This window comes from Phocoena phocoena, chromosome 14 (genome assembly GCF_963924675.1).
Source record: "Phocoena phocoena chromosome 14, mPhoPho1.1, whole genome shotgun sequence".
NCBI classification, from domain to species: domain Eukaryota; kingdom Metazoa; phylum Chordata; class Mammalia; order Artiodactyla; family Phocoenidae; genus Phocoena; species Phocoena phocoena.
In genome coordinates this window covers 29795038-30059436 of record NC_089232.1, presented here as the reverse complement: position 1 = coordinate 30059436, position 264399 = coordinate 29795038, and the positions used below count along the sequence as shown (strand labels likewise).

Below are 264399 nucleotides of genomic sequence, written 5' to 3'. Positions count from 1 at the left end.
GGTTGGAGTATAAGGAGCTGGCAAGTTAAGGTGGCAGAGTAGGGAAGTTCCATGATGGTCTGGTGGTTAGGATTTGGCACTTTCACTGCTAAGGCCCCGGTTCAATCCCTTATCTGGGAACTGAGATCCCACAAGCTGTGCAGTGCAGCCCGCCCGCCCCCCCCCCCACCAAAAAAAAAAAAAAAACACCGGTAGAGTAAATAAGACTCTTAAAGAATCTTTTCCTGGGGCTGCTTCTGAAGCTTTTAAAACCAGAGAAGTCAGGAACTTCTTTAATCTTGCCTGGATCAACCTTGGTGTTTAATCTTAAGAATTTATTTATTTTTATTTTTTTGGCCACACCGTGTGGCTTGTGGGATCTCAGTTCTCCAACCAGGGATTGAACCCAAACCATGGCAGTGAAAGCACCGAATCCTAACCACTAGACCACCTGGGAACTCCCTAATCTTAAGAATTTAAATGTGAAACTCTTACTTCCTTCAAATTAGTTACCTGGACATTGGGATTCTAAATTAAAATAAAAGGAACTGCTAAAGCATAAAAGTATAGTAGAGGTGATTTGTGTGTTTTATCCTAGTGACAGATGTTGATGGTTCACTATATGTAGTAAATAATGTTCCTCTCTGCTGCTGCTTGCACTTAAGACTGGAAATTAGGACTCCAAATACAAAAGATTTTTAGGTTTGTTTTGTTTCGTTTCGTTTTTTTAAATAAACATACCTTTTTTGCATATAATCTTAGAAGTGTTCTAGACTTTTCCAGAAAACCTTGAAATACCTACATCCCTTTATTCACACTACACATATGGAATGTCATTTACATAGCAGTTTCTGCTTACTAGTTGGTTAAGGTACATAATTGAATTGCAGCTTTTATCATTTCAGCATAGTTTCTGTCATTATCTAGACACCAAAGCAAGAAAAGGTTGTGTTCTACACCTCCATTAAGGTATTTAGATTCTTTTACCCTTTCTGGCGTAGAATGCTGTGGAAGTTTGCCTCTCCAAAACTGCTCCTTCTGAATTCTTTAAAAAGAAAAGAAATGTGTTGAGAGTCAGGTTTTAAAACGTTAAATTTTTATTTTAATATTTTATTGTTTGATTGTAGAAAGTATCAAGCATTTGAAAAAGAATAGGGTAATTTATATATACTATTTATCTAGTTTAAGTATCAGTGCAGTTATCAATTTATATATTTACTTTTTTCACTTCTCATTTTTTTTGTTCTTTTTTGTTTTTTGCGGTACACAGGCCCCTCACTGTTGTGGCCTCTACCGTTGCAGAGCACAGGCTCCCGATGCACAGGCTCAGCGGCCATGGCTCACGGGCCTAGCCGCTCCACGGCATGTGGTATCTTCCTGGATTGGGGCACGAACCTGTGTCCCCTGCATCGGCAGGCGGACTCTCAACCACTGCACCACCAGGGAAGCCCCGTCACTTCTCATTATTATTTTAAAGTAAATCTCAGCATGTCATTTTACCCATAAATGTTTCATTATGTATTTCTAAAAGATAAGGATTCTTCTTAAAATAACCAGTAATATCATTAAAAATATTCCTTATTTAGATAAAAATCTAGGGACTTTCCTGGTCGTGCAGTTGTTAAGAATCTGCCTGCCAATGCAGGGTACGCGGGTTTAACCAGTGGTCTGGGAAGATCCCACATGCTGCAGAGCAACTAAGCCCATGCGCTACAACTACTGAGCCCGTGTGCCACAACTACTGATGCCCATGCGCCTAGAGCCCGTGCTCTGCAGCAAGAGAAGCCACGACAATGAGAAGCCCGTGCACCGCAACGAAGAGTAGCCCCTGCTCGTCGCACCACAGCTAGAGAAAGCCCGCACCCAGCAACGAAGACCCAGTGCAGCCAAAATAAATAAATAAAAAATAAAAATCCAGTTCAGATTTTCTACTCTCTCATAAATGATTTTTGTTTTCTTTTACTATGTTTGCATCCAGATCAAAATAAGATCCATACATTGTTGCTGGCTTGATAGGTCTTTTAAATTATTTTTAATATATAGACTTCTGGTAATTTATTTAATGAAGAAACGAGATATTCAGTTCTGCAAAGCCATGCTACTCAAAATGAGGTCTTTGGATCTAGTGCCAGTCCACGAACTGTCTGGTACTAGTATAGAAGTTGAAAGTGTTTAGAAACTTTATTGCCGTTTGACAGAGACTTTGTTGAATCTAATAATTTTAAAAATTGGGCTTGCATGTTTTTGCATTTTTTATTTGTTTTTTAAAATATATTTACAAGTATTAGTCTGTGATAGATTGGAAATTAGGGGGTGAAAAATAAACTGATCCATCACATAGTTTGAGAAGCACTGCTGAAGGGTTTCACACAGCCTGGATTTTGTTGATTGCAACTGTACAGTGGAATTCTAACATTCCTCTTATAAATTGATAGTTGAATACAGAACGTTGATCAGAATTTTCTTTCTTTTTGGCAAGACTGCTTCAGACCATGTTGTGGTCTTCCTGATCAGGAGGCACAAAATACCTGTTTTCTTCAGGATTTTGGTAGCAGTTGATGCTTAGAGCTTTGATGCACTTGGTCATTAGGGATTGTGAAACACTGATACTATGATTCTATCTTTCTTCTTGTATAAACTAGGATACTTGTCTGAAAAGAGAACTTCCCCTCATCTGCTGTTTGGTTACTCAGTGGGTATGGTTTATGTAAAAAAGACATGATATGGGGCTTCCCTGGTGGCGCAGTGGTTGAGAGTCCACCTGCCGATGAAGGGGACATGGGTTTGTGCCCCGGTCTGGGAAGATCCCACATGCCACGGAGTGGCTAGGCCCGTGAGTCATGGCCACTGAACCTGTGCGTCCAGAGCCTGTGCTCCGCAACGGGAGAGGCCACAACAGTGAGAGGCCCGCGTACCGCAAAAAAAAAAAAAGAAGAAGACATGATACATATTTGATGCTTTTCCTTTATTTACCTTTTTCCCCCCAAAAAATAAGTTGTTTTGTTGGCATTCACTGGTCGTGATAAATTCTTTTTATTTAAATATTAATTTGAATTCATGAATTTTGATGTTACAAACCTTTGCAGTATCAGCCTGTTGATACTCAAATTGTTCCATTTTTGGCCTTTTTGACTTGACACCTCATTCCTTTTAACATGACACAACTAATTTTAATAGGTTCCTTCCTATCTGTATATGAAGATGTTGCAGGCTCACCTTGTATACCTCCTGCCCCAAATCTGAAGTCAGCCGTTTCCTTAAGGAACAGTGTCTACTTAGGGTGTACATTGCTTCTGTTTGGTTATTGCTCTTCAGTGGCTGGAACTTGGAAGTATATGTTTTGTTTTTAAGATAAAATGCATCATGATCATACTGATTCTTCTGGTTCAAATTCAGGACTTAAAAGTTTTTATTTAGCTCTTTTATCTTAAGTCTAGATCTTCTTTGTCCTATGTCAGGAATTCTCATTCTCAAGGACATCAGTCAGAATAACAATACCGAGACCACAACCAACAATGTGATTATTAAAAACAGAAAATTTTAAACTTGAAAGCTTTTGCACACCAAAGGAAACCATAAACAAGATGAAAAGACAACCCTCAGAGTGGGAGAAAATATTTGCAAACAAAGGAACTGACAAGGGATTAATCTCCAAAATACACAAACAGCTCATGCAGCTCAATATCAAAAAAACAAGCAACCCAATCCAAAAATGGGCAGAAGACCTAAATAGACGTTCCTCCAAAGAAGACATACAGATAGCCAAAAAGCACATGGAAAGATGCTCAACATCACTAATTATTAGAGAAATGCAAATCAAAACTACAATGAGATATATCACCTCACACCCGTCAGAATGGTCATCGTCAAAGAATCTACAAACAATAAATGCTGGAGAGGGTGTGGAGAAATGGGAACCCTCTGACACTGTTGGTGGGAATGTAAATTGGTGTAGCCACTATGGAGAACAGTATGGAGGTTCCTTAAAAAACTAAAAATTGAGCTACCATATGATCCAGCAGTCCCACTTCTGGGCATATATCCAGAGAAAACTATAATTTGAAAGGATATGTGTACCCCAGTGTTCATTGCAGCACTATTTACAATAGCCAGGACATGGAAGCAACGTAAATGTCCATCAACAGAGGAATGGATAAAGAAGATGTGGTATATATATATATATATATATATATATATATATATATATACAATGGAATATTACTCAGCTGTAAAAAAAAATGAAATAATGCCATTTGCAGCAACATGGATGGACCTAGAGATTGTCATACTGAGTGAAGTAAGACACAAAAAAGACATGATATTGCTTATATGTGGAATCTAAAAAGGTACAAACGTATCTACAAAACAGTTAACAGATGTAGAAAAACTTATGGTTAACAGGAAATAAGGGGGAGGAGAGAGAAATTGGGAGGTTGGGATTGACATATACACACTACTGTATGTAAAATAGATAACTAATAAAGGCCTACTGTATAGCACAAGGAACTCTACTCAATACTCTGTAATGGATTACATGGGAAAGGAGTCTAATAAAGAGTGGATAGGTGCTTCCCTGGTGGCGCAGTGATTGAGAGTCCGCTTGCCGATGCAGGGGACGTGGGTTCGTGCCCCAGTCCGGGAGGATCCCACATGCCGCAGAGCGGCTGGGCCTGTGAGCCATGGCTGTTGGGCCTGTGCATCTGGAGCCTGTGCTCCGCAACGGGAGAGGCCACAACAGTGAGTGGCCCGCATACCGCAAAAAAAAAAAGGGGGGTGGATATATGTACATATATAGCTGATTCACTTTGCTGTACACCTGAAACTAACACAACATTGTGAATCAACTATACTCCAATAAACATTAAAGAACTTTTTTTCCACCTTTGCTTTTGTTTTGCCTTTAGGGTATATCCTAGTAAGGATATAAGTTCAAATTATAGGGCTTTCAAGTCACTTGGAATAGTTCTTTAACAGTTATGCTGCCATCTAGATTAACATTGAGGTTCGTTTAATTTCATTTTTGATTTTTTTCCAGACCACTGGTAGGAGTGGTCTCTAGACTTCAGTGGGGTGGGGTATTTTATCACTAATATTGTATAGAGTTGCCTATAGTAAATGATGACGATAAAAAGCAGTTTTACTCAGTTTTTATTATTTTTAAGTACTTTACAGACCCCCCTCCCCCCGCAATTTGGCCTTCATGGAATAGACTATACCCATTGCCCTGCCTTTAGTACACCCCTGCCAGTGGGGCTGCATTCCCCACTGGCAGGGGTGTCCTAGAGGAGGCAGCCCTGCTGTATCTGGGGTGACTCAGCCCTGTAGAACAGCTGGAGCCTTCTGAATCTCTCCTGACTTACCAAGAAAGGCTTCTGAGTGGCCAGGAGGGGCACCTGGATTATGCTGGTGCCTTTTTGAAAAGACTAGCCAGAGGCTTGGGTGGAAGTGTAATTAACGCACCACCTCTCACCAGCCTTGGTTGCAGTGACAACCTCTTGACTCCAGGTGTGTATAGGCCCCCGAGTTGATCCTAGTCGTGTATTAAGGACCAGAGAAGAGAGGCCTGGCTTATAACAGCCACTGCAGGGACTGACTGGGAGCTGCACTCAGGTGTTATCTACCCTGTGACGGCCCTGTAGTCTGGAACTTTCTTATTTTCAGTCCTCCAACTCCAACAGACCTGTTGCCACCACCTTCCCGAGGAAAACCCCTTGTGGTAAGCTGCCCCAGCCAGGGAAGGAAGGGGTGAAGATACCTAAGGAATGTTGCAAAGGTGAAGTTCAAACTTTGGCACCGAGGTACAATCACTCTGCGGTTATAGAAGTGGCCCCATACTTTGCTGTGAGCTGCTGGCTCTTGGTAAGTGTGACCCAGCCAGGTTTTTCTAATGCAACATTCGAAGCTATATTAGTTAGAAAGCTGAGGAACACTTAAACAAAAAACTGAATTAAACGGAGAACACTATTGAATCTCCCTATTCTTTTCCTTCTTTAAGCCCTTGATTAAGTAATTTGCTTGTATTTCAGGCCTTTTTAAAGAAATACACTGTGTCATTAAACTTTGAATTAACAGCAGGGAGGGCTGTGCATGCCAAAAGGGGCACCTGTGACCAACAGCTTGAAGGAAGGCAGAAATCATGCCTTCCTCATGTTCACCTGGGACCTTTCTCCTTTAGTAGAATAGCTTGGCACCTAAGTATTTGAAAATTCCGATCTCTTCTGTCCAGCATGTCAATTAAATGGACATATAGTGTAGCTCCAAGACCTGAGAGAGAGGAGTTGCTGTTGTGGGGAGGAGTTGCTGTTGTGGGGAAGTGAGGTTTAGAGGTGGAAATGAAAGGTACTTAGGAGGGCCTGTACATGTGATTGCTGTTGCTTGCTTGTGAAGCACTCATTTCTCCCTTTTCTTCTAAGTAGTCCTGCCATTGGGAACCAACATGGAAGCCACCCTACCTCTGGATTTTCAGTTCTGAGAGCTAATCCGTTTTCTTATGTTTTATCAGCTTTCTCTCAAACTCATAGCTTTAGATGTTGAGGTTGGGAATTTGAACTTTATCCCATTGTCAAAGGAAAATATGCACACTTTTGAGATGAAATCCCATATTTAGGAAAATCACATTTACATACTGACCTTTACATGCCATCTACTCTGGTGCTGATGTAGGGCAACAGTTTAATTTCCATCTTTTGTCTAATGTGATACTGCTGATTTCCTTGTTGATTTGTGGCTGATTCCACTAGGCTCCTGTCCCTTTCATCTCCCCAGCCTTGCTTGAAACATCCAAACACACAGTGCTTCCTCTGTCACGTCCCATGGACAACCCCAGTCTACTTCCTCTGTACTCCAACCTGATTCCTAATGCAAGTGGTTAGGTCCTCCACACTGACTACTTTCCATACTTTTTAGGCTGTTTTGTTGCAGCCGTCTTGAGAGCAAAATCTCAGTGCTGGGGGGACATCAGAGGTCACCAAGGCCAGTCTTCAGATGCTCGAAATTCTCCATGGCATTCCCGCAATGGAATGGCTGTCCATTCAAGGAGTACTTCTAGGGGCCTGGGTGCTCCCACTGTGGCCAGTTCCATTTTTAGATAGTTCTAGTTATTACAATCCTCTCTTTAGAATTTGAGTCTTAAAAACCTAGAGGTAAATCCAAGAGGAAATTTCAGGGTCCTTCAGGTAAGGAACTGTTAGATATTTTCTGTTTGTCCTACCAGATCCACTCCCTACCCTTTCCCACCCTGCTTTCTGCCCCAGGAGGCTAACCTATGTGGACAGCATCCATTGCCTGTCCACTTCTGTGTGGTTTTGAATAATGAGGAGCCAGGGCAGGAGATCGAACAGAGTAAGTGAGGTCAGAGTACTTCTCCTGGCTTTCTCTCTGCAGGATCACCTCAGTCTGGCTTTGTTCTTCAACTAGGAATCAACGTTTTCATCAAGGCTGCATTCTTTATAGGATTCTCTCCTTTTAGGTTCCAGTAACTAGTAACTACTGTTACTCATCCTAGGGTGTTGAACTACCCTATAGCCTCCACACTTTGTCAATAGTCTCTTTATTAAACCTTCCTCAAGTTATCCTAATATCAGTGTGCTATTTCTTAATGAGACCTAGATTGATAGAATAATTGGTACCGCAAGTGGCTCTAGGAAACTGTCCTTCAAAATTGGGCTAACATTAATTTTTTAACGGGTTATATTAATGTCAGATAAATTATACTTCAAAGTGTATTACTAGAGACAATGAGAAACATTACATGACAATAAAAAGATCAGTCCACCAAGAAGATGTAACAATCCTAAATGTTTAAACACCAAGCAACAAAGCTTCAAAATACATGAAGGAAAAACTGATAGAGCTAAAAGGAGAAATAGAAAAATCAGTTATACTTGGGGACTTCAGTACCTCTCACCAATTGATAGAATTGCTAGAGAGAAAATCATCAAGCATACAGAAGAACTGAAGAAAATCATCAAATCAACAGGATCTAATTGGCATTTCTAGAACACCCAGCAACAGCAGAATACACATTGTTTTCAAGCAAGTATAGAATGTGCATTACAGACCATAATCTGGACCATAAAACAAACCTTGACATATTTAAAACAATTAGAATAATACAGAATATGTACTTTGACCATAATGGAATCAAACAAATCAACAACAGAATGACAATAGGAAAATCACAAAACACTTGGAAATTAAACAGCACACTTATAAATAATCCATGGGTCAAAAATGACATTTCAAAGGGAAAAAACAGGAATGAAGATGAAGACATCAAAATTTGTGGGCTACAGCTAGTGAAGTACTGAGGGATATTTAAGTGCTTGCATTGTAGAAGAAATAAGTTCCTAGCTCAAGAAGCTAGAAAAAGGAGCAAGTGAGACCCAATGTAATCAGAAGGAAATGATAAAGCAGAAATTAATAAAATTGAAAAGAGGAAAATGAGAGGGAAAAATTAATGAAACAAAGCTAGTCCCTCAAAATAATAAAATTGATGAACCTCAGCAAGATTCACAAAAAGAAGACACAGATACTAATATTGGGAATGAAAAAGGAAATAGCACAACAGACACTGCAGCTATTAGAAGAAGAATAAAGGAATACTATGAATAATCTCTGCTCAAATTCAACAACTTGGAAGAAATGGACAAGTCCCTTGAAAATCACAAGTTACCAAAACTAAGCCAAGATGAAGTAGAGAACCTGAATAATCCTAAAATTGAATTTATAATCAAAACACTCTCAAAAAAGATAACTCCAGGCCCAGATGGTTTCACTGCAGAATTTTTTGAAACATTCAAAGAATTACTTTATACAATTTCCTCCAGAAAGTAGAAGAAGGCATACTTCCTGCCCATCGTTTGAGGGATTTATTCTAGATATGCAAGGCTGGTTCAATATTGGAAACTCATCAATGTAATCCACCATATCAACTGGCTAAGGAAAAAGCCATATGATAGCTTTTGATTCAGAAAAGACATTTGACAAAATTCAACACCCATTCATGGTTAAATAGACAAACAAAAAAACCTCTCAGTACACTAAAAATAGATGGGAGCTTCCTCAATCTCATAAAGAGGCTCTACCCTCCAAAATCTACAGCTAGCATCACACTTAACATTGAAAGACAATGTTAAGTGCATGTGTATATGCTGCATGCAAGAGACTCATTTCAGATCTAAAGACACACACAGACTAAAAGTGAGGGGATGGAAAAGGGTATTCAATGCAAATGGAAATCAAAAGAAGGCCTGGGTAGCAATAGTTATATCAGACAAAATAGACTTTTAAATAAAGACTGTTACAAGAGACAAAGAAGGGCATTACATAATGATCAATGGATCAATCCAAGAAGAAAGTATAACAATTGTAAATATATATGCACCCAACATATTAACACAAAGCAAATACTAACAGACACAAAGGGAAAAAACAAAAGTAAAAATAGTAGTAGGGGACTTTAACACCCCACTTACATCAATGGACAGATCACCCAGACAGAAAATCAATAAGGAAACACAGGCCTTAAATGACACATTAGGTCAGATGGACTTAATAGCTGTATGTAGGACATTTCATCCAAAAGCAGCAGAATACACATTCTTTTCAAATGCACATGGAACATTCTCCAGGATAGCTCACATCACATTCTTGGTAATTTTTAAGAAAATTGAAAGCACATCAAGCATCTTTTCTGACCACAATGCTGTGAGACTAGAAATCAACTACAAGAAAAAAACTGCCAAAAAACACAAACATATGGAGGCTAAACAATATGCTACTAAACAACCAATGGCTCACTGAAGAAATCAAAGAGGAAATTAAAAAATACCTGAAGACAAATAAAAACATAACGATCCAAAATCTATAGGATGCAGCAAAAGCAGTTGTAAGAAGGAAGTTTATAGTGATACAAGCATACCTCAGGAAATAAGAAAAAATCTCAAATAAACAACCTAACCTTACACCTAAAGGAGCATAGAAAAAGAAGAACAAACAAAACCCAAAGTTAGTAGAAGGAAAGAAATCAAAGATCAGAGCAAAAATAAATGAAATAGAGACTTTAAAAACAGTAGAAAAGATCAATGAAACTAAGAGCTGTTTCTTTGAAAAGATAAACAAAATTGATAAACCTTTAGCCATACTCATGAAAGAGAGAGAGAGAAAGCCCAAATTAAAAAAAAAAAATCAGAAATGAAAAAGGAGAAGTTAAAACCAACACCACAGAAATGCAAAGAATCAGACTGATAAGAATAACGATGCCAAGGTCAATCTAGAAGAAATGGACAAATGTCTGGAGATGTACAATTTCCCAAGACTGAACCAGGAAGAAATAGAAAATATGAAGAGATCAACTACCAGTAATGAAATTGAAACAGTAAAACAAAAACAAATAACTCCCAAAAAACAAAAGTCCAGGACCAGATGGCTTCACAAGTGAATTCTATCAAACATTTAGAGAAGAGTTAACATCTATCCTTCTCAAACTATTCCAAAAAATTGCAGAAGAAGAAATGCTTCTGAATGCATTCTATGGGACTAGCATCACCCCCGCCCAATACTAAAACCAGACAAAGATACCACAAAAAAAGAAAATTAGGGACTTCCCTGGTGGCGCAGTGGTTAAGAATCTGCCTGCCAATGCAGGGGACACGTGTTTGAGCCCTGGTCCAGGAGGATCCCACATGCTGCGGAGCAACTAAGCCCATGCTCCACAACTACTGAGCCTGTATGCCACAACTACTGAAGCCCACTCGCCTAGAGCCCTGCTCTGCAACAAGAGAAGCCACCGCAATGAGAAGCCCTCACACCACAACGAAGAGTAGCCCCCGCTTACCCTGCAACTAGAGGAAGACCATGTGCAGCAACGGAGACCCAACACAGCCAAAAAAAAAAAAAAAAATGAATAAATAAATTGTAATAAAAAAGAACATTACAGGCCACTATCACTGATGAACATAGATGCAGAAATCTTTAACAAAATATTAGCAAACCAAATCCAACAATACATTAAAAGGATCATATACACATAATCAAGTAGGATTTATTCCAGGGATGGAAGAATTTTTCAATATCCTACAAGTCAATCAGTGTGATTCACCACATTCACAAATTGAAGAATAAAAACCATATGATCATCTTAAAAGTTGCAGAAAAAAGCTTTTGATAAACAACATCCATTTATGATAAAAACTCTCCAGAAAGTGAGCATAGAGGGAATATACTCCAACATAGGAAAGGCCATATATGACAAGCCCACAGCTACATCATACTCAACAGTGAAAAGCTGAAAGCATTTCCTCTAAGATCAGGAACAAGACAAGGAGACCCACTCTTGCCACTTTTATTCAGCATAATATTAGAAGTCCTAGCCACAGAAATCAGACAAGAAGAAGAAATAAAAGAAATCCAGATTGGAAAGGAAGAAGTAAAACTGTCACTTTTTGCAGATGACATGATACTATACATAGAAAATCCTAAAGACGCCACCAAAAAACTACTAGAGCTCATCAATGAATTTGGTAAAGTTGCTGGATACAAAATTAATATACAGAAATATGTTGCATTTCCATACACTAACAATAAACTATGAAAGAGAAATTAAGGAAAAATTCAATTTACAATCATCAAAAAGAATAAAATATCTAGGAATAAACCTACCTAAGGAGGTAAAAGACCTGTACTCAGAAAACTGTAAGATACTGACAAAAGAAATTGAAGACTACACAAACAGATGGAAAGATAAACTGTGTTTATAGAATGGAAGAATTAATATTGTTAAAATGGCAATACTACCCAGGATAATCTACAGATTCCATGCAATACCTATCAAAATACCAAGGGCATTTTTCACAGAAATAGAACAAATAATTTTAAAATTTGTATAGAAACACAAAAGACCCTAAATAGCCAAAATAATCCTGAAAAGAAGAACAGAGCTGGAGGAATCATGCTCGCTGACTTCAGACTATACTACAAAGCTACAGTAGTCAAACAGTATGGTATTGGAACTTCCCTGGTGGTCCTGTGGTTAAGACTTCACCTTCCAATGCAGGGGGTGTGGGTTCAATCTCTGGTCAGGGAGCTAAGATCCCACATGCCTTGTGGCCAAAAAACCAAAACATAAAACAGAAGCAATGTTGTAACAAATTCAATAAAGACTTTAAAAATGGTCCACATCAAAAAAAAAAAATCTTAGGGCTTCCCTGGTGGCGCAGTGCTTAAGAATCTGCCTGCCGATGCAGGGGACATGGGTTTGAGCCCTGGTCCGGGAAGATCCCACATGCCACGGAGCAACTAAGCCCATGCGCCACAACTACTAAGCCTACGCTCAAGCCCAGAAGCTACAACTACTGAGCCCACAAGCCACAACTACTGAAGCCCACATGCCTAGAGCCCATGCTCTGCAACAAGAGAAGCCACTGCAATGAGAAGCCCACGTACCACAATGAAGAATAGCCCCCGCTTGCCAGAACTAGAGAAAGCCCATGCACAGCAACAAAGACCCAATGCAGCCAAAATATAAATAAATAAATAAAAATTTTTTAAAATCTTAAAAAGAAAAAAAGTATGGTATTGGGAGGAAAAAATAAAACAGACACATAGATCAATGGAACAGAATAGAGAGCCCAGAAATAAACCCACACACTGGATTATGGTCAATCTATGACAGAGGGGACAATATACAGTGGAGAAAAGACAGTCTCTTCAGTAAGTGATACTGGGAAATCTGGATACCTACATGTAAAAAAATGAAATCAGAACATTCTCTAGCACCACATACAAAATAAAACTCAAAATGGATTAAAGACCTAAGTGTAAGACTGCAACCATAAAACTCCTAGAAGAAAACATAGGCAGAACACTCTTTGACATTAGTCATAGAAATATTTTTTTGGATCTGTCTCCTAAGGCAAAGGAAAAAACAGTAAATTAAACAAATGGGACCTAATTAAACTTAAAATCTTTTGCATAGCAAAGGAAACCATCAACAAATAAAAAGGCAACCTGAACAGGAGAAAATTTTTGCAAATGATATGACCAATAAGCGGTTAATATCCAATATATATAACAACTCATACAACTCAATATCAAAAAAAAAAACAAAACGAACAACCTGATTAAAACATGGGCAGAAGACCTGAATAGACATTTTCCCAAAGAAGACATACAGATGGCCAAAAGGCATATGAAAAGATGCTCAACTTCGCTACTTATTAGAGAAATGCAAATCAAAACAACAATGAGAGAGCACCTCACATCTGTCAGAATAGCTATCATTAAAAAGTCTACAAATAACAAATGTTGGAGAGGATGTGGAGAAAAGGGAACCCTCATACACTGTTGGTGGGAATATAAATTGGTGCAGCCACTGTGGAAAACAGTAGGGAGGTTTCTCAGAAGAACTAAAAATTGGAACTACCATATGATCCAGCGATTCCACTCCTGGGTACATATTAGAAAAAAATGAAAACACTGATTCAAAAAGATACATGCACCCCAATGTTCATAGTAAAATCATTAACAATAGCCAAGATATGGAAGCAACGTAATGCCCATCAACAGATGAATGGATAAAGGTGATGTGGTGTATATATATTATGCCATGTATGTAATATATAGAGGAATGGAATATTACTCATCCATTAAAAAAAAAGAATGCAATTTTACCATTTGCCACAGCAGGGATGGACCTGGAGGGCACAATGCTGAGCGAAATAAGTCAGACACAGAGAAACAAATACTGTATGATGTCACTTCTATGTGGAATCTATAAACTAGTGAATGTAACAAAAAAAGAAACAGACTCACAGAGAAAACAAACTAGTGGTTACCAGTGGGGAGAGGGAAGGGGGGAGGGGTAAAGTAGGGGTAGGGGATTCAGAGGTACAAACTACTATGTATAAAATAAGTAAGCTACAACGATGTATTGTACATCACAGGGAATATAGCCAATATTTTTATCATAACTATAAATGGAATATAACCTTTAAATATTGTGAATCACTACATTGTGTACCTGAAACTTATATAATATTGTACATCAACTATATCTCAATAAATAAATAAAGTTTATATGGGAAGGGAGGAGCCCTAGAATAGCCAAAACCATTTTGAAAAAGAAGAATAAAGGGAAAGAAATCACTTTCTAATGTTAATTCTTACCATTTAGGTGCAGTAATCAAGAGAGCGTGGTACTAGCAGAAGGAAATACACATACATCAGTGGAACAGAATAGAAAACCTGGAAATAGATCCACACAAATATACCCAATTAATTATTTACAAAGAAGCAAAGGCAATTCAATGGAATAAGAGTAGACTTTACATTAAATGGTGTTGGAGCGATTGGACATCCATCAGCAAAAAATTGAACCTCAACCTAAACTTCACACCTTATATGAAAAACTCAAAAAGGATTATGGATTTAAATGTAAAACACAAAACTATGAAACTTTCAGAGAAGAGTATAAGGAAAATCTTAAGGATCTAGGATCTGGCCAGAGTTCTTAGACTTGACGCCAAAAGTAAAATCCAAAAGAGGAAAAATGGATAAATTGGATTTCATCAAAGTGAAAACTTTTGTTTTGCAAAAGACCTAAAAGGATGGTAAAGACAAATTATAGACTAGCAGAAAATATATACAAATCACATATCCAACAAAGGCCTTATACCTAAAATATATAAAGTCTTGGACTTGCCTGGCTGTCCAGAGGTTAGGACTCTGCTCTTCCACTGCAGGGGCAGGTTCGATCCCTGGTCAGGGAACTAAGATCCTACATGCCGCACAGTGTGGCCAAAAAATTAAAAAAATTAAAAAGTCTCAAAACTTAAAATTTAAAAAAGTCCAATCAAAAATCAGCAAAAGATAGGACATTTCACCAAAGAGGATATACAGATCACATATAAACATATGAAAAGATATTCAACATCATTAGCTGTTAGTGAAATGCAAATTAAAATCACAAGGTATCACTACACAAGTATCAGAATGGTTAAAATGAAAAACAGTGATAATACCAAATGCTGGCAAGGAATCGGACAAACTTCGTTGTTCGTACATTGCCCACCAGCACAACCACTCCGGAAAATAGTTAGATTCTTTTGAAACTAAAAATGAACTTACCGTATGACCCAGCATGTGTACTCTTGGGCATTTATCCCAGAGAAATGAAGATATAGTTTTACACAAGAACTTGTACACAAATATTCATAGTAGCTTTATTTGTAATAGTCCCAAAAGGGAAGCTGCTGGGTGAATAGTTAAACAAACGGTGGTCAATCCATACTATGAAATACTCTTTAACAGCTAAAAACAAGCCATTGATACTCAGAACAACTTGGATGAACCTCAAGGAAATTATGCTGAGTGAGAAAAGCCAGTCTCAAAAGGATACATACCACATGGTTCCATTTATGTAGCATTCATAACTAGCAGTTAATAAAGATGGAGAACAGATTAGTTATTGACAAGGATTAAGAATGGGAGAGAGGATGGGTGTAACTATAAAGGGGTAACATGAAAGAGTCTTTGATGGTACAATTGATTATCTTGATCATGGTGGTGGTTACGCAAGGCTACACATAACAAAATTGTATAGTGCTATATGCACATACAAGTGAGTGCATATATAACTGGTGAAATTGAAAAAGTTTTATGGGTTGTACTGATACCACTTGTTGATTTTCATATAGTTCTATGGTCGCTTAGAATATTAACATTGGGGGAGTTGGTGGAAGGGTGCACAGAACTTCCCTGTACATTTCTTTGCAACTTCCTGTGGATCCATAATTATTTCAAAGTGAAAATTTTTAAAACTTGGATTCTGGGGTTGCATTGGTCATATATTCAAGTAATACGTAACCTCTTTGCCAGGGGTGAATAGGACATGGTAATCTGGTATGCAGTACCATCACAATTATTCCAGTTATCACCAGCGGTATCAAGGAATGAAGTTTAAGGGCAGGCTTTGGAAGACGAAGTATCTGTGGCACTTAAGTCACTGTGACAACAATAGTGCTTATAAAGATTCTAGATTTACCTGGTTTCCTATGGCCCCAGTTAGCATATTTAGAGAAAAAGAGAAAAGTTATAAGCATACAATTAAAACAAGCATGGAGGGACTTCCCTGGCTGTCCAGTAGTAAAGATTCCGGGCTTTCACTGCAGGGGGCACGGGTTTGATCCCTGGTCAGGGAACTAAGATCCCACATGCCATGAGGCATGGCCAAAAAAAACCAAACAAACAGCAACAACAAAAAAAAACCAACAGCCATGGAGAACCAGACCTCTGTGGCAGCTTTGAAGTTGTTCCTCATCTGGTGTCATAGAGAAGGTAAGGGTGAGGAACCTCGATATGACACATTCCCCTCAGATCCTGCCAGCCACTTGGTAGCTGGTTGACTACATTCAGCCCCTCGCATCATGGAGGGTACAATGCTTTGTTCTCACCAGGGATTTACACGTTTTGGGTCTGGATTTGTCTTCCCTGAACTCAGGGCTTCTGATAGTACCACATTTGTGGACTTATGGATGGATTTATCCATCACCATGGAATAGCATTCAACCTCACGTTGACAAGGAGATACATTTTTTGGTAAATGGACATGTGGGCCTTGGGCTCATGCCCACAGACTTCACAAGTTTCACTGTGTGCTCCATAACCCAGAAGCAGGTGGCTGATAGGTGGAATGATCTGCTAGAGTAGTTACGGCACAAATTGGAGAGAGTATGGGTGTGGTACTGCAGGTGCTTTATATACTTTATTTTTTTTCTTTTTTTTGCAGTTTGTAGCCTTTTATTTATTTTTGACTTTTGGCTGCATTGGGTCTTTCTTGCTGCAGGCGGGCTTTCTCTAGTTGCAGTGAGCAGGGCTACTCTTCGTTGCAGTGCTCAGGCTTCTCATTGCGGTGGCTTCTCTTGTTGTGGAGCACGGGCTGTAGGTGCGTGGGCTTCAGTAGTTGTGGCTCACGGGCTCTAGAGCACAGGCTCAGTAGCTGTGGTGCACGGGCTTAGTCGCTCCACAGCATGTGGGATCTTCCCGGTCCAGGGCTCGAACCCATGTCCCCTGCATTAGCAGGCGGATTCTTAACCACTGTGCCACCAGGGAAGCCCGCTTTATATACTTTAGACAGAGACCAGTATGTGGTACCATCTCCCCCATGGCCAGAATGCATAGGTTTGGGAACTAAGGAGTGGAGGTGTGGGTGTTCCCTCTCACTATCATATCCACTAACCCACTTGAAGGATTTTTATTTCCCATCTTTGTGACCCTGGCCTCAGTCTTTTTGGAAGTACCTAAGAGAAGAATGCATACACCAGAATGAATTGGAAGCTGAGACTGCCCTTTCACCTTTTGGGGTTCCTCATGCCACTGGACGAACAGGAAGGGAAAGAGATCATTGTACCTGATGGGATAATTGGTCCTGTTTACTGGGGGAAACTGAGTTTCATGGGAGTGTGCCTCTTACGACTCACTTGCCCAATAGCCCTGGTCAATGGAAAACTGTGGCAATCTGATAAAGACAGGACCAGCAAGGACTCAAATCTGCCCAGCATTCCTGCTGGCAGAGGGCTATGCAGAAGATGGAATGAGTAACGGAAAAATTAAACTTGATTATCAACATAGGCCTTGTTACCAGATACAGAGATGGAGACTATAGCAGGTGATTCTTTTTTTAAAATCTCTATTTCTCCTATTATTTTATATGCTGGGTGTGACAAACTAAGGATGCTCTGATAAGTACCCAATTCTAAAACCACTAAGGGACTTGAATATTAGTAAAGATTGATCTCAGAGCCTAGGCTTATCCGCCTTGGAGGATAAAGTGTCCTCAAATGTTAGGGGTGCTAATAGAACATGATCTCTGGATTAGATATTGGGCAATGATTGGGCAAGAGAGAAGAGCAACTGTGAAGTACTGTGACTGGATGGGAAGTAGTGCAGCATGGTTGGTTCTGTTGTCTCAGTAGGACCTTTGGCTCAGTTCTGTTTTTCTCAAGCCAACCATATTCCTAAGCTGACTATAAAAAGAAAGCTCTTGGGAAGGGTGGGCATTTGCCAGGATCAAGGAGTTAAGTGGGTTCCCTGGGTTTAAGGGAGGCTGGTTAATAGAGAGTGTTGTGGAAAGACAAGAGTCCTACCGAAATCACAGGGTATGAGCCTTGAAAACCAGTCATCGCCCTGGATGACGTTCATCCCAAAGCTGATTCTCCCCAGGCTTCCTTCTGTGCCTGCTATTCCAACCAGTTCTTTCTCGTTGGCCAGGGTTATGTTCCACGTAGTGGGTTCCTTCTTTCTCAGCTCATCTTCTAAGCAATGGAATGGTCCCTAAGGTAAATCGGGATATTACTAGATGCATATCGCTGAGCTACTATAACCTCCCCCAAATGTCCAGAGAGTGGAAGTCTCTCCTCACCACCTGGGCTAGCCCTTGTACTAGAATCACCATCTCCAGTAATCATATGTTCCAGTTCCCCTTCTCCTCTTATCCTCACCTAGAGCCTCTCTTGCATGAGTCTTGGTGAGGATTTCCATGCAGGGGTACATCTTCTTGACCTGCAAGACTCTCTCTCCTGCCATCTGGTAGTTATGCTGCTTTGATCAAGGACTATCTTTCACCACTTTGTTGGGTTTATGTAAATACTTCTACTGTTAGAACCATAAATGCTTCTGCTATGGTCTGAATGTTCGTGGCCCCCAAAATTCATATGCTGACATCCTAACCCCTAAAGGTGATGCTATTAGTAGGTAGGACCTTTGGGAGGTGTTTAAATCATGAGAGTGGAGCCCTCATGAATAGGATTAGTGCTTTTTAAAGAGGCTCCAGAGATATTCCTAGCCTCCTTCTATCACGTGAGGACACAACGAGAAGTCTGTGACCCGGAGAAGAGAACTTACTCAACCATGCGGGCGCCCTGATGTGAGACTTCCAGCCTCCAGACTGCGAGTAAAACTTTCTAATTATGAACCACCCAGTCTACGTTATTTCGTTATAGCAGCCTGAACGAACTAAGATAGCTTATAACATTTTTACAGATGTTAGAGGCCATAAATATTATTTGTGGTTTCATTTCTAAAGTTTTAATTTTATGAAATTAAATAATAGCTACACATTCCAATAGTAATGATAATAAAACAATAACTAGCTAATATTTACTGAATGCTCACTATACACCAGGCAGATATAATGTTTGTAAAGCACTGTGTCAGAGTTCTCTGGAGAAACAGAACCAGTAGGATATAAATACAAATACATAGAAAGAAATTTATTATGAACGATTGGCACTTGCATTTAACGGAGGCTGAGAAGTCCCATGACCTGCCGTCTGCAAGCTGGCGGCCCAGAAAAGCCAGTGGTGCAGTTCCAGTCCTAACCCAAAGGCCCGAGAACCAGGAAGGAGTGGGGCGGGGTGGGAGTGGGTGTTGCTGATGGTGTAAGTCCTGATCTGAGAAGGCCCGAGAACCAGGAGTGCCGGTGTCTGAGGGCAGGAGAAGATGGATGTCCCAGCTCAAGCAGAGAACATATCTGCCCTTCCTCTGCCTTACTGTTCTAATCGGTCTACTCAGTCCCTCAATGGATTGGATGATACCCACCTGCATTGGTGAGGGTGATCTTTACTTAGCCTACCGATTCAAATGCTAATCTCTTCCAGAAACAACCTCACAGACACCCAGAAATAATGTTTTACCAGCTATCTGGGCATCTCTTAGCCCAGTCATGTTGACACATAACAGTTAATCATCACAAGCACTTGTCCCATGAGGTAGATGTTCCTATAGTATCCATTTTACAGACAAGGAGACCAAGGTGTCAGGAAAGTAGGCTATCATGCCCAAGGCTATACAGCTAGAAGGTGAAGAGTGAAGGTTTGAATCCAGGTAGTCTGACTCCAGAGACATCCTTTTACACTGGTGCCATTGTCCTTTTCTTGTCCTACTGGTTTTACAGTTTTTAGCTGAATATTATCTCCCTCACCTTCTCTCCCTCCCCCAAATGCTCTCTTTTGCCACTTCAAGCCAATCTCCAGACAAACATAGTCTTCTCAGTCCTTGTGAAATGTACACCCTCTGGATTCAAGAGTGCATTCACCTGGCATTTAAGGTTAGGATCCAAAGGGCCAAAGCCTGTGCTTTGACACTACCTAGATCAGTGTTTCCTGGTCTTTGGTCCATATAAGAATAACTGGGGAGTTTTTAAAAGCCAGATTCCTGGGCCTTTTGCAGAGATTTTGATTCAGGAGGCCTAGGAGTACAGAGGAACCCAGGTGTCTCCATCTTTTACAAGAAGCTTCCAACGCAGGAAACCCTCAGATCGAGCACACGTTAAGAAATGCCGATGAGTCAAATATTCACTTCTCTAGGTGTCCTTTCTTTTCCAAAGTCTCAGCCTTCAGGCAAGGAAGACACACTGAAAATGCCCACAGTTTGTTGCCCTCTTAAGTCCTGGAACTCTTCTTTAGGCCTTTCCTGGTGGTGTCTCCCCAGATAGCCACAGGAGTCCTTTGGTATGTAAGCTTCAGAATTATTGGGTGTTTACTAAGTGTTATCATGGTAGATTCTCAGGAAGGTCCCTTTCATGGAAAATTGAAACCTTCTGACATTACCATAAGTTTTTCTCCTCAGCGTAAGCAGATGAGATGACAGAGCGTGAACAGGATCTGTGGTTCTTAGCAAGCGTGGCGGAGATCTGTGTGGCTGAGAAGGTGGAAGTCATGCAGTGTTTACAGAGTCTCTCTTCTGTTAAAATCTGTTGCTGCTTTTCTTCTTTCTTTCTGTTTTCTATTGGAAAACGGTATCAAACTTGTCGCTTGGTGTCTCAGTGAGGCTGGAGAGCTGACTCCTTTTCTACACCGAAACAACAAGCAGTAAAAGTGGTCTGAACACCAGCTCTTTGCAATAATGGTCTGGCTGCCGTTGTCAGAGGTTTGGTGCATTAGTTTCCTATGGCTGCTCTAACCAATTGTTACAGTTGTGGTGGTTAAAACAACAAAATGTATTCTTTCACAGTTGTGGAGGCCGGAAGTCCAAGCTCAAGGTGTCAGCAGGGCCATGCTCCTTCCGGAGGCTTTGGGGGAAAATCTGTTCTTATCTCTTGTAGCTTCTGGTGACTGCCTGGCATTCCTTGACTTGTGGCCCCATCACTCCAATCTCTGCCTTCATCTTCACATCACCTTCTCTGTGTGCACCTGCCCTTCTCCTGCTGCCTCTTTCTTATAAGGATACACGTGATTGCATTTAGGGCCCACTGGGATAATCCAGGATAAACTCCCCCTTTCAAGATCCTTAACTTGGGCTTCCCTGGTGGCGCAGTGGTTGAGAGTCCGCCTGCCGATGCAGGGAACATGGTGTTTGTGCCCCGGTCCGGGAAGATCCCACATGCCGCGGAGCAGCTGGGCCTGTGAGCCATGGCCGCTGAGCCTGCACGTCCGGAGCCTGTGCTCCGCAATGGGAGAGGCCACAACAGTGAGATGCCTGCGTACTGCAAAAAAAAAGATCCTTAACTTAATCACATGTTTTGCCATGTAAAGTAATATTCACAGGTCCTGGAGATTAGGAAATGAATATATCTTTGTGGAGGCACTTTTCTGACTTGGCTGTGGAAAGTAGGCACCCTCTGTTGTTAGCCCTCAAAGATCGAGCAAGGTGAGGCCACCCCTTGGCCCTGGACAATCCAGTCAATTGACGAATCTCACCTTCGGCAGAGGGCAGGAACAGAGTGGACATCTCTGCATTTGATAGGAAATAAAAGATAAATAAAATATTTTGAGCAGCCTCTGTATCCTGATATGTTGTAATTGCTTAACTTGCTGTGATTAAAAAAAAAAAAAATCCCTATCCAGGCCAGAAAAGGGAGGCACCCTTGATTTTGGAAAACCTTAAAATAGTGTTTTACACTACATGCATTTTATTCTCATTTTATCCTCGCTGCAAACTGTGATTGTATTCAACTTACAGATGAGGAAACTAAGGCTCAGAGATAATAACTCTGTCAATAGTCATATGGTAACTGGGAGCTAACACTGTTACCATCCCCACTTTCTGTTCCCGGTACACCTGACCCACTGGCTTCCTCTGCCCAGTGGTCCGAGAAGACCTGAGCTCATAGAAGCAAAAATAGGTTGACCTTGAAGATTCAAATAATTTTTCCTTAAATTACCTAAGCTGGGAAGGGTTCTACTCATTTACTTTCTTTCTCAGAGGAGAAACCAAACTGTACCATCTTATGGAAAACCCAAACGAACTTTTTGGCCAACCCAATACAAGAAGATGTATAAATTCTGCATGTCAGCCAGGCTATCTATGGAGTAGAATTCATCTTTAGAGACTTCCTGAGCTGAAGCTGACTGACTGCCCATTTAGTACCTTCAGCTAGAGATCCTGACTTTGACATGGTTATGGTCTATGAGGGTCATCATGTATCATTGTTCAGGGCACTACCTGTGCAACTGTACGTGGCAGCCCAGTTGGTTATTCTCTCATCCCAAATAAGGGATGGACCCCAGCCCACAAAAATCCCCCTGACAACAACACACACCCGTAGACCTTACTTTACCCTCTGAGGACGTTTTCCCGGTTACATCAAAGCTCTAAGTACTGTTAAGACTCCGTGCTTCCACTGCAGGAGAGCATGGGTTGAATCCCTGGTCAGGGAACTAAGATCCCACATGCCACCCCATGTGGCCAAAAAAAAAAAAAAAAAGCTCCTAAGTCCTCACATTCTCCACTCCTCCACTTCTTTGCTTCTTTCCTGGTCTGATTCCAACCACAGTTCCAAAGCAGAGAGGATAGGCAGAAACATAAGACACTAGTGGTGCTTAATATACCTTGAAAGTCATAGCCAAGGATCTTTTATAGCAAGCAACAGAATTATGCTTCAGGGACTTCCCTTGTGGCACAGTGGGTAGGAGTCCTCCTGCAAACATGGGGGACATGGGTTCGATCACTGGTCCAGGACAATCCCACATGCCGCGGAGCAACTAAGCCCGTGCACCACAACTACTGAGCCTGCGCTCTGGAGCCCGCGAGCCACAAGTACTGAGCCCGCGCGCCTAGAGCCCGTGCTCTGCAATAAGAGAAGCCACCGCAATGAGAAGCCTGTGCACCACAACGAAGAGTAGCCCCCGCTCGCCACAACTAGAGAAAGCTGGCGTGCAGCAACGAAGACCCAACACAGCCAAAAATAAATAAAAATTAAATCTTAAAAAAAGAAAAAAAAAAAGAAGTATGCTTCAAATTACCCTAATCAAGATGTGGAGGGATTCATTATAAAGACACTAGATACAGTTGGATTCTTGGCTACTAGCAATAGCAACCAAACCTGGGCATCTGAATCAAGAGAGTTACAGGGGAGCTTTCGGGGCTCACAAAATGGAGGGAAGTTGGCAGTCTTGGCTTGGGAAAGAAATAGAACTCAGGGCAGCAGGAGTCACGGCTGTGATCCTTTGTCCTACAGCAGGAGAAGGCTGGTCATTTGCTGTCACTGCAGCTGCCATGTCTGACTTCCTGAAGCTCCCAAGGACTTACTTCCAGTCCTGGGAGAGAGTGTCCATCTGGCTGAGCCTGGGCCACACTGCACAGTGACAGGGAGCGAGAGGCCCTGGCTCTGAAGTTTCTAGAGAGGAAAGCACTTCTGCTCCCTGCGAACACTTACGAGGAGTGGTGAGAGGGTGTTTTAGGAAGGAGAGGTTGAAAGCTGGGAGCCTAAAACGACGAATATTCACCTCCAAGGCCATCTCAGAATTCATGGGCAGAAAGAATCATGAGGGATGGGATCCAGAAACAACTAGAAGGGTCTCTTTCTCTCTGTTCCCTCCCCTCTCCCCCATCATCTCTTTTTCTCTGACTGCAGAACTTTCTCCACTTCTCCCTGCATGGAGCTCTTTCTGAGGCTCCATTTTATTCATCTGAGCTCCAGCCACACACAGGAGCTAGCATCTCAGTTCCAGTTCCAAATTCTTGGGAAAGATCATCGAATTGCTTCAGCTTGAATCTGGTGTCTTTCCCTGTCTCCAGGGGGTTGGTCTCAGAGAACATCATTCTTTTAAATAGAGAAGACACCCCAAACATGTTCTATATATTGAGGAATAAAGTTGGGGGGGCATTCCCAATAGGGGTTCATATCTGTATAGATGTGGCTATGCATAAAAAGTTTGAAGAGGACTTGCTACATGAATAAACAGTGTAGAGAAGTTGCAAAGGGGATGTTTAACCTATAAAGAAAACTGATTCTTGTCAAATCACTTTAGTCACATTGTATTTGCAAGCAGCTAAGTGTTTCTTGGATCCAGTTTTAGCTCGGCCTTACAGCAGGTTCATGTTACTTTATGCATTTGAATAGAGCCAAACTGTACTTCTTTAAAAATAGAACATAATTTGGACTTTCCCTAGATCAACAGGGCCTCTTGCCCTTCTCAATGAGATCAAGTTTTACTCCCTATTTGGTACCCTTCTCTAAAACTGGAATCTGGCAAACTCCTGCCACATACGAGGCACCCTATAAACCTTGGTTGAATGAATGAATGAATGAATCAGCCAATTACTCCATCCAAAGGTTTTTTCTCCAGCAACACATAAAGGCCAAGTTCAGCAGCAAGAAGCTTGATCTACTCCACCTGCTTACAGAACATCCCTCCCAGTTCCTCCCAGCTTTCCTTCATTCCATCTCCACTTTCATCACCTTGGGCCAAGTCACCACCATGTCTCACTTTGACCCTCTGCTATAGCTTCTAACTGGCCTCTTCACCTCCACTCTGGCCCCTTGCACCCCATTCCCCCCAAAGCAGCCAGAGATGCTGAAAAGTAAACCAGATCCTGTCATCCCTCTGGACCTGGCGGGCCCTAGGCAGCTTCCCACAGGCCCTGTGTGGTTCTCTTCAGCTTCATCTCCTCCAACACTCCCTCCCCCTAATCTGCACTCCAGTCAGGATGTTCTTTCTTCCTGGACTCTTCCCAGGACCGTGACCCAGAGCATTTCCTTCCTTCTCTTGAGAAGCCTCTTGTCCTCTGCCCCAACCTCAGTCTTGCCCAGTAAACTCCTAACTGGCCTTCAGATCTCATCTCAAATTACCTCTCACTGTCCGGGGATGAGATGAGGGCTCCCTACTATCTGCTCTCACACACCACCATTTTCTATCCTTTATTGTACTTATTGTAATGGTGTAAGATTAGCTTGATTACTCGATAAGCGTCAGTTTCCCCCACTGAAGTGGAAACTCCGTGAGGTCAAGGACTATATTAATTTTCTCAGGCTGCCGTAACAAAATACCACAAACTGGGTGACTTAAACGACAGAAATTGGTTTTCTCACAGTTCTGGAGGCTAGAAGTCCAAGATCAACCTGTCAGTCAGCAGGTCTTGTCTCTGTTGAGACCTCTCTCCTGGGCTTGCCGACGGCCCCCTCCTTGTGGTGTCCGTGCGTGGTCTTTCCTCTGAGTGCATGCTTCCCCAGTGTCTCTTCATGTATCCAAATTTCCTCTTCTTACAAGAACCTGTCAGGTTGTATTAGATTAGAGCCTACTCTGACAGTCTCATTTTAACTTAGTGACCTTCTTAACTGGGGTTAGCGCTTCAATGTACAGATTTTGGGAGAACACAATTCAGCCCATAACGGGGACCATGTCACTTATGTTCACCGTTGTGTCCCTGTCACCCAGGACAGTGCTTGGCATGTTGTAGGGCTCCATACATACCTGTTAAATGAGTGATTAAATTTAAGCCCCCTCATTTTACTTTTCCCCCAACCACGTATAGTGCTAGAGGCAAAGAAGAGGCACGTGATTGCAGCCGGAGAACTATAAGTGACCACAGTGTCTGCTATTCTGATCTTAAAATCACAGACCTTTGGGGGAGTGTTGCCACCTCCTGGTACCTTCATATAAGGCAAAGCGAGCCCCCTGTCAGCAGCTGACCCTTCCTGCGCTGGGAGTGTGTGCTACCCCCATGGGCTGCTGGGGGAGAAGTTTTGCTGACAGCTGACAAGTTTTGCTGACAGCACACCCACACCCATCCAAGTGGCCCACTTTAGAAGGTGAGTCACCCATCTGCTGGGAGTGGGTCCACACAGCTCCCGGAAAGCAGTTTAGCAACAGGTACTAGGCCCTAAAAAAAAGGCATGTCCTGTGCCCTTATAATTCCAAAGCTAGGAATCCCATCTGAGAAACAAGCAGAGGGGGGCTCAAGATGGGTTTATATCCCAGTTTTTATATAAAAAATGATTTCTCACTACTCTGATGATAAGAAACTGGGAAGAGCCTAAATGTGCAGCAATGGGAGAAAGCTTTGAGAATTTAAGACATTCATATGATAGAAATTTAGGTAGCTGTTGAAAAAAATTGTTTATAAAGAATTTTTAATGATGCAAGAAAATGGTACATGAAAAAGCAGGACACAGAACTGCACCGACACTCTGATCTCAGGTGTACAATAAAGACTAATTTACGTACATACATGCATGCAATTCACAGGAAAAAATCTGGGCTGGTAAATAAACAAACTTTAATACTGTATTTTTCAGACTCAGTGATTTCTTTCTTTTATGATTTTGTGTTAAAAGTGGCATGTGTTGTTTTTATAACCAGAGAAGAGCGGTACAAAGTTTTTAAGGCAGCCGGCGCTGCCCGTCAATGAAATTCCTCAGCTCTGGTCTTCTCTCGCGAAAGCGCCGGCCCCGCGCCTGCTCCCCAGCGCGTCCCCGGGGCGGCCCGGCCGGCTGGCTCCGAGGGGGAGCGCTGGAATCCCCGCGGCCGGAGGAGGCGACGGGCTTGGCGTTGCGCACACTGCCGGAGGTGGAAGGTCAGGGGAGGGACAAAGCCCTTCTCCCGTGCAGGAGCGAGATCTGAACTGCGCTGGGCGCCCGGACCCCTGGTCCAGCCCTCAGCCCTTGCGGCCGCCGCCCAGTCCGCTGTTCCACCGCCAGGTGCAAAATGCCGTGTCATTGGGAGAGTCTGCGGCCGGAGCATTGAATTACAGCTTAGCCGAACCCGGGTAGGGCGGCGGGGGTGGAAGGTGAGCAGAAGCCCCTGTTCTCCTCGGAGCACCCGCTGACAAGCGGGCTGAGCGCAGCCGGGGCGCGGACCGAGTGGAGCCCACTGAAGCAGCCCGGGACTGGCCTGTTCCTCTTTAAGAGCCGCTGCTCTGAGCCGGGAGCCAGTGATCCAAGCCGTTCTCCCTCCGCCAGCTCTCTCCAGTGAGGGAACTCACGAGCTGCGCCTCGACCGTCCCCGACCTTCCCCAGCCCTCTCCGCGCCCTGGGCGCACTGGGCCCTGACTCCCCGCCAGTCATGCTGAGGGTCTTCATCCTCTACGCCGAGAACGTCCACACCCCGGACTCCGACATCAGCGATGCCTACTGCTCTGCGGTGTTTGCAGGTAGGAGGGGCCCGCGATCCCTCCCGGGAGGGGAGGATGGGGTCGGAGAGGAGACGCCGCGGCTCTCCATCCCGGAGAGCACTGGGACGTGAGAGGCCAGACTCCTCGCCCAGACCAGATTGACTTTGAGTGTTGCAAAAACACACACCCTCGGAGAGAGGCGACTCAGAGGGAAATTGAGGCAAGAGGGAGAGGTGGCTGAGCGGCCTGGAAGCTGAGCCCAGGTTGGGGCTAAGAGGGGCCTGGAAGACGGGGCCAGCATCTTTCCTCGCACTCTCAGGATCTCTTAAAAGAGGCCTTTCCAGGTTGTGTGCTGCAAAGCGTTTTACTGCAGGGCTCCCCGCCTCTCCCCGGAAGACTGGTGCCCGGACTATTTGTAATCCACCTCTTCCCGCCCCCCGCCCCCCACCCCCTCCCCGCGCCCCGGCCCGGGCCTGGCGGCTCTCCTCGGCCTTCGCTCTCTATTACAGGCTGGGCCGGCAGGCAGGCGGCCACTGGGGGCAGAGGCATCGCCCATCGGTCCAGGGATCCTACCCTTGCTTTGGGTACAGGATGCGGGAAATTTAGCATGTTGGGGGTGGTAGCTCCATCATCAGATTGAAGCTACCTTGAGCAGGGGAGCCTGCTCCCCTATCAGATTGAGACCTCCCACAGGAAGGTCTTTTCATAGTGATGAACGGACTACTCCAGGAGGTGACGGCAGGGCCCTGTCTGCTTCTTTGCGGAGCCCCTCTGGGTGGAGCCAGAGCTGGGGTCTACACAGCTGGGCCTGTGGGTTTGGAGCCATACTGAGGGAGAAGGACCAGAGGGCAGGAGTGTGGGAGCCCACCTCCCCACCCACCCTGTGGGTTCACTCTCAGCCTCTGTTAGTTACCTGTCATTCCCTTTCTACCCCGGAGATCTGGCTACATCCCAGGCCTCTGGCAATCATAGCATCGCTGGTCCCTGGCCATCCAGCAGACATTCCCTTTCAGTTTCACAAGCTCCTGGATCTACCTGTTCCCAGACGCCCCTGTGCCCATGTGTTCCCGGACACACGCACACCTGAAGTGCATGTGACACCTGCAAGTTCCAAGGAGTAGAAACTCACAGAACGCAGGCATGTGTCCATAGCAACGTGCACACACACACACACACACACACACACACACATTCCTGGGTGTGAGATTTTGGGTTTCTCGAGGAGGAGTCGCTGAATGGGCCCTTGGCCTGGAAAGAAGTGTGCCCCAAAGGGGGTAGAAGGAGTGGGAGGTGACACTCCAGCTGTGCTCTTTTCCTAACGCGTTGCTTTGACCTGTTCTGACCAGTTTCCCACAGTTGCCTTCAGAAATGAGCTTTATCAAGGTGTTTCCAGGAGGAGAACGAGGGCACCAATCGGGGGCCTCCACGCTTCCTCTGAAACCTTGGCTCTGGGCAGGCCAGGCCAGTGGTTCATCTGCATGGCCTGGACTAGCAGCCTGGCTGAGGGCCCTGGGCTGAGAGCTGCAGAGCTGCAGACCTCCAGGGAGCACCATTCACTCTGTAAATAGCCCCCTGACTGAGGGGAGGAAGGATACATTGCTGCCAGAGGGAAAACAGGCACCCTGTGCTTTAAGCAGCCACTCCCGCCCCAGCACCCCTCGCCTGGCACAGGGCCCCCTGAGGGCTGAGCACTCTCTGGAGCTGTCCAGTGCACACATGAAATGCAAGAAGGGTCACCTTGGAGCCCCTGCCTCTATTCTCAGGGGTCTTGTCTCCTCTGGCGTCCACTCAGCCTGAACCAGATTTTCCCCCACCTTCTCTGACCACACCCCCAGCTCCCAACACCTCCCGGCAGGACAACACACTTGACTCAGCTTTCATGGCGCCCCTTCCCAGACCAAGCTCAGAACCCTAGTAAGAGAAAGGAAAGAATGAATAATGAAAGGGGAAGCACTTTCTCACCCCAGAAGTGCTTTACCTAGAGGATATCCTATTGGTGCGGCTCCTCTCCTGTCGTCATGGAGCAATTGCCCCATCCTGCATCCTCGCCCTGACTGAGCCCTTCCCCCCATTTGTCTGTCTGCTTGCTGTCAGTCTGCAGTCCTCCCCTTTGCCTGCAGCCTGGCTCCTCTGGGTGGGCTCCCCCTTCCCTGGCGATGAATGAGGTACACTGTGCTGACTGGGAGGGTCCCCAGCCTTCGCAGGGGGCCTTCTGGATCGCCCCCGCTCCCAGCCATCACAGTCACTGCCAAGCAGTCATGCGGAGCGCAGGCCCTCCCTCCCCCACCCCTGGCCACAGTCCACCTCCTGCGTGTTGGCCAAGCTCTTCACTCATGTCCAAATTTGGCCTCCCTGCGGCATTCAGGCCTGCTCACCCTCCTTATCCCGACCAGGGCCAGGTTGGTGAATGATTATGCAGAAGGCTGTGTCTCAGGGACACACTCCTCAGAGCAGAACACCCTTCTGGGAAGGCTTCCCGCACCAGCTGGCCTGGACCTGGCTTTCCCAGACCTTCTGGTTTTAGGGCCCATAGACCTCCTCCTTTGGTTACCTATTTGTAATATCTCATAATTTCACAGGTGCCTCCGCGCATGCATAAATTCATTTCCTGCTCACGGTAGCTTTGTAAGGCCAGTGGGCAGGGATATCATCCCCTTTTACAGATGAGCAGATAGGCCCAGAGAAGCGCAGGGGCCCGACCGAGGTCACACAGTGGCCAAAGCACCCCTCCCACCCCCATCATCACGCCCTCTGTTGTTCTCAGCGTCCATGCTCATGAATAAGAAAGTGCTTTGGAAAGCATACCGCGCACTGCCCACACATGAGGCGCCCTGGGCCTGAGCCAGAACAGGGGAGGGCTGTGCGTGGGGTACCCAGCATGGGCTGAGTCAGAGTCGGGGGGAGTGCAAGGCTGCAGGGAGGGCAGCGTATGACGAATGACCCGGAGATGCAGGATTCCAATTTTGAAAAGTATATTCATCGCACGCAGAGAGAATGGTCATTCATTAAGCACAATGTACCATTCTCCGGTGCCGTGTCTTCAAAACCCCACAACGGTCCCGTGAGATATATTTAACTGATACTGTGCTTACTAGGTGTAAGCGCTGTTCTAAATAGAGCTCACTTACTATGAGTTCTATCGTGTTCAAGTTGTAATTTGTACCAGGCCCTTATATATAGACGCTTACTCCTCCTATCAACCACATAGGGTGGCGACCATGATCACCCCCATTCTACACCAAGAAGAGGTTAAGTCATACACTAGTAATTAGTGGAATCAGGATTCAGGCCCACACACTCTGGCTCCAGAACCCGTCTTTAACTGCTCTACCATTTCCCTCTGGTCTTAGCTCTGATTTATAAGAGACAAGCAGTAAAAGGTAGAGGGGCAGGACCCAGGTCTGGCTCACACCCCAGAGACCAGTCTCAGTCTGCACTGTGGCCCCCTCACACCCTGCCTTATCTCACACATTGTCCCTGCTGCCACCCGGCTCTCGTTCGCCCTCGGGCCCTGACATCCCCACTCTCATTCTCTGGTCTGGAGGATGCTTTCTCATTTCAGAGGGGTCTCTGCCCCTCTGCATCACCCTCTCTGCATCTCATAGGACCAGTCACCTGTTGGCCCTCTGGGCAGTACTCTTGTGCTAGGCCATCTCAAGGCCTCTGCTAGGCCTGTGATGGCTGTTCAGGGACTGATAAGCTATGGCTAGGGGCATGCATCATGTAGCACTGAGGTGGGCAGCCTGCAGTGGGTGTGGCAGGCACTTGGGGGCCTCTGGAAAAGGGGTACTGTAAGCATAGGCCCCAAGCTTAGCCAATCCAGTGGGGTGGAGGGGCTCAGGGGTGCAGATAGCTGGCAGCCTTGGTCACATTCCAGTGGGATGAGAGCACGGAACAAGAATGAAAGGACGGTAGCTGAGAGTGTTGGCTGTGGACCCAGACTGCCTGGGACCTTGGACTTGGAATCCCAGCACTGTCATTTTCCAGCTGTGTGTCTTTGGACAAGTTACTTAACCTCTCTGTGTCTCAGTTTCCTCATCTATAAAGTGTTGATAATAATAGTACCTGCTCTGGAGGGATGATTCTGAAGAGTTTATGTGTTAATCCACATAATACACTTTGAATAGTGCCTGGCACTTAAATACATGTTAACTATTATTATATATGTTTATATATATATTTATTATAACTATTACTATGGTTAACATGTATTGTACATGTACTGAGAAATCACTGCACACATCCAAAAGGCCTTTCACTATCTTTTTGGCCTGGTCCGGCCTATCACCAGCTCTGTTGGTTCATCTACTGTCCTACCAGACTGGGCACAATGTGCTGAGAAGTGAGTGGCCATCCCCTCGGCCCCAAGGGACCCTGGTCCTGTCTCCTCTGGCTGCTCCCCCCGCACCCCCCGGAGCAGTCCCTTCTGAGGCCAAGACATATGTCCACTTGCCTGCCGGCTGGCTGTGACCCTCACCATCGGGCTAGATCTTTCTTGGAAAAGTGACTCCCTGAGCCCACAGACCTTCTCAGTCCCTCTCCCCAGGCCAAAATCTGTTTCTTTCTTTTCTTTTCTTTTTTTTTACATCTTTATTGGAGTATAATTGCTTTACAATGGTGTGTTAGTTTCTGCTTTATAACAAAGTGAATCAGTTATACATATACATAGGTTCCCATATCTCTTCCCTCTTGCGTCTCCCTCCCTCCCACCCTCCCTATCCCACCCCTATTTCTTTCTTTACTTCCTGCATGCTGGTCTCTTTCCAGATTGGTTCATTAGGCTGAAATGTTAGCAAGAAGAGCACTAACGTCTATTGTGCACCTACTGTGTACCAGGTAGGCACTGGCCTGGAAACTTTAGAGCTTGCGGTAATCCTCCTAACAGCTCTGTGAAGTAGCATTCTCTCCATTTCACAGAAGTGGAAACAGACTCTGAAAGGTCAAATCTCACGTCCTGGGACACATGGCTAGAAAAGGGTGCACTGGGATGGACGCAGGGCCATCTGATTGTTCCTGCTATGGGAGAGTTCTTCCCAGGCAGTCGGTCACATGACCATGGCCATAACCAGAATCACTGCTGTATGTGTAGTCTACACCCCGACACCCCAGGCAGACATGTGACTGCCTCTCTAATCCCAGCTGGTCGGATTGGGATTTCCTTGGGACACGAATTCTTCAATGAATGTGAGCGGGGAGGGCAGAAGGAGGCATTGGACCATCCTTACTCCTGTAAGTTTTTGGACTTTGGCAAATGTGCCCTGAGGAATCCTGTAAGCTCACATGCGGTGTGTTCGTCTCCAGGTTGGTGTTATTGGAAGCAGAGGGCAAGGTTTATTTGCTTCCTGGAAACCCCATGTCAGGCCTTGGGGAAAAAACAAGGCCCCAGACGTTAGGAGAACTGAGCCAGAGGAGGCCAACTCCAAGAGCAAGAAGGGGCTCTCCTTGAAGTATCTCCTCCTTGACTGGCAGGGAGGAAGGACCGCATCTAGGTGACAGAAGAGGATCACAGACCCACATGCCCATGGGAGCATGGCAGGTGGCGTAACTAAGGCCAGAGGGAGAAGCGCGGGCATATTGGGTGAGTGGTAGCGAGTAGGGCGAGCCGAGATGCATGCTCCCGGCTGCAGGTGCCAGAGAGTCAGTGTTAGGCAGAAAAGTAGGGATCGTGTGCCAGCTTCTCTGATTTTTCAAGGGATGCTATAAATCCAGATCTCCTTATGTTTAAAGTACAATTTTGTTATAAAACATTGTGTTGATCAAAGACAGCAGGTCTATGTGCTGGATGTGTCCCAGGGGACACCAGTGGCAGCATCTCATGGTGTTTTGTTTAATCTGGGAGACCTTGGTTCTTGGACTCTCCAGGGAACGGGCAGCCAGTCTCCTCTCACTTGAGATAATCAGTCAGCACCTATCCATGACTACACCGATGGGGTAACAGGGGAGAGCTTTAGTCCCCTCCCCCCCTTACCTCTTTTAGCTCTGAAATGTCTGTTGCGCTTAACATGAAATTGTAAGTAAAAACTGGGCTTGGTATGCAAATTCAGCTTCAAAGCAGGTCCCCTTGAGGCAGGAGATAGATGAGCCCCAGGCTAAGCAGTTGGAGTTTGTCCCCTGTGGACAGATACTCCAAAACTGCAGGAGGGAGGAGAAGCTAAGCCCTGCCCAGATAAGGGATAAAAGACCACATATTCCTCATTCTCAGAAGTCAAGGAGACCTTCCCAACTACACAAACACAGAAAAGCTCCTTGGAGGTCAAAAAGGGAGGGGGCGCCAGCCCATAGTAAGTGATGTCAACATAGGCCTATTCTCTAGAATCCATCTTGGCTAAGAGAGGCGCGCACACAGAGAGGAGGACGCTGAGATATACCAAATATGGACTCAGAACCAGCAAAGCAAGATGACTGGCCAAAGGAAACCCAGAAGAAATGCCCCATAAAAGTCATTCAAACTACCACAACGGCGCGACTCTCTCTCTGAGCCCGCCCGTGTGTCTACCCACACGTACTCTTTTTCCTCCTAATAAACACTTTTCTTGTTTCACTACTTTCTGTTTCTTCGTGGAAATTCATTTTCTTGTCACTGGCCACTGGTCTAGTGGCTAGGATTCGGCGCTCTCGCTGCCGCGGCCTGACTTCGATCTCTGGCCGGGAGAAATCCTGCTTCAAGCCTCTGCAGGCCGAGGACACCCGAGACCGCCCTTACCCACTTGCTACCCAACAGTGGCTCCTAAGCTGGCCTTGTCACCTTTGCAGTGGGGCTGGAGTTTTCCGGGATGCCGAGGAGCTGCCCTTACCTGGGGCCTTAGGTAGGATGCAGACCTGGCTGTTGGTTAGCGAGCCCTAACTGATGGTGGGGGGCACGATGGTCTCTCTCACTCACATAATGGTTGATGTGTAGGCAGCCCAGGCTGGTAAAGTTCTGACCCACAGGGCTGTCCAGGCCCCGGATCCTTTCTGTCTTGTTTCTCTGCTACCCCCCGTGGTCCCTTTGACAACATGGTTGGTGTGCTGGATATTGTACTTGGCTCTCGAGTGTCCCTTCCACACCATGATAAGGCTAAGCCAGTGGTTCTCAAAGAGGATAGCACTGTCCCCTTGGGGGAATTTTGGATATGATGATTTGGGAAATGTTTTCACTGCAGCCTGGGCAGGACACACATAGCCCTTCTGCTCATATCGCATCGGTCATCACCTGGTTTCCTGGCCACATCTAGCTCTGAGGGAGTTCTGGGAAATGTAGTCTATTTATGTGGGTGACCATGCTTCCAGGTCAATCTCCTTGGAACATTTCTATGGCAGGAGGGGAGAACATCTTTTTTTTTTTTTTTTTTTTTTTGCTGTACGTGGGCCTCTCACTGTTGCGGCCTCTCCCGTTGCGGAGCACAGGCTCCGGACACGCAGGCTCAGCGGCCATGGCTCATGGGCCTAGCCGCTCCGCGGCATGTGAGATCTTCCTGGACTGGGGCACGAACCCGTGTCCCCTACATCGGCAGGCGGACTCGCAACCACTGTGCCACCTGGGAAGCCCCGGAAGAACATCTTTGAGGCGGACAAATTGAGGTCTCAGCACACTGTCCGCAAGAGCTGCATTCCTGTTGCAAGTCCCCTTGGGAGGAAGCCCCCTTGAGCACCAGGCCCCAGGATGACATCTCCAAGGGAAGAGTCAGCCATCCTATCAGGGAGAAGTGAAGGGCAGCCAGGCTGGGAAGTTGGAAGTTGGGATGGGAAAAGAGGCCTCAGGAAGTGTCCAGGGCTCAGGCCACCAGCTGCTGCTTTTCTAGTGTACTGAGCAGGTGTGTGGAGACCCTGTTCCTTGGACATAAGCCAAGTGTTTGCAAAAGTCCCTTGGAATATTCCTCTGGAAATATTAGATGTGCCCCTACAGATTTCCTGTGCCACCTCTGACCGATTAGAGCAGGGCTAGGGGGCAGGGTGTGGTGTGGTGTGCTGGGGAAGGCAGCAAAGTCAGGAATTATTGTGTTGGTAAAAACTTTCCTCGATCATCAGATCCAAAATTCCCCCTAGGGGGCAGTACTACCCTCTTTGAGAACAGCACACTTCACATCACGGGTGGAAGGGACACTGGGGAGCCAAGTACAATGTCCATCACACAAACCCCAGGCCAGCCCTTCCTATCCACCGGGAACACCTGGCTGCCTGAGACAGACTGGGGCTCTCCCCTCATCGACCAACTCCACCATCTAGCTAGACATCAAACCAGCACTTAAACAAATAGTTACTGCTTCCAGTTGGGACAAGCGCTAAGAAGGAAAAGAGCTGCTGTGCAGTTGTTTGCCAGAGGACCCAGCCTAGACCAGGAGGTCAGAGGCTTCCCACGGAAGTGATGAGGCCTGAAGAGTGAGTGGGGGTGGCCCTTTAAGAGAGGGGGGAAGGCAGGTGCAGGTGGAGGTGACAGCAATGCTTGGAGGGAGTTTGCAGGGAGCTCAGCATGTTCCAGAAACCGAGAAGCCACTGGACCTGGAGCTGAAGAGTGAGGGGCTGAGGGGTCTTACCTTGTATGCAGAGGAAAGGGAGCCGGGCTTTATTCCAAGAGCATGGCAGGCCTTGGAGGGATTTTACGAGGGGAAAGACATGATTATATTTAAGATCACTTGGCTCCTGTGTGGATAATGGACCAGAGGTGACCAGCTAAGAGGCAGCCCAGGCAGGAGAGGGTGGTGGTGGAAATGCCTTGGTGGAGGTATTTGGATGCTGTGGGCACATAGATGGTACCAAAGTCAGTAAGGATGACTTAGGCTGCAAGTAAGTGAAATCCTACCTCAAAAAGACTAATAATAAACAGTCTTAAAGTGATTTTTTTTTTTTTTGAGGTACGCGGGCCTCTCACTGTTGTGGCCTCTCCCGTTGCAGAGCACAGGCTCCAGATGCGCAGGCTCAGAGGCCATGGCTCACAGGCCCAGCCGCTCCGCGGCATGTGGGATCTTCCCGGACCGGGGCACAAACCCGTGTCCCCTGCATCAGCAGGTGGACTCTCAACCACTGCGCCGCCGGGGAAGCCCTTAAAGTGGTTTTTATTCCCGATACAAGTCCTCTTGGGAGGAAGCCCTGTTAGTACCACGCCACAGTATGATCCAGAGACCTGGTGGACTCTGGGCATATACAGTGGACAGCTCCACAGTCACCCTGGACCCAGGCTGACTCCATTTTTCTCTCTGGTCTGCCGTCCTTGGTGTCTGCTACATCTTAGAGCTGGCCGGCAATTTGATCTACATGCTTCCTTATTCTCACGAAGCAGGAGAGGTAGTTGGGCTTGTCCATTCACGGAGGATAAGTTATCCCTCCAGGAGAACAACTCGGGACATATGCCATCGCTGGACCAATAGCTATTGCCAGGAGATGGTCTCAGATAGGTCAGGATCTGGAGCTAGGGCTGGGGGTAGTACCCGAATAGTCGGGTTCTGCTGAGAGAGAGGAAGTTTGGATGTTGGAGAGGAAGTAAATGTCCAGCTCATCATGAGGGTTAGTGGGGTCACCCAGGGAGAATGGTAGAGTCAGGAGGAAGAGGGCGCAAGCCAGCTAGAGAAGGTGCAGCCTCTAAAGGTTGGGGAGAGGATAGCTTCAGACTTGTCATGGAGTGGGTGAGGGAGGTAGGATCTAGTGCCCAAGTGCCCAGCGGGGCTTAGGAGTACGAATGATTCGTTTATAACAGCAGGAGAAAGAGCAAAAGATTTGGGCGCAGAAGCTGACGGGAGTTAGGAGGCGGGGAGCCTGAGGAAGTTCTCTACTTTGCATATAAAAAGCAAACTGAGAGCGAGGATGGTGATGGGGTGTTGTAGGTTTGGGGAGAGAAAAGTATGAAATAGTTGTCTAGGAGAGAGGGAGATTGAAGAGGCTGTGGAGATGTAGTAGTTCCCTATCAGCACTCAGGATCCACCAGAGTCAGGCGTGGGAAATAACAGGTGAGACCAGCAGGCTAGCTGTGTTATTCTCCAACACCTTTAGTGCTTAGCGGGCTGGGGTGGAGTAGGCAGGGCTGGATTTCACCACGTTGCTGTTTAGCCACCTGAAAATGCTGGATCTTCAAAACAAGCGGAGAGAAAGAGAGCTGTGATCTTGTGCAGCAGAATGACGGTAACTAGCCACTGAATCGAGGCTGAGTGAGGAAGCTAGTGAGGACCTGGGAGGTGGGAGGAGGGACAGTGCCTGTCGGGTGCTCGGTGCTGCAATGTAGCGGTATGGAGGTGAGAAGCCACCTGTGGCCAAGAAGTTCATCAGCTGGAAAGGAACCAGACGTAACACAGGAACGCACGCCAAAGGCTGTCACCACTCGAGGCTCACGCTCCAGGCAGTTCCCCTCATGGTGAGGGCGAGGGGACCTAGAGATTGCTGCTGGGGATGTGGCAGGGTACCGAGTGGGCAGGATGCAGACCTTCGCCTCCGGAGGCGGGTGACCCCAGACTGCTCTGGAGAAGGCTCAGAGGCCCTTCGCGAGAGTTCGAGCGTCGGAGTCTCTCGGACCTCCGGGGCACCGAGGGCGGTCGAGGGGGAAGGTGGGCCGAGGCGAGCGGCGTGGGCGCCAGGGGCTCAGGGCGCAGGGTGCGTTTGGCCGCTCGGCCCTCTCCTCCTCTAGCGCTCGCAGCGCTTGCAGTTTCCCGCGGGCACACTCTGGTCTCTGAAGCCGGGTTTCCCCCACCTCCCGCCTTCGCACCCAGTTTCCCCTGGGCGCTTCGGGCAGGAGAGCAGTGGAAACGAGGTCGGCGTTGGTGCGCTCGGGGCCCGGGCGCGCTGGCCGGGCGGGTAACCGGGACGGTGCGGGCTCCCGCTAGCAGGCGGGCGGGCGACGCTTCCCAGCTGCGTAGCCGAGCCGTGCGCCCCGCGTCAGCTGCGCTTCCATTCCTGGCGGGGGCGGGGACCCGCGGAGGGGACCAGCGCCCCCCGCCGGCGCCAGGCTGACCCCTGGCCCGCCCCGCCCTCCGCGGGCAGGGCGGATCCGGACCCTGGCCGGAGGGGAGGGTCCACCCAGTGGGTGTCCGGTGTCCTCGCCGCGGCCTCTCGCAGGCGCCGGGACTTCTCCCGCGGAGGCGACAGCTCGCTCCCCTCTGGTGCGGCTGCCTCGGAGCCGAGCGCTTGCTCTGTGGGGGCCGGCCGAACCATGCTGAGCTGCCAGCTGGTGAGGGCCAGCAACCTCCCCAGTGTGAAGAAGGACCGGCGCAGCGACCCGGTCGCCAGCCTGACTTTCCGAGGTGAGAGCCCCGTGGCCGTGGCGCCCGTGCGCCCGCGCCACCGACTCTGCGCGCGCACCGCCGGGTCTGCCGCCCCGGGTCCGGCGCTAACTGTAGTCCAAGCCATAGTTTCTTCCCCGTCAGCAAGGACAGAAATCTCAGAGAAATTTCGGTCCTATCTTCTGCCGAGGGGACGAGGAGGATGCAACCGAGCACGATAAATGCCACAGTGTTCAGAAATTTTGGAAAACCGGAAGTGCCGTAACAGGTCGACAGTTAACACTTTTCTAAGACCGAGGCCCAGAGGGAATAACGTGCGAGTCCTTAGCGGGCAGTGGTGAGGGCGGGGTTGGAGGATGGGTGCGGAAGAGAGAGGAATAGGATCGCTTAAAAACTGGGTGTGGAGACCGTGAAAGTTGTGTCTTGATTTCATTCATTCATTCGTCCATCTTTCTTCAGCACTGGCCATATTGAATAGGCCGTGTCTCAGTTGGGAGGAAAAGGGATAGAATAGAGCGGATGTAGCCTTGATACAAAAATTTTTGAGAGTTCAAGGAAGTTTTTTAAATGCAAAGAGCCTAAACACCTGCCTGTGGTACTTAGGGTCTCTCTGTTTGGGGCAAACACCCCAAAGGACTCAAACCCCGCCCCCTTCTCACCAGGCACCCTTAATTCCCGCCTCAAGGCAGACATTCCCACGGGAGGAGGTATCTCAGGAGGGGAAAGGGAAGAGGAAGGATCTGTCAAAATTAAGAGAAGGAACAATGGCAGTGAGTCAGGACCCCGGTTCTGCAAAGAAAGATAATTAAGGAAAGGGAGAGGGTTTTCCTCTTACCACGAGGTGTATCCTGTGGTTTTGTGGAATTAAAAAACGTGTGCGGCGCAAAAGGTGGTCAAACGGAGAGGGACAAGTGGCTGGTGTTTTCAGGAGGTTAGAAAAAGGTGGGAACACCAAGGGGGCTCTTTAGCTCTGACCCACGATCGCCATCTTCTCCCCAAGCATCCCAAAATGATGATAACCGTAGATGAAAGACACAGTTTGGCAAAGTGAGAACTAACTGTAGCTTTTATTCTTTGATGTGTGACCATTTACATTTTATTCCTCTTTTGAAAAGTGTGAGTCGAAACAGTTTAGAAAACTCTTCTGTTTTCATTAATTGGTGATATTCCTGGGTGCCTACTATGACATGCAGCATCCAGACAAGGTCCCTAGTTCTCCCTTAGGTTCAGATTCTGCTTAAGCCATTCTTGTGTGGAAATTATGGGGCCAACACTGGCTGGGAAAGAAGCTCCCCAAGGACCCTGAGCCCAGGGCCCTTCATCAGCCTAGGTCTCTTAGATGCTTTGGACTTCTTTTTCATCTGTTCACCACTCTCTTTCCCTGGTTCTCTGACGGTTTTGTGGTAGCTACTAATCTCCCCATTCTGCAGACAAGGAAATGGAAACCTGGGGAAGTGTCCTGGTCATGGCAGGGAGTGCTTGGAGTGGGCAGTGCCCTTGAGTCCAAATCAATTGAGGTTCCTCTTGGCTGTTGCCCCAGCCCAGGTACCCCAAGCACATGCACCTGCTGTCCTCTCCCCATCTCTGCATTCCCCTCCCTTTATAATGCCTTACTATTTATTTGCACTGACAAGCGCCTAGCAAGACTGAAATATAATGGAATGTACCATCTCCAGCTGTTCAAAGTCTATTTATCTTTCAAAGCCCAGCTACAATGCCACCTTCTCCAGGAAGGCACCCAGGATTCCCCTGGCTATCATTAGTCTCTCCTCTCTGGATGCACAGCACCTTGTTAGGTCTGCTAGTGCACTCGCCCCAGCCGGGCTGTGCTCAGTACTTTGCTCCATAATTAGGATCGCAGGACTCCTTGAGGGCAGCATCTTGTCCTATTCATCAGGATGCCTGGTGCTGAGAGCAAACAGGTGGTACTCTCTAGCGTGTGCCCTTTCTGGCCCAGTTACTCACCATCTTCCAGATGTGCCTGGGAGTCTCAACAGTCTGGGGCAATGGTTTTCATGTTTTACTGTGGCTGAGAATCTTCTGGGGATTGTGCTTGAAAGATTCCTGGGTCCTATCCATAGGGGCTCTGATGCAGCAGGTTTAAGTGACCTAAGAATTGGCATTTCCATACCTGATGCAGGCCATTTTGGAACCACATCTTGAGAGAAATTGATGTGAGATGTGGTGGAAGGTGAAATTAATGTGACCTCCCCCACCCCACAGGGGTATTCATGCTGGACTTTGGGGCCGAGTTGATGCTTAGGGAAAGGGGCTGTTAGAATCAGACCCAGAATTTACAGATCATCTAGCTTGGGGTACTCAACCCCGGCTGCACATCAGAATTGCGTGGGGAGCTTTCAGAAAAAACACTGCCAAACTCCCTGTCCCTCCTCTCTTGAAGCGAAACTTCTGGGGGGAGGGGCCCAGATATAGGTGTTTCTAAAAAAATCTCCAAATGTACAGGAAGCGCAGTCAGGGGTGAGAAGCCTTGTTGGAACACATCATGGCACAGAGGGGACTGGACTGCTTGCACAGAAGTCTCCGCACTGTGTGCTGGGCTCCCACTCGGAGGGGAGCCCGAGGAGCTTGGGCCTGGCCAGGCCCACTTGTCTCACAGTTGTTCTGGGCATTCCAGGCTCAGATGTAATTTCAGGACCTGCCTCCCAAAATAGACTATGAGCTCTGGGAGGCTGGACTCTGACGGCCCTTTTATGTGTTCCCTCTCTCAGGGCTTTAGGATAGAGGCTTTTAATGAATACTTATCATCCCTTTGTTCTTGTATTAATTAATTAGTTAGCATGACTACCTACCATGTGTACCTGGGCCATGGTGGAGATTTTTGACTGACCATCTGCGTGAATGAGCAGCTTCATTTCCTATAGCATTTAATGAGCTGTACTTCTCTTCTGCCCTGCCCATTTCCCACCCTCTAATGTCATGATTTACATCCCTTCATTCATGCATTTAGTTCACTGAACAAATATTTATTGAGCACCTACTACATGCTGGATGCTGTTCGAGGGGCTGGGGATGCATCCAAGAACAAAACCAGATCCCTGTTCCCTTGGAGCGCAAACATCTTATTTCCTTGAAGTTTGGCTCTCCTGTGCCCCCACTTAGTGACTTTCTACCCTGCTTCCTCCAGGCTCACCAGTCAGAACCCGAGTCTTTACTACCCCTTCCCTTTCCCTCCTCCCATCAGTCCTCTCTTCCTCCCCGTGTCTCTCCAGTCGCTCTCTCTCCCTTCCCCCCTCCCCTCTCATCTATCTCCTGGGGAATCTTATAGAACCATCTGTAGGTGGGCCCACGTGACTTACCTGTATAGGGAAGGTGAGCTGCAAGGACACCGGACTCTCTGAATCTAGCTTTTTGAATATTAAAAGTTACTTTAGGGCTTCCCTGGTGGCGCAGTGGTTGAGAGTCCGCCTGCCGGTGCAGGGGACGCAGGTTCGTGCCCCGGTCCGGGAGGATCCCACGTGCCGCGGCGGAGCGGCTGGGCCCGTGAGCCATGGCCGCTGAGCCTGCGTGTCCGGAGTCTGTGCTCCGCAACGGGAGAGGCCGGCCCGCGAACCGCAAAAAAAAAAAAAAAAAAAAAAAAAATTACTTTAAAGCATGGAAAATAGCCTGTTTTCTTTAGGTGAACGTAACATGTACACAATGTAAAAAAGGATGAGACAAAAGTAAAAAGTAGCCCCCTATCCTTATACTTCAAATTAACTTGTCAACAATTTGACGTATTTCCTCCAAGATTCTTTTTTCTCTTTTTTTTTTAAAGCAATTTTAGTGTGAAATTTAACACCTAAGTAAGTACATAATATATAAATGTACGCTTTAATGCAGTTGTTCTCAGTTGGCAATTTTGTTCCTCAGGGGACATTTGGCAATGTCTGGAGACCTTTTGGGTTGTCACCACTGGGTGGGAGGATGAGGTACTATTGGCATCTACTGTGGGTAGAGGCCAGGGATGCTGCTAAACATCCTACAGTGCACAAGACAGCTCCATGACACCCGCAACAATGACTTATCCATCCCCAGAAGCTAATACGGCCAAGGTTGAGGAACCCTGCTTTAATGGATAAATTATGAAGGGAACACCCATGTCTGTCACTCAGGTCAAGGAATTGAACCTTACCGGTCCTACCCCTCCACCAGAAGTCCCTAGACCCCTTGCCTTCCTCCCTAGAGATAATCCCATCCAGATATCTTTTTTCCAGATGTTTGCATATTTACATTTTCACTCAGTAAGAAGCCAGGGGCATTTTTGTATCAGTAAATATTCTTCTGCACACCTTCTAAGTTTTATTTTATTACATGGATGCACCATAATTCAGTTAATCAACCCCCTATTAAGGAATATTTAGGTTGTATCAATTTTTTAATATTTATATCCAAAGCTTAAATTATACTGTCACTATGAGAAATATCCTAGTGACTAAATCTTTGCCCACTTATTTAACTATTTCCTTTTGGTAAATACTGGAAGTGGCGTTGCTGTGTCAGAGGTTATAGACATACTTAAGGCTTTGCCACATTTCCCAAATTGCTATCCTGACAGTCTGTACCAACTTTATCTTCCCATTGCTGAGCTTGAGGGCTTATTTTCTTATAATTCTGCTAACACAAAGCATTATCATGCAAATTTTTAACAATTTCTTAGGTTCAAATAGTATTTGTGACCTTTCGATGTTATTGCCTATTTACATTTATTTCTTACTGAATTGCTTTTTAATTTGCCCAGTTTGGGAGGGAAGAGATGTTTGTCTTTTTCTTCATTAGTTGTGAGTCCTCTTTACATATTAAGGACATTAAGATGTTGTCATAGATGTTTAAAATATCTTCCCCAGTTCTAACTGGCCTTTTGAGTTTAAAGACTACCCCTCCTAGAGAGCATTCCATCACAGCCAGTATATCCACCTGCCACCACCCCTTCCTGACTACTCATTTTCTGGAAAGTATGCTTTCAGTTAAGATTTAGAAAGATTGAGATGGAGGTGGGAGTTCTTGAGGTGAGAAGAGTAGGGCTCTGCTAGGGAAGCAGGGAGTGACTGCTGCCCAGTCTTGGGATGTGCAGGCTTAAGTCAGGGCACAGATGGTGGGGCAAGTATCAGAGTTATCAGAATGTGCCTACCCTTTTTGTTAGGGGGTATCTGTGCCAAGAAGTAAAGCAGGCCTTCCTTCAGCAGAAGCCAGGGCTACCTTTTCTCCGTTTACCACCATTTCTCTTGTCCACCAGTTTTTGGTTTTCTGCTGGTAACTTTGAATTTCTATCGCTTTGTTTATCTGATGGGTATTCTTTCTTTTTTAAAATTAATTTATTTATTCTTGGCTGCATTGGGTCTTCATTGCTGCGTGTGGGCCTTCTCTAGTTGCGGTGAGCGGACTTCTCATTGCTGTGGTTTCTCTTGTTGCAGAGCACGGGCTCTAGGCGCACGGGCTTTTGTAGTTATGGCACGCAGGCTCAGTAGTTGTGGGTCTCGGGCTCTAGAGCGCGGGCTCAGTTGCTGTGGCGCATGGACTTAGTTGCTCTGCTGCATGTGGGATCTTCCTGGATCAGGGCTTGAACCTGTGTCCCTTGCACTGGCAGGCAGATTCTTAACTGCTGCACCACCAGGGAAGTCCCTCTGATGGGTATTCTAATGAGGTGTCAAGAGAGTGCCCAGCACAGAGCAAGTCCTCAATAAATATTTGTGGACTAAATGAGAGACTGCACTGAGGTTGCCTGCACGATCTGAAGGTGTCCTGCCTCTCTGACAGCGGGTCCTGTTACCTGACTGGTGGGCAGAAACAACCCGTCTCTCTCTCTTTGGGAGTCCCAGATGCCCCATCTTCTCTTCTCTCTGCTCCCTCTCTAGGTGAACGGCCCCACCAGCACTCATGCATCCCTGTCAGAATCTGAGATGTGTTCTGCTCCCACCACCACTTCTGCCTTCCCCACCCAGATGCCTGTCTGTAGACCCCAGGCCTGCTACCTGTGTCCTCACCATCTTCCACCTGGACTTAAAAAAAAATTGTGTTAAAATACACATAATATAGGGCTTCCCTGGTGGCGCAGTTGTTGAGAGTCCGCCTGCCGATGCAGGGGACATGGGTTCGTGCCCCGGTCCGGGAAGATCCCACATGCCGCGGAGCGGCTGGGCCCGTGAGCCATGGCCGCTGAGCCTGCGCGTCCGGAGCCTGTGCTCCGCAATGGGAGAGGCCACAACAGTGAGAGGCCTGCGTACCGCAAAAAAAAAAAAAAAAAAAAAAAGACATATTGGTCAACTCACTCAATTGATGTCATGGCCTGCTAATGGGTCCCAATTTGCAGTTTGAAAAACACCACCCTAGGGACTTCCCTGATGGTCCAGTGGTTAGGACTCTGCGCTTCCACTGCAGGGGGCACGGGTTCGATCCCTGGTCAGGGAACTAAGATCCTGCATGCTGTGCAGTGTGGTCAAAAAACAAAAAAGAGAAAGAAAAAGAAAAACACTACCCTACAGCCATGGGTGACTGTGGTCTCGGAGTGTGGGTTGAGTTGGGGTGGGTAGGCTGGGGAAACAAGTGAAGAATTTGCATGGGGCCCAGAAGAGCCCTCCCATGGCGGGTTCACTCCCCTTCACTGAGTCATTCAGTCTGGAGGCACACCCTAGGGCTCCAGCATGATTCTCACGGGTGCCTGCTGGCCTCCAGTTCTGCAGAGTAATCTGGGGAGAGGATGTAATCCCCTCCCCCAACCCCAGCATGAGCTGTGAGCTCTCCTGTATCTTTAACTATTGAGTCTGTTTATTTACAGACATAACGCCACATCTCTCAAGGCCAGAATTGATGATCAAGGACAGGACAGGTCTAAATCCATGATGAGGAAGGAACTGTTTCCTAATTAGCAGCCTGACGTCCTCTTCCTTGGCGTCTGTAAGTCATGTGATCGTGCCGGTTAACGTTTCATTTCTTTCTGGCTCTTCTTTGGGGATGTAGAGCCTATCAGTGACCACTCGCTTCATGTCATCCAGAGGGTCCCAGAGTTGGCCCTTCTAACCGGGACTTAGTGAAATCCCTTAGAGGGAGTTTGTTCTCCTCATCTTCAGGGAAGGCAGGAAGTAGAAAATGTTTAAAAGACACTTTACACAGGGCTTGGCACACAGACACTGCTTAGTTGCTGCTAGTCAGGAGCACCTGGATATGTTTCCAAGTGGACAATTCAAGAGAGGCTGCAGATGGAATTTTCCATGTTACTCCTGTAGGTCATGGAAAGTTGATAGGGGAGGGGAAGTGAACACTTAGATAGCATCTCATAGCCCCTCAAAACTGATACAGTAGACACTCTTTATTATTGTCATTTTACTGCCAAGGGAGACAAGGCCTTAGAGAGATGACAAGTTCACTTAGTAGCGCCTGCTGTTTGAATGACTCCAAAGCCATGTGTTTAACCTCTGCTGGAGCCACACCAACACGGCCCCCAAGGGGATTCAGAATGATTGAGCCAGGGCGCAACCTTTAAGAAGATAACAGGGCCCCCCGAGGACACCTGCCCGCCATTGTACTTTCTTTCATCCCCTCTTTCTGTTGACATGTAGCCATTCTGCGAATGCAGTCTCTGGCGTTCTCTGAGAAGAGCTGTTCTGTCCTCTAGTGAGGAAGTGAACTTGCAGTCAACTTGGGAAAGAAAAGGACCCATTCCTTTGGCACCCGATTACTGGGCACCTTGCTATATTCTAGGGTTCCTAACATGAGGAAGGCATGGTGTCTGCTCTCTGAAGCTCACACTCTAGTAGGGGAGACAGACGTAGAAGCACACAGCTGTCCTGCTGTTCGATACATGTGGTCACAGCTTGCAACCATCTCTGTGTGGGAGAGTCGGGGCAGGCTTATCTGAGCAGAGACAACTGAGCTGCCCATTGAAGGATCAGTAGGAATTCACTAGATGCATCAGAGTGGGGCACAGAGGGGAGGGGAGGGGAAGTGAACTCACATTAAATGAGCGTGCTGTGTGCCAGGCAGCTCAGTCATCTTATCTCGTTTAATTTTCCCTACAGTCCCTTAGGGAGGTATTATTATGACCTTACAGATGAGGAAACTGAGATGTTCAATGAATTTCCTAAGAGGTTCTTCAAGCGTGGTACGAGGACCTCTGGGGGACTCCCCAGGCCTTTGAGCAGGTCAGCAAGGTTAAAGCTATTTCCACAATAACACTAAGATGCTATTTGCCATTTTCGCTGAGTCCATATTTGTACAACTGGTACAATAGCACTGGAAGGTGAAACTGTTGGTGCCTTAAGACTAATGAGGGCTTTGGCACCAAATTGTACTAGTTGTTGTATTTTTCACCCTCGTGTAATTTGAAAAAAAAAAGCCAGTACTCACAGGTTGGGGGGAAAAAAAGCCAGTTTTACTGAAGAATGACCTTGATAAAGCAGTACAAATATTAATTTTATCAATCTTGATCTGGAGTTACACGTTTGTAATATTTTCTGTGTTGAGATGGGAAGTACGCACAGAGCATTCTGTTGCACCCTGGAAAATGAAGGTTGTTGCAAGAAAAAGCCCTGTGTGACCACTTGAGTGGCATGCTGAACTAGGCTTTTTTTTTTTTTTTTTAATGGAATACTGTTTTCACTTGAAAGAATGACTGACAAACTATGATCGTTCAGACTTGGGCATCTGATAGACATTTTCTTGAAAATGAGTGAGTGCGCCCGCCACTTTAAAAGCTGACGTTTATCATTTGTTGCCCATCATAAAATTTGAGCTTTCAAACAAAAATTGGAATTTTAGAAAGCTTCTGTCTTCCAGTTTCCCAGTATTTAATGTCTTTTCTGATGAGACTGATGGTGATATTAATGAATGTGATTTTTCAGTATTATATAGTGAAACGTGTCAACATTTGGAAGGTCTGCATAACTCAGTGAGCAAAAACTTCCCAAATGAGCAATGCAAGATGTTACAGAATCATGTGTGGATAAAAGATTTATTCAAAATGCAAGATAGGACAATAGATTTTAATGTAACAGAGTACAAAATGTTCATCACTCTGCTTTCAGATTTCACACTGCAGCTCACCTTTAGGTTTAAGAAATACTACTTATTGAGGGTTTCCCTAGTGGCACAGTGCTTAAGAATCTGCCTGCCAATGCAGGGGACACGGGTTCAAGCCCTGGTTCAGGAAGCTCCCACATGCCACGGAGCAACTAAGCCCCCTGCGTCCCAACTACTGAGCCGTTGCTCTAGAGTCCGCGAGCCACAACTACTGAGCCTGCGTGCTACAGCTACTGAAGCCCATGCGCCTAGAGCCTGTGCTCCACAACAAGAGAAGCCCCGGCAATGAGAAGACCGCGCACCGCAACGAAGAGTAGCCCCAGCTTGCCGCAACTTGAGAAAGCCCGCACGCAGCTACGAAGACCCAATGCAGCCAAAAATTTAAAAAAAAGAAAAAGAAATAATACTTACTGAGTTTTGGTGCAGTATCAGAGAAGGAGATCCACAATTATCTGAAAATTTATTAAAATGCATCTCCAACTATATGTCTGGTTGGGTTTTTTTCACAGATGTCAACTAAAACAAGACATCTCAATGGACTGAATGTAGACAGGATAATGAGAATCCAGTGAGGCATTAAAGAGATTTGCAAAATGTAAACAGTGTCACTTTTCTGTTTCCTTTGTTTTGGAAGTTAGTTATTTTTCGTAAAAATATGTCACTTATGTTAACATGTACTGGGCTTATTATTGTTAATGTAATATTAATTACTAAATAAATATTTTTAAATGCCTCAGTTTTAACCTTGAATACAGTAAAAGTTGATAGATACAAGTTACCTTAGTAAAAGCTCCTTAGGGCCCTCAATAAATTTTTTCCTATGGAAGTTTTTCTTTTTTTTAAATAAATAAAAAAATTTGTTTATTTATTTATTTATGGCTGTGTTGGGTCTTTGTGGCGAGCGGGGGCTACTCTTTGTTGTGGTGCAAGGGCTTCTCATTGCGGTGGCTTCTCTTGTTGTGGAGCACGGACTCTAGGCGCACGGGCTTCAGTAGTTGCGGCGCATGGGCTTAGTTGCTCCACGGCATGTGGGATCTTCCCGGACCAGGGCTGTAACCAGTGTCGCCTGCACTGGCAGGCAGATTCTTAACCACTGCACCACCAGGGAAGTCCCGCCTCAATAATTTTTAAGAATGACATCCTGTGACCAAAAATTTGAGAACTGCTGCCCCTAGGGTCTCCCAGAAAATAAGTATTCTATGGTGGTCTGTGTCATTCCAAAGTCCACGTGCTTTTCCCACAACAGTGATTTGCAGCAGGCGGTGAGAGGGGTTGGGGGCTCACCCTCTACCACTGGTGGAGGTTTCTCAGGATCTCTGAGGGGGCTCGTGGGGCTGAATCTTTGCCTTAAGTCTACCGATTCTCCCTCAGATGTTTCTTTCTCCTGGGTTTTCCTTTGCTCCTTACTCTGTTGTTTCCTTCCTCCAAATCCTTCCCCCTACCCGGCTTGCGTCCTTGACCCACCTCTGCTCCCCCCTTCTCTCCATGCTCTGAACCGGGCCACGGGGGCTGACCCTACAGAAGGGAAACGGACAATGCTCAGTTTCAGAGGAAGACTCGGGCGTCCTGGGAGATGTTTCCAGAGGCTTGAGGGGCTTTCATGGTCCAGACAGGACTCTGTAAACACTGAGCAGTCCAGGTGAGACCAAAGGCTTCTTACTGCCGGGTCTTGCACAGGCAGGGTTGAACCGGTGATCTTTCAGATCCAACCCAAATATAAGTTTTGTGTCTGGCGGAACACTTTTTTTAAAAAATTATTTTTAAAATTTATTTATTTTTATTTATTTATTTTGGGCTGCGTTGGGTCTTCGTTGCTGCGCGCGGGCTTTCTCTAGTTGCGGCGAGCGGGGGCTACTCTTCATTGCAGTGCGCAGGCTTCTCATCGCAGTGGCTTCTCTTGTTGCGGAGCACGGGCTCTAGGTGCACGGGCTTCAGTAGTTGTGGCTCGCAGGCTCTAGAGCGCAGGCTCAGTAGCTGTGGCGCACAGGCTTAGTTGCTCCAGCATGTGGGATCTTTCCGGACCAGGGCTTGAACCCGTGTCCCCTGCATTGGCAGGCGGATTCTTAACAGCTGTGCCGCCAGGGAAGCCCTGGCTGAACACTTTTAATCGTCCATTGAACACAGAATCATGTCTGTTCTGATGCTTAATGGAAGAGCCAGACGTGTTTAGCCCTTTCTGTGCCCCTCATTCACCCCTTAGGCCCAAACTCCAGAGGGAGCACTCAGCAGTCTGCCGCCTGGGGCGCTGTGGCTCTTCCCAGCTATCACAGCATTAGTTCTTCTTGTTGTCTATCTCAAAGCCCTTCTGCATTCCCTCGGCCCAGCCCTCAGGAGCAGGTAGGACAGCCTGCTTCAGATAGATACCTTCAAGGTGAGAGTGAGGTGGATCTTTTTAAAATTGAGGTAAAATTCACAGACCCTAAAAGTCACCATTTTAACCATTTAAAAGTGTACAGTATAAATGGTTTTTAGTATACTCACAATGTTGTACAACCATCATCACTATCTAATTCCATAACAGTTCATCACCCCAAAAAGAAATCTCCATTAAGCATTCACTTGCCATTCCCATCTCCCTCTAGGGCCCTGGAAACTACTAATCTATTTTCTGTCTCTGTGAATTTGCCTGTTCTGGACATTTCATGTAAATGGAATCATACAATATGTGGAGATAGATTGTTTTAAAGAAAAATGGAATATTTTCTATGAAGATCATTCATTCTGAGAATCAGAAACTTTACAATTTAAAAACTTTACTTAGAAAGTCAGGAGTAACAATAACAAACTCATTAAGAAGAGTCAGGCTGGGTATTTTCCTTTAAACAGTCCTTCCGATGGGGCTGCTGTTTGTCCGTCCCAGAGCTCAGAGATGTGTGTGATTGGCATTGGGCTTTCATTGCAGACTGGTGGGATTCTCAGGGACTCGTAGGTTTTGTAAGGTTTCCTTTGGCGGGTGAGGTGCAGTGCAGGTCTTGGAACTGGCCCTCACTTGGGGAAGGCGCAGGTTGGGGTACGTCTCTTCACTCCCCCTCTGTGTCTCTCGTAGGGGTGAAGAAGAGAACCAAAGTCATCAAGAACAGCGTGAACCCCGTGTGGAATGAGGTATGTGAGCTTCCCACCTTCCCTCCTTTCCTCCCTCTGCTGCCACTGTCTCTGCAGGGACGAGTCAGGGGGCTCAGGCAGAGGCAGCTTTCTCAGAGGTGTTGTCATGGAGAGGAGGGGCTCTGGTCCGGTGTGCAAAACGAAATCCTCCTGGCACCTGGGAGGAGGGGTGGTGGCCTGGCCTGCGGTCTCCCCCCGTGCTGTGGTTACGGTGTGGAGAGGAGTGAGGGGTCCTTTGTCTCTGCTTCTTTCAGCTCTGGCCAGCCAGGAGGAGGGTGTCTAGGGCTCTCTTACCTGCTTTTTCTCCCTTACACAGGGCCGTTGTCCTTGCCCAGAACTACCTCCTCCCCACAGCCCTCCCTGATTCATCAGGTCCTCCTCTGGTTCCTGCCCTCTCAACCAGCTTTCTTTCTTTCTTTTTTTCCCTTTGGGTTAAATTTAATACACTGTTTCAGAAAAACTGACAATGTTTAGGTAATTTAAACTATAGGAAATAATTGCCTATTTGCAGGAAATCATCTGTGCAAATGATTTACTTAAGGCGCGTTGCAATAGCCTTTAACAATTTTAATCAGTAAATCTATGTTGGCAGATGCTCATTTATTTGCTCACCAACTCAAGCTCTTGCTGGTCAGGGTATTATCTGTGCAGAGATTTGTCACTCTCTAATTGCAAAAGAATTGGCTCCCGTCTGCTACATAACTTGCTCTTGTTCGAGACTTAGTCAACCAGCTTTCTTTATATGGCGCCCTGGTGGTCTTTGGAAGCCCTATCCTTGTGCGGATGGGGTTGGGATGCATGGGGTGCCTTTGCTCTGAGGAGGGTCCTGGGGTCTCTGGAGACCAAGGTGGCACTAATGCATGCTGTCACCAGGCGCCGGGCTGCCCCATGAGCACACTGATCTTGGGCCCTGAGGGTCGCCTGGAAGTTTTCCCAGCTGGAGACTGGTGGAATTGAGTTGGGGAGGGGGTCATGGGGGTCTGGTCTCCTACCCTCTTCCGCTGCCTTCAGCTCTCGCTGTCCCTTCTGAAGCTCTGAGACCCTGCTACTCATGTATTCATTCCTTCTCTCATGCATCCTTCCCTTCACCAGTAGTGGTCACAGATGCCTGCTCAGTGCCCCAGGGGGACCTGTGGGGACCAGACACAGTCTCTTCTAGGGGTCCATAGGTTAAGACATCTTTTCTCTTTCTCTTCCAGGGCTTTGAGTGGGACCTCAAGGGTGTCCCCCTGGACCAAGGCTCCGAGCTTCACGTGGTGGTCAAAGACCATGAGACGATGGGGAGGAACAGGTGAGGCGGTGAGGGGGACTCTGGCCCGTGGGTGTGTATGGGTAGGGTCGTGGCGGATGTAGACTACAGAATGTGGACTCTGGAGAGCTGGTGTTTAGTGAAGACCTGCCACTAGTGGGCCTGGCCCGGTGGTAGATCTGGGGGAGAGGGCTGGCTGCAGTCTTAGGAACTCAGCCATGGGTAAATCTGAGAGCTTCCCAAGTGACAGGGAAGGAAGATGGGCTAGGATCAGATGTGCATGTGTTTCCCCAGACAGCCTGTGCCCCAGGGAGCAGGGAAGAAAAAGGCTCTCTGGGTCCTGCTGCAGCCCTGAGGTGCCTGGCACGGCCCTCTCTCCCTGCCCAGCACAGGCTAGGGAGGGCAGTGGCACATGGCGCGAGGCAGGCCGAGCGATGGCTTCGTGAAAGAGGTGGGACTCGAGGTGAGAGTTGTGGTTTAGAAGTCGGAACAGTAATGACGGCCCACACTGACTGCCCACCGTCCTGTGGCAGTGCCTTCTGGTGATATTTCATGTACGTAGTAGGGATGGTTTCCAGGCAGGGGCAATAGTAGGAGCAGAGTTCAGAGTTTTGTGGTGGCAAAAGTAGGCTCTCGAGGCGGGCGAGGGGTCCTTCCTCGTGTATGGAGCTCCTGGGCCTTGTGTGTGCTGGTGGCGGGGTGGGCAGGGCCAGCCAGCTTGCAGACTGATGGCCCTGTTGACTGTGGGTAGGGTGACCTGGGAGACACAGCCTGAGAGCGCTCAGCGCCGGAACCTTGAATGTCAGGGCGGGGCTTCAGCCGGTCCCTGCTAGGCCTGATGGGGGTGCAGCTGTGTGAGGGGCCGGCAGGGGTGGGTTCATGCTCTTGGTGCCATTCGCTGAGGTCTGGACCTGAGGATCGGGCATGGGCTTGCTGTTTTGTGACCTGCTGACAGTAGAGCCTTTGTTTGGGAACTGGGTCAGCTGGTGTCTGGGGCCCGGCTGTGTTTCCCTGGCAGGGCGAGAGTGGGAGAGGGAAGGAGGGAGGATTCAGAGACCTGGGGAAGGCCGACAGGGGTCTCAGCCTCCCAGACATCTGGAAAGTTTGAAATCTTAAAAAGCTTGGAAGAAAAACGCAGCCACCACGGTCTCTGTGTCTCTGCTGGCTGTGGGTGCAGCGCGTGATACGTGTGCGGAGGATGGAGGCGCTTCCACTGGGCCCTCCCAAGGTAGGGCTAAAAGGTGTGGGTCCAGGGCGTCTTGGGTCCATCTTGTCCAGCCTGGACCTCAGCAGCCCCCGCCTGCACAGGGTGCAGGTTCCTGCAGGGGCAGGAACTCATTCACACTGTTACCCCAGCACAGGTGTTTCATGGAAAAAAGGCAGCTTCTGACAAGCATGAACGGTTGACCTACAGGTGAGGGAGGAGCAATGCTGGACTCTGGGTGGTCCTGGAAGGCTTCCTGGAGGAGGGCCACACAGACTGACTCGGAGGCCAGGGTTGGCTTTAGAGAGGAGAGGAAGGGAGGGCCTTCCACTGTTTGGGCATGGAGGGCAGCAGGCTAAGGCCTTACGTGTGGGATTCAGTCACGTGACTTGTGTAGCCCAGTGAGAAGGGAGCAATGGGGCCAGGTTGGGAGGGGGCCTCTGACACCAGGCTGAGGATAATAATAGCAAACCCACAACAGCTGATGTTTACCAAGAGCTTAGCCAAGTGTCTGGCCCTGTGCTGAGTCTTTATATAAAAGATCTTTTTTAATCGTTAGGTGTTACTATTAGACTTGTCATTATTACGGAGGGAAACTGAGGCTCCAGGAGATTAATTTCCTCGAAGGCTACTGATGGCAGAGCTGTGATTGAAGGGCAGGTCTGCAACATGGTCAGAATCACGGAGCCCCTGCACCTCTCAGAGGCTCCCGGAAGCGCCAGGCAGGTGCTGGGCCCTTCTGGAGAGAGCGTAGCAAGGCAAAGGCATGCAGAGGGAACACATGTTTCACGTTCATGATCACATTCAGTACTTTTCAGGCCCTGTGGGGAGATTTCTAAGACCATGAAGGCAGCAGGGGATGAGAACATATTTTTGATCAACTCAAGGGCCAGGCTAGACCTCGGGGTGATAGCAGGCCAGTGCCACACATGGGCCGGCCTGGCTCCGTGGGTTGGAGATCACAGCAGGGGCAGGCTGTCTCGCACATTGGAGCCCTCTCGTTGGCCCCTGTGGATGTCCTCTGGCTCCTGGGGGCAAGTCAGCTCCCTGAACACCAGTTTCCCACATGACCAGGTAGGTCACTTGAGAGGGCAGTGTGCTGGAAATCAGTTCCTCACACAGCAATTTGCAGAAGAACTAATTCACAAAGCTTCCCGATTCACCAGAAACTTCTTTCTGATAACTACTTGAATGTAATTTTTGAGTTTTTCAAACATTTATCTCAATTTTGCATTTCTAGCGATTAGAAATTAAATTTTAATTCAACTAACTTTGAACTTACATTCACAAACATCTGAAGAATTTCAGAAATAATAGAATTTTAGCTTTGCTATCGGAGCCTCGGAGCCAGTGGGGTATGCAGGCTGGAGAGCAGTTTGCTTGGATGGAAGATGCATGAGGGGAAACCCACTGGAGTAGCGGGAGGGAGGCAGGTACCCACAGGGTGCTTCTGTAAGGCCCTCATGGTTAGAGCGCACAGTACGTTCATGCTGCTCATGAAATGTGAGAAAAGAATCCCAGTTAAGGGCTTCCCTGGTGGCGCAGTGGTTGAGAGTCCGCCTGCCGATGCAGGGGACACGGGTTCGTGCCCCGGTCCGGGAAGATCCCACATGCCGCGGAGCGGCTGGGCCCGTGAGCCATGGCCGCTGAGCCTGCGCGTCCGGAGCCTGTGCTCCGCAACGGGAGAGGCCACAACAGTGAGAGACCTGCATACCACAAAACAAACAAACAAACAAACAAAAACAAACCAGTTAATTAAAAGTATTAAAAAGTCTAACACTGTAAAAGTAAGAAGCATTTCCAGGAAGTGGAAAGAGCAACGATGTGATATTTTACGTTCTAAAAGAGAAAAGGGAAAAAAAGTCAGTGAATTCAATTCAATGAACGCTTTACATAGAACACCTACTCACTACCCTCAAGTTGGCAGTGTCTGGTCAGGAAGCAAATAGGGAGATAACAGGTGTGACGGTGGCCGCTGCCATCTGACTGCCCTCAGTTTCAGTGAGATCCACGGGGTCGTCATGCAGCAGTTCCTTCCTTCCTGGCAGCCCTGGGTGGGCTGTGAGCCCACCTAGGGTCCTCCTGGGTCTTCTTCCGAGCGAGGTACAGCACAGCCCTCCACAGTCTCCCTCTGTCTCCTCCTCTCCGTCTTCTGAACCTCCATCCTCTGCCTCCACCTGTTTCTAGAGTCCCCTCAATGCCTCACTCATTCTTTACCGCCCCTCACTCACACCTCTGTCTCCACATGTCTGTGGTTTTGCTCCTTTTCCTTCCTGGTCCCTCTCCGTTTATTCCTTCTGTCCTCTGACTCTCCCCCACTTCCACTCTCTTCTCTTTCCCCAGGGCTTCTGGGATTTTTGATGTTTCTGTGTTTCCCCGACGACCGTTGGCAGTTTTGGGTGACCTCATTATGCCAGCCTGGTCTGTTGGCCTGGAGTGGGGTCTCGGAATCTCTCAGGAGGGGAAACTCAGGCTGGATACTGTCTCTGGGCCATTCTGCACCCCACCCATCCTGAAGCAACTGCAGGGGTGGATCAACTCCATGCCGATAAAATCAGGTTTCAAATGCACATAAGAGGAAACTTCACTCCTCTGGATGGGAGACACTCGTGCAAACCCAGCTAGGCTGGGTCCTGGACTCAGTTGAGTGTCCTAGGCTTCACTCAACAACTTCCTGCTTACTCTGGGCTTCTCAGAAGGATGCTGGAGGGGAAGATGACCCTGATCCCTGACCAGCTAAGTTTGACCCCTGGGATGTTCAGCTGAGAAATTCCCAATCCAGGCTATGAGACGCAAGCGCATCATCGGCAGCTTTGACATAACATGCCAGTGCCTGGCCCCGCCTGCAAGTTCTCACTTAATTGATTGGGAGCGGGGCCTGTGCATCATTACGAACTCCCAGGCGTTAGGGAGTGAGAACCAGTCGTCTGCACTCCAGACCAGTGCTGCCTGGTAGAACTTTCTGAGATGATGGAACCATTCCGTGTTGGCTAGTGTAATTGAGGAACTGTATCTTAAGTTTTATTTAATTTTAATTAATTTAAATTTGAATAGCTCATGGGCGTGCATAGTGGCGGCTTACTGTGTCGGACAGCGCAGCTCTAGATTTTTAGAACGGTGCTCCAGCCCTGGGTGCATCTTAGAATGGCCTGGGAGCTTTACAATAGATCAGTGTCTAGGCACAAACTGATTAAAGGAGAAGCTGGAGTCGGGTGCAGGCGGCAGCACTTCCTGAAACTGCCCAGGGGAGACCAGTGTGCACCAGGGCATGAGAGCAATGCTGGCACTTCTGCAAGGAATGGCTCTCAATTATTTCATGGATTAACTAAGAAATAAATATAATTCTTGCCATAGTTTCTGGATGTGGTTATTGGTAGAAATGATTACCATGCAATAATTATGGGCAAAACGGCACATGGTAAAATTGTTAAGGAAATGAAAAACTGACTGAAGAATCCTGTTGGTAACTGTAAACACTGACCTGAGAGAATCAGACTTAACAGAACTAATTCCACAAAAGAAAACTCAAGAATGGAAGAGAGCTATATTGGATAAAGCTTGATATGAATCGAAAAATGAAAAAACAAACAAACAAAACCCCCCCACAAGAAAACTTTGCACCAAACCTGTGTTGGGAAATTTAAACAGAAAATAATTGTTACTAATGACAATAATTTTGGTAAAATAAAAATGAAGATTAAAAAAAGAAAAGAGTTTAATTACACTGTATAGAAAATACCTCAACAAATTAAATGGGCTTAATTTAATTTGTTCTGAAAAATGCCTTTCCAGTAGAAATTAATTAATGTAGGTGTATTTTTTTTTAATTTAAATGTTTGGTAGATGTAAATATGGGAGCAAAAGTCTCCATGGGGTCAAAATGTCCATCTGTCAAAACACCAGGGTTACGGAATTCCCTGGCCATCCAGTGGTTAGGACTCTGCGCTTTCACTGCAGAGGGTCCGGTTTGATCCCAGGTCGGGGAACTAAGATCCTACAAGCCTAACGGTCCAGCCAGAAAAACCCCCAAAAAACGAAGCAAAAAAACCACCAGGGTTAAAATGATACTCACCTTGACCACCATAATTCACTGGCCCCAGCCCTAGCCAGGCCCAGGGTAGGGTGGCCAGATTCAATAGAGAAACATATAGGACACTCAGTTAAGTTTGAATGTCCCAAATGTTGCATGAGACATATTTATATTAAGAGATTACCCATTGTTTATCTGAAAGGTAAACTTAACAGGGAATCCTGTACTTGATCTGGCAACTCTATTCCAGGGTGGCTGTCCCCCCGCCCCCCCTTCAATCAAGAAGTACAGAAGGAGACCCAGATTTGCACCAAGAATCGGCTAGAAGGCACGCTACTGCCTTTAAAGAAGCGGTCCCTTAGGCTCTCACAATAGCATTTTCTTTAGAAGAGTGTGATTCACTCCCAACCTTTCAGCGATCTGGTGACTCTATAAAGTGGGGCCTTGAGGGCTCTCTCAGCCGTACACAGAGCCTGGCCTGCCTTCACCTGCCCTGCGATCTGGGTTGTCAGTATGGTGTCTGCCACTGACGGGGGCCCCGGAGGCAGCTCGGGTACCTTCCCGGGCACCGTTGCTCCCTGTCCTTCCTCCTCAGCTGCTCCTCCTCTCACCCCGACGTCAGCCCCGTGAGCTGGTCACGGAATGAGCTGGAATGGATATGGACTTTGGGAAGAGCTAGGGTCCAGACTCAACAGCCCTGTGGCCTTGGGCAGGTCCTCAGCTCAGCTTCCTGAGCCTGTTTCCTCCTCCTTAGGGAGTATTAAATCAAGTGCAAAAGCACATCTCAGGGACCTGCCACAGAGGGCTGCTCCCTAAATGGCAGTTCCCTTCGGCACATCCCCTTTTCCGTAGCTTCCCTGTGCTGCCCTCCAACTGCCCCAGTTGCTTGAGTCCCACTGACCCCAGCCCTATCCCATCAAAGGATGCTCTCAGCCAGATGTGGTTTGAAAACGGACTCACTCATTCATACTGAAGTGTTGGTGGCAGCCTGTGGCTTAACGTTTTGCTCCTTCTCTTAGGAATGTAGGCGATGGTGCTTTATTTCCCAGACTCCGCTTAGACCAAAAATGAAAGCGCTAACGGTGAGCCTTTCGGCACCGCGATAGGCTGTGAGGAGATGTTTTGGGAACGGTGGGTCTTCCTGACGTAGGTGACCATCTCCTGTAGGGCTGTTGCTGACCCTGGAGTAGGTCTTGGTGCCCCCAGGGTGGAGGTAGGGCTTGTCCTGGTGTCTCCGGGGACAACGGGCTTAATCTATTGAGGGAAAGCAGGGGTTGCTAGGAAGGAGCTGAACATGAGTCTGTCACGTGCAAGAATGTAAGGAAGGTCGGGGCGCAGATCTGGCCAGTGGGTGCCTTTGACTCACACCTGGAATGAGTTGATGTGGCCAAGGGGTTCCATCCTGGCAGGGGCAGGTGGTCTTGGTCCCCCAGGTTGTCTACATAGCTGAGCAGGGCAGTGGTGGTGGCTGGCATGAGAGTGAAGGTCAAAGGCTACTCTCGGGAGCCCCACTTTCAGCAGTGGGTCTCATCCTGGCACTGCCTTGACCTGGACCTTTCTGAAAGGCAATCACAGTACCTACAGTGCAGAGTTGTTGTATAATGCGTACGTGTCAAACGCCTACCCTGTGCTTGGCACATTGAAGGTGTCCAGTACATGGGGACTGTTGGTTGTAGCAGGATCTATACAGATGCACATACAGAAACCACACCAGTATGTGAACATTGCAGCAAGTGCATGCCCCGTCTGGACACGTGCTGTACCTGAATATGAATACATTCTTTTTTATTTGAAAAAACACCCCACAAGAGTATAAAAATTATCAATGTTTTTATAAGCAGAAGTAAGCTCCAGGATTTCCCTGGTGGTCCATTGGTTAAGACTGTGCTTCCACTGCAGGGGCCATGGGTTCGATCCCTGGTTGGGGAACTAAGATCCCGCATGCCACATGGCACAGCCAAAAAAAATAAAGTAAAATAATAAGCGTAAGTAAGTAAGCTCCATTTTTAAAAGTTTATAAAGGAAAAAATGCATGTTCTCCAATCCGCTCCTTCCCTTCCCTCCAGTGGTGTCCACTGTTGACCGTATATAGCTTCCTCAACTTTCCCTAAGTGTCTGCAAGCATCTGTTTATATACGAGTGTATTCATTTACTTACACAAAAATGAGTCACGCCATGTATATTGGTCCCCATGTGGCTTTTTGTCATTTTATCACGAACCGTTTTCCCAAGTCAGTGGATATCGGTCAACCCCATTTTCAGTAGTTGTGTTGTATTCCACGGTGTGAGTGCACCATAATTTATCCCACTGTAACCTTATTGACTGGTATTTAGTTTCTTTCTAGTTTCTTTCCTGGCCTTCCACTGAACATCTTTATCCAAACGTTTTTATGTTCTTATACTATTTTTCCTTTAGGATAGGTCCTTAGAAATGGGATAACATTTTCATCAATTCTGCCAAATTGCTTTTCAGAAAAGGTGTCCTGAGTTACGTCTACCGACAGTGTAAAAAAAGTGCCCGTCAATGTTTTATTTTTGCTAGTGCCATGGGGGAAAAAAGGTATCTTATAATTTGTGTTTCCTTAATTGCTTGTAAAGTTGAGCATCCTTCCATGTGTTTATTGCCCATTTGTATTTCTTCTTCTGTCAGTTGCCTATCTTAATCCTTTGAGGTGCTTGTTTTATTCTAACTAATTCATGGTAGTTTGTACGTTTGGGATCTTGTTAGGAATATTGACCCTCGGTCTGTTTTAAGTATGGATGGTATTTTCTCTCTGCTTGTCGTCTATTGGTTGCTTTGTCCTGGTGTCATTCTTACACAGGAATGGATGTTCACCCAAATATGCCTGTGCACGTAGACGTTTAAAAAGGCAGAGAGGCAGTTTGCTGTTGTTAGAAGTTGGGGAAAGTAGGCCTATGTTCAGCCTCCAGGTTTCAGCAAGCCAGTTGGCAAGCCTCCGGAATCCTTGGGGGGCAGTTTTGAGGCAGGAATACTTACAGTCCACCATCCCATTGTTCTCAGCATCCTCGGAAGCATTGACCATATCCTTATTTTCCAAGGATTTTTATAACTATATTTTGTCCTGGATCCTATCCAGGACATCCCTGTGTTTCGGAATAGTTTTTCTTTTGTCTTTCTCTGGATTGAAGTGGAAAACTATTTAGAGTTACCCTTGGGCAGCCCCTGGAGGATCAGATACTGGCAGGAAGTCTGCCAGAGGCCAGGCGGGCTGGGGTTGTGTGCCTGTGTGTGTGTGTGTGTGTGTGTGTGTGTGTGTGTGTGTGTGTCCTGCCAGGTCAGGGGCTATCTGATTTTCCTGTTGTGCTGACTCACTGAATCTAACGAGGAAGGTGCGGCTGAGTCAGTGATGAATGGGTTTGAGTTGTAATACGTATATTTTTAGTTGACATGTCTTTTTCTTAGTTTAAAAGATAAAGAATGAGAAACGGACACATGGAGACCTTTCTAGAGCCTTTTTTGGGAAATAATTTCAAACTCATAGGAAAGTTTCAAAAGAACATCCACACACTTTACTTAGACTCATTTATTGGTAATGTTCTATTCCATTTGGTTTATAATATTCTCTCTCTCTCTCTCACTCTCTCCTCTCCCTCCGTCCTCCCTTTTTCTCTCTCTCCCATTTGAGGGTAAGTTATACTCATCATGGCCCTTTATCCTTAGATACTTCTGTGTATATTTCCAAAGAGCAGGGATTTTTTTTACATAATCACAGTAAGTTACCAACTTCAGTCAATTTCACATGGTTGCCTACTTTAATCTACTGTTTGTATTTTGATCCTATCAATTGACCAAGTTATGTCTTTTATAGCATTTCCCCCTCCCTTTCCCCCAGTACAGGATCCCCAGTATAGATACCCATAGTGAATTTCATCATCATATTTCCATAGCCTCCTTTACTTTGGGACATTTCCACAGTTATGACAATTTACATTTTTGAATAATACAATACCCCAATTAAAACAATAGAATATTCCTCATTTTGGGTTTGTCTGGTGTCTTTCTATCATGGTTATATTCATGATCAGATTCGGTTACTGACTCCTAGCTGGAATCCATCATAGGTGTGTTGTGTTTATCTCAGGATCTGGAGGTGCATGGTGTCCCTCGTTGGTGACGTTCACTTCAATCACCTGTCAAGGTGTTGTCTGATTTTTCCATTGTGTCTTTACTGTTCTTTTTTTCCTCCTTGACGTGTGTTAAGAGACACTTTAAGGCCCTGCCAATATCCTGCTCATCAAAATGTCCCCCTAGATTTAGCATCACAGGTGACTCTTGCTTGACTGATTCAGTCTTTACCATGAAGGTTGGGAACTGGTTTTCCATTGCCAGCACTCCCTTCACATTTACCAGTCTGGGCTGTGTAAGCCTTTCCTGCCGGAGGCCCTAGTGATGGTGCTTGTCTAACCCCGCTGCTGTCATGCCTGGACCCTACCCTGTGCCTGCACTGATCATCGGCCACCCACACTCTCACTGGAGCCTCCCCCCTTGGCAGGTATGTCATCCAGAGTTGAAAGACCTGTGAGAGTCTCCTCCATCCTTCAAGGACAGAGCTAGAGTCAGGAAGAAGCCTATTCAGGGCCTGGATTATAATGTTAGAAAGTCCTTCCTTCTGTTGAGCCACAGTCTCTCTCCCTGAGATTTTGAGGGTCTCATTTCTATTCTACCATCAGGAGTGACCAAAAATAAATCTTACCTCTTACATATATTATGACAGTCATGATCTAACGTGTCCCTCACTTCAATCTGGTGGGGTAGTATGTGCAGAGGACAGGAAGGTGGTGAGTGGGGTGACATTTACCAAGCACTGTCTGTGTCCCAGACACAGTTGGGGGTGTTAGGTATGTGAACTTGGATTTTACAAGAACCCTCTGAAGTGTGCACTATTCCTGTGAAGCTCCAACAGTGCAGGGGTGGTTGTCCATTTTGTGTAACCAGTATCCCCAATACCTACAATAATTAGGTGCTCACTACATATTTGTCAAATGAATAAATGACCTTTACAGATGAGAAAACAGGCCTCAGAAAGGTTATGTAACTTGTGCTCAGCCACAGAGCTGTCGCATGGCAGAGCTGAGGTTCCAGCCCAGGTAGGATGACTCGAGAGCTCTTTTTCTTCATCATTCTATGATAAAATTTATTTTTGGAAGATAGTTGAGAGGAAGAATGTTTTCAAAGTGTTGCTAGAGGTTGAAAGGTATAGTTTAAAAATGTTGGCACTGACTCAACATGTGAAGACCATGGTTGGCGTGTGTGACACCCAGGGTCTGCCACCTGGGGTGTCCCATGAACCAAGCAGGGCAAGAACTGTGTCCTGCCAGCCTTCCTGGGCCACCTTCCTTCCGGGTGTCTGGGGAGAGGGCTTGTCTTACACTCACTCATTGGTCAGTGTCAGTGTGAGCTGTACCCACTCCTCCCATCTAACTTCTCCCTAACACAGCTCCTAGCACCTGGGGATGTTGTCTTCTCTGGTCTGCTGCATCTCGGCTGCCTCACCTGTTCATTCTTCAGCTCATGGCACCATGGCATATGGGAAGGCCTGGGGTAATGGATGGAGGGTCTGCCACCCCCTGCAGGTGTGGAGGCCACTTGCAGTGGAAGAGCATCTCTCTTAGGTCCTTCAGCTATCCCTGCCACGGGCATGGCTGCCTCTCCCTGACTAGCTGGCTTCTCCTGGGGTCTCAGCCAGCTGCCCTGTTGCCAGACCTGTTCCGCACACTCGGCCCTTCCCTTCCTTCTTCTCCTCAGGGCCCAGACTTCAAGGCCACCCTCTGAAAGCTCCAAATGCATAGTGTAGACTACTAGACCTCTCGACCTCCTCTTCATAGAAGAGTGTAGCCCATCTACAGGGTGCAATTACTGAGCTCTTTAAAATGACCATTCACCCCTGATCTCCCCAACAAAGAACTAGCAGGCTTGTGTTTTAAAATGTAGGTTTTGTTATTATTCAGGTATGGTAAGCCAACAAATCAGGAGATGATTACCGTTGAAGGGATAGTTTGTTACAGCTCCTCAGAGGAGGGGGCATGCTGCACCATGGGGGCTACATGGGGAAGCACCAGGGTCAGTCAGGAGGCAGGGGGAGGGATGGGAAAGCATGGGCAAGAGCCTTTACTGTGGTTTCCTCATAAAAGAACAGGCAAGGCAGGGTAGGCGGGTTTAGGATTGGCTAGTTTGAATAATTTCAGCAGGCTCTGGAGGGCAGGGGCTATGTGAAGTTATGTGGTACCTGGCCCTGGGGTTTCAGTGCAGGGGAATGTTGGCTGAGTGTGAGTGCTCGATAGAGAAGGGGGTGGGGGTGTGGGCTCTGGATTGGTTGGTGTGCATATGAAAGGTGCAGTTGCAGGTGAGTCCTTTCTATCTCTAGGAATTGACTAGTCCTGGGAGGGGCAGCCCCTCCAAAGTGAGCAAAGCCCCAGATATCAAAACATCAAAATATTGAAAATAAAAAGGCATGATTAATACAGCTTGGAAATAGATTTTTTTTAAAAAAACCAGATCAGATTTATAGCCTGGGCTCTCTTTTCCATGGATGAAGCAAAGGGTCTTTTTGTGTCTTTCATGATGTGCTCATGGGGCTCTGAGGTGTGCCACTGGTCCAGGACGGGGTCTAAGGCAAGGCTCTTGGAGTCTGGCTCTGTCTGTTATTTGTGTGAAATCAGACAAGTCAAATGCCTTTCCGAGTCCCAATCTCCTCATCTGTAAGGTGGATTGAACTAATACCAGTACCTACCCCGCAGGGCTAGTGTCAGTTTAACCGCTGTGGCAGTTTAACCACTGAGTGTATATTAGACACTCTATACATGTAGAGTGTCTAATATACACTCAGTCAGGAGGCAGGTAGCTCTTAGTAGAATGTAAGTTCCATGAGGGCAGGCTCAGTGTTTTGTCTGATAGGCAAAATAGGTATTTGTTGAATTAATAAATTATAAAATTTAAAAAGAGTTTTTGTGCTTTGTTTTCAAATTTAATTTTTGAGTTAGTAAAAAAATTTAAGGAGTTATAAAAGCAGACTCTATTTTAAAAAATGCAGCAAAAGTTCTCCCTTTGTTTCCCCATCTGTGCAATTCTCATCTTTCTCCCATAGGTAACCATTGTTCTTTGTTTCTTCTGTATCACTCGTATTATTGATTAATCACCAGTATAAATTCTGACTTTCCTCTTTTTTACATAATAGGTAGTATATTTATTTATTATAATAGATTTTTTTGTATTGTGGTAAAATACACATAACAATTACTATCTTAACCATTTTTAAGTGTATATAGTTTAGTGGCATTAAATACATTTGCATTGTTTTATAACCATCACTACCATTCATCCCTGTAACTCTTTTCATTTGTAAAACTGAAGCTCTATACCTATTAAACAATAACTCCCCATTGTCCCCTCCCTCCAGCCTCTGGCAAACACCATTACACTTTCTATCTATCTGACCACTGTAAGTAATAGGTAGCATATTATACACACTTCTTTGAACATTGTTTTTTTACTTAACAATGCATCTTTAAAAAAAATCAATCAATATTTTAAAAATTGAAGTATAGTTGATTTACAATGTTGTGTTAATTTCTGCTGTACAGCAAAGCGATTCAGTTATACATATATACATTCTCTTTTTTTCAATATTCTTTTCCATTATGGTTTATCACAGGATATTGAATATAGTTCTCTGTGCTATACAGTAGGACCTTGTTTATCCATTCTATATATAAAAGCTTACATCTGCTAACCCCAACCTCCCACTCTACCCATCCCCCAACCCCCTCTGCCTTGGCAACCACCAGTCTATTCTCTATGTTCCTGATGCTGTTTCTGTTTCATAGATAGATTCATTTGTATCACAGTTTAGATTCCGCAGTAAGTGATATCATATGGTATTTGTCTTTCTCTTTCTGACTTACTTCACTTAGTATGATAATCTCTAGTTTCATCCATGTGGCTGCAGATGGCATTATGTCGTTCTTTTTTATGACTGAGTAGTATTCCATTGTATACATGTACCAAATCTTCTTTATCCATTCATCTGTTGATGGACATTTAGGTTGTTTCCGTGTCTTGGTTATTGTGAATAGTGCTGCTATGAACATAGGAATGCATGTATTTTTTTGAAATATAGTTTTGTCTGGATATATGCCCAGGAGTGGGATTGCTGGATCATATGGTAATTCTATTTTTAGTTTTCTGAGGAACCTCCATACTGTTTTCCACAAATTACATTCTGTAATCCACCAAATTACATTCCTACCAACAGTAGAGGAGGGGTCCCTTTTCTGCATACCCTCTCCGAATTTGTTACTTGGAGACTTTTTAATGATGGCCATTCTGACCAGTGTGAGGTGGTGCCTCATTGTAGTTTTGATTTGCATTTCTCTAATAATTAGCAATGTTGAGCAGCTTTTCATGTGCCCATTGGCCATTTGGGTGTCTTCTTTGGAGAAATGTCTATTTAGGTCTTCTGCCCATTTTTCAATTAGTTTTTTTGTTGTTGAGATGTTTGTACATTTTGGAAATGACCTTTTCGGTCACATCATTTGCAAATATTTTCTCCTATTCTGTAGGTTGTCTTTTCATTTTGTTTGTGGTTTCCTTTGCTGGGGAAAAGCTTGTGAGTTTGATTAGGTCCATTTATTTATTTATTTTTAATTTCTGTTGCCTTGGGAGACTGACCTAAGAAAACATTGGTACGGTTTACGTCAGAGAAAATTTTGTATGATCTCTTGTAGTAGTTTTATGGTGTCATGTCTTATGTTTAAGTCTTTAAGCCACTTTGAGTTTATTTTTGTGTAAGGTGAGAGGGTGTGTTCTAACTTCATTGATTTACATGTGGCTGTCCAACTTTCCCTGTACCACTTGCTGAAGAGACTGTCTTTTTCTCATTGTATAGTCTCGCCTACTTTGTCGAAGATTAATTGACCATAGGTATGTGGGTTTATTTCCGGGCTCACTATTCTTTTCCATTGATCCATATGCCTAACAATGTATGTTGAAGATTTTCCATACATTATAAATCTACAGTGTAACATTTCCATTATTTTTATAGTTGTATACTATTCTGTTGTATGTCTATACTTAACTTACCCGTTTTTTATGATGGACATTTGGGTTGCCTCTTGTGTTTTGATCTTACAGTGATGTAAAATGTCCAGATGTTTCCTTTTTTAATTAATTATTAAAATTTTTATTGGAGTATAGTTAATTTACAATGCTGTGTTAGTTTCAGGTGTACAGCAAAGCGGATCAGTTATACATATGCACATATCCACTCTTTTTTTAGATTCTTTTCCCATGTATGGCCCGATGTTTTAAAATAAAATTGTTTAGATTTCTCTGTGCTTTGTTAAAATCAACTTACTTGGCCACCTTAATTCGTACCCTCCCACTTAAGGCTTAGACTTGGAGGTCACCACCTCGCATTTCTGATAGGACAGCAACCTACTGGATGATGAATTTGGGAACCAACTCTTTTTCCATGAGGAAGGACGTATGCCTTGTCAACATGGAAGCAGCTTTGACCTTGCACTCCCTCTTCCATGCTTATTCCTGACCTGGCTTTCTGTCTTTGGGATGGCAGCAGCTCTTTCAGACCCCACACTTCTCTTGCCCTCACATTCCAGTGGCTTGGGAACACAGCACAGCCAAGAGGGACGACCAGGTCTGGGGAGACTGGGCAGCGCATTTTTCTATCAGTAGGCTGCCAAGGCCCACAGGGTTTCCTTCCAGCCCACCAGGCTCCACACACACTCAGAGCCCGCTCCCAGGCAGCCCGTGCAAGACCCCCTCAGGCCCGTCCTTGCCTCATTTGACTGCTACTGAATCCTGCCTGCCACACTGGGCCACTGGTTGGTACCCACCGAGTGTGCAGCATCCCTGATGTGCAGAAGGCCGGGGCGCCCTAGGGTCTGTGTCTTAGCCTTGGTCTCGGGATGGGATGGGTCTCCTCAAGGGTCTGGAGCCTCCCAGGTCCGAGCCCCCTGAATAACACCACATCTCCGTCCTCCGTGAAATGAATGAATGAAAAGGGGCCGTCAGGGTTTCCGATCGCGGTCCAGCCTCAGATCCGTCCCCCTTCCCTCCCTCCCTCCTCCTCCCCGCAGTTCGGCGGGGCTGCCCACACAGGGCAGGCTCTGCCTCTCTCGGACTCGGGAGCGTCCTCCCACAACCTGCTCCTTAGGCTTAGGGATAGGCAGCCTGCTTCCAGCCTTACCTCCCAGCGGAGTGGAGGCCTGTGAAGCCGCTTAGGCCCTCGGAAGGACTGACCTCAGGGCCTATGCAGGGCTGGCAAGTGGGGGTATTTCATGGCCCAGAAAGACGTCTAAGGGAGGAAATAACAGGCAATCCTGCTGGCCGCGGTCCCTCCCGCCCGGAGGTGCCTGGGCTGGCAGGGGTGGAGCCGGCGCTTCCTCTTGCATTTCCTCCCATTGTTCCCGCCCCGCTTCCGGGAATTCTCCCTGACGGGAGCCTGGGCGGGCGGGATGCCGGCTAGGTAGGAGAGCCGGCTGCACTCTGCGCCCTGATCCACCGCGCTCTGGCCGCAGCCTCCAGGGTCCGGAACCGGGGGCCCGCCGGCCAACTAGCTGCCTGCACTTCCAGGTCTGCCATCCCTCCGCTCCCCTGCCGGCCCTGCCTCCCGCCGCCCCAGACTGAAGCCTCAGAATTGCCAGGAGTTGCCGCTGGGAATCTGGGGGCCCAAGTCTGTCAACCGACAAATAACGCAGGAGGCTGCAAATAAGAAAATAGTTTATTTGGGATTTTAAGAATTGCAATTCGGGACACGCAAATTCGGGTACCTGTGAAAGTATTGGGAGAAAGAGGGGCTTATAAAGACAAAAAGCCAGGAGGTTGTTAAAAGTTGCCTGGCGAGAATTGTGATAGGATCTGAAAGTATTTGTGCTTAAAGAAGCACAGGTTGGGTACTTCCCTGGTGGCGCAGTGGTTGAGAGTCCGCCTGCCGATGCAGGGGACACGGGTTCGTGCCCCGGTCCGGGAAGATGCCGCGGAGCGTCTGGGCCTGTGAGCCATGGCGGCTGAGCCTGCGCGTCCGGAGCCTGTGCACCGCAACGGGAGAGGCCACAACAGTGAGAGGCCCGCGTACCGCATTAAAAAAAAAAAAAAAAAAGCCTGCCAATGCAGGGGACACGGGTTCGAGCCCTGGTCCGAGAAGATCCCACATGCCGCGGAGCAATTAAGCCTGTGCGCCTAACTACTGAGCCTGCGCTCTAGAGCCTGCGCATCACAACTACTGAAGCGCGTGTGGCACAACTACTGAAGTCCATGCACCTAGAGCCCGTGCTCCGCAACAAGAGAAGCCACCACAATGAGAAGCCCGCGCAACGCAAAGAAGAGTAGCCCCCGCTCACCGTTAACTAGAGAAAGCCCACGTGTAGCAACGAAGACCCAACGCAGACAAAAAAAAAAAAAAAAAAAAAGCACAGGTTGTTTTAGGGTAGGGGGTCTATAAGTAGATAGACTCTCCTAAGTTATTTTAGGGAAAGGGTACCTTCCGATAAATATCTGGAGTTTCGGGCAGATACTGATGGATGACTTCATCAGGTCAAAAGGTCAGATTCCATCCAGGCTGAGACATATAAGTCACACTTCATTAATGGCCTCCCAGCTCCATTTTATAGAGCTCTCTTACCAATCCCGACTCTATTTTGATTTTCCTTTCGCAAGTTCTAGAGCAGGATCCGCCATCAACCTGCTCAAGCAAGTCCCTCCATTCTGCTGCCCCAGTTTCACAGTGTCGCATTGTTACCCAGAAACTGGGTTTGCCTCTTGGTGGGAGTCGAGCCAAAAGACACAACCAAGTCAAAGACCAGGAGAAGGAAGGATTTATTACTTGCAGCAAGTAAAGTGAAATTTGGGGACCCTTCCCAAAGCAGTGTCTCCCCGGAACAGCAAAATTGGGGAAGTTTTAAGCTATGGGTATATGCATATTCGAGAAGGGGCTTGGGCAGTAGGCAGAGTCCAAGCTTTAATTGACTGAAGGCATGAAGGTCAGAAAAGGTCAACATCACCATCTCTTAGATTCCAGCTGATCTGGTGGTTGAGTGCCTGAGGGGGGATTTAAATTCTGAACAGCTCAAGAAAGTGCTTTAGGCTAGTCTTTGCAATTTAAATAGAACTGGGAGTCTTCGCAACTGGTTTGTTATCTTTGCTATTGTTACTTTTGCCTTGATAAGTTTGTCCTTTGTGTTCTCTTAAGATCATTATTACTGAGATCTATTCAAGGACAAGCACTGTGGCCAGGATTAGATCACAAAATGGTTTAGGCCAAACTTTTGTCAAGGAGGCCATGCCTGGTTCTCTTTCTCTGGGGACCCCCTACCTCATCTGCTTACAGCATGGATTTAGGGGTTCTCTGCACCTACTGTCTGGCTTTTTTGACATTGCCCACTTCAGTTAACACACTGGTGACAGGGGCCTTCCCCTCGCTGGCTCTGGGATGGAGACTCTCCAGGAGGCCCAGTTTAGTGAGCTATGGTACAAGCCTGCTCTGTTCTGCAAAGGACTATAACGCAAACCAGTCCAAATTCTAGAAAATTCGATTCCTAGCATCATGAGGGGTGTTAGAGCCCTGGAATGAATATTAGCAAACATCTCTCCCTTTAGCCCTATTAAAAAACAAAATTCAACTAAGTAAACTTGAAGATCTAATTGGTTTTTTATTCATTCAGTTATGAATCTGGCAGCATCCCATCTAGCAACTAGAAAGGCACTCCAAGGGGTTGTGCAAAATGGAAGATTTTATAGGCAGAAGGAGGGTGGGGCAAGAAGGTATTAACAAAAGAATATGAAGGGTTATTTTAAAGTCAGGACATCAACTTTTTTGGGTGGGGAACAGACAGGCAAGGGTTTATCTTGCAGATTGCCTCATCCTCTTTTGGGTGGGGTGGGAGTGGGGTAGAGATGGCCCACAAGACAGATTACCTTTCTGGTGCTTGACCAGAACATTCTAGACTGGCCTATTAAGATTACATTTCTGGGAAAGGTTGAAACTGCGACTAGACCCGGTATTAAATCTAGGTTTGGTATTGACCTCGGCCTGCAGCGGCTTGAAGCAAGATTTTGGTTCCCTGGCCAGAGATTGAAGTCAGGCCGCGGCAGTGAGAGCGCTGAATCCTAGCCACTAGACCACCAGGGACAGTGGCCAGTGACAAGGCCCTGGTCCGTTGGCTTTGTAGAAATGAATTTCCACAAAGAGGCAGACAGTACTGAAATAAGCAAAGTGTTTATTAGGAGGAAAAAGAGTACATGTGAATAGACTCACAGGGGCAGGCTCAGAGACAGAGTCGCACCCTCGTGGTAGTTTGAATCACTTTTATGGGGCATTTCGTCCAGGTTTCCTCTGGCCAATCATCTTGCTTTGCCCGGCTCTGTGTCCGTATTTGGTTTAACTCAGGGTCCTCCTCTGTGTGTGTGCGCATCTCTTAGCCAAGTTGGATTCTAGTGAAGAGGCCTATACATAGGTTGACATCACCTACTATGGGGTGGTGCCCCTCCCTTTTTGACCCCTGAGGAGCCTTTCTGCACACGTGTAGTTGGGAAGGCCTCCTTGACCTAGAGAATGAGAAAAATGTGGTCTCTATTTCTCTTATCTGGGCAGGATTCAGCTCCTTTCTGCCCCTGCGATTACTGTTATCTTAAAGTGTCCACCGGAGGCAAAGTCCAGCTATTTACCCTGTTCCTGTTGTTGTTTCTATCTGGATGTGTAAACAGGAGGTTGGCTGAAAATGTCTAACCTGGAGCCCATCTATCTCCTGCCTCACACCTTTTGGCAATTGTGAATAATGCTGTTATGAACTTGGGTGTACAAATATTTCCTTGAGGGGCTTCCCTGGTAGCGCAGTGGTTGAGAGTCCGCCTGCCGATGCAGGGGACACGGGTTCGTGCCCCAGTCCGAGAAGATCCCACATGCTGTGGAGCAGCTGGGCCCGTGAGCCATGGCCACTGGGCCTGCGCGTCCGGAGTCTGTGCTCCGCAACACGAGAGGCCACAACAGTGAGAGGCCCGCGTATCGCAAAAAAAAAAAAAAAAAAAAAAAATTCTCCTTGAGTCCCTGATTTCAATTCTTTTGGATATTTACTCAGAAGTGGAATTGCCAAATCATATGATAATTCTATATTTATTTATTAAAAGCTTTGTAGTGTTTTTCTTTTTAATTTTATTTATTTTTGGCCGTGTTGGGTCTTTGTTGCTGCACGTGGGCTTTCTCTAGTTGTGGTGAGTGGGGGCTACTCTTCGTTGCGGTGCACAGGCTCTAGGCGCGGGCTTCAGTAGTTGCAGCATGTGGGCTCAGAAGTTGCGGCGTGTAGGCTCAGTAGCTGTGGCTCGTGGGCTTAGTTGCACCGCAGCATGTGGGATCTTCCCGGACCAGGGATCGAACCCATGTCCCCTGCATTGGCAGGCAGATTCTTAACCACTGTACCACCAGGGAAGTCCTGGTAATTATATTTAATTTTTTTGAGGAACCGCCGTGCTGTTTTCCATTCCAACCAATGGTGTGCAAGGGTTTCAATTTCTCAACATCCTCGTGAGCATTTGTTGTTTTCTGTTTTCTGATAGTAGTAATGGATGTGAAGTGGTACCTCATTGTAAGCAGCCAGTTTTAATAGCCCATTAGGTCAAGATGGAAGTTTTATTTCATCAGTAATAAAAACTCATATTCAAATCAGTTGTTATAGAGACCAGAAAAAGGAAGGTCCCAGATAATAGGTGTGCTATTTATCCATCGGAAAGACAAAAAATTAACAAGCAAATGATGACAGGACACCTGTGGATGGTCATTGTTTGTGTCCTGACAGTAACGTGCAGGAAGCACACCCAAGTCCGATGTAGGCACTGGGCAACAGTTCTGGTTGACACAGGCCACTCGCTGCCCTGGTTTCCTGCCGCTGCTGCAGGATGCAGTTTGCTCACTTTTTAGCTTAGGGACACAACCTTTTTCCTTGGCACTCTTTGAAGGGTACCTTCACTGAACATCGGGTGGTGACCTTCTCTTTCCTAAGAGCTCATCCATCTATGGGCCTCTTCCCCTCAGTCAGAGATGCGGCCTCAGGTGTGTGTGGGGTGATAGTCTCTTGGGAGTGGGGCATGCCTCCCCTGCCCCACTTTTCCTTTCTCCCTGTCCCTGAAGATAGGAAGGTCTGTGTGTTTTTCATTTATCATCCTTGCTGGCTGAGCTCTGGGAAACCAGTGCAGATGGTCTGTGTAGCTGTGGGTCAGGAGAGCTCCTGAGGCAGAGGAGAATGCAGAGGCAGTGGCGGCGAAACTGCCCCTGCTTTCAGGAGATGCTGCTCTGGTGCACTGTTCAGGTCTGATGGGCAAAACAACCCAGGCAGATGGGGTGGCAGGGCTGGGCCTCTGGGTGGGGGCGGGGCAGAAGGGGTCAAAGTTGACCTTGGAGGAAAGTGTCTCTTGTCCTTCTCGTGCAGGGAGAGGGGCCTGGTCTTCCAGGGATGGTGACGGGGTAGCTGGGGGCAGGGCTGCTGGGGGAGCCTTGAGGGGTCCTAGGCATTCTAGGCAGATCAGTTGGTCTGTGGGGCATCCGTGAGGTGGCGGTGGTGAAGGCCATGCTGGGGAAGAACTGGGCGCATTAGGCTGCTTTTCTACAGTCTACTTTTCTCTCCTCTCAGGTTCCTGGGGGAGGCCAATGTCCCACTCCGGGAGGTCCTTGCCACCCCCAGTCTGTCTGCCAGCTTCAATGCCCCGCTGCTGGACACCAAGAAGCAGCCCACAGGGGTAAGTGTCCACCGGCCTCTGCATCTGGCCGGTTTCTGTCTGAGGCTTTGCCCTCCTGACCCCAGTGGGGTGTCAGAGTCCAGCCCCCAGCAACCAGGCCCGGCCCGCCCTGGCTGGAGCTCGGTGTGCCCGGGAGGGGCTCAGGGGTGGAAGGGATGGGAGGGGAAGAGGAGGGACCTGGCCCCATCTGCAGGGCTCCAGTCAGCCTTGCCTCACAGCAGCCTGCCCCTGGGTCACCTCCCGGGCTTGGTTTTCACTGGAAACCCGATGTCTTCCCAAGCTTCTCGGCAGCCTTGGTTATGGCGCCTCCATCTGCCTTGTAGTCCTTCCTCACCATCCAAGCCCCTTCTCCAGATCCGGAATATCTGAGTCATCTGGGTCACAGATCACAAGGGAAGGGGAACAGACACCCCCCTCCCCTGCCCACCAGGACCTGTCAGACCCCCTTCCCTTCCTCCATAGTCCTTCCTGCTCCTCTGCCAGCCTTCCCAGTGCTCTCCCAGTCCTCCCAGACAATTCCCAGCCCTCATCTCTGGCCTCCCGTTATTTTTAGTGAGCTAAATATACCCTGCGGGGTTCTTTCTTCATGGTCAGTAGAATTCCTGACCTTCCCTCTGGGTCAGCCCCACCTCCCAGGATGCACTGCGGGGACTAACAGTCTGTAAGTACTTCCTCCCAGCGGGGCCCTGGGGAGTCTGTCAGACAGAGTGTGGCTACCTTGCCTGGTGGAGTGTGTGCATGTGTGTGTGTGTGAGGTTGGGGGCTCTTGGCTGGCTTGGTGAGTCAGGAAGTGGCCAGTCTGGGCAGAGCTCTGAATGGAACCACTGCCGGGAACTGGGAGCTGGAGAAAGAGAGTGAATGACTGAAGTCACACAGTGAATTGGCATCCAGCCTGGGACATGAATCAGGGGGCACATCTCCTAAGCTCTCAGTTGTGGAAGGGACTTGAATGGACCCCTGGTTCACTGCCCTTCTGATGCTGGAATTTTCTCCTAAGGTGCCTTAGGCCAGTGATGGCTGGGATGCTTCCTTGGTGGGGAAATGCCACTTCCCAGAGAATTCATCCCTTTCTCAGACAGTGCTCACTGGTAGAACATTCTGGTTCAGTGCAGGGTTCGCTGAGCCTGTCTCCATCACCTCTTGAGTTGCTTTTGTCCTCCCTTGGAGCCCTTCAGTCTGCTAATACTTCCTGTAGTCAGGAAGGGCTCCGGGACTGCTGAGCTACCCTTCTAGGGATCCTGAAGTGGGCCAGAGCTGGCTCCTCTGAGACGGAGAGCACGAATGCAGGAGTGGCAGGCATCGAGGCAGCTGGGGAAAGAGGTATTTTGAGTCAGGGGATCTGCTTGGTGCTTCTCCACGGCGTCTCAGGGACAGCACTGCCTACTTTGCTGAGGGTCGGGCCCCCAGTGCCTCCAACCGGGGTTTCTCGCTTCCTGGCTGGGCCACTCAGTCATCTCCTCGCTCTCACCCTCTCTGCATCTGCGACGCTGGTGTTTCCTGCCAGGCCTCCTGCACCTGCTCCCCTCCAACCTCAAAGGCCCACCCAGCCCCTGAGACACCTGACCATGGGGCCGAGCCTGGCTGTGACTCCCTGGATGCCGCACCTCTCCTCTCTCGCTCTGTGTTCCCACGCTCTGTCTGCACTTCCCGTGCACCCGCTGGGAGCTGGCTGCCTTCTCCTCCCTGGGCTGGGACCCCTGGCTGTCTGCAGAGCTTGCCACTCTGTCACACACCATGTCTCCAGGAAGGGGCTGTAAGAGCCACAAGGTGATGGGTGGCAGCTGAGCACAGGCTCCGGGAGCTGGGGTAAATTAGGTTCCTGGACCCACCTCCAAGGTGTGTGTGGAGGCTTCTCCACACCAACCAGCAATACTCCAGACACCAGCTGGGTGGCTGCGATTCAACTCAATCCTGACACTATCTACCTGGCCATAGCATCAGATCCTACAGGTTAAACGCTCAGTCCTGCCCCCCACCCCCCTTCAGATACCAGTCGCAAGCCCAGGCTGTTACCTGTGCTTCTGACCAACTGGCTATAAACCAGAGGTTCCCAGAACCTCCTCCACAGTTTCAATGAATTTGCTAGAGTGGCTCACAGAACTCAGAGAAACATTTTACTTACTAGATTACCAGTTTATTTTTAAAAATGTATTTATTTTATTATTTTTGGCTGCGTTGGGTCTTCGTTGCTGCACGTGGGCTTTCTCTAGTTGCGGCGAGCGGGGGCTACTCTTGGTTGCAGTGTGCGGGCTTCTCATTGCGGTGGCCTCTCCTGTTGCAGAGCACAGGCTCTAGGCACGCAGGCTTCAGTAGTTGTGGTTCACGGGCTGTAGAGCGCGGGCTCAGTAGTTGTGGCGCATGGGCTTAGCTGCTCTGCGGCATGTGGGATCCTCCCGGACCAGGGCTCGAACCCGTGTCCCCTGCATTGGCAGACGGATCTTAAGCACTGTGCCACTGTACCAGTTTATTACAAAAGGGTGTAACTCAGGAATAGCCAGACAGAAGAGACACACAGGCAAGGTATGGGGAAGAGGCACAGAGCTTCCATGCCCTCTCCGGGAGCACAGCTGTCTCCAGCTTCCACATGTTCTTCAGAACAGAAGCTCTCTGAAACACAGCCTTTTGGGTTTTTATGGAGGCTTCGTGACTTAAGCCTGATTGATTAAATCGTTGACCATCAGTGACTGATTCAACCTCCAGCCCCTCTTCCATCCCTGGAGGCTGGGGGTGGGACCGAAGTTACAGCCCTCTGTTCACACAGTTGGTCCTCCTGGCAGCCAGCCCCATCCTTAGGTGGGGTCCAAAGGTCACTCCATTAACATAACAAGAGACCACCTTTGTCACTCTTGGCACTTAAGAAATTCCAAGAGTTTTGGAAGCCATGAGCCAGGAAATGTGGACAGAGACGAAATATCTATGAAAAATATATTTTGCTCATCTCAGTGACCAAATATATATGTCTTACAAATCACAATATAGCATGGGACCTCCTTCCCCGCAGCCCAGGAGGTAGCTCTGGCCTGTGGAGAGGGTCCAGGACCGTCTTCTAGCCCCTGTGATAGTGCAGCCCCAGGCAGGTCCCAAGGCCCTCTGAACTGGGGCTCCCCACCCGGGGCCTGGGGCTGGTTGCACGGCAGTTGGGAGCATAGAGAGCTGGGGATTTGCTCAGAAGGGACAGAGAGCCCTGTCAGCGGCTGTGGATTCTCACTGGCCATTTACTGAGGCCGATTTCTGGGCTGAGTCCGATGGACAGAGCTTGCCAGGCATCCCCTGTTGGTTGTAGCTCGGATGACCTCAGAGGGCCAAAGGAACCTGCTGATGGTGTGAGGGGAGTGAAGTCAGGGCTTGTGGGATCCTTAGAAAACCCCAGAGGGACTGAGAGGAGAGGAGGGGCCTGCTGCACGCTGGCCCGTGGGCTCCACCTGCCTGTCCCTCGGTATTCTCACCCAAGTCCCTTCAGATGTGGCGTGCTGGGCTGTGTGCCATGAGAAGATGCCAAAATTATCTAGGTGCCTCTAGCCTGAAGGGGAAAACACTACCCCCGTCCTGGGGGAGTCTCCAGGCCCACGAGGGTGCTGGACACATGGAGGAAAGAGGCAACATACTCACAAATGTAGTTTGAGAGCAGCTTGCTAATGAGGGTGTGGCTGATACACCACGAAAACCACGTCGGAATCTCCTCAGCCTTAAATGCCAGAGTTGGGTCAGGAAGGGAAACCCGCTGGGTGACAAAACACGTGAAACCCACTGGCGGGGTGGGTCGGGGAGGCAGGAGGGTCCTGTGTATTGGGAGCAGGCACCAAGGTGAGCAGACACAGTGCTCCGGTGAATCCCTGAGTTTCCTTCAGGTGGTCTGAAGATGCTGCCGACAACCCCTGTCTCAGCTCAGGGCCACATCTTACCCTCTGCCAGCTGCTGGGTGTCACCTGAGGGCAAGATAAATAAGACCCAGGCACATGAAGTGCGTTGGGGGCAATGTGGGTGGGCTGGTCCAGGGTTTGGTCCTGCTAAGCTCAGTGTTGGAGCGCGGTGGCCCAGGAAGGAGGTAGCAAGCAACGGGGCTGAGCATGGCAGGGTGGGCGAAGGACCTGGGAGCTTGGCCCTATAACCTGTAGGAGGATCTGATGGGGTTGTCCTCTGTCTCTGCCTGTCCCGGTGTCCTGGTTTCCTGGGCCCTCTTAGCCTGGGGGCCACACAGGACCTTGCAGAATTCTGTGATACTGTTGACAGAACGGCAACATGGGTGACTGAGGTTATCTGCTCTAGGGCAGCGTGCTTTGATGGACACATGACTGACTGGCAGTGGCCTTGTGATAGGATGTATGCGTGGTGGTGCTGGGGCTGAGGACCTGAGGGACAGGGCTGTCGGATGGAGCACCTTGATGTGGAGGGCCTTAAAGAGGGTCCTACTGAGGGCTGTGGGCCAAAGTCATGGTCTAGGACCACATGGAGCTCACATACATCCCACGGAAAGAAAATCTCAGCTCTGGTTATGTCTGGAGAAAGGGACACGCTATGAGATATGATGTCCCAGTAAGGATGGGAGTGGTCCTGACCCTGAGTGGGGCCCACAGACATGCCCGCTTTCCTTTAGATCTCAGTAGAGCTAGAGGCCTCCAGTATTAACCAGCTCTGGTCCTGAAGCAGTGGACCCTGGAGCCTGCCCCCTGCTGGTGAAATCTATTCTAGATCCTGGGTTTCAGATCCTCAGAAGCTGCCAGGGATGTTCCTGTTGTTTCTTGGTGGCCATGTAAAAGGTGGAGCTGGCTCTGTCTTGGAGGTCTGTTCACAGGCCTGGAGCCACTGGCATGTTGCCAAGCCTTCAGGAGGTTGGTGGTAGGGGGCTCTCAGTGTGGAGGGACCTGATGCTCAGGAAACTCCGGGGGTGGGGTGGGGTGGGGTGGGGGCAGGGGTTACCTGGGTGGTCTTGGGATTCAGGGGATGCTGTTTCTTCCTGAGCCTCCACGCTAATGGCACCCAAGCCACGGCATGGAGCAGTTACACTCCCAGGGCTCCACTTCTGCACAGAGCACAGAGATGATGTACTGGAAGCCCCAGGTGGTGAGGGACGGGGGCTGGACAAGGTGAGCACCAAGAAACAGGAAGTGGTGTTCTTCAAAGGAATCTGGTCCCAGGGTCAGAGGACCTCAGCCACCAAGTGTTACGGGGCTTTATTTGTCTCTGCTGGGTGAGATTCCTGTGGTTGCTAGGTTTCTCCACCAATCACGAATCCATTCCCTTTTCTAATGAGTAAGAATGGGCGGGGGGAGAGGTATTTTGTGACTCTGTAAATACTTTGCTCCATATCCAATTTTTACCCAGCAGATTTGACACCCATTGTTATTTCTTGGTTGGATATCGTTTTGATGGTTGCTAAATGGTGATCTCTTAAATCAATTATTAATTTTTTTTGCATTAATCATCTGGCATTCCACTGTAAGGAAAAGTGTCCTCCTGTTGTATTCATTCATTTATTTCTATATGGATTCACGTATTCCTATTTTATTCAATGGTTTAGTCTGTTCCCGTCATTATTTATTGTCATGTTCAAGTTGTACCAGATTTGGCCTGTGGGAACCCTTGAAAGCAGGCTTCTTTGTCCTTTTGACATTTTTTTTTTTTTTTATGATTTTCTGAGTACTTCCTTGTTTTCTGGCACAAAAATGTGTTCCAGGGTCATCTTCTACCTTCCCTGGCCTAACCCTGGAATTAGTTACTGCTCGGAAGAGCCCAAATTGCCTTTTGATGAAGTGAAGGAAAATACAGCTTCCCAGGCCCACCTCCGACCTGGAGTCTCAGGGAGATGGGCGTGGTTGTGAACGGGTCTGGGTATCTGGGGCCGCCTTCTCGAGAGGCTGTTGCCGGTGTTACTAGAGCTTAAGGTGCGGGGCGCGCTGGCTGCTCAAGTGGCGACACCTGGCGGTGGTTCAGGAACCTGCATTGCTGTTAGGACAATGCCTTGGATCTGGGACTTAAAGGGTCTCATTGACTTCCCGGGCCTCCTCCTAGGTCTCCTGGGATGGGGAGCTGGCTCCAGCCTCCTTCCTCGGTGTTCTACACACACACACACACACACACACACACACATATATACCTGCCCCGACCCTGCCCTCCCTTAGCCCGGCTGCCCACGCCCAGGCTCCAACCTGAAGGGTTCAAGCTGCAGAGCTGGGTACATTCAGGACCTTGAGCTCCTTCCATCTCAGGACCAGGACTCGCTCCAGGAGTTTCCGGACATCCCTAATATTACTCAGCAGAGATAGATGTCTAGTGAATTACGCTGAGTCGCTCAGAAGTCGCTCAGAAGTCATGAGTCGCTGCGTCATTAACAGTTATGTTTATAAAGCGTTTATCAAAATTTGGGGAAATGCTTACTATCTAATATTAAGTAAAAGACAAGCATTTGCTGTGCAGCAGAGCTGTACATTATTCATTTAAGAAGACTGGAGAGAATTTTATCAAAGTGTGAATAGTGGTGGAATTATGGCAATTTCTTTTTTTTTTACATTTTTCTTTAAGGCTTTTGTAATTTCCAAACTTTCTTACTTCGGAGTTTTTATTACTTTGATCGATTAAAAGGCTGCCCCAGGGGCTTCCCTGGTGGCGCAGTGGTTGAGAGTCCGCCTGCCGATGCAGGGGACACGGGTTCGTGCCCCGGTCTGGGAAGGTCCCACGTGCCGCGGAGCGGCTGGGCCCGTGAGCCATGGCCGCTGAGCCTGCGCGTCCGGAGCCTGTCCTCCGCAACGGGAGAGGCCACAACAGTGAGAGGTTCGTGTACCGCAAAAAAAAAAAAAAAAAAAAAAAAAAAAAAAAAAAAAAAGGCTGCCCCAGGACATCTGCTGGACCTGTTGTATCAGGGAAGGCTCGGCCAGGCCTCCATGGCCTGGGAGCAGTAAGAGTAGAGAGCGCCATGGCTGTACCTTTTCTTCAGGTCCTTTGAAGGGTGCCGGTCTCCTGGTAGGCTCGGGTGGGGTGGGAGCACAAGGCAGCCTTCCCCTGTCCATGTGAGTGGCGTGATGGGTCACTCTCCTCTCACTGGTCAAAGCTGGAGCATCTGGGGGTGAGATGGGGGACAGGGGTGCTTCTGGGAGGGAAGAGGGCTCAGAAAGTTGAGCAGCACCCTGAGACCCTCTCAGTGCTAGCTGGGGCCTGAGCAGAGCAAGGCCGAGCTGTCGGTAGAGAGACAAGGGAGGACCCTTGGCTGAGCGAGTGGCCAAGGGGGCTTTTTCCGGAAGATGGGCCTATGCTGAGAGTTGAAAAATCCTGCAGGTGAGGTTCGATCGCTGATTCATTTATAGAAGCTTACTAGGCATTCTATTAACTAATTTAATCCTCATTTGACCCTATGCAGAAAGTGCTCTTGCTATCACTACCCCATTTTACAGACAAGGAAACAGAGGCACAGAGAGTTTACAGATCTTGCCAAAGTCACACAGCTTCTGAGTGGTGGAATTGACTCCAGATTCAATGCTCTTAACCACCTGACTATGCTGATGGGGCCACAGACTCCATTTTTGGTAGAGGAACGAAAGGAACAGGAAGGATGCTGGAGGGCGGTGGTCAGAGGCCAACACACTAACCTGCTGCCCTCTCTCCCCCATCTCTTCCAGGCCTCGCTGGTCCTGCAGGTGTCCTACACGGCTCTCCCTGGAACCATGCCCACATTCCCACCTTCGACGCCTCTGGAACCCTCCCCGACTCTGCCTGACACGGATATGGTGGCTGGTGAGAAACCCACCCTCACCCTGGCAGGGCCCCGGGGGGAGAACCCTAGCAGTGGCACCCGAGTCTGAGAAGGGGGTGCCTTCCTTATATTGGGGGCTGCCCAGGCCTGGAGAAGGGAGGCCATGGGTGGGTGGGGAGTCTTGAGAGCTGACTTCTGTCTTGCAAAACCAAGGGGCAGGAGGAGGGCTCCCCTAGGTGCCGCTAGGATTAGTGTGAGGATCCCTTCCCAGCACCAACTGTTCAGGAAGGGGACTGTGCCAGGGCTGGGCACACTGCCCTCTGCAGCTCCAGAGGGGTGGGAGTTTTAGAGGTAGGCCTGTGCTGAGATGGGGTCCATCCTAGGTGATGCCTGAGGCCCCACCCACTCCCCAGAGCTGGATGCCTCCCTGCCCTGGCACTCCGTAGGCCTTTAGCAATGACACGTGACCAAAGAGCTGGATTTTCCCTGAAAGAGCCCTGGGCTGAAGTCAGGGGACCTGAGTTCCAGTCTTGCCTTTGACACCAAGTAGCTGTGTGACTTTGGGCCAGTCACTCCCTCTCTGGTCCTACAGTTTATTATTTGTGAAGTGAGGAGACTGAATTGTCTAAGTCTCAAGGTTGCCTCAGTTCTCTTTATTTACCTCTCCTGACCTTGTGAAGTGAGGACCCAGCCCAGGGTGGCTGGCTTGCCCAGTGCTGGGCCTGGGCGTGACAGTCCAGCCTGCTGGGGTGAATAGGAAGCCACATAGGTGGGCCAGGTGGGGTCTTGCCCGTGGGAAAGATTCTCTCATGGTGAAGGGAGCTAGAAGCAAACCCAGCATGACACCCGGCAGCCCGTCCCAGGTGTGCCCCGAGCCTGTCCTGCGGCCTGTGTAGGGCTCCTGGTGAGGCAGGCAGGGCAGGGCCCCTCTTGTTGGACTGGGCACTGTCTGAGCTTGGAGGTGGGGAGATCCTTCTGGACTGGGGTTGAGGGGGGAAGCAGGGGGTGCTCCTGGTGACCGAGGGTGGGGAGGCTGAGGGCCCTGAACGTTCTGGGGCCACTTTTGAGGTGAATCTGACAGAGTTGGGCTCCAGCCACGGGGGGAAGGCTCCTAGCGGTGGCCAGTTCCCAGTCCTTCCCGGAAGGTGGTGAGAGGGACAGTTGGACAGATATGGCGCCTGTTTCGGAGCTTTTGCCAGGTCAGGGCAGGCGGGGAGAGCAGGGTTGGGGCGGGGGGGCTAGCTTGGCTTCCCTCACCAGCTCCCTCCTCCCCTTCTGGGGCTGTGCCCTGCCCGTGTGCCAGGTGGGGGACAGAGCCGGGCTGAGACTTGGTCCCTGCTCAGTGACAGCACCGTGGACACAAGATACTCTGGAAAGAAGTGGCTGGCCCCCACGGGTGAGACGCGGGCCGGGCCGTCCCAATCCTACCACCTGTAACCGGCTCGCTTGCTGCCATCGTCAGCTCCCCAGAGTGGGACAAGGTGGCCAGAAGGGCTCATCCCGCAGGACGAGGTGGGGAGGGCTGGGGCCATTCTGTCTCCTCCTGTCGACTCACTGGACTGACCACCCTCAAGTGTCAGCTGTTGGAAGCTCCTCTTCTTCTCCCTCATCCATCCTGGCTGAGTGGTGGGGAAAGAGAGGGGAAGGGGATTTGGGTGCTGAGCTGTTGGGTCCTTCATCGGGGTCCCTGATGATGGAGGATCCTCCCAGGGGCCGGAGGAACCCAGCCTCATCAGGACCCTCTCCTCCAGACACAGGAGGAGAGGAGGATACTGAGGACCAGGGGCTCACGGGAGACGAGGCCGAGCCATTCCTGGACCAGAGCGGGGCTCCGGGCCCGGGGGCCCCCATCACCCCAAAGAAGCCACCTTCCCATCCTCCCCCCTACCACCCCGGGGCAAGAAGGAAGAGAAGCACGCCCGCACCCAGAAAGCCGCTGTCGGACAAATCGCAGGACTTCCAGGTGACTGCAGTCTCCTCTTTCAGCCCGCAGCAGCCGCTGAGGCCAGCGCAAAACTTGTCTGTCCAGCCATGGGGAAGGTCCTAAGGGCTCTCCTAGGTGGGAGTCTGGTTCCCCTGGGTCCTGGGCAAATGCTAGATAGGGAGGCCATGGCTTGGGACCTCTAGGAAAAGCCTCTGCCCAGCACATGGTTTTGCTCTTTAAAAAAAAAAAAAAAAGAAGAAGAAAAAGGGTCACTGCAGAGACAGCATCACTACAGTGTTATCTGTTTCCCCAACCAGAGTTGCCCTAGCCAGCCGGTGCTGTGCTGTTCAAAGTGTGGTCCGTGGACGAGCAGCATGGGTGTCACCTGGAAGCATGTTAGAAAGGCGGGATCTTGGGCCTATCCCAGACCCACTGAATCAGAATTTGCACTTGAACAAGATCCCCAAGTCTGAGAAGCTCTGCCTATCTTTTTTTCTCCCTCTATCCATTTCCCTTATTTATAGCCATGATTTTTCTGAAGGTCATGTGCAATTTGAGTTTGTTCAAGTTTTTCCACAGAATAGAACTATGAATATTAACCCTTTGACATTTTTTTATCCAAAAATCTATCCCATTTAATTTGCCTTTTTTCTTTTAAAATTTTTATGTTTATTTATTTATTTTTTGACTGCACCATGTGGCATGTGGGATCTTAGTTCCCCGACCAGGGGTCGAACCCATGTTCCTTGCAGTGGAAGTGCAGAGTCTTAACCACTGGACCCCCAGGGAAGTCCCTAATTTGCCTTTTAATTTGGGTCCTTTGCTTGTTCTTTCTCTTTTCTACAGAATTTTCCATTTTGATGTAATTGCATTTAGTGATATTTAACTATTCAGGACTACTATTAAAGTTAAAAACAGGAAACTTAAATATTTATCTAGTAAATGAAACAAATTGTAAAAATATGCTTCAGTTCTAAATTGTGGTAATTTCAGCAAAAGTTCTAGTTATAACCACTAGGTTTGCCTGGGAGACAAAATTCTAACTTATTTTTATTATTATTCACAAGACATGTTATTGTTTTTCTCCTTAGAAAATTAATACATTTTTTGGGGTAGAAAATTTGGAAAATACTGTACAGTGAAGAGAATAAAAATCACTCACCCCCTTCCCATTGCCATTGATAGTATATTCTGTAGTATCTTATTTTTAAAAGAGTCGATTAATAAAGAAATAACTGCTGATTAGAAATTAGAACCAGTAAACATCGTATTTTTTCATGAAAGTTTTAATACTTTAAAATGTATTATTTTTTAATATTTTGCTTAAATTTGGAAGCACAGATGTTCTGGAAACCTTCATTTACTGAAAGTTCAATCAAGAAAGCTCTTATTTCTCAGAATGTCAGACATTCTGTCTTGCACCTTATACTACATAAGAATAAAGTGGGGTTACATCACTATGTAACTTTGACCTCTGAGGGGATTGTCAGTGAGGAATATTCAAGCCACACAGAAACATCGGCTTCAAGGGGTCTGAGGTGGGGCCGCGCGTGACATGAACGGGGGTGGGATCCTCAGCCCAGCCCTGGGATTTACCGTTGGCAGCTTACTTGGGGGAGCCTGGCAGCTCTTATGTGGAACCATGGGATTTTATAGATGCAAGGGACCTTGGTGGGAAGATATTGTTCTTACAGTGTTCTTCCTAATGCCTTTCTAATACCCGTCCCAAGAGGCCAGCTGTGAGGGTGGTCCCTGAGATTCCTGACTCTCTCGGGCAGGGGGTGGGTGCCTGATGACTTCTCCCTTTTCTTGCTCACGCCCCCTCCTGGCTTTCAGATCAGGGTCCAGGTGATCGAGGGACGCCAGCTGCCGGGAGTGAACATCAAGCCTGTGGTCAAGGTCACCGCAGCTGGGCAGACCAAGCGGACGCGGATCCACAAGGGAAATAGCCCCCTCTTCAACGAGGTGGGAGACCCTGGGTCAGAGCTAGGACCTTGGTGGGAGCACACGGCAGATGCCTGGCAGTTCATTCAGTGTTTGCATACGGTGCTAGCGTTGGGTGGAGAGCTGTGTCAGTTCCTGAGTAGGTTATCTGAGGAACTGGAGAGAGGGTTCCTGCTCTTACTCCTGCCTTGGGTTCCCCCTGCTTCACATCCCCATCATCCCGTGGGGCCGGCCACCCACCCTGTCCCTGAGGTGACAACCTCCGTGAGGTCAAATCCCCAGAGCTCGGTGCTGGGCTGAGCCCACTGCCCACTTGTTGTGTGGACCAGACCTGGAGGCTGGGCGGTGGCTGTCCCCTCCTGCCTGGGCTCGGCGGGCCTTCATCTGTCCCCCTTTCACCCTGAATCAACAGACTCTTTTCTTCAATGTGTTTGACTCTCCCGCGGAGCTGTTCGACGAACCCATCTTTATCACGGTACGTGGCAGCCCCCGAAGGCCCTCTGTGGGCTCAGCGTGCATGTGTGAGTATGTGTGAGTGTGAGTGTGTGTGGGTGAGGCACCCACCCCCCACCCGAGCCTGGATGACGGGGAGCAGCTCACAGCCTCGCCCCCGTGCTCACAGGGTTGCCTTCTGAGCTTGGATGCAAGCGGCAGCCGAGTGCGGAGTCCCCGCTGTTCAGGGTCAGGTGCCTTAGGCCAGTGTCCTGAACTAATTCTTGCAGTGGATCCTCGATTTTCATCTTGTTTTGTTTGTCTATATGCCTGCTTCTGACAAGATTTTCTTTCTCTGGACCTCAGCTCTTTTTTTCCCCCTTTCCTCTGAAAGGCAGTATAGTTTAGCAGTTAAAAGTGTGGGCTCTGAAGCCGAAGTGTCTGGATTCTGGTCCTGCCTATACCGTGTAAGGGTTGTGTGATTCTGTACAGATGATCTCTCCGTGCCTCTATTTCTTCATCTGTAGAATGGGGATAATAATAGTACCTACTCATGGGGTTTCTGTGAGGGTTAAACATTGCTTGGAACAATCTCTGGGATAGAGCAAGTGCTATTGGAGTGTGGGCTGTTATTTTTTGGGAGGGAAGAGCCGTTCGGTTGGTTCCTGTCTGGGTCAACCTTTGCTAGTGAATGAGAGTTTGAATTTGTCTTTCCTTCCAGGTGGTGGACTCCTGTTCCCTCCGGACAGATGCTCTCATTGGGGAGTTCCGGGTAATGGTTTATTTTCTTTGAAAGCAATCAGTTCTTGTTTATCCATGTTAATGGAAGCTCTGTGGATGATGGGCAGGGTTGGTGCTCCAGAGATCCTGTCTGTCTTGGTCTGTGTTGGGGAAAATGTAATGAAAAAAACAAAACAAGATCTTCTCCTAACCCAGAAATCCTCTCCATAAAGGTAGTAGAGAAAGAAAGCACTTTTGTTATTGAATAAGCATTAAACCAGAATATGATGCTATCACGGGCCATCCGCTAAGAGACTGCAAAGACAGAAAGTAATCTTTTTTTTTTTTGCGGTATGCGGGCCTCTCACTGTTGTGGCCTCTCCCGTTGCGGAGCACAGGCTCCGGACGCCCAGGCTCAGCGGCCATGGCTCATGGGCCCGGCTGCTCCGCGGCATGTGGGATCTTCCCAGACCGGGGCACGAACCCGTGTCCCCTGCATCGGCAGGTGGACTCTTAACCACTGCGCCACCAGGGAAGCCGCAGAAAGTAATCTTGTATAGAGCCAAGCAGACACAACCCTTTCCATATATGTTCTCAAGATAAACAATAACTAAACAATAACTAGTGCTCGAGTTAGTGGCCTGGATAGTACCCTCAGTCACACATAGTTCATCCTAAATTTACCTAGTTATTGGGGTGACCATCTGTGTTTGCTAATTGACTTTATCCACAAGAAAAGACAGAAAGCAAGCTCACATTTTTATGATGGGGGGGTAGATTTACAATTTGGTTAAGGTAGGCCCTTCCCTTTCCCAGAGATGGGAGAGCCTGGAGAAAGGCACTCCTGGATCATAAAGCTGACGAAAGGCTTATTTGGTTTCTAAAAAGGTAACATTTCAAAGAGTTAGAGAAAGTACTTACATTAAGTTTTCTAATGAAAATGTTCTGACAAAAAGAGAGGAGAGGGAAATCTCTCCCCTTGTTTCCAAGAGGGAGGATTCAGCTTCTTTTTTAAATTCGCATTTGTCCTTACATCTTGGAAAGGCAGCGTGGGACCTGAGTTTAGGCAGCCCTCCTCCTAATTCTGACAATCTCGGGCCAGCGTGACGCCAGCGCTCTGTGCCCTGGGCTCACCTGGGTTGGGAGTGGGGTCCAGATGTGGAGTCCATGGGGATGGGGTGGAGTGGGGTGGGGCACAGTGGAGGGAGCGGGGGAGCCTGCCCCCTCATTTGTCCCAGACGTGCAGAAGTGAACAGTCCACTGCAGAGGACCTTGAACCAACAGCATAGGACGGTTTTAACAGATTACATAGTGTAAAGGCAACTAGTAATGGAGGCCTTCACGCATGCTGTTTTAATGTCATTTTATTGATTTTCTCATTTTGAACCCATAAGCATTTATCAAATGGAAAGAAAAGGCATAGACTTATTTGACCCTCCTCTTGCTATCCAAATAAAATGCGGCCCCTTCTCCAAGAAGTAGTCACAAGGTAGAAAACGGAGTCTTTTTCTGGAGAAGCAGTTTCTTTAAAAGAATGGGCTTGTGCTGGAGTCATTCCGTAACACTTACGTTACAGGATCTTATGTTTTGAGTCTCTAATCTTGTTATAAGAACCCAAGGGTTAGGTTAAAAAAGTATTCTTTTTTCTAATTATAAAAGTAATCCATGATTTAAAAAAACTTTGTAGGTTTTTTTTTTTTTTTTTTTTTTTTTTTTTTTTTTTTGCGGTGCGCGGGTCTCTCACTGTTGTGGCCTCTCCCGTTGCGGAGCACAGGCTCCGGACGCGCAGGCTCAGCGGCCATGGCTCACGGGCCCAGCCGCTCCGCGGCAAGTGGGATCTTCCCAGACCGGGGCACGAACCCGTGTCCTCTGCATTGGCAGGCGGACTCTCAACCACTGCGCCACCAGGGAAGCCCATAAACTTTGTAGTTTTTGAGAGCAATTTTAGGTTCGTAGCAAGACTGAGTGGAAAGTACAGTTCCCACATACCCCCTCCCCTAACACATGCATAACCTCTCCTACCATCAACATCTGACTAATCTGTGATTTTTTAAATGGAAAATTATAAGATATAGGAAAGAATAAAAATAAAATAAAAATCACCCAAATCTACCACCCAGAGGTAGTACAGTTGCCGTTCGGTGTGTTTCCTTTGCTCTGTCTTTTCTATGCGTAGATATACTTTACCAAACTTCGATCAAAATGTATTCCACTTTCTTTCCATGTGATGTCAGAAGATGAACATTTCCCCATGTCTCCAAATGTTCTTCAGAACATGATTTTTAATGGGTTGGTATCATGCATCATACTTTATTTAACACTCTGGGGACAAGAGTGTGACGTGTGCCTCCTTCTGTTTGATTTCAGATGGACGTGGGCAGCATCTACCGAGAGCCCCGTGAGTCACCCTCTCCTCCCCTTGGGCAGGTCCTTGCATTTGGGTTCTGGAGGCTGCATGGGGGCATCCATTTGGGATACTCATCTTTCCTTCTAGGAGATTTTAGAATTTAGAGGTGGGGTTTGATCTTGGAGGTGAGGCTGCAGGAATGAAGAGACGACAGGCTTTCATCTTCTGGGTAAAACAGGCCCCCAGGAAGATTGAACCCTCACGTGGGTCTCAGCTGGCCCAGCTGGAGGGCTAAATCTGGAAGACCCAAGCAAGGGTTGCTGGGGACTGGGGTGCCTCCAGACAGGACGGGTCATTTGGATGCCAAGTCTAGGATTTCTCTACACCCTGGTCTCTGCTGTGGTCTGGTCACTTCCTGAAGGGGAGGAAAATGGCTGGGGGTCTGGCTTTGGCAGCCTCTGATAGGGGTTTCTGTTAACATTTCTGACTTGGACCCAAATGAACACTCAAGGTACATTTTATTCTAGAATTTGAGTCCTTCCCCCATGTCTGGGTAGATGAGTCCTTCATCTCATCCAATGGAGTCCACCCGGGGCTCCCAGAGGTGGTTGCAGACTTGTGTCTTTCCAATTCTGGGATCACCAAGGGTGTTGTCTCTCTTAGGACATGCTTATCTCAGGAAATGGCTGCTGCTTTCGGACCTGGATGATTTCTCTGCTGGAGCCAGAGGCTACCTGAAAGTGAGCCTTTGTGTGCTGGGGCCTGGAGACGAAGCCCCGGTGAGTACATTTCCTCGTCCCCCTCACAGCACCTCCGCCTGGCCTTGGAGGCACCAAATGAAGAAACAAAAAAACAACTTTATTTTTTCTGATTTAAAAGAATACATGGCAATTATGAGAAATGTAGAACATGTGGAAAAGCATAAATAAAAATTGAATCACTCATAATTCTACCCATCAGAGAGAACCGTCATTAATACCTTCTTGCATATTCTCCCAGAAGGGTATACATGTATATTTTTCTCTCTTTTTTTGGTGTAAAAGTGAGATCACTCACTCTGTAATGTATTGTAGTCTGAATTTTATCACCTAAGAATATATCATTGTTATCTTTATGGTCAGTAAGTAAAGTTATAAGTTGGAGGTGGTAAGAATGAGAAAGGCTTTCAGAGTTGGGGAAGTATCAGCATCTCTGTATGTCTGGGGAGAGGAGAGAAGGTTTGGAACAGTTGTTGAGGAACAAGGGGTTAATTAGATACAGACAGAAGGATTTCTTTTTTTATTTAAAAAAATTTTTAAAAATTTGTTTATTTATTTATTCATTTATATTTGTAACTGTAAGTTTGTTTTCTGTGTGTGAGTCTATTTCTGTTTTGTAAATGAGTTCATTTGTATCATTTTCTTTTATATTCCACATATAAGCAGTATCATATGACATTCATCTTCTTTGGTCTGACTTACTTCACTTAGTGTGATAATCTCTGGGTGCATCCATGTTGCTGCAAATGGCATTATTTCATTCTTTTTTGATGGTTGAGTAATATTCCATTGTGTGTGTGTGTGTGTGTGTGTGTGTGTGTGTGTGTGTGTGTGTGTATGCATGCACACACACAACAAGACAGAAGGATTTCTGAGCAGACACAAGGGCAGACACTCTGGGCTGGAGGCTTTATGGGAGAGTGACCTCATAATACTCTGGCCTGGAAGCAGGAGAGGGGTAAGATGGAGGTGCTATCAGGTGTGGACAAGGCAGGTGTGGTGGAGGCACAGGACTGAGGTAGCTGATGAGCCTGGCAGGGCGGATGCAAGAGGACTGGGGATAGAGCTGATGAGGAGGAAAAAGAAGAGGGAAGGGTTAGGGAACGCACATTTATTGAGTGCCTGCTGTGTGCCAAGCTCTGTGTTGGGTGCCTCACTTGGTGTGAGGGGGGTTGGAGAAGGTGGATAGGTTGAAGTCTGTCTTTAGAGAAGGGTCTCAAGGTCAAGGTCTTCCTAGAGGATTGGTTCTCAGGGGCTGGAGGTTTGAGGTATGGCCATCCCTCTAGCAGCTGCAGGGGAGGGGGATTAAGATGCTGCTGGTTGGGGCTTCCCTGGTGGCGCAGTGGTTGAGGGTCCGCCTGCCGATGCAGGGGACACGGGTTCGAGCCCCGGTCCGGGAAGATCCCACATGCCACGGAGCGGCTGGGCCCGTGAGCCACGGCTGCTGAGCCTGCGCATCCGGAGCCTGTGCTCCGCAACGGGAGAGACCACAACAGTGAGAGGCCCGTGTACCGCAAAAAAAAAAAAAAAAAAAAAAAAGATGCTGCTGGTGGAGGACAAGGGACTGTGTTGGTGAATGACTTGTCCACGTGGATATTGATTATCTCATGGGAGAATCGGAAATCAAACACGCAAATGTTGAGTGAGATACTGAGATCATCAAGGCACGGTGAGCCAGGAGGAGTGGGAGAGGCAGGAGTGGGGAAGGCGAGTCTCCAGGAGGGCTGGGGAGGTGGAATCCCCAGGGAAAGCCGCGTGTGATCATGGAGGCGGAGGGCAAGTTCCACGAGGCTCTTAAGGACGAGAGCTCTGGCTGCTGACGAGAGCTCAAGAAGCCGCTGTGCAAAGGGTTAGGGGAAGGAGAACCCCGGGTGCTGTGCAGAGGCCAGTGGAGCTCGGGTGGACCAGCCCCACCCAAGGGCACCTCCCCTGATCTCTCATCCTGTGTCCCTCTGTAGCCCAGGCAGACATTGTGCTTTCCTGCTCCTTTTCCTTCTACGTGGACTCTCTGAATCTATTACCCTTTCCTAAGACACTCTTTCCTCTTCTTCCCATTGATCAGACCCTTGTTTTTCCCAGATGGAACCACTTTTCTTGAGACCAACTCAGAGGGAAGCCCCTGTTCTCTGCTTCAGCTCTTTGTGGCTTTCAGGATGGGAGGAGCGGCCATCTTTTGGTTTCCCGCAGTAGCTTCTCAACTTCAGCATTGCCTTCTTCTTTTTTTTAAAATTAATTTTATTGGAGTATAGTTGATTTACAATGTTGTGTTAGTTCCTGCTGTACAGCAAAGTGAATCACTTATAAATATACATATATCTACTCTTTTTGAGATTCTGTTCCCACATAGGTCATTACAGAGTATTGAGTAGAGTTCCCTGTGCTATACAGTGGGTTCTTATTAGTTATCTATGTTATATATAGCAGTGTGTATATGTCAAACCCAATCTCCCAATTTATACACCCCCCCCTTGGTAACCTAAATTTGTTTTCTACAACTGTGACTCTATTTCTGTTTCGTAAATAAGTTCATTTGTACCATTTTTTAAGATTTCACATATAAGCGATATCATATATTTGTCCTTCTCTGTCTGACTTACTTCACTCAGTATAACAATCTCTAAGTCCATCCATGTTGCTGCAGATGGCATTATTTCGTTCTTTTTTATGGCTGAGTAATATTCCATTGTATATATGTACCGCATCTTCTTTATCCATTCCTCTGTTGATGGACATTTAGGTTGCTTCCACGTCCTGGCTATTGTAAATAGTGCTGCCATGGACATTGGGGTGCATGTATCCTTTCGAATTATGGATTTCTCTGGATATATGCCCAGGAGTGGGACTGCTGGATCATATGGTAGCTCTATTTGTAGTTTTTTAAGAAACCTCCATACTGTTCTCCATAGTGGCTGCACCAATGTACATTCCCACCAGCAGTATAGGAGGCTTCCCTTTTCTCCACACCCTCTCTGGCATTTATCGCTTGTAGATTGCCTTCTTCTCTGAAGCCTGCCTCACTGGTTATTTCCCCTGGTCTTCTGGGCCGTTACCTACCCCTGGCACAGGCAGAGCTGGTGCAGGAGGGTCCTTGCTGGCAGACTCCCGTCTTTGCCATCGTTCTGAGGTCTGACGTGTCCTTGCTGATGAGCTACCAACGTCTGATCTTACTTCCTTTCAGACCCTGAGCTTGGAAATCGCTCTCCCCACCAGTTTCTTCCTGCCTCTTTCCCTCCCTCACCCTCAGTGACTGGCAGTTCTTCCTCACTGAGGTTACAGCCCTGACCCCTCTGAGTTTCCCGGCCCATCAACTCCCTCCTGAAGCCTGGCCCCCATCCCCGATCCTCACTCTCACTCTGTGCTCACTAGCTTCTGGGCTCTGCTGCCACACCTCGTGTCCCCCACCCTCCCCACGACATGCTGTCCGCACCACTCCTTGGTCAGCTTTGGGGGCAAAAGTCACCTGGAGTTGCTGTCAATGTCTTCCTTTACTTGGGTGAGGTTTACTCCTTATCCCATCCTCCACAGTGGCTGTTTCCAAAATTTCTGGTCAGGAATTCCCTGGCGGTCCAGTGGTTGGGACTCTGCGCTTTCACTGCCAAGGGCATGGGTTCGATCCCTGGTCAGGGAAACTAAGATCCTCCAAGCCACGTGGCACAGCCAAAAAAACTTAAAAAAAAAAACAAAAAAAAAACAACCTCCTGGTCTTAAGCCCCAGCCTCGGTCCCGCTTAGAGAGACAGAGCTGCACAGTGGGAGTGATGTGAGTGCTTGAAGCTCCCTGGGTCATCAGCGCACCCCCCATCTTCCTTCATCTTCCCTCCCTTCCCCACTCCCCGTCTCCTTTGCATGTGCTCATGTCCTCCATACCACCCCCATCTTGTTCTTCCTGTCTCTCCTCTGGCTCCTGCACTCTGGTCTGTGCCAGACTCCAGATTTCCCAATCTCAAAACACCCTTGCCTTCACCATTTCTCCCCACCCCTCCCCTCCAAGCTGCTTTCATCTTCCTTTCAGCCATCACCAAGGTCACCAAGTTCTTGAGAGTACCCTGTGTCCCTCTTCTCCAGTCCTTTGCCAGCTGCTCACTCCTTCACCCCTTCAGCGTGCTTCCCACTGCCTCCTTCCCTGAACCACTGGCCTAAGGGTCATCCATCGCAAAGTCCCAGGAGCTCTTCTCTCATTAATCCGCTCTGTTGCTCCACAGCATTTGGTTCTGGAGCCCACGTCTTATTTGAAACTCTCTTCTCCCTCGGCATCCATGACTCCCCTCATTCTTTTCCTTTTTTTTTTTTTTTTGGAATGGATCCTTCAAATTCAGTGGCTTGATAAAATTCTGCTGCCTGCATCTTTGCTGTGCCTTTGACGTGACATTCAAGGCCCATGAACATCTGGCCTCAGTCTGATTTTGCAGTGCGTCTATCTGTCTATGGAGGAGCCTGTCTCCGTCTACCTGAGGCTCCTAAATCGCTCATCTCCAGCCTGCATCTTCAGAGCTCCAGAAGCTCAGTTTCAGTTGCCTGTACCAAAGCACATGAACATGTCCCTTAGGCCCCTTTAACTTCACATATAGAAACCCAGTATCATTCGCTGCCCACTCCTCATACCTGATTCCCATCCTGTGTTAGGTGACATCTTGGGAAATGGCACTCATCATCCACTTAGTTCCCCAGGCCAGAGCGTCTTTCCTCATCCTTCAGTCCCACGTCTGTCAGTCCACACGCACACAGTTGGCCAGTCTTGTTGGCATGACAACCTCAGTGCATGCCTCTCCTCTCTCTTATCCCAAGACCAGAGTTCAAGGTCAGGCTCCCGTCATATCTTACCTGGGCCTCTATGGGAATGAAGATGTAGGTTCATCTGCTGTAACTCCAGTTAACCCCACATTACCACCAAAACCATCTTCTTTAAACTCAGATACAATCATGTGAATCTCCTCTTAAAAAACTGCCGGAGACCCACTCTCTCCCAGTTACTTTCAGGATGATGTCCAGGATCCTTAGCATGACATACAAGGCCATGAACATTTGGCCTCAGGCTGATTTTGCAGTGCCACTTGCCGGGACGTACTTCCATGGACTCCGTACTGTGGCCACACCAGACAATGTGACCCTTTGCAGAATGTACTTCCATCCTTCTCCCTGCCGTTTCACCTGATGGGATGCCTTCTCTGCCTACCAAAAACCACTTTGTTCTTCAAGACCCAATTCAGATGCTACTTCCTCCATGAAGCCTGCCTTGTCTTCCAGGGAAACTGATTGGTCTTTCCTTTCAGTCACTGCCCCATGTTTTGTTAGTTCAGTTAACGTGTCCATCTCTGTCACCGAGGCTCAGTTTCTTGAGGTCAGCGACAGTATAATAGATATGAACTGTTTTATCTCCCCTCTTGCCTAGTACAGGTCTTGTGCACAGCAGGTGCTCAATCAGTGCTTGTTGTCTAAGGGAGTGAGCAGTGTTAAGGATGATGACTGAAAGCAGAGGAGGTGAGCATTTTCTTCAGATGTGAGCTGAGGAAAAGCAGTGCAGAACTAATTCCTTCACAAGCACTTGTGTGACATGAGGCATTCTGGGATGGAGAATTTTGCTGCAAAGATTCTGAAGCAGGTTTCTGCCTGGGGACTGAGTGAGGATGGTCCAGGCAGCTTTCCAAGGAGTGAGCTGCTGGCCATGGCCTGATGCCACCTCTCTCCTATCCTTCTGCCACCCCCTTGCCCAAGTGCAGCACGTGGATCTTTTGTTCCTCACACTGCCAAGTTAGCCCTCGCTCTGCATGAGTTTCTGCCCCTGCCTGGATCCCATCATCCAGGTCTCCAAGCTGGCACATCACCAACACTATTCCTGCCCTCCCCTCAATATACTTACAAGCCCCCTTGCTCCGTTCTTTCTAAACCCACTGGTTCTGCATCCAGCCTACGTTAACCCTCATCTAGCTTATCTGTAAAGTGGGGTATCCCGGGGCCTTGCACCCCACAGCATTGGCGTCGTCTGGGCATTTGTGGGCTCCACCCCAGACCTGTTGAACCAGAATCTGGATTTTAGTTGGAAGGTATAGCAGTGGTCTAGAAGTCACTGATTCTCCAGTTTCTAACGTATAGCCACATTTGAGACCCACTGCTCATGGGGGTTGCGGTCAGGATTAAACGAGAGAGTGTATACAGTCAGTAAATATTATTTTTATTATTACTGCTCTACTCATAATGCTCAGCACGTGGTATTACATTCATTTGCTTAAAGGTCTGCTTTCCCTGTGAAAGGTGAGCACCACGGGGGCAGGACCTCTGTCCACCTTGTTCACTGCGGCAGCCCTCGCCCCTCAGCGTGAGGCTGACACTCAGTAGTCCCTCAATGGATACTTGTTGGGTGAATGAACAGACGTTATTGAAGACAGCGGCTGGCCTAGACCTCTGTCACCTCTGTGCTATTTTTTTTGTTGGGTGGAATGGGAAGGAGACTGCAGTTCTTGAGTGCCTTGCCGGTGTGCCACGTGCATTTACACGTTATTGAAGTTGATCCTCCCACAGCCCGGGAGGTCAGTGTCATTGTCTCCACTGTCCACATGAGGAAGCAGAGTCTCGGGGTAAGGAACCTGTCAGAGATCACAGGCTAGGAAGTGGCAGGGCGAGATCTGCCTTTCTTCAAGATGCACCATTTATTTATTTATAAACATGACCTGAATGGTGCAATTTTGGATTGAGGAATGCTTTTTTCTAAAAAAAAATTTATTTATGTAGTTGCAACCAGGCCTTAGTTGCGGCAGGCGGGCTCCTTAGTTGCGGCACGTGGGCTCCCTAGTTGCGACAGTTGGTCTCCTTAGTTGTGGCTCGCCAGCTCCTTAGTTGCGGCATGTGAACTCTTAGTTGCAGCATGCATGTGGGATCTAGTTCTCTGACCAGGGATCGAACCCAGGCCCCCTGCATTGGGAGCGCAGCAGGGTCTTATCCGCTGCGCCACCAGGGAAGTCCCGAGATGCACCATTTAAGTGTGTTGGTTGAGCTCTCAGAAGAGGAAGGGAAAACACTGTGCTCGAAGGCACATTAAGGAATCATATTTGGTTGTGTTGTAGCTGGAGAGAAAAGACCCCTCTGAAGACAAGGAGGACATTGAAGGCAACCTGCTCAGGCCGACCGGAGTGGCCCTCCGCGGAGCGCACTTCTGCCTGAAGGTCTTCAGAGCCGAGGATTTACCGCAGAGTGAGTCTGGTGCCCTCATTGGGTGACTGTGAGGGGGGACGCTGGGCTGGGCTGCCTCAGCTCCCTGGGGGAAGGAGATGGAGGGGCTGGTGCCCTGCTCCCTCTCTGCCTCCCCTTGGCCTGGCTTCCTCACCCCGAGGGTCTACTAGATCCGTGTCAGCCCAGTTCTCCCTCTGCTCTGCCGTCTGGCGAAGCCTCACACCCTCTCTAGGTTTCCCAAGGCTTTTTACTGTTCTTAACAGAAAAACAGTCAGAATTAATGAGAAGTAATACTGATGCTGGTGGAGTCACAGAGATGCAAGAAATCTTGAGAGTACTAGCTGACCCTGGGCTCCGTTTCAGCATCCGCTAGGCCTGGCCTGGCTCTTTGGCCACTCCATGCACCCATTTTCTTGGCTCTCACTGGGGAGTCAGCACCATTTCAACTCTCTGTTCTGTGCTCACGGCTGCATCCCACTGATTTTCTTTCTCTCCTCTAGGAAGCCCCAGCCTGAAAACTGGCAGACCCTGGGCTGGGGAAGCAGTTGCTGAAATGTTAGAAGGGCTCAGTCTAGTTTGCCTGGGACTGTCCTGCTTTTAGCACCAAAAGTCCCACATCCCAGAAAGTCCTCGTTCCCTGGTAAACTGGGACAGTGGGTCACCCTAGCTGTGGCTATGTCCTCATCATCCCAAGAAGGCCATTGTGGCCACTGCCTGATTTCTCACAGTGACTAACCCTGTACTAGCCCTACCCTGTGTGCTCAATAAATGTGGGGGAATTATGCTGAATATTCTAAAGCTGTGGGTGTCAACCCAGGCTGCAGTTAAATCATCCTGGAAGCTTTAAGGAACTGCAGATGCCTGGGCCCTTCCTCCAGTGTTTCAGATTGACTTGGTTTGGGGTGGGGCTTACACACTGGTAGTTTAAAAATGCTCCCTGGTAGTTCTCTTGCTGCGGGCTATAAGCCACTATTTTGGAGCATGCATTAGCAGAATTAAGCCAGGCGCTGTCCATAGCAGAGTTCACAAGGACAAGTAGTACGGGACTACTTGGGTCCCTGTTTACGAGTTTTCCATGAAGCTAATTGCTTGAGGCTTTCTGCTTTGACTAATGACACCAATAAATGGGTTCCTTCTGCACAAGCTTAATTGAACCAAAATCATGGGGAAAGCCTTTAAATAAGTGATGGGCATTAAAATACAGGCTTAGAACATTCTGCGTCTGTTGGTTGAAACTATGCGGAAGTGAGGCTGGTGAGCTTCCAAAGGGGGCTGGGGAAATAGAAATGTTAGCTTTGCTCAGGGTAAAGGGGATTATATTGAATTCTCTGAAATGTTGTTTGAATATAAATAAAAGGAAAATAGATGGGTAAATAGAACATAAGTATTTGCTAATTGTTATCTGTTGTATTCATGTAGACATTGGCTAGTATACAATTGTTAACTGTCCCCTCCTCTCAGTTTCTCATTTATATACATATGTACATTTATACATAACATATATATACATACATACACACACACATCTATCATCTGTAAATACATATGTAAAAAATATGGCTAATTCAGTAAAATATTGGTTTGAAGCAGCATAGATTAAATATATATATATATATATATTTTTAAACAGAATTGACTTATTGGTTACCCTCAGGAAAATCACTGTGCTAATGTATATAAAGGAAAATGTCAAACAGGCACCAGTAATGGGATATTATTATAACAACTTCCAGTCTTTTTTTTTTTTAATTAATTTATTTTTGGCTGCATTGGGTCTTCGTTGCTGCGAGCAGGCTTTCTCTAGTTGTGATGAGCGGGGGCTACTCTTTTTCTTTTTTTTTAACATCTTTATTGGAGAATAATTGCTTTACAATGGCGTGTTAGTTTCTGCTGTATAACAAAGTGAATCAGTTATACATATACATATGTCCCCATATCTCCTTCCCCTTGCGTCTCCCTCCCACCCTCCCTATCCCACCCCTCTAGGTGGACACAAAGCACCAAGCTGATCTCCTTGTGCTATGCGGCTGCTTCCCACTAGCTATCTATTTTACATTTGGTAGTGTATATATGTCCATGCTACTCTCTCACTTCATCCCAGCCTACCCTTCCCCCTCCCTGTGTCCTCAAGTCCATTCTCTGTGTCTTCAGTCCTGTCCTGCCCCTAGGTTCGTCAGAACCATGTTTTTTTTTTTTTTTAGATTCCATATATATGTGTTAGCATACAGCATTTGTTTCTCTTTCTGACTTCACTCTGTATGAAAGTCTCTAGGTCCATTCACCTCACTAAAAATAACTCAATTTCGTTTCTTTCTATGGCTGGGTAATATTCCATTGTATATATGTGCCACATCTTCTTTATCCATTCATCTGTTGATGGACGACACTTAACATTGCTTCCATGTCCTGGCTATTGTAAGTAGAGCTTCAATGAACATTGTGGTACATGACTCTTTTTGAATTATGGTTTTCTCAGGGTATATGCCCAGTAGTGGGATTGCTATTCCCACTATAGCGTGGTAGTTCTGTTTTTAGTTTTTTAAGGAACCTCCATACTGTTTTCCATAGTGGCTGTATCAATTTACATTCCCACCAACAGTGCAAGAGGGTTCCATTTTCTCCACACCTTCTCCAGCGTTTATTGTTTGTAGATTTTTTTGATGATGGCCATTCTGACTGGTGTGAGGTGATACCTCATTTTAGTTTTTAAAAAAAGTTTATTTATTTATTTATGGCTGCATTGGGTCTTCGTTGCTCCACGTGGGCTTTTCTCTAGTTGCGGCGAGTGGGGGCTACTCCTCGTTGTGGTGTGTGGGCTTATTGCTGTGGCTTCTCTTGTTGTGGAGCATGGGCTCTGGGTGCACGGGCTTCAGTAGCTGTGGCACACAGGCTCAGTAGTTGTGGCTCATGGGCTCTAGAGCACAGGCTCAGTAGCTGTGGTGCATGGGCTTAGCTGCTCCGTGGCATGTGTGATCTTCCTGGACCAGGGATCGAACCCGTGTCCCCTGCATTGGCAGGTGAATTCTTAACCACTGTGCCACCAGGGAAGTCCCCAACTTCCAGTCTTTTTCTGGATTATTTACTGCTCTTAGCGATGTAGATTTCTAATCAGTCAATCAATCGGACCTGTTCTGAAAGCCTTTGAGAACGGGGCGGGGGACAGTGAACCAGCTCTTTGGAGCTGGGCAAGGAAGCAGCGCAGTGCCCTCAGGAGCTGCTATTCTGAGATGGCCCTTTCTCCCAGGAGTCCTGGGCTGAGGGGTCCATGGCGTCTCTCTCAGGGAGTCCCAGGACTCTGGGGAGACAGGTGGGAAGTGGGGGTTTTGAAGATGGGAGAGCAGGTGGGCAGTGATCAGCATGTCTTTCTCCCCAGTGGATGATGCCGTAATGGACAATGTGAAGCAGATCTTTGGCTTTGAGAGTAACAAGAAGAACTTGGTGGATCCCTTCGTGGAAGTCAGCTTTGCGGGGAAAATGGTAAGGGGCAAGTAAACAAGAGGATTTGTGGGAGGGTGACGACTGGGTGTCCCTGTGGATGGGCACTGGATGTGCAGGACAGAGTGAGGCACACACAGTGCCCCCCATCAGAGGCATGTGCACACCGGGGATGGGGGGCTGATTGCGGGACATGGGGTGAGACACGCAGGCCCAGCTCTCTGGGGCTGCCATGCACACGCACGAGGACAGGTCTGCTCAGGTGTTTGAGACAGACACATAGGTGTGGATGGACACGGAGAGGACACATGGACAGTGGATAGAGGAATATTTGGGGGAAAATTAAGTAATAGTCAGGAAACCAGATGTGAAGGCACAATGATAGGGAAACTTAAGAACAATGCAGTGAAAACATAATGATTATTTTTAAAAAGTTGTGGCAGGAGTTGGGCAGACTCCTTTCGGCCACACTGGTGGGGGCCCTAGGGATCATGTACCTCTCTTCCTTCCTGCCTAGAGGCCGGGCTGTTGCTCCAGTCCCTCTTGATTTCTGCCTGGGCCCCTCCCTCTATCCCACCTTAGGGATGGCTTTGCCCCCTTTCCAGGCTCTCCTTCGAAGCCTCAGCTACTCCCAGGGTTCAGCCATCACCTCTCCACAGAGGAATCCACAGCTGTATTTAACTCTGACCCCTCTCTTCAGACACAGACGTCCCCATGCCTCTTCAAGTCTCTATATTCTGCCCCTCCAGCCCTTTAAAGGAGTCATCTGCTGCCCCAAACCGCCCCACTTCCAGAAGCCGCCATCCTAATCAGGTACCACCATCAAAGGCAGAAAATGTGGGCCTGCCTTGATTCGGCCCTTTTTTTTTTGACCTCCCTACCTCAAACATGCCACCCCTAGCTCTTGCCTTCAAAAATCCCGAGGTCCTTTCCTGTCTCTATGCCCCTGGTCACTGTCATCTCTCCCCAGGGCAACACAACAGCCTTGGGTCCGTTCTCTTGTCCGGGTTCTCCCCATAGAAATCCACCAGAGTATTTAGTGTAAAACACAGTCCTGTCTGTAAAAGGAAGTTCAAACCGCATAACCTGGTTGACCAGGTCTCACCCAGCCGAACTTTCTCGCCTCATCTCCATGACCAATATTAGCTTGTACAGTCTTTGCGAGAATGTGGAACATCTCGCCCCCACCTGGGCGGACGCAGCTCTGCAGGCCGCTTGGAGCAGCGCCGAACTGAGCGGGTTTCAGCCCCACTGTCTCGCTGGGGGGGGCGGGGGGCGGCGGGGTGCGGAGGGGGGCGTGCGGGTGCAAACCGCACAGCCAGCACGTCGCCCGTGTGACCTCTCGTCTGCCCTGCGGTCACACCTCTAGCTTTTGCCCGGGCCTGTGCACTCCGGGGTCCTTCCCGGCCCTTTCCCCCCGCCCCGCAAGTCTGTTCCATCGTTCAAGGTTTAGCTTCCGTCACCCACACAGGCCTGATGTGCTAGTTCGGCCTTCGGGGCTCCGCGCGGCCGATTGCACGGCCCTTTTTTAGCCCGTTTTCCGCTGCATTCCGGTGTTTGTTAGCATATGTTCCTCTGACTTTTGGGGAAACAGCCCGATTTCTTTTACTCTGTAACCTCAGAGCAGAGACTGGTAGAAATACTGGAAATAAGGGAGAATGACGTATCTGGAAGGCGCAGCCTCCACCTCGGCTCCCGGAACCCTAACGAGGCGCCTCTGAGCTTCGTGCCAACCTCAGGGAGCTGGCAGGGTGGGGTAGCGCCCTCCGGGGCCCCGCCGGCCTGGCCCAGAGGTCCACCGGCCGGCCGCAGCGCCAGGCTCCGGCGAGTTGAGTTGGATGACTTGGGTGTTAACAGGAAAATTGGAAACGGGCGGAGGAGAAGGGCTTTGAACTGGAGGAGAAGGGCTTTGAACAGAGCCGAGCGGAGGGCTGGTGCAGCCGGCTCTGCTTTGCTCCCGAGGCAGAGGCCGGAAGGGGGAGACACGCAGGTGTTATAGGACAACTGGGGAGGCGTTTACAAGCTTAACAACAAACGCTAAAAGCCTAGGGTGATGATGGAGGTGGTGTGGGCTCCCATTTACACAGCATTTTGCAGTGTTCTTTTTCACTTAATCTCTTCTTATATTCATTTTGGAAAGATGTAGGGTCTGCCTGCCCATCCCACCAACAAAGAGGACCCCTGAGGTCAGGGGCCGGATTGCTGAGGCCCAGGTGTGATTTCACAAACGGGAGGAAAGCCTTGGATAGCTTGTTTCCTCTGCCTGCTACCTGAAGTCCACACTCTTCCCCCCCACCCCCCGCCCGCCACCGTTTTATCTTTCTTTTCTTTCTTCTTTTATTATCGATGCACATATTTATTAAGGAATTTTGAAAAGTGCAGAAAAAAGTAACATTATTCATAAGGCATCATACAAAGTTTATGTTTGGGGCCTATCTTTCTAGTTTTTAAAATTTTTTTTTGCTCCAGACGCGCAGGCTCAGCGGTCATGGCTCACGGGCCCAGCCGCTCCGCGGCATGTGGGATCTCCCTGGACCGGGGCACGAACCCGTGTCTCCTGCATTGGCAGGCGGACTCTCAACCACTGCGCCACCAGGGAAGCCCTAAAATTTTTATTTTTTACTGTGAATCAATATTAGACACTGTTGAAACACTTTATTTTTTTAATATTTAAAAACATAAAAGTTGAAAGAATAGTTCAGTGAACACTTACCCCCTGGTATGGCCTCCACTTAGATGAAACAATTATGAACATTTTGCTGCATTTACTTTCTCTCTCTCTCTATGGATACTCCCCCCACCCCCAATCATTTGAAACCTAGTTGCACACTTTGCCCTTAAAGGCTTCAGCATGTACCTCCTGAGAAAAAGAAAATTCTTTGTAACCACAATAACATTATCACACCTAGGAAATTAACAATTATCTCCTACTCTTGTCAGATACTGGCTCATATAAATATTCTCTGATTATCCCCCAAATGTCTTTTAGAGCTGTTTAATTTTGTTTTGATCTAAGGTCCACCTGGAATTTATGCTCTGCGTTAGTCTCTCCTGTAACAGTCTTTTACCCACCTCCATCATTCCCATTTTTCTCACCCCACAACATTGCATTTTTGAAAAGCCCAAACCATTTGTCCATGTCCTGGATTTGTCCCGTTGTTTCCTTCTGTTGTTGTTTAACTTATTCTTCTGGCCCCTGTATTTCCTATAAACTGGAAGTTAGGTCTCAAGACCAGATTGCATTCAAATGAACTGTTTAGGCAAGAATGCATCGTGGCTGATGTTTCGTACGTCGTATTGCATCACAACAGGAAGCAAAATGTCACCTTGTCCCACCATTGGTAATGATTGATTACTTGGTTTAGGTGGTGTCTCCAGATCTCTCCCTTGTCAAAGCACGCGCTCGCCTTTGTACTTTGCAGGTTATCTGTGGGCGATATCTTGATGTGTGCTGATGTCCTGTTTCCTAGCAACCTCTTACCTAATGGTCCACGTAGCCATTGACCTCCTTGCCTGAACAAGTCATTCACCTGGGGTGCAAAGCGGCGATTCCCTCATTATCATTCCTTCTCTCTTTATCAGCTGGTGTTTTTTGTAAAAAAGAGCTTCCCCTCCCCTCTTCCCTTTTGAGTGTTAATATGCCCCTAATACTTTTTATTAATTCAGTGTGTTAAGATCAGTTATGGTGCTGGTTGTGGGAACCGTCCTGCTGTTGGCCAGTGGGAGCGCCTTTGAGCTGTTCCTCCATCCGGGCTAAGACAGGGTCTCAGGGGAAATGTCTGTGGGAGAGGTAACACGAATTTTAAACTCATCCACACTGGGGTGTAAATGCTCACTGTGGGTCTCACCGAAGTGCAGTTTTTGTTTGGGCTTGGGCTCAGAGTCTGATGCCCTTAGCAGGGACCGTGATGGGATGAATGAAGGCAGGAAGGAAGCAGGAAGGTTGGCTGGACAGTCCTGCTGGACACTTACTCCAAGGACCGGGATCAGTTTTCCCAGCTTGACAGATGGGAAAGTCATGTCTCAAGATTGTTTTTATTCCACATTCCCAACATGGTAGGGTGCTGTGATGATGGCTAGAACCAAGACCGACCTGCCTTCCAATTCAGTGGCTTTCCTTGGAGCTGAGTCTCAGAGCTCTGGGGCTCCTAGCTGCTACTGGGTCCCTGCCAGCACCTTGATCTCTCTAGGTCTTCTCCTGTTCTGAGATGCCCTTGGCTGGCCCTGGGGATTTTTCTAGGAAGGTGCAGATGTCTGGGGAAGGTGATAGAGGTAGGGGACCTGGCCCAGGCAAGGGAATATATAAAGCTGACTGGTGGCTGGGCTCCTGAATGAAGCTGCACCCTCCATTTTCCCTCTAGAAGGAAGGGGCTTATGAAAGAGGCAGTTGAGACCCTCCGTCTTCTGGTGGTCCCCGGGTCTCTGTGTCCCCTGCTCTCTGCCCCAGCCACCTCGTCATGGCTTCCCCCAACTCTCTCTGCTACCTTTATCGCCTGTGTCATAGTGCCTGTCCTCTCTCTGTCTCTGGTGTGTCACTTTTTCTCATTCATCCTTTTCTGAAATGAAAAGCCCTGGGGATTTGTCCTCTGTGTGCCTACTCACCCAAGCCTGGCCCTCTTTGCATTTCCTCTAATGGACACTTGGTGGCACTGTTATCTAAGATGTGAACCGTACCTGATTTGGCCAAGCTACTGAGATAGAAGGTTGTGTGTGTGTGTGCACTCACACACACATATCACACTTCTTCATGCTATGGGGCAAGGACAGGGGAGGTGCTTGGAGGGCAGAGTGGGAGACTAAAGCAACTTTTTTATTTTCCAAGAATAAAACCTATTAATCATAAAAAGATGAAAAAATCAGAGAAAAGCAAGGAAAATGAAAAAAATTAAGCACATTTCTGCACACCACCTTGGAGAGCCCACCATGAACATTTGTTTATGTCTCCTGCTAGTATGTTTTCCTCCCTGTAGCTCTCACTCCTTCTCTCTGTTGCACATCCCCCCCGGCCCTGCCCCACTGGAAAAAAAAATTTGGATTCAAAATACGGTTGATCTTCATTAGTCACAGTTTCCCTGTGTGAGAAGGCCGTGACGTGCCTTATGGAGAAACTATGTATTAGGTAAGCTTCATTCAGGCACGAGTGAGAGTGCTGTTGGCTGTGAGTTCAATGTTAATGAATCCACAATATATAATAAAAAAACGGTGTTTTGAAACAGAAACACACATAAAACAAGGTTATTGGTGAGTTGACAAAAAACTGCTGTGACAGAGGCTTGCAGGAACCTAACCCTGTATTTCTCTTAGGAGCAATGCTTCAGTGTTTATCAGCTCATGTTCTTGGTGACTTACAATGTGTAGTTAGAATGTGTAACTACCGCCAGTAATGAGAATCCACTATATCTGTGTGGTTGGTAAAGTGCTTTTATCACCTAACATTTCCTTACGTTATTAAATAGTCTTTGAAATCAATTTTTTGATGGCTGCATAATATTCCATGAGATGATATAACATAAATTTTAATCGATATTTGGATTTTTTTTTTTTGCAATTTTCCTCTTTTATGAACAACTCTGTGACAGACATCCGTGTACAGGACTTGTCTACACTCTGATTGGTTTTCCATAGGAAAGTTTCTAGAACTGGGTCAGAGGGCATGCTTATTTTTAAGTATTTGATACAGGTGGCTAAAGAGCCCTCCAGAAAGGGTGTAATAAATACACTCCATCAGGAAGGGAAAGAGGGTAAAAAATAAAAAGTCTCAGAGAGGAGGAGGCGGACGGGGAGAGGAAGCTTGGTGCTGCCTTGGCTGAGTGTGGGGAGTGAAGCAGGGTGTCGGAAGGCAGCTGGGGATTTCTAGGGCCAGAGGCAGTGCTGGCTGGGTGGGGGGAACCTGCTGTGTTCAGGCTCCCAAACCCACATCTCGGTGGCTCTCTCACGGCGAGCCTCCAAGGGCAGCCCGGAGGAAGTGATTGCTGGGGAGGCCTTGGACTGCCTGTGGCAGGGCTGGGGGAGGGTGGGGACAACCTGTGCCTTCTTGTCCAGGGAGCTGAGTGATGCTGCCAGGGTCTCTCAGCTGTGTCTGATTAACGAGTCTTCCCTCCCTTCCCGCCTTCCTTCCTTCCTTCCTCCCTCCCTCCCTCCCTCCCTCCCTCCCTCCCTCCCTTCCTTCTTTCCTTCCTATTTTAAACTTTTGTTCATCTAAGTTTTGAATTAGGTAATACATTTATTATGCCCACCATATACATTTATGCATCCATCATTTTGCATCATTCTGGCTTAAGTATGCATATGCTACACACATCTGACCATAAATTCTTACCTTTTACCCTTGTAACACAAATGGTTGCACATGACACTCACTGTTCTGCACCTTGCTTTTTTCACTTAATAATATAACTTGGAAGTTGTTTCATATCACAGAGCTCTTTCATTCTTCTAGGGCTACACAGTGCTCCATTCTGTGGATGGATCACACTTCATCTAATCTGTCCTCTGTTGGTGGACACGTGGGTTGTTCCGCGTCCTCCCTAGTTGGAGCCATGCTGCAGTGAATCACCTCGTACACGTGTTATTCTGCACATGTGCAAGTCTTTCTGTAGGATACTTTCTAGAGGTAGAGCTGGTAGGTCAGAGGGCATTTGCATTTGTAATTTTGAACGATAGTGGCCAATCGCCCTTTGGAGGGGTTGAGCTGTTCTCTTTTCCCACCAGCAAAATCCTAGCGTGCAGTTTTCCCATCGCCTTGCCAAGAGAGGGCTGTCAGGCTTTAGAGATTTTTGTGAATCTGATAGATGAGACATCGTATCTCATTCATTTTGTTTCTTTTATTATGAGGGAGATTAAGCATCTTTCTGTGTGCTTTACAGCCCTTTGTGTATCCATTCCTGAGAACTGTGTGTCCCACTTTGCCTTTTGTTCCATCTGATTGTCGGAGCTCTTCTTTCCTTACTCCTCTCTTTGCTCACACAAGGGCCAAATCCCGGCACCCATCCCTGCCCCCAGACTTTGCCTGGGCTCTTCTCACAGGGAGGAGGGGATGGTGGGCACAGGGGCTGGTACTGGGTGGATCAGGGAAGGAGACAAAGTCCTGGCCCCTAGGGAGGCCACACCCTCATTTGATGGAGGGCCCAAAGCCCCCAGTCTGGTCAGGTGCTCATTAGAAGAGAAAATGCATGTAAATTCTTCATACAATCAGGGCCCACAGTAAATGCTCTGAGGAAGGCTGCTCACTGTTTCCGTGTGTAGGACACACACGCCTTCCAGGATCTGAAGCAGAGTCTTCACCTGCTGCCCTGTGTGGGTACAGGATGCCCTGGGCTGGCTAAGGGACCTGGTGTCTCCCTGGGGACGCCCAGGGCAGAGCAGAACACACAAGCCGCTGGTTTGGATCTGGTTTCCACCTCTGCTAGGTTTCTTGTTTGTGGAAAGCCCAGTCTTATGAGCAGGGCTGATTGGAGGCAGACTGTGGCTTATGAGGTTTGTGTGTTCCCTGCATTTTCCTCTCTCAGATGCAGGTGCATGGCCCCCTGCCCTGGCCCTCCAGCTCCCCTTTCCTCTCCTCCTCCCTCCATCTCTAATCTCCTGGGTTCACAGTCTTCCAAAAGGGCAGGTGATCTGGGCTGATGGGCAAAGGGGATTGCCTCAGACTCTAGGACTCCTGGGAAAGCTGGTCTGGACGCAGGGCCCCATATTTAGGGTCATGGCCATAATGGGAGGTGAGGGAGGAGAATTTCCAGCCAGAGGTATGAGATAAGGAAGAAGGGTTGTGACATTCAAACAATCTATTCCTCTTAACTCCCTCCACCGCATGCCCCATTGGGTCTGATCTACCATTGAGCTTTGTCTCTAGAAAGATTCCCTGTGTCTGAGCCCACTGCACCAGGCTCCATGGCCCCCAGGGCCTTCTGCCCAGCCCAAAACGTGGCCAGCATGGCAGAGAATGGCTGCTGGCTGGTGTGGTGGTCTCCGAGGGAGCCCGGAGTCCCCTCAAAGCTCCATCCACCTGTGCTCTGTGTCTTCTAGCTCTGCAGCAAGATCCTGGAGAAGACGGCCAACCCTCAGTGGAACCAGAGCATCACGGTGCCTGCCATGGTGAGCCTCACCCCCATGAGCCCACCCCAGGAGGCCTGGGCTCCCAGCCTACCCAGTTCCTGCCCGCATCCCAGACTTCTGCTTCTTCAGAAGGACCCCACCCAACCCGTCTCTCTTCCCTCCTTAGTTTCCCTCCATGTGTGAGAAAATGAGGATTCGTGTCATAGACTGGTGAGCTCTGCGTCCCGGGATCTTTAGAGGTGGCTGTTGTCAGGGGTCACTTGGTCCTTCGGTTTCCTTTTGTTCATTCTGAAAGAAGTGGGAGAGTCTGTTTCAGGTGAGGTAGTTTCCTCTGGGGGAGGCCAGAGAAGGAGAGGGTGTGGGCTGTTGGGAAGCTTACAGCCCTGCTCGAGGGCAGCCGGGGGGGGGGGGCTGGAACAGCTCCAGGAACCAGAGATCCCTGAGGCCAGGAGGGGCCAGGAAGGCTTCCTGGAGGAGGTGAGGTTTTGGGAAGTTCAGGATGAAGGCATTCTAATGAAGAGAGGGTCATAAGCAGAGGCATGGAAGCTGGAAAGAGCAAAGCTTCCAGGAGGGTGGGCTGTGATGCTCCAAGTGTTGGTAGGATAAAACGGGTCTCCAGGCTGGGGAAGTGGGTCCGGTTACCCAAGCTGGGGATGCCACTGCCGGCTTGCAGCAGGGGTGGGCAAGAGTCACACGGTCATCTTAGAAAATGAGTATCTAACCCTTGCTGAGCGTCTATGTGCTCCAGGTCCTCCTCCCAGTGAGCGCTTTACATGCGTGTCTCACCTGACGCTCACCTCGACTCCAGGCACCGCCCGACCTTGCAGATGAGGGAGTAGGTTTGAATAGACTGAGTACCCTGTACGAAGTTGGGAAGCAGCCGAGGCCAGGCTCGAACAAGCCTGTGCTCCCTCCGCCCGTGCGCTTAACCACCGGGCCGTGCTGACCCCTCTGCGTTGAGCCTTCTCTCACGCCCGAGGGCTGTTAGGAGTCCCCACGCGCGATCTCCAGGACCTTCCCTACATCAGCCTTTCCCAAAAGAGAGAGTTGTCCTTTCTCTGCCCCCAAAAAGTCTTGGCTGTGCGGTTCCCGGCGTGTTGTCCTTTGGTCTCAGGCCCATGGCACCCCCAGCCAGGAGGATAATGAGAGACTAGGGAAAACCCCCAGGCCACAGAGCCATTAAAGTGTGCGCCAGGTCCCCAGCCCGAGAGAAGACAGCTTGGGAGAATTAGAGGAGAGGAAGGGAGTGCGAGGGGGGCGAGGAGGGAGAGGCCTCTGGGGCCCTGCCCGCCCGTATGCTCTGTGGGAGGTGCTTTGGGGGCAATGTGCTCTACACCCACAGAGCCATCCTTCCCCTCGCTGTGTGCGCGCGCGTGCGTGCACTGGGTGCGTGCCTGTGCGTGGCAGTGTGAGTGGATGCACGCGGGCGTGCGAGCGCAAGGGCGCCGTGTCCCCTGTGTTGTGGACGGCCTCGCCCGAGTCCGTGTGAGCCGTGTGAGGCATCGGCATACTGTACAATCCAAACACATTACCGAATCTGGTGGCTGCCTCTCTGGTTTAGGCTGAAGTGGCATTTTTATTGTGAGTCTATTTTCAGACTTGCTGTATTTTCCAAAAGCAACCCCAAGCCCCAAAACCCAACTCTTGGCCAGAAAGCATTCAGTTGCTGCAAGTTCCTATCCAGAAAAGTGCTTTCTTCCCAGAAAACTCAGATAAACTTGTGTTATTACCTGAATCCTAGAAATACGATATGGTCCATATGGCCTTTTCTCTGTAACTTAATCTTCCATTCAGTTCTCAAAGAATTTCTTTCATTAAAAGACAAAATCCCCCAAACTACCCCCTACCCCGCCAAAAAAACCTGACACAAAATCTCTCTCCTCCCATTCTCTTTCCCTTCTCACCAGATTCAAGTAAGACCAGAGGTGAGAAATCCTATTCCTCTCCAAGGGCTGGTCTTTTCTAGGGGTTGGTCATGAAGGCAGTTTAGAAGTGTCATCAACTGTCAATTATCTGGTATTGATAACCTTACTGTAAAATGTTTAAGGGAATTTTTACTTTCCAGTTCATCTTAACGTTATTCACCAGGAAAAGGGATACAGATCTGTGCTGACAATTCACTCTTCCTAATGTAGCCCCCGCCCTGAGAGAAAACTTTAAAGCTTAATCACCTCCCTGGGAAATACAGAGAGAAAGGAAGGGAGCAGCAGAGATCTGGTATCTCATGGCTTTAAGATTTAAAAGAAAAATGAAATTGCCATGCCCAGGCGGGTCTTTCACAATGGGGCGTGTCATCTCCTGAAGCCTCCTCTGGCCAAAGGATGCACAGCAGGGAGAGAGGGCCTACTGGGCCCCGAGAGGAGGGAAGATGCACATGGGGAACCTTCCGGAAGGAGATAGATCCTGCCCCATCCAGCGTTCCTCAGTCTCAGCACTATGACATTTTGGACCGGAAAAGTCTTTGCAGTGGGTGACTGGCCTGTGCATTGTAGGATGTTTGGCTGCAGCCGTGGCCTCTCTCTACCACTCCCCTCCATATCAAAAATGTTTCCAGACGTTGCCAAATGTCCTGGGGTCAAAATCACTGGATTGAGAACTCTAGGTCTAGCTTGGCAAGGAAGAAGCAGGTCGCTGCAGGCATAGGTCTGGTTTCCATGTCAGGCATCTTCTGCTCAAATCCCAGCTTTGCCAACCTGCCTACCTCAGCTTCTTCATCTGAAACTGGGGCTAATTGCAGAACCTGCCTCAGGGCCAACGTGAGGATTAAATGAGCCAAGTCACGTGACGGTGTTAGCACACTGCTTGGCTCTCAGGAGGAGTCCAATAAATGCTGACTATTACTGTATGTGGTTGTTAGGGGGGCAGGTGTGGGGCACAGAGGAAGAGTCTGCACAAGACAGTCAGTCCTCAAGCTGCTCCCCATGGTCCCTTATGCTGGCTGGGGAGGGGAGAGGCCTTCTTCTGGGAGGCAGGACAGGCTCCGTATTGTAGACAGAAGCCGCGTGGGCCACGGTGCGAGCACTGGACCTGGAGTCTGGACACCAGGGTTTCAGTTCTGGCTCTGCCCCTCCCTCCCAGGCTGACCTTGGACAAGGACCTTCTGGCTCTGAGCCTCAGTTTCTTCATCCATGCAAAAGAGATGTTAGTAAGAGTACCTGTTCCTTAAGGCTGCTGTGAGAATCCTTGGAGATAAGGGGGTTTAAAAGTGCTTTGTCACATACAGAATCAGATACAGAAAAGAGCTACGCATTAGCTACCATAAGCTAATTAAGACTGTGGCCTTGGAGGTAGTTTCTTCCTGGTCATCTGGTTTTCTCCTTGGTCCGGGTATGTCTTGGCTCCTAGAGCCTTGCTCTCCCTGGGCCTGGGGATCTGGCTCCCTGAGTGGCCTCCTGCTCCCCCGCCCTGCCTCCTGCCTCAGGTCTCCTCCCTTTCAACCTACAGCTGTGCCCGCAGACCTCCAGCATGGCCGATGGGATGCTGATGGTTGGGGGGATGGACTGGGTCCCTCCTAGAGGAGTCTTGAGTGACACTTTCTTGCCTAGGATTACTAGGCCTCCATAACATACCCCGTGTGAAGACTGGGACCCCTAATGATGTATAACCGAGGTCGTTTCCTTCCTGGGTGGGCTGTGGCCTGTGATCCCCCTCCCCTGTTCACGCCCTTTCTGCCCCTTTGCTCTAGGGACCGCCTTACGCACAACGACATTGTGGCCACCACCTACCTGAGTATGTCGAAAATCTCTGCCTCTGGAGGAGAAATAGAAGGTACGTTCCACCTTTGTGCTGCCCTCTGGCCCCCTGTGCTCTCCCCTGTTCCACCCCTACTGTCTTGAGAGTTTGTAGAAAAGGGAAGATTATAAGGTCTTTCCTGCCCATTTCCAAGGGAGAAGGGCTCTGGCCAGTGAGAGAGATGGGTTTGCATTTAGGACTGGCCCACTTCGGATGGTGGGATACGCCACCGAATGGCATAGAGAGGATTCATTCCTGCAGATGATATGGGTGGCTGTGGCCACACCATCCACTGGGTTCTAGGCTGGCTGACTGTGTTCTAGCGCTTCTGTTTTGAAAAAGCTTTCATTGGCCTGTGAACAAGTAGTTCATGATCATTTTGTACAATTTAAAAGAGATAGTCTGAAAGAACAGTATAAAATTGTCACAAAATTATCCATAAGCCTACCCTCCCAGACAAGAGGTAAAGATTAACATTCTGGGACCTGTTTGTCTGTATGTATGTACATGAAAAACATTGCTTTGAAACAATTTTCCATTGTTTTGAAAATTGCTTTTTGTCACTTGGCAATACAACATAGATGTTTACTCATGTTATTAAGTATTCTTCTACAATATAATTTTAAATGAATACACACATTCCATTGTGTGAATACACCATAGTCCACATTAACTAAATGTGGAATAGTTAAGTGTTTTCTAATTTTTCCATGTTATAAACAGCAAACTTGATATTGAATATTTTTGTAGCTGAATCTTTATGTAATTCATGATTTTTCTTTTGCATAAATACCTAGAAGTGGAATTGCTGTGTTGAAAGATTCGAACATTTTAGGGACTTCCCTGGTGGTCCAGTGGCTAAGACTCCACGCTCCCAATGCAGGGGGCCCAAGGTTCAATCCCTTGTCAGGGAACTAGATCCCACATGCCACAACTAAGCCCTGGCCCAGCCAAATAAATTAAAAAAAATAAATATTTTTAAAAGATTTGAACATTTTGAATCTTTTGGTATATATCAAAAGTGCCCTACAAAAAGACTGGACTAATTTATACTCTAATCACTCAAGCTTATCTTACTGCACCCTCATCAACAAAATGCAAAATAATGGTATTTAAAAAGAATTTTGTCAGTTTGTTGGGTGAATTTCATTGTTGCCTTAATTTTATTTCATTGATGTCTGGTAAAGTTGACCGTTGTAAATTTTAAAATATTTTAATAATTATCTTACATTTACAAATTATATATATTTATATACTTTTAAATTAAATTAAATTAATTAACTTTACTGCTTTTTCTTGTCATGCCTTCCTTTTAAATATACTTTTAAATTTTAAATACTTTTAAATTTATATACTTTTAAATATATATTTATATACTTTTAAATTTATATACTTTTAAATTGTATACTTTTAAATTTAAATTATATACTTTTAAATTTATTCCGTTGTAAATTGCCTATTCATGCTTTTGTCTGTATTTCTGATGGTATGCTTGTCTTTTTCTCATTGTTTTTTTAAGAGTTGTGTATGTATGTGGAGGTTAATTTTCTCCCATCATATATGTTGTAAATAATTTTTGTCAGTCTTATTTTATCATTTAGTAGTTTTTAACATATGGAAATTAAAAAATTTTACACAGCTAAATATATTAATCTTTTCCTTAGTGAATTAGGAAAGGGTTTAACATTACTTTTTTCGAAATTGTTCTGTGGTGATACCAATGCTATATATTGAATAATCTTTTCCCTGCGTTTTGAATTGCCACTTTTATCCCATACTAAATTCCTAAATGTGTTCTTGGGCCTATTTCTTGATTTTCTATTATCTTTAATTGGTATGTCTGCTTATTACTTCTTAGGTTTTGGTATCTGGGCTATGCTGGCTCTGTAAAATTAATTGGAAAGATTTAAAGTCTTTTCTAACATCTGGAACAGTTTATATATCATAAGAATATAGTCTTTTGAGGGTTTGAAAGAATTCACCCATAAAACCATATGGGCTGGGTGCCCTTTTTGAGTGGGTGTTGCACTCGCTCTTTAAAACCTTTTCAGTTTCTCCTGTGATCATTGGTATTTTTAGTTTGTTACTTTTACCATAGTTAATTTTGATAATCTACATTTTCCTAGAAAAACATTCATTACGCTGAAGTCTTCTAATGTTTTTACTTATAGTGTTGTGTGGAGTAATCTTTTATAATTTAAACAATTCTCTCTACTTTCTTACTTCTAATGAAATATGTTTGAATTTTCCTTTTTCTTGACTAGGCTAGTTAGAAGTTTTTTTTTTCTCCCTACTTTATTGGACTTTTCAAAGAATCTGCTTTTGGATTTAGATATTAATTCTAATATTTTCTCATTTTTTATTCTCTCATCTTTCTACTCTTTAACTCTTTAGACGTATTTTGTTGTTTCCTTTTTAACTTTCTAGTTAACTTCTTGTGTTTATTTCCAATATTTCTAATTTAAATAATGGAAGTATGGTTTCTGCTCCATATGTCATGCTTTTGGCCTTCAGCAAACCCCAAGGTTATATTTATCTCTATTTTTTACATTTAAATGTTTAATCTATTTTGAATTTATTTTGGTGTGTTTTCTGAGACTGATTTGATTCCTTTGTAGGTAATCTTTTCTTTTTTTTCTGACTAGATGCTGTTTGTAGGAATGTCTCTTTTTCCTTGCAGTTTAAAAAATACCTTTGATCTGTCTAGGTGCAGGACTCTTTTCCTTGAATTTTGTCTGAGACATAGAGAATCCTTAAATCTGAGTTGAGGGATGATTTCATTTACTCTTACATTGTTTACCTGAGCAGCTGAAGGCAGGGTGCGGGAGGGGTAAGAAGGGAGCTCTGGAAGCAGGCAGCTTGAGAGAGTTGCTCCAGTCTCCTCCCACCAGTCCCAGCCTTGTAAGGTTCTTGTAAGGATCCAGTGAGATTATAAATGTTACATTCTGGTACATAATAAACCCCAAAGTAATGTCTGTTGTTTAGTGTTGCTACGACTGGCTTTCTGCATCCCTAATCTGATTTTTCTTCCCACTGTACCAATTCTGCTTTTTACTGCTTCCCATGTGGTTTAAAATTGACTATTGCATTTTTAGTTTCTTGTCATGCCTTCCTTTCCCTCTGTCTTTCTTTTCCTTTTCCTCTTTGTTCTCTCCCTCAAGTTTTGTTTTGTTCCACAAAAACTATGTCTTCCTGCACTCTACCAAGGATTCCACATCGTGTTCTGAGAATTTCAGGTGAACACTCTCTTGAATCTTACAGATGCTATTTCCTCCCTGTTTCCCTATACTGGTTGGCCCCCTGTTTCCCCCCTCCCCCTTTATTTACTCTCACAAGATCTGGTCAGTGTTGGTGTCTTTCCACAGACAGGATGTGTAGGTCTCTGTCCACCCATCTTCTCAGATCTTTATCTGGAGGGCAGGTTAGCATGCCCAGTTTCTGGAAGATTCCACCTAGCACTCTTGAAGTTGACCAATCCCTTCTAGATTCTCTGAAACATTAAAAAAAAAAAAAACCACCTTTGAATTATAGAAAATTCAAACATACATAAAAGTAAAGAATTCTACAATGAACTCCCAGGTGCCCTCACTCAGCTTTAACATCTAGCTGCATTCTGTCATTCTGATTTCATCGTTGATACTTGTAATTGGTGGAATACACAAAAACTCCCTTCCAGAAGTCATTGCTATGTGGGCTCCTCCTGCCCCAGCCCCTCCCCCTCCCAACTGTGAGAACTGCTGGTCCCAGGATGCGGTGCTTCTTCTGTGATTGCTGTTCCGAGAGTTGGATGTAGAGGTAGAAGGATTGGAGGTGGGGGCAGTGTATCATGGGAGTGGGTGGGAGAGAGAGTATTCTAGGCTCCTCGTGGATCAGAACTCCCGGCATGGAAGGAACCTCTTCTCCAGTTTCCTGGCTGGTGCCATCCCTGTCTCTGAGTCCAAGGACAGACGCTGGTACAGCACAAAGTGACCTTCTGACTTTTTCAACAGCTGCCGTTTCATGAGGCTATAGCTGCGCCAGCCGTCAGCCACCTGAGGGAGAGTTTAGATCCCTGTGCCCCCATCAGTCTTCACGTCTGGTGGTGATGTTGACCTTGATCTTTTTCAGGGTCATCATGAATATTTGAATGGGAACGTGAGAAAGATGTTTATTTGGCCACTAGATGGCGCTCAGGCCATGGGCAACCCCGCGTGGTTCAGGGACCACTGGCTCCCACAGATTGTTTTGGGCTTAAATGAGAATCTTCTTGCCACCAGCTAACCGGTTTTAGCTGTGCAGTTAAATAGCTTGATCTATGTAGCGATAAAAGAGTTAGACTTAACTGCTCAAACTGGAGCTGTTCTTCCCAAGCTCTCTCTAGGCCTGGAAGGTTAGCCCTTGCCTCTCTCCCTGCCAAGCTTTTCCCACTTGTCCTGAGGCCACCTCAGAATGTCACCCCAACTTTCAGATCTTTGTGTTTTTCTCCACACTGGGGTGTTCTAGAACATCGGGGTGATGCATGGCCCTTGATTTCCCCACTGCTCTCAAAACCCAGACTAAAGCAAACTGTAAAAATGGGTTCTTTCTCTATATTCCCTGGCCTCACAGTTCACCAGCTTATTTGATCCAACCAGGAGTTTTTGTTTTCGTGTTTTGTTTTTATTTCCAGCTAGGACAGGACCTAACACTAGCCTCTTAAGCACCTCTGCCCACAAGTTTGCCTGGGCACACTTAAGTATTCCTTGGACCCTGTGCTCCAAAACATTTAGTAAAAAACTGGTTTTTTAATAAGGAGTGCTTTTCTTAGAAGCTGCAGTACTTTCGAAAGGTAACAGGAACATGAGACCCATGAAACCTACACAGATTCTTTTATAACTTTGTACGTACGAAAATCGTGCTACATAAATAGCACTCAGGCAGTTTTTTCCACAGCTACGAAATCCAAAGTTCGTTTCTTTTTGTCTTTGGAACGTAGATGATGAGGATTTCCCAGCAGTTCTTGGTTTCTCCTCCTGCCTGGCGCGGGCTGGTGTCAGGCAGCCAAGCCGTGGGCGTGGGAGATGGGCTGAGAGGCAGAGGCAGCGGCAGGGCTGGCCGCAGGTAGTGGCCTCAGCTTCTCCAGGAGACGCGGGGTCCCGGGCTGGGAGGGCCTGCCCTCTGGCTTCCCCAGGTGAGGGAGCTGGGCTGGGCTGCTCAGGCTACAGAACTGGGAGCATTCATCTGTGTTTTGAGGCTTCCCCAGCCCCTATTCCTTGGGCTTAGGGAAAACACACCAGAACACTTGTGTTTTGGCAGAAGAGTGATGAGGATTAAATAGAGGCTTTGTCTTGGTTGGCTTCACTGGTGACGCTGCCCTTGACTTTATGAGCTGTCTGCAGACACAGGGGAAGGACCCAGGATGATCCTCAGCACCCGGAGACCTGGGACCCTGCCCCCAGATTAGGAGCCATTGGCCTCAGTTGTCAGCAGGGCCGTGTCTCAGCATGCCTTACACTGTGCCTGTTAGGTTTGCTGAACAAACGAATGAATGAGTGAGGGAATTAGTGAAAAGGCGTGGTTGGGAGCAAGGCTATTCTGCAGCCCCCTAACTCGGTCCTCCCAGCCACCAGAGGCACGTGTTGTTCAGATGGCTGGTAGGACAGGGGCCATCTGTGTCTGGGCTGGGCACTAGTTTGCAGCCAGGATTCAGAGTTGGTCTGTGGGTGGAAAGCCATGTCTGCTTCTGCAAGAAGCACGTGGGGGTCGGAACTATGACCTCGGCCTCATTAGCCCTAGATAACTGACCGGGCCTGTTTGTAATCATTTGGAAGGAGCTTAAAGTGGAATCTGTTTCCTTCCGGCGGGCCCTGGCCGTGCTCTCCTGGGGCTGCAGCTGTGCCCGTGGCGGTCCTCTGTGGTTGCTGAAACTCCCCTGCGACCAGAGGCCTCGCTCCCCCACTGATGAAAACCTATTCCTGTGGATATGAAAATGGCCATGAATTATGGTTTCTGCAGCTCTGACTTCTGCCAGCTGGCATTCCTAGCTGAGGCCTGCTGTGGAGAGCTGAGTGGGTGGGTCCCAGGGCCTCAGGTCCCCCAGAGCCTCACCTCACTGCCCTCCGTGCTGCCCTCTGGGCTCACTTGGTCAGCCCTGTCCTCGAATCTAGGCGCCACGTTCCCTCTTCTCTTCCCCACACTCTTTCTTTCTGTGTCTCTCCTCATTCTTCCGTCACAATGTTTTACTCAGCTCTTGGCCCTTAACTCTGATCATGGAGCTATAGGAAAATAGCAATAGGTATTGTTTTTTGAAGGAGACCAATAGGTAAATGTGATCAATGAATGAAAATAATTTAGGGTTTCACCAAACACAACCCCAGGTCAATCAGGACCCCAGACTTGGCTACACTTAGATGGTTGGAGGAGGAGACAGGGAAGGTCAGAGTGTGGGAAGAGGCAGAATCGGAGAGGACCGTGGAAGGAGACCGAGGGCTGCCTACTCTTTTGGGGGCATCTTGTACCTGCCTATAAGCGAGGGACGGATTCCAAGAGGCCGAAAGTATGCCAGAGCATATCCTTTCTTGCTTCTCTTATTTCTAGACACTCCTCACCAGCATTTAGAGTATAGCCAAGAGTAGAACCTTTAGCTAATGGAGGGCGCCTGGCACTGTGATTCATTTGAAACGGCAGGTGTCAAAAGCCAGATCCCAGTGCCTGCTGTTGTGAAAATGCAACACGGTGCCCTCAGTGGTGATACTGGAAATAACCACTAGGTGGAGATCTTGTGCCTTGAAATGCTTCCACTCAGGGCAGTCAACCTGCCTGTGGCAGGGACCGCTGGGTGTGCCTCATTGCCTAGCTCTGGCCCTTTCACGTTTCCCCCACCCTTTCTTTGCATCTGTACTTTGTTTTCCTCACTTATCTGGGTATAATATGGAAAAGCACATTTTCTTTATTGTGTTATTTCTTTTTTTAACATTAATTAATTAATTAATTTATTTTCGGCTGTGTTGGGTCTTCGTTGCAGTGCGCGGGCTTCATTGCGGTGGCTCCTCTTGTGAGGAAGCACAGGCTCTAGTCACGTGGGCTTCAGCAGTTGTGGCACGTGGGCTCAGTAGCTGTGGCTCGTGGGCTCTAGAGCGCAGGCTCAGCAGTTGTGGCGCACGGGCCTAGTTTCTCCGCAGCACGTGGGATCTTCCCGGAGCAGGGATCGAACCCGTGTCCCCTGCATTGGCGGGCTGATTCTTAACCACTGCACCACCAGGGAAGTCCGTGTGTTATTTCTGGAATGTATTGAGTCAAGTTTCTGGTCCAATTTCCAATTGGCAAACAGAACTCACAGCCATGTAGGCAGACACCGGTGGGGAGAGACCCGAGCGCTCACGAGGGCACTGGGGCTATGTCTGGTTGAGGGGGTGCGCTGTTGACTTAGTGTGTGATAAATTCGCAGCGGGGCTGGGGTTGGGGCCTCGGGCCACATCTGTCTCCCCGTCCAGGAGCTGCGTTTCCATCTGTCTGTCTGCCAGCTGTCCATCCACATGCCCCATTCACCTAATCGGTCCTCCACCCAGCCATGCCCATCCTAACCCCTTTTCCATTTCTTTACACTTCAGAGGAGTCTGCAGGTGTGGTCACGCCTCCTCCAGCCACAGACCGTACGTGCTTTCACCTCCAGGATGTCAAGGGTGTGGGCCTTGAGGTTTTTGCTGGAGGGGCAAGGGCGCTGGTTGCCGGGGAATTTTTTGATTTGCCTGAGGTGGGATTGAGATTCCCCACCACAATCCCAGTTTACCTTCGGCTGTTACCTCTCAAACGTGGTTGAGTATGTAAATCGCTTGGACTGCTTTAAAGGCAATTCCCTCCCACTCTCTAAACCCCTTCCAGAATCTGCTGGGCCCTGGAGCTCAAAAGAGTTTAGTTCTTCAGCAGGGAAGGGGTAGAGCAGGCAGGGGAGTACATGATGAGGCAGGGGCAGTGTAAGTCCTCTTGGAGCCCAGGAGGAGGAGGCCAGGGTGAGTTGAAAACTCCTGAAGTTGAAATTTACAAGGTAAATTATAATCGAGGTGATCAGTACAGATAATTAGTAATGCTCACAACAGTTCCATCAGGCCTCCCACCCCTGTCCCAAATGCCAGAGCCCAGCATGTGCTGGGGACTGGAGGACGAGTGATGCTGGGTGCAGGGCTCTGGGGGAGGCATGCTCCTGTCTTCTAGTTGGTAATACCTTACTCCTCAGGGTTGGGCTCAAGCCCCGGAGCTCACGCCCAGGGTCTGAGCGCTCAGAGTTTGCAGTCAGTCCTTGGGTCTGGCTCAAGTACTTCCTTGCTGAGGCCATTTATTTTGTGCCTACCTTGCCCCACCCATGATCTTATGGATTGGAGCATCCCAGATGGTACCTGCTCCTGGGCCCACCTCCCACCTTTGCCATTCTGGAAATGACCTCTTCCTTCCTCTGGAAGGGGCACCCTGGCTTTTCAAGATTCTCAGAATCTGGCCAGTGAAGTCCCGTCCTGGGAAACTTGGCTGTCAGTTGGAAAGTCATGACATTAACAAAAGAGAGCCTCCAAAAAAGGATGGAAGTGATGTGGAGAAAAGATCTTCCCTCATCCCTAGTGTCGTTCTCGAACTCTCCTCCAACTTGCTCCACTGAAATATCGTTCTTTGCACAATGTAGGGAAGGGGAGGGATGCCAGGATGAGTCAAGGCTGTTAGATGGTCTGTCTCAACTTCATAAGGACACAAGGGTGGAGGAGACACGTGCCTGGGGGCTGCCCTGTGTGTGAGGTGGCATCAAGCTGGGCCCCCTCCCTGGCACCTGAGAGGTGGAGTCTCTGGTCACCAGGCTCCTGGGCCTCCTTTGTGCCTCCCCGCAGGCCAGATGGCCTGAGACACAGATGGAACTGCAGGATGAGGAGGGCATGCAGGACAGGGTATGGCCTGAGAGGGGCAGGGAAGGGGAGGCCCCTGAGCCCCAGCTTTGCACGCTGGCTGAGTGCATGCGCTTTGAGGTTAGACCATGTTGGGCCGTGCCTCTTTGTAGTCGCGTATTCCTGCGCACCTCTTGGCGTCAGTTTCCTCGTCTGTAAAATGAGACTAACAAAATCCATGCACATCTCCACATCACAGCATGGTGGTGAGGATTAAAGGGACGTACGGGAGACAGCTCTCATGGGTGTCACTATCCTTTATACATTTATGGGGGCTGCATCCCATGCATGTGCGAGGAACTGAGGGCTGGGGATGGTCTCCGGCCCGAAGGTGGCTGGGTGGAGTGCTAGAAATCTCGGCTGGGCGGCCCCTCTGATCCTCACCTGTGTCTCCCAGTGGATGACCATCTGGGCTTCCTCCCCACCTTCGGGCCCTGCTATGTCAACCTCTACGGCAGCCCCAGGGAGTTCACTGGCTTCCCGGACCCCTATGCAGAGCTCAACACGGGCAAGGTGAGTCAGACAGGAACCCACAGCCCCCAGATCCCCAGGCCTGCATACAGGGTCTTCCCCCCTGGCCTGGGCAGTATCTGCAGTTGGCCTGGACTCCAAGGGCCTGACGGGACTTGAGTGGGCCCAGGGTCTGGCAGCCACCCCCTCAGAGAACCCTTCTTCCGCCTGACCCCCTCCTGGCCCCTCCTTCCCTCCCGCTCCCTTCCCTTTGCCTCTCCTTCAGGGCCAGCCTGACCCACCCCCTCCCCTCGCCCCACTAATTTTCCTGGCCTCTGGGGGCCCAGCCTCCATCTGTCTCAGGTTTCATTCTCCCTGGCTAGGTTGGACTCTGGTGCTGACCATCAGGGTGGCATGTCCCATGAACTCTCTGGGCCACCGTTTCCTCACCTGCAGAGTGATGGGGTGTGACTCAGGGCCCTTCTGGTTGCCGGGGAGGTGACTGACCCCAGGGCCAGACCAGGCTCCTTTCCTTCCCCTCCTCCCCTCCATCGACCCTGCTCCTGGTGACCCAGCCTCCCCTCTCAGGGGGAAGGTGTGGCCTACCGAGGCCGGCTTCTGCTCTCCCTGGAGACCAAGCTGGTGGAGCACAGCGAACAGAAGGTGGAAGATCTCCCTGCCGATGACATCCTTCGGGTGGAGGTAAGGGGCGTGGCCCTGGGAGGGGCCAAGGGGGCGTTGGCCAAGTGGGGCTGGCGGAGGAGGGCTCAGTTCCACGCTCACTCATGTGCCTTCACACCTCTGGGCCTCAGAGTAACCCAACACCTACCCTGCCTCCCTAAGGAATGTTCAGAGGCTCAAAGAAGATAAATGAAGGTTTTTAAAGTCTAGAGCTCAATGCACAATGAGAGGCTATTTTATTAATAATAATAATGTAAGAATAGCTAACCCTTTAATCACTGACTGTGTCACACTCTATGCTGGTGACAGTCTTTTTTTTTTTTTTTTTACATCTTTATTGGAGTATAATTGCTTTACAATGGTGTGTTAGTTTCTGCTTTATAACAGAGTGAATCCGTTATACATATACATATGTTCCCATATCTCTTCCCTCTTGCGTCTCTCTCCCTCCCACCCTCCCTAGCTGGTGACATTCTTGATGTCATTGAGTCCTCCCAGCCCCTCTAGGTGGCTGCTATGAGTATCTCCATTTTACAGATGAGGAGACTGAGGCTCAAATGTGGCAGGGCAGCAAGTGGTAGAGCTGGGCCTTGTGTCCAGGAGACAGCTGTATGGAGTCCTCACGGTGGTGTACACTTTCAGACTCTGTAGTCAGTGCTGGTTTGAGTTCTGACTCGACCGCCTATCTGTTGTATCAGTTTCCCTACGTGTAAAGTGGGGGTAATAATTATACTCGCCTCATGAGATGGTTGTGAGAATTAAAGTAATTCATACCTGCATGCAGGAAGCACTCAGTAAGTGTTAGCTGTTAGCACTGTGAACATTATCTAAAAACCCAGCCGTATAATCCCTCTACTCTCTGCCTTCCACAAAGGGGATCGTAAAGTCATCTTGGTTCAGGCTGGGGTGTGTGGCTGAGTGCCTGCCATGTCCTCAGCCCCGTGCCCGATGCCCAGAGGGGACAATGGTATTCATTCATCCCACGCATGTGGCAGCGTGCGCTGCTGCAGAGCTGGCTGGCATGGTGGAGAGCCTCAGTGGTGCAGGGTGGGGGCTCTGGGTGGGGGCATGGTGGCTTAGAGCCTTCGGCCCCTTCTGGACAGCAGATGCGGGAGCAGGCTCCCCGGGGTGGCGGTGCCATTGCTGTTTGTTTGGATTAAGGAGCAGCATGACCTTGGAGGCATGGACCTTATTAGAGGAACGTGGCCAAACACACAGGCCTGGAATGTGTTTGCTCAGTTACTAACCAAATCTGGGCTGTGGGGCAGAGCTGGACCACTTGCCACCCATCCGTCCAGCCAGGATTTATTGGGTGCCAGGCATGGCCAGGGCCTGCGAGACACGTGACCCCTCCCCATGCTGGTGTCTTCCTCCCTCCTCCCCCTGACCCTGCTGCTGCCCTCTCTGCCCCCAGAAATACCTCCGGAGGCGCAAATACTCGCTCTTTGCCGCCTTCTACTCGGCCACCATGCTGCAGGACGTTGACGACGCAGTCCAGTTTGAGGTCAGCATCGGGAACTACGGGAACAAGTTCGACACGACCTGCCTGCCACTGGCCTCCACCACCCAGTACAGCCGGGCGGTCTTTGATGGTGAGGCCAGAGACCACGCGCCTGGCTGGGACCCAGACCACTGAGCCCTAAATCCTGCCCCCTGGGGAAAGCTGCTGGAGGCTCGCCCAAAGGCTCTGGCCCTGGGCACACCTGTTTGGGGGACCCCCTGGTTTGCTTCCCCCCCCCACCCCACCCCCGTGCCGCCTTCCCCTGCTTATCTCCAGGTGCATCCCTACTGGGACCCATAGATTGGGTTCTCGAAACCAGCAGTGCTCAGCATTGATCCTGACTTGTGGCGATCGGTTATCGCATGGCGGCTGCGGGCTTGGCATAGAGATTTCGGAGAGTGTGGGATTCCCAGGGCCCTTCTAACAGCCCCTCGGTTTTGATGTGTTAAGGAGCCCTCATGAGGGTGGCGGCTGCCTGTCCCACGTGGGAAGGGAACTCTGGCACCTCGTCTGGGCACTGGGGGATACTGGCCGAGCCACGGCTGTCCACGGGAGTTCTCAGTGGGGGAGCAGGTGCTCGCCTCCATCCTCCCCTCGGTCCCCGCACCACTCCGCTCCCGGCTCAGCACCAGGCCCTTGGGTCCTTCCAGGATGCCACTACTACTACTTACCCTGGGGCAACGTGAAGCCCGTGGTGGTGCTGTCATCCTACTGGGAGGACGTCAGCCACAGAGTCGAGGCCCAGAACCAGCTGCTTCGGATCGCTGACCAGCTGGTGAGTGGAAGCCGGCCCCACCCACGGTAACCTGTGCACGCACCCCTGGTGGGTGTCTTCAGACCTGCTTCCGTGGGTGCTAAGCCTGCAGACATCATGATGACTGGGGTCCCCTGAAACCTGACCAGGCCGGGCTTGTCATCCTGTCCTGCCTACTGGGAATAGAGGAGAGGGAGGGAGCGCAGCCCTGGGGGTGCCCCCAGTCTGATGTAGGAGATAGCACAGAGAAAAAGCTGGGAGGAACTGAGCTGGGAGCAGAGGACAGAGCCACCACCCATTCATTCCTTCATTCATTCGTTCATCAAGTGCCTTTGACTCTTGCCACAACAAGAATTGTGCTGGGAACTTCTAGCCGGAGGGTAGACATGAACAGGCTGCTGCCCCTGTCTTCACGAGTCAGCCTAGAGTCAGCTAAGTAAAGCAGAGTGTAGGCTCACCCAGCCCTCTCCTGCAGAGACTCAAACTCACATCCTGCTCCAGGAGTCCCTAGGGAGGGCGGCTCGGAGGGGAGAGGGACCAAGGAGCATCAGGAAGGCATCGCGTGGCAGCAGGGGGGCCGCGTCCAGTGAGGGGAGTTGGGAGCTCCTTAGGATGTCCTTGCAGGGGTCCAGGGGAGGATGACTGGGCTCTGGGAAGGAGCTGACCTCAGGGAAAAAACTGAAGGACTTGAGCTGCCAGGACTTGGTGGTCTGTTGAATTGGGGGCTGTGAGGAGGGACTCCGGTGACTGGGGAATTGGGAAGCTGGGGAGAAGAACAGGGTCTACGAGGTCAGGTGATGAGTCCTGTCTTGGATGTGGCCGGGGGTTAATGGTGGAGGCTGGGAGTTGCAGGCCTGGTGCTTGGCCAGGGAGCGGAGGAGAATCAGAGTGGGCAGAGGTGTAGAGGCCAGGGTGAGACGATCCTGGTGGTGGTTCCCAGCCCCCTCTGTGTGTGCCTGGGGTGGAGGCTCACCCGCGAGGTGTGTGGCCCGTGGGGACGTGGGGAGGCAGGCGTGGCCATGCTGCTGGGGCCTGCGAGGGGCAGCAGCGTCGGGGGAAGGGGGTTGGAGAGGCTTGGGCAGGTGGAGGAGGGAAAGGGAAGCGGGGGTGGGGATTTTAGAGTGGCTGGGAGGGGATGCAGGCCCCAGTCAGGGGCCGTGGTGAACCACACTTTCCCTGAGACCCAGAGCTCTGTGGCAGGGAGGGGACCAGCCCATACCTGGTTTGGGAGAACTCGGAGTCGATGCTGTGCAAGTCCAGCATCTTCTGGGCCAGCTGTTCTCTCCAAGCCGTTCCCTGCGGGCAGGGGTTCGCTGATCCTTCCAGGGCCTGTCTGTGCCCAGCATGGCAGTCCCAGGGTGGAGTACACGGCACATGCTCAGGAAGGTTGAGGTGGGGAAGGGGGTGGGGGACTGAGGGGCAAGTCCTTGGCCTGAGGGGTGTCCCATGAGAGATCTCTGCCTCCCAGCTCAGGCCTGAGGCCCAGGGAGGAGAGCTCCATGGAGGAGACCAGGTGCCACTGGGGTACAACCTGGCCACAGGAGTTTGGAGAGGGCAGCCCCATTACTGCAGGTTGTCTGAGCACTCCTGAAGGAAGGAGGAGGGACCCAAGCCTGCTTGGGTAGCAGGACTTGCAAAGGAGAGAGGGTGCCGGGGCGGGGGGGGAAGGGGAGCCGGCTCCAAGGTCACTTACCTATGAGACCTTAGACCTGGCTTGACGGGGACCCGTGGAGAGCCCGTGGGGTGGCGTCCCAGGCTTGGGAATTTGGATCTGTTTGGTGTGGGGAATCCGGGAAGCTTCTTGAGCCAAGACAGATGCTGGTTTGTGGGGTCTGGGCTCTGCTTTCTCGGCTCTAACCGTTCTCTCTTTTTGGTGGGACCGGGCTGTGGTGACATTGCCTGGGGTTAAGGGTCTGTCCCACGGTGACCCTCCCAACCCCTGCCCGCCCGTTCCACAGGAAGCCGGCCTGGAGCAGGTCCACTTGGCCCTGAAGGCTCAGCACTCCGCCGAAGACGTGGACTCCCTGGTGGCTCAGCTGACGGATGAGCTCATCGCAGGCTGCAGGTACGGGGTGCCTGGCACCCACGCGCCCTCCCTTCCTGGCTCGGCCGGGCCCTTTCCCCGGGAGTGTTCGTGTGTGGTGGTGAGCGACTGCACGTCTCCCCAGCCATGCTTGGCCAGCAGTCCGGCCCATGCTGAGTCCAAAGGTGGTGGAGCCAGCGCGGGGAGTTGAAAAGGTGACATTTAGAGCAGGTCATAAATCTCCCTGCAGCGGCGGCAGCTGTGGGCCCGCCGGGGAGGCCAGGCTCACCTGAATGGGGAGCATTGTGTCTCTGATCCCCAACCTCTTATTTCTCTGATGGAATCTCCAGGAGGAGCTGGCTGGTGGGAGTGACGGCACCCCTCCTTCCCCCAAGGCCATGTTGGGGACCACAGTTTCTGTTTAGCCTTGTATTAACACGGCTGATTGTCACCTTCAGGAAAAGGGGGCGCTGGGGGGTGAAGGAAAATGGGGGGGCTCCGGGTGCCGGGGCCCAGGCAGAAGGGGGAGCGTCTCCTCCACAGCTGGGTGATTTGGAGCTCACCACTCACCTGCTCTGAACCTTGCTTTCCTCATCTTCAACCTGACATTAAGAATAACTGCCTTATGATATCACACAAGCAAAATGCCTGGTCCTTAGGAAGTATTTAATAAATGGTAGCTGTAATTATTATTGAGAAGAAGAAACGTGAGGAGATTTAGATTCTCATCCCATTAACCACCTTTGTGGCTTTGGGCAACTTCACTTCTCTGGACCTCAGTTTTCCCAGCTATTAAATGGACTTAATAATAAACAGCCCTCTTTCTACTTTCTATGGGATTAAGCGTAAATATATGCAAATGTATTCTATGCCCCCTCTAAATCTTATCATCTCAGCCGCTGTCGGGAATGCATGAGAAATGCCTTCATGCTGCAAATCAGGAATCCGTGACCCTGGCTGCCTGCCACAGTGCCACTCTGGTCCTTTGTACCCCGGTTGGGAAGTGCACCTTTATCAGAAATGACCCTGCCTCAAGCCCTCCTGGGGGTGAGGAGGCAGAAATGAGCAAATGAAAGAAAGTGTGTCGGGGGCTTGAGGCGTGTGCCCTAGTAGCTCAGAGCAGGTGCATCTTACGCAAATCAAAATTGGAGAGGCTTCCTGGAGGAGGGGATGCCCTACGTGAACTCCGGAGGGGAAGGAGTCAGCCTTTGGAGAGCGGACTGCCGGGCACAGACTCAGGAGCCCAAAATGCCTGCTGCCTCCTGGGGCTGCAAGGGAAACTGCAGTCCAGAGGCGACAGACCTCCAGGGTTTGCTAAGGCAAGCTCAGCCCTGGGGGCTGTTGGGGCACAGGGATCCCCGGGATTCAGACGCTCAGTCTTGCCGCAGCGTAAGAGGTGGGCTGGGGGTGGTGATGAGGGGCAACTGGAGGAAGCCTTCACCCAAGTCAGGGACGTGGGGACGTGCGGTGAGAGAAGCAGGGGTCAGCGACATGGGGACATGGGGTGAGAGAAGCAGAGGGCAGCGTGGACTCTTCAGGAGGCATCATGGTGGTAACAGCCTCATAAGGAACACTCGCTGTGCCAAGTGCTGTTCTGAGAATTTCACATGTATTAGCTAATCATAAAAATCTCATGAGGTAGGAAGTAGAATGATCCACATTTTACAGATGAGGAAACTGAGGCATGGAGAGGTGAATTGCCCAGATTCATGCCTCTAGTAAGGGGCTGAGCCCCCTCGCTGTGCTGCTCTGTACTAGACAGGCTTTGATGGTGGATTGAGTGTGAGGGCCCAAGGAAGGTCCAGAATGATTCCCTGGCTCTGGCCAGAGCAGGTGGGTGGAGAGCAGAGCCACTTCTGGAGGGAGTCAGCAGGAGAAAAGCAGGTTTGGGGGAGGATGAGGAATTCAGGGCTGGCCGTGTTGAGTGGCAGGTGCCTGTGGGCATCTGTGGTCTGGAGGTCAGAGGTCAGAGCAAGGCTAGAGGGGCACACGGAGGTGTGGTCAGCAGAGGGGGCCGCCAAATGACTGGCCGTGCCCCACTGCCCGGCCTGACAGCCTCGGGTGCAGAGGGTGGGCCCCGGCTCTCGGTTCACTGCGCTCTCCTTGTGACTCATGCGTGGTGTGGGCCTTGGTGGGTCTGAGGTGCCTGAAACATCTGAGATGGGTGGGTCCCAGGTTCTGGGCTGTCACTCCGCTCTCTCAGGGCTCTGTTCTTGGCGGACTTGGCTAAAAATGCTTATGCCAAAGCCTGGTCCCCTTGAATCATTCTCCTGGGGGGGTAGACGGTGGCCAGGGCCCTCCTGGGGAGCCCGGGTCCCAGGTCAAGGGCTTGTGAGGAGGGTCCCATCCCCTCAGGAGTGCACGCATGGCTCTCTGGGGAGAACGCTGGGCCTCAGGACCGGTTCCTTTGGCACCACCTGAGGCCACTAATGGCCCTGGGGCCGCAGCAAGAGAGCTTCCACCCCCGCCCCTGGCCGGCTCTGTGCTGAGCGTCCGTCACAGCTGATAGCAGGGCAGCTGGGCATGGGGGACGTGAGCCAGCTTGCCACAGATGACCTGGCTGCTCACCCATTCCTCCAGCCAGCCCCTGCCCAACATCCAACATCAGTGTCCTTCATTTGGTCAGACCCCTCCCTGCCTCATCTCCCTGGGAGCCCCTCTCCCCCCGGCCAGTGGCGCCCACTCTTTTCTTCCGGATCAGCCTTCTCCTCTCATCTCTCAACCCATGGACCCAACTACCAGCTGCACACCTCCACCTGGGTGTCCACCAGCACATCCAATTCATTCTCTGTGATCTTCCTAAAACGGGGCGGTGCCACTTCCACTTCAGCCCTGCGGCGGCTCCTGTTGCCTTTAGGAAAAGCTGCAGCTCTCCTCTGATGGATGGGCCTCTCTGTCCCCACTGCCTGCCTTTTGGACCTCAGTAGTCTTACCCTCTAGCCCTTCGGAGCCTCTGTGCTGGCTCACCCCCCAACCCCACCTCCCTCCAACCAACGCCCACCTGCCTCTGAGCCTTTGTCTTGTACACATACCCCTCCTCTGGCCAGAACGCCCTTCCTGCTCTTTTTGGCCTCACTAGCTTCCGCTGGCCCTGCCAGTGCAGCTTGAGGCCACTTCCTCCAAGAAAGGCTCCAGACCCTGAGGCTGCTCAGGGGGATCTAGCTGGCTTGCTTGTCTGTTCCAGGGGCTCCCTGAGGGCAGGCCTGGGTCTCATCCCTGGACCCAGCCTCCAGCCAGGACCAGCAGAGCTGTTGCTCGTGGGGAGTGAAATGAATGAGCCAGTGGCCAGTTTATCTTTCAGGCAGGACACTGTCCGCTCCCAGGCGGCTGTCCCTGTTAAAGGCACCCACTCACCTCAGGGGCAGGCAGCAACCTTGTGAGCAGCCCAGCTCTGCTCCCAGCCTATGCTGAGCCCTGCCTTGGGCCCGGCAGCCATTTCCGAGTCAGCCAGGGTTGGCAGGGCGACTGCCTCTGCTTGGGGTTGGGGCAGTGTCATCCAGCCTCCTCTTCCAGGTCTCCCTTTCTTTCTGTACCCTGTTTTGGGCTTTTTGGGGGTGAGAAAGGGCTGAGACATCTTGTTTGTGGCAGTTACAGGTCCCGGCTGTTTCTTGGGGAGTCTTGGCTGGGCTGGTAGCCTCCATGAACATCTCCCTCTGGTGGTCTGCCCGGCAGTCCCTCTCAGCTCCCGACCCAGGCCGGGAGCATAAATCACCCTGGTTGGCTTGCCTCCCCATATCCCACTCCAGACCCGCCTGCCCCCACCCTCAGGCCCACTCACGCCTCCTTCCCTGCAGGCCCAGCCCAGGACTCTGGCCCAGGCCCCCCCTTCACCCACTGAACATGCCCCTCCGCCGCGTTCGAGTGGGCTGGGGATGGAGGCCGCCCCTCTCCTGGCCTGGGGCAGCCCCATCCGAGGCACCCTCGGGGCAGTAAATATTATATTACTACGGGGTGTGCAGTACGTGACCTGAGACAGGCCTCGGGGCTTAAGTTTCCCGAGATGGAGTTTGCGTACTGCTCCCCCCCACCCTAAAAATTCAATTAAAAAAAATAACAGGAAAAATGTAGAGCGCCGAGGGCCTGCCAGAGTGGTGTATCTGGCGGCGGCGGTGCCGCTGCACTCGGCGGTAATTGGTTCTGCATAGCTCGGGGAAATTGGCAGAAAAATAAATCAGCCGGGAGCCGGGAGCCGAGACACTGTGGGGCGGGGAGCGTGAGGTGGGGCAGCAGATGTGGCGAGCGAGCGGGCCTGACTGATGTCCTGTTTGGGAGTCAGGGGCTTAGCGGGGGGGTGGGGGTGGGGCAGCCCCCCTACCCTCCAGCAGGGATGATCTAGAGGGTCTTGCCTGGCGAGGAAGAGCACAGACGCCCCCTCCCACCCCACTCCATCCTGTGTGACCCTTGCGTGTGCACTCACTGACCCTGGGGCTTCGTATGGCCAGGGCCAGCCACATAAAGGGCTTTTAGGGAGCCCGGAGAGGGAGCCCATCTTTGGATGGGGGTGGTCAGAGCTCTTCGCCTCTAAAGCGGGTTGAGTTTAAACCCAACCCCCTGGCTGGAGGCTTAAGGCTGTGTTTCTGGGACTGCGTGTACCCCCAGCTCCTCTCCAGAGGCTTCCCAAAGCAGAGGGTTCTGGGAGGGGTGTTGTACGGCCGCCCTGGGTCGACACATCTGTACTGCTGGCTGCCGGCCTCCCCACAGCGTCTGCAGTGGCTTGTCAGGGCTCCATAAATTTCCTTCTTGAAGAACGTGTGCGTACAACAGAATGGATTCGCTTCAGCCAAAGGCAACTTAGTGCTTGTGCCTCTGCTCTAGGAGGGCGCCGGGGGGAGGGAGGGACCCACTGGGCCTCTGGGGACGTGCACTCAGGTGGGCAGAGGGGACTCACGACTGGAGGCTTGAGGATAGGTTCCAGACAGGCAGCCCCAGAATAAAGGGCTGGGGCGCTTCAGAGTGGGGGGCACGCTGGCCAGTGTGGCTGCAGCAGGCTTCCTGGAAGAGATGGCTGGAGGAGGCACCCAGGGCACACGCCGCAGCCAGCAGGCAGGCTGAGGGTGTGAGACCCGTTGTGGGGGGCCTGTGCACACGTGTGTACGTGCTTGCCTGCACCTGGGCCTGGGCGAGCGCCGGGCTCCTGCTTGTCGGGGACATCCCGTCTGTCTGTCCGTCACAGCCAACCCCTGGGTAATGTTCAAGAGACGCCCTCCGCCACCCACCTGGACCACTACCTGTACCGCCTGCGCACCCGTCACCTGAGCCAGATCACTGAGGCGGCCCAGGCCCTGAAGCTCGGCCACAGTGAACTCCCCACCGCCCTGGAGCAGGCCGAGGACTGGCTCCTGCGTCTCCGTGCCCTGGCAGATGAGGTAGCTGCCCCTGAGAGGTGCCTTCCTTCCTGCCTGGAGTGTCAGAACTGGGAGGGATGTGGGGAATGTCTGGACCATGATCCACACTGGCTCCATTGCTGGGTAACATTGGGCAGGTGACTTAACCTCTCTGAGCCTCCGTGTCCCCATTCACAGAAGTAGGACAGAGGATGCAATGGGATACTGGGTGTTGTAGGGCCCAGCAGAGCCTGGCGTTTAGTAGGTGCTCGATAAATGCCCCCAAATGTGCTCGATAAATGTGCTTAATAAATGCTGCCAAAGTACGTCAGAGACAGAGCTGGGACCAGAACCGGGGCTCCCGGCTCTAGGTTCAGTGCCAGGGGCTGCTCCCCCAGGGGCCCAACTCCTTCTGCCCACCAACCTGTCTACCCCTGGCCCCAAACCTGCCTCTCATGGGACCCTGCATTTCCTGCCCTCCTGGATATCCTTGAGCCCCAGGCCTGAGGAGGCTGCACCTGCAGTAACTCTGCATCTATACCCTTGCCTCTCTGCCCCTATCCAGCTCTGCAGGGAAGCAGGCAGGCCACAGACTTGTCCAGAATGAGGAGGAAGGTCTGCTCATATGTCACAGGTGGACACAGCTGCCACCCACCCTGGCCAGAGCCACCTGGGACCCCCGGGGAGAGGGATGGTGAGGAACGATCTCCCCAGAAGGAGTGTGCAGAGAAAGGCAGGGCCTGCGAGTGGCTTCTGGAGGAGTGACTTGCTGAAGGGGAGAAGGGAGTCCAGGAGGTGGAAGGGGTGCTCAGGAGGGGAGGCAGCCTGAAATGTTGGTCCCTGAGAGTCAGCTTTGGCTCGTCCCCAAGTGGGGCCTTGGACGTGTGGCCGGTTACCTGGGGGCCACTGTGTTGCTCAGCCCCAGGACGACCCCTGGCAGTGGCTGTGGACCATCCCTTTGGGAGGGTCACAGGCTGCCTTCCATGTCTTGGCCCAGACCCCGGAACTCTCACGCAGATTGTGTTATGGCTGGGAGTGGTTAAGGTGAAACGGGTGCTATGGACTGTGAGGGAGATGGGAGAGAGCCTTTCTCAAATTTGAGTGTGCATCAGAATCCCCCGAAGGCCTTGTTAAAACTGGGTACAAACCCCACCTGATCCCGCATGTCTGGGACGGGGCCTGAGAATCTGCATTTCCAGTGCGTTTCCAGGTGGTGCTGCGGCTGCTCTGGGGACCACACTTTGAGAACCCTTGGGATCGTGGTTCGAAACACACATTTGGAATCAGAAAACCCTAGTTCCTAACTTCTTTGAGCCTGAATTTCCTCACCTGTGCCTGCCTCTGGGCTTGCTGTAGGGATGAAGGGACACAGCCTAGGAGGTGTTGAGGGAGTGTGCCAGCCATCAGCTCTCAGCAGGAGCCTGGCTTCGAGACCCAGCCCTGCCCTGCTGACCACACCGCCTAGCAGCCTTGGGAGAAGATGGACTTAGCCAACTGGCCGCCTCTCCTGAGTGTGGCAGCTGGGAGCAGTTCTCACGCCTAGAGGCTCAGAGGGGCTCAAGGGCCCTGCAGTCTGGGCTAGTCCCCATTTTCAGAGCCCAGTGTCAGCAGGCCCAGAAAAGGGCCAGACCCCCAGGGTCCCCGCTGTTAGAGGGAGGAGGGATCGTGTGTCCTCTGGGAAGGCGGTCAAGGGGGTGGCTGGGGGTGGGAGCTGGGAGGAGAGGCCTGGGGAGAGGGGGCTGAGGGTGTGGGCTGGGCGGTACCATCTCCACCCTGACTGCCACCCTCTCTCCAGCCCCAGAACAGCCTGCCTGACATCGTCATCTGGATGCTGCAGGGTGACAAGCGGGTGGCATACCAGCGGGTGCCCACCCACGAGGTCCTCTTCTCCCGACGGGGCACCAGCTACTGTGGCAAGAATTGTGGAAAGCTGCAGACGATGTTTCTGAAAGTGGGTTATTTCTCCTTAAGTCATGGTCATACTTTGTCACCCCCAGGGTGGTCCGCACCCCTTCTGTTTCCCCTCCTGTTCTCTGTCAGACTCCGAGTTTTTAGACTCTGCTCTTGGAAGGGACCGAGGGCTTGCATAAAAAGACTTCCCTTCTCCCCTCTCCCCACAAAGTCCCTAGACCCCATGCACCTGGTCTGGAAAGGGAGCAGGTGAGAATTGGAACCCGGGGTGCTGGGAACGAAGGAGGGGCTGACTCCCGAGGCTGTGCTCCCCTCCAGCCAGCTCCCTGGTGGGGGGCCTCAGCCCTCAGCTCCCACCGCCAGCCTTTGGGAGCCCAGGCACAGACTTGCCTCCCCCCTCCCACCTCCCGAGGGTTTGGCTTCAGGTGCAGTCACACGTGGGTTCAGGTTCCTCCCTGGGGGAAGGTTGGTGTCTGGGCACCGGCTGTGCCTATGGCTCTGCTCCATCAGAGATCTGGGAGCAGGTAATCCTGTCCCTCCAGTCACCCCACTCCACGTCTCCTGCCCTTTGTCCTCCTGCCATCTTCTCTCAGCCTTGGGGGGTGGGTAACAGGGAAGTGAGCCGGTGCCTGGAGGTCCCCGTCCTCCTCTCTGGGTTCATGTGGGGACACAGAGCCCAGGCTGCTTGGTCGGGACAGAATTCGGGGAAATCTGAGCTGTGGCTGTCGCGGCCCAGGGGAGCGTCCCGTGGGGAGGGCCATCCCTCACCATGCATGGCTGACTCCAGATGGCTCCGCCGGCATCGTAAACTGCCTGGCCTTCAACCCTCTCTCCCCACGTGTCTCTTCCCATCCACACCAGGACCTCCTTCCATCTCACCTCTTCCACGAAGTCGCTGTGGACTAACCTTAGCCTCGAACCTCTGAGTGGCTATTGGTCGACCCATTCGTACACTGATCAGTCATTCTTGCTGCCCCCTGAGGTGGGCAGAGGAGACAGGTTTCAAAGGCCTGGAGCGTGTGGACAGGTTGCAGGGCTGGCTGGAATCCTGTGTGGTCTTGGGCAGATTGTCTAACCTCTCTGAATGCTTTTTTCCCACCTGTAAAACAAAGATCAGGCTGCCCCGATCACAATTTTGAGGATGGAATTAGCACACAGGTCAAGGGTCTGACTGGAACTAGGTGATCAATGAATATCAGTTTTTTTCTCCTCTTCTCCCTTTTTCCTTCTGGGGCGAGGAGGCTCTACCAGCACCATGACTGGAGGCCAGCGCAGGGCCAGGGACGATCAGATATCTGCGTTTGGGTCATTGGTACTTCAGAGGAGAGCCGAATTTGCCTAGAAAGAGGGCGGGGGTGTCAGGCAGCGGGCTGCCCCTCCCACCTCGGGGCATGTTCCTCGTGAGATCCTAACCTCCTAGCATCCTGCTTTCCTCCCTCCCAAGCCAGCTCCTTGCCTGGTAGGGCAGATGGGAAAGGAAGTCAAGGAGCGGCCACATCTGAATGGGGTTAACTAGGGAGGGCTGTCAGGCTACAGTGGAGGTGGGGCTGCAGGAGTGGGCCTGGTGGATGCCGGTGAACGGGATCGGTCTCTGACCTCTTGGCCCTGCAGCCTCGGGGAAATGCAAACTGAAAAATTTCCCTGATCCCAAGCAAGGAAAAAAAAAAAAGATATAGGATTGTTTCTCGAAGTCTTCCCCACTGAGTTTATGAGCCCCGCCAGTAGCTCCTGAGCAAGCTCTACAAAAATGTTGGCAGCAAGCAGAGACCAAGAAAACATTGGTGTTTCTTAACTTAAACCAAAGTTGGAAAAAATGAGCACCAGCAGAGAGGGAGAGGAGCCCCAAACTAGACATTTCTTTATTTGCTGTTGCTATTTTGGGTCCAGCAGGCTGGCCCTGTCTGGGGGAGGGCAGGGGAGAGACTGGGGGCGGAGGGAGAAGGGGGGGTCAGGCATTCCTGCCATCTCCCTGGGGCTGGTGGTTTGGAGGGGAAAAGGCTGCTAACCACCCCAAGGGAGAGGACACTGAAGCGAGCAGCCATGGGGAGGTTTCTGGGGGGTGACACTTGGGGTCAGGGGCTCCTCCAGGCTTCACCGAGGATGAACCAAAGGCAGAGAGGCTGGATGAAGGGTGAGACTGTTAATGCCTTGCCATGACACCCCTTCCTGACCCTCTTACCCGGCCTGGGCACTCCCTCCGGGGATCCAGGCCTCCTCTACCAGTTAGAGAGCCCTTACCTCAGCCTCCCTTTCCTCCTCTGAACCCACCAAGACTCTCTCGTCTCATTCAGCTCCACGTCCCAGAGGAGATACTCCTCTAAGCTCACACACATGAAGCCTGGGTAGTTAATGTATTACTTCCTCTAAGGAACTGTGTGTTATTCTAAAAGTGAGGCATTTCTGCTCTTCAGGCCCATATCTGACCCTTGATTTCAGTCAAATGGTGAAGCAGTTGTGGAGAATACATTTTTTATGTTGGGTTGTTGTGGTTATTCCATTTTGGCAGAGCTTCTGAAAGTTTCAGGATAAAAAGCAGTTGAAGACCAGTGAATAGTGGTTAACGGGCTGATAAGTACTTAAAAGGGTAGGGATATCAGATGATACACTAACATCCAGCCAACCCCACAAAAAAAAGAAAACAAACTGAAAACGAAGGGAGAGGCTTTAACCTCCTCCCCTTTCAGACCTTTCTATCTCTCTTTTTTTAAAAAAATTAACTAATTAATTTATGTTTGGCTGCCTTGGGTCTTCGTTGCTGCACGCAGGCTTTCTTTAGTTGCTGTGAGCGGGGGCTCCTCTTCATTGCAGCACGCGGGCTTCTCATTGCGGTGGCTTCTCTTGTTGCGGAGCACAGGCTCTAGGCGCACAGGCTTCAGTAATTGTGGCTCGTGGACTCTAGAGCGCAGGCTCAGTAGTTCTGGCGCATGGGCTTAGTTGCTCCGTGGCATGTGGGATCTTCCCGGACCAGGGCTCGAACCCGTGTCCCCTGCGTTGGCAGGTGGATTCTTAACCATTGTGCCACCGGGGAAGCCCAGACCTTTCTATCTCTTGTAAAGACATGTTCTAGAACTGCACCATCGAATATGGTAGCCGTATATGGTTATTTAAATTTAAATTAATTAAATGAAACTAAAAATTTAGTTTCTCAGTCACACCAGCTACATTTTAAGGGCTCAACTGCCACATGGGGTTAGTGCATTGGACTGTGCAGATATAAACCATTTCCACTGTAGCAGAAAGTTCCATTGGACAGTGCTATTCTAGAAGAGAACAGAAATGAGGATGTGGTGGGAGAGGGGAGAATGGGGGCTCCCGGTCTAGACATGGCTCGTCTCGGCAGAGAGCATCTAGATGGGGAGGATGCAGTCTTCTCCTTTGATGGGAAGGAATCTTGGCCGGTGGGGGCGTTTCTTAGTCATACACCCCTCTTCCATGAAATTCTGATAAGTCCTCCAACAGAGCACATACCTGATGGGGTGTCAGGCTGGTATGCTCAGGCCTGGAGGCTCCCCCAAGTCGAGACATACTGACCCTGAAGGGGACTGTGGGTTTCTCTCCTTCTCTGCTACCCAGTATCCAATGGAGGGGGTGCCCGGAGCCCGGATGCCAGTTCAGATTCGGGTCAGGCTCTGGTTCGGGCTCTCTGTGGATGAAAAGGAGTTCAACCAGTTTGCTGAGGGCAAGCTCTCCGTCTTTGCTGAAACCGTGAGTGCCTGACCGCCTGCCCACCCTACCCCCGGCCCCAAAGCTACCGCAGCCCCACTCACTTCTCTGTTGCTCACTCTCCAGTATGAGAACCAGACCAAGCTGGCTCTGGTCGGCAACTGGGGCACAACGGGCCTCACCTACCCCAAATTTTCTGACGTCACGGGCAAGATCAAGCTACCGAAGGAGAGCTTCCGCCCCTCAGCTGGCTGGGCCTGGGCTGGAGACTGGTTCGTGTGTCCAGAGAAGACGTGAGTTGTGGACAGGGAGGGCTTGGGGACCCCGTCTGCCCCAGCCATTTTTCTGAAAGGGCCTCGGCTCTATTCATCCCTCTGTCTACGGCCGCTGCCCCTACGCTGGTCATAGCGACTTCCATTTGAACTCTCCCGGCACTGGGGGATCACGAGGCAGCATTCTTTTCTGCAAGGGCTCTAATGATTGGAAAGTCCTTTATGATTGAACCGAAGCTGGCCTCCGGTGGGCTTTGCGTCCACTGGTTATGGCCTTTTCCTCCAAGATACCACAGAAAGCCCGCTCCCTTCTCTGCATGTTAATCCCTCCTTTAGTGCCCCTCAGAACAGCCTTATTCGTCCTTCTCCATCTGCATCGCCATCTCCACCTCCTTCTCCTCTCTCTCTTTTCCAGTTCGGTTGATATTCAACAACTGTTTGTTTGGTTTCTCTTTTTACTTTTTAAAAATTGAAGAGTAACATATATTGTAGTCATGTACTCAAATCTTAAGTATATAGCTCGATAACATTTTACATTTCTACAACTATCTATTGAGCTTCAACTACCCACCGGGTTTTCGACGTCTTCAGTTGGCTTCCTTTTCTCTTTCTTTATCTTGGTGGTGACTTTCTCTTCAGTCTGCAAGTGTCTCCCTGGGTCTCCCCTTGACTCGCTGCCCTTCCTCTCTCTCCCCTCATCTCTCTTGTTGTTGGTTGGGGTGAGGCTGACACAGGAAGGTTGGCCCAGGCTCTGGAGTGCTCTGCTGGGGGTTGTGGACGGCCCGGGGGTCTCTTCGGCGGAAGCTCTGACCCGCCCACGCCCACAGCCTGCTTCACGACACCGACGCGGGCCACCTGAGCTTCGTGGAGGAAGTGTTTGAGAACCAGACCCGGCTCCCCGGAGGCCAGTGGATCTACATGAGCGACAACTACACGGACGTGGTAAGGGGGTGCTCTCGGGGCAGGTGGGCTCTGCTTTCCTGGAGGCCTGGACATTTGGGCCCAAGAGGGGCCTGTGACTGAAAGAAGAGGAATGTTCTCCCCTGCTCCCACGTCCCCAGCGTCCATGCCCTGGTTTCCAGGGGGACAGTGTGTGAGATCTGGCAAGGGTAGGACACTGAGCCCGAGTCACACCTGGGGCTTTAGAATATATGTTGTCAGGTTGCATCTTCTCATCTTCCCTGATCACGTCTGTCTCTTCTCATGCTTGCCTGGCCTGTGTTACCCCAGAATGGGGAGAAGGTGCTTCCCAAGGATGACATCGAGTGCCCGCTGGGCTGGAAGTGGGAAGATGAAGAGTGGTCCACGGACCTCAATCGGGCCGTTGACGAACAAGGTGGGCAGCACGTGGAGCCCAGTGAGCACCCGGCAGACTCGCGAGGCATGCCGGAAGGGGGCACGGTTGAGTGCAGGCCCCTTGGGCCTGGGGTTCTGGCCTTCACTGGGCTACTTCATCTGGGGGACTTCCCGGGTGAGTCCTCACTATAAACTACAAATTGGGAGTCAGTGGCCACTTGAAAGTCTGTGAACGTACCCCAAATGGAGAGATGGGGAATGGCCAGGCAGTGAGTGATGGGCACCTCTCCCCCAGGCTGGGAGTACAGCATCACCATCCCCCCGGACCGGAAGCCGAGGCACTGGGTCCCTGCTGAGAAGATGTACTACACACACCGTCGGCGGCGCTGGGTCCGCCTGCGCAGGAGGGACCTCAGCCAGATGGAGGCGCTGAAGAGGGTGAGCCCAGGCGGTGGGGGGAGGGTGGGGCATGGGTAGGGGTGAGGCCCTGGGGAGGGGAGGCCAGCTGGGCACAGGTGCACACCTCTGTGCAGGGGACATGTACAAGACACACGGGCTCACTCGAGACGCTCGCAGATCGCACCCAGCACTCACACAGATGCACACGGACAGAAAACACCCAAGTGCCCATGACCAAGCAAGGGGATGCACTTGGAATTCACGCACAGACCTGGAAGGTGCAAAGGCATATCTAGAGTGTGTCTATGGCTAGGTGTCCGAGGGGCAGAGTCTGAGACAGGGACTCGGCTGCATGCAGTTTATTGAGGCAGGGCTCTCAGAAGTGCCAGGAGCAAGGATGTGGCCTCCGGCAAAGGCAGCTTTGGCTTGAGCTGTGGTTCGGGAAGGGGCTCAGCCTGGAGCGCCACAGAATCCTGCTCACCAGGCAAGGGGGTGGGCTTAGCACGGTCTTAGCCATCAGTCATTGGCTGGGGGTTGCTGGGGGCGTGCTGGAGGGAGCCAGTTCCCTGGAGAAGGGCGATGCTGGTCAAGGGGCTTGGGTGGGCTTGGTCGGCATTTACCAGAGGCCATGCACACAATGTGAGCACACATGCCCACGGCCGTGCCCAGATACTCTTGGGACACAGACAGGTGCAGAGTGAGCTTGTGTGGGCACACGAGTGCCTGTACCTGCTCCTGGGGTCACACAGACGCCCGTGTCGTGCACAGCCTCAGGGCCTGCCTCCCTGGAACCCTCTTGGCCTGCGTCCTTCCTTCCCAAGCGCACGTTGGAATTTTGGCTCGAGAACTAGGCTTCCCCCAGTCCGGGAATAGCCTTTGGCATGACCCGAGTCCCTTCCTCTGTCTCTGGTCACAGTGAATCTAGAGAGGAAGGTCACTGGGTCCCAGGAGAGGCAAGGCTTTTGGGCAGCAGGCCGTTCCTGGTGGCATGAACCAGACTCCACTCTTCCTGTGAGGGCACCCAGGGGACAGAGGCAAAGCCTTGCCAGGCGGTGTGCCTTGCCTGCTCCCTCACCACCAGCATCGTTCCTGGAGAGGGACGCAGCTGGCCTCCGGGACTGGGACTGTCACCGAGCTCATGGCCTGGGCCTGACCTGAGGATCATCTCAGGTCACGAGGTGGATGGGAAGGGGCTTCTGGGGCTCCCCCAGGCTGGGAAAGGACCCCTTGAGAAGAAGTGCGGCGGTCTCTCCACACTGACGTAGGCCTAGCCTCATGGAGAAGCAGCCTGGGGCTGGGAAATGGGCTCTTCATTTTGCCTCTGAATTGCAGACCCATTTCCACTTTTATAAGTCGGGATATGAAGAAGAAAAAGGAAATGACAAGAAAACCTTGGATTCGTGAAATCCACCCAGAATCCAAATAAGCAAACAAGCCGAAAGCCCAGTGTTTTCATCACTGCTCAGCCTACCTTCCTTTCTTGGCTCCTTGGACCTCCCCACAGCCTAGGGAGCCTCTTCTCCCCCTGATTTCCTGACCCGGGGCTCTTGTCACCGCAGAAGCTGCTCAGAGCCCCCTCCTCCGGGCGGCCCTCCCAGGTTTTCCCACCTGGAGGGTGATGGTGTGGGGTGTGTGTGGGGGAATCGTGGAGGGCAGGGAGGGCACAGCTGGAGCCCAACCCAGGACTCCCCGCCAACCTGCCAAGTGGCCTCTGAGTCTGCCCTGTTCTCCCATGCAGCACAGGCAGACAGAGGCGGAGGGTGAGGGCTGGGAGTACGCCTCGCTCTTTGGCTGGAAGTTCCGCCTGGAGTACCGCAAGACAGATGCCTTTCGCCGCCGCCGCTGGCGCCGCCGCATGGAGCCACTGGAGAAGACGGGGCCTGCAGCTGTGTTTGCCCTCGAGGGGGCCCTGGTACGTGACAGTGGTCATCTTGGGTTGGTGGGGTGCAGCGTGGTCTCCCAGGGCTGTTCAGGGCTGACGCAGGAGAGGTGCAGAGGACCCCGGGACAGGACTTTGGCTTCAGTCCTCTGAGGTTGCGTGTGGGGAAGGTGGACACCAGTCTGGGTGTCCTCCTAAAATAAAATAGCTCATTTCTTGGCACCAGAAGACCCACTGCTTTTTTGGTAATTGAGAAGGGACCAGGGGAGAGGGCCCCAGCCTTTTGATGGTCTGACCTGTGACGGGGGCCAAGGGACCTGGCTCTTCTTGAAGAGGCTGGCTGGCCTGGGGTTGGGTCTGGGAGGCTTTGGCCTGGTCCAAGGGAGTAGCCTGAGAGGCCTAGTGACCCTGAATGTCCTTGGTTGGACATGAGTCCTCCTGAGAGGAGGCTATCTTGTGCGCATCCTCGGGAATTTTGGGGAGAGATGTGCCTCAGAGACCAAACCCCAGGCTGGCTGTGCTGCCTCAGAGGGTACTTCCCAGAGCCAGTGGAATGGGTGTCAGGTCAAGGTTATCCAGGGTCAGGATGATGTGTTCCGCAAAAGAGATGAGCAGACCCTTCCTGGACAGTCTGAGTGGGGACATTCAGGGCCAGGAGACAGCCTGTCCCCCACTCTGTTGGTTTGGAGACTCCGTCCAAGCATTGGGAGTGAGATGCCTAGGAGGAGACACCTTCTCTGAAATCCAGGTAGGACTGACTGCCTGTCCCCTGAGGGCGCTTTGGGCTGTGACACAGGGGAGCAGGTCCCACCAGCTTCACTGGCTGATGGAATCTGAGTGTGTCCATGTGAGTCAGCCGTGCGCGTGCGTGCGTGCGCGCGCGTGCGTCCATGTGAGCATTTCGTCTGGGTGTGGAGCAGTGTGTCCTAGCCCTCAGCCAGGGAGTACAGTGGGCCAGGCCCCTGACCCGATGGGATGGCTACAGAGAAGGGAGTTGACGCTGGCAGTGGCTCCGAGGGGTAGTGGGCAGAGCCTGGAGGTTCCATCACTCCCAGGGGTGCCAGTGTGGGAGAGGAAACCCTCCGGGGCCCAGATGATGGCACAGGCTCTGGAGGGAGCCCCTCCTGGGTCTTGGGGGCCAAGCGGTCAGGAGGCTGGAAGGAGACGGCAGAGCTCTGGGCTCTCTGGGGCCCTGAGCTGGTGCTCAGGTGGGAGTTGCAACTGCCACCCAGCCTGGAGCAGCTGCAGCCGGGAGTCTCCTTGTCCTGTCAGAAGGGGCCTAGCTTGGGCACAGGGCAGTGCCTGGGGGAGGTTGTGTGGTTCCAGCTGAGGAGTGGGGAATAAAGACCTCAGCAGGCCTCAGAGGCAGGGCCAGGTCTGAGGGTGCTTGCCCTCTAAGGAGCCAGGACTCGTTTTCATCCGACGGAAACACAACCAAAGTGGGCTGAAGAGAGAAAAAGAGCTTAAGAGCTCAGATTGCTGGGAATCTGATTCACCGAGGTGAATCAGGCATTAGGCCTGGCAGGAACCAGGGGCTCACACAGTGTCCCCGACTCGCTCCTCTGTCTTGGCCCCGTTCTCACACTGGCTCTTCCCATGTCGTTGGCAAAGATGGTGCCTGTGACAGAGGCTGACGCCACCTTTACAGCTAGCACAGCCCGGCGGGCATCCTGTTTCCTCACAGCTGGAGACCCCGGAGTGGAGAGTGCACTTTCTCAGTAGTGCCAGTACTGCCTCCTGTGCGATTGACTGGCTCTGCTTGGCCCTGGGCCCACACCAGCCCCTGAGCCTGAGGGCGAGGAACGGAATGTTCTGAATGACCGTCCTGGGTCACGCCCCTTTTCTGTGGTTGACAGCCCCACAGGCTGGGGAGAAGAGCATCTGAAAAGGAAAAAACCCCAAATGGTGGTGGACTCAGAGCTATAGATGACGACCACAGGACTCTTCTCTTTTTTTTTTTTTTTTTTTGCGGTACGCGGGCCTCTCACTGCCGCGGCCTCTCCCGCTGCGGAGCACAGGCTCCGGACGCGCAGGCTCAGCGGCCATGGCTCACGGGCCCAGCCGCTCCGCGGCATGTGGGATCTTCCCGGACCGGGGCACGAACCCGCGTCCCCTGCATCGGCAGGCGGACTCTCTACCACTGCGCCACCAGGGAAGCCCAGGACTCTTCTCTTGAATGAGCAGTAGGAGCAAGTGTGGGTTGTTGAGTGGAGGAGGGGTGTTCTGGTCAGAGCTGGGTTTTAGGGCCATTAATCAAGTAGCCGTGGAGGATGGCTGGGGCCGGAGAGCCTCCCATCAGGAGACCATCAGGAGACTTGGTTAGAGATCTGGGAAGATGTGACCATCTGGGGTGGGGGCCAAGGGACCGAAGTGGAGGGAGGTGGAGTAGCAGGGCTTGGGGAGGGAAGGGTCCAGTGGGCATCAGACGCTCTGCTGGGTGGACGGTAGGGCCGCTGCCATCGCCAGGCCACGGGGCGGGGTGGGCCTGGGGCTGCGATGAGTTCACGGTTGGCACTGGCAAGGGTGACACACATGGTGAAGTGCTGTATGAGGAAGATGGACCTGGAGGCTGCCTGCCAGGTGGCCCAGGGCAGGGAGACTGGGGGCGTGGGAGCTGAGCATCAGCTGTGAGGCGAGGGGGCTGAGAGGAGAGAGGGCACAAGGCCGGAGGTGCCCAGAAACCCGTGGATGGAAGTGTGGATGGCTCTGGGGCTGGTGAGGATCTAGGGGAAGAAGACGAGCAAGGCTGGCGGACCCGCTGCCAAGCTTTCATGGCTCAGTGACCGGGAGAATGAAGAGGGCCGTTTCCCAGAACACAGAAACCAGGCCGTTTATTCTTTACGTGGGAGAAAAATGTCATGAGGGAGCATTGAAATCAAACGTCAAGTGGGAAAGTGAACGATTGTGACGCAGTTGGGACTCGCCTGTGAAATGTGGAAGAAACCGAAGTAGTGAAGCCCAGAGTCCTGAGGGAACTTTGCTGACATAGGGAGCCAGAGGAAGACAGTGGTTAGAACGGCTGGATCCACAAACCTGGAGTTGGACAGTCTTTAGGTGTGACCAGCACTTGGACAGGACCACAGGCCCATTGGACAGAAACTGTCTGGACCACCCTACTTGAGCAGATGAGCCCCCATCAGCACGTGTGCTCACACACACACACACACGCACTCTCCCCTTCCATGGTCACCTTTACATGCTTCCTGCCGGGACCGAGGATGGCCTGGGTTCCCATCCCTAAGTCTGCTGTCCTTCATCCAGGGATGTACTGATGCTCCAGCAAGGCACTGGGGCTAGAGTCCACCCTGCATCATTGGGGCAGATGGTTGGGTTTTCTGGGTGCCAGGACCAATCTATTGTTCTGGGTACTGGCCTTTGCCCACTGGTCACTGATGCCTGCCGATTCACTTGGCGGGAGTGTGGTGGGGTGGGTGAGGCTTCTGAATGGCACTGGTTTGGTTTGAATTCTGCTTCCTCTGCTTCAGCTGTGGATAGGTCACTTGTCCCTTTCGTGACTCTGTTACTTATGAATGTCACTACATGTATGGGTCCTCGTAAGGATTAAGGACATAACCCAAGTACAGAGGTGCTTCTCAGTTTTAATGAACATGAGACCCATCTGAGGATCTTGTTAAAACGTATGCTCTTGATCTGCCGTCTGGGCGTGGCCCGAGAGTCTCCATTTCTAACAGCCCACGCTGCTGGTCCAAGGACCATCTTTGAGTAACAAGGATGTCGGGTGCACAGTGCATCCCGAAGATGAGGGAGGCAGTCACATCGGCCACTACCGGGTGCCTCTCTGAGGGAGGCAGGGTGTCTATTCCTGACTGGAGGTGTGTCACCAGGACCCTAGAGAGCGAGGCAGGGGCAGGTGACGTGTTCTCCCTGCTCCTTGTGGGGAGAAAGTGATCTTTTCTTCCAATGATCTTCCACCTGATAGTGGAGGCCTGGCTCATGGGAACCCCCTGTCTGATTAGGAAGAGGGATATTCACGTGTGAATGCAAATAAACCCAACAGAAGCTGCATCTCCGAAGTGCCGAAGGGCAGACTAAGGGTCATTCCAGAGTGACAGTGCCTAACGAGGGTGGCTTCTCGGAGGAGGACCTGGGGAGGCAGAGCTTGGAGGAGTCCAGGACTGTGGGTGGTGGCCAGGTGGGCTTTCTGGTAATCTGACAATTCTGGATGTCTGGGTGCAAGGGCCAGGCCCGTGGCGCCCCCTTGCCTCCTACTGCCCGTCCCCTGGCCCACGCGTCCACCAGCAAGCTGGGCCTCACTTGCCAGCTCCCCTCCTGAAGACGTCTCACTGCAAGGCAGGCCCAGTCTGCTCATTAGCACGGGCAGCCTTTCCCTGAAACCTTCTGCCGGGGCCAAGCCTGGCTCCCTCTGCGGAGCGGGAGGCCCTGGCTCTGTCTGCTAATCGTCTGCTGTCTCCATCCCGAGCATTATTTTATTTTCGTATTATTCTTTTTCCAGCTAATATCCTGGCATTCCCAAAGACACCGGGTTTCATAATCTTCCTGGCGTTCCCAGGGAGCTGGGAAGTGGAGCACAAAGCTGCTATTATAGCGTGTTCCATCCAGCCTCCCTCTCTGCCCCACACCCCTCGCTGCCGCCGCCACCGCCACCGCCGGCGTCCACCCAGTCACCCCCTCCTGACGCCACCAGACTCTCTGAGAACGCTGGTGACGGCTGCCGGGGATGAGCTCACGGAATCCATCCTGTGGCCCTTGCCCTGGGCCTGCCCTCCACGCGCGAGGATTTTTCCAGAGCCCTGTCTTTGCGCTTGGCCCGGAGTGTCTGGAAGGGTTTTCTGAGATGCCTGAGCCCGGGCAGGGAGAAGAGGAGATGGAGACTCGGCCGCATGTGCTCCTAGTCTTGGAGATTTTTAGAGCTGGAAGGAACTTTCATGTTCGAAAGCACTCTCCACCTGGCTTTGGTGCTACTTGAAATTGGATGCAGAGTTGTGGGTGTGCATGTGTGATCTGTGTGTGCACGTGTGTCTGACGTGTAAGCATGTGTGTGATGTGTGTATGGATGTATATGACGTGTGCACATGTGTGATATGCGTGTGTGTGCATGCGTGTATCTGTGGTGGGTAAATTCTGATGTAAAGTCCATGGTTTTCTCCAATTCTCAAGAAAATCTAGGATCCAAAGAGGGTAAGAATTACAAAAATCTGTTTTACCTTGTGCCGAAGACCAGGCTGAGAGCTATACGTGCGTTGTCTCATTTCATCCTCACAGGGACCCCAGAAGGCTGGATTCTATGATTATACCCATTTTACAGTTGGGGAGACTGAGGTTCCAGAACTGCACTGTCTAACATGAAAGCCGCTAGCCAGGTGTGGCTATTTAAATTTACATTTAAAGTGATTAAAATAAGAAAATTCCGTTCCCCAGTCACACCGGCCACATTCGAAGAGCTCGACAGCCACGCCTGGCTAGTGGCTACCATATTGGACAGTGCAGAATAGTTCCATCACTACAGAAAGTTCTCTTGGACAGTGCTGCTCTAGAACAACTCTGAGCCTCTAATGTAGCCCCAGAAGAAACTGAGGCCTGAGAAGGAGTTTGCCCAGCGGCACGGCATGAGTCAGTTCTAGAATCAAGGCCGGAAGAGCGGGCTCTTCTGCTCTCTCTCCCCAGATTCATCTCCCTACTTGCTATGAGGGCATAAAGTCCTTCCCGCATAGAGGGCCCTTGAGTGGGGTCCCAGGGAGCACCATGGGCGCTGGCTGGAGCCCTCAGCTGGATGCATCCCCCTCCTCGTCTTGTAGCCAGGCAGCTTGGCCTCCCTGGAGCAGTTGGGCAGCTAGAGAGGAGTTGGCACCACTGCCCCCAGCCAGGAAGCCTCCAATTGGTTGGCAGGGGCCTGAGTCCTGACCTGAAGTGCCAAGGACCCACAGAGACAGGCATCCCCAGCCCCAGTCAGGGGGCAGGGAAGGGCAGCTGGGAGTCGGAAGTGCTGGGAAGGGGGTCAGGGAGAAGCCGGTGCCAGAGAGGAGGAATTTGGGAATTTGAACTGGCTGAAAAGGAGGTCAGATGTGGATGGGGAGGGGAGGGGCCATCTCTGGACCTGGATGAAATCCTGCTGTGTGCGGGGGCACCTAGGCATGCTTCCTAGAGTGGCTGCTTTGAGCAAGGGTAGCACCTGGGCGGTGAAAGGGCTTTGCCTTATTAAGTAATCAAGACCCCTGGCTGGGTCTGTGGGCCATTGGAAGGCGGCTCTGTGTCTCTTGAATGTCCTAATCAAGCACCTGTTCCACACCTGGCATTGTGCTACGGGGCAGGTTGAGGGCCACCGGAGGATTACACAGAGTCAATCCTCTAACTACGTGGACTCTGGCTCTATCTCACTCAAGATTTGGACGCTGAAGCCTGCGTGCGTCCACTGAAACTTGTGTGTCTGTGTACCTGAGACACAATGCCAGCGCACAGGTAAGCATGGACTGTGTGTTACTGCTGGGTGGATGTGACGGCTGCACCCCCTGTGTGTCATTATACGTGCATGAGGGTGTGTCCACAGTGGCTTAGGGTGACCTTATAATTTATTGTCTGGTCTGGACACTATTAAAAATCATGTTGGAAAATAGGCATAAGCTAGGCAAACGAGGACATACAGTCGTCCTGATGACGGAGGCACTCTGGCATGGCCTAAAACCTGCCTGAGCGTCCTCTGCAGACTTCAGAGACCTGGAAAGCCTAGAGGGACACACAGGCACATGCCAACACAGACGCTCGTGCCAGCCCACACGTGGCATTGTGGATTCTCCAGGTTTCCTAATTCCACTCCCAGGCTCCCCAGGGGCTGGCCGGTAGCTTTGCAAGGAGTTTCGCAGCTGCTCTCAAGCCCTGGCTCCAGCTGTAAGTTAAATGGGGTTGCACACTCTCCTGCTATTTCACTTAAGGTTGCAATCAGCCCTGATTAGGAAGGGAGGGCTGTGTGTTCCCAAGTTTTCTCTTTTACAGGGTTCTCCTCTGGCCTGGCCTGTGGGCCTGTGTGGGGTTTCCCTGGAAGCGGAGGCCAGAGCAGTCATGGCAGTGACATGGGTGTGGGCTCCCCAGGGCCCTGACTTGGCACTTAGTCCTGTCCTGCCTCAGATCCCTGCTCAGGTGCTGAGTTCTGATGGGGAAGCAGGAGCTGGGAAGAGCCCTGCGGGAGTCCTGGGAGATCCCGGGCTCTACCAGCGAATTTCCCATGCACCCTGAAGGAAAACATGAATCTCTGGGTCCCAGTTTTCTCACTTATCAGATGGAGGTGATAACAAGACAGCAAAAATAACCCCCTCCCCTTACAAAGCAGGGGGTGGCAAACAACGGCCCACTGGCCAAGTCTGGCCGTCTGCCTTTGTGTAAACAGGGCTGTATCAGCACAGCCACGCTCATCCATGTGCACATTGTCTGCGGCTGCTGTCTGCTGCTACGGCAGCTGAGTTGTTGCAACGGAGCCTATATGGCTGGCAAAGGTGAAAGTATTTACTCTCAGGCCCTTTATGGAGAAAGTTTGTCAGCTGTTCTAGAGCACGTGCTGTGTGTCAGGCAGTGCCCTCTGCCCTGTTCATGTATTATCTCATTTAGGCCTCCCAATAATCCCGAGGTAGATTTTACTAGCGCTCCCACTTTACAGAGAAACAAAGTGAGGCACAGAGAAAACAAGTAATAATGATTTTGGTGGCGTCTCCTTGGTTGAATATTGTGAAAAACCTTACGGACAATGGCTGGCTGCACGGGTTCATAGCACTCCTCTACGTTGTCATTTGCTATTTGGGTGTCCCAGCAGAGCTGATGGTGAAGGAGAGATCCTGGCAGGTCACCCGAGGCCTGCCTGTGCCGGTCGACGTTTAACAACTGGCTCTCCGGAAAAAAATCCAGAGGACAAATCCAGCTCTTCTTGTAGCATTTGCTCATATGGTATAGATAGCCCTGCCGTGGCCAACTGCAAGGTCTCAATGTGAGATCACAGAACGTGGGGATAGGAGGAGATGGGCAGTAACACATCATTATATAGTGTTTATATAGTACTTCCACCTCACAGATACTCTAGATGTAAATCACCTTGGGAGCAAGATAACAGTCAAAGGTAGTGGAAGAATTTGGAAGTGATGCGTTTGAATATTTATCACCTTTGTTTTAGAAATAATTTCTGAAGTTACAAATTTATCTGATTTAATTTTTACAAGTGACTGTTTAACGAATGGCTTGCAAATGGCTGGAAATTTAATGATCTCTCATGAGCCCTGAGAGCCAGCTCCAGCACCTGCTGCTCTCAGGGGTCCTCTGATCTTGTTTACATAAAGAAAGAGATTGGGGCTCCCCATAGTGGCGCCTTTCCTGTCAGCTCTGTCACCTGTGCTCTTTGGATCCATCAGACATAGGAATTGAGTCCTTCCTGTAAGGTGAGGAGGGTTGCTGGCCCCTGAAACCCATATGCTTGACTCCGCTGGGGCAGGGTGTGCCCTGGTGGCCCCTGGAGCTACCTCCGAGGCTCCATTTTTTCCTGACCGCCGTGAGTGTGGCTTCTGTGTTTCTGTCCCCCTCTTACTCAGCCCTGCTGCTCAGCCTGTGTCTTTTTGCTGCGTCCTCCTCTGCCCTGGCCCCTTCTGTCTCCTCCGTGCCTCTGCTTTATAGATCCTGAACCAGACCTCTGGGCCCCGTGTGGGAGTGCCAGAGGGAGGAGGCATGTGTGTGACAGCCTGTGTGCAGAAAGAATCTCAGAAATGCCAGGGGTCTGCTGCTCGGTCTTGGATCCACTTTAGGTGGGTTGAGGAGTCCCCTTCACAGACTCCTTGTTTTCCCAGAACCTGCCCACCTCCTCCCTGTGTGGCGGCCAGGGTCCCGGGATGTCAGCCCTCAGCAGAAAAGGTGGGCTTGGTCACTGGCTCAGGGGACCCCTGGGGAGCCCTGGCATCTGGGAAGGAGATTTCCTCACCCTCCTGAGCTCGGGCATCTCCAGGGAGCCATGGCTGCCAGCGGGGCAACAGCGGGTTGGAGGCCCCCTAGTCCCCTTGGGCGAGCAGCGGGGTCCCTCCCACAGCTAGCCACAAGACCAAGTGCGTGGCCACAGACTGCGTGGCTGCCAGCCCCAGCCCGGGAGTCACATCGGCATGAGCTATGGAGGTAGGAATGTGACTGTGGGAAACTCAATGCCCCGAGCCTGGCCTGGGGCTGGGGAAGAGTGTGAGTGCGGAGTGGGGGTGAAGGGTGCGTGGGTGGAAACCAGACCGTTAGCTACCCCTGCAGTCTGGTTCTGCTCAGGGCTCCAAGTGAGAGCAGAAGGAAGCCAGCCCCGCTGCTCCCGGCCTCGCCCTGCGCCAGCCTTGCCCCTCTAGCCAAGGCTTCCCTAAGCTCTGGGGGTGGGGGGGCAGGCCTCCAGCGTGTCGCTGCTGCCCCTGTTCCAGCACCCCTCTTATTTCCCCTCCTCCGGGAAACCTTCCTGAATGGGACCTTCCAAGGGCCCACCATGTTCCATTCCACCCCGCAAATGGCCCCATCCTGGGGTGTAAGTGAGCCCACATCACTCTCTCTTTCTCTGGTGGCATCTGACCCTGAGCCCCAGGGTCAGATGCTGTCTGATGCACACTTTCCTGTCCCTTTCCCTGGGACCTTAGGCCTGAGTGCTGTGCACATGCCTTAGGGCGGGGTTGCTGGTGATTCATTCCATGCGATAAATCTTCACTGAATGCCTACTAAGTGCCAGACACTGGGGTCAGGTGCAGGGGATAAAGGAACGTGCATGCCTTACCTATACACATGGAAAGATGGATGCAGGAGAGATGCTAGGAGAGGCTGGGTAGGGGCTGCTGATAAAGGCAGGGCAGTCAAGGAAGTGTCCAAGCCTCAGTGATGACTGAGTTGAGGGAAGAGCTCAAGTTAGCTTGTCTGGAGGGCATTCCAGGTGGTGAGGACAGCCAGTGCAAAGGTCCTGTGGCAGAGGGATGGTGATGAATTCCAAACTTAAAGCCAGAGGGCAGGGATTAAGGCGGGGGAAGGTATTGTTCAGCATGAAACTGGTGAGATGAAAGAGTGAAACTGGCGCCACTGAATGCTGATTATGTGCAGGGACCTGTCAAGGGCTGTGGGTACGTTTCATTTAATTTCCACCTGTGGTTCTCAGCTGGGGACAATTTCTATCCCCCACCCCACCCCCCAAGGGACATTTGACAATGTCCGGAGATATTTTTGGTGGTCACAGCAGAGGGAGGGGGGCAGCTATGGACATCTAATGGGTAGAGGCCAGGGATACTGCTAAACATCCAGCAATGCACAGGGCAGCTCCCACAGCAGAGTTATGTAGCCCCAAATGTCAATAGTGCCAAGGCTGAAACCCCCTGCATTTTCCTCAGTAGCCCATCGGGGTGAGTGTTACCACGATGGCCACTTTACAGTGAGGAATCTGAGTTTCAGGCTTCCCTGAGGCACCCCCAGCTACCCTCCTCCGACCCACACTGTGAGCTCCAGGCACCTGCCCCCTACCGCCCTTCCTGGTGCCTGACATGGAGCCCGATTCCCCGGGGACTGGCAGCCTGATGTTCTCTATGTCGGAGCTTCAGGGTCTGTAAAATGAATGAGTCGCTCTGATCGTCTACTCTATGCACATGCTGTGCAATGTCAGGGAGTTGCAGGCCGCTCTTCTTCCGTGCAATCGTTAAGTGGCTTGGCCTTTGTGTGCCATAGTTTGCCCGTCTGGAGAACAAAGGCAGTAACAGTCCCTGTAGTAAGGTGGTAAGGTGTCGGCAGGATTCTGCTGTGAGGATAGATGCTAAGGGCAGCATCTCTGCTGCGTCTCCACTGACCCCCTCTTCTGCCCTCTGCCAACATCATCGCTTTCTCAGGGGGTGCTTCCCTCAAGTCAGGCTCGGCCCAGAAAGTTCCTTTAGCCCCAGACAGTTCCCTCCAGAAAATGGGTGATTATGTGACAGGAGAGGCACCTACAGAGACTGGGGCTCAACTTGGATTTTTTTCCTTGATCAGTAAATATTTGCCAAGGGCTTCTGTGTGCCAGGCATCGTAGCGGGTTCTGGGGACACAGCAGTGCCCTTATGGAGCCAGAGAGGCAATGAGCAAAAACGTTAATATAGCAAATGTGTGGGGTAATACGTGCTATGAGGAACAGTAAAGCTGAATAAGAGAGTAGACAGGGCTATTATGTGGGGTTGGGGTGTGTGGGGTGGGATATGTGACGGTGTGGATGTGAACATGATTTTTGACCTTTGGTCAGGGAAGGCCTCTCTGGGGAGGTGACATTTTATGTCTCCACAAGCAGCAATACCTATTTTCCAACTCGAATATGGGAAAGGCCTGGCACAAGGTAGGTGTTCAATAAACACAAGTGGCATGTCAGAGGGACGGGCTGACGGGAGGGAGATGCTTCCCGGAAGCTCCCAAATCATCTTTTCATGAGACTTCATTGTTTGCTTTGAGAGAAATTCCCAAACGTGAGCCATGTATGTCCACGTGTGAAAGCCAAAAATATGCTTCAGAGTGGAAAAAGCGTGACATTGGATTATCTGTGTTAACGCACAGGCTGATCCCCTGACCTGGCGATGAGCTGGTCTTTGCCATCAGCAGCTCTCCCCAGAAAGGTGTGTGCTCGTTCATTCATTCACTCATTCTCTAATTATTAATGGGGCACCCGCTGTGTGTGAGGGGTTCTGCTGGATGCTGGGTGCATGGGGGGAACCTCACAAAGCTCTCTGTGGGAGGGGCAGACAGTGAACAGGTATTTACAATGGAGGGTGATATATGCAGTAAGGGGGGAAATCTGGGGCTCTGTGGGAGCACGCGGGAGGCGTACCTAACTCATCCTCGCAGGGTGACCCTGAAGGTGAGACTGGATGTCTGAGGAAAAAGCCAGGGAAAGAGCAGGGCAGAGAGAACTACGTGCAGGAGGCCTGAGGGCGAGAAAGGGGACCCTGGGGGTTCAGCTGGTTTGAGTGTGGAAGCAGCAGGCGGTGGTGTTTGGGGGTGAGCGTCCTGACTGCTGGAGACTCAACGCAGGGGCTGCCACCGGGCTGGGAGAGGGGCCGGCCTCCGCTCTGCTCCTAAGGTCTGAAGGGGATTCGTGGAGAGCCCAGGTCCCCCCTGGGAAGGTCAGTGGGCCAGAGGATGTAAAGGCACTGGCCTGCTGTGTGGGTGGAATTCTGCCCAGCCTGGGAACCTGGCTGACTGCAGGGCTGAGGCTCCTCTGGCGGGACTGAACTTACTGGGGACTCTAGGTGCGTGTGTCGTCCTGGTTCTCCTAGCTTCTTCCCAGCAACCCCTGTCTGTCTCCTTGGCGGAGACAAGGCCACGCAAGGGTGGCAGATGGGAGTGGGGGCGGACAGAGGCCCTGTGGACCAGGGGGAGCGGCTGTGGGCCCCTCCTCTGGAGACAGGGCAGGTGGAAGAGCCTTGGCAGCCCCTTAGGGCCATTCCAAGGGAGCGCTGGTTCTGCCTCTGAAGGGTGTCATTCTCGGTGCCAGGGCCTGCTGTGGGCCAGGACTGAGCCGGGCCTGAGGTACCTGGCCCCGGCCTTGTGGAAATCCCAGGGAGGGGGACACCTTTTTTTATCACAGGCAGGCGGCCCTGCCTTTGGACAGAGACCCAGAAAGTGCCGCCAAAGCCCCGGGCAGAGGCCATTGGGTGGGACAGCTGCTGACGGGACGCGGCTGGAGCAGGTGCGCGCTGAGTGGGGATGTGCCCTGGAGGCAGCCCGCAAGCGTGGAGGTCCCTGCAGGCACCTGGTGGGAGAGAGAAATCACGGGGCCCATGGGAGCTGGAGGCGGCTTCCCTCCCCGCACTCACCTCAGTGCCCTACTTGCTGGCGTGGGGCATATATGTGGCCAGGGTGAGGTGGAGGGGCTATAGAGCCTGCCCTCCCCCCGACCAGAGGTGTGGGATGGAGCAGAGGATGACTGCCTACCTTTAGGTTGCATTTCCTTGTTGACCCAGAGTGACCAGGGCAGGCCTTCCCTGGGTGTCCTAAGATGAGCTGATTTGGGGGAGGACCAGCATTCTTGGCAGGGAACGGTAGGAGCTTGCATTGGGAGCAGGTGCATGTCTGGGCCAGCTTTGGGGAGCGTGGCCTGCCCGATTGGAGTTGGGGGAAGTAAGCCCTGGTGTTGGAGGGGGAAGGTGGAGCAGGTCACTGGGGGTCTGACCAGGACCCTTCAGGTGGCGAGAGCCATGGAGGGCTTCAGGCCGGGAGCCGGGTGCTGAGTGTGGGTAATGCAGCTGGTTCTGGTCCTGGGTTCGGGCGGATCGGAAGCCAGCGGGCGGGCACCCAGGGAAGCTTCTTGGACTGGAGGTCTGGGGCTAGGCCCTGAGGGTGGGCATGGTTTGGAGAGGAGGAGCACCTAGGTGGCCGTACATCTAGGGGGGTGGGGCCACGATGTAGCTGCAGGGCCTGGGGAGAGGTCGAGGCTCCTGGGAAATGGCTGCCGCCAGGTGGCGGGCATGGTGGCCTAGGGAAGTGGCTGCTCTGGGTGGGCCTGGGCGGGGTGAAAATGCCACGGGAGGGGAGGCCGGGGTTTTCTTTCAAGGGGTGCGTGTTTGTGTGTTGGGAAGAGGGACTGGCGAGGGACTGGGGCAGGTGACAGTGTGGGGAGGGGGGAGGGCTTGCAGAGGAAGCGGGCAGTCTCTCTGTTGGGCTTCTGCCGTGGGAGGCTGGTGGAGCTGCTATCACAGAAAACCAGGTCTGGAAGGACGCGCTGCCATGTGACTGGCACATTTTCAATTTTTGTGGGGGCCTTGAGATCCCCGTTGGGGCTCATCCCTGATGAGGGGCTGCGGTGTGGCAGAGGTGGTGGTGGAGGGAAGCAGTGCACCAAGGAGGTGGGCATCTGGTCCAAGGAGGCTGTTTATGGCCCAGTGGTTAGAGCCCAGCGCTAACAAGGGCAAGGTTTACACACAGCTTCTGAGGCTGAGTGTAGACCCACCCTGTCTCGACTCCTGTCCCCTGTCCTCAGGCTGAGACCTCCTCTGACCGTCAGCGCAGTGGGAGCTGATGAGAGACAGTGGAGGATGTGCAGCTTCTCCCCAGAGCTGGGGGCCCAGCTAAGTGCCTGTGTGTCCCTGGCACCAGCACCGTGTCCAGACATGTCTTGGGTGGGACAGAGATGCTAGACAGGGCCCTCCAGACTCGGGCTCCCATAAACTCATCAGCCCGGGCAGATCCCCACTGGATTCCCTCTCAAAGAGCCCCTTCAAGTCCTTCCTTCTAGCAAACTCTAACCTCTTAGGCTGGAACAGCTCAAAATCCCATTCTGGCTTGTCTGGTCTCCACTAGAGAGGGAGAATTTCCCTGTGGACTTAACTCTGGGGTCTGGGGAGGCGCTGCCCTGGAGTGAAATCAGAGCTTTGGGCAGGTGAGGGGCCTTGTCTAAAGGACTCTGGGGACCTGACTCTCCGAACCAGTCTCCCTGCCACCCCCAGGCTCTGGGGTCAGAGTCTGCGGTGACCAGCTCTCCATCTCCAGGGCGGCGTGGTGGACGACAGGAGTGAAGATTCCAAGTCTGTCTCCACCTTGAGCTTCGGCGTGAACAGACCCACGATTTCCTGCATCTTTGACTGTAAGTGACGTTTGGAGGTGTCTCCCGGGGTGACACGGTTGAGTGTGTAGCCTGACGTTCCTGTTTGTGTGGGTCACACGGTCAGGTGTATACGTGGGGGCTGAGGAGGACTGAGTCTGGGTGTTTTGTTAGTGGGTCAGCGTCTCTTGGTTTGCGTGTGTGTGTGAACTCTAAGCCTGAAATCCAGCATTCAAGGCGCTGTGCGTTCTCACTGCCCCCATCATCTGTGACCCCTCCACTCCTTCCCCCTCCTCTGCCACCTCCCCAGCTGTCACCAGGCCCAAGGACACATCACTTGGGAGTCCACCTTTGGGCTGTGGTCTGCTCTCCTGATCTTGAGAGCAGCTGACTCCAGCATGGTGTACACGTGTCGTTTCTACCATCCAGCCCCTCTGTGCGCTGCCCCCTCTAGGGACACCCTCTGTCCTCCCCTGTAGCCCCAGATCTTGGTCACCCCCAGCCCCTCAGCTGGCATCTGCTTCTTCCTCGGTGCAGACGGGAACCGCTACCATCTGCGCTGCTACCTGTACCAGGCCCGGGATCTGCCTGCGATGGACAAGGACTCCTTTTCTGGTAGGTGGGGGGAGGGGAGGGAGGAGAGCCAGGGGCCAGGGACTGAGGGCTGGGAACGGAGTCATCGGGCCTTCAGACCCTTTTCTGGTAGGTGGGGGGAGGGGAGGGGGGAGAGCCAGGGGCCAGGGACTGAGGGCTGGGAACGGAGTCATCGGGCCTTCAGACCCCAGGGAACGTGGCCCAGGCTTCTCCTATGGTGGATCGGGGGGGCGCTGTGTTTGTTGGGTTTGTGGAGGTGAGGGCTGCAGTCAGGTCACCGTGTCCTCCTGGTTGTCAGGTGGCCTGCTTGACCCCTCTGCAGGTTTTGGTTTTACTGACCATCCCCTCCTCCTGAAAGCCCCTCTGGCCTTGGCCCCTGGGACACCCCTCTCTCCTGGTCTCCGGCAGCTTCCTGCTGCCCTACCTGCTCCTACTGAGCTACTGCCCTCTAAGCCTGATGCTTCCGAGAGTTCTGTGTGTGTTCTCTTCTCTGGGCACTGGGGTCCCCCAGGCAGCCCAGTAGCCACTCCTGTTGGGGAAGCTTCCAGGTCTTTAGTTCCTGTATGTCCAGCCACATTTTCGATGTCTCCCCTAGAAGCCTCAGAGGCACCTCAGTTCATCTTGTCCAAGCTGAACTCCTTGGGACCCCTCCCCCAGATCCAGGCCCCCCTTTACATCCCACCTTAGTCTTAGTATCACGTCAATGCGCTTCTACTACCCATCAGGTTGGTTAACAGTCAGGTGCCCAGTTCTGTTGATTCTGGCTCCTGAATCTGTCTCGGAGATTGTTCCCTCCTATTCTGCGTCGTGGCTGCCGTCTCACACTGGCCTTGCCCCTTTTATCTGAATGCTCCAGTCATCTCCTGGCCTCCCTGTGACCTTCCACACAACCCCAGACACAGCTGCTCATGTCACTCCCCTGATTTCAGACATAGACACTAACAGGTAAATCCCCAACTCTTTAGCCTGGCAGACAACCCCTTCGGATCTCACCAGTTTCATCTTTCCCTAACTCCCCTCTATCTGCTAGCTCTGGCTGCACCAACTTTCGTCAACGTTTGTCTAGTTCTTCCACATTTCTGGCCTTTGTGTTCAGTGCCTAGAATGCCTTCCCTCCCTATTTTTAATCCAGTGAACTCCTACTCATCCTTCAAGACCCAGCCCAGATGCTCTCTGACTCTTCCCCAGGCTGAGCTGGTTGTTGCTTCCTCAGCACCTGGCCAGGACCTCACCAGCACCTCTCTCAGAGTCCTTACCCACTGCATAGATCACTTGCCCTCTACCTCTGTCATATTCTTCCCGCCATGACTCTGAGCTCCTCCAGGAAGGGACCTTGACTTACCCCTGAGCCTGCAGCAGGTTCTAAAGAACTAGCACTTACCAAGTGCTCACTGTGAGCCTAGGCGCTTTGCTGACGTTTTTTCATGTACCCCTTACAACTGTCCTGTGAAGCAGGCATTGAACATCCCCATTTTACAGATGAAGAAACTAAACTGCTTGAGTTAAAATAGCTGACAAGTGATGTACCCCACTCCAGGTGCTTGCTACTTACTTGAGTAGATCTGAGTTCTTCTATGGGAGTGACCTCCTGTTCGCAGGACGGCACTCAGCTCACGGCCAGGCGCCTGTCCTCCTTTCTGGACCCTGCTCCTCCCCGACCTGGGGCCAGCTGTGCTTCCTCGTGTTCCTCTCCTCTCAGTGACCGTTTCTCTAGCCCCACGCAGCCAGGCTCAGGGTGGATGGAGCAACAAGCACATGGGGATTGGCAGGTGGCGGGGTGTGGGGGGTTGTGGGAGTGCGGGGGAGATCTCTGCAGCTGCAACTTCCTGGGAACCTTGGCCAGGATGCTTTCTGACAATCAGCACCTACCCCAAGGAGAAGAGAAGTGACCTGATTCACAATCTTGCTTCCTCTTCCTTCGGGGGAGGGTGTGAGAGGTCGGGGTGCAGGCGGCAGGTTTGTGGGGTGGGTAAGTGGGGTGCAGGTCGAGGGCCCCTTGTCCTCCACTGGCCGGGCTGGGGGTGGACCCTGCAGGGAGGGTGCTCCTCCCGGGGACCTGCACCTCTGGGGACTGCAGGCAGGGTCAGCCTGGTACCGGGGGCCGAAGGAGACGTCACACTTTCCATCCTAGCTCCACCCCCTCCCCCAAATAAACATCCCTTGAGCTTTGAGGGCACTGCCCAGGGCTTCCTCAGAGGCCGCTGGCTTCTGAATGAAAGGCCTGATGGAGCGACTGCTGGAAAGGAAAACAGCAGCCAACACGGGTGAACCTATAAAACCCAGAGTGTTTATTTTCACTCCCAAACCCTAAACCAAAGCAGTTTCTCCCCTGGAACTGACCCTGAGGTGGCTGGAGGCTGTGCGTGGCCACTGGCTGGCATTTCTCAGAGGAAACTCCTGTGTGAATCAGGAATGTCTGGGGTCTGGGGAGGGTCCGGCACAGAGTCTGTCGCTGGTGTCGTCTTCCAGCCTGCTTGCTGGCGTCTGCAGCCCAGAGGGCTCTCCTTGGGAAGCGCTCTGACCTTGCTGCCCTGGGCTCTTCCCCAGCGGGGCCCCCATGACCCTGTGCTGTGCCCTCTGCTAGTCCCTTGTGTGGTGGGCTTTGGGGCTGCCACAAGGCCAGTGCTCTCTCTATTTCTTCTCCTTGGCTGAAGGTGTGGGGGACACAGGAATTGTCCAGGAAACACTTGCTGAATAACACTGAACTCGGTCGGGGAGGGAGGCTTGTGGAGACGCTGCCATCCAGGCTGCCTGAGGATTTTGCCTTGGGTGGGGTTTGAGTGGAGGCCCGGCATCAATTCTCTGGACCACTGGAAGGGCGAGTGTGGCCTGTGCTTGTGTGCTTATGAGTGTGTGTGGCCAGCATAGTGATTAGGTATAAAAAATGTGAAATGATGCTTAATTCAAATGGCTTCTCTTACATTGGGATAGGGTTGCCACTGCTGGGTGAGCATCTGGAATACAAACTGGATCTACTTTGAACAGAAAAGACAGGACTCCAGAGGACTTAGAAATCACTTGTCCTCAGTGCCGTACCTACTGGGCAGCATTGTGGCTGTGAACAGCGGTCAGAGCTGAGTTGCTCTTCCCTGTAGACGGATATTTCTCAAAGGGGATCGGGGAGTGCGCTGTCTCCTTTGCCCTGTTATACTCCAGGGAATTCTGCTTTGCCTCGACCCCCAGCCGGCGACCACCGGTGTGGTTTGAGGGAGCCATAAGCTCTGCTTACGGAGCTGCCGCCAGGAGGGAGGACCCTTGGGCAGCTCACGTTCCAGGGCATGGCCCTTAGCTTGAGGCACCCAGAAACTCCTCCTTGAGAGTCTCATGGGTCAGTGGGCTCAGGGGCCCCACTTGGTTAACGAAGGAGATGAGAGAAGGCTAGTAGGTCAGATGCCAAGTTATTCATTTATGGGGGTAGAGTGTCTGCCAAGAAAGCAGAAGGTCCTGTGCCCTCTTTGCCGGCCTCATGGTTCCAGGGAGGTCAAAGCTGTGTGCTAGTTGGGTGGTCCTGAGGGGCGTTGCTGCCAGGCCAGGCCACAGTGAGGTCTGGTGAACCATAGTTGGCCCACAGCTGAAGTCACCTCCGTGGGGACCAGTGCTTTCGTCTCCCCCAGATCCAGACTCTGGCTTGGGTGGGGCTGGGGAGCCCTTGCTTGTGGGCTTCCTCTGTCTGGACTCCAGTCCGAGCCCACCCCCTCTTCTGAAGCACAGCTTTCTGTTAAGTTTGGCTTTGGCTGGGGGAATTCTCCCAATGAGCTTAAGAAGCTGTTTTCCAAGGTGTGCTGGAGGCTTGTGAAATGCTCCACTTAAAAAGGGTTCCTGAGCGAGAGAGACTGGGAAACACTGCACGCTTAGCGATTTACGAATCACGGTGGCGTTGAAGGCTGGGGTGGCTGCAGGAAAGGAGTCTGTTGGACGTGTTTAGCGTTCCTTCATTCCCCGAGAACTCGCCTTGCGAAGAACACATTTTGGGGAACTCTGATGGACAGAATTCAGCCCAACTCGCTGAGCACGAGTCCAGGACCGTTTGTGATCTGCCCGCCTGCGTCCTCCTCCCTGGGGCCCCGGGACGCTACCTTCCTCCCCTCAGACAGACTTGCTGTTCCCTGAGTGCTCTTTAGTGCTTTTGCCAGTGCTGTGCTGCGTGCCTGGCCACCCTCTTCTCTTTGGTCCACCTCGGTTACCTCCTTATTCTTGAGACTCGGGGTTGGAGACCGCCTTTGGGGGTACTGACTTGACGCCACCAGACTCCAGGGCGTACCCCCACCCCTAGCGCCTTGAACGCTCCGCTATGAAGCTGCACATAGCTTTGTATTGTAACTGATGTTTAGTTAACACTTCCAAGCAGCAGTCATGATCTTCAGAGCCCGGACCGTGTCTCGTACACCTTCATATTCAGAGCACTGTGCCTACCTACCATATGCGGGTCAGTCAATAACTATGGTGGACGAACGACGGATTGCAGGTAATGCTGGAGCGAGCATCTTTGTTCATATAGCTTTATGGTTCATTTGGATGATTCCCAGAAATATGGGAAACAGGGTGTAAACAGTTTTATGTTTTTCAGGTCATACTGCCTGATTGCTTTTCTAAAGGGTTGCTGAATTGCTTCCAGCAATAAAGGAGAGTACCTATTTCGTCAAATATTTGCCAACACCGGGTTTTATAAATCTAAACAATTTTTCTTAATTTTATAGGAAAAAATACTGCTGTATTGCAGTTTTTGTTTGCAATGCCTTGATTACCGGCAGTCTACTCCACCCTGTCTTAAGGGCCCTTTTCCCATGTTCGTGGCAGGTAGAAAGAGCACTGACTAGGAGTCAGGGAGTCTGGCCCCAGGCACCTGTGAGTAGGGGCTAGTGGTCTTTCTGGGGCAAAGCTCCCTCTTCTGACGAGGGGTATGATGACACCTGCCCTGTGGTCTGAGCAGTTGGAGGGAGGGCCCATGAGGGAAGCTTAGCGTATTATGACTGCAGAAGGGTCCTCCTTGGAGCTCCGGGAAGGCCTGACCAGCAGAGATCAGGCACAGGGCTGCCGGTCCAGCAGTCACCTGCCTGGAGCCTCCTGTGGTGATGGAGTCCAGTAGAACCCTTGTGTGTTCTTGGCTGGAGCTCCCAGGGCAGCCTGTGGTCCTCACAGAGCTCTGATCCAGCTTCAGTGCCGGGGGCGCTCCGTGTGGCTTGGCAGGTGAGGCCGGAGGGCTGAAGCTGGCCCTCCCCTACTGGAGTGGCTCTGGGAAGAGCTGGCCTCTCCCTTCCCCTCCACCTCTCCTTGGGATCTGCCTCTCCGTCCTCCTGGCTTTCCTGGAAGAGGCTTGTGTCTGTGGGTCCGTCTGGCTTCCCTTCATCTGACCACCTTGCTTCAGCAATACCCCACCCCCCTTGTTTCTCTTTTTTTGAGGGGCTGGGCCTTGTGCGGGGAGAGGCCAGGCCCCAGCACACAGTAGCCCAGTGTCTGAGGCCCCAGGCCTCCAGGCCTGCTCCTTACAATGCCTTTGTTGTGTGTTTTCCCGCCCGCCCCCGGCGGGCGGGGCGAGCGTGTGGGTCTGGGCGATTTTTGTTTGAAAGCCAACCCCCTCCCTTTCCCCCAGTGCTGAGCTCATTGCCTGCGCTGATGGGGCTGCTGGAAGGAGTCGCCTGCTCGGGGGCCAGCGTGGGGGGCGCTGCCAACACCAATACAGCGTGCATGGCCGCCACAATGTGCAATTGTGATCTTTGTGTAAACGCGGTCGGTCTGGGGCCCGCGCGCTTATAAAAATAAAGCCTTGGGAAGCACAGGGGGCGGGAACAAAAGGGGCTTTTTCGCTGGCTCTCGAATATGGTTTTATTTATCGGAACGCGCCCTCTTTTTCTTACTGGAACCGGGGAGAGGTTCTCTGCCGAGCTTGGAGCTGATGGTATCACAGCCAGACGGTTTCATTAAATGCACAGACGCCGCTGGGCCCTGCCAGGGCCAGGAAGGGAACGGCCTGGGCCAGCCCTGCCAGGCTGGTGCATGGGAAAGGAGAGCCCCATGCCAGGGAGGCTCCCACCTGGTGGGCGTGGCAAGATGTGGTGGGCATGTCTCCCCTGCCCCTTCTTCTGCCAAGGGCCTCCCATTGCCCTCTTCTACCTCCAGAATCAGGTTCAAAACCAGTTTCCTACAGGAAGCCCTCCCAGATTGACCCCAGTTTGTTTTTGTGCCTGAAGGCTGGCAAGCTGGTCCTAGCCTGGTGGCGGCCTCCTGTTAGGCAAACCCAGCATTGTTCGGCCAATGAGTGCCCGTAGCTTCTGTTTCCTAACATGAATCCCGCACCCCGCCCCCCCGCCCTTAAAACAAGCCCTTTGGGCAATAGCCAGAATCCTGGACCCTGTCCCCCACTCCATCTCTTGATGGAAGTCCTCCTGTTGCCCACTCCAACTTTCCCACCTCTTCAATAGCCACTCTGCCACCTCCTGTGCAGTGGCTGTGGCATGCCACTTGGACTCTTGATGGCCAGGGAGAGACTGGCCTGCTCCCCTCCCCTCTGTGGGGAAGAGCTATCTCCCCATCTCAGCCCCAGGACTGCAGTTGGACACCCCGGCTCTAGATGTCTGGCGCTGAGGCCCTCTTGAGTCACGTGGGGGCTGCCCTGGAGGGTGCAGAGGATGCAAGGTGCTACAGGATGGAGAAGCTGCCAAGGGTATAGGGCACGTGATAGAGCATTTGGGCTCAGCCCTGCCAGACATCTAGCATCCAGCTGCCAGCCTCCTGCATCCCCAGACTTCCCTGTCCACATGCCCGCAGCATCTGGCACGTCGAGTCTTACAAAACGGCAGCAAACTGGACCCTGCCCCCTAATGAGAGAAGTTGGAGGAGCCCCCTCCTCCAAGCCCTTTGCTCTTGTCCCAAATTACATGCACTCAGTCCCATGGGACCTTCTCTGGCATTGGTTTCCAAGTGTAGTCCTGAAAGGCAGCATTACCAACACCTGGGAACTCGTTAGAAATGTCAGTTCTCAGGCCCCACCCCAGACCCGATGAAGGAGTCTCTGAGGGTGGGACCCAGCAGTCTCTGCCAGCCTTCCAGACAAGTCTCCTGCATGCTCACATTTGAGAACCACTGCCCTAGAATCTTCTCTAGTGATGCTTTGGGACCAGGCAGAGGGAATGCCTCCTGGGTGGGTCCCAGGCTAGCATGGCTGGGGCCGATAGGCTGGAAAGTAGTCTGGGGGCATCAGGGAGCTGCAGGGATCTTAGGGTTCCCCTCACACCCCCCCACCGCTCAATAGCCCTTGAATCCCTTTGTTTCTCTCTAGTGCCCCCACCCATCTAAGCCACCACCCTCCCTGCCTGAACCCCTGCAGTAGTTTCATAACTGGTCTCCCTGCACCCAATTCTGCCCCGTCCAGTCTCTTCTCCAGGTGGTGGCCAGAGTTAGCTTGCCGAAATGCAGACTCAGCCATGCCAGATCCCTCTCTCACACGCCACTGCACCTCATATGTGTTCTTCAAAGCATGATCGAAATTGTAATTTTGTGTTTGTTTGTATAGATTACCGTTTTGCTCCAAATGTATCCTCAGCCCCTAGCACCTAGCCCCCGGCCTGTCATGCAGAAGGCACTTAGTCAGTAAGTGCTTGTCGGTTGAATGAATGAATGACGATCTATTCATTTTGCCTCCAGCAACCAGCCCAGGAAAGAGCCCAGAAGGGAAGCTCTCTGGATCTTTACGCCCACTCTCCGGGACCTCGGTCCCATCTCCCCATGGTGGCCACCGGCTGGCCTCACGGAAGATGGAGGTGGGGGGGTACCCCCAGGATAGGGCTCCAGCCTGGACGTCGGTGCTCCTGAGTGGCAGCCACAGCTCTGCTCCAGCTTTGTGGCTGCATGACTCCTGAACGGGCGACTCTCACGGTCTCTGTTGTGTCCCGTCTCCCTTCTCTATGCCTGGCCCACACAGATCCCTATGCGATAGTCTCCTTCATGCACCAGAGCCAGAAGACAGTGGTGGTGAAGAACACCCTGAACCCCACCTGGGACCAGACACTCATCTTCTACGAGATTGAGATCTTCGGTGAGTTGGCCAGCATCGCCGAGCAGCCGGCCAGCATCGTGGTGGAGCTGTATGACCACGACACCTATGTGAGTGTGCCCACCTTCCTCCCCCGAGCCCTCACTGCCCACCCTCTCCAGGGCCCAGGGGAGATGCTGCTGTGAGGGATGGGTCCCCAACGAGATGGGAGCTCCCCAAGGCTGGGGCTGATGGCCTCTCCCCCAACCTGACAGGCAGTGGTGAAAACTGTTTTAGAGTAATTAAAAATGAATTGCCACCGTGTGTGCTGTGCCCACGGCAGAGAGAGGGTACAGATCTGGCAAGGGTGCTTGGCTGTGGGTCAGGAGCCTGGGTTTTCTCTGTCTCTAACTTGCTTATAAGACCCCAGGTCGGTCCCTTCTCCCCATCCGAGGGCAGCTTTGGCTCCACACACGGTTATCAAGCACTTGTGCTGGGCTGGGTGGACCCTCACGTGGGGTTCCCCGGCCAGGTGGGAGCCAGGGCTCAGGAACCACCAGGCAGGGACTCCTCCAGGGAGCCAGTGTGAGGCGCAGGCGGGGCCCTCTCTGCAGGGCTGTCGCACAGCACAGAACCGCTTGTGCTGGCGGGAAGGCTCTGTGGTCGTGCCCCCCAAACGAGGGCCACTTGCCGTGTGTGCTGAGAAACCGAATTTTCATTGTGTTTTAGTTTTAATCCGTTAAACTTTAAGTAGCCACAGGCGGCCGGTAGCTCCAGTATTGGACAGCACAGCTCTGAAAGGTTCCCGGGAGGGAGAGGGCTGTGGGCTGGAATGTGAGGGGCTGTGGGAAGACCCAGGCCCTGGTGGAAATGGGAGATTGGGGTGTTGGGATGAGGCAGGGGTGTTAGCACAGCACGGGGGGCCAGTGGGAGATGGAAGGACGGGGAAGGCAGGCAGGGAAGGAGGAGAAAGGAGTACGAGGCCAGGGGAGTGGAGAGAGTGGCGGGGTCAGGGCGACATGTTACAAAGGAGGGGTGGGATGCTGTTGGAAGAGAGAGACTGTGTCGGCCGAGGGGTGTGTGGCCAAGAGGCCCTACCTGGGTTGGGGGTGGCAGTGGATGAAAGGGGGGGAGGATAGGGCTTCACAGATGCTTCCAGAAAGAGTTGCCATGACTGGAAGGGAGAGTGTGGTGACCAGGGGTTGGGGGAAGGTGAGGCTGATTAGGGTGCCCCACTGGCTGGCGGTGGGCAATGCGGGCCTGGGCTGGGGAGGCTGACCTGTAAGCTCTGCCCTTAGAAGGAAGAGCCGGCTCCGTGGGGGCCGAGCAGCTGGAGGAAGGGTCTTTTGGGGATTTGCGGGGGAAGAGCTCAGGACCTGGAGCTTTTGGGGCAGGAAGAGGTGGGAGGTGGCAGGACCTGGAGGGGGGCCAGGGCCAGGGGACTTTGCAGAAGCAGGTGTGACTGCTGGTGCAGGGTGGGCGGGAGGCCGGCAGGACACAGCCTCTCTCTCCCAATGGCACCTCACCTCCTCGTTCACAAATGGTACTCTATCCTCTTTGGGCCAGTGCCCGGGAGGGATCCTGGGGGAGAAAGCCATGGCCTCTTCTGGGTGGGTGGGCCCCAGGGTCCTGGGGGAGAGCAGAGCTGTGCTCATTGATAATATAGTCAAACGGGGCTGTACCTGTTGGCAAATATCCATTGCCCTGAGCTCCTGTCGTCCTGGCGGCCTGGGCTCTGTGAGGACTCCCCTCCCTGAGCCTCTCCATGACCCAGCGACTAGAGGGCAACAATGGGCCCAGAGGAGCCTCCAGGACCCCTCCCAGTGCTGTGGCTGGTGACCGCTCTGAGTGGTCTATGCTGGACTGTCACCCGCTGGTGTGGGCATTTATGCAGAAGCTGGTGGCCACTCCAGAATGGCTCTTGGCAATGTCCCCAGCAGTGATGTGACTGCAGGTAGGGATGCCTCCCAGTCCTGGCCTGGGTTTCTCCAGATGAATGCCTTGGGCGAGCCAACAAGGCTTACAACAGCTGTGGCATCAGCTGGCTGAGACCCAGGTTCTGTCTGCGGCCCCTGCCCTTGGGAGAGCTAGCCACAAGGTCGGAGTTCACCGGTCTGCAAGCTCACTCTATCCTCTAGTCAGTGGGGAGCCATGGAAGGCTCGTGAGTAAAGGGAATGATAAGATGAAAACATCGTTTTAACAAGACTCATTTAATTTGATGAGCATGGTCGCCGTCTCCCCGTGTGGAAACTGGGGGGATTTGAAGGTGAAATGAACAGGAGATACAAATTCCTGGGAAATGTCAAACACCTCTCCTGCTGAGGGCATTAAAGAAATGCTAGGAGGCTGTCATTCTCGTGTCCAATGGGCGTAGAGCTTGATTACATTAAGGCAAGGTGAACGCTAGTTGGACATACAAAGGGACTTGTGGAGCATGATGGGAATTCAGCATTAACAACAGTGGCAGGAGGCCACTCTCGTGCTGCCCTCGCATCCCCCTAAGGGAAGGAGAGCTCACCGTCTGCACCAGGGACTGCCCTGACTTCTGAGGCCCTTCCGAGTTTGGGAGGCCAGATGTAGGTCTGGTGACTGCTCTGAGGCTGCCAGAACCCTGGGCTGGGGGACGCTGACTTTTCTTTCTCTATGCTCGGTCTAGGGTGCAGATGAGTTTATGGGACGCTGCATCTGTCAGCCGAGTCTGGAACGGATGCCCCGGCTGGCCTGGTTCCCGCTGACCAGGGGCAACCAGCCGGCGGGTGAGCTGCTGGCCTCTTTTGAGCTCATCCAGAGAGAGAAGGTGAGGCTGGTCCACGTCCAGATCCAGGAGGCCCGGCAGGGAGCTCCTGGTGGTGGCGGGTGAGGGCCCAGGTAGGGGATGGTCTGATAGAGGGGAGGGGGCCTAGATACATTCTTCTTCCCCCACCAAGGGCCTGCACTTAGTGGAGAGCACTGAAGGGCCACCTCTGCATGTGGGGCCTCCTGCTGGGACCGGTCTTGCCCATCTTTTCTGAGCCCCAAATCAGGACACAATCGAAATTTTCTGGGGCAGAAATCTGAACTGTGTTACTATGTCTGAGTCCTCTGGCCATTGGACGTATTTTTCTCTGGGTTATATCCTGACGTGGTTTCTGGAAGGGGGACCTCTGTGATCTGGCTAGGGTGCTTGATTGTCCGGGGCAGGGGACTCCAGGGACAGGTGAGGGCAGGACCCCTGTTGCAGTGCTGGCTCTGCCATAGCCTCAGCCAACCAATTCCCTGCGGTAAAATAAGGGGTTTGGATTAGAGCCCCATCTTCAAACTTGCTCTTAGTGTGATGTGAACCCTAATATGGAAGCCGGCTAGAAGTGAGGCTACTCTGGCCGAAGTGTCTGGAGGGGACACGGCATACTGCCAACCTGGCTTCCCCTGCACTCGCTTACCAGGCACCTCCCAGGAGTCCCTAGTCCGCCAAGGAAGAGTCTGCAAATCCCTGGACTGTCTGATCACAGACATATTCCATGAGTGTCATTTTGTGGTTGGAGATGTGTTTACCTGGCCAGGGCAGAAAGGTGGTGGGGCCTTGGGTGACGGGCACCTAACCAAAGCTCTTTTTCTTCACCCAGCCGGCCATCCACCATATCCCTGGTTTTGAGGTAAGCCTCGCTCTCACCTTTGCTTCTTCAAACTTGCCCCCTCCCGGTGTTTGCAGCCCCCTCCCAGGCTAGGAAGGGGAGCAGGCGTACACCACCACCATCCTGCCTTCAAGCCAAGCAAGGCTCGGTTGGGGCCACAGGGGCAGGGTGGGTAGGGGCTGGGGTCCCTGCCCAGCTCTGGCTTCCCTGCCCTTCTCCCCTGAGAAGTCCAAGAATCACAGACTCAGATGGAAGGGACCTCATGGTCATCCAGCCCAGTGGCTCTCAGCTGGGCTGCATGTTGGAATCCCTTGGGCAGCTTTAAAAATCAGCGGTGCTCAGGCTCCACCCTAGACCAAGTGAAATCCCACATCTTTCAGGGTGTGGCTCAGCCCTTCGTATCTTTCAAAGCTGCCCAGGAGGTTTGAATGTGCAGCCTGGGCTGAGAACCATCGACTTCGGCTAGTGGTTCTCAGCGTGGCATCACCCGAGGTATTGTTAGAAATGCCAAACTTGGGTCCCACTTCAACCTATGAAGCCAACTCTGAGGGCAGCACAGAAACCTGGGCATCGTCGAGCCCTGCGGGGGATTCGGACGCGCGCTCACTTTTCAGAAGCTCTGATTTAGACCGTAGTTCCCAACTCAGTGTTCCCACTAAGATCCGGTTTTATTTCCTCTACTAGTTATGGAGACTTCATTCCCTTTGCCCTGCTCCCCTTCCTTCTCCTGGGGGTCATGAAAAATATAAACCTTTTACTGGTACCCAGGCTAATTTGATTCAGGAATCCTCAGCCCGGCCAGGCTCAGCTGCAGCTTTGAGAAGTGGTCGTTTGGGCTCTTCTCCCCTTACGAGACAGGGAGCTCAGGCAACCTGCAGACAGTCCCTACCGTATAAGCCCTCCTTGCCCCCTGCCCCCACTCCACCCTCTGCCTCTCCTCCCACCCCTTCTAGTCTCTCTCCCTCTCCCTTTCCTGCTCCCTGTGTGCTCCAAGCTTCTGCTCTCAGCTCTGCCAGCCCTGGGCATGTAGGTTGCTTCTCCTTGGTTCTCCAAGTCTACATCTCCAGCAGTGGCTCCAGGGATTCAGGCCTGACTGCCTCCTGGGGCTGTTACACAGGGTCTGGGACCTTCCCAGCACCTGTCTGTTAGTCATTCTCTTCTCTCCTGTCACTTCTAGAGATGCCTGGGCTCCAGGTTTATGCTTTGGCCTCTCCCACCACTCCCTCTGCATCAACGTTTGTTGTACCTTCTTTCTCAGGGACCACGTAGAGGGCGCGTCTGGGAAGCACATCACCCTCACCCTAGATGGGAAGTGGTTTCTGTTTGCTCCTTGTAGGGAGACATCTGGCATGTTGATCTCTGCCCCAGCCTAGTTGTCCTTGTCACTAACGGTAAACTTTTACCCTCCTTCCTCTCCTCCCTCCACCGTCTCCTGGATGTGGACTGTCCCATGGTGTGGTCCAGGTGCAGGATACATCAGGGATCCTGGAAGAGGTGAGCTGGCCCCTCATAGCTGTGGCCTGTGGCTGGGGATAGGTGGGCAGAGGCAGAGGGAAGATGAAGGCCATGCCCTGGAGTCTTCCTGGTTCCTGGTACTCCAGTGTGCCTCTGTCACGTGGACCCCTGTCTGGATTTAATTTCCCACACTCTGCGTGGATCCAGGGCTGCCTGGGGTGTGTCCTGGTGTGAATCTGGCTCTTAGGTGGATTGCTGCTATGTTGGAAGCCACACTTGCCCAGACCCCTGGGACAGCAGGTGTCTCAACTAGCTGAGTACCAAGTGGCATGTTTTCAAGAATAAAATATTCATAAGGGGCCAGAGTAGTCAAGGAAGCCTTGCTGGTGGAGGTGGCGTTAGCCGAACATTGTCGTAGCGCTTAGGAAGAAGGTGGGGAACGTGCCTCTGGCCCAAGGGGCCAAGCACCAGGTTGGGGCCCGGCTGCTTTAGGGAACGGGGCAGGCTGGGGATTCCTAGCTTCTGGGAGAAGTTTGGGGTTTGCATCCAAATGGAGCAAGGCTGTGCCCTCTGCTCTGCGGGATGAGAAGCCCATTTCCTTATGGCCTCCTGCACATCTGTGAGCAGGTCCTCAAGAGTGAGCAGAGGCAAAGGCCTGGGCAGAGAGACAGGAAGGAGAGCCCTGGTCAGATGGGGGTGGGAAAAGGGCAGCCACTTCCTGCCGTCAGGGAATCCCCAGGCTGCGAGCGAACGCCATTTGACATTTTCGGTGCAATTTGGACTTGAAGTGCAGGGTCAGGATGTGGGATCCGCCGGCCCCGCGCCCCTTACCTCACTTCCTTCAGCTCCCAGACCGAGGTGGGGTCCGCCAAGTGAGCTGGCCGCAATTGTGCCTGACAGGCAGCCTCCTGCTTCTGGCTGCAGTTGCGAAAGACTGCCGATTTGGAAAGGGGACCAGAGTCCTGTCCAGGGAAGCAGCACGGAGCCCTCTCTCTTGATTGAGAGCATTCTGCGGCCAAAACCCACAGCCTGCTCTGAAGAAGACCCAGCCCAGGGACGAGTTATTAAAAAAAGTTAAAATCCTTAATAACTGGATTTGTAATATATAACAGTGAAGGCTCAGATTCCAAGAGCAGGGATCTGGCTGTGGTCTTGTTGTCAGGAAGCAAATCAAAATCTGCAGCTTTGGGGCCAGAGCCTGACGAGGGCCAAGTGCCCTGCCGCAGGGCCAGTCGGCCACAGGCTGAGGCGGGTGTGGGTCAGCAGGGCCAGAGGAGAGCAAGTCCTGGGGGTCTGCTGGGCGCAGGGCTGGGCCAGCACATTCAAAGGGTCCCAGGCCCAGTAGGATGGATGGAGGATCAGCTGGTCCAGGGAACCGCCCCAGAAGGTGACCCGGTGACCCCTTCATCCCCAGAGGGCTCCCGCCCAGGCCCTGGGGCCCATAGCTCAGCCTCTTTCTTCCCCTGCACTTGAAGGCTAAGACTCATGCCGAGGTCCTGCGTCCTATTTGGTTTTAAGAATCCCCAGGGGCAGGGTGGAGGCACGTTACTCTTGCTGCTGCTGCCGCTGGTCCTGCTGGAAGCCTGACGCCTTAGCAAGAATTTTCTGTCTTCTTTGCTGCGGCCGAGCTCCTGCCTGGTATCCCTCGTTCAGCCCCCTCCAGACTCCCGGCCTGATCCCTGTGAAGGGCGCTCCAGCCATCCTGGAGGGCTTTGAAAGGCCATGCCGTGGGCCACTGGCCACGGGGGCCCTCAAAAGTCTGGGAGCAGAGAGGACAGATGGGTGTGTAAGGAAGCCGTCTGGCTGCAGAGAGGTGTGGAGTGGGGAGTGTGGGGCAGGAGAGACCAGCTAGGAGGCTTTTGAGACAGATGTGCTGATGGGGGCCTAGGCTAGAGAGGGAATGGAGAGGGGCGAGTGACTCTGAAGCATGGTGTAAGGACGGTCTCTTTGGTGGGGACTGCCTTCCGGCCAGCACACGGCCCACGCCTGTGTGGGAGACAGTGTCATGAATGAGGTGAAAGGCACCTACCCGGGCTGAGCTCTCCTAGAGCAGATGGAGGACAGTAGGGATGGCTTCCTGGAAGAGGTGACTCTGAGCTCTCTGTGGGGGTCCAGGTGGCAGTGCCTCGGGCTGGGGGGTGCGTGTCACCGCGTGGGGCCAGTTTGGTGGGCAACAAGATTTCCCCTCCCCCAGGCTGTTTGCCCACCTGGAGCATCCCTCTCCAGGGGCTCTTGGTTGGGAAGGGGGACTGTTGCATTGTGTCTTTGAGGCTTTGGTGTCTGGGAGACCTGGGTCCTAAACGGGTGGAGGGGAGGGTTTCTTTCCAGCTCCCAGCCTGTCTTTCTGTCTGTCACTTGCTGTTTCCCCTCTTCCTGAGCCTTTCTCTTCCCCTTGTCCAGCTCTCCCTTCGCATTTCCCTTTTCCTCTGTTTGCTCCTTGGCCCAGGCTCCCTCTCTCCCTCCTTCTCCCCGCCTCTTCTGAGCCCTCTGTCTCGTTTCTTTTCCTTTTTGTCTGGAGAACAAAGGCGGTCTGCGCTGCCAAGGGGAATGAGTTCAAAGAAACTGCAATTTTAGATTTCCTGAGAAATGGAGAGTGCACAGGCATGTGTGAGTGTGTGCAAATATGTACACTCACGAGAACATGCACACACACACACACACACACACAAATGGCAGAAGAGATGATGGCAGATTCCTTAATAATTGAGGGCTCCTAGGATGTGGAGCCTGTGTAGAGGAAGACCCCATCTGGGAACCCTTTAGGTGGGAGCAGGGGCTTATGGTCCTGAGCACCTAAGGGGGCGTGGTTCGGAGTATCACCCTTGGTTCTGATGCTCCTGTCATGCTCCGTGGAGGCATGCCCTGGTTGAAGGGAGAGCGTCCTCCGTGGCTTTTTTGCTGTGAGTTGGGGGCCAACCAGATGTCCCTCCGTCCCCTTCCTAATCCAGGCAACAGGCTATGGCTTTTAGTCTGAGATGTACATGAGGTACTCTCCTGCACCCCCAAATCCTCCAGAAGGAAAAATTTGGTGTTTTGCAATCAGGAGAATAAGCCCAGTGGTCCCCATCCCCCTATCCCTCCCCCAAGGCTTTAATTTAAAACACTGTTTTTCCTGGGAAGTGTAATTAGAGCAGTATGCGTTCCTAACGAGCTGGGTGGGGCAGGCAGACAGTGGAGCCCTCCCAGCCCGCCCGGCTGCGCCCACATGGAGCTCCCCGCGGATCTGGGATCTGAGTGTCCAGAGGGTCACCTGACCGTGCCCTGCTGTGTGGGGAGGGGGTCTGTGGGCTACTGGTGGCAACACTGACCTAGGTGGCCGGAGGGGCCTGCCCACACTTGCCCCAGCCCTGGGAATGCACGTCTGTCTAGTGTGGTGGCCCCTGGGACTGGGAGAGGAAGCCCCCCTCTCATGGCTCAGGGGCCTCAGTTCCCTGTGCTGAACTGGCCAGCAGGACGGATAGATGAAAGGAGGCAGGAGGTGGATTCTGCCTAAAGTGGGGAGAGAGCCTCATCTGTCCTTGTGTCCTTGTCCTCTTGGTCTGAGCTGTCTCGGTAAGCACCCTACACACCTGTAGAACCCCGTCAGTGTAGCAGCCCCACGTCTGCCCTGCATTCAGGGTGGGTGGGGAGGAACATGGAAGGCACGGACCCCATCATGGAAGGGGTCATCTTATTAGCCTTCTATTGTGTGGCTGCCCCTGAGGTCTGTGATCCTCGGAGTCCCCCGGCACACACGGGACAGTGAATCAGGATGTCCTGGCGGTGCTTTCAGTCTACACCCACCCCCTCCCAGCCTGGCAGTGCTGATAGGGGTCGCTGCAGCCCACCCCACTGAGGGTCACTGTCCTGGAAGGAGATATCATGCCTCTCAGATGGGCTGGACCAGAAAAAATTGAGAAACTTGGGCACAGGGGTGGCCATCGGGCTGGTGTCGCAGGACTCCCAAGCGTGATATGTGGGATACCAGTCAGGACCTTGGGCAACCAGAGCCCAGGGTTGCTTAATTAGAGGTAAAAGAAGTCAGAGAGTAGGGTTGTCAAGAGTTTCTGGAGTGGTTGGGGAGATTTTCTGGAGGATGTAGAGTTTGACCTAGGCCCTGAAAGATGTGGTAGATTCTGGAAGATGGCAAAGGAAGCCCATTCAAACAGAGGGAGGAATGAGCGGGCACGGGGAAAGGAGGGGCTGGTGAGGATGCAAGACTGACACAGGCAAGAGCGTTGGGAAGGTTGGGAGAGTGTTGGCGTCGGTTCTTTGTCCCCCATCCCCCTGTCCATTCGCCCTCTGCCATCCCTCCCTCCCTGCCTTCAATAATCTGTTCGTAAGCCTTTATTTATTGGACAGGGGATATAGCTCTTGTCCCCGTGTGCAGAATTGCTGCTTTCACAAGGGACACAGACAAATGAACACACAGGAATGAATGACCCAGCGTGATGTGTCTTTCAATGGGACAAGTTGCTCTGGGAACCGTGGGGTGCTTAACTTAAACCTGGGGCTCCAAGGAACACTTAAGTGGACATGAAGTCCACGTAGGAGGTAGCCAGATGAAGTGGGCAGAAGAGCCTTTCAGACAGAGGGACCAGTGAGCTCCAACCTCACAGGTAAAGAGAGTGTGGTGCCTCCTGCAACCTGCTGGCGTTCAGAAGTGGGGGTGCTGTTGAGCATGGCTGGGGAGGTGGCCCATCACTGCCTGGGGTCCCGGAGGGGAAAGTTGGTGGTGCGAGGCGAGACCAGAGAGGTCAACAGGAGCTAGAAGATGAGGGGCCTTGGAGGCTGCGTCACGGAGTTTGGACTTCATCCTGAGTGGGTGGGTTTTAAACAGAGTGGCATTCTTAGAAAGTCTTCCCTGGCTGCAGGGTACAGCATACATTCATTGGAAGGGGATGTGCAAAACCAGATGCAAGAGATCACTTAGGATGAAGCTGGTGAATCCAGGCAAGAGATGGTGGTGACCCAGACCCAGGAAAGAAGATGTGTGGGTGGGCCTGGGAGAGATTTAGGAGACAGAGCCCTAAGGCTTGGGGATCAATCCAGGGGAAGGAGAGTCGAGGGTGGTGTGGCGTTTTTGGCTTGGAGATCTGGGTGGACGGTGGGGCTGGATTCTGAGATGACATTTGAAGAGAGCAGGTTTTTGGCGGGGAGTTGGGATCTTAGAGAATCCAGTTTGGGACAAGCTCGGTGTGAGAGGCCAGGAGGACACATGGATGAAGTAGCGGTAAGGTTGGAATGTGAGTGTGGGGCTTAGGAGAGATGTTTGGGAGCGGAAAGCCTAGGGGAGGTCTGGGCAGAGGAGCAGCGGGGAGGCTGCCAGGGAGACACAGCCAGCAGAGGGTAGAGAGGGTGGAGGGGCCAGCGGTAAGGAGCTAGACAGACGGCTTTAGGAAGGAGGACGAGGTCAGCTGGCCAGATGCTGCTGAGGTAGGGAGAGAGATAGGCGCCTGTGAGTTTCCTCTGGGTTGGCCTACAAGCAGGTTGTTGTTAATTTTGGAGAGAGAGGTTTCCAGGGAGGGGGTGCAAGGGGCGGAGCGAGTGCACTGGGCAGAGGGCTGTGTGGAAGCGGGGGAGAGGCAGGGGATGGAGGCAGCCTTTTTCAGGAAGAGAGAGAGGAGAGGGTGGCAGGCTGCAGGAGAGGACACAGAGAGAAGGTGTGGATGAGATACCGTCTCGAGACTGTCTTTAAATGCAAGGAAAGAATCCAGCAGATAGTGTCGAAAATTGCGCACTGGATGAGACCGGGTTAGGGAGCCAGAGCACATGGCAACGTAGATGCGCAGTGATAATGAGAGGTGCCTCCAGGCGGGGCGGGGCGCACAGTGGGGAGGGGGCAGAGGACTTGGTGGCAGCTGGCAGGTGTAGGGGAGCCCCTGCAGAGGCAGGGATTCTGGGGAATGGCAACAAGGTGCAGGGAGCAAGGATGTCCTGGGACCCCTGAGGACGGCATGGTGGATGGAGGTGGCCTTGGGATGAGACTGGGGGCCTTGTGCCTTATAAGCTGCCCTGCGGATGCTCCTCTAACCGCTGTCTCTGCTTGTCTCTCCCTCCTGCCGGCCGGGCCTGGCGCTCCACAGCTGTGTGCACCCGCCGTCTTCCTCCAGGGCCTCCTGCAAACGGTACTGGAGCCCAGTCTTCTCCAGGTTCTTGGTCCCTGTCTTCCTCTGTAAGCAGGTTCCTGTGGTGGGGAGCCTGCGCGTCTGCACAGAGAGAGGAATATCCTCACAGGGGACCTGGAGGAGCCCAGAGGGAAAGCGGGACGTGGAAGTGAGGGACAAAAAGGAACCAAAGGGAGACTGCCCAGTGTCTGGGGACCTGGAGAGGGATGTTCTGGGGGAAGTATATTCATGAGTTTTCCTGGGTGATTTCAGGACAACATTGCAGCCCTATGAGAAAGGCTTGGTCTTTCTGCCTCCCCACCCAGGAGCCCGGGGCCGTTCCCTCCCTGACCTCTTCTATTTGTCCCTTTCGTCATGGGCTTTTGGCCCTGGGTCCACTGTGGGTTGGGCATCAGCCTTGAGCAGGCCACCAGCAGGCCTTCAGGCATAACCTTTTTCAAAAAGAGGCGACCCCTGCTGCACAGCTGTTGCAGTAAGGTGGCCTTGGAGTGCCAAGGTTGGACGCCAAGCCAGGCGTCCCCAGAGCAGCCAGGCCACCGCGGGCTCTGCCTCCAGCCTCCAGGGCACCATTCATGTGGATTGTGACGTGCACAGCACCCCCTGGAGTTGTGCCCGTGGCAGCCCTGCTCATCACTCTTTCTCCTGATGGCGTCCGCTGCTCAGCCAGTCTAAAAATATCATGTCACCTGCATTGTGGGTCTGGAGGAAGATGATGAATTCCTTCACTCTGTGCTCTGGGGACGTAGGGATAGTTCTGAAGCCAGCGTTGTTTTGAGAGGTGCCTCTGATGGCTCAGCTCTGCTCAAGTCCCTGGGGGATCACCGACAACATGAGTGATGGAAACAGTGGCACCACCAACAATACAGTGACCATTTTAGTCACTGCTGTTTATTAAGCACCTTCTATGTGCCAGAAACCCTACATTTGTTCTCTTGTTAAATTCTCAGACCAATTGTGTAAGAGTTTCGTTATCCCGGATTTTCATGTGAGGGTACTGAGTCACAGAGGTTGAATAATTTGCCCGAGGTCAAATAGCTCAGGAGCTGCAGGGTTAAGACTAGGACCAGGGTCTGGTTTGATTCTAGAAATGAGCTTCTTACCACCACAGGTCACGAAGCGTAGCATCATCAGTGTGTCGTTGGCAGGAGTGACAGCTGGGATTGGCTGTGAAGTGGTGAGGCGGGAGGAAGCTGGTGTGTTTCAGTCCTCCAGCTGCTCCCACCATCTGCGTCAGAGCGTCTGTAGATGGATGCACCATCCTTTGAGAAGGAACCCAGAGCAAGTCACTTGGAGAATGAATCCAATGATTCCATTGTTTATTAATGCAATTACCTGAGGCAAGCTCTGTAAAGCACACAGCACAGCCCTTCTATTTATAGTTGACATTTCCTGAGTGTCAGGGCCTCCATGTATGGATGTGCAGGTTGTGCACTGCGGAAGAGCACTGGGTCTAAGGGGGTGCGATTTCCAGTGCAGACATCATGTATTTTAATTTATTATAACAATTTCCAGTAGGTGGCAGTAAAGTGTCTTGTTCTAATAAACTAGTAAACTATGATGATTTTCTGACGTGGAAGTTAAGAGTTTTAAGAAAGGATCATCCTTCTCTAGTTGTCACAAAGGTGCCATGTGGGCTCCTATTGAGAGTTTACATGAACCAGGCACTCTTCTAAATGTTGTATTAACTTCTCCAAGCCTCACACTAACCTTTAGAGGTTGACAGTTTTGATAATTACTTTATAGATGAAGAAAATTGAGCCACAGAGAAATGAAATAACTTATTTTACTCAGTAAGTAGTGGAGTCAGGATCCATACCCAGAGCCCGTGTTTCTAACCACTGTCAGACTTGGTAGTTGCCTAATCCACAGTAATACCTGCCTCCATTGCCCCGCCTGCTTCCCTACGTATCTCTTCAGGACTCTTGCCCAAGTCTTTTTGGCAAACCCATAGCAGGTAGGGTTGACACAGGCCACGCTCATCTCTGGTCCGTGGTGTGAAGGAGCCTCCCCCGTAGGCCCTTTGGTGCCCGTGGTTGGTGGGCCTTGCTGTCCCCTTCTCCTATTTGTAAATACCCCTTCTGGCCCACAGTGCAAGCATTCTGTTCAGATGTGTCACACCTCAGGACAGGTGTGAGTTTGGGGCTGGAGATGGAACACCAGGGCGGTGGTAAGTTGGGAGGGTCTGAGCCAGGAGGCAGGAGAACCAGGCTAGCAGGAGGGCACGTGGTCCTCTCGGGACTGAGAGGGGCTGAAGTGGACGTGTCAGGTTGGACGGGGCAGTGCGTGTGTGTGCACGTGTGTGCACAAGTGTATGTGTGACAGGGACGGGGTCACCCTGAGTAGCTCGTTGGTGGGAGGAGGGGTGCCCCGGGGCTCATTTGAAACAGGATCACCTGAACCCTGGGCCAAGGTGCTAGAATTGTGATCCTGGAGAAGATGGTGCCTGAGAAACTGACTTTGCTCTCTCATTTCTGTCTGCCCGGTTGCCCACTTTTGTGTCCTCGCTGCTCTGTTTCTGTGTCTCTCCACATGTCCTTCTTTCCATCCCGTCTGTCCTCCTTTCTTGTCTTTCCGCCTTGGTCTCCCTCCTGCCTTTGCCTGCATTCTACCTGCTGCCCTGCAGTCGGAGGACACGGACCTACCCTATCCGCCACCCCAGAGGGAGGCCAACATCTACATGGTCCCCCAGAACATCAAGCCTGTTCTCCAGCGAACCGCCATCGAGGTGAGCCCACCCCCGTGGTGGGGTGGGGACTGTGGGCAGCCGGGCCCTTCCTCTTCCTGGCCCAGCCTTTCTGGGGCCTGGGGCCTTCCCAGCTGCTGTCCTCACTCCGTGCCCCCAGATCCTGGCGTGGGGCCTTCGGAACATGAAGAGCTACCAGCTGGCCAGCGTGTCCTCCCCGAGCCTGGTGGTGGAGTGCGGGGGCCAGACCGTGCAGTCCTGTGTCATCAAGAACCTCCGGAAGAACCCCAACTTTGACATCTGCACCCTCTTCATGGAAGTGGTGAGCCCGACCTCCCCGCCGTCCCCTTCCGGAGTCCTGGCGGTTAGAATTTCCTCGCGGCCCCAGGCGGCCTGGGGTCTGGCTCCCTGCGGGATTCTGAGTGGGTCACGGCATCGCTCCCACCTCACTGGAGAATGGGAGGAAATGCTCTCTCCTCCCTGGAGGAGTTGAAGCCTGCGAGCAGTGCAGAGGGGGCCAGCTCGGCCCCTCCTCCTCAGATCCTGAGTCCACGGAACTCCCAAGGACCCATCCGTGGCTGTTTCCCCTCTCAGGGCCGGCCTCAGCCCCCCGGTGCTCCCTGCCAGGGCTCTGAGCTTCCAGGATTCCTCCAAACCTTCCAGGACCTGGTCCTCCCCCAGCCTGGGCCCCCGCAGAGGGGCTCACCCCCGCGGCCCTCAGGCCTCAGCTCCCCCAGCAACCTGGGTTGCCTGGGCCTAGTGACCAGAGTAAGGCAAGTCTGAGGAAAGGAAAATGGTTTGCAAGATGAAAGTACTATGGAAATTCCAGGCCCAGTGGCTGTCAACAGGAGCCTCCTCTTGGCTGAGCCAAAGCCGCCACCGAAGGAGAGCATATAAATTATTTCAAGTTGTGTTCAAAGTGCTTTTAGGGTTGGGGGGAGAAGAATCTGGGTCTGGAAGCCAACTCTTGAGTATCCACTTGGGGGGGGTCTGTCTGCGAGAAACGTTGAGTCCCGGGCCAACTTCTCCCTTCTTCCCTTCCCCGGCCAGTGAGGGTTCAGGGAAAGTAGACTTGTTTTAACTTTAGGCTGAGCTGGATGTGTTTGGAAGGTAAAACTGTGAGGGAAAAGTCGGCCTCTGCATACAGTGTTCAGGAGGCGGACAGAAGGGGCGTGTGGCTTCTGCTCCACTGGCCAGCTCCTGGGCTCGGCAAACCACCCGTTTGGATCGCTGGCTCTTGGGGGTTATGTGTGGGTTGAGAGCATTTTCTGCACCTTGGACTTGCCCTGGGAAGAAGGGCTCGCCTTCCTCTGAGACCTCCCAGAGATGGGGTCAGGCTGCTGCCCAGAGCTTCCCTCCCCCTCCACCCAGATGCTGCCCAGGGAGGAGCTCTACTGTCCCCCCGTCGTGATCAAGGTAATTGATAATCGCCAGTTTGGCCGCCGGCCTGTGGTGGGCCAGTGTACCATCCGCTCCCTGGAGAGCTTCCTGTGCGACCCTTACTCAGAGGAGAGTCCGTCCCCACAGGGCGGCCCAGGTAGGGGCGGGGCTGTTGACGGGGGCGGGGAGGCAGAGGGGGCTGGGACAGGTGGACTTCCCAGCTTACCGGGCCCTGAATGAGATGACCGGAAGGACGGGTGGGAATCTCGTCTCCCTCAGGGCACCGTCTGGCCCTGGGCTGGGCCCACCAGGAGAGGTTGCGGGGGTGGATGCTGGGGTGGCGTGTGGTGCGGAAAAGGCCGAGGGAGAGGGAGATTCAGGCATCAGTGGGATGAAGAGGGAGCTAGAGGGAGAACTGGGGAGACGGGGAGCGTGACAGGATCCGGGAGAGGGAAGGATGGCTGGGAGGAAGAGGGAGACACGGAGTGAAAAGTGTGGCAAGACAGAGGGCCGAGTCTTGTGTCTCAGGAGGGGTGAGCCCCTGAGGGAGCCCCCTCTCAGGCCTGGACACTGCTCCCCCTACAGATGACGTGAGCTTACTCAGTCCTGGGGAAGATGTGCTGATTGACATCGACGACAAGGAGCCCCTCATCCCCATCCAGGTACGATGGGTCCCCGGGGACAGACACTGGCTCCTTCCAAGAGCTGGCTTGCTTGCCCTCTCCCTGCCCCTTGCCCTCCCTTCCTTATCACACGGCCTCCATAGGACACTCTCTCTGCAGCCTGGTGGCTGGACACCTTACAGATGGACGGCCCCAGTTAGGAGCTTTCAGTCTGGTTGGGAGCAGGTTGGGGGTTGCAGGGGAGACTGTGTGTGGTCTTCTGGTCAAGACCCAATCATTTCCCCCAAAGCATATGAGAAAAATGGCCCCACTACCTAGAGGGCTCTCTCCTGGAAATCACCCAGGAAATCAGGGTGGAAGGAGCGAACGAGAGAGAAGGAGGACAGGGTGGGGAGCGACCGGTAGCCTCTGGGGTGCCCCAGCCCCATCGCCTTACCCAGCTAGTGCCCTCCTTGGGGGGAGATTCATCTATGGGCTTGTGCTCTGTGGCACCTGGCAGGCAGCTTGAAGGATGGGTGTGTGTCCAAGCCAGTGGTCCCTCTCACCCCATTCCCTCCACCTGCAGGAGAGGAAGGGGGCCAGGAGAGGGGCCTTACTGCAAGGGTGTCCAACCCTGTCGGCAGGTAAGAGGCAGCCCCTGGCTATGTGCTCCACAACAGGGCAAGCTGGTGACCCAGATACCAGTGCCAAACAGCATGGCAAGAGGTCTGTGGCATCTCTTATTGAGGGGGGAAGCGCTCTCTTCACCTTGGGCCCTGAGGTGGCTCAGGGTCCTGTACGGCTGAGACCACCCAGTCCTTCCTGCAGTGGAGACGGAAAAAGACCTCACTGTGGGCACCAGCCTTGAATAGCTCTGTTCCAAGTTGTCACCGTCTGTTGCAGGTTGTCACCCTCCTCTCAGCTTCTCTTGATTCTGGCCGCACCCCTGGCACTTGGGGCTCCCAGAGCTTCTGGGCTGCCCGGAGGCAGAGCCTCCCAGCCTGTGTAGACGGTACTTGTGCTCAGGCCCACAACCTGTTCGTTCACTGGGGAGGGGGTGGCGTTTTGGGAGGGTTTTATTTTTTTCTAAACCATCAGTCAAATATTAGCCTTGAGAGCAAGAGAACAAACTTGGGTGTTGGGTTGGGCTCGGGATCCTCGAGACCCTCCCCGAGATGTGCTTACAGGGGCTTCCCTCTGACATTTAGGGCTGATTTCTGCTTCTTTCTCACGCGCTCATCTCTTTCACCTTTCTGCCACTTCCATGGGGACATTTCTGGTGTTCAGTCCTGGGCCTCGCTGCTGCTGAGACAAGAGCTTCATAGCTGCTTTATAGTTCTCTGGTGCTAAGCGTCCTCAGAAGCCCCCAGCTCTCCGTTTCTCCCGCCTCTATGGCTCTCCAGGGCCCCACCCCAGCACGCTTTCTGCTGGGAGCACCTTCTGGCCAGCTCCCAGTCATTCTTTAAGACTCAGCCCAGGTGTGGTCACCTCCTTCCAGGATTCTGCCTGGCTCCTCCACTTCTTCTGCAAGTCCTGTCTCTATCTTGGTCACTGCGCTTGCCTTAAGTCAGCAGCATCTTTCCTAGACTAGGCTCAGGGAAGTGACGAGGGCTCATTCCTCTTTGTGTCCCCAGTGACCAGCACAGGGCCTGACTTAGAGGAGGCGTTCGAAGAAAGTCTGCCTGGGTGGATGGGTAGATGGATGGATGGATGGATGGATGGATGGATGAGTGGATGGATGCATAAGTAGATGGGTGGCTGGGTCGATTACCTGCCTACTCTCTGTAGGGGTCTAAGGAGGAGCTTCTCTTGACTGGGGAAACCCAAATGGAAATTGCAAATACACAGAATTCAGCTACACTCAAGGCTAGTACCTTCTGGCCTGGGTGGGTGTTCGTAGCTGAATGAGGCAGCTACTTAGCCCCAAGCTCCGGGCGCCCAGTGCTGGCTCCCGCTTCCCCCACCCCCGTCAGCGGGCCGTCTGAGTCTGTGCAGGGAAGCGTAGAGCTTGCCCAGCAGGATTTCCGTTCTGTGTGTGCTGCCCTCAAAATGTCTACAGACTCAGATGGGGAGGGACTCTCTTGGGTCCTGCTGGCTACAAGCACAACCAGAGGCAGACGGTGCGGAGGCCCAGGCTGGACGTCCTTACAGCGTTGACATGAGTGAACCGGGGCCCGGGGTCTGAGCCAGAGCAGGGGCTGCACTCTTGGTGGGAGCATGCAGCTAGAGCTGCTGGCCGGGCAGAAGGCGGGGAGCTGAGGTTCGGGCTGGTGGAGGCATGCCCGCGCGGGGAGGGCCTGGGCTCACAGGACCTCGGAGGTCGGTAGGGAGAGGAGGAAGTGAGATCCGCCTGCTCTGGTGGGGGAGGTTTGGACCCTGCCCTCATCGAGCTCCCCGTCTGATGGAGGAGACATAACCCTATTCTCAAGGAGCCCCGAGGCCTGCAGGGAGATCAGTCCCAGTCTTCGGGAAGCCCTGTCCTGATGGGGTCTGCTGGGGGCTTGGGGAAAAAGCAATTTTGTATCGTGCTTTTCTCTGAGATCGTTGATCCGATCTGGCTGGCTCAGGAGATCCTTCCCTCACTCTGTCTTGCACATCTCCTGTGCAGGACTTGGGAGGACCGGGCATCTTGGGGCTGATCCAGGAGGCTGTGGGTTCCAGATCCAGTGGTTTTCCAGATAGTTCTGGCTGGGCTCTTGTCCCCTCGCCCCTTCCCCAGTGCAGATAGGATAGGGATGAGAAGGAGGGATGATAAGTCTGGCGGAACTTGGATTTTGCTGGCTCCTGTTTCTGCCGCCCATGTCTCTAGGCCGCCCGTATTGTTCCCCCCCATCATGCGGCCCCTATCGCTGTGCTCACCAGCTCTGGCTGTGGACCCAGCAGAAGGCTCCTCCCCGGCTCCAAATGCTCTCTTGCCACATTCGGCTTCTGTTTAAGTCCCTCCCGTCTCCTTGCTCAGTTGCCTCTTCTCTGCTGAAGAACCTTCTCACCATCGTCCGCCAGTTTCTGGGATGAGCTGCCACGCACTAGAAAAAGATACCCCAGACTTTCCTGATGCCTGTGCCATTGGCTGACAACCACGGCCAAGCATTTCTCAGGGTTCTAGAAATGTTTCAGTGTCTGTCAAGAGTGGCCAGTTCTAGAGATGATCTGAAATGGATGTATGAGGCAGAACTGTCCACTTGGCCTTCTAGGGCTTGTAGGTGGGCACCTGTCTCTGGGAGTAGGGAGATGCCTGGCCTCCTGGACTCTTCTCTGTGGCGGGGGGCTGGGATGAGATCAACTCTCGCATAGCAACCCCACAGTGTATTCTTGGTCTGTGTGGCTGTCTTCGCGTAGATTTTAGAGCCGTAGTCTGGGGATGGTGGTAGGGTGGGTGTGTGCGGTGTGTGTGCACATGGGTGTGCGTGAGAAGTGGGGTGGGGGGCTGGGAGCAGATATGTGCGCAAGCGTAGTGGTGGTGCTGCAAGCATCGTGGCCTTGACATCTAACTTGCTGAGGGCAGGCTGGGGGTTTCCTCCGAGAGGGGCACAGAGGTGTTTCCTTCTGTCTAGTGCTCTGCTTGAGATAAAGGATATATTCATTTTTCTCTGATTATAAATTGTCCATTATATAAAGTTTGGAAAATATAGAAAAATAATGAACAGATAGGTGTTGCCTCCAGGCAGGAGCACGCTGTGAATGAACTGCTCCCAACGTGGCCTCCTCTGTCCTTCCCTTCCCCCCAGGCTGCTCTCTCTGTCTCTGATTCTGCCTCTGAGTATGAATCAGGCTCTACTTTTACGTTTCAAACAAACTTGGGGCCTTTGTCGACTAGTCTGCTGGTTCTTGGCGTTCTCATGATGGAAATGGGAAGAGAAGCAGTGCAGGAACACACCCAGAGTGGGCTTCCCACCATTTCCTAGGGGGTCTTGAGGCTCATGTAGAGGTGGCACCCCCTGCCCATCCCACGCATCACCTACCTTCAGTTCAAGGGTGACGCTTGCCTATCATTCTGAGAGATCACCCTGGGTAGGGGTCTCCTCTTGAAGTCAGGCCGTGGGGTGGAGAACATGTGTGTGTTGAGGAGGGAGAAAGAGGAAGAGCACTCTCGGGAAGTCTTCCCTCTGGCTGACAGAGGAGGGCTATGTTGCAGAGCCAAATGAGATGAACAGAGTGATAGCAAAGCAATGAATGCTTGATTAGCAAGGACACCAAGATCTTGGACTCTGGGCCCTACAAGGTCAGCGTGGGCTAAGTCATCAGGAAAGCTTCTCCCAGGCGGCTGGCGAGAGGGGTTAGAACAGCAGAGGGGAGAGGAGGCCTTTCCTGGTGGGCAGAGGAGCTGGGGCAAAGGCTTGGTGGTGGGAGGTGTGTGTGTGTGTGTGTGTGTGTGTGTGTGTGTGTTGACAGCATGTGTGTTGATCGCATGTGTTTGATGGTGTACTGTGTGTGTGTGTGTGTGTGTGTGTGTTGACAGCATGTGTGTTGACTGCATGTGTTTGATGGTGTACTGTGTGTGTGTTGACAGCATGCGTGTTGATCGCATGTGTTTGATGGTGTACTGTGTGTGTGTGTGTTGACAGCATGCGTGTTGATCGCATGTGTTTGATGGTATACTGTGTGTGTGTTGACAGCATGCGTGTTGATCGCATGTGTTTGATGGTGTACTGTGTGTGTTGACAGCATGTGTGTTGATTGCATGTGTTTGATGGTGTACTGTGTGTGTGTGTTGACAGCATGCGTGTTGATCGCATGTGTTTGATGGTGTACTGTGTGTGTGTGTTGACAGCATGTGTGTTGATCACATGTGTTTGATGGTGTACTGTGTGTGTGTTGACAGCATGTGTGTTGATCGCATGTGTTTGATGGTGTACTGTGTGTGTGTTGACAGCATGTGTGTTGATCGCATGTGTTTGATGGTGTACTGTGTGTGTGTGTTGACAGCATGTGTGTTGATCGCATGTGTTTGATGGTGTACTGTGTGTGTGTGTTGACAGCATGCGTGTTGATCGCATGTGTTTGATGGTGTACTGTGTGTGTGTTGACAGCATGTGTGTTGATCGCATGTGTTTGATGGTGTACTGTGTGTGTGTTGACAGCATGTGTGTTGATCGCATGTGTTTGATGGTGTACTGTGTGTGTGTGTTGACAGCATGTGTGTTGATCGCATGTGTTTGATGGTGTACTGTGTGTGTGTGTTGACAGCATGTGTGTTGATCGCATGTGTTTGATGGTGTACTGTGTGTGTGTGTGTTGACAGCATGCGTGTTGATCGCATGTGTTTGGTGGTTTACTCTGTGTGTGTGTGTTGACAGCATGCGTGTTGATCGCATGTGTTTGATGGTGTACTGTGTGTGTGTGTTGACAGCATGTGTGTTGATCGCATGTGTTTGATGGTGCACCGAGTGTGTGTGTGTGTGTGTCTGATGGGCCCGGGAGGCTGTAGGGGAAACTCAGGCTAGGGTGCAGGAAGCATCAGGAGGCCTGCTCCCCACACCCGTGGGGTGGGGTGGGGTGGGGTGCTGGGGCCAGCTGCTCCCCGGCTCCCAGCTCGGGCTAATTTTGAGCCACCTGCTCCGGTTTTAGTCTCTGGGACACCGTGAGGGTGGGAACGTGCTCCCAGAACTGGAGCGGCAAATTATGTCCAAATCCCAAAGGGGAACATGTAATTTCGGAAGCTGGCCCAGACCTTTGGAGCACTATGTTTAGCTTTATTTTTTCTCCCTCTTGCACTGGTGAACTGCCGGTTTCCCTCTCACCTTTCTAAAAACGAACTATATTAAAAATAACAATAAGGCTTCTGTGAGGTTCAGGATGAGAACAAGAGGGGCAGAGCTACTGCCTGGCTGGGCCAGTCTCTGGGCAGCTGGGGGCTTCACGTGGAGTTCATCTGGTCGATTCCAAGGGCTTGGCCTCCTGGGGAGTCTCCCAGAGCCCCCTGCCCCAGACGCAAAGGAAGAGAGGGTCCCGCTGGTCTGCTCATCCCTCCACCATATCCCCCAAGCCTGCCTTCCTGGACCGTTTGCTCTCTCTTAAACTGGCAGTGCTGCTTTATTCCTCTACCCTTCACACTTGCTGTCTCCTCTGCCTAGAAGGCATCTCCTGGCCTCATCCACCTAGACTGGTACTCGTCCACCCACAGCTCCATCACCTCCTCTGGCACTATTGTAGCGGCCCCTGAAAAAGTCACCCTACCTTCAGTCCTGACCCCAACAAGGCCCTCCTGGACCCTGCACCCTATAAATTATGGATTCATGGTACTAGGAGATTGCAGGCAAGGATCTGATGCCAGAAAAGAATGCAGCAAGGTTTCTGTAGTATAGGGGTGGTGTGTTTATGAGACTCTTAAAGCTCCCCTGGTTTTGGGGAAGCCACACGTTGCCCTGGTTTTTGTCCTTGAGGACAGAAGACTCAGAAACCTGCATTGGTTTAGGAATAGTGCCCAAGCAGGGGTTGGTGTGACTCAGTTGTTAGAAGAAACCACCAGGGATGATGGGGAGCTTGGAGTATGTCTGAGGTCAGGAAGTTTGAAAGGCAGGGAGGGCATGTGAGAGTGGCATGGAGTCAGTGGTGCCAAGGGCGGTGAGAAAGCAGGCATGAGACAGGTATTGGCTGAGCCCCTCCCACGTGCCTCACCTTGTCCTAGGTGCGCATGGCCTTCACGTCATCCATACTCGCTGCTGCTCTGTGACAACACACGGCTTTGTTCCCATTCTCCAGATGGAGATGCTGACTCAGAGAGGTCAGGGGGCTCGTCCAAGGTCACATAGCTGGTAAAGCAATGAGGCCAGGATTTGAAGCCACACTTGTCCAACTCCAAAGCACACGTTTCTCCCACAACTTTTGCAGCCTCCCTGGAGAGAGAGCACAGGGTGCCTGGTTGGAGAGCTCTACTTCCTCAGGATCATGCAGTTTTCCCTGGTTTCTCTAATCCTGTTGCTAACCAGCGTGTTTAATTTGTAGCTTGCAGATGGTCTGTCGGGCTTCGCCCCCACTAACATGGCGTCTTCTCCATCCAGTCGTCATGTATGTATTGTTTACCTACTTGTGGGCACCTTGAATTTCCCGGGGGGGGCTGAGTGGGGGTAAGGAGTTAGGAAGGGAACAGAGGAGGTGGGGATGGGAGGGGAAGAAAGGAGTTTTCTGAGCCCTGGCAGAAAACAGTTACCTGTCCTGTGCAGTGATGGAGGGGTAGGGAGAAAACTGAGGGAAGATTTGCAGAAACAGACATCCCTGAATTATCTCTCGGTGCATCCTGGGATTTACCTTAATCCTATTTCCCTGCATGGGGTAGCATGGGCCAGTGGAAACAGGGAAGTCTCTAGACCCTGACCGCTGGGACGTGGGACACAAGCGGCCTCTATGGGCAAAGGCAGATTGATTTTCTCTACTCCTCCCAGAGGCATGAAACGTGTGTGACTGCGGAAACCTGGCTGTCCCCAGCAGATTCTGAGAGCTCTGCTGGGGCCCACAGTTCACTCCTTCATTTGCCAGGAGGAATACTTCTGTCCTCCTGGGCTGATTCCTTAGGTATTATCTTTATGGGTCGAGGGTCCTTCAACATGCACTCATGAAGTCAAGGGGAGCCCCAGACTTGTAGGGGGGTCATAAGAGATAGGACTTGCTGAAAGTTAAACTCCATTCATGGTGCCAAGAGGAGGCATTGCTGTGTTGGGTGTTTTATGGCTTCTAGGCAGAGGCACTCTACATTTTAAATGTTTTCTGATTTATCTATTGTAGAAAATATAGAAAACACAAAAAAGTGTAAGGCAGAAAGTTAAAACCACCTGTGTTCCTACCAGTTGGAGATAAGCACTGTTAAGACTTTGATGTGCCTACATTTTTAGATATCTCTTATGCACATGTGCATACTTTTATTTTTTTACAAAATCAAGATCATATTGTACTTTTAAAAAAATCTGCATTTTCTTGTACTTAAAATGTATTATAAATGTTTTTCCATGTCTTTATATTCTTTAAAAAATGGTTGCATGTCATGCTGTTGTATGGACATCCATAAACTATTCCCCTGTCATTGGACATTTCATTTCTTAATTTGTATGGACATCCATAAACTGTTGTTTGGACATCCTGTTGTATGGACATCCATAAACTATTCCCCTATCATTGGACATTTCATTTCTTAATTTCCACTATTGTCTTATTTTTTGTCCCTTAGAGGAGTTATTTTTAGTTTACTTTAAATAGGTCTAGTCCATTTCTTGTTAAGTTTATTCCTAGGCATTTTATAGTGTTTGTTGCTGTCTGAATGGAATATCTTTTTTTTTCTTATGACTTTGTATAACTAGCTATTGCTAGAATATAGAAAAACAATATTTTTGTATATTTACTTTGAAGCAGACTCTTTGTTAAGTACCTTTATTACTTCTGACAGTGGTTAATTGATTCGGTTGAGTTTTTCAGGTAGATAAGATTGTCTTCTTCAAACAATAATAAACATGTCATTTTCTAATAGTTATACCTTATTCCTTTTTCCAGAATGACGTTTGATAATGGAGTTGCTAGTGAGCAAACTTATTTAGTTACTGATTCTGATGAGAAGGTCTCTGTCATTTTTCCATTATGATAATGATTGGTAGTTTCGGATAGATATTCTTGATTTTGTCAGGTTGTGTCCTGTATTATTAGTTTATTAATAACTTAAAATTAGATATGGAAGTTTAATATTGGGCTGGCCAGAAAGTTCGTTCGGGTTTTCCCATAACATCTTATGGCCAACCGATATTATCCAATGGCATTTGGCATTTATCAAGATGATCATTTTGTTTTCCATTGTCTGTTTTATATATATATATTTTATGTTTATATATATATATATACACATACACACACACACTCATATATATGTATGTATAATTGTCCTGCATTCCTGGGGTAAACCCAAATGAGTCAATTGGTCATGGTATTATAGTTGACTACAATTGAAGTCCTCTTATGCAGTCCATCAAGATAGGTAGTTGGTTGGCTAATTAAAGTCGGTTAAATAGGGACTCATTAAAAGTCAAATATAAGTACCACGAACATTTCTTTTTAATCATATCCATGTATCTTCATTTGACAATCATTTGACATGTGCCAAGACCTCTTTGAATTTGGATCTGCTATTCAAATGTCATGTTGTCTTTCCATAATAACCACATTCATAATGCATTAGCTATGATTTTTCCTTTAGGTTTATTAATGTTTGATGAGCTCTTAATGATAGCTGCAAAAGAATCTGAACATGGAGTTTTTTTAACATTTCAGATCCCCCTCACCTTTTTGTCCACCTCACTCATACTTCATTTTCATAATTAAAAAAAATCAACATTAAGTTCATTTTCATAGATAAAATGCCCTTTCTTTTTAAATTCAAATTTTATATATTTTTATAATATTTACTTATTGATCTAATTACTGTATTAGTACAACTGGCATAAACAGATTTGGGAACAAACAATGAACTCTTGGTAAACATACAGCTCATCTGCTGGGAGCTGCAGTGGATAAATTAGATTAGCTGCAGGCTTGCACCTGCTCTGGACCTTAGATCGTTAGCAGAGAGAATGGGTAGCATTTGTTAATCCTGGTTAAGGGGAAGTTTGTAAGGATAACTTCTAGTATATATTACTGAGTTAGATTTGTTATTATTTATATGGGATTTTTGCATCTTTACTAATAAGTATTACTTTTAGGTTGTCTTTGTTAGGTTTTGATATCAAGGTTATAATAGTTTTATAAAATATTTTTTGAAGTGTACTCTCATTTCCTGTGCTCTTGAACAGTCTCTGTGGCAGGAGAATGATTGTTTAAAGGTTTGAAAATACATGAGAGCCATTCTTTATGCATATGAATTATGCAAGTTGAAAATTACATGATATAAACATTTTAATAGTCTTGCTTTATGTATAAAATGTGTAATACCGTGAATCAATCTACATTTAAAAAATGATTAACAGTCATGAAATTTAAAAGGTGGTGGCCAAATGAATTGTATTTATGATTTAGCTGGTAAACAGGATACCCATCATCTTTTTTTGAAAATGGTGTTATATGATGTGAGCTTTGAATTTTAGAAGATCTTCAGGAATGCATACCTTATACAATTGAATAAGATGCATCTGCTCTGTACCCATTTGTAAGACTGGGCCTAGCACCATCTTTGGGAGGGGATTCTTTGATCATTTTCTACTTCTTCAGTCAATTTAGTGCCTTAGATGTCTTCAGATATTGCCTATTACATTAGTATAGATTTATACATATTACTATAATAAAAGAAAATCCTTCTGTATCTGTTCTGTTTTTTATCCTCGTTTCTAATTTTGTAATTTATGTTTATTGTTTGTTTGTTTTTTAACTTCATTAGGCTTAATAGCATTTCATAAATTTTATGGTTGTTTTTCATCCAAAGAACCAGCTCTTTAAATTTTTTTGATTCTTCTGTGTACTTTTTTTCCGTGTTTTTTTTTTTTTTTTGGCGGTACGTGGGCCTCTCACTGCTGTGGCCTCACCCGCCGCGGAGCACAGACTCCGGACACGCAGGCCCAGTGGCCATGGCTCACGGGTGCAGCCACTCTGCAGCATGCGGGATCCTCCTGGATCAGGACACGAATCTGCGTCCTCCACACCGGCAGGCAGACTCCCAACCACTGCGCTGCCACCAGGGAAGCCCTTCTGTGTACTTTTAGTTTCTTTTTCTTTTTTATTATTTCCTTTTCTTGTCTGATTGCACTGACTGGGACCACAAGTTTAATATTCCATGTAACTGATAATAGTATTCTTATCTGCTCTAATTTAAAATGGAATATATTTTTTTGAATTTTATTTTATTTATTTATTTTATACAGCAGGTTCTTATTAGTTATCTATTTTATATATATTAGTGTATATATTTCAGTCCTAGTCTCCCAATTCATCCCACCACCACCACCTCCCTCCCCCCCCGCACTTTCCTCCCTTGGTGTCCATGTTTGTTCTCTACATCTGTGTCTCTATTTCTGCCCTGCAAACCGGTTCATCTGTACCATTTTTCTGGATTCCACATGTATGCATTAATATACAATATTTGTTTTTCTCTTTCTGACTTAGTTCACTCTGTATGACAGTCTCTAGGTCCATCCACATCTCTACAAATGACCCAATTTCATTCCTTTTTATGGCTGAGTAATGTTCCATTGTATATATGTACCACATCTTCTTTATCCATAAAATAGAATATTTTTATGTTCCACCACTGAGTATGAAATTTATCAGGTGAGTGATTACTAGCTAGCTAGGAGTTTTTATCATGAATGATGTTAAATTTTATTCAGTGTTCTTTATGGATCTGTTGAGGTGATCATATGATTTTTCTCCTTTAATCTGTTAATGTGGTGAATTACATTAATAGATTTTTTTTTTTTAGATGTTGGGGGTAGGAGGTTATTAATTAATTAATTTATTTTTGCTGTATTGGGTCTTCGTTTCTGTGTGAGGGCTTTCTCTAGTTGTGGCAAGCGGGGGCCACTCTTCATCGCGGTGCGCGGGTCTCTCACTATTGCGGCCTCTTTTGTTGTGGAGCACAGGCTCCAGACGCGCAGGCTCAGTAGTTGTGGCTCACGGGCCTAGTCGCTCCGCGGCATGTGGGATCCTCCCAGACCAGGGCTCGAACCTGTGTCCCCCACATTAGCGGCAGATTCTCAACCACTGCGCAACCAGGGAAGCCCCCATTAATAGATTTTTTTAAATGCTGAAACAACTTTGCAGTTCTGAAACTATCTATCCTGGTCATGTTACATTGTCTTTTTTCTGCATTGTTGGGTTCAGTTTGCAAATGTTTACTTTAGGAATTTTTTTACATCAATCTTTATGAGTGATAATGGCCTGGAGTTTCTTTTTCTGATACTGTTCTTTTCAGGTTTTGGTATCTAGGTAAAATTAATCTTATAAAATGACTTGGGGCATATTTTCTCTTTTTCTAGTCTCTGAATAAATGATAAAAGCTTGACATTATCTGTTGCCTGAAGGTTTGGTAGATTCATTTGTAAAACTGTCTAGACTTAGCATTCTTCTTGGGGATATTTTAAACTGCTGATAAAAATTTAAAAAATGTTTATAGGACCTTTGAGATTTTCTGTTTCTACGTGAGTCGTTTTTGGTGATTTATATTTTATAGGAATTTATCCATTTCTTGCTAAAAATTATTGACATAGTGTTTTTCATAATAACCTCTTACTGTTTTGAAAAATTTTCTTCTTCTATTTATGTTCCCTTTCATTCCTAAGGTTATATTTTATTATTCTTGCCAAAATTTGTCAGATCTGTAAAAGTCTTTTCAGAGAACCAATTTTTATGTCTGTTGATTTAGCTCTATTGTTTCCGTGTTTTCTAGTTTCTAGTTCTCTTCTTTATTATCTTCTTCCTTTGAGTTTTAGAGAGCTTGTTATATTTTTAACCTCTTAAGAGCTATGCCTAGTTCATCAATTTTCAAACTTTCCTCTTTTCAAATGTAAGCATTTAAGGCTATAGCATTCCCTCGAAGTACTGCTTTTTGCATCCCACAGGTTTTGGTAAGTGGTATTTTTGTTGTTTTTTAGTCCTGAGTATTTTCTGATTTCTGTCATATTTCTTTTTGACACCTGAATTGTTTAAAAGTATGTTTTAGAAATTCCTAACTTATGTTTTAAGTTATCTTTTTATCGGTTTCTAGCTTAACAGTACTATGGTTCAGAGAATGTGGTCTGTGTGCAGTATTTCTTGACACTTGCTTTATGGCCTAGTACAGGGTCAATTTTTGTAATGATCTTGTGTGTGCTTGAAAAGAATGTGTATTCTCCCAATGTGTTTTACATATAGCATGTCCATTTAGATCAGACTTGTTAATTGTGTTATTCAAATCTATTTTCTTGTGATTTTATTTTGTGTGGTTTATCAATTTTTGAGATATTAAAACATCCTGCTTTGATGTGATGTTTGTTCTTCCTTGTTATTTCTGCCTACTTTTCCTTTATATATTTGAGGCTGTGTTATTAGGCACAAACAACTGTAGATTTCTTATATCTTCCTAGAGAATTGAATCTTTTAATGATATATAGTAAACCCCCACTCCTTGCCTTTTAAAATCTCTACTAATGAGTTTTGCCTTAAAGTCTGTTTTGTCTCATGTTAACATAGCTATACCATATTCTCTTGCTTGGTGTTTTCCTAGTATATCTTTTTCTTTTTACTTTCAACTCTTCTGTGATTTTATGTTTTAGGTGTCTCTCTGATGAAAAGCAAATAGATGGAGTCTGGTTTTTTTAAATACATTCTGACATAAGCTCTTAATTAGAGAGTTGGACAGTCTAATATATTAATTGTGTCTTACTGATATATTTGGATTTATTTCTGCCATTTTATTCTACTGTCCAGCCCTTTTCTTTTTTTCCTCTTTTTAAAATTTTTTTGGATTGAAAGATTCACCTGCCCCCACCCCCCGCCCCCGTCTTTTCATTCGTTTTTCCCTTTTCAGTTTCAAAGCTATACATTGTTTCTGTTCCTTCAGGGATTAGTATAGAAACTTTAACATGTATATTCAATTTAGCAAAGTCTAAATTTAATGGGTATTTATAGCCTCCTCCAAAATATTACAAGGAACTTTGGATGCTTTAATTCCAGTCACTTACCAATTTACAAACTTTTGTTCAATATTTTAGCTCTACCTCTATAAATGACACTTTTAAAGCAATATTATTTTTTAAGTAATTGATTTTTCTTTTAGCTATGCCCACGTTGACTGTTTTGTTTTGTAGACCAGTCTTCCTTCTCCTGAGATCATCTTTATTCCTGAAGTAGAGCCTATAGAAATTCCTGTAATTGGGATCAATTCATTATAAACATTCTCACTTATTTTTTCTATTAAATTTTTTTTTATTGCAGTATAGTTGCTTTACAACGTTGTGTTAGTTTCTGCTGTACAGCAAAGTGAATCAGTTATATATATACATGTGTCCCCTCTTTTTTAGATTTCCTTCCCATTTAGGTCACCATAGAGCTTTGAGTAGAGTTCCCTGTGCTATATAGTAGGTTCTCATTAGTTGTCTGTTTTATAGATAGAAGTGTGTATATGTCAATCCCAATCTCCCAATTCATCCCACCCCCCCTTCCCCCTTTGATATCCATAAATTTGTTCTCTACATCTGTGTCTCTATTTCTGCTTTGCAAATAAGTTCATATGTACCATTTTTCTAGCAGTATTATATGATACTTGTTTTTCTCTTTCTGACTTACTTCACTCTGTATGAAAATCTCTAAGTCTATCCACATCTCTGCAAATGACACTATTTCATTCCTTTTATGGCTGAATAATATTCCATTGTATAAATGTACCACATCGTTTTTTTTAAGTATGTACATTGTTTATTTAGACATAATGTTGTTTCACACTTAATATACTACAACATAGTGTAAACATAACTTTTATATGCATTTGGAGACCAAAAAAATTCATGTGACTCTCTTTATTACGATATTTGGTTTATAGAGATGGTCTGGAACCAAACTCGCAATATGTTCATATGCCTGGATTTAGAAAGAGAATGTTCTATTGTTTCACTGGTTTGTTCATCATTTCTGAAAGGTTACCTTAGGATGCAAATAACCCATTAATTCAGTCAATCAAACAATATTTATTAAACACCAAATATACACAGGTACCATTCTGGACATGAAATACTAAAGTGTGTAAAACAGCATCTATGTCTTCAATGAGGCTTTAATCTCTTGGAATTTCAAGAAGTGATAGCACTAAGAAGAAGATAAAATGTGGAAATGCCATTCAGAGTGAGTGAGGGGGTTGCTTTAACTAAGGTAGTCACTTTGCCGTTACATTTTGATTGTTACTTGAATGATGAGTAGGAGGCAGATATGTGGATAAGGAAAAGCTGATGTCAAAATCCTGAGATGGAAAGGAGCTGACTGTCTAAGAGGCAGAAAAGCCAACATGGCTCGGAGTAGGGAACGAAGGGGAGAGTGGGGAGCAGGGGAATGAGTGCATGGGCACTTCAAGGACAGTGGATTTTTTATCTGGTTATAAAGAGAAGGCCTTGGGTGACTTTAAACTGAGGTATGGCCGGGTCTGAATCACGCTTTACAAAGTCCACTTTGGCTTCTGTATGCAGGATGGACTATAAAGGAGGCAAGAGTTCTCAGGAGCACCTGACGTCCCTACTTAAAGATATGTTCTTCTAGAAGACCAATTTAGAGGCTGTTGCCATAGTTGGGGTAAAAAATGATAGTTGAACAGTATTAGTGGCAGGATATGTTTTAGAGATAGAACTTGTAGATCCTACCGATGAATTAGATGAATTAGAAGAAATCAAGGATGGTTCTTTAAGTTTGAAGCCTGAGCAACTGGATGGATAGGATGATACCATAACTGAGATTGGGAAAATCTGTGGGGAAGTGAATTAGGAGGGCAGGCAGAGAAATTCAAAGCTCTATTTTGTCCAGTCCAGTTTAAGATGCCTGTTAGACTTCAAAAAGATATATCAAGAAGGCAGTTGGATATCTGCAGTGAGAAATGTCAGTTGAGTTGTTCAGTGCTTTACATTTCAATCTCATTCCTGCCACTCAGAAGCTAGATATCTTTGGTTGACTTAGTTAACTTTCTGAGCTTCTATTCCTTCATTTAAAATTGGCATAATGATAATAAATAAAGTAATATTTAATCCCAAGTCTCCCGAATCCTAGTCCAAGACTCTTCACTCCACAATTCCCTTATTCTCCAGCTACTCATTTGCTGCCATTGTTTGGACATTCTTAGATCGTGTAACAGTTGGCAATGCCGTCACTTTGTTTAATTTTTTTCCAATTTTTTCCCACATCTTCTTTATCCATTCCTCTGTTGATGGACATTTTGCTTCCATGTCCTGGCTGTTGTAAATAGTGCTGCAATGAACATTGGCATGCATGTATCTTTTTGAATTATGGTTTTCTCCAGGTATATGCCCAGGAGTGGGATTACTGGGTCATATGGTGGTTCTATTTTTAGTTTTTTGAGTGCCTCTATACTGTTCTCCATAGTGGCTGTATCAATTTACATTCCCACCAATAGTGTAGGAGGGTTCCCTTTTCTCCACACCCTTTCCAGCATTTATTGTTTGTAGATTTTTTGATGATGGCCATTCCTATTGCCCGGCAGGTGCGTGAGGGTCAGCCCCAGTGTGTGTGTGTGTGTGTGTGTGTGTGTGTGTGTGTGTGTGTGGCTTTCCAGGTGTTTGGCAGCAGGCGTGTCTCACTTTTTAATTATTGTTTGAAAATATTTTTATTTCACTCTTATTTTAGAAATACTAGTTTCACTGACACTTATTTCCAGTCATCACTTTGAAGATACTATCTCACTAATCTCACTACCTTCTGGCTTCCGTTGTGCTGTTGTCTTCCTAAATCTGAGGACTGTTTTTTTGCCTTTTTACTTTTAATTAGTTCTGGATGGTCAACCATTATCTCTTCAAATATTACATTTTCCCCATTCTCTCATTTCCTTCTAAAATCCTGATTAGATCTTCAATGGACCTGCTCTATTCTCCATGTCGGTTCAACTTTCTTTCATATTTCGTGTTTCTTTGTGTTACACACTGGCTAATTTCTGAAGATATGTCTTCTAGTTCACTAAGTCTCATTTCTAAAGGTTATGTAACCCTGTCTATTGAGTTTCTAGTCCTAAGTATTAATATTTTTATCTCTAAAAGTTCTCTTTTTTTCCAAATCTTCTTGTTTATTTTTGAAAGTGTCTTGTTCTTTTGCCATATTGTTAATGCCTTTATTTTTTAAACAGTTTTTTTCTTAAAAGTCCCATTTCTGTTAATTCTGCTTTCTGTTGTCCTGACAGGTCTGATCTGCAGTTGGTGTTTCTAGCTGACTCTCACTCATGGTGCCTTGTTTCTTATGTGTTTCACTATTTTCAATTGTGAACTCATGTTCCTTGGAACTTTATCTGAGAGTGCTTTGAGGCCTGGATGAAAGTCACATTCTTTCAGAGAGGACACAAGTTCACTTTTACCAGATGCCTGGAAACACTACAAACTCAGATTCACTTAAAACTAAATGTTTGGCTTGGGCTTTTTGGGCCCCACCGTTAGTTTGCATTTTGGCTCCTTATTTCTCTGGATTTTTGATTTTTCATTTGCCTCCAAGGATCTTCTTTACATTCCTATCAGCTCAGTCATGCATTTAAAAAGAATTTTAAAGATATCTTATTAATTAATTTAGGTGTTCTTACTTGGAGGGTTTCTCTGGTCCTCTAGTTCGCCATTTTGCTGGAAATCAGTGTCTTTGTTATAGTTTTCAGTTTGACAGTCATGATGTCTTCATGAAGATTCTAGTTCCTTCAGGACCACATGCACTAACTTCTCGTTTATGGGATCCTCTTGAGGCTTCCTGTGACCATAAATTGGTCACTTGTTTTCTTTCGTTTTTACTCAACCCTTTAACAGAACACTTATCTTAGTATGTGTCCTTAGTATGTGTTCAATATGAGGATATTGTCCCCCTTCTTTTGAACCTTAATCTTTTCTTTCTGTCCTCACAGAGGAAAGTCCTTGCTTGTCAAGAACCAGGAGCTCCAATGGCTCTTGCATTAGTGCATAGGCCCCCTTCTAATCTCAAACTCAGGTAAAAGGAAGAAGGAAACAGTCTAAGGTTGTTGTAAATTTACCTTGCCAGTTAGGAATCCAGCAGGGTGGGAGAATTAAGAAGGAAAACAGGATCAGAGGCTTTTCTACTGGGCTGAAGAGTTTGTTTTCTATGTTTGTTGGGGCAGTCAGATGCTGGCTGGCTAGGTCCGAGCCACAGTTCTTGCCTATGGAACCCTATATAGGAGTTTCTTAAATAAAGGAGAGCAGGCAGGGGTGTTAGTCTAGGGAAGTTTCTACAGTCTTGGCTGTGTGGACCCTCAACCTTGTGAGCTCAGACACCTGATGGGTCAACTTTCTTAGGGCTAGATGCATATTTTTCAAGTTTCTAGACCAAGGTTACCAATGTATGAGTTTACAGTGAGAAATACTTCTGCCTGGGGGATGTGATCTTGGATAGTGGTCCAGCCTGTGGTCTCTCTATAGGCTCAGCAGTTGGGAAGCCAAGTTGTGACTGGAGATGAGTGAAGAATCAGAATGAGGAGAGAGGAGTTCTGGGATTTGAAATTGAGTATCAGCTGTCCAAAACGGACTGATACCTCCATCTCCAAAGAAAGGGACAGCTTTAGTCCCTAACCCTGGGATCCTTCCTCTGATGATGCTGGTGTGAACAGTCAACTCTAACTCCTCTTCTCTTACATTTCCAGGACTGATCAGTTCCTTTGTTTCCTGACATAGCTTTTCTCTAGATGTATTAGTACAATTTACCCACTTACGGTTAAGGCTCAGTGTAGAAGCTGCCCTTCCCTTTGAGATGATTTTGCCTCTCCTTGCTCTGAACCCCTCCGCATTGATTTCATGGTCTGATTCTCCGAGGGCAGCCCTAGTTCTCTTAATTCCAAGTTTTGGGGGGAATGCTTCACTGCAGCTTATGGGTACCGACAACAATTTATCAAAAGACTTGGAAGCAAAGGTTTTCTGAGCAAAGGAATCAATGACAGGGTGTGTCTCCCAAGTGAGGAAGTATTTCCAGAAGGTGCCCAAGGCAATTTGTCTCAGTGCACCGTGCTTGCACCTCTGGCCTTGAGAGTTTCAGGGGCAGTGTTTTCACCTTAATGACATGAATGGTTTTTACCTGTACTTTTGTACATATCAGATGTGCTAACGAGGCAGGTACTTATCTTCTCCTTAAAGCAGGTTTCCTAAGGACATGTATTTGGCACTATTGGTTTAGCAAGAATTATTGTATGCGCTTGAAAGTAACAAAACTGTACTTCTTTAAAAATATCTCTGGTTCAGATGTGTTGCCAGTGCAGCCTGGCCTCCCCCCACTCCCATTAGTTCTGATTAGGGAGGTTTGATGCCTGTCACTGTGTGTAATCTGGACCTTCCTTTGTGAGTCATTCCTTCTCTCATTTTCTCAGAGCAAATACAAATCGCCCATCCAATGACAAGGGAAGGCACAGGGGAGGCAAGGGGAGGGAAATCAGAGCCGAAATCTGTTAGCTATTTGGAGTAATTGGTTATTTGCTGTGTTTGCTGGTTGGGAAGCAGAGCACATACTTTACGGTCTCTCCTGTTACGGGGGCTGGAGTCACCCGCCGATATTGGATCCTCGTTGCCGGAGCCCTTGGCTCCGGGCGCCTTTCCCCTGCTTGGCATTCCTGTGGTCTCCTCGGGGGTGCACCCCTCCTCCCTCGATGCGCACTGCAGGGGGGACAGCCCAGGGTGAGACTTGTCTGGCGAACTCCAGGGCCTCATCAGGGAGGAAGAGGCCCCAGCCCCCACCTAGCAGCCCTCCCTGCCTCTGCCCCGTACTCCCCTCTTCCCGAGAGGTCTTTCCCCTGGTCCACAAGGAAGAAGCTTCATCTCTTCCCAGAGGGAAATTCTCGGCTTTCCTTGAAAATCTACAGGACAGGAAGTTCTCTCTGAGGTCTAATTTAATGCCTTCCTGCCCCTGATGGTCCTGTCATCATCCCTGTCCCCTCCCGTTCCCCAGCCTGGGTCAAAACAGTGCTTGGAACTTGGTTCAGCGCTCACTGCTGAGTACAGGTTCCCCCTGAGGATGCTCAGTGGAGCTTATCAACCTGCCCAGTGACGTGAGCACCTACCTCTCTTACGTTCACGGAGGCATGGGAAACCAGCCTGAATTAGCAGCGAGTTCAAAATATAGAATATTTGAAAAGTAATATGACTTTGTGTATGAAAACTCACACAGTAACTAGAAAGTAGGTTGACTTTGGCACATAGTAGGCTCCCCCAAAATACTTCTAAAATTGAATTTAAGATAGCTAAGATTAGTGTCTGTAGTTTGATGAATGCTTCTGCAGCCTTGGGAAGGCCTTCAAAAATAGTTTTTCTCTTAAGTAGATGGCTGGAACTCCTGTGAAACAAAACTGTCTACATAAGCAGAACGAAGGTAAGGCAAGTTTTTGCCCAGGCCCTACTGGAATCATCACAGATTTTGAGTAGCAATGTCTCATTGCTTTCTTCGTAGGTTTGAACACTCTTCTTCCATTCACCCTGCTGGATAGATTCCATTCGTGTGGACTTTCTGCATAGGTTATGGGGTCATGCTGTCCTCAGAGGACCAAGTCATGGGGCCCCCATACATACCTTAGGCTTCTGAGTTTGGAAGAGATTTTCCACAGGTCCCCCACCTCACTTGCGCCCTCCATCTGGATCAGGCCAGTAGTCAAATTGTCAGGTCCTGACCCTTCTCTGCTCACCATCTGCTTGACTTTGCCAGATTTCAGGCACACTGATTCACGGGGCCTTTTGGAAGCAATTCAGCATTTTGGTTAAAGGTCTTCCTTTTCCTCCCACCTCTGCTGGTCCAGCTGGAAGTCAGAGTAAACAGAGTAGTGATCCCTTCCACAGACGTGGAGGCAGAACTGCAGGGAGTGTCCACACGAGACTGAAAGCCCAGTCTTCCACTCGTGGGAATAATTAAGTGGGTTTTTTTGTCATTAGTATGTAGAGTTCTGCTGAATCAACATGGTAGCTGACTGTGGGTGTAAGTCTGTGTGGTTTGGGGGCGCATGAAACTTTTAGTATGCATGGGGTGGGATAGGTTCAGAGTCGGGGCGTTGCACGTCTAGGGGTTTGTCTGGTTTACATGGAGGTGTGAGTACTTGCATGTTATGTCTGTGTTTGTATTGATGTGTGTGTGAGCAAACAGACTCAGTTTTTAAATCTCAAGACGTTAATTAAAGAACTAGAGAATCATCACGTCATTATTCCAGTTCTGCAGATGTTGAGCTATGGGGCAGCAGCATTGGGGGTCAAACTGGTGATGTTGACAACATCAAGAAGAGCGTTTATCATGGTAAACTTTATAGGTCACAAAATATCTTCACAGACACCAACTCGAAGCCTATACTAATCCCAGTGTTGGGTTCTAATATTACGATCTCGATGATGCTGGTTTGTGCTGACAGAAGTTACTTTCAACACAGTCTAGGATGGCTACCTTCTGGTTGACATAGGCAATGAAGGCCTGCTTAAAATTAGTTTTAATAAATGGAGGTGGGTGTATAGTTCCCTATAGTGACTCCAAGGTTTAACATTGTAACCTTGGTGATAAAGGAATTTGACCATGAACTTTTCTCTTTGATTCAAGAGTTCATCCTGGGGAGAGAACACAAGCGATACTCCCTGCCTTCCCCAACTTGCCTAACTTCACAGAAAGTCAGGCTTGGAATGATTGTTGTCAATTTTGCCATCCATATTCATGAAATGCGTCAGGCTTACTGAATGAAAATGGGAGATTAAATGGTCTGAATGTGCCGTGCTGATTTGGGTCTTCGGAGGGATTAGGGTGCCCATTAGACTGGATCAAGCCTGGAGAAGCATGTCTTTGTTACATGGCTCTGGTTGCTCAGGAACTGAATGTTGGCTATTAGCTGAAATTGGAGAGGCCGCCAGTCCGTGCCTTGATCAGACTTACTTGCTTGGCTGGCTGAATGGTGAGGGACCTTGAACCTTGGGCACAGGGAAATAAAGCTTTAATGGCCAGACTTCTTGCTAAAGCCTGAGGTGACACTTCAACAATCAAGACATTTGCATTTGTTTCTCCTCTTTGTCGTGTTCCAAGACTAGATGCTTAGCTATTACACAATGAGGTCAAGAGCACACTTCGAATTAGAGAGTGTGTACGACCATTTCCCTTTTGGAGCTTTGGATTATCGGATTCCACTAACACCAGAGGGTGGCTTGGCTTTGGCACATCTGGGATAAGGCATGGGAGGACCGTCCTGTTTCTGTGGGGCTCATTCTCATGGGGGGGCTAACTTATTCTTGGGCTTCTTGAGGAAGGGAAGGAAGAAGTGGGCCTGAAGTAACTCCATCAGAAGCCAGGTTAGTGAAATAGCAGGAATGATATTTTCAAGTCACATCTGTGAGCGTGTTGAAAATATAACTTTATTTTTCTGTAATTCAACTTAATCTCTCTTTTGAGCTCACATTTTTCCTGGCAGAAAAGTCCTGGTAACTTCAACCATTTAGGTTTAAGCTTTAGTTAGTTTTGGATTTTTCTTTCTTGTCCTCACGCCTGGGAGGCAGCTGAATTCTGGGTTGGGCTTCCATAAGGTCATGACCTCCACAGGAAGGGACCCCTGGTCACTAGTGTGTGCGCATCCCGGATCTATTGGGCACGCAGACCAAACAGACTATATCTCATTATCTCGACCAGAAGGCCCTTTCAGGTGTCCCGGCTCTCTCTCTCGACTACCTTTCAAGCCTTTCTGGGGAGCACGGTACAATTTGGCAGCTCCTTTGTGACACTCCGGGGTCTACAGGAAATGATGAGGACTCCCTCAGGCTCTCTGTCCCATGACACCCATGCAGCCGTCTTCTGTCAAGTGCCATACGCCCCAAACTGTCTGGCAATTTCTGGATGGCTGCTGCTTACAGGATCTCCAAGGTTACAGAGGGGTCTATGCCATGTACACTTCGGGGCTAACCTGTGGCGGAGGGTGTGGGGCTGCCTTACCAGAAACCCTCACAGACTCTGGTTCTTGCTTCCTCTCCCACTCTACTCTTTCATCTCCTCTGTAAATAGCGGGAGAAGGGCTGGAAAGAACATCCTCTTAAACCTCTTTTTTTAATGGCATATTATCTGCGTTAGGAAATTTAAAAGCCAGGGATCCTGCCTCCCCACCCCCCTGCTGTCTAGGCATTCATATATCCGTTAGATATTGACTGGCCTCCAAAAATGCGCCAGGAAATGTTCTAAGGATTGGATGGAGGTATTGCGTTAAAAAAGATAAACATCTGTGCCATCATGGGACGTAATAAACAAGTACCTAAATAAAATATATGGAGTGTCTGATGGTGATAACTGCTAGGGAGAAAAAGCAAGGAAGGGGGAATGAGAATTGCTGGGAGGGGGATAGTGATTTAAAATATGGTGAATAAGGAGGGGAAAACAGATCGTAGTTAGTCAAGACTTGAAGGAGGTGATGAAGTGACTCAGGGGAGGACTAGAGTTCCTGCCGTGGGAGGAGCATGAAGGCTCTGGAGATGTTCGCAGACTGGGAAGGCCACCGGGGTGGGAGCGGCGTGAGTGAGGAAGCAGTGGAAGGCCGTGAGGTGGGGGAGGTGTGAGGGCCTGATCATGAGAGACTTTAGCTTGCTGTTGTTGTAAGGGCTTTGGCCTTATTCCAAGCGAGTTAGCAAATCACTGGATTTGCACAGAGAGGCGATGTGTTCCGATGTGTGTGGCTGTCGTATTGAGAATAGATTTGGGGGCAAGGGTGAAGGCAGGGAGGCCAGTTAGAAGACTGGTGCCATTCAGAATGAGAGAAAATATTTGCAAACAAAGCAACTGACAAAGGATTAATCTCCAAAATTTACAAGCAGCTCATGCAGCTCAATATTAAAAAAACAAACAACCCAATCCAAAAATGGGCAGAAGACCTAAATAGCCATTTCTCCAAAGAAGACATACAGATTGCCAACAAACACATGAAAGGATGCTCAACATCACTAATCATTAGAGAAATGCACATCAAAACTACAATGAGGTATCATCTCACACCGGTCAGAATGGCCATCATCAAAAAATCTACAAACTATAAATGCTGGAGAGAGTGTGGAGAAAAGGGAACCCTCTTGCACTGTTGGTGGGAATGTAAATTGATACAGCCACTATGGAGAACAGTATGGAGGTTCCTTAAAAAACTACAAATAGAACTACCCTATGATCCAGCAATCCCGCTACTGGGCATATACCCTGAGAAAACCATAATTCAAAAAGAGTCATGTACTACGATGTTCATTGCAGCACTATTTACAATAGCCAGGACATGGAAGCAACCTAAGTGTCCATCAACAGATGAATGGATAAAGAAGATGTGGCACATATATACAATGGAATATTACTCAGCCATAAAAGGAAACGAAATTGAGTCATTTGTAGTGAGGTGGATGGACCTAGAGTCTGTCATACAGAGTGAAGTAAGTCAGAAAGAGAAAAACAAATACCGTATGCTAACACATATATATGGAATCTAAACAAAACAAAACAAAACAAAAAAAGTTCTGAAGAACCTAGGGGCCGGACAGGAATAAAGACACAGATGTAGAGAATGGACTTGAGGACATGGGGAGGAGGAAGGATAAGCTGGGACAAAGTGAGAGTGGCATGGACATATATACACTACCAAACGTAAAATAGATAGCTAGTGGGAAGCAGCCGCATAGCACAGGGAGATCAGCTCGGTGCTTTGTGACCACCTAGAGGGATGGGATAGGGAGGGTGGGAGGGAGGGAGACGCAAGAGGGAGGAGATATGGGGATATGTGTATATGTATGGCTGATTCACTTTATTATAAAGCAGAAACTAACACACCATTGTAGAGCAATTATACTCCAATAAAGATGTTTTAAAAAAAAACAAAACCCCCAAAACAATCCAGATGATGGGGACCAGGCCCGTGGTGATAGGGGAGAATCGGTCTGATTCTGAGTATGTACTGAAGGTGGCGCCAACAGGATTCGCCGATGGAATGTGGGGCATGAGGAAGAGTCCACAGTGACTGCAGGGGTTTTGACGTGAGCATCTGGAAGGAAGGAGGTGCACTTGCTTATAAGAGGAAGACTGTGGAAGGAGCAGGTGGGTGGGTGGGAGGTGTGATTAGGAATTGGATTCTGGAGATGGCACATTCGAGAAGCTTATTAGATGTCTAGTCGGAGATGTTAAACAGGCAGCTGGAGTTCAGAGGAATCATGCAGGTTGGAGAGAGCTCCACGTGGGGTTCCTCAGTGTATATGTTATTTAAAGACATCAGACTCGAGGGGAACCCCAAGGGAGTAAGAGTGGATGGGGAGGAGCAGGGGTCTGAGCCTGGAGCCCCAGGCTACTCAGATGATCAAAGCACAGGTGACAAGGAGGAATCAGCAGAGACTGGGAACGTGTGACCAGTAGGGTGGGAGGACCACAACCGTGATGCTCTGTAAGGCAAGGGGGATGTTTCAAAGACAGGAAGTGACTGTCTCTATCAAATACTGCTCTTGGTTGATTTTTGAGGCCTGAGTCCTCGGTGACCTTGACAGGCAAGTTTCGGTGGAGCAGAGAGAATGGAAAGACAAGAATTAGAGACAAGTGTAGACAACTCTAGACGTTTTTCTGCAAAAGGAAGAAAGAAAGTAGGTGGGAGCCAAAAGTGCGGTTTGAGGGTTTTCTTTTTAAATGATGGGGGACTAGTGTCACATGTTTGAACGCCGATGGGAATGATCCAGTAGAGAGGGAAGTGTGATGACACAGGAGAGGGGGAAGAGGATCACGTCCTTGAATGGGTCAGAGGGCATGAGTGCAGGGGTGGCCTTGGGTCGGGGTGCAAGCAGAGCACCTTTGCAACAGGAGGGCGGGCGGGTGTGGTGCCGGTGCTGGTGGGCTTGCAGGGGGTGGGGTCTCTTCTGATTGCTTCTGTTCTAAGAGAAAGAGGAAGCAGGGTCACTGGCCCAGAGTGACGACAGGGAGGAGGTGTTAGAGGGCTGAGAGGAAAGGAGAAGGTGTGGAATGCTCGTGTCCGGCGTGGGGAGAGCAGAGGACCAGGGAGTTGAGATGGAGTGGTTGACAGCAATGGACCCACTTGAGGCTGTGACATGAACTTGGAGTGAGACCAGCCTCTGGTTTGCTATTATTCAGCCACATTGGATGTGATGGGGAAGAGCTGGGTTTAAACCTAGGTTTGGTTGGCCAGAAATACAATGGAGCAAGAGAGGGCCAAGGGAATTTAGAAGTGGGGAACGGCCAAGAGGCCAAGTATAAACTAGCTAGGATGTAAATTGTGATTCATTTCTGTCAAGAATGAGGACGATTAGAAGAGGACTTACCTGCAAGATGCAGGGAGAAAAGAGGGACTGAAATCACTGAGCAGCCGGCTAGCTGGGGTTACCAGGGGTTAGGAAAGTCACCAGCCCTGCTCCTCACCAGTGTGTCTGCTTAAGGAGAACCAGCCATAGAAATCACCTGGAACTTGGAGGGAGGAGGAAATTACAGCTGAAAGTTCTCGGGCAGAGTTGAGTGTGGTAAGACTTAAGTCCTGTTTGGTGGTCAATTGCTAGTTCTTTAAAAAAAAAAAAACAAAAAAATCTTAACTCTAATTTCCTTAAAATAAATACTTGAGATTTCTGCTTTTGTTCTTCTGTTAGAGGTTATATGCTTGTATTTTATCATCTGTTCTTTTTTATTTTAACACCTTTTTTTTGCGATAATCCACAAAAATACAAGCCCCAATTTAAAGTATACAATTCAGTGGCATTTAGTTTATCAACAGACTTGTGCAAACATCATCCATCATCAACTTTTTATATTCATCATTCCAAAAAGAAATCCTGTACCCCAACAGCAGTTGTCCCCCATTTCCTCCCAACCACTAATCTATTTTTTGTCTCTATGGGTTTGCTTATTCTGGACATTTCATATAAATGAAATCATGCAATGTGGTCTTTTGTGACCACATATGAACTTCTTTCATTTAGCATAACGTTTCCAAGGTTCATCCAAGTTGTAACATGTATCAGTTCTTCACTGCTTTTTATTATCAAATAATGTGCCATTATATGGGTACATCACATTTTCTTTATCCATTGATGGACATTTGGATTGTTTCACTTTGGGGCTATCATGAATAATGCTGCTATGAACATTCATGTACAAGTTTTTGTGAGGACCTAAGTTTTCATTTCTCTTGGATATATAATGAGGTTTAGAATTCCTGGGTCATATGGTTACTCTCTGTTTAATCTTTTGAGGAACTGCCAGGCTATTCTCCAAAGTGACCGCAACATGTTACATTTCCACCAGAAGTAGATGAGGGTCTCAGTTTCTCCACATCTTTACCAACATTTGTTATTATCTGACTTTTTGGTTATAGCCATCCTAGTGGTGTGAGATGTTCTCTCATTGTGGTTTTGATTTGCATTTCCTTGATGGCTAATGAGGTTAAACATCTTTTCATGTGCTTATTGGCCATTTGTGTATCTTCTTTCAAGGAATGTCTGTTTTAATCCATGGCTCATTTTTATTGCGTTATTCATCTTTTTATTATTGAATTGTGTGAGTTCTCTATATATGCTGGTTACAAATCCCTTATCAGATACACATGGGCAAATATTTTCTCCTGTTCAGTGAATTACCTTTTCATTTTCTTGGTGGTGTGTTTTTAAGTATCCTCCTATTGTTCTTTAGTTTTAAAATCTTTCATTTTTAAAATTATGTAAAGAATACATGCATACAATGAAAAATAAGAAAACTTTGAGTGATACACAAGAATAAAAGGAATAAACAAAACATCTGTAATCTTATCATTCACAGATAATTGCTGTGAACATTTGGGGTTTGATCCTTTAATTAAAAAGAATTCTCATTATTCAGTTTTTAACCTGTTGTAAGTCTCATCCATTGTGAATAACTTTCCATGTCAATAAACATTTCTACAACATCATTTTTTTTTATGTTGTACAACATTTAATCACGTGGATGTACAGTTTGCCCCAAAAGTTCCTTATTGTCAGATGCTTAAGTTGTTTTTCCCTGTTATAAATGTAGTTAAATCTCTATGCATATCTATAAATACTTTCTTTGAATAGATTTCTAGAATGGGAGCGATGGGTCAAAATGTAGGCACATTTTTGGGACTGTAGAAACATGCAGCCAGATTTCCTTCTGGAAAGATTGTGGCCAGCTACGCTCCTGCTGGCAGTCTGTGAGAGAGCCAGCCCTTGGCCAGAAGCTAACCTGGTCCACACAAAAAAGCAATACTATTGTCAGTAGCACCGTGCTGGGCACTGTTCTACGCACTTTATACATACGACTCATTTATTCCTCACGATCACTCTGTCAAATTGGTACTAGTGTTTTTCCATTTTACAGACAAGATAATTGAGGCACAGAGAAGTTAAGTTTTGCCCAAGGTCACACAGTTAGGAGTGGCAGGATTTGAACCCTGAGGCAGACTCCCTTCTGGGAGAAAGCCTGGTACTGTTAAGTACAATGCTGGCTATTGCTTGAAGATAGTCTTTACAATGCTAAGAAAGTTTCCTTTTATTCTTAACTCATGAGAGCTTCATTTAGAAATAACTAAAAATTTTATAACAATTTTATAACCCCTCACACTCCCTTTTTTTTTGCCTATATAGTTCAAGGGTTGATAAGCTTCTTCTTAAATGGTCAGATAGTAAATACTTTAGGTTTGGGGTACATAAGGTCTCTGTCACAACTACTCAGCTCTGCTGTTGTAGTTAAGAGGCAGCCACAGACAATAGGTAAATTACAAAACCAGGTGGCTGGCTACCGGGCCATAGTTTGCAAATTTCTGTTATAGATGATTATTTGGGTTTTCTCTCCTTGCTTATTGATACTGAGCCACTCCTGCATTCTGGAATAATCCAGTCTGACCATGCAAAATCTACTGCTGCAATCTATTTGCTAGTATTTTATTTAGGACCTTTATATCTCTGTTCAGGAATAGGATTGATGTGTGTGTGTGTGTGTGTGTGTGTGTGTGTGTGTGTGTGTGTGTGTGTCCCTTGGTCAGGCTTCACAAAATAAAAGGGAGAAACTTCATTTTTTTTCTATGCTGTGGAGCAAAGAATGATCTATTCTTTGAGAGACTGAGAGAACCTGCCTCCAAAGAAACCATCTTGGCCTGATGTCATTTTTGGAGGTAGTTCTTTGAGATCTCTTCCACTTTCAGGAAGTGATCTCTTCATGTTTTCTATTACTTTTGAATTAATTTTGGCAATTTATATACATTTTTAGAAAATTACCTACTTCATCTAGATTTTCCAGGGTTTTTCCATTGATTTGGGTGTAGCAAATCTCTTAATATTTTTATTCTCTCCATGATATCGTTTTTTTTGTTTTTGGCGGTACGCGGGCCTCTCACTGTTGTGGCCTCTCCCATTGCGGAGCACAGGCTCCGGACACGCAGGCTCAGTGGCCATGGCTCACGGGCCCAGCCGCTCCGCGGCATGTGGGATCTTCCCGGACCGGGGCACGAACCCATGTCCCCTGCATCGGCAGGAGGACTCTCAACCACTGCGCCACCAGGGAAGCCCCATAATATCTTTTTATTTGATCTTTCTTATTCCTAATGGTGTACCTACTTTTTAACATTAGATTTGGTAAATAATCTAATGTTTATTTTTTTGGTCTTTTGAAAGTTTGCTCTGGAATTGAATTATCAGTTGTAATATTCTCCATAATTCTACTCATCATTTTCAAATCATCTTCCTACTTTTCTCTAATTTCTTGAGTTATCAGGTTATTTATTTTCATTCTTTTTGTATAAAAGCAAGAATATTCAAGACTAAATTTTCTTTTGAGTACAGAGTTAGCTACCAAGTTTTAAGGCGTAGCCCTCTTACTCTTGGTATTTTCTAAGGATCTGTGATTTTAGTTTTGGTTTTTCCTTTGACTCAGAAGGGTTTTAAGAGTACATCTTTAAATTTCTAAAAGGTTGGAATTTTTGATTTTTGAGTTTCTCATTAGTTTCTAGTTTTATTATTGAGGTCAGAGAGTGTGACTGGTAATGGGTTTATTCCTTGGACTTTATTGACATTGGCTACGTGGCTTTTAATTTTTTCTAAGTGCTCCAATGGTGCTGGAAAAGAAGGTGTAAGTTCTGTTTTTAGATTACATGATGTTTGTGTATTTAAATGACACTGTTAATCATATTACTCAGAGTCTCTGTCTCCATATTCTTTTTTAAAAGAAATTTACTTGGTTTTTCAAGACTGAGGGAAATGTAATGACTTTCCCACAGCTATCGTGTTCCTGTCATTTCCTCGTACAAAACACACTGATTGTTGCCTTTTTATGCCTGACTCTGAGCCTGAGTCATAAACTCAGATCTTTAAGTATCTGAGCTGGGGAAGAAAAGAAAGACTTAAGAGGAATCAAACAGCTAACTTGAATTCCATTCTAACCATTCCTACTTCTGTGTACATATTTGCCTGTGTGTTAGCGTGTGTACTTTGGGGGGATATATATGTGTGTTTCAGCATATACATCTCCTTGGGCATGATTGTGTAAATATGTTCTTTTGTGTGTCCGTGACTGGGTGAGTTTATGTGTGTCTGTGTATGTTTCTTCATCCGTGGCATCTTTTTCTTCAAACTGAACTTAAAACATCATGGGCGGTGTCTGCCTTGCTGGCTGTTTGAAGAGTCATTACAACTCAGAAAGCTCTGCTACCCTGTATCTTAACCCATCTGAACCTCTTTTCCCCTTTTTGGCTGCAGAAGATCCTCCTGGTAAGTTGGTCAGACAGAGACTCTCTGTAGACTCAGCCTTATTCTGGCACCCACTTGGTGCTCTGTCTAGGCACCATATTCTGGCCACACACATGGTGTTAGGGCCGTACTTCCAGGATGGGTGGAGACTCTGAGAACCTCAGTCCACGCTCTCCCCATTGTACCTGTTCAAGTTCCCTTGGTCTGCCTGCAGCATGTGCTAACCCTTAATAAGGTAGAGCAGCATGTCCTAACCCTTGATAAAGTGGAGCTTGACGGACTGGGCATTGGTCTAAAGGGAGCACTAGCATTTCCAGAAACTCATGATGGGGTTCAGTTCATTTTATGGAATCAGAGAAAGCTCCTGGGAGATCCCCTAGTTGACCGCCTCAAACAGAGGAGGAAAGCGGACCCCAGAGTGGGCTCTCCCGACACCTTGTCCCGGGCCCTTCCCGTGGAACCGGGTGAGCTTTACCGGCAGCACAGACCTAGTGCCTGGGCCTGCGTGGGTTTTGGGGGAGACCAGGGAGAGTGATAATCCCACCTTCAGAGAGCTTGCTGACTCCCTGAGTGACCAGACACCTGCACAGGACACAGCTGAAGGAGCATTCGAGACACAAGAGCCAAGAGGGCCTTGTCCAGGAAGAGTTGAACGGCGGGGAGACCAGTGTGTACCCCAACAGGCCCATCCACCTTTGCCCACAGATATGAATAAGCGAAGGAAGGAAGGGGCAGAGAGTGTGTTGTCACAAACTTCCTTTCTCCTCACCTAATTTCCCCCATTGAGCATAGTGTCTTTTGAATAATGGGCACTTAGTATTCGTTGAATTTCAGGGACTCTGCCTTGATTTGACCTTGCAGGAGACTAAGTTCTGATTTTGGAAGATTTTCTTTGGCTGTGGTCTGGCGGGGTTCAGGATAGCCCTTTGGGGTCTGAGTTTTCCTGGGTCTACTGTATTTTATTAATAAATAACACTTTATTGACATTTCCCCCCAAAGAGTTATCCTATGTGTCCTCTGATTTTAGCTTCAGTATGCCCCTGGAATGCAGGGGGACTGTGATGATTATGCCCATTTCACAGAAAGGAAAAGGGAAGCCCCAAGAGCTTAACAGAATCACACAGTGCAGGTAGGCAGGGCCAGGGTGAGAGCCTCTGCCTCTCAACACCAAGCAGGTGTGAACACCTTTCTCCTGACTGCACAGTTGGCCCCTGGAGAGGCAGAGAGTTCCAGCTGTCTGCTCCCCTGAACTCACACCAGCAGGAGAGATTTGCAGTCCAGGCCAGCCCATCAGCCTTGCTTGGTGTTGGTCCAGAAGAAACTTGCTTGGCAAATTCTGTTTCTGAAACAGTCTCTTTTTTTCTACCCACTCAGGAGGAGGAGTTCATTGATTGGTGGAGCAAATTCTTTGCCTCGATAGGGGAGAGGGAAAAGTGCGGGTCCTACCTGGAGAAGGACTTCGACACTCTAAAGGTGAGCCCTCCTCACAATGTCCTCTTCAGTCTAGCAGTCCCTGGGCACGTGCACTGGGCAGCGGGAGGTGCAACTGAAAGCGAATATATGTATACCTATATGTATATGCATATATATTTATGGGTGAAATGATACCTGGGATCTGTTTTAAAATGCTCAAGAAAAGTAAGGATGAATTATTTAGATGATGTGGGTCACCCTCTGATAGGTGTTCATAATATTAAAGTTGATTGAAATTGCAAAATATTGAAAATTGTTAAAGCTTGGAGATGGGTACTTAGGGATTTGTTATACTATTCTGTCTCTCCTAAAGTTATTTGAACTTTTCTATTATAAAAATTTTCTATTAAAATAAAAAGGAAAGTCAATGTGAGAATGTACCTCTGATTCCCCCACCTCTGCAACTGGGATAGAAATTACCTAGCACATATAAAAATATGGTAAACTCTGTTTCTGTGGAAAAAAACCCCAGAGCCCGAAAAACAACACAAAACCAGGGATGAGTCAGCCAAATTCTGGTATTTTGAGGAAATTCCACAAATACAGTTATACTTTTTAAAAGCAGACTACTTTTAAAAAAGATAACCAGAGGTGACTCAAAATTACTCCCTGAAGGAGTTACATAGTGTCATGGAGAGGGTTACCAGGTAAAATTCAGGGTGCTCAGTTACACTGGACTTCAGATATATAATGAATAATATTTTAGTATAAATTTGCTTAAAATATTGCACAGAACGTACTTATCTAACAACTATTTGTTGTTTATCCAAAATTCAAATTTAACTGGGTGTCCTGTATTTTCACTTGCTAAACCTGGCAGCCCTACCTAGAGAGCAAGAGGGGGCCAAGGCTGTCAGACATGCAAGAAAAGCCCAAGGAGCTCCCTGACAGAGACTAGATGAAGGGGGCTTGAGGCTTATTGGAGTGGTGGGTGACCAGTATGGAAGGTGATCTCACAAGGTGGCCAGAGCTGCCTCTGGTGCGTTGGACGCCCGCATGTCATTGTACCTGGAGACCTGGAGGGGCAGAGATGAGGCCTCAGGCAGCAGCAGTCAGAAGGCCCAGGCCTCCCCAGGCAGCAAGTTCTTTGTTGACTTGGTAGGTGGGTGTGTGAGGCTGGGCAAAGAGACAGAACTATTTGCGTACCAGGAAGAAGGTCCGACACATTAAGTCTGGCATGTGGTACTGTGGCCTTGCCAAAAAATGAGAAAAGCCAAGTAAGAATGAGGACTCCTGCCAGGGTGGCCCATGGCCCTGGCACCCTTGCCACTCCCTCAGATGCTGGATGCTGAACTGGCACCCAGCCCACCAGCTTGACCTCTCTGAGATCTGTGACAGTTTCCAAGTGAAAATGGGCTGTCTAAAAACAAAATGCATTCAACCTGTTTCTGGGGGGAAAAGCAGATCTGGAAGAAATGCTGGTTCTTTAGGGATCAGTAACCACCACCACCAACATGGATCTTTGAAAAATAGCTTGTAGTATTATGGAGAGAATGGAGTACACAACGGGTGGGGGGAAAAAAACCCATATTTTGGAAATTGCTGTCATAGGGAAAAAAAGACAACTCATAGTCACAATAGTGAACGATAGAAAACAAAGATACAGCAAGAAAGCATAGAAAAGCAGAAATCATAGAAAAACACAATAGAAAAAGAATATTAATTTTCCTAATAAATAAAACTGGGTTACAGTCTTTTACTAAGTGATAAGGACTCAGACTTCATCAAAAGTCAAAATTCATTATAATGTCTTTAAAGGACACATCTAAGACAATACAACTTAGAATGGCTAAAATAGTAAATATTTTGGCAAACAAAATAAAGTAAGTGCGAACAAAAGAGAAACAGATAGAAACTAAAGTAAAAAGCAAAGGAAACAAAATGGAGTGTTTTGTATAAATAAAAGATATGCATCTCAGTGCAAAAACTCTCAAACATTAATGTTTGGAACAATAAAGCTTAGAAATCCTTAAAGCAAAAATAGATAAGAATATATAAAGTACTACCTCACACAAATAAAGGCATGAAATTATAGAAATTAAAATTGCAGCGGTGATTTTAATGTACCTCTTTCCTAGACAGATGAAACAGGCAACCAATAAATAAGGAAATGAAAGATCTGAATAACAAGGTAAATATTTTCTAAGCTACATCAAGAGTAGCTTTAAAATAGAGAATAAAAATAATTTAAAAATGGAAAATGCATTTTTCCTAATGCTCAGAGAACACTTACAAAATTTGATCACATATTAGGTTAGTAATAGGTTACCAAAAGCAGAAATCATACAAGACAGATTTAAATGCAATTAAATGAGAAATTAATAACAAAAGTTTAAACAAAAAGACCAACCACTTGGAAATTTAAAAAGTATTTTATTGGGACTTCCAGTATGAACATGGCTGCATAAGTCAGCATTTTTCACTTTTTCTCTTTGGAAATCATTCAAACCCACAAACTTCATTTTCAGTAAAAGTTGGAAACAAATAAAACCCGCAGACTCCAAAATACATGTAAGGGCTGTCCAAAGGCAACTGAGATTGGGTAGAAGCCACTTGGCAGTAAATGAAGAGAAGATGCATGAAAATGATGAAAGGTCATAGTGGTAGCTGATCTCAGAAAACCCCATACTTCCTAATAAAAGAATGTTGATAATTATTTAAGACAGGCTATGGATTCATGGGGAGTTATTATCTATTCTCTTTACTTTTGTGTGTGCTTGAAAATTTTCATAACAGACAGTTAAAAATATAATTCCCAAAATTGAAGTTTCACTGTAAAATATAAAAATATATCCTTTGTTCACAACAATGGACATGGGAACTTTGGAGACAGGTTCAGTCTGGTGACAACAGCTTCTTAGACCTGATTTGGTTCAGAGAAAACAGAGAAGATGGAGCTACACAAGAATCACACAGATGAACCATATTTGTAGGGAACAGCCTGCCTCTGTTATGGGAACAAAGGAAATAACTGGTCTAGGAAAATCTAACACATTTAGTGACAAGTAATAACAAAAAAAAATTAGCACAGTATTAATTTAAAAATCCTATGACAAAAAGAAGAGAAAATATATAACAAAACTTAACCAAAAGAAGAGGATATATACCCACCAGAAAAATTTCTCCAAGGAACAGATGAGATGAAAGATTTTGCTGTTAACTTTTTAGAAATAGGGTGGTCAGAATGCAAGCAGAAATAAAAGAACGAAGGGCTGGTGAGATGAGAAGATGTGAAATATGAGCTAGTAAGATTCAGGAAAGAAGGAGAAGAAAACATGAAATTGGAAGGAGCACAGGACAGAATGGCCACATTGGAAAACACAGAAAGGGGCATAGAGGACAGAATGAAATGGAAATAAAGAAAGAGTTATAAAAGAATAAAGAGAAAGTGACAAACATAGTAGTCAGGGAAAGGAGATCCAACATTTGCATAATTGGAGTCCGCAAGGAGGACAACCAAAACAAGGAACTAAAACAAACAGCTGATAGTTTAATAAAACTTCACTGAAATGAAAGAATACTTGAGTATGCATATTAGAAGGTCTGCTGTGTGTCAGGAAAAATTGACCCAGATTGGTCAACCCAGGGACATATTCTAGTGTAGTTATTGGACATTAGAGATAAAGAAAAAATTCTCTGAGTAGTCATACATTCTCCCCCCACAAAAATTTAAATAATTTAAAAAAGGAAAGAAATCAAAGTGACTTCACTTTCTCTACAACATTTAACGCCCAAAGATGATAAAGCACCATGTGTAAGATCATCAGGGAAAGAAAGGGTGACCCAAGGATTTGACGTTCGGCCAAGCTGCCCTTCAAGCATAAAGGCTACAGACACACAGGTATTCACATTCAGGAGACAGGTAGTATGGCTCCCAGGAGCCTGTCTTGAGGGACTCCTACGGGATGAATTGGAGCTCATCTAGGAGCCATCTCAACTTGGATGTAACTGGGAAAACCATAACAAAAGGACTGGTTGTGAGCATATTTTACCTTAGGCCTAAGGTGGAAACAAATGGGAGGGTTAGGGTAACTGGACAGAATGTAAATACCATATATACTGAAAATGTAGAAATGATAAAACTGACAAAAGTTAGGGAAAGGAGGAAAGAGGATGGAATACAGAGTAAGGACACTGATAGTCATATTACAGAATAAATAGGATTGACAGATATTATTTAAAATTGGCAAATCACGAAATGTGGAAACAACCTAAATGTCCATTGACTGATGAATGAATAAACAAAATATGGTAATTACATACAATGAAATATTATTCAGCCTTAAAAGGGAAGGAAATTCTGACCCATGCTACAACATGGGTGAATCTTCAAGACATATGTTAAGTGAAATAAGCTAGTTGCAAAAGGGCAAATACTGTATGATTCCACTCATGTGCAGTACTTAGAGTAATAAATTCATAGAGACAGAAAGTGGAATGATGGTTGCCAGGCACTGGGGGCAGCGGGAGAAAGGGAGTTATTGTTTAGTGAGTTTGGGGTTTCAACTGGGGAGGATGAAAAAAATTCTGGAGATAAATGGTGTTGATGGGAGCATAAAAGTGTGACTGTACTTAATGTCATTGAACTGTAAAGTGGTTAAAAATGTGGTTAAAGTGGTTAAAAAGGTATGTTTATGCTATTAATATATGTAATATATAAATAATAAAATTGGCAAATCAAATAATAGGCATATAAGCAAATTATAAGCCAACAGCACAAACATAAACATTAAGATAGATAATATTGTCTAAAACTAGGTGATGGAGAGGGAGAGGGAGGAAGATAAAATTTGATTATTTTATCATTGCTATAGTGGGGAACCCATGAATACTGCCCCTAAAGACATAATAATATTAGAGCATAAACTCAGATCATTTTAGCTCTCAGAAAAACTAAAACACACACACACACACAGAAAACAGACCATGCAAACATTTTTAGAAAAACCCTATGAAACTAGGAAATATAATATAAACATATTACATGACTATGTAAATATAATACAAATGTAAAACCAGACCAAACATATCTGTCATATCAATACATGTCATATCAATCATTTATTAATCACAAAATTTAAATCAGATCTCAAAGCAAAATCTAACTCTAAAATAAAACGCTTCATAAAGGTTGAATATAAAAGATTGGGAAAATGTGTGCCAGGCAAATGCAGATGAAAAGAAAACAGAAGTCACAATCTTAATATTAGATGAGAGCATACACAGGTCCCCCAAATTAGATGAGACAAAGAATGGCACTTTAGAATGCTAAATGCTGCAATTCCTAGTTATGACGGTCATGAGAATATCTATGTGCCAAATAATACCTCAATATTTACAAAACAGAAATTACAAGAGATAGAAGAAGACATAGAAATATACTGGTTTGTGGGGGAGATTTTAATTCACTTTTCTCAGTTCATGTCAGATCAAGGGGACAAAAGCATGAGAGGATATAGAAGACTAAAGTAATTACTAACCTGATTGAACCTGGTAGCTTGAAAATAGAGACACCCCTATGGCACATTTACAAAATTGACATATATACACTACTATGTATAAAATAGGTAGCTAATGAGAACCTACTGTATAGCACAGGGAACTCTACTTAGTGCTCCGTGATGACCTAAGTGGGAAGGAAATCTAAAAAAGAGTGGATATATGTATACGTATAACTGATTCACTTTGCTGTACAGCAGAAACTAACACAACATTGTAAAGCAACTATACGCCAATAAAAATTAATTAAAAAAACCCCCAAACAAAAATCGACCATGTGATAGAGCATAAAGAAAATCTTAATAACATTCAAAAAGTGACGAAACACTGACAATGTTTTCTGAATATAATGCCATAAAATTAGAAATTAATAACAAGCTCAAAAGCACAAGAAAACTTCTATCTGGAAAATTTTTAAAAAATCAACTCTCTTTTAACAATTCTTGGTGAAAGAGAAAATATAAGAGAAATTGCAGAATATCTGGGAAGCAAGGATAAAACCCTACCTTTTAGAACTTACTGGTTACAGTTAAAGCAGTATTCAGAGGAAGTTTATAGCCTTAAAAACTTACGTTAAAACAAAAGAAAGAAAACTAATTACACATATAGCTTTTAGATCAAAAAGTAAAAATAAAACTATAATTATGGAATGCCAAGAAAAGAAAAATGAACACATTATACATGAAAGCAAATGGGGCAATACTAAGGCAGTAGTAAGCAGAGGCAATTTCATAGCGATAAGTGTTTTCCTTATCAGAAAAGAGGGAACAAAGTAATTAAAATTTCAGCTGAAGAAATTAGAAGAAAAAAAATCCTTAAAATAGTAGAAGAAAATAATAGAAATAGAAGCAGGAATAAGAAAGTGAAAACAGTAGTATAGACACCTCGAAGAATTGGTCTTTTGATTGAAATGACGCAACTATAGAAATATGGCAAGAAAATATTCAAAATGATACATACCAAATGTTAACCAAATAATTAGTTGTCATTTTTGGAAATCAGAATTTAAAGCAATAATAATATTTTCTTTATATCTACTTACATTTTCTAGTTTTTAATAATGAACCTATATCACTCACGTAATTAATTATTTCTTAGAAGAGATAGGACTTGGGCTTCATGGAAGAGATAGAACTAGAGCTCGGCCTAATGAGAAAAAATGTTTAGCGAGATGAGAAAGGGACTTACCTGAAGTACAGTAGGCCCTCTGTGCCCGTGGGTTGCATATTTGCAGATTCAACACATGGAATCCGCAGATATGGAGGGCCGACTGTCTTGCCGGTCAGTTTCAGATTATAACCAATTTTAGCAATGTATATTAAGTGGGTTAATATCACTATTAATTAAGTACATTTTATCATCTATAATGGAAGACTACTGCTTCATTTAAATCTAAACAATGCTCTAACAAGTAAAAGTCATTGTTTGAGAGGAGAGACAAATAAATTGAGTTGACAAATTTAAAGTGGTGCTCAAAAGACATCCTCAGCCCAGTATTTTGATCCACTGCCATTTGGACATCCTGGACAGTAAGTATTTTGCTGACTTGTGAATCTTCTAGAGTTCTGTCTTGATCTTCAAATAAAAAGTCAGTTAACTTTTCATTTATTTGTTTGACTGTGATCTTATTCTCAAAAAATGCACCACCCGTGTATCTGATGACTCTCGGGTATCTAGAATATTGGATTAATCAGAAAACCCTGTTTTCCAACGTTGCTGAACAAATGTCTTCCCCTCTTATTCCCTTCTCTGGTTCTCCCCCACACCCCGTTTCTCTCTCTCATCTCCATGATTTGCATCCTTTTTATCTCTGCCTTTGTTCTCTTCTTCTCTGCCTCTCTTCCTTCTCGGCCCCCTCTCTTACCTCCACCTCTCCCACCTGCCTTCTTCTTGACCTTTGTTCTCTAATTTGCTTATGGCTTTTCCCCCTCATTTTCTTCTCTGTCCTTTCTCTCCTTTCCTTTACTTGAACACTGTCATGTTTCCTCTTTCCTTGCTGTCCCTCTTCTTTCCGTCTTTCCTTTGTCCCCCTCTTTTGTCGCCCCATGTGGCAGGTCTATGACACACCACTGGAGAATGTGAAGGACTTTGAGGGCCTGTCTGACTTTTGTAACACCTTCAAGCTCTACCGGGGCAAGACTCAGGAGGAGATGGAAGACCCGTCTGTCATTGGGGAGTTTAAGGTAAGTCCTTGAGGACACATCTCTAACCCAGGGAGGCCCAAGACTGGAGTGGTAGCAATGAGTGAAGGAGGTGGGGGCAGAAGTACTGTAGTAACATCAGTAATGACCCCAGTGCTGCAGTTGGTGACCATGTGGGTGATGGAGATGATGGTGGTGACGGTGATGCTGCTGATGCAGAATGTGGTGGGGGTGATGGGATGGCATTGGGCTTAGTGATCGCAGTGGTGATGACTCTGGCAGACATGAGAGTAAGGGACATAGTGGTGATTGTATTGGTGACACTGAGGATGAAAATTAAAGTTGACCCCTCCTTCTGTTCAGGGCCTCTTCAAAATTTATCCCCTCCCAGAAGACCCGGCCATCCCCATTCCCCCAAGACAGTTCCACCAGCTGGCTTCCCAGGGGCCCCAGGAATGCCTGGTCCGCATCTACATTATCCGAGCGTTTGGCCTGCAGCCCAAGGACCCCAATGGGAAGGTAACATTCCTAGAGCTCTCACCTCCCCTGGAATAAATGGTAGGCTGGGGTACAAAGAGGCTGCAGCATTTGGATACACTCTTTGCCCCAGGGAGTTCACAGTAAGTGGGGACACCAGACAAAGATGTACAAACCTGAGGTGGGACTGCATTGGAGTTCTATTGAGGCCAAGTGTTCCAGGTCAGAAAAGGCCAAAGTCAATACAAGACTTTGGAATAATGGGGAAGACTTCCTGGAAGGAATAGGATTCTTAAGCATTGATGGAGTTTTGATAGGCTGGGAGGGAGAAGAAAACCATATTTTAGGAGGAGTCAGAAACCTTGGCAAAGGTTTGAGAGCAGACTCAGTGTAGGTTTAGCACAAGGATAAGGCATAAGGACAAGGGACATTGATGGTGTAGGCTGGGGCAGGACTTTGTGGGACTTTCAAGGGTGAGGTGGGAGGGAAGAAGGAGGGGTAGAGCATGATGGGTAACTGTGCTGGCGTGGCCATGGCGGAGCCTGAGGCAAAAGGAAAAATCAGCAGTCCTGATCCTGTCTTTGTTTAAAACTTTGATATTTTCTTCATCATGGACTGTTGGTGCTGGTTTTAATTTTTAAAATATCACATTAAAATGTCGTTTATTTTGATTACTAAGCTTTTTTGTCTTTCCCTTAAATTTTGTGCCTGAGGCGAGTACCTCACTGACCTACTCTAGTCCTGACCCTGAGTGAAGGAGGGGAGCTTGAGGGAGGGCAAGAGTCTGGAGCTACCTGGAGATGGGGGGGGAGGAACAGAGTAAAGTTGGGAAGAGAGAGTAAGAGGAAGAGGCGAGGCAGGAGTGGGGGACAGTGGGGTTCAGAGGTACGAGGCTAGGGTCTTCTCTTGTCTCCTTAGACAGGTGCAGGCCTAGCCTGTGTCCTAGGTAGTGGGTAGGGGCCAGGTGTCCCATCCCTGGTGCCCTGCTTTTCAAGGTGAGAAAAGCTGCCCATGCCCTGCTGGGAGATCACAGGGAGAGATGGAACAGTCCCCGCCCAGGCACCACCGATGGCCTCCAAGACGTGGCTGTGGTCAAGTTTATATACTTCAAGCCTTCCTGGTGCCGAGACTGACCGTAAACATTCTTTGGCCCTGGCTGCTCCAGAGGCTAGTTGAGGGAATGCTGCTGCTTGTGGGAGGCTGCATTGGGCTGAAAGTCTGGCCGTCTCTCTCCCTCTCCACCTGCTGAAGCAGAGGTCACAGACAGGACCCCAGCTTGGCCCAGTCACATATGTCACACAAGCTGGCATGTTTCTGAGGATATGGGCCTGGCCCCCACCTGCCCTCTCCCAGTGGGGCAGTGGATTGGGAGTATGGGGGATTTAGGTGCCCAGTTTCCACTGCCAGAGCCGAGGCTAGAAGCTCACATCGGGGGTGGTGTGCAGGATGGGGCTGCTGGCCTGGCAGGAGGCAGCTTCTTGATGGTAGGCCCCCTTGCCCCTTTGAGGGGCAGAGCAATGAAGGAGCCTCAGAAGCGTGTTGGGAAGGTTATGTCGCTGAAGTGTTTCCTTCTCCTCCTCCAGTGTGATCCTTACATCAGGATCTCCATAGGGAAGAAGTCGGTGAGTGACCAGGACAGCTACATCCCCTGTACTCTGGAGCCTGTGTTTGGAAAGTAAGTTCGGGTGGCTTGGGTCTTGGGGTGGAGGTGCCAGTCTGGATAACCCACAGCCCAGCGGGAGAGATGTGGCAGCCACTGGGAAGTCCCCATCTCCTGGAGCAAAGCTGTGTTCCCTAAATCTTGCATGTCTGTAAGGGTGTAACCTCAGCTAGCACTTCCTTAAGCGCTAAAGGCTTGAGTCCTTGCAGAAGCTCCTAGTTAAACAATTACTTTGAAGATCAGAAATCTAAATGGAAACCCAGAACATGCATTTGCTAATTCTTCTTTTTTTTTAGATCAACTTTTACTTTGGAATAATTTTAGATTTACAGAAAAGTTACAAAGATACTACAGTTTTCGTATACCCATCACTCAATTTCCTCCGCCATTAACATTCCTACCTAACCATGGTACATGTATCAAAATTAAGAAATTGATATGGGCGCATTACTATTAACTAAACTCTAGACCCTTTTAGGATTTTGCCGATTTTTCCATTAATGCCCCTTTACTGTTTCAGGATCTAATCCAGGATTCCTATTACATTTAGTAGTTATTCTCTTTTACTGTTGCACGTTCATCTGTGGCAGATAGCGGAAGGAGGTGGACTCAAGAGGGTAAAATGCTTCCTAAAATCTAAGAACGAGGGAAGGAAGAAGCAGTGCCCATTGCACGGGAGTAGTTCCCAGGCTTCCTGACTTGCTTGCTGTCTGGATGCGAGCGTATTTAGGGCAGAGAAAGGAGAATCTTGAGGGAGGTTCCAGCTATTTCTCTAGCACCTGTAGGAGAAGGCATGTACCGATATTGTCAAGTGACACACTGGATTCATGAACCGGTGTCTCTTGAGTTAGTTGTAGTCATCTGGCCCTGCAGAGAGACCCAATCAGCCAGGGGAAATGCCATTTTTGAAGGGGAAACAGTCCTGGCCAATGATGAGCCACTGCCAAGCTGGAACTGGAGGGAAGGGCTGCGGGGAGGATGGTGGGTGGAAGAGAAGAACCCTGTTTGGTGAACCCCAGTGGCCAGCATGGGGCCCCAGGCTGATGGGACCACTGAGGGCCCAGGGCAGGGTAGGGGAGCTAGTGTAGAAACACGCCTCTCCCTCTCTGTTTTATCATCTCCCTCGGATCATGGCCACCTGCTCTGCTTGGGGTATCAAGCCTCTGTGAGTCCACAGCAGAAGCTCTTTGTTTCTATCACCCACGTGTTGACCAGCAGAATTCATGGGATGTAATCAGACACAACTTTGATTTTGTCTGCCAGTTTCCTGTAAACATTTATTCTGTGCGGGTGACCTTCCTCACTCCCTGAGTGGAAACTGTGGCAGGCAGGCCACTTTCCGCTCAGGTTTAGACAGTCCACTTTGCCGTCAGCCCACCGTCTCAAGTTGGTAACCAGAACGCGCATTCATGTGTCATCAGGAGCGCACCGGACGGCTGGAGGGCAGTCGCTCCCTCTCGCAGCTGCGTCCACCTTGGGCACAGCGTGTGTACCTTGGGCGTGTGTGCGGAGGGGAGGAGGGTCTTTGCCCAGTGTCCCCCCCCCCCGCCCCTTCCTGCCGTCCTTCGCCATACTTGCAGGGCCAGGACTGGGGAGCCTGTGTGAGAGGAGGGGCCCATCTCAAGTGCTGACTTCGCCCCATCCGGCACCCTTTGGGCGGCAGATGTTTGCTTTCCTGGGGGCTTTTCAGATACCCCCTGAGCCCTCCTAACATAGCTCCTGGGATGTGGCAGGTGCTGTGTCCCTGTAGCGGGTGTCCCCCTCCCATACCCCCCAACCCGTTCTCAGATGGGCCGCCCCACAGTCTCTCGCTGTTTGAGCCCCAGGTCCCGTGGGACAGGCTTCATCGCAGCAGCCCCCTCCTCCGCAGGCAGCGCTGCAGTTCCGTGCCCAGCCAGGACGGGAGCTCAGCTCCTCCCAAACGTACCCCCACCTCCTCTCTGCTACAAGCTGCTTGTGCTTCCTCCACCACAGCTTGGGTGCCAGGCTTGTGTGTCCCTCCTGCAGGGAACTCATTTCAGGGGAGAAGGGACAGCACTTCTACACTTGACCTCCGTGGGAGGTGACGGGGGGTCTCAGAGCACAGTAGGAGCTCTCTTCAAAGAAACCTCCACACAAATCCTCCCTTAATCCCACTCCAGAAGGAGTGGTGGAGCCCCAGGAGTCCGGAAAGTGGATCCCAGGCCATGCCCTTGGTAAATTTCTGGAGCTCCGGCACCTGGCTCTGGAGTTTCACATCTCTTGTCTCCAGGTGTCCCGGTTGAAACTTCATTTTTAACCTTGTGCTCCATTTCATTTGTCCATTCTGTGGTCCATCAGGCAGGCATCTGCTATATGCCCAGCTCAGATTATTTGGGAATACCGGACACACACACACACACACACACACACACACACACACACACTCAGACAAGCCCAGCACCGGGAGTGCTGTGGGTGGTGTGCTGTAAGAGCTATAGGAGGCTTGAGGAGGGTGGACTGCAGGCCAGTCCTGCGAGAGGAGGAGGAGACCAGGGGTGGCTTTCTAGCTCTTGCTCCAGCCTTGCCACCCACTTGAGTTTGCGCTGTGTCCGGTGACCTCTGGGAGCTGGCGTCATCATGACAACTGCCTACCCCCCGACAATAGGATGTTCGAGCTGACCTGCACTCTGCCTCTGGAGAAGGACCTGAAGGTTACCCTCTATGACTACGACCTCCTCTCCAAGGACGAAAAGATCGGGGAGACGGTTATCGACCTGGAGAACAGGCTGCTGTCCAAGTTTGGGGCTCGCTGCGGACTCCCCCAGACCTACTGCATGTAGGTGCACGTCACTGGCTGCTTCCCTGACGGTGGGCCGAGCCCTGACTGTGTGCCAGCCTGGGCCTAGCACAGCACAGACACTGTCTCTCTCAGTCAGCCCAGGTCTTATCCCCACTCCATAGATATGGAAACTGAGACCTGGACTTGTAAGTGGTGGGATTAGCATTTGAACGTGCTTATCTGAAGCTAAGAACCCAGCTCTTCCTCACGTCTATAATCAAGTTCTCCTTAAGGCACCGTAGAGGGCCTGGAGAGGGGAAGGAGAAGGGAGACAGACAATGGGACACACAGCCCCGCTGGGCCCCAAGGTGAACTCACGTGTGGCCAGCCCCACCCACTTCCTGCCAACTTGGGTCTTGTCTGGGTCTGATTCTTTAAAGCTGGACATTGGAAACATTTCAGTTCCAATTCCATGTGTATGTAAAGAAGTCCTTTTGTCTCTGGGCCTCAGTTTCTCTGTGTGTGAAATGGGCTCCCCGGTCATGATGAACAATCACACAGGGTGCCCACGGTCAAAGTGAAGGGTGGGTGATGCCATGCGTGTGGGTACATAGGTCACTGCACACACCTCTGCCCCCATTAGTGTCCTGGAGCGTCTCATCTTTGTCTTGTGTTTGGGCCTCAGCTCTGGACCCAACCAGTGGCGGGATCAGCTCCATCCCTCTCAGCTCCTCCACCTGTTCTGCCAGCAGCGCAGAGTCAAGGCCCCCGTGTACCGGACAGACCGTGTAGTGTTTCAGGATACAGAATACACCATCGAAGAAATAGGTGAGTTCTCCCTCTCCTGCCCTCTCTCTTGTGGGTCCTCTCCTGCTGGATGTAACCACTGGACACAACCCACACCAGCACGGTGTGGTCTTGAGTCTCTCCAGGGCAGCACAGATGGACTAAACTTGCACTTGGTATTCTTGGGACCAGTACTTACCTGGGACACCATTGTGAAAATTCGAGGTCAAGGTGGGGCCAGGGTCAGGGCGGGTCGGGGTCAGAGCTCAGTCTAAAACCAGGTTGGGGCCTGTCTGATGAGATGAGGGGTGATGAGGGGTGAATCTGAAGATGAGGGGTGAGTCTGAAGCCAGGGTCAGGGTCATGGTTAGGATCCGTCTGCTTCTGGCTTTGTGTGGGCAGACTGGTCAGAGTTTGGGTAGAGCCCACGGCTGAGAAAGTTTTCTACTTAGTCATACTAGTCTGCCAGCTTCACCTTGACGGTACCTTCTGAGCCCCCAGTCACAACTCCTTCACCTGATACATCCAAAGGGTGGCAGGAAGCCCTGTAGCCCCCATCTTGCCTAATGCTCTGGGTCTGCCTCACGCTCATGCCGAGGGTCCTGCCATGTGCTCCCCGCGTGTCAGAGATGCTCATAGGCCTGCATGGCCCACCCAGAGCAGCTCAGACTCCCCAGAGGTATTTACAGCCCCAGCTGGCCCCTCGCCTCCTGCTGGTTTCGGAGATGTTTGATGTCAGAGCTGGTGCTGAGGTTGTAAAAGGGGAGGGAGGCTTTGGCTCCCTCACCTCAAATCCCCCTCCTCCTTCTTCGTTTCTCTGATTCTCCGAGGTCGTGGCTGAGCCAGGCTCCTTTCCATTAGGCCCTAACCCCTCCCCCAGTCTCTTTTCCTGTAGAACGTGCATCTGTTTTAGGGGTGGTCTCATTTCTTTCTGCTAGTCTGTGAGCAGCTTAAGCACAGGAACCAGGGCTCATGGTCATAAATTCATAGGAAAAGAAAGCCAGAAAGCTAGAGTTGGTGAGGCCTGACATCTCCCTGTTTTTGCAGATGAGGCCATTCAGACCATGAGTGGTTAACAACCCGCCCAAAGTCACGCAGCTGGTTAGAGGCAGTCAGGTTCCTGGCCCGGTGGTCCTCCTGCAATGCCGCGCTGCTTCCTTAGTGGCACCTATTAAAGTGGACAGGGCAGGTTTGATGGATGAACGTATGTGTGTGTGTGTGTGTGTACGTTAGAATCTGTGCTGGTGAACATGGGCACACCTGAGTGCACAGACCTGTGTGTGTACGTGTGTATAGACACATGTGGACCCTCCTACCACCAGTCAAGGTCTCTGTCAAGGGGGCTCCAAGTTCATGTTGCTGGCTGGTTGGCCAGGCTTGTCAGGGTCAGAACCACCGCCGTGTCCTCACCCCATCTACAGTACCAGTCCCTGACCCAACCCCTGGCGGGTAGAGCTGTACCTGGGAAGCACGCAGGGGAGGGGAGGGGTATTCACATCCAGTCATGCGCCTTTCCTAATGAGTGTGTGATCTCAGCTGCCCTGCTACCCAGCTGTGTGACTGCATGGTGCTTCATGTCTGTCATCTGTGAAATGGGGCTAATAATAGCACTTACCTTTTAGGGTTACTTTGAGGATCAAGCCCTGTCAATATTTATGAAAAGCAGTGCCTGGCTCCTGCTTTATAAGTGTTCTCTGTTACTGCTATTATTTTAGCTACTGCTACTAATCAAAGAGATTGCATGAAACAGAGAATACTACTGAGAGCACTTAGATGCCCAATCTGGGAGAAGAGCTTGTGGAGCCTCAGAGTTGAGAGCAATCTGGAACGGCTTCCTGGAAGGAGTGGGCTTTGGAGGGTGGGGAGAATTTGTATTGGGTGGGAAAAAGGAAGGAGAGCTTACAGAAGAGGCTTGGTAGAGTTGGTGGCAGTGGGGAATCTGGATTTTAAGCCCAGAGCCTGTGGACAATGAGGTTTCCCTTACAGAGAACGAGACGTGAGGACCAGAAGAACTGTGTCTGGGCCAGGGGTGAGGCTGCAGGGTTAACAGCTTCCCGAGGCCCTCAGGCCCCCCTACCACCTCCTGCTCACTCTGTCCTGGCAATTTTTTTGTCTTCTCTCTGGGGCAGAGGCTGGCAGGGTTCCGAACCCACACCTGGGCCCAGTGGAGGAGCGTCTGGCCTTGCATGTCCTCCGGCAGCAGGGCCTGGTCCCTGAGCACGTGGAGTCCCGGCCCCTCTATAGTCCCCTGCAGCCGGACATCGAGCAGGTAGGACCTCCACCCTCGGGCCCCAGAGCCCCTGACCCTCAGCTACCCCTCCCCAGGGACAGCTTGGATATCCCAGAAGCACCAGTGGAGACCTCAGGATTTGGCTAATCCCTCGTTGTGGAGTTTCTCCACAGCCTGAATGGTTACTATTGTTGGCCTACGAGGGGACCTCTTGAGCCTGGCCTCCCCCGGCTGCCTGCAGGCCTCAGGGCCTGGGGAATGAGGCTTCTCCTCCATCCCCGTGTAGGCTGGACCTCTGGCTGCCCACAGGTCATTCTGAAGCCTCGCTGTTTCAGCCTGGCCACAGGGAGTCCTCCCCTGCCATCAATCAGTGACATTGCAGATGGCCAACCCTGTGCTGGGCAGTGGGGAGTTCAGACAGGGCGAGCCTATGACAGAGAGGCAGAGTAGCCATCAGGAGGGCCAGGGGAATCCTCCCAGGCAGAGGGAGGGAGGGCAGAGGGACAGCAGGCCCAGGGGTGACATGGGGAGGCTTCCTGGAGGGGTTTGGAGGAGGGGGAGGAGAGAAAATGTTCCAGGCAGAGATGGGCTGAGGCAGCCTTTGTGGCGCTAAGGTGACTTTGTGGACATGCAGAGAACATCCTCTCTGCTCTTTGGAGCTGAGACCTCTCCTCCCCTTGGTGGCGTGGCCACCAGCTCCCCAGAGTGGCACTGCAGGTGTTGAAATGTCAGCTCTTTCGCGCTCATGTGAACCAGAAGAAGTTAGGTCAATCCCTGCTCCTTCTTCTGTAAGATGGGGACAGAGATAACAGCCGGCTCGCAGAGGAAGAGGGAGCTAAGTGGTGGCAGGTAGAGTGGCTTCCTGTCGTGGAAACCCTCTGAGCCCCCATCACTAAACCAGGCTCTCTGAGCCTCCACAACTGTGTACACCATCCCCAAGGCCGACTGCCCCCTGCCCTCTTCCGCCTGGCACAGTGAGACTCAGCAAACATCGCTGTCTCCAGAGAGCTGCCCTGACCCCTGATCCCCAGGTGCTACCCCAGTCCTCGGCCTGTGGGGCAGTGGGCTCACCCCTGTGGTTGGCCCTATGGTCCCCTTGGGGGCACCTCTCCTACAGGGTGCTGAGCCTCTCCATGCAGGGCCTGGGGTTTCCCTGTCCTGTGCTCCAAGTATCCAGTGCAGAGCAGGTGGTCAGGAGATGTTGGTTGAATGAAGAGGGTGGCGAGAGAGCAGGGTCATGTCTCTCTCCCCAGGGGAAGCTGCAGATGTGGATCGACCTGTTTCCAAAGGCCCTGGGGCGGCCGGGACCTCCTTTCAACATCACCCCACGGAGAGCCAGAAGGTGACTTACCCCAGCCCAGGCTCAGAGCTGAGCAGGGTGGTGGACTGGTTGCTGCGGGTGGGAGCAGGAGGTGGCTTTCGGGCCAGGCTTTGGGCCACTCAGGCCTCACTCTTGTGCGGGCCTGGCCAAATGTCCAGCCAGGCAAGCAGCAGAGTCTGGGGTGGGCTGACTTCTTGGCTTCTCGGACAAGGACTGCCCACCCTTTGGTGGGAAACCCATGTGGATTTGAGTCATCCTCCTCTGCAGGTTTTTCCTGCGTTGTATTATTTGGAACACCAAGGATGTGATCCTGGACGACCTCAGCATCACCGGGGAGAAGATGAGCGACATTTACGTGAAAGGGTAGGAAGTCACCCTGCTTCCCACCCGTCCCGACTCCGCGGTGTCACCCCTGCTCCTTCGGGGTTGGTGGTTGGTTGGGAAAGGGGGAACTCTGGGGTAGGGGATGCGGAGAACAAGAAAGGAAGGATGGCCTTATGGGAGTGGTCTCTGCCTCTGGGGAGTCAACCCCCACCAGATTTCTCCTTCCACATTAATCTTTGCGTTGAACTTACAAGGCTGGAGGATATCCCTCAAGAGAGAAGTGAGAACATTTTGAAATTGATGGCACATTTGGTACATCAGATTATTTTTCCTTTATCGTGTACCAAGTTCAGTGACCTTCTTAATTCCTTGTTTGCTTACGTCGAGGCTGTGTATTGTGGTGGAGACCTTAATTAGCCATGTTCTCTAAAATGTGTATGTCTAGTTGGATGGTTGGCTTTGAAGAGCACAAGCAAAAGACAGATGTGCATTACCGGTCCCTGGGAGGTGAAGGCAACTTTAACTGGAGGTTCATTTTCCCTTTTGACTACCTGCCAGCTGAGCAAGTCTGCACTGTCTCCAAGAAGGTGGGTGTCATTCCTGTCCCCCGGGGTGCTCGTCCCAGGGCTGTCGAAGAGCAGCCTGATCACTGTCCGCCATGTCACTGTCATACTCCTACCGCTGCCCCGCCATTGCTGGAACCACCTCGGCTATCGCTGCGTGACAGCCACCACCATTGTCCTGTCACTGCCAGCGTCACCACCACCACCACTCCTCCTACTTCTGCCACCACTGCCATCGTTAGCATTGCTGCCATCCCACAATCTCCCCCACGCCAGCGCTACAACCACTGTATGTGGCTAAGTCCAAATCCTAATAAACCAAGCCGCAGGGAGGGCCATGGGCTCGGAGTGGGGAGAACATTGGTAGGGAAACCCAGCACGGTCATCGGAGAGCGGTGAGGCAGAACCCCTAGGGAGAGCGGCCCCAGAGGGCTGTCTGGCCTTCGGTTTGGGTTGTCTGGCCACCCGCTAGGATCGGGTGTTGCTTAGCCAAGTCCCTGCTGCTTCCCCCTTTCTCCCATTTCTGTGCCTGGGGCCTGTGGCCACTGTCCAGGCTAGTATCTCTCAGACCTGGGGAGGCCCGGTGCCTCAGCCGGGGGAAGGGGCAGCTCCAGAGACCTCAGCTCTTTGTGGGTTAGCATCTTCTAGTTGAGGCCTCATCTGGGCCGTGAACTCTCTCCTCCTGAAATAGGCGGGTCCCAAGGCGGGTGGCGGCCCCGAGCCTGCCCTTAGGGAGCAGCCCCCAAACACGGTGAGGAGGGTGCCGTGGGCAGGCAGCTTCCGGAGGCGGAGGGCCCCTCTGTTGGAGCTTCTAACTACTGCGTCCCTCCTAGAATCAGTTCCGCCTGCACATGCTCTCCTGTTCCACAGGGTGAATACCTCTCTGGAGTCTGGGTCCTGCTTGTCCTGTTTCCTTCCAGAGGTGGCGCAGGGCTCCAAGGCAAAGCTTCTGTGACTCCTCTTTCTGTCCTGAACGGTTGTGTGGCTTAAAGAAGGGAAATGTGTAATGGACCTCGGCTGCCTAGGTCCTCTTCTTTCTCTTCATTGCAGCCTTCCCCCATGACCCCTTCCTAAGCCAACAGACAGAATCATCTGCGCTTCAGAGAGACCAGGATGTTCCGCCGAACATTCCGAAAACGTCAAACAAAAGAAAATATGGGTTAGATAAGGTTAAATGAATTCTTTCACCCAGGGATGCCTACCAGAAAGCAGAGTTTAGCAACAGCCCTGGATGCTGTGCGGTCAAGGAAAGCCTAGCCTATTTGTAGGTTTAATCTTGTTTGCCTTTGTTCAGCGTGTTTGTCTATCAGAAGATGTTTCCATAACAAACCAAATGCTGCATTTGCTGGGGAGAGCTCCAAGTCAAACAAACAGTGCCTGTCCTTGCTGTGGACGGAGGGAATGGGGAAGGGCGGCCAGGCCCTCCTTCAGGCCACCTCCCGTGCTCATCAAGCCCTACACCGGGTGAGGCGTGGCTGGGGAACCGAGGCTGAGAGATGCCGATCGGCCCAACACGGGAGGCGGGGCCACCTCTCTGTTGTGACAGGTGGAGATGGGTGCAAGGAGTCTCAGGGAGCAGAGTCTTCTGTTCTTGCTACAAAGTAGGAAGAGAGAGAATCTCCTGGCACTATGGCAGGTGATTTGAGACAAACGACAAAGGCGGGAAGCAACTATTATTGAGTGAAGGAGAGAAAGCGGGAGAGAAAGGCAGAGGGAGAGGGAGCTAACTGGTGGTACCCGGCAGTTCTGAGGGCCCAATGGGATTGCTGATAAAGAATTTGAGGGGGCTCTATTTTGGCAACAGTGGGGTTTCATCTCTGCCCTTTAGACACCAGCAAGGAAGCAGAGAGTTGAACTGACCCACAGTGGAGTTCCAGAGAAAGAGAGGGGCTGAGGGAACCGACCCATTGGCCCCATGGCCCGCAGGACTGGGCTGGCCTTGGGAGAAAGAGAAGGCTATGGGGGATGCTGAGCCAGGAGGAGTCAAGGAGGCTGGGAGTGGCCCGGGGTGGTGAGGGCTGAGGGAACGGGACTTCCCCCCCGCTTGGTGCCAGGCTCCGGAGAGGGTGGCTGGAGGGGGGTGTGTGGCAGAGGTCAGAAGAGGAGGCTGAGAACAGTCAAGGGGTTCTGAAGTCATCCAGGAACATGAGGGAGGAACTGGCTTGACCCGAGACAGGGCCATCGGGTCCCTCTGGGAGAAAGGACGCTGGGAGGCAGGGGGAGCCGTGCCCACAGTGGGGCACCAATTAGCTGGTCTGGGCTAGGGGACTAAGCCTGGGGGCGGTTAGTGCAGGGGCACTGCACAGCCTCTGGGCTCCTTGGTCCTGCTGCAGAGCCAGACCTCTGCCGAGGGGCTCAGCGCCTCTGGCAGGCAGGCCCTCCAGGGACCCCATTAACCAGACGAGACTGTTGTAAAGTACAAGGTCTCCTTTCATCCGGCGGCTTTGAACCACTGCTGGTTGCCCTGGCCGGTTCCCCACCTGGAGCCCAGCACACCCACCGGAGCCGGCCTGTGCGTCAGGCACCCACCCTGCAAATAAACAGCTAGTAAAAGGGCCCAGACTGGGAACGTAATGAGTGCCTGGGACCTGGGGGGCCATCCCCAGGCTGGAGCCCCAGCCCAGCTGCTCCCACCAGGGGCTGTTTGAACCTCTGGCTCATTACTGAGCCCATAAACCGGGCTGGCCAGAAGCATGGAGGATGCTGGCGTCCTGTACAGGCAGGCCTGCAGAGCTGGCCGTAAAAGCCCCGCTGGAGGAGGGAGGCACCTGCAGGAGGGCTGGGGCCCGGAAAAGAGGGAGGCACCAGATGGGGGTTGGGAGCGAGGGGCCAGGTAGGGACCTGAGCCCCTTCACCAACCCAGGCAGCAAGCAGTCCAGGCTGCAGCCAACTGCTCTGCAAGGTGATGATTCCTCAGGGGGCACTGGCCACGGTCTTGGGTCACGGGACCTCTGTGGGGTCTGTGTGATCTGGAGGGGCCACCAAGGCTGTGTACACAGGGCACCTGGGCCTAGACAAACCCTGTGTGGTCAGCAGTACTCCCTGACTCCCGTGGAGTCTGTCCCCCTGAGACTGGGTCCAGGTCCCTGCTGTGACCTGGCACCCACCATCTGCGGGATGGTCAGTGGGTCCTTGCCACCCACTCAGGTAAAGCTACAGTGAGAGGACAGAGAATAGGTGTGAGTGGGAAAGCCCCAGGGACGGTCCTTTGGGTTGAGTGTGAACGGACCCAGGGGCAGATCCAGGCCTCAGCGCGCCAGTCCCCAGCCCTCAGCTGCTCCACGAGGCCTTGGTGGAGAGAAGCCCAAGACAGTGCTGTTCCAGGCTGACTGGTCTGAGGAAGTGGGGAGGGGACAGCAGTGGGCTGGTGAACTTCCCAGCACCGGGAGCTTTCGGTGTGCCCCAGGGCAAGCTCTTGGAGGTGAAGGTGGGGTGGGCTGGGGACACTGCCCCCAGTGCCAGATCCTTACAGTGGTGTGTCAGGGGGTCCACCCTGACACCCAGGTTCCCAGCCAGCCCACCTTGTCCCCAAGATCACAGGGGCAGGATTAAGAGACTCTTGAACCTGACTGACTGGGTTGGAATCCAGCTTGCCTCTTCCCAGCTGGGTGACTTGGATAAATTACTCGCTCTGGTTTGCTCAAGATAGTATCTCCTCATAGGTCGTTGGAAGCATAAATGATTTCATAGTGGGAAAAGGCTGATGCCTAAGAAGTGCATATTAATGTTGTTTTTATTAGCTGTCAGACCTTGGGCAAATTCTTAACTTCTCAAAGCCTTTGTTACATCATCTATAAAACGGCAGTGAGAACCTTGACTCATGGAATTGCCAGGATTAAAGGAGCTACCTTATGTCAAGCGAGCCTGCGTGGTCCCCTCCTGGGCCCTTGAACACTGCCCTCTGGGGTCTCAGCAGTCTTCCTGCCAGGACCTGACTCTGGCAAGTCCCTAAGGGACGTCCCCCTCCACTGCCTCCTCCAGGCAGCCTTCCAGGCTAGAAGGGACCACTGCTCCTCTCTAATCCTGCTCTCCTGCTTCCTCCTCTGCTTCTCCTCTGGGCCAGGATGCTTTCTGGAGGCTGGACAAGACAGAGAGCAAGATCCCCGCCCGAGCGGTATTCCAGATCTGGGACAACGACAAGTTCTCCTTTGATGACTTTCTGGGTGAGCACCATTTCCGGTCAGCACCATCTTGCCTGTCGGGGCTGCCCCAGAACCCCTGCTGTATGTTTGTGCGCCTCTCTCAGGCCTTGTGGGAAGGCTGGCAGGAGGATCAGGAAGCTGAGGGTCACTGGGCCCTGGTGCTGAGTGAGGTCGGTGACACAGAGTAGTGCCAGGGTGAGCAGGGTGGCCAGCAGGGTGGCCTGCCAGCCGAGGTGGCATTGAACGCTGGGCCGTGTTGGAACAGGGAGCGCTGGCTTGGAGGACGAGGTGGAGATGGTGCCTTCACAGGGTGAAGTGTGGGGCCTGCTGGCTGGACTGTAAGGAGCCGCCCCATCACAGCTATAAAAGTTCACTGGGAAAATGTGGCCTATCCCTACGATAGGATGTTATTCAGCCACAAGAAGAAATGAGATCATGCTACACCATGGGTGCACCTTGAAAACACACCAAGTGAAAGAAGCCAGACGCAAAAGTACAAATATCGTATGATTCCTTGACATGAAATGTCCGCAATACGTAATCCACAGAGGCAGAAAGTGGTTGCCGGGGATTGGAAGGAGAGGAGGTTGGGGACCGACTGCTCGTGGGTCTGGTGTTTTTTTAGGGGTGATGAAAATATTCTGGAATTAGATAGTGCTGGTGGTCTCACAACGCTGTGAATATACTAAAAGCCACTGAGTTGTACACTTTACAATGGTTAAAATGGTGCATTTTGTTATGTGAATTTCACCTCAGTAAAGAAATAGTGGACCTGTGAGGAAGGCGGTCCAGGAAGTCACGAGTCCTATGTTGCAGTTCTGCTCTGCCACCTGGGGGCAGGGCGGGCTTGGACGAATCACTGGAGCCCTCCCTGTGTGGCCCGTGATTGCAGAAGTCACCGAGCTCTTGGGCCCCTGCAGAGGATGCTCTGAGGAGCAGCCCCAGCAGGAATGGGGACGAGGGCTGCCTGCCCGTCGGGCTGCTCTTCCCCCCGACCCCGAGCCTGGTCCCCTGAACTTGGAGGACTGGCAGCTGCTCCACAACTTCACTGTAAAAGGTTCAGGGTGTCAAAATCATAGCACTAAGTTGGACTTCTGTTCTCTTACTTATTATTCTGGAATACATCATTCCTGTGGCAAAATTAGAAACCGGAGATAAGCAATGCCTCCCCTTCCTATTTTATTATAATCTCACTACCCAGAGATAACCTTCACTAATATAACTAAGATAACCTTCACTTTGGCATGTATTATTATTTTGGCATGTATCTTATACAAGCAAACACATATGTGTTATATGTATTTTATACATATATATACACATGCGTATATGGCATATAGATAGCAAAATTGGTTTATGTTACACATACTGTCTTAGATCTTGATTTTGGGGAAAACAATATATTAAAAACATTCTTTCTGTCAGGAGTTATCCATCTGCATTGTATCTGCATCATGGTGCTTAATGTCCTGCCTGATGTCCCATCAGACCCTCATTAGTCCCCCCTAGGTGCGTACTCGGCTCATCTCTAGGATTTCCTGAATGAGTGACAGCCTAGGCTTACATTTTTGGACCCTTTGTGAGTATCTTTCCTGAACTCTAAGAAGCAGATTTTTAGGGTCTTTGTACATTTTAGTGGTTTTTGAAACATTTTGTTCAGTAGCCCTCTAGAAAGATTTTACATTTTTATATTCTCACCTGTGCCCTGTTTGCCTTAAGGGCACCATTTTTCCTAAACTTTTGCTGCCAGTGTTATCTTTTTTTTTAAAAAAATTGCCAGTGTGGTACCTCATTTTTATCTTTCTTTGCATTTCTTCATTACTTGTAAGGTACAACTTTAAAAATATGTCTGTTATCCATATTGTTGATGGGATTTTCTTTTTCATGGTTTTGGGATGGTCCTCTTTTATTGTTGATTTTCAGAGCTTTTTATATAGTAAGGACACATTACAAATAATTTCTCCATTTTTCAATTGCTTTTCACATTTGTATGGAATTTTTTTTTGCTTACAGACTAAATAATTTTTTTAGCATCAGTCTATCAATCTTGCCTTTATGAGGTGAGGCTCATAATTTTAAAATCAATTTTAAAAAGACAAACAAAAAATTGCATTTTATTGAATGAGAAAACAGTGTCCAAAATAAAATTAAACAGGATCATCTTTTGTTTTTAAAAATAAAACTACTACTTTTTAACTCCATAGATTTCTTTTTTTTTTAATTGGATGTTTGTATATATTGTGAAGTGATAGCCAAAATAAGTTACGTAGTTAACAATGTTTTTTTCTTGTGAAGAGAAATTTTAAGATCTACTCTTTTAGCAACTTACAGTATTATTCAGAGATTTCTTTTTCCCCCTTCATGATGTATTTTCTAATTACATATTTTACTTCGAGTACTTATTACTTTTATTTTAAAAATGATAGTTAAGATCTGTAATTTTGCCATCAGGAAATAATCCTATGTTTCCTTACAGTCTTTATGTAGATATAGTATATATAGTTTAATATCCTGATTTTTACTTAATATTATCTTGGGATCATGTTTAAAATGGGAAATAAACATTCATCTGTAGTTGAGGGATGGAGAGATGTGTAGATGGGTGGATAGATAGATGAAGGCTGATAGAGTTGAACAAATGCTGGATAGAATAATGACCTGATTAATGGATAGATACAGTGCTCAGCAAATGGTAGCTCTAGAGGGATGTAGACAGTTAAGTCAAAGCAGATAGATGTATGGAAGGATAAATGGATGAATGGAAAGAAAGAAAGCTAGAAAAATAGATCCAGTCAATGAATACCTGCAGTAACTGAGCATTCCACACTGAAAAAAAACCTAATCTCCTTTGTATGGTATTCAAGAATTGTTACCGAGCCCAGGCTTGCTCTGCTCACTGCACGACAGGCCAAAGAATTGAAGACGAGGTGTTGAGACAAGGAATACGACTTTATTTGGAAAGCCGGCAGACCAAGAAGATGACAGACTAAAGTCTCAAAATAACCATCTTATTAGGGTTTGGATGCCAGTTTCTTTTATAGCACAGAGAAGGGGAGGAGATGAGGAAGTAAAGTAAAAAGGCTATAAGTTTTGCAAATATCACCTGGAATGGCCAGCCTCCGGGAGAGGATGTGTTAATTTCTTCTTTCTTGTAGCCATCCACAGGTGGACAGGTTCCGGATATTTCCCTGAACAAAGGCACTTTGGATTAACATTCAGGCAGAGGGGCAGGGTTCCCTGAGTATAGATAGTATGTATAGACATTATGCCATTATGTATAGACAGTATCCTTTTAGTGAACAAAAGCAGTGGAAAGCAAAGGTTAAAGTAAAAGAAGCAGATCCAACATATAGTCCGATTTGGCTCTTCCCTGTTACAATTCCCCACTGTCAATATCCATTCCACAATCTTGTGGAAGAAGGGGTGATGACCGTTCTAATTGCTTCATCAGATGGATCTTTCTGGGAGTGTCCATCGGTGTCACTGTTCCAAACATTGTTTCTTTTGTTCCTCTCTGGAAAGCATCTCCTTTACACCTGTAGCCTTAAAAAATATTCACAGCTTAAAAGTTGAGAGTTATGATGTATTCAGTGGGAATTTTGAGGGCTTCAAGTTTGGGAGGGAGCACTTCAAGTTAAGGAATTTAGCGCTTTTCTATGTATGGGAAAATGCAAGAGTCTGGGCTCACTGAAATCACTCCCTTGATATGCACCTTAGCTATCTGGGGCCTGTATCCTGTATTCTCATATCCTGAGTTTCCTCAGGGTTCACCGGCTCACGTTGGAGGGCTGCAATCGCTAATGACTGATGTGGCAGGAATTATTCAATTTCTCAGATCCTCTCCTCTTGGTCAGGATTTTGACCAATATTTGGGAGACATTTCATGATCAACTTTTGTCCCACGGCGCTGGGAGGCTCATCCCAGATCAGGCAAAAATTCTTGGTATGCCACTCTAAGTGCTAGTTTTGGGATTAGGCCCTATTGATAATTAAAGATTCTCTGGATCCCCTATCTAACTATGATCCAGGAGACATTTTCCCTTGTTGCTTCTTCCCATACCTAGAATCATACTATTACAATTATTTTACATTATAAATGTGATCTATTTCCTCAAGATTTTTAGCCATAGAAGTTTTGTTGGAAGCCTGGTTACACACTGGGTACTGGAAGAGACAACGGTCTTATAAAATAGACAGGATATAAGTAATGCAGCTAGTAACAGTGACAAAGACATAGTACAGCAGGGAGACACAAAGTACAAACCATTTGGCTTACAAAGGTGTAATTTACCAAATTACTGTGAGTCATAATTAGCTTAAGGGGAAGGTTTTCCTTACACCTGGAAAACACAGATTTAAACCAGTCATTTTTCAGATAGAAACCATAAAAATTATAACCATATTCACCACTTTACTGAGTTCTATGTAACAAATCCTTCTTGTTAACAGCTTTATAAGCCATCAGGTTTCCCATTAGAATTCTTCAATTTCTTAGCCAGTCCAGCATTATGGCCTGAAAGCCAGAAACTTGTATTTATCCAAAGTCCTTCCTATAAATCTTCTTGAAGAGGAAGCATTTTTACAAAGGCATCGTCAGAGTGAAACCATAACTGTCTATAATGACGAAAGACTTAAGAAGGCACGTTTAAATCTGATTACAATGCAATTGACAAAGTAACTTGGTTAGTGCTGTGACATGCAACACATTTAGATAGTAACTAGAATTATGACAGATAACATTTTACCAGCACACATCAAATTTTAGGAACTCCATATAATCTCTAGAATACCTGTATCATTTGCCATACAGTATAACCTAAGAAGATTTATTACTTATTTGACACTTCCCATGTAATTCAACCTACCAAGTGAACCTAATTAGTTAATATCTCTCTTTGGGGTGTTTCAGGGGCCCTTTGAAGCATCCCAAAGTTAGCTAGAGTTCAAAGGAACTTCATTATAATTTTTTTTTTTTTTTTTTTTTTGCGGTACGCGGGCCTCTCACTGTTGTGGCCTCTCCCGTTGTGGAGTACAGGCTCCGGGCGCACAGGCTCAGCGGCCATGGCTCACGGGCCCAGCCACTCTGCGGCGTGTGGGATCTTCCCAGACCAGGGCACGAACCTGTGTCCCCTGCATCGGCAGGCAGACTCTCAACCACTGTGCCACCAGGGAAGCCCCTTCATTATAATTTGATTTGTGAAGTTTTGTCAAAAAAATATCAAAAGGGTTTAAACAGTCAGATAGGACCTCAGGTCACTGTGAAACAATAGTTATTCACTTAGCGGAAGTAACAGTAAAATATTTCAAAGGCAAATACAGAACAGATCACTTAAAATGTAGAAAAACTTAAAATCTGTTATCAGAGGCAGTTCAGAATCTTAAGAAACCTTGTCTTCTTAACAGAGAGAAAAGCCAAATTCAAATTTTTGACCAGCTTACTTTTAAAATTCATTTACTCAGTTAAACTTATTTTAAACTTAGTCAGTCCTGACCATCTACAAAACTCTTTTCTTGGGGTCCACTTTCAATAAACCTTCCATGACAACTTATTTTAGCACAATTCTAACTTTCAAGTTGTGGAATATCTGCAGAGATTAATAATTTTATTTTTTTTTAATTTATTTATTTGTGTTTATTTTTGGCTACGTTGGGTCTTCATTGCTGTGCGTGGCCTTTCTCTAGTTGCGGCGAGCAGGGGCTACTCTTCATTGCGGTGCATGGGCTTTACATTATTGTGGCTTCTCTTGTTGGGGAGCACAGGCCCCAGTAGTTGTGGCATGTGGACTCTAGAGCGGAGGCTCAGTAGTTGTGGTGCATGGGCTTAGTTGCTCCATGGCATGTGGGATCTTCCCAGGCCAGGGATCGAACCTGTGTCCCCTTCATTGGCAGGCGGATTCTTAACCACTGCACCACCAGGGAAGCTCTGGAGAGATTAATTTTAGATAAAGATAATTATTTTAAAAAGTGCACCTAAAGCTCTTATCTCATTTGCATTTTCTTTCCTTAAAAGTTTCTTTACATCAAGTTACTTTCCTTGCTGATAAATTTGCAACAGATATAACAAGATTTTATTTAGCTTATATTAAACCTAGGCATAATGAAAGTATTATACTTAATGCTGATGACTCTAATGACATGTCTATATTAATTAGATCAACAAACATTAATACTGAATATTTCTCAGTGCACATGAACCCGAAATTCATTTAGCTTAATTTTTCTTGTATTTAGAATTGTTTGGTTTGTAAGAACTTACTCTTCTTTAAGCCAATTAAATAGAGCTTATCCGCAAATCAACCCCAGCAATGTTATCCAAAGACAAAGACACATACGAGGACACAAACAAACAGAGACATCATAGTTCTCATTTCAAAATTTCAGCCCTGAGTCACGTACAGCAACATAAAACCCATCAGTTTACAAAAAGAGGTTGGATTAAAATTAGGTTTCTGGCAGATGGAACAAATCAAGTTCACTTGTCTAGATGGCTGAATTTTTACAGAAAAAACACTTAGTTTTTTAATTTATCCTTGACAAGTCAATTTCTAAATTACTTTGCCCTTTTTTCAAAGTTTGCATTTTAAAAAGATGGCAGAGATGAGCGTTCCTGAGAAGACCAGATAGGACACTTACATCTCAAAGATACAGTCAAGTTTTTCCTAGGATGCCTTTGTTTCCCCTTTGTTTAATATTTACAAGCCTCTTAAGATAAATAGGGAAGGTAGTCAATCAACTTGTTCTCCACTGTCAAAGTTATCTGGGGCTCCTGTGCGGAAATTAGAATCGGATGCCTCAAGTCCAGGGGAGTCCCCTGGCCTCTTACAGGATGTCACCACAAGGGAAATTGCCCTGCTGTAGAAGAGGCCCCTGGTCCAAATTGGGTCTTAGATGGTGGGTCTTAGATGGTGGGTCTGTTGGGTCTTAGATGGTGATACTAAACCAGGTCCCTGTGCCTTGGGGGTTATCATAGAAGCTTCTATTTGATCCCCATGGGTAGGGGAAACAGGAGGCAGTGAATATGTTGGCGGCATATGGCGGGGGGGGAGCAGTTGGAGAAACTGCTGGTGCAGCCTGCTCTTTTGCAAAACACTTCTAACTGCGAGATCATATAATAATTGAGTGAACCATTCAGGGACCATCATTCTTCTGATCCTAACATATATTGGGTCCACACCCTATTACAATAGTATATCATGTCTTTCTTAGTCATAGGCTCATGGCTATGTTTTGCCCATTTATCTAATATACACCCCAAAGGGCTCTCCTTCAGGATAGATGGAGTATTTCCATTTTTTATAAGTTTGATAACACCAAAACACAAAAGACACAAACAAATTCCAACACAAAAGGCCCAAACAAATTCTGCCATAGGTGCACACAAAACCAAGACCAAAACCAATGAACCAGTTCCTAAATCAGGTAGACTTAACCTGCAAAACCAACAAACTAGTTCCCAAATCGGGTAGACTTACCCTACAAAACCAACGAACTGGCTCCAAATCAGGTAGAGTCCAACAACAATTTCCCCCTCCAGTAGGGTACCCCAATCAAACAAATTGGCTTATCCTGTAAAGGAAAAGCCCAAATTAAGAGGGAAATATGTTCCCAGTGTGCACGCTGGAGCAGCTTACCATACAAAGTCGAGTTCATCGACTCGCAACACAAAAGGATACACAAAAGCAAAATAAGACCAAGACCAAAACAAATGAACTGGTTACTGAATTGGGTAGACTAACCATACAAAATTGAGTCTGTGGACTCGTAGAAGTTGGTCTTTTCCTTGCTTCAGCTGCCAAGCACTGCAGTAGCTGGCACCGCTTGAGGGAAGTTTGAAGGGAAGATCCTCAGGACAAATGGTCCTGGCATCTGCTAGGCCTTGCCACAATGTTCCCTGACCGGGGCTGGCTAGCCAAAAGCTGCAAGCCTCCTGGCTGGCTTGCCAAATTTGTTACCGAGTCCAAGCTCACTCTGCTTGCCACATGACAGGCCAATGAATCAGAGATGAGGTGTTGAGGCAAGGAATACGACTTTATTCGGAAAGCTGGCAGACTGAGAAAATTGCAGACTAATGTCTCAAAATAACCATCTTATTGGGGTTTGGATGCCAGTTTCTTTTATAGCACAAAGGGGGGAGGAGATGAGGAAGTAAAGTAAAAAGGCCATAAGGTTTGCAAACATCACCTGGAATAGCCAGCCTCAGGGATGGGATGTGTTAATTTCTTCTTTCTTATAGCCATCCACAGATGGACAGGTTCTGGATGTTTCCCTGAAAAAGGCGCCTTGGTTCAACATTCAGGCAGAGGGGCAGGGTTCCCCAAGGCAGGCCATTATGTATAGACAGTATCCTTTTAGTGAACAAAAGCAGTGGAAAGAAAAGGTTAAAGTAAGAGAAACAGATCCAACATGTGGTCAGATTTGGCTCTTCCCTGTTACAGAATTTCTTCAATTTGGCCTTGGAAAATATTTTTTAGATTTACCTCTCTCACTTAATCCCTTTAGTAACCTATGCTCCAATCCCATTGACTTCGTGTTGTTGGAATTGGATTAGGTGAAACCTCATGAAATTGCTGTTTTTATACGTCAAATATAGTTGAATACCAGAATTTTCATATGGCTCAACCCAGTAGATGGGGCTATTCTTGGAGAAGATGGATAAAATAGATGAGTAGATGAAGCAGTATAGAAAGATAGCTGCTTGGATAACTAGGTGGGCAGATGAAAAAATTGGTGGATGAACCACAATGAGATAACACTTATACCTATAAAAAAGCAAAAGCAAAAACAAAAAATGGAAAATAACAAGTGTTGGAGAGGATGTGGAGAAATTGGAACACTTGTACATTGGTGGTATGCATGTAAATTGGCGCAGCTGCTTGGGAAAAAGTTTGGCAGTTCCTCAGAAAGCTAAACACATGACCTAGCAATTTCGCTTCTAGTTATGTACCCAAAAGAATTAAAAACTGGGACTAAGACATCTGCACACCAGTGTTCAGAGCAGCATCCTTCACAAGAGTCAAAAGGGGGAAACAATCCAAGTGTCCATCAACAGATGAATGGATAAACAAAATGTGGTATATACGTACCATGGAATATTATTCAGCCATAAAAATGTATGAAGTACTGATACATGCTACAACGTGGATGAATCTGGAAAACTAATTATGCCAAGTGAAATAAGCCAGATACAAAAGGATACATTTTTATGATCCCACTTATATGAGGTGTCTAGAATAGGCTTTTTCATAGAGAAAGAAAGTAGATTTAGAGGTTAGCAGGGCTGAGAGGAGAGGGGAATGGGGAGTTATTACTTAATGGGTACAGAGTTGCTGTTTGGGGGGAATGAAAATGTTATGGAAATAGGTAGTGCTGATGGTTGCTAAATGTTGTGAATGTAATTAATGCCACTGAAGTATACATCTGAACATGGTTAAAATAACAAATTTTATCTATAGATATTTTACTGCACTAAAAACGGTTTAAAAAGTTGATGGTCGGTGGATGTAGACGATGGGTGAATGAGTGAATCTGTGCATAGTAAGATGAATAGTTGAGCAGGTGGGAAGTTCTGTTAAGGGTGAATCAATCAGGGCACAGTAGCAGGCATATGCATGCATGAATAGATGGATGGGAAGCTGTACAGATGGAATGAGAGGCAGTGGGTGGGGAGTGGAGTTTGAGCCATGGGGCTAAGACCATGGATTGAAGCTGAGGAGGCTGAACTTGCCCAGCCCCAGGGTGGCCCTAGGCTGACAGTGACTGAGAAAGCGTGGGCCAAAGCACCCTTCTCTGCTACAGGCTCTCTGCAGCTGGACCTCAACCGCATGCCTAAGCCTGCCAAGACAGCTGAGAAGTGTTCCCTGGACCAGCTGGATGACACTTTCCACCCGGAGTGGTTTGTGTCCCTTTTTGAACAGAAAACAGTGAAGGGCTGGTGGCCCTGTGTGGCGGACGAGGGTGAAAAGAAGATACTGGCGGTAAGTCTGTTCCCTCTGGTCGGTGGAGATGCCGGAGTGACTCGTCCATAGAAATCGCTGAGCACAGACGTGTTCCTCTCCCTCTATCCTGCCCTCCCTGTCTGTTTCCCAAGACACTGTCCCTCTTCCCTGCCAGTTCCCAGCCTTTGTCTCCTCGAGGCTCGTATCCCAGGAAAGCCTATCTAAACCTAAAGATGCCCTAATCTCCCGTGGACCCTGTTTAATTTGTACTCTGCTCCTTGGCCTTCACAGTGATCTGTATCCTGGGTTCCCCTCTGGCTGGGCTTCCTGTGGAGGACAGGGGTCATGCCACTCCCATTTGAGCAGGACCCTATAAGGGACTGACCTTGTTCCTTGTCCTTGTCTTCTCCCTGCCCAGAGGTCTGCCCAGGGGTGTGACTGGGGACCATGGAGAATCATCCTTCCTCTGCAGAGGAAGTAAATGAGTTTACTGTCCTTCCTTGGTATCAGCAGAGGGTTGGTTCCAGGAGCCCGCGTGGACACCAAATCCATGGATGCTCAAGTCTCATAGTCCACCTTCTGTGTTTGGTTTAATCTACAGATCTGAAACCTGCAAATGAGGGCCAACTGTGTATTTATTGAAAAAAATTTGTGTGTAAGTGGACCTGTGCCGTTAAAACCTGTGTCGTTCAAGGGTCAACTGTACTTAGAAACGGCAGACAGACAGCCAATCCCTAAAGTGGCCCTTGAAATAAAATATCCATGTTGTATAACAAATTATAACAATTAATAAGAAATACTAACATCTCAAAAGAAAAATGAGCAAAGGGCATACATAGATAATACATAAAGCAGTACAGTGGCCATTACATATTTAAGAAGTTTCATTTCCCCTAGTTATTACATAAAGGAATGCTTTCAAATGTGAAAACATTTTTTATGTATTATATTAGAATTTTTTAAAAAATAGAAACACTTATTGCCAGGGAGGATGCAGAGAGACAGCCTTCTCATTTACCTCTGTTGGGCAGGCTAATGATTTTTACCATTTGGGGAAACAATGTAGTAATATATAGCCAGAGACTTAACAATAGTTATGCCCTTGAAATTTTTCATCCCACTCCTAAAATCTCTCCTAAAGAAATAACCCCATAAAATTAAAAATTTAGGGTTTATTTGTAACAACAAAGAGTTGGAAACAACCTAAACGAACCAAAATAACTGGTTTACTAAATAAATTATGGTCAACCATTACATAGATACAGCATTAAAAGCAAACTTTAAAGAGTATATAATTATATAATAAAATATATTCCTAAATGAGAGAAACAAGCTATAGAACCATATATACACAGCGTGATATTGCGTATACTTGCAAAGAAAAATAGCTCTGAGGAATAAAGTATTAAGAGTGCTTGTCTCTACATAGTGGAAGTATGGGTGACAGTCTCCTTTTTTTATACATTTCTGTAGTTGCTATGTGTTCTGCAAGGAGCAGGTACTTTTATGATCAGATCACCCTGTATCTTTTTTTCAAACAAATCATAAAGTGACCTTTACATCTGTCCTGGCCTGGCTCCTCTCCAAGCCATGGGGCCAAGCCTTTATGTCTCTGATCAGGTCCCCCTTGTCCCCTCAGGGCAAGTTGGAGATGACTTTGGAGATTGTGGCCGAGAGCGAACATGAGGAGCGGCCGGCCGGCCAGGGCCGAGATGAGCCCAACATGAACCCCAAGCTCGAGGACCCAAGGTTGGTGCTCAGCCCCTGACCCCTGATGCCCAAGGGGATGGGGAGGAGTATCCACAGCACAGGAGGCACTCACTGTATAGCCGCACAGAGGTCCCAGGGCCCAGAGAGGGGTGTGACTCATCCAAGGGTACACATTGTTAGGGGGCAGGTGACAGACATCATTCCAGGACACGCTGGGCTCATCAGCTAGTTCCAGAAGCAGGCGCTGTTGGGTAGCTGTTGGTTGTAGGCCAGGCGTGCTGTCATATGGCATGTATATGTTGTGTCATGGAACCTTCCCTGCTGAGCCGTTATTAGTATCCCCGCTTTACAGATGAGGAAACAATCACAGCAAAGTTAAATAAGGTCATTCCAAGGAAAGTGGCGAAGGTGAAATTCTCACACCTGGTCTGATTGGCCCCGGAGCCTGACCAAGGTCTTTCCCTGACCAAGCTGCCTTCCATGGCTCTCCTGTGGTGTCAATGTGGCTTTCAAAAGGCCTTTCAGGGCTTCCCTGGTGGCGCAGTGGTTGAGCGTCCGCCTGCTGATGCAGGGGACACAGGTTCGTGCCCCGGTCTGGGAAGATCCCACATGCCGCGGAGCGGCTGGGCCCGTGAGCCATGGCCGCTGAGCCTGCGCGTCCGGAGCCTGTGCTCCGCAATGGGAGAGGCCACAACAGTGAGAGGCCCGCGTACAGCAAAAAAAAAAAAAAAAAAGGCCTTTCAGCTTTAATTTTCCCATCTGTGAAACGGGGGCCTAGTCCCTGCCTCCCCTACCTCACAGGCCTCTAAGGGAGGGGCCTACATCCCAAACCAGTGGATGCAGAAGCCTTGAAGGCAGTTACCGGAGCCTGAAAGATGGCTGTTCAGATGCGGGGCAGGGCTGCATTTGCTGGGTCCCTTTCCACTGCCTGCTCAGCTCAAGTCACACTTAGCACGGACAGCCCACTTTGTTATAGCGCTATCCTGAGTGCCACTGGCTGGCAGAGGAGTGAGAGGCATCCCTGCCCAAGGATGCTGGGATCTGGGTGGAAAGACAGAGAGACCCAGGAGAGCCAGCGGCATGCAAGCAGATGTTAAAACGGCCGTTACTGAGACACAAAATCCTGCCCGCTCTTGAATTGTGAGGCTGACCTAGGGGAAGGATTTGACGTTCTTGGTTATGAGACACAATCAGCTTTCTGGGTTCACTCCCTGCCAGTGAACGAGCCACGTGCATCTAGGCCAGTGGCTTAGCTTATCTGAGGCTCATGGACCATAGCTCACCTAACGTGGAGCCCCTTGAAGCTCTGCCCAGTCCCCAAATCTCTAGTCTGTGATTAAGTCCTGGGTCAGGAAGGAGAGAGTGGCAGGGAAGGTGACCTGGACAGGGTGGCTGAGAACGGGGTCCCTGAGGGTGTGCAGGGCTTGACAGCACCAAGAAGAGGAGGGCAACATGGGCGGGGCTCACACTGTAGCGAAGGTTGGGAGGAGAGGGCGATGCAGGTGCGGACAGGGCGATGCAGGTGCGGACAGGGGCTGGGGGCTTGGAGGCTGGGCAGGTCTGGGGGGCTGACTCGGGTGGGCCAGGGCAATTTGTGAGCAGGACCCGGAGGGAGCAGCCCTGGTGGGAGGTACCCTGCTGACCTCTGGGCTCTCACTCGCAGGCGCCCTGACACCTCCTTCCTCTGGTTCACCTCCCCGTACAAGACTATGAAGTTCATCCTCTGGCGACGGTTCCGGTGCGCCATCATCCTCTTCGTCCTTCTCTTCATTCTCCTGCTGTTCTTGGGCATCTTCGTCTACTCCTTCCCGGTAAGCTGGCCTGAGTGGGGAGGCACAGACCCTTGTCTTGGAGGAGCTCCTGGTCTGATGTGGGAGGTACAGCCCTTGACCTCCAGCAGCTTCTGGTTCTCAGGGGAGTCTGTCATTGTCCTCAAAGTGCACCCTGTGTCTGATGGAGAGAAGTAGCTTCTGTCTTTGGGGAGTCCATGGTCTGATGAGGGAGACATAGGCCCTGCTCTGGGGAGTCCCCAGTCTGGTAGGAGACCCTTGGGGAGCTTTTAGTCCAGTGAGGGAATCTGAGTTCTTGCCCTTGATGGGGAGACACCGCACCCTCAGCAAGCCCCTGAGGGGCTATGTAATTAAGGGGTTGGCAGAAGGCGAGGCCCCTTGGGCAGGCGTGGGCAGGGGAACCTTCTTGAAGGAGGGTGTGGAGTGGGTCAGGAGGGGCAGGGAAGGTGTAGATGGCAGAGCAGAGGGGAAGGTCCTCTGCTTGTGAGGATGGCACCTGCTGAGGACCTGGGGCTGGAGAGGGTGTCACCTGGGAACCTGATAAAGTGTGTCCTGCCTGCTGCAGTGGGCTGGGCATGGGGCAAGGTGTGGGCGAGGAGGGGGCTGGCAAGGAGCCTCTCACTGGGCGCAGTAAACACTGGGGCCCCTTTCCCCTGCTAAGAAGCCAGCTGATGCCTGACGAAGAGTGGCCAGGGCCACCCGCGTGGGGACTGCTGTGCCCAGCTCCAGGGGCCCCTCCCAAGGGAGGAGGTTCTGGAGCTCTCTTCCCTGCCTGTGCTTCCCTGACCTCACAGCAGCACCCCCAGTGTCTCTAGAACCTCAGAAGCGATCACAGTGTCCCCAGGCTGACACCTGATTTTTAATATTCTTGAAATTTTTGAAACTTTTTAATACAAAAAATTCAAAATCGTATGTAAGTAGAGGAATGGTGTGATCGACACCATGTCACCCTTATTTGAATGGAAAGAAACACACATCCAGAGAGGAGAGGGACCAGCTCAGGGCTGCACGGCAGCCCTGTGTACAGCTCCCGGTCTGGGGTTCCGGCCACAGCCCTGGTCAGCACCAGGCCGCCGGTCAAGCACGCTGTCCCCACAGTGGGTAGTGCGCTCTGGGAATCACTCACCTGTGAGCTCTTTGCTTCGTGAATCCTCCGGGAGGAGGAGGCGCCCGAGAGCGCTCTCCCGCCGTAGCTGGCAAGGCATTGTACCAGCAGAGCACGCCTCCTACGAGGAGGACGGTTAAAACCACGGAACAATCCCCTGCAGGCCCTAAGATCATGAACTGTGGGAGCAGCAGAGAGGATGCTCTGGTTTGGACGTCCAGGCCCCGGCTACCCCTTGGACCCTAAGTGACAAAGGAGGGTCCAGAGCTGGGATGACCGTGAGCTGGGCCGCGAGCCGGGCCCTCGTCTCAGCTGACTGTGTCGCCTGGAGCGCCAGGCTGAGACCGTTCTGAGGCTCAGTGAGACGACTCACGGCCCGTTGGCCAAACGTGCCTGAGGCCCAGGGGCGGGTCCAGGCTGGGGGACCCTGAAGCTCCTTCGGTTTGGGGGGCCCTCCTGAAGCAAAGGAAGACAGATTACAAGTACAAGGTTAGCTGCTGGGCCCTGGAAGGACACGAGCAAGTGTGGTGCCTGGAGTGTCGCTGCCCTGGCAGTGACCTGGGCTCAGGGGTTGGGCCCAGGACTCCCCTTGTGGTCCCCTGTGTCTCCTCCCCTGGGACACAGCCCTGTGGCCAAGTTGGGGAGGCGCAGTGGCCCTCACCTGGCCTGTCCTCAGGCTTACCTCCTCTCATGTTGAGTGCACCCAGCCGCCACTCGGTTCAGGTGAAGACATTATTAGCGTGCGAAGTGTGTCCGGGAGGTGAGGGCGTGTTGTGTGGGTGAGGGGAAGGCTGGTGGGGCCCGTGCCCCTGGGAGCTGTCGGTCCACAAGGAGATACAGTGAAGCCAGGGATGAGGGGGAGCACGGGGTACAGCCTAACGCCTCACCGAGAGGCCAGGCCAGGGAGTGTGGGCAAAGGGGAGCTGGTGTGGACCCTCGCTCCTTGAGGAGGTGGTCTGAGGAGCAAGCAGCGGCAGCACCAGGGAGCTGGTAAGAAATGCAGAGTCCTGGGCCAGCCCCAGGCCTGCTGAGGAGAATCTGCCTCGGGAACATCAAGGTCTGAGCATCGCTGCTGTGCGGAACACAGCTCCATGTGGAGTCGGGAGCTGTTGGCTGGGTTCTGGCTCTGTCGGTGGCTCCCCAGTGACCGTGGCCAGGCCCTCCCGTCGCATGAGGAAGGGGCTGGGATAGGTCAGTGCTGACCTGCTGTGACTAGCACTGTGGATAGGGGAGCGATTTTTCCTTCCCCAGGGGGGCTGCATGTCAAGCCAGCCTTCTGCTGAAGAGCTGAGGGGAGGGCCCCGCCCCTGCAAGGCACTAGGGCTGCGGACTAGGCCTCAGGGACCTGGGGAAGGAGGCCCTGCTGCTTGGCTGGGAGATGGACAGAAGATTTCCAACCACTTCCAGGCTGTGGTCCTTTCTCGTCCCTGGGGCAGCCTTATCCCAAAGCCCTGCGGGCAGGCCCTGGTCAGAGCCTCTTCCCTGTGTCCTGAGTCCCCAGCAGCAGCAGTCTCCTTTATCTTCGGGGTTTGACCTTTTTCCAATGCCAGCCCTGCCTTCTCTCTCCAGAGCTGGCCTGTGGGGTTAGATCCTAGGCGAGGGCTGTAGGGCAGCCTGGGTCTGAGACTGCAGACTGCTTTTGCTTGCAGGCCTTTGCTACAAGCTGGGCATATCCTCCTTCCCTCCAGCCAAGTCACCCAGTCACCTGGTGGATGCCAGACCTGTGACCGTCCATCACCTGGCTTTCAGGCCTTGGGGGGCAGAGGCCTGGGTGCAGAGGGGCTCCCCCCCAGTTGGCCTCATCTCCCACCCTCTTGGAAATTCCCCTGGGAGGGGGACAGGGAGGGCAGCCCGTCTGATTCCTCCCAGCTCTGCCCTAGAGGCAGCCGGGAGCAGGGCCAGTGTGGGGAGGCAGGAGGCGATCTGGCAGGGAAGGAGCGGCGGCTTTGTTTCCAGAGTTGGCTTTCCTGGGCGGCGCTGGGGAACATACTGTCCCAATTAGGAGCCCTGTGTTGTGTTGTATGTGTTTTCATGGTTTTGGGGGGAGGAGTGGGGAGGGGAGATTCCTGCCAGTCCTGCAGCAGCCAGGGCTTAATCAGGGGTGACCCATCTCTAGGGCTGGCCCGCACTGCGGGTCATCCCTCTATACCCCCCACCCCAGCTCGCTCTCTGCGTTTTGGACGGGAGCGTGGTGGCCAGCGAGCCCCAGGTTCCCGCGCTGGGCAGTGTGGGAGGAGGGTGGGGAGAAGCGCAGCCGTGCCTTCAGGCCACCTGTCTGATGGCAAAGGCCGGGCCTGGCCTGGCCAGGGGCAGAGTCCTCTCGGTAGCTGGGCAGAACCTCGGGGTGGGCCCTGGAGTGACGGGGGAGAAGCCAGAGCAATTCAGGCGCTGTGGCCCCCAGGCAAGCGTGTGGGCTTGTGTGACAGCCAGAGCGCTGTCAGGGTGGAGTGCCGAGCTGAGTGTGGCCTGGGGGATGATGAGGGAGAGGTGCAGGCAGGTGGTTGAGTGGATCAGCCACCTTTCCCAGCTCCGTTTCCCTGGCAGCTGTCGTCACCGGTCCCTGCCTCTCCGCCCTCCCTCCAGAACTATACTGCCATGAAGCTGGTGAAGCCATTCAGCTGAGGACTCTCGGGCCCAGGACTGGCTGCTCTGCTCTGCTCTGCGAGTGTCTCCAGATGTCCAGGCCTCACCGTCCTGCCAGGGTGGGCAGACAGAGAGAGGGACTGGCACGCGCTCCAAGTGTTGGCGACATCGAGCCCTGCGGTCACCCCGCTTTCATCATTTCTCTCTCCCCCAACCCAACCCTTTTGGGGATCAAACCTGTGTATTTCAGTATAAAACAGTTTGAACCGCAAAGCGACGTTGGTGTGTGTATCTCTGGGGTACCTGAATAGGGTGACTGTGCAGGGGATGTCTGGGTGGGCGCGTGGGTGGGATGTGTGCCATCTGTGCAACGTTCCCAGTGGGACTGTGTATCTTTCGGCAAGTCTGGTAGGGGTGGCGGGGGCTTTGAGGCTTGATGTCTGGCCTGCCTGGAGACCCAGCCTGTTCTGCTTCCAGGACGTCCCTCCACCCTGTGCCCTCCTTCCTCAGGCATCTCCTCACCCACGGTGATCTTTGCTTGGGTGGGCAGTTACCTGCACCATGCCCGGGAAGAGGTTCCACTTATGCACATGGAGCCCCTCGGAAAAACTCTAAAGGCTGGGAGGGCTGCTGGACCCCTGGCTGTGACCTTGTCTCCCGTGCTCTTGGAATTTCTTGGGGTTCCCTCCCTCTGTTTCCTCACCCTGCTTTAATGATCTGGACTGGATAAACACACGCTTTTCTTGTGGTCCGAGCATCGCATTAGCTGTCGGGCTGACATCTCTTGCAGGAATCAGGCTTCATCTACAAGAGCAGCAAGGACATACTTAGAGAAAAACCAAAGAGCACGAAAACATCGTGTTTCCGAAATAGAGGCCTCTGCCTCTGTTGGCTGGTGGGCCGGAACTCTGGAGCACAGCCTGGCGGGAGGGCTTCTCCCATTTCCTGCTGTGAGCCTGTTCCCGCGGCCCAGGCCCCGAGGCCCCAGAGTGAGCCTTCCAGCCCCCTTGTCTCTTCACTGCATGCTGGGACCCAGACTGAGGCCCTGCCTCGTCCCCACCTGATTGGCAGGACTGGGGGGTGATTGGCACAGGGCTGATGACCTGAACCCTCCTGGGTGAGGGAGCTACATCTTGAACATAGAGTGGTTCTCTCTTCAGGAGAGGTTCTGGCTGGAGGACACCCTCAGCGTCCAACTCCGTGTGGGCCCTGAGAACCTGGGTGGCCAGTCCTGAGACTGACGCCTGACACCTGGAGCCGGGTGGCCACACCTCGCACAGAACAGGCAGCAAGGGCCGGGGTTACCCAACTCTTCTGGGTCGTGAGCCTTCCCTGAATACCCACCGTGCCCGCCTGCTTGGAGGCCATGAGCAGGCGATTCCACGGAGAGGACTGGAGGTGAAAGGATGGAAGAGCCGGGGCTGCAGCTTTGGGAGGTGCTGAGAGAGCTTTAGAGGCTCGGGAGACCTGAGAATATTTGAAGGTAGGGAGGAGGAAGCCACTGAGGAGGGAAAGATAGATCGAAGACACGAGAGAGAAAATGGGATAATTAATGGAACCGGCTTCTGGAGAAGCAGGGGAGGGCGTAAGCTTTGGAAAGAGAGTTCCCTTTTTCTTACAGGTACAAGAACACTGGAGGAAATAAATACATACTGTGCAAGTATCAGCTGGGTTAAATGAGTTTGGGGGTACATTGTGCCCACTTATTAACTTTTTCCTTTAATCTTGCTGCTTTGGGTTGCAGATCATAGGAAACGTTATTTAAACTAGTAAAGGGAATATAATGGCTTTACAGAAATGAAATTTTCAGAGGGATTGGCTTCAGGTGAGGGCTGATTCACCTCCTCAGTTAGGTCACCAAGACTTTGCGTTCTCTCTCTGCTCCGCCCTTGTCAGGCTAGGGTTGGGGTTAAAACTGCTCCCTGGAACCATGTAGGCCACCAAGCAAAACTCAGGGAGAATGAGGAACGGATGGTGAGGAGATACCCTGTCCAGCACATGTTTATTGAGAGACTCCACATGGCAGCCCTAGAGGATACAGCAGTGAGTTACATGTGACTCCTGGCCTTCCATAGCTCCCAGCATGGGGGGAAAGGTGGATCAGGAAACCATGCTTATTTGAACGCTTGTGAGAGTATCAGAGAAGGGACACCCTGGGGCAGGGAAGGGATGTCATCTGAGTGGAGCATCAGACTGGCCCGGTGGCTAAGAAGGGAAAGCTGTGCTGAGCAGCTGGGATAGAGACCAATCTCCGGCTGTCAGAGAGCCTGGCTTCTTCAGGGCAAGGCTGGGTGTTGAACGGCCTGTATCTGCGGCTGAAGAGTTTGAACTTCATTCTGGAGGTAAGGAAGAAGAAGAGGAAAGACTTAAAGCTGGACTGGCCTTGATCAGAGGTATGGTTTCTTAGTTCTTATCTTGGGAGACAGGAGTCTTCTGGGAGCACATGGTGGGGCTTCAGGTTGTATACGCCTCATGGATTTCGAGAGGGTGAGGGTCCAGTGATCTCACCCAATTCTGCAATAGGGTCTATGATCACAAGTGGTGAAGAACAGTTGGCCAGTTGCAGAGGGCCATTCTAGAAGGCTGGTCCATTAGTCCAGGAGCCAACTCTGAAAAGCAGGGCAGGAATCATTCATTCATTCATTCACTCATTCATTCATTTAAGAAATACATACACACACACACACGGAGAGAATCTGTGTACCAGACAAGGTGCTAGGCTCTAGAGATACAATGCTGAAAAGGATAAACATGGTTCCTGTTCTCCCAGAGCTCACAACTGAGTAGCAGAGGGAGACAAGTAGATAGACACTGATGGGCAAGGGTTACAGGGTTAAGGGCAGAGGATGGAAAAGACAGTAGAGAGAGCAAAGACTGACCAGAAATGGTTCAAAGATCTGTAAGAATCTCCACAGGGCACAGAGCCGTGGTTCTCAACCAGGGCCGATTTTTGCCCCCCAGGTCACATTTGACAATGTCTGGAGCCAGTTTTTATGGTCCTGGCTTGGGGTGGAGGGGCTGAGGGTGGGTGCTACTGGCATCCAGGAGCTACTAAACATCCCTCAGTGCACAGGACACACCCTCCCACCCCAAATTATCCAGTCCGAAGATCTGGTAGTGCTGCTCTTGGAAACTCTGGCATAGAGATCGTGGACGGCAGAGACCTGAGCAGATAGAACTAAGAGGCCTGGGGGATTGACTGGTTAGGGCTGGGGTGGGGCGGTGGGGTGGTGGGATGGGAGATGAATTCCAAATGACTCCCACTTGCCTGGCTTTATGAGTGGTGGGACCATTCATGAAGTCCGTTTTGGACGAGAAAGTTCAGACATCTTTAGGGCACCATCAAAATACCCTTCCTGTCCTCCATGTCTCCCTACTAATATGGTCTCTCCTCTCTTCACAAAGTTCTAGAAAGCATCATTTACACTTGCCGTCTCCATGCCCTTACCTTGCACTCACTCCTCAACCCACTGTGGTCTGACTTCACCCCTGTGGCTGACTCAGTGGGTTGTCTTCTCCAACAGCCATCTCCTCTCTCTTTCCCTGTGGCACTGTGCCGAGAAAAGAGCCCTGCCCCAGCCCTCGGGGAAGGTGTCTTATGAGATCAAGCCAACCATAGTAAAGCCATTACCCTTGACGGTGATTGGTTTAGGAAGAGGCATGTGACTCATTTATGGCCAATGAGATGTGAGGGGAGGGTGGTGATGGTTACGGGTGAGGAGGGTGCTTGAAAAGTTTCTAGGAAGGTTTTATCCCCAATAACAAAGGACACACAAGGAGACACATCTTCATCTTTTGCCTTTTCTTCCTGTGGAAAAAACGTAATGTCTGGAGCCATGGCTGCCATCTTGTGATCATGAGGGCACAAGCCTGAGGAAGAGAGTCGATCAGAGGATGGCAAGAACCTGATTCTCCAGGAAGCTACTGAGAAAGAACCAACTCTGGAACTTCCCTACTTCCAGAGGTCTTGTTATGTGGAATCATAAATTCCTTATGGTTTAAGCCATCTTCGGTTGGGTAGTGTGCTACCCATAGCTCAAAGCATCCTTGTTGGTAGATTTCATTCTACTGTTTTCACTGCAGTCGCCAATAACCAGGGCGCTGTGTACAGGCACCACATCTAAGACATCATGGGTTTATTCTTTATTATAACAGTTTTCCCGCAGATGGCAGTAAAGGGTTTTGTTCTAATAAAATCAGTGTGTTACAGTTTTCTGAAAGAAGTAAACTACCTTGAGGAAGGGGCACCTTTCTCTAATTCACACCAGGACCCCACCTACCCTGGTTGCTAAATCTGTGGACGCCGATCCTCCGACCCTGCAGCAGCTGGCAGCACTGAACGTTCTCTGCTCCTTAATACACTTTCGGTTTTTGGCTTCCATGGCACCACAGTTGCCCAATATTCCTCTTTTCTGTCTGGCCCTGCCTTCTCTGATTGGTCTATAGTGTTCCCCAGGGCCCTTGGCCTGGCCCTCTCTTCTTACTCTGCATCTCCTCAGCAGCCTCACCCACTCCTGTGGCTTTGGTTGTTCTCTAGAGGCTACTGACCCTGGAATCCCTACCTCTAGCCCCATTTTTTCCCCTGTGCTGCAGCCATGCTATCCAGCTGCTTACCCAGTGGGCATCTCCCCCCAGGGTGACTTACCAGCTCTGCAAACGCAACCCCCGCCTCCCATCCCCACTCAACATCTCTATCCTCCACCCCATGAGAACAGCTCCTGCCCTGTTGTTCCCTCCATCGACCCAGTCGCTGGAGCTGAATGTGTGGGAGGCATCCTTGAGTCTTACCTCCTCCTTAGCCTGTATCCAAGACATCGGCAGATCCCACAAATTCTGCCTCTTGAATCTCTCTGGATCGAGCTACTTTTCTTCCCAACGCCATCCCTTCCAGTTACGATCAGGCCCCCAAGCAGGCCAGTCATCGGAATGCAGGTAACACTCCGTCAGCCTTCCCCCTCGCCACACCTCAGTTCACTGTCCGCAGGCAGTCAGCCCTGGACCCAGCTGTGGTCCCCTCGTCCCAGATCCCATCCTCACAAGGGAGGTCAGCCATGCTGGCCCTGGGTCCTCAGAGGCCAATTCTGCCATCTTTCTTGCCTCACCTGTCGCTTTTCCCTCTGCTCTACCGAGTGGAATGCTGAGCAAGCCTGGCCTTGGCCCGTGGCTCAGGCCTCAGTGTGGCCCCTTCCTCTGGGAGGTTTCCTCTGACCTGTCCTGATGCCCGTCCACCACTGAAGCCCGGCACGCTTGACTGTCCCCGCCTCCCCTGACCCCTACTCTGTGCCTCCAACGCGGAAATCACATCTCAGTCCTTAATGACATGTCTGCTTCCTTCACTAAAGGGACTTCACTAAGTGTTTCATTGCATCCCCTCTTTAAATAGGCAGGCCCTCCGAGCCATCACAAATTGGATTTTCGTGTTCTGAAATTCAGTCAGCGTTCAACATTTGAGACCTATTCTTTTGCAAGGTGGAGAATCATTCTCATCCGTTAAAAAAATGGTTCAGTAAAATTTCATAAAAGCCTTTCATACGCAGAATACTCAGCTCCCCGTTGCCTCCGCCCCCAGGCAACGCAAACTTGTCTCAATCCTCTCTCCACGTGTTTCATAAATGCAAGACTAGGGCGTTTCCAGGGGAGCCAGGTGGGCATCCCCTGCCTGGGATGTGGGGACAGCCCAGGAAACATTTTTTTATTGCGGATGAGAACAGGGTAAGGGCCAGGGTTCGCCCGCCAGGCTGGCCCTTAAATGGTGGCTGAGATTCCCACAAGTGGAGTGGGAACCTCCCTCTCCCTCCTTCCCCCTTTGCTGCTGCTGTTCCATCCCGTCCTCTGGAGACAACTAGCTGCAGCTTCTGTGCCCTGTGGCTTGGCCCAGTGTGGATTTCATGCTGTTTCTCTGCCTTTATTTTGGTCTCGGTTTTTCACGGTGTGTGTGTGTGTGTCCGTGTCTGTGTGTGTGTGAGTGCACACGCATGTGTAAAAGAGAGACAGTGGATGAGACAGATGACGAGAGAGATAGATTCATGGTGAGGGACAGAGACGGAGACAGACACACAGGAAGAATGTGCAGCAGGGACAAGAAAGGGACCAGAACCTTTCATGCAAGTACTGGGTGGAGCATGGCCTCAGCTCCTCTCATTCCTCCAGAGCCGGCTCCCTTCTGCCCTCCCCACTGGCTCCCAAGCTTATTCGGTTAGACACAGAATACAGGAGGAAGAGAGAGGCTACGCCCCTGGGTTGGCCACTCCAAATCCAGTTGGGGAAGCCTCACATCATATTTTCCTGGTAACCCATTAGATCCCTGTAAGCTCCATCGGTTACCCTGGGCTCCATTCCCCTTCACTCTGCAGGGCTGGCCGGGGTGTGTTTGGGGTGGGGTGGAGTGGGGCGCTGTGGTTGGTTCAGCTCCCTGGCTGGCTCTACCTGTTTCCATCACGAGCCTGGGGCCGGAGCCTGGTTGCCTCTTCCCCCTGCAGGCTCAGGAGACCCCTGGGGCCCCCAGGAGCCTTTCCTGAGATGATACACAGTGGCTGACATATAGTGAATACTCGATTTCCTTTGAAAAGGAGCTCTGAGCTGCCGGGGTGTTGGGACGAGGGAGAGTGCTAAAGAAGAAGACAAGGCAGGTGTGGGGGGGGTCTCCCCTCTCTGGGGGACTCCTCCAGTGTAAGGGGGACAGTGGCCCCATTTCTTTGCCCGGGAAGGATGGGGCTTGCTGCTCTCTGGATGTGGGAAAGGAGGGAGAGAAACCATGCAGCTGTCCTGCCACACAGGCAGCACCCACCACATGACTGTCTCAGCCACCACGTCTGGGCTTTCCTTTCCTGGAGAGCAGCTATTCTGCGTGCCACCTTGGGGTGGGCTGGGTGACAGTCGCCCACCAATGACCAGAATGGGGATCCCTACAGAGGTGCACACTGGAGAATGCCCCTGCCCCATACAGACCCCCTCATGCAGATGGTCAAGGCCAGTTACGCTCAGACCCACGCAAGGAAGCACCACGCTCTCTGGGACGCAGTCACAAATGCAGGCATAGTCACAGGCGCACGCGTGTGCGCTCAGGGCACACGTGTTGCTGTGTGTGTGTGCGTGCGTCTGTGCGTGTGTGTTTCACATTTTTGGCCGGAATACACTCTGGAAACCTAAGCAGAAAAGAGCGTGTGAATGTGGCCATCGTCAGGGATAAATTAATCCCAGACATGTAAAGGGTTTTCTTTTTCATTCTCAGCCTGACTGCAAATTCAGTTATAACTCTCTGCCAGCTACTGAAATGAGGGGACAAGTGCGGACGTGGCTGGGCCTGGAAAATGGGGCAGGGCAGGGGACCCTCTTGATCCGAACCCTCATCCCCCTTCCTTGCTGTCCGGGATCCAGGAAAGAGTTACAGCCGTTCCTGGATACCACACACCGACAGAGCTTTGGGGCAGCAGTGAGGTGCCATCCAAGAACGTGGACCTGGCAGAAGCAGAGCTGCCCTCTGAGACCTGAGTGAGGAAATGACCGCATGTGGGATCAGAGCACAGGCTGGCAAACGCTCCCTAATGAGGCGACTGGTCCCAGGGCCTGGCAAACCGTGGTGGCGCATGTGTCCACCCACCCTGGGAGAGAAAGGTGAGACACCTTGATTGTGTCCTGGGGACAGAGACTTGGCTGGGGGACCCCTTGGCAAGGATTTCTATCTCCCACGGCTATTGGGGCCTGCGGCCATGAAACCCTGACTTTTCCCCTCACCCCTCCCCCTCTCAGGCAAACTTCTCATGGTGATTTGGCTTCCGGCACAGGTCTGCTTGTGGGCGGATGCAGGCTCCCTGAACACTTGCCTACTGGCTTTAATGCTTGTACAGCCCTCTCTGAGCTCTGCTAATGAGGGTCTCCCCTTGGAGCTGGACCCACCTCCCTCAGACACATACAATCAGGGGTTCAGGGATCTCAGCCTGAGAGCGTCTCATCTGAGTGCCCCTTGAGAAGACTACTCGGGGAAAATGTGGCATCCTCTCCCTGGCCATACCCTTCACTTGGGCTGCGGAAGGTTTGAGCATTCCTGTCTGCTCCAGGCTGAGAGCGAAGTGCATCCCCTCTCTGATTGAGGCTTGGTCCTCTGTGTCAGCTGCCTTCTCATTCTTTCAGAGGCAGGGAGGGGAATTGAGTTACTTAAAGGGGACTACTGGGATTGGGGAAACTGGGCGCTTTGGGTCCCACAAGAATTCCCAAAAAAGGTCAGGTGAGGCTAGTTTGAAGAGGGTGGATGAGCTGGCAGAGATTCGAGTTTGAAAGGGGGTGCTGTGAGTGGGCACTTGGGGATTCTGAGGCTGGGAGGGAGGTGGGGGAAGTAGGAACGGTCCTGGTGACCCTGAACAGAGAGACCTGAAGGGGAGCCAAGGGGGCCTGCAGGAAGAGGCCTGGAGGGGCAGGCCTCTGGCTGGAGGTGGGGGCTCTGCCTGCCTTTTCCCCGGGCCTCTGGGGCCTTTTACATAACCTAGGCCTGGCCAAGCAGAGCTGGATTTTCACAGTTAGGCTCAGGCTGCCAGAAGAATGAGAAAAATGGGCCTGAGGGAACACCTCCACCACAGAGAATAGGACAGGGCGTGTGTGTGTGTGTGTGTGTGTGTGTGTGTGTGTGTGTGTGCGCGCGTGGCACGACAGGAACAGAGACACAGAGAGAGAGAGAGAGAGAGAGAGAGAGAGAGAGAGGGAGAGAGAGAGAGCACAAGCGAGCGCTGGCTCTGTGAGCTCCTGGCCAGCCCTGGAAGAGCCCCCAGTGCCAGCCTTCCCCCAGGGCTTTAGAGCAGGGGGGCTCCCGCTGGTACCCAGTCAGGCTGCCTCGGATGCCTGAGACTCACGTCTCGCCAGTTCAGGGTCTCCAGAGGCACCTGCTGCTCTGCTTTCCTGTTCCCATCAAGGCGGGGGAGCAGGGGCCTCCTAGGCAGATCCAGGTCTTCCCGGCCTCCGAGTTGCTCGGTCCAGGGCTGAGGATGAAGTTGGAGGCTGGTCAGAGAGGAACCCTTGGCTACTGAGTGCCCACCGCGTGTCAGGCGCTGTGCTAGGCGCGTTGTCACCTTTCATCCTCCCCTGTGGAAGGTAGCTATTTGGAGCTTCATTTTAGAGACAAGGAAACGGAGACTCAGGGAGGCCACACAGCTGTTAAGGGAAGGTAAAGCCAGCCATGGTGACTCCAGAGTCCTTGCTGTCTGTTCCCCTCTCCAGACCCAGCCAACCCCCGTCTCACAGCTGGTGATGTCCTGACCAGACCCAGAGCCCCTGCCTGGTGTTGGGGGCATGGAAGGCAGGATGAGGTGAGGGCGATTGTGTGTGGAGGTGTAGCCCTGACACTGCAAAGTTTTCCATTCACTCAGCAAGTATTTTTTGAGCGCCTGTCATGCCCAGGCTCTGTTCTAAACACAGAATTCTTGCCCTTGTGAAAGCTTTCAGTCGGGGAGCCAGACAAGGAAGTGTTTCAGGTAGTAATAAGTGAATGCCAGGAGGAAAAATAAAGCAAGGGGATGAGATAGAAAGGACAGTGGGTGGGGAGTGACCTTTCTCCAAAAGGTTGAGGAGAAGCCCTCTGAAAATGTGACACCGGCAGATGTGAGAGAGCAAGCAGGCAAAGCCTGGGTGAGAGCGTTCCGGACAGAGGGCAGAGCAAGTGCAAAGGCTCTGAGGTACGACCGAGCTTGGCTTGCTGCCCTGCTCACACTGGCCACTGCTTGGGAGTTGGCCACCATCCCCCATACGGCTCATCTGGAACTCCTTCTGTTCTCAGCAATGTCATCGCAGTTCATCCCTGTCGCTCCGTGTGCTGCCGTTGCCGGGACTGATGGGGCACCTCAGCCACTAGGCTGGCTGTGACACAGACCCCCAGCTGTCTTCTTTCCCATGGTTGGCAGCTCGGGGAAATGCTTCCTAGCATCCACACTCTTCACTGCCCACTCTAAGCCCCGCTGCCGATTCAGGCAACACGCTATTTCCAGATGGGCAAGGGTGACTATTTTATTTTTAAAAATAGTTTTTATTGGTTTTTGTCTTATTACAGAAGTGATATACGTTCATTATAGAAATCTGAGAAAACAGCTAGCAAAAGGAAGAGTATAAAAGAGCCACTAACTAATCCCATTACCCAGAAAGAACCACTGTTGGCACTTGGGTATCTCTAGAATTTTCCATGTGAGTATAAAATATATGTATTTTTAAAAACTATGACCTCACTGTTTATAGTGGTTTGCAACCACTATACTGTGAATATACATCCGCATCGCTGAGTGCGCCTCTACCACATGGTTTTATGGCTCCATAATTGTCTATCATCTGGATAAGCCACGGTTTATTTAACGAGGCCTCTGCTGATGGACTTTTAGGTAGTTCCCCCCTGCACGCCCCACCCCTGCCACGCTTTTGTTTGAGCATCTTGTCCACAGGCCTTTTCCCCAGCCATTCTAGGAGGCTCTTTGAAGTGTCTAGAAAGTTCTTGAGATATGAGGCAGGGTAAGATGCCTCTGGATGCCAGAGGTCAGGACAGGGGTCTGGGCAGTACAGGTGGGTCCCTGCTTCCTTCTTGAGGTTAGGGACCCCTTAGGTCTCTCAGCCATCCCCAAGCTAAGGCTGAATCACTGAGAAGACTGAGGAGATAGGATTTAACTAAAGAAACTGTTTTCCCTACCGTTGTCCACAAACAGCGCTGCTTCTGCAGGAAGGAAACTCTGGCCCTCTAGCCTGCCAGCAATAGGCCTGGGGCGGGGAGTGGCGGGAGGGTTGTAGGGGAACTGAATCCTAGAGCAGGGAGGGGGATGGGAGCTCAGGATCTCCCGCCCCGAGGTGAAGGTCCTGAGAGTCTGCGGGCTGCTAGTGCTCTGGAGCATTGCGGGAAAGCTGCGGGGTAGTGGTGGTGGGAAAGCTGAGGACCCCCAGGGGAGCAAAGAGGTGGTATGGGTAAGTGAGGCTGTCTGAGTACCACTGATGGGGAAAACCCCTCTCGCCTCCTCCACGAAGCTGCCTCTGGTTTCTCCACCAGGCCAGGCTCAGAGCCTTTGCCGTCATGGTTTGTGTCTCCCTTGGAGCCTTCACACCCCCTGCTCACCATCACAGCAGTTACTGGGGTCAGCCTGAGCTTGACTCCCAGCTCTCAGGATCCACCCACCACCATCTGTGAGGCCTGGGGCAGGCTTGTTCCCCCCACCAAATGTGGAGTCATCATACCCCCTTTAGAGAGTTCCTGTGAGGTCCAGAGGCCAGGAATACAGAGTGTGGTACATGATGGAGGCTCACTTTTTAAATATTTCTTTTACATTTTCTTCTCTCTCCTTAGGCCAAGTCTTTGAGGGGATATAAAATGTCTTCGCCATCTCTGTGCCTTCCCCCACTCCCAGTGGGTTTCCATACACTTCAGGATGTACGCAGTACTTCACTGGGGTGTGGGAAGAAAATATTTACAGAATCATAGCTGTCACCCTTGCCTAATATGTAACGTTCATAGTGATGCTGAACTCCACTTATGCCATATGGCAGTCGGGCATGGGTTTTATGTCATGGGGTATTAGTAGCATCACCCTTGTTTATCGGTTTTTGGTATATTAGTTTTTGGTGCAAGCCTGGTTAAGAGAATTGACAGATTACATTATCTGGATTTAACTAAAGTAACCCTCACACAAAGGACAGTGGGCTTAGAAAGATTCTTGCCATGTAAACACTCTGACTAAAGATAAGCTAACAAAGTAGACAGAAAAGAATAGCAGATTGAAGAGAAGCTGGCAATGCAAAGCAGAAATGCCGGACAGAGCTGATACACACATCTCCCAGCCCAGCAAGGGCTCACCTGACAAGTTCGTTAGGAAGCAAAACAAAGAAAGAAACAAACACAACCCCAAACCAACAAGGACTTAATCAGATCTGACAAGAAGTCAGTGACACAAACTGAGAGATTGAGAGGACTAGTTGAAATTAGGACTGTACCCGTGAACCTTGTCCTAAACATAGAGTGAGCCTTGAGACGTCGACTCATAGCAGCTGTACATGGATGTAATTTATGGAGAGATAAATAGCCATACATTGAGAATGCACGTTCAGAGTTTTTAGTGATATCAAAGGGTTTGGGGAGCCCTGCCCCCCAGCCTCCAGCACCAGGCCTGGCACACAGCGGGGCTCAGGAAGCTTGTGTGGGGCTGCCCCGTGCTCTGTGTGCGTGTCTGTAGGAGGATTTTATGGCTGTATAAGTGTTCTGTTCCCTCCCTCACCCAGAGCACTTTCCCCTCCTCCTCTTGCACCCCCATCACTTTTCCTCTCATTTTATCCCCTCCTACCAGGGGGTCCCCCTGCCTGACCCTCATTAACTCAAAGTGTAAAAACCATTTGTCTGCAACCCCCTTTCTCCCCTCCTCCCCACGCTGGGGCCTGGAGCCAGGCCCTTCTTTCCTCCCATGACTGTCTGAGCCCAGGCTGCCGTGGTTTTATGACTTAGATCCGAATCTGCTAGGCCCCAGAGAACAGGCAGGACTCATTAGGGGACGGCCTCAGGGCGGCTCAGAAGACCTCCAAAGAATGGACGATGCCTCTGGGGGAGCCCAGATCTGCCCCTCACTCCTCAGAAGGCTGCACAGGCTGTGCACTTCACGCTGCTAAAGACCCCGGCCTTCAGGACAGTGACGTAGACGGCACTCCTCCTCCCCAGGGCTGGGTAGGACACGCGTGATGGACACCCTCTTCAGCTCTCCTCTCCATCCTTGCCCCAGTCTCCAAGGCAGCTCCTGCCCCAAGGACCTCTGCCCCTAGCCTTCACACCTGGAAGGAGTGACAGGGAAGAAGGAAGGGAAGATGGCCCTGGGATTAAACCAGATAACAAATGTCAAGTGGTTGGAACCCTACAGAGGTGTTTGCTGTGGTACCAAGGAGGTATTTGAGGAATAGGGCCTGTGGCCTTTGGGTGGCGGCACTGAAGGTGCTGAGGTTAGGGGAGAGTCTGTAAACGGAGAGGGAACTGGCCCAGAGTGGGTGAGTACAGCTCCTGGGGGCTGTGAGTGGCATCTCTAGGCCTTGTTGTGGTACCCCTACCCCTGGAGGGGACCACATCCTTCTCTGGCTCAGTCTCGGGCATCACCTGCCTCCCTCAGGATAGCCCAGCAGGGCGGGCAGAGGCGAGCCAAGCGGGGGTGTCCCTCCTCCACCCCCATGCTGGCAGTGGCCCTGGGGAGCCCAGGAGTCAGAAGTGGATCCAGGGTTTGTGGCTGGGAGCCCAGCCTGGCCCGGCATAAAAAGGTGCTTGAATTTTCCTTGCTCGGGGGAGCCGCAAATTGTCTTGATGAGCGTGGTTGGGTTTATGTAACATAAACACCTCAGCACACAGCATCCACCTTGCAGGGTGGGCTGCTGGGGGCACCAGTGGGGACTAGCCAGCCTCACCCAGGAGCTGGGTGGGGGCCACCGAGGCAGTGTGCCAGGCTGGCACAGAGTCCCAAACTCCCCTGTCGGTGCTTTACTCACTGGCTTTGCCCGACTCCTTATTTAAAGAACAACCCACTTTCCACTCCCAACCGAGGATGCCTGAACAGGTCTGCCCCGTCAGGGTAAGTTAGCTGAAACCCTTGTTTTCTCCTTCTACCCTCCCAGCTTTGATGGCCCAGAGCATCCTCAGGGACCTGCGGGGAGGCAGGTGGTGGTCCTTAAGTAGGAATGGGCATGGGGGTGGGACCAGGCCCTGTCACATGGCAGGGAGGCTAGAGCCGAGATAGGAGGGCCACTTCCACACAGGTTCTCCTGTTGCTGGGCCCAAGGCAGGCTTGACCGGTGCTGCTTGGTGGGCTCCCTGCATGGTTCTCAGCTGCCCTGGGCTGCCCACCCCCTCCCTACTCCCTCACGGCTGACCCAGCCCAGGCCCTCACTGGCCCTGGTGGTGGCTTCGGGACACACTCAAAGCCACCGCTGACCTGCCTCCCCACCCGCCAGGGTAAAAATAGATGTTTCCACCACGGCCACCTCTGCAGCCTCAACTTTCTCCCACTTGAGCTCCTGCCAGCGCTCGTTCAGTGGAGCACGAATCGCAGAGCTGAGCCTGGCCGCGGGCCCCACGGAGGAGCCTGGCTACTGGTGAACGCCCCATCGTTCCCAGAGGAGACCCTGTGTGTCCCTCCTCTGGGCCTGGGGCCTGCCCTGCTCACCTCCAGGCCTCTTCCTCTTGTCTTTGGCTTTGTGCCTGTCTGGCCTCTCAGCTGCTTGCCCTTCACCTTGATGGATGAGAGGCATAGTCCCTCCCTTGCAGGGCCAGCTCCATGGGCAGGTGACCTGTGCCTGGGACCGCCTGCTGAGAAGGCCCCCAAGCTTGGTTTAGTGCTCTGCTCTCACTGCCTTGAAATTCTTAATAATTTCTAAAAAAGGGGCGCTACATCTTCATTTTGTACGGAGCCCCATGAATTATGTGGCCAGGCCTGTTCCATTAGGAGCCATAGATCTGATGGGAGACGCACATCCTCTCCTTTAGGGAGCCCATAGATTGGAGAAAGAAGCATGACAGCTCCAGGACACAAACCGTCCAGGGACAGACACGGTCTTTGCCCCTTGTGAGCCCCCAGGCCGATATGGGACTCACAATCCTTGCTTTCAGGGAGCCTCAGGTCGCCAACCCCTGAGCAGG

At 49.9% G+C, this 264399-nt stretch overlaps 1 protein-coding gene across 15 annotated transcripts; it reads left to right on the top strand.

The window, feature by feature from the left end:
- Positions 1–26800: 26800 nt before the first annotated feature.
- DYSF (dysferlin) lies at positions 26801–250050 on the top strand. Of its 15 annotated transcripts, XM_065891605.1 has the most exons (57): positions 26801–27348; positions 50551–50606; positions 51806–51897; positions 72747–72852; positions 80463–80577; positions 82288–82499; positions 84297–84425; positions 84817–84879; positions 85558–85608; positions 87924–87954; positions 88567–88682; positions 95719–95845; positions 99198–99301; positions 107282–107350; positions 107478–107521; positions 110997–111079; positions 118612–118653; positions 120323–120438; positions 120964–121077; positions 122471–122648; positions 123208–123332; positions 125270–125376; positions 130508–130700; positions 132454–132609; positions 136143–136274; positions 136359–136525; positions 137332–137446; positions 137735–137840; positions 138096–138238; positions 139938–140111; positions 154533–154626; positions 155122–155199; positions 163097–163278; positions 165805–165945; positions 166751–166780; positions 168224–168253; positions 176945–177046; positions 177165–177326; positions 178376–178541; positions 178970–179046; positions 185932–185994; positions 209313–209324; positions 210678–210776; positions 218330–218458; positions 218780–218935; positions 220477–220568; positions 223180–223350; positions 223979–224121; positions 226209–226348; positions 227563–227651; positions 227898–227993; positions 228400–228541; positions 232581–232680; positions 242455–242633; positions 244234–244343; positions 245968–246115; positions 249783–250050. In XM_065891605.1, the coding sequence occupies exons 1-57, from the start codon at positions 27261–27263 to the stop codon at positions 249819–249821; spliced, it is 6324 nt and encodes a 2107-aa protein (XP_065747677.1). In that variant the 5' UTR covers positions 26801–27260; the 3' UTR covers positions 249822–250050. The 15 variants fall into 15 exon arrangements, with proteins under 15 accessions (XP_065747677.1, XP_065747679.1, XP_065747674.1 ...); XM_065891607.1 differs by lacking the exon at positions 209313–209324 and having other exon boundaries at positions 27261–27348; positions 249783–249821; XM_065891602.1 differs by lacking the exons at positions 118612–118653; positions 209313–209324 and adding an exon at positions 81840–81932 and having other exon boundaries at positions 27261–27348; positions 249783–249821.
- The last annotated feature ends 14349 nt before the right edge of the window (positions 250051–264399 follow it).

Bases quoted from the DNA above. Each gene is read 5' to 3' on its own strand.
- DYSF (XM_065891601.1), top strand. From the start codon at position 38,423: ATGCTGAGCTGCCAGCTGGTGAGGGCCAGCAACCTCCCCAGTGTGAAG. The intron at 87,955-88,566 runs GTGAGTCACCCT...TGTCTCTCTTAG, and splicing joins CAGCATCTACCGAGAGCCCC to GACATGCTTATCTCAGGAAA. The intron at 223,351-223,978 runs GTAGGTGCACGT...TTTGGGCCTCAG, and splicing joins CTCCCCCAGACCTACTGCAT to CTCTGGACCCAACCAGTGGC.